Source organism: Myxine glutinosa, chromosome 8 (genome assembly GCF_964187855.1).
Source record: "Myxine glutinosa chromosome 8, kmMyxGlut1.1, whole genome shotgun sequence".
NCBI lineage: Eukaryota > Metazoa > Chordata > Myxini > Myxiniformes > Myxinidae > Myxine > Myxine glutinosa.
Window position 1 is genome coordinate 30,122,080 of NC_136268.1, and position 247,147 is coordinate 30,369,226.

The 247,147-nt window shown below is 46.2% G+C and overlaps 4 protein-coding genes and 1 long non-coding RNA gene across 12 annotated transcripts; 3 read left to right on the forward strand and 2 right to left on the reverse strand.

The window, feature by feature from the left end:
* Positions 1–6,370: 6,370 nt before the first annotated feature.
* LOC137432345 (uncharacterized) lies at positions 6,371–13,727 on the forward strand. Its single transcript, XR_010985481.2, has 3 exons — positions 6,371–6,660; positions 7,179–7,381; positions 12,185–13,727. It is a non-coding gene; the product is annotated as an uncharacterized LOC137432345 (long non-coding RNA).
* A 57,238-nt stretch (positions 13,728–70,965) lies between these two features.
* LOC137432346 (proton-coupled folate transporter) lies at positions 70,966–83,339 on the forward strand. 8 transcript variants are annotated; one of them, XR_013624275.1, is made up of 8 exons: positions 70,966–71,144; positions 73,305–74,121; positions 74,369–74,525; positions 75,053–76,069; positions 76,283–76,366; positions 77,134–77,290; positions 79,593–81,205; positions 82,388–83,339. XR_013624275.1 is itself a non-coding variant. In XM_068124185.2 (8 exons), exons 3-8 carry the CDS (start codon positions 73,519–73,521, stop codon positions 79,708–79,710), a joined length of 2,136 nt encoding a protein of 711 aa, XP_067980286.2. In that variant the 5' UTR covers positions 71,226–71,432; positions 71,812–71,942; positions 73,305–73,518; the 3' UTR covers positions 79,711–81,263. The 8 variants fall into 8 exon arrangements, 7 of the variants coding, with proteins under 7 accessions (XP_067980286.2, XP_067980287.2, XP_067980290.2 ...); XM_068124185.2 differs by lacking the exons at positions 70,966–71,144; positions 82,388–83,339 and adding exons at positions 71,226–71,432; positions 71,812–71,942 and having other exon boundaries at positions 79,593–81,263; XM_068124186.2 differs by lacking the exons at positions 70,966–71,144; positions 82,388–83,339 and adding exons at positions 71,226–71,432; positions 71,825–71,942 and having other exon boundaries at positions 79,593–81,263.
* Positions 83,340–106,247: 22,908 nt separating this feature from the next.
* Positions 106,248–116,585, forward strand: LOC137432044 (T-box transcription factor TBX1-A-like). Its single transcript, XM_068123779.2, has 7 exons — positions 106,248–106,771; positions 108,347–108,448; positions 109,678–109,849; positions 111,764–111,919; positions 112,049–112,116; positions 113,628–113,701; positions 115,428–116,585. Exons 1-7 carry the CDS (start codon positions 106,659–106,661, stop codon positions 115,667–115,669), a joined length of 927 nt encoding a protein of 308 aa, XP_067979880.2. The 5' UTR covers positions 106,248–106,658; the 3' UTR covers positions 115,670–116,585.
* A 4,636-nt stretch (positions 116,586–121,221) lies between these two features.
* LOC137433095 (uncharacterized) lies at positions 121,222–198,040 on the reverse strand. The gene is made up of 9 exons (XM_078783106.1): positions 197,753–198,040; positions 195,630–196,479; positions 192,242–192,385; positions 164,092–164,335; positions 159,578–159,721; positions 154,293–154,525; positions 153,912–154,188; positions 131,178–131,366; positions 121,222–127,029 (listed from the first exon to the last, which is right to left on the reverse strand). Exons 1-9 carry the CDS (start codon positions 197,790–197,792, stop codon positions 124,375–124,377), a joined length of 4,776 nt encoding a protein of 1,591 aa, XP_078639232.1. The 5' UTR covers positions 197,793–198,040; the 3' UTR covers positions 121,222–124,374.
* Positions 198,041–207,014: 8,974 nt separating this feature from the next.
* Positions 207,015–243,566, reverse strand: TCHP (trichoplein keratin filament binding; the record flags this gene model as incomplete). Its single annotated transcript, XM_078783107.1, is given in 12 exon segments — positions 207,015–207,827; positions 211,155–211,292; positions 211,496–211,681; positions 213,091–213,172; positions 221,031–221,203; positions 222,508–222,577; positions 230,075–230,187; positions 230,412–230,585; positions 230,735–230,803; positions 241,285–241,341; positions 241,425–241,644; positions 243,507–243,566. Coding segments are annotated over 12 exon segments (1,375 nt in total), but the record flags the coding sequence as incomplete, so codon positions are not given.
* Positions 243,567–247,147: the final 3,581 nt, after the last annotated feature.

Consider the following 247,147-nt stretch of genomic DNA (forward strand, 5'->3'; position numbering starts at 1 on the left):
CCTACAGCCACGTCAGCTCTGCACCTCTACCGTGCAAGGGTCACCGGGACAAGGTGAGCAGTCAAAACGCCAACATGGCCCATGAGTGTCCATAAGGGTGCGACCCACCATCCATCCTTCGGCCCCCCTGCGAGGAACACAGCTGCAGCAGCCCCAGCTGGCCAATGTGGTGAGCACTTGCTGCCACAACACACACTACCGCACACACAACCTCGGCCCTGGGGGGCACGGTCGCAGTGCGTGGCATCCCTACAGCCACGTCCCCTGCACCTCCCCATCATCCCCCAGTCCGACTACAGAACTGCAGCCCCCCAGTGCTCACCCACACTTGACCACACCAAGGTCCAGTCAACAGCCATGCTCCACCAGGAGACCCACCCAGAAGACATGGTCCACACACCTCGGACACGCACAGCACCACGTTGACCCTCAGGCTACACAACTACATCCCCATCATCCCGCGTCCCAAATATCAGCACAGTTGCCCCCGCAACCAGTTGAAAGCTGTGTCTTGCTACCCTATTAATTTCATCACAGCCTCCAACACTTTGGTCTACACACCTGGATCAATAATGGCGTCACTATACAGTGTCCACCATGGCATTTCAAAATCCACCCTTAAATTTCCATCTAACCCACAGATTACCCATGCCAACCATTTGTCACATTTCACTCACCTCACCAAAGAAGGATGCTTTGCCATACACATGCCAGCCGAGCATGGCCCATATGCTCGGCGCGTTACACATCTCCCGATTCACATCCCCATGGCTCTCTTCCCAACCCGAGAGTCCATAAATCATAACGGAGCATCTGTGGAAGGTCACTCACACCATCACGTTCCACAGATGCCCCAATGGTTGTCCGGCAGGCTATCTCCATCCCTGTCCATTCGGTTTGACCCGCGTCCATAGACCAACCACCATGCCAGGTCACCACATGCTGGTTGTCCCAGAGTCCCTGGAGGAGAGTGCCAGGCCGCATGCCCGGGTGGTCACCACATCAGTCCCAAGTTGGCCGTCCACAGTGCCACCACCAAAGCGCGACCCACAACACCTCCCCCTAGTGGTCCTCAATATTTGCCATCCCAGGCTTGAGAAACCACCTCGGACCTCCCTGGAGGTCTTAACCCCCACCAGGGTCCGGTGACCCTGCCGGCCCGAGCCACCAGCTCGGACGGCGCCCCGACGGACAAGGGACGCCACACTCCACCAGACCCCCCGTGGGACCCAGGTCGTACCTCGACACCCAAGGCTGGACCCCACGTCCAAATCTCGCCATCACAGCCCCCCAGCTGGCCGGCATACCCAAATTTTGAAAGGGGCAACTTTTGCCCGAGGCCATCACCCATGACCTCTCCATGTCCAAGTCCCGCAGCCCGGGGACCAATCCCAACCATGGCTGCTCCAAATCAAGTTCCCATTGTAATTTTATTTTAAATTTTATTTTACAAATTTTCATTCCCATTGCCAAACCGCAGCTGCAGGGAACAACCTCTACCACCGGTTGTTCTGCCCCTCCCTGCAGTTGATCCAAATTCCCTACAGGGACCAAATCTCCAGAAGCTCTATCTCCCGATCCTCCAAGATCCAAATCCAGCCCGGAGCCAACACACTCCCCCAACTGGTTGTCCAATTTTGGAGCCTCTGTTTCCAAATAGCAGTGTACAGTGAGCGTCCCCTCGGTCATTCCAACCACCTCCTTGGACCAACTCACCTCTTCCCCCAGACTCCTTTGGGCCTGAACAAGCTCTACCTCCATGGGACTGTCACAGGTCTCCAGCCGCTGGATCAACTCATCCTCATCATTACAAATCATTCCTGGCCCCGCCAGGCTTTGATCAATATCCCCAATAAATACCTGGTCCGGCTCCATTGCACGGACCCCCAAAAACTCTACCCCCTCTTGCTCCGCACCACCGCCCTGGTGCTGCACAATTCCAAATTCATCCCCCGGTTGGGGTGTTGTGACATCCACACGGTCCCGATAAACAACCAGGCCAGAATGTGGGAAACATTCCCCATTACAACTCTCACATTCCAAATTTCCTTCCCCGCTCACCTGTGGACACTCCACGTTTACCTGCAGGCATTCCCCCTCTACCTGTACACATTCCCCATCCACCTGTGGACATTCCCCATCCACCTGTGGACATTCCCCATCCACCTGTGGACCTGCGGTCTCCCCATTTACTTCAATTGCCATTCCCTGTGCAATTCCCAATTTTGCCATTCCCGGCCCCTGAGCCCCGTGCACATCTGCATGGGCCGTACTCTCTCCCATTCCCAATTTAGCTTCCCCCAGCTGCTGTGCCATTTCCCCAATTTTTCCTTCCATACTGTTTTCTAACCCCTCACCGGTACCCCTCGCTTCGTCCCTCATTACCCCCAATTTTTCACTCCGAGCCCTCGCTTCGTCCCTCCTTGCCCCCAATTTTTCACTCCGAGCCCTCGCTTCGTCCCTCATTACCTCCATTTGGTTCTCCAATCGCTCACTCTGAGCCCTCATGTCTCCCCGAATTACTGCAAAGATTCGCTCATCCTCGGCCCTCTGAGCATTTATTAAATTTACTATGGTCTGGAGATCTATCGGGGCCGTCCCAGCGGCGGGGAAAGTTCCAACACTATCCTCCATATCCCCCATTTCCGGCTCACTCCCGACGCTGACGGAGGCCTCACTGCGCACCTCCATTTCGTCGACCTCCGACATCCGCCTTTCGGAAGGTTGTTTCCCGCGCGCGTATTTATTTTAATACCAAAAACACAATTTAAATTTGACGAAGACGCGATATCGCGCTCCGTATGCCCAATTGATTATTAAATTTCTCCGCCTCGCCTATACAAATTTTGCGTTCGAACGTCGGACGCAATGTACGCCCGACCGTGTCGATGTCTCGCCGCGGACAAAAAAAATTGTCCGACGGGTTCAAATCCTACACTCCTGACACCACTTGTCGCGTAACCGTGATTAACACCACAGTTACGGATGACCGATTTGCGAGACTTTAACTCCCGAGGCGAACACTCAATGGCGGACTCAAGTTCAACACCAACGCGCGGAATGGCGGGGCGCAGCGAAGGCTCCGCAACCTTATCTATTAAAATCAAACACCCAAGAAAACTGCGTTCAGATATTATGTACAAAAAGTAATATAAGGGTTTATTAGGAAAAGTAAAGCCAGTGAAAAAGCCCGCCGGTAAATCTAATAATTCTAATAAACCTAAATCGGGACGTCCCCACACGACTGACAGCAAACACAAACGAGGGAGATTAATCACGAAAATAACACGTCCCGTCGTTCAAAATATACGCGGAGATCGGGCTTATCTGTCTTTGTCGTCTTGTATTGTTGGTGTCCAGCACCGCTCCTTTCGGCCCGATCGCACACCACGAGGCCCCTCGCTCCAAGCACCACGCGTCCGACGCAGGCCAGCGGCTCCACTTGACCAGGGACAGGAAGGACTCCTTTCAACTCCACTCGACTCGACGACGCGGGAGTGCTGGCAGCCAAGTGCCAACGAACTGCTCAGTGCCAACTGGGTGTGCTCTCGTGTGTCTCCTGCGACTCCCTACAACCCGAACTGCACTCGAACTGCGACTGGAATGGCGTGTCCTCTCCAACTCTCCACCACCGCTCAACTCTCTCTGGTGCCTGCCTGCGTCTGCCAGTGCCTGCCACGAACTCAACTCAACTCTCGAAATGGCGTCCGACCGTCGCCTATATTGGTGGCCGATGACGTCACATTGCGCACTCCTCAGCCAATCAAAGCCTCCCGCGACTCCTGACATCTCCCCCGTTACGCGACCCTGCGGTCCTGGCATAACACGTGCCGGCCAGGTTTTTAGGCCTTTGGAGGTGTACACGGTGGCGGCCAATTGTGGTGGTGTTTTTGACCTGGTTTCCTGTCAATTTAATACGAAGTCCTTGTCAGGGAAAGGGGATTATTTAATGTTGCGCTAAGGACCTAACTAATGTTTATGTGGTTTGCAGTGCCATAAAGGACAAAGGTTTGATTACTAGGTGATACTCACAGGGGCGTTACCTTTAATCCCTCACTATTTAACACTCGAATCTCCAGGTAGATCCACACTCATACATCTTACCCCGACAACCGCCTGAACATCAATAACTTATTACATGTAGAGTCCCTGTCACGACAGCCGAATACCTACCTATTCAGATCTACCTAGCTCTAGATGTTGCATTACCAAATTCATAACAATAGTTTAACGCCAACATAGCGCCAACATAGTTTGCCAACGTGAAATAAATGAATACGCTCTCAAATGTGCCGTCCGAGGCAGAGTCTGTTCGCCACGTTCGGCACACGTGATAGCTCGCTGCTCTCTGATTGGTTGAATCGTTTTTTGGACATAGCTCGGTAACTACTTCTCCGATTAATATGAAACCTTGAAAAGGCACATCCTCAGGTCCCCAGCAATATATCTGGCAAGTTTCAATTAGATTGGACCCGTGGTTGTCGAGAAACAGCGGTCACAGACAAACACACACACACACAGACACACACACAGAGATTACTGGAATTATAGATAGACTAGGGCATTGCCCGTACGTGGGTGCCCGTTCCTTGCCAAAAAAAAAAAAAACGCTACCCGTACGCTCTACCCCGCCCGTACGCCCGTAAACAAAAAAAACAACGCTCTTCGCTTCCGCCCTTCGCTCTGACTGAATTGGGAGAAATAATGCGCATATGAAATCGAGAAATTATTATTTTCTCCGGAAGAAATCGAATTACGAACCGTAACGTAATGGCGGTCAGCTCGTAACGCGCTCAGCTCCGCTCGTTCTCACATCGGCCACGCCTACGCAACAAAGCGTTCTGTGATTGGCTGCCGGACCGGAAGTTCGCAAATCGTCGCAGTTACGATGAATCGTTTTAATTTAATCGCAGTTTGAATTCGTTTTAAAACATAGTTTAACGGCAACATAGTTTTCCAACGTGAAATAAATGAATACGCTCTCAAATGTGCCGTCCGAGGTAGAGTCTGATCGCCACGTTCGGCACACGTGATAGCTCGCTGCTCTCTGATTGGTTGAAGCGTTTTTTGGACATAGCTCGGTAAGTACTTGTCCGATTAATTTAAAACCTTGAAAAGGCACATCCTCGGGTCCCCAGCAATATACCTGGCAAGTTTAAAGTATATCGGACCCGTGGTTGTCGAGAAACAGCGGTCACAGACAAACACACAGACACACAGACACACAGACACACAGAGATTACTGGAATTATAGATAGATAACACGCCGCTCCCGAGCTCTGCCTCGGTCGAGCGCGTGTTCAGCTACGGGTCGGACATCCTCAGGCCTAAGAGGTCGGCCCTGGCTGCACCGAACTTCGAGGCCCTCGTCTTCATGAAGGGCAACCTCCAAATCCTCAAGAAGGCCCACGAGGTGGAGGAGGAAGACGAGGACTAGTCAACAGACTGCTAGTCTGTTGACTAGTAGACTCTCTTGTCAAAGAAAGGACGGGCAAATTGATTTTTCTTTAATGTAACTTGCATATATTAAAATTATATTTAAATTAACTGTAGAGTAGAGTAGAGTCGAGTGGAAAACTTTATTTCAATAAATTTTGAATAAAGTTTATTTAAATAAAAATGTATATTTTTGATCTTAAAAGCTTTGTTTGTCTTTGTAGTAGTTAGAAATGGCTATTTAGGCTTAAAAAGCATTAAATTCCCTTTAGAAACGTCAAAAATCGCTTTAAAAACGTCGAAGCGCTTTTAAAAAATCGAATCGAAGCGGATAAGCGGATAAGCGGTAAGCGGACTAAGATTTTCGGCCGCTGAAGCGGATAAGCGAATCGGACTACACGGGCTGGCGGAGCGGATAAGCGGTAAGCGGACTTAAAATTTTCCGAATCGCGCCCACCTTTAGTAATTTGCATATTGGGACACAGGATTGTTTCGCCAATGAAAAGCTAGAAGCTGATTTTTTTTTTTTAGATCTGAAGCCCAAAAGTCAAGGCTGCATAAAATCATCAATTTTCATTTTGTATTTTTTAAAACCTGTTTTCGTTATTTTGAGCATAAGTCTGTTTATTTTCGTTCTTAACCTTAATGCATTCCAGGGTCAGCCGGGTCCATTGGTTCAAATTTCCGTTCAAATCGTTGCCAAGGAAGTATTTTTCACCGCGGTAAAATGGCGGCAGCCGTTGCTAACCGGAAGTTACCCAGTTGTGTCCACCCATAACATTCTGGTTTACGTTCAAATATATGTTCGGTTCCTCCTGCACTCTCAACTCGTCGATATAATCATACAACATACTGATCGTGATGCGAAATGAAAAAGCGCACGAAAATAACATCGCAGGCTTTAACTTTCCCTTCCGTCGATCGTTTTTACCGCACTCAAAATGGCGGACGCGGAAGGGAAGTGATCGCGTTCGTGTGTAAAAGCCGATCACAAGCACTTTGCCTGTAGACCGCTTGTGAATGATTGATACTTAACAAATAATAATAATAATTCTTCGTACCTTGTTAAATTTTCCTTTCGGGCTTGGAGCGATGGATTTTCGTACGCATGCGCGACGCTCGGGTCGACCAATGAGTGCAGTCGCCTCAAATGGGGGTCTCAAGATGGCGGCGCACTGTGTTCATGTGTAACAGCCTGGGAAGTTTCTGACCTTCCCGCAACTGGTGAGTTGGAAAGTCCTTCTGCTTATTCCACCCGACTCGGCTGTGCCGTGTTCATCCCTGATGGTCGTTTGTACGTGTGTGGGTGGCGGTGAGTTTGAGATGGAGCAATGATGACGATTTAGTCGAGATCTGGTAGCACTTTGGCCAAGCATTTATGGTTATGGTCCACGTGGTTGACCAGCGAATGACGATTAATCTTCTCTCTGAGCTCTAATAACCCAAATAGCGTCGCATCCTCTTTCATGCTGTAGTTCTGTTGAAATGAGCAACCATGTTCTCATTGTGTCCGTGAGATCATCTATTTATTACGTACGCGCCGACGGTAGTTGGTGCCTTCGTGGCCAGGGAGTGCATATTGAGTGGCTGGTGTAAGGTTGGGTCAAAATTCCAACATGTCTGCGTATTTAATAAATATACAGCCCTTTAGTAGGTTGCTGCATCTTCGGGAAAAGTGGAATGATTGGAATACTGTACCAATTAACTTGATTTGAACTATTCTGTTTGCATGTGTGTTACAGTGCAGACCCTGTGATGCATCATATGGTCTTTTGGGGTGTTTCCTGTTATGGTGAAAAGCAAAGAGAATGAAATGGCATTCTTCCAGAATTTGTATCGTGCCTCCTCTCACACCCGTAAGCCTGGAGTCCTGACTTCAAGCCCATGTCATGCTGTTGAATTAACACCAAGTGGGTTGGTTGACTCGGCTCATCATCCATCCAAGGTCAGCAAAACGAGTATCAGATGACTGGGGGAATGAGCCATTCGAGTATCCTGCATCGGAGTGGCGACCCGTCCAGGATTGTGTCCAATAGCTGAGGAAACTGTTTCGGCAGCTCTATGCATCTGCAGATGTAAAATGAGTGGTCTTCTTCTTATTCTTCTTCTCCTCTCACATCCATAGTGTTCTCACACCCATCACCCTTGTGTTTTCTGAGCTGAATTACTCTCCCATCTCTCCCCACTCCAAGCCACTGCCATGTTGTACGTATTCCTCAAGGAACCATCATTTGCTCATTCTCCTTTAGTCCAGATTGGGTGCCAGAGTGGTTGACTTGAGTCAGTGACTTGGACTCGAGTCACATTTTTTTTGACTTGAAACATGACTTGACTTGCAGAAGTTTGACTTGGGACTTGACTTGTAAACATTTGACTTGCCGACATCAAATAGCTGTTCAAATCTGAAGACCAAGAATGTTGACGCTCAAATTAGGGGGACTTCTTTGCCGATACTCAGGCTTATCCAAATCATTTTGTGGACACCAGCAAGAAAGCAAGCCCGACAAACGTTGGTAAATCCATCGTGAAATGAGAAAACGTCAACGTAGAATTAAAATGGGATTTTTGTTTTATTACGTGCGCTATCATGGCTTATTTGCGCATGCACCTGGTAAAGGTCCACGTCAAATTCCTGTTGGCTAGGACGATACGTGTTTCGATTTATTTCCCTGAAAGTTAAAAAAAAAAAATCGACATTTTTCACGGCATTTCATTGATACCATTTGATACCATTGATTTGCGTACGTAAATATTGTACGAGCAGTGACTGAAGTAACGTGATGAGATTATCTAGTACGCATACCTATAGTACCTTAGATGTGCGCTCTGCATGCTTGGCGTGTGTGTGTGTGTGTGTGTGTGTGTGTGTGTGTGTGTATATATATATATATACACATATATATATATATATATATTGTTGCGGAGTCCAACGTCGGCCTTCCCCACTTACAAAGGGGGGATTAATCCCCTCGCTTATGACTGACCGACGTGGTCCCTGTGGCTGTACAGTGACCTCCGGAAAGGCCGGTGGCACAGCCCCGTTAATACCGCGGACAGATGTTAATTGCCGAGCGGTTTTAGCAACCGCGTCACGAACCGTTACCAGGACTAACCCGATTCCTAGCGTTGGCCAAAATCGCACCACAGGTTTTCAATGAGGGGAAAAGACAACAACGACGGATGTAGAGGAAAGAAAGGCAAAGGGTAAGAAATACAAATATTATTTATTTACTATATACACAATTGAAAGCAACCAAGGAGTAGGAAAAGATAATAAAATAAAAACAGAAGAAGAAGCAGACACAGTGAAAATTCTAGCTTATCTATTACAGTCTTAATTAACCCAGGGACAGAACAAACACAGACTCACACGGGGAATTGCAGAGTGGATTGGCTGGAAGGAGGAATGGGAAGGCCCTGGCCACTGTACGCGTCGAGGTCCGGCTCCAGGAGTCGACTCGCATTCTTGGCGGGAAAACCTTGGTGTCTCCAACGCCACTCTCGTTCGACCCTTTGTGCTCCTCCTCAACTCAACTCTCAAAAGGCTTGCTGTCTCTCTTCACTTCTCCCACTCTCTTTTGCACGCCAACTCGCTTTGTCGCGGCAACTCGAGCAACTTCCTTCCGTTTCTCTGACGCAACTCAACTTGTCAAAAGGCTTTCCGTATCTCTTCTTTCAGCCACCAACAACCAACTCCTCTTCCTGACGCATGCGCACGCGTTTTTATATCGCCCCCGGCGATCAAGCCGCCGGCCGCTAGGACACGCCCATCGGTGAGCTCGCCTCGGCCCTGATTGGTCGCGAGGGCTCACCGACCCCACCCTTAGAGGAGGCGTTGGCTAAGCCACGCCTTGTCCCCGGCGCTGGGCCGACTCCTCCCACCTTCTGCTCCGAGATGACCTCGTGGCTAATGGAGTCGCGGTGAAAACCGCCAAGCAGCTGCGGCGAAAACCACAAGCCCAAAGAAACAGCGGAATGCAGCAAACCGCGCAGAGGAATTTGGTAATGCAGCTGACAAAAGGGGAATCCAATGGAGGTTCTGGGGAAATTGAAAGGGGATACTACCTTATTCCACTTCGGTGCAATGCAGTATTAGTTAATGGACGACATAGCCTTAACCTAATACACAGAATAAGGAAATAACTACCAACAAGGAGGAAATCTATGATTGGCTACGTGGATGTTTATGAAATAACTACGGGAACGACCTTTGACCTTTATACACAGAATGGAGGCAGGAGGGTGATCTTTACACACAATTACAAATCCACAACAATATATATATATATATACATATACAGTGCATTCAGAAAGTATTCAGACCCCTTCACCTTTTTCACATTTATGTTGCAGCCTTTTGCTGAAATCGTTTAAATTCATTTTTTTCCCTCGTCAATCGACACTCAATACCCTATCATGACATAGAGAAAACAGGATTTTCGAAAGTTTTGCAAATTTATTAAAAAGAAAAAACTGAAATATCACATTTACATAAGTATTGTTATGTCGGGGGGTAAAGGAATATCTAGAGCCAGGTAGATCTGTATAGGTAACATGCTTCGACTGTCGCGATAGGGAATCTACCCTGTAATACGTTCTGTGTTTTAGGCGGTTTGTCGGGGAAGTGCATACCTGTGAACATACAAGGATGTTCGGGTGTTAAATAGTTGTAGGGAATAAGATAACACCCCTGTGTGTCAGACCTGGTAATCATTCCTTTGTCCATTATGGCAACGCACACATATAAACACTCAAATAGGTCTTTAGTGCACACATTAATGAGTTCCCTTCCCTTACAATGACCTTGGAAGAAGACCGGCAGGAAGCCAGATCGGGGTACCGCCGGATGGCCGCCGCCAGCCGCACCACCAGCTGGCCTGGCAACATCGCGTGAGACGAGCTGTAACCACGCCACAGGGAACGTGTGATTGGTTGGCGCGGAAGGCACGAGCCTTGAACTAATCAGCCGGGAGGCGCAAAGACGCAACTGAGAAGGAGGTTGTTCATTGGAGGGAAGGTTCGGTGGACGGCGGGAAACTACGAGGCGCTGATTGGAGGGCGCGCCAGAGCTGACGTCACACGCAAGGTGATAAAAGAACGCGCTGGACGACATTTGCTCTCTTGGCGCTGCACGACTCTCTCGCTCTTGGACTCTGCGCGCTGGACCCCTTCATATTGGAGATCTCTCTGTGCTTGAAGCTCTTGCTCTTCTTGTCCCTGGTCTTAATTGGCTCTTCCTTCTCGCGTGCTGGACCTTCGTGCTGGGTGACGTTGGTTCGTCGTGGTGCTTGGAGCGGGATCCAGTGCAGTTGGTACTGGAGCAAGGGACCTCGTGGTGTGCCGCGGAGCGAGTCGCATCGAGGCCGGTTGGAGCGTGCGAGCGAGGAGGCTGAGGTTTCTTCGCGCCGGAGCTTGGAGCGGCGTTGGACGGCGGACACGACTACAGACAAAGATAAGACGCACCACATTTCACAAGTACACGACGAGACATTTCTTTTATCAATTCAGTCCTTTGTTCGTTTCTGAAGTGAGGTGTGTGGGATCCCGATTTATGATCATTATTGGATTTATCATCGCGTTTCCCTGTCCCGACCTTTAGTTAAAATAAACCCTTGCATTACTTTCCATTCCTTGTTAAACCGGTGTCCGTTTGAGCTAGTTCCCTCTCCAGGTAAGCGCTTCCACGTCTCTTCCTCTTCACTTCTTCCTCCCGCGGTTGATAGCAAATCCGTATTTGGTCGTCGCCTCAGTTAAAGCCGTTCGGTCTTCCGCGGTCCCTGGTGTTAACCTTGAGGGATTCGCACGACAGTATTCAGACTCTTTGCTATGACACTTGAAATTTAGTGCAGGTGCCTTCCATTTCTCTTGATCATCTTTGAGATGTTTCTACACCTTGATTGGAGTCCACCTGTGGTAAATTCAATTGATTGGACATGATTTTGAAAGGCACACACCTGTCTATATAAGGTCTCACAGCTGACAATGCATATCAGAGCAAAAACCAAGCCATGAGGTCGAAGGAACTGCCTGCAGAGCTCAGAGACAGGATTGTGTCGAGGCACAGATCTGGGGAAGCCTACAAAAATATGTCTGCTGCATTCAAGGTTCCCAAGAGCACAGTGGCCTCCATAATTCTTAAATGGAAGAAGTTTGGAACAACCAGGACTCTTCCTAGAGCTGGCCGTCTGGCCAAACTGAGCAATCGGGGGAGAAGGGCCTTGGTAAGAGAGGTGACCAAGAACCCGATGGTCACTCTGGCTGAGCTCCAGAGATCCTGTGTGGAGATGGGAGAAACTTCCAGAAGGACAACCATCACTGCAACACTCCACCGATCTGGGCTTTATGGCAGAGTGGCCAGACAGAAGCCTCTCCTCAGTGAAAGACACATGAAAGCCCACAGAATCTTGTTTGTCTCAGTCTGAGAGTCCTTTAGGTGCTTTTTTGCAAACTCCAAGTGGGCTGTGGGCTACGAATAGGTCGATCAGAAAGACAAATGATTCTTTAGTGTATTTTTACCCCTCCGCCCTCAGAGACACAAAGTGACGATGTTTGATTGTTTATGTACTTCATCGATTTTGGAAAGATTGCCACAGGTTCATTTAATATAATAATTTAATTACACTCGTGCATTGTTCGTTTTTGCTTTCATGAAAAAGGGAAACGCCACCTAATTTCGAATTTCGGAATCTATTTCATTTCATTGCACTAATTGAGTAATTCTTATTTTTCTTTCAAATCTTTAATACAGAGTTGGTGATTTCTGCTCGACATGAAATCACGCCCTCTTCAGTTGATACAAGCACTGAAGAAGAAGAAAAGACACGTTGAAGGGTACAAGCGAAGGCCTCATCGTGGAGATGGCAAGACTTCGGCGACTGCTCAGCTCACCAGATACTTGGAGCTGCGTAACAGTTTTGATTCTGGCGATCCCAATGCATGTCTCAGGTTCTGGAGCCTCAACAGGAACAACTTGTTGAGGTTGTTTCCAGTTGCTATGAGGGTCTTAGCCACGCCTACCTCAAGCTCACCAGGAGAACGTGTGTTCAATCATGGGGGAATCATCATGCGCCTGCGCCGAGCTCGTCTGAATGACGAGCCATTAGCCAATTTGATCTTTCTCAAATGCAATAATTTTTTTTTGTTATCTTGAGTATTAACTTACATGAACAACACGGTTTCTTATTATTTATTCCCTTTCATTTTTGGTGTTGTTGTTGTTGTCGCAAGGATGAGTTTGTCTCATTCAACAGCTATGTATGTCAAATATGCTTGACTAAATGGCCTAGTCTCTGAAATTGTCAAATTTGATATTTCATGAGTTGTGGGTTTAAGCCTTAAGGTGTGTAATAGGTAATCCCAAAGCTACAGGTTTCATAGTTTATGAAAATAATAATTTGCTAAACAAGCTCGTAAGTTGATTTAACAAAATATATCTGGTATATTACTTCCTTACGTATATTTCTGGTATATCTTACATCCCTTAAGGCTTAACCCACCACTATTTCAAAAACTGGCAACACAAGACCGATTTACCATTTTTGTAGGCGTGCAACTGCAAGGTCATTTTTATTGCAGAGGGCCATGTATTGACTCATTTTCAACGATATCAAAATGGTGGAATTCCATTTTAAAAAATAGGACCACAGGTCCTGAAGCTCACCTGGGTCAAGAGCAAGTCACGCAAACCCCCACAGACCCTGATATTTTTAATGCCGTAAACAAAAACTTTGCTACACCATGGGCGATGAAGGTTGTGATCAAGTTGAATTTAAATTGTGTGTGTAGTTTTAGAGGAGAGAGCATATACTTATTTGGAGGGGGGATGGGGGTGTTCAACACCCCCCCCCCCCCCCCCCCCCACTCTTCACCCCATAATCCCCCTCAATGAGCACAGATTTTTATGTGTTCAATGCATATCAGATATGCAGCTTGTGGCCAGGTTTCATCAAAATTGTGTGTTTAGTCTCGGAGAAGAGAGCGAATACCTATTTATTTATTTTGGGTGGGGGGGGTGGGGGTTCAACCCTCTCTCCTTCCCTCCCACCCCCAACCTGAAAACATTGATTAACCTATTGACACCAAAGGAAGAACGAAAGTGAACAATGCTTCAGTTGCTGATGAAAGTTGCTTCAGAGGGTGTGGCTTTAATTGGTAACATTCTATTTACAAATGGTGGACAAACAGAGAGTAGTCGCAGCATGAAATTGTTTTACATCACGAGGGCATTTCCACAATGTTTCCCTTAGCTCCCTATGAGTTTTTGATGTGGATAAAAGTTTAACTTTGATTTTCATGATTTTGTTTAACTGTCTGTGTCCAGCTCTATTGCTGTTGGTTCAACAGGTGGTTGCACTTTCAGGCCTCCTCTGATAGCAATGGTTCCTATGTAGTTTATGGTTTGTATCCCAATGATACGTCAGATCTGGATTCGGACCTGAACCAAAAGTTAATTGCCTTGTTCTTGTCACCAAACCAACTCATCCACCAAGTTTTGTCGTAACTCGTCCATAACTTTTTGAAACATCGTGCTCTATATCATTTTTGTCCCTCTCTCAATAGTGAAAAATCACTTTAAATTTTCAAAAAAAAATGTGTATCCGGATACAGATTCAGATCTTCACCAAAATGTAATCATTTCGTCGTTGTCCGACACCTAACCTGTCCACCAAGTTTCAGCCGAATCCATCTACAACTTTTTGAAATATTATGATATATATCGTTTTTGGCCCTTTCTCTCCATGGTAACGAATCACTTTTTAAAATATCTGATCCGGATTCGGATCTTCACCAAAATTGAATCGATCAATTCTTCCTTGTGACACACCCAACCTCTCCACCAAGTTTCGTCCGAATCCATCCACAACTTTTTGAGATATCCTGTTCACAGAGAGACAGACAGGGGTGAAAACATAACCTCCATCCACCTTCAGTGGCGGAGGTAAAAATATGGAATTTCGGAAAAACTGGTTTTGCTCAAATATCCATGTGAACAATTTTTCCATTAAAAAAGATCGGTTCGCAATTGGCAAGGAGGACAAATATGATTGCAATACCTCCATTTAAATCTCTTGAAACTTTAATGCAACAGATCAAACACATGCAATAATGTTTTTTTATGGATACAAAATGTCAGCCAATTGAAGGATCAGGTGACGGAGGATATAAAAACAACAAACTGACTAGTGGGGTAGTGGTGGACTTGCAGGATGGCCCAGAGGTATGGACACTCATCTGGGCCGTCCAGCATGGGCTTGAATGGCGGCCCAGCTACAAACTGTCAACACAATGTCTTACAGGTAAGGCGAGACACCATTGTGTGTGCCATTTATGTTAAACTGGGCATCCCATCTGCCAGCGTTCGTGAAGTTCCCACGGTGTCCTTCGCGAAAGGTAGGCGAGCTATCGCCGGCACAATGACCAAATTCCTGCCCTAACCGAGAGAGGACGTTGTATCAGGGGTACAGCCACGTCCCCAGCAACTGATGCAACTCGCAGCCTTGTACTGCGTAAGAAAGAAGAAGAAGCGTAGAGGTGTATGTATTACTATTAGGTGCCCGAAACAAGAAAGGGAATGAATGAATTGGAAAGAGGAGATGGAGGAGGAAATGAAACGCAGTGGCCTGCAAGTAAGAAGGTTAGGCGATGTAAGGTTCACGGGGGTGGAAATATCAACGGCAGACATGAGGTGGGTATTACAAGAGTCTGCAGCACTCACTGCCAACTTGAAGCCCCCAGATGAGAGAGTGAGATTCAACCTGTCTCCAGAAGACAGTTCCACAAACATGAAAAAAAATAGTGGAGGTAAAAAAAATAGTGGAGGAATGCATTAAACCTGCATGTTGGAGGATTAACCAGGAGAGGATGTTGGGGCAACACCTGCTTGCTAGAGGAGCTGGGGAGGGTTGGAGAGCAAAGGGAGCAAGACCGGAGGAAAGAAATTGAAAACTAGAACGACACTCGGTAGAGAGCATACCTCCACCAGGTTGAACAGATTTCGTTTTGCATCCACTGATAGGTCGGATCTGGATTCAGACTGAAATAAGATCTAATCGGCTTGGTCTTGTCATTTACCCAACTCATCCTCCAAGTTTCGTCCGAATCTGTCCATAACTTTGTGTGAATACTTTCTCTGTAAGAGCAACCGGGCAAGACTGAAATACCTTGTTCAGGAAGGTGAACAAGAACCCACAATGAGCATTCTGACACAACTACAGAGTTCCTTGGCTGAGATTGGAGAACCGGCCAGAAGGCAAACAGAAAACAGTCTCCGCAGCACTTCACAAATCTGGGCTTTATGGGAGAGAGTGGACAGATAGATGGAATCTACTCATGAAAAAAGGCACATGACAACACACCTGGAGATTGCAAAAAGGCACATGACAACATACCTGGAGATTGCAAAAAGGCACATGACAACACACCTGGGGATTGCAAAAAGGCACATGACAACATACCTGGAGATTGCAAAAAGGCACATGACAACATACCTGGGGATTGCAAAAAGGCACATGACAACACCTGGAGATTGCAAAAAGGCACATGACAACACACCTGGGGATTGCAAAAAGGCACATGACAACACACCTGGAGATTGCAAAAAGGCACATGACAACATACCTGGAGATTGCAAAAAGGCACATGACAACACACCTGGGGATTGCAAAAAGGCACATGACAACACACCTGGATATTGCAAAAAGGCACATGACAACACACCTGGATATTGCAAAAAGGCACATGACAACATACCTGGGGATTGCAAAAAGGCACATGACAACATACCTGGAGATTGCAAAAAGGCACATGACAACATACCTGGAGATTGCAAAAAGGCACATGACAACACACCTGGGGATTGCAAAAAGGCACATGACAACACACCTGGATATTGCAAAAAGGCACATGACAACACACCTGGATATTGCAAAAAGGCACATGACAACACACCTGGATATTGCAAAAAGGCACATGACAACACCTGGAGATTGCAAAAAGACACATGACAACATACCTGGGGATTGCAAAAAGGCACATGACAACATACCTGGAGATTGCAAAAAGGCACATGACAACACACCTGGGGATTGCAAAAAGGCACATGACAACACACCTGGATATTGCAAAAAGGCACATGACAACACACCTGGATATTGCAAAAAGGCACATGACAACACACCTGGAGATTGCAAAAAGACACATGACAACATACCTGGAGATTGCAAAAAGGCACATGACAACACACCTGGGGATTGCAAAAAGGCACATGACAACACACCTGGATATTGCAAAAAGGCATATGACAACACACCTGGAGATTGCAAAAAGGCACATGACAACACACCTGGACATTGCAAAAAGGCACATGACAACACACCTGGATATTGCAAAAACGCACTTGACAACACACCTGGATATTGCAAAAACGCACTTGACAACACACCTGGATATTGCAAAAAGGCACATGACAACACACCTGGATATTGCAAAAAGGCACATGACAACACACCTGGAGATTGCAAAAAGGCACATGACAACACACATGGATATTGCAAAAAGGCATATGACAACACACCTGGAGATTGCAAAAAGGCACATGACAACACACCTGGACATTGCAAAAAGGCACATGACAACACACCTGGATATTGCAAAAACGCACTTGACAACACACCTGGATATTGCAAAAACGCACTTGACAACACACCTGGATATTGCAAAAAGGCACATGACAACATACCTGGAGATTGCAAAAAGGCACATGACAACATACCTGGATATTGCAAAAACGCACTTGACAACACACCTGGATATTGCAAAAACGCACTTGACAACACACCTGGATATTGCAAAAAGGCACATGACAACACACCTGGACATTGCAAAAAGGCACATGACAACACACCTCGATATTGCAAAAACGCACTTAACAACACACCTGGATATTGCAAAAACGCACTTGACAACACACCTGGATATTGCAAAAAGGCACATGACAACACACCTGGATATTGCAAAAAGGCACATGACAACACACCTGGAGATTGCAAAAAGGCACATGACAACACACCTGGATATTGCAAAAACGCACTTGACAACACACCTGGATATTGCAAAAAGGCACATGACAACACACCTGGATATTGCAAAAAGGCACATGACAACACACCTGGATATTGCAAAAAGGCACATCACAACACACCTGGGGATTGCAAAAAGGCATATGACAACACACCCGGATATTGCAAAAAGGCACATGACAACACACATGGACATTGCAAAAAGGCACATGACTACACACCTGGAGATTGCAAAAAGGCACATGACAACACACCTGGAGATTGCAAAAACGCACGTGACAACACACCTGGAGATTGCAAAAAGGCATATGACAACACACCTGGATATTGCAAAAAGGCACATGACAACACACCTGGATATTGCAAAAAGGCACATGACAACACACCTGGATATTGCAAAAAGGCACATGACAACACACCTGAATATTGCAAAAAGGCACATGACAACACACCTGAATATTGCAAAAAGGCACATGACAACACACCTGGATATTGCAAAAAGGCACATGACAACACACCTGGAGATTGCAAAAAGGCATATGACAACACACCTGGACATTGCAAAAAGGCACATGACAACACACCTGGAGATTGCAAAAAGGCACATGACAACACACCTGGAGATTGCAAAAAGGCACATGACAACACACCTGTATATTGCAAAAAGGCACATGACAACACACCTGTATATTTCAAAAAGGCACATGACAACACACCTGTATATTGCAAAAAGGCACATGACAACACACCTGGATATTGCAAAAAGGCACATGACAACACACCTGGATATTGCAAAAAGGCACATGACAACACACCTGGATATTGCAAAAACGCACTTGACAACACACCTGGATATTGCAAAAAGGCACATGACAACACACCTGGATATTGCAAAAAGGCACATGACAACACACCTGGATATTGCAAAAAGGCACATCACAACACACCTGGGGATTGCAAAAAGGCATATGACAACACACCCGGATATTGCAAAAAGGCACATGACAACACACATGGACATTACAAAAAGGCACATGACTACACACCTGGAGATTGCAAAAAGGCACATGACAACACACCTGGAGATTGCAAAAACGCACGTGACAACACACCTGGAGATTGCAAAAAGGCATATGACAACACACCTGGATATTGCAAAAAGGCACATGACAACACACCTGGATATTGCAAAAAGGCACATGACAACACACCTGGATATTGCAAAAAGGCACATGACAACACACCTGAATATTGCAAAAAGGCACATGACAACACACCTGAATATTGCAAAAAGGCACATGACAACACACCTGGATATTGCAAAAAGGCACATGACAACACACCTGGAGATTGCAAAAAGGCATATGACAACACACCTGGACATTGCAAAAAGGCACATGACAACACACCTGGAGATTGCAAAAAGGCACATGACAACACACCTGGAGATTGCAAAAAGGCACATGACAACACACCTGTATATTGCAAAAAGGCACATGACAACACACCTGTATATTTCAAAAAGGCACATGACAACACACCTGTATATTGCAAAAAGGCACATGACAACACACCTGGATATTGCAAAAAGGCACATGACAACACACCTGGATATTGCAAAAAGGCACATGACAACACACCTGGAGATTGCAAAAAGGCACATGACAACACACCTGGATATTGCAAAAAGGCACATGACAACACACCTGGATATTGCAAAAAGCCACATGACAACACACCTGGAGATTGCAAAAAGGCACATGACTACACACCTGGAGATTGCAAAAAGGCACATGACAACACACCTGGAGATTGCAAAAACGCACGTGACAACACACCTGGAGATTGCAAAAAGGCACATGACAACACACCTGGATATTGCAAAAAGGCACATGACAACACACCTGGATATTGCAAAAAGGCACATGACAACACACCTGGATATTGCAAAAAGGCACATGACAACACACCTGGAGATTGCAAAAAGGCACGTGACAACACACCTGGAGATTGCAAAAAGGCATATGACAACACACCTGGAGATTGCAAAAAGGCACATGACAACACACCTGGAGAATGCAAAAAGGCACGTGACAACACACCTGGATATTGCAAAAAGGCACGTGACAACACACCTGGAGATTGCAAAAAGGCATATGACAACACCCCTGGATATTGCAAAAAGGCACATGACAACACACCTGGAGATTGCAAAAAGGCACATGACAACACACCTGGATATTGCAAAATGGCACATGACAACACACCTGGATATTGCAATTCGGCACATGACAGCACACCTGGATTTTGCAAAAAGGCACATGACAACACACCTGGAGATTGCAAAAAGGCACATGACAACACACCTGGATATTGCAAAAAGGCACATGACAACACACCTGGAGATTGCAAAAAGGCACATGACAACACATCTGGAGATTGCAAAAAGACATATGACAACACACCTGGAGATTGCAAAAAAGCACGTGCCAACACACCTGGAGATTGCAAAAAGGCACATGACAACACACCTGGACATTGCAAAAAGGCACATGACAACACACCTGGATATTGCAAAAACGCACTTGACAACACACCTGGATATTGCAAAAACGCACTTGACAACACACCTGGATATTGCAAAAAGGCACATGACAACACACCTGGATATTGCAAAAAGGCACATCACAACACACCTGGAGATTGCAAAAAGGCACATGACAACACACCTGGATATTGCAAAAACGCACTTGACAAAACACCTGGAGATTGCAAAAAGGCACATGACAACACACCTGGGGATTGCAAAAAGGCACATGACAACACACCTGGAGATTGCAAAAAGGCACATGACAACATACCTGGAGATTGCAAAAAGGCACATGACAACACACCTGGGGATTGCAAAAAGGCACATGACAACATACCTGGAGATTGCAAAAAGGCACATGACAACATACCTGGGGATTGCAAAAAGGCACATGACAACACCTGGAGATTGCAAAAAGGCACATGACAACACACCTGGGGATTGCAAAAAGGCACATGACAACACACCTGGAGATTGCAAAAAGGCACATGACAACATACCTGGGGATTGCAAAAAGGCACATGACAACACACCTGGATATTGCAAAAACGCACTTGACAACACACCTGGATATTGCAAAAAGGCACATGACAACACACCTGGATATTGCAAAAAGGCACATGACAACACACCTGGAGATTGCAAAAAGGCACATGACAACACACCTGGATATTGCAAAAACGCACTTGACAACACACCTGGAGATTGCAAAAAGGCACATGACAACACACCTGGGGATTGCAAAAAGGCACATGACAACACACCTGGGGATTGCAAAAAGGCACATGACAACATACCTGGAGATTGCAAAAAGGCACATGACAACATACCTGGGGATTGCAAAAAGGCACATGACAACACACCTGGACATTGCAAAAAGGCACATGACAACACACCTGGATATTGCAAAAACGCACTTGACAACACACCTGGATGTTGCAAAAACGCACTTGACAACACACCTGGATATTGCAAAAAGGCACATGACAACACACCTGGATATTGCAAAAAGGCACATGACAACACACCTGGAGATTGCAAAAAGGCACATGACAACACACCTGGATATTGCAAAAACGCACTTGACAACACACCTGGATATTGCAAAAAGGCACATGACAACACACCTGGATATTGCAAAAAGGCACATGACAACACACCTGGATATTGCAAAAAGGCACATCACAACACACCTGGGGATTACAAAAAGGCATATGACAACACACCTGGATATTGCAAAAAGGCATATGACAACACACCTGGAGATTGCAAAAAGGCACATGACAACACACCTGGAGATTGCAAAAAGGCACATGACAACACACCTGGATATTGCAAAAAGGCACATCACAACACACCTGGGGATTGCAAAAAGGCATATGACAACACACCTGGACATTGCAAAAAGGCACATGACAACACACCTGGAGATTGCAAAAAGGCACATGACAACACACCTGGAGATTGCAAAAAGGCACATGACAACACACCTGTATATTGCAAAAAGGCACATGACAACACACCTGTATATTTCAAAAAGGCACATGACAACACACCTGTATATTGCAAAAAGGCACATGACAACACACCTGGATATTGCAAAAAGGCACATGACAACACACCTGGATATTGCAAAAAGGCACATGACAACACACCTGGAGATTGCAAAAAGGCACATGACAACACACCTGGATATTGCAAAAAGGCACATGACAACACACCTGGATATTGCAAAAAGCCACATGACAACACACCTGGAGATTGCAAAAAGGCACATGACTACACACCTGGAGATTGCAAAAAGGCACATGACAACACACCTGGAGATTGCAAAAACGCACGTGACAACACACCTGGAGATTGCAAAAAGGCATATGACAACACACCTGGATATTGCAAAAAGGCACATGACAACACACCTGGATATAACAAAAAGGCACATGACAACACACCTGGATATTGCAAAAAGGCACATGACAACACACCTGGATATTGCAAAAAGGCACATGACAACACACCTGGAGATTGCAAAAAGGCACGTGACAACACACCTGGAGATTGCAAAAAGGCATATGACAACACACCTGGAGATTGCAAAAAGGCACATGACAACACACCTGGAGAATGCAAAAAGGCACGTGACAACACACCTGGATATTGCAAAAAGGCACGTGACAACACACCTGGAGATTGCAAAAAGGCACGTGACAACACACCTGGAGATTGCAAAAAGGCATATGACAACACACCTGGAGATTGCAAAAAGGCACATGACAACACACCTGGAGAATGCAAAAAGGCACGTGACAACACACCTGGAGAATGCAAAAAGGCACGTGACAACCCACCTGGAGGTTGCAAAAAGGCACGTCACAACACACTTGGAGATTGCAAAAAGGCAAGTGACAACACACCTGGAGATTGCACACCTGGGGATTACAAAAAGGCACATGAAAGGCTCTGAGAGCATGAGGCAAAAAAGATTGAGTTCTGATAAGACGAAAATTGAACTCTTGGGCCTGAATTCAAAACGCGACATTTGGCGGAAACTGGGCACAGCTCATCACTCATCCAACACCATCCCCATAGTGAAGCAAGGTGGTGGCAGCATCATGCTATGGGGATGCTTTTCAGCAGCAGGGACTAGGAGATTTGTAAGGATAGATGGAACAATGAATGGAGCCAAAAACAGGCAAATCCTTGATGAGAACCTGATACAAAGTGCAAAAGACCTTAAACTGTGGGAAATATTTAAGTTCCAACAAGACAATGACCTCAAGCGTACAGCCAAATAAACACTGCAATGGCTTCTGAACAAGAACGTGAAAGTCCTTGAGGGGCCCAGCCAAAGCCCAGACTTGAATCCCATTGAGAATCTGTGGAAAGACTTGAAGATTGCTGTTCACCGACGCTCCCCATCCAAGTTAACAGATCTTGAGCAAATCTGCAAGGAAGAATGGGAGAAACTCCTCAAATCCAGGTGCAAAGCTGATACAGACATACCCAAGAAGACTCGAAGCTGTAATCACTGCCGGACTGCATCGAGAGCATGAGATATGTTCAAAGAGAGGCCTCTGATCTCATATCTGACATTGAGGGCCTCCATCCATTGTTGGGTGCAGCATTCCCAAGGTGGAGTGATCTGATCTGAAACCAAATTGGTGATCTGAGATGAGGCCATTGGAGAAAAGGAAGGATTTCATATGAACTGTGATCATGGATTTCATGGACATTACTGATAAATTGAAAGGAAGTTGATGGGTCTGTAGTTAAGAGGATCAGTTTTTGCACCTTTTTACTTCCGCCACCAAAGGTGGATAGAACAAAATATCTCAAAACGTTGTGGACGGATTCGGACGAAATTTGGCAGAGATGTAGCGTGTGTGACAAGGACAAAATGATTAGATTTTGGTGAAGATCCGGATTCGGATCCGCCTACTCGAATTTATTAAGTGATTCTTCACCAATGGGAGATAGGCCCAAAAACGATACATAGCAGGATATATCAAAAAGTTGTGGACGGATTTGGACTAAACTTGGTGGACCGGTTGGGTGTCTGACAAGGACGATTCGACTCGCCAACCCCAACTCCCCAACTTGGTGATCCCCAAAGGTGATCCCCAACTTGTACCACGTGATATTTGCTGCATCCATAGTAAACTTGATTGGATTTGAACCTGACCGTGTGGCATCTCTTTAACAAGTACTGACGTGGTAGCAGCATTTCATCTCGTGGCACCTTCGTATCACGGTATCCAGATTAAACCTGACAGGTGAGCATCGGCAAAAGGACCGGCGTTGTGATTCTCTCGGTTTAACCGTCGTTGAAGCAACAGCGATCAAAGATGGCGGCCTCCAATAATGCACCGAACCAGTGGCCTCTCTCGAAAACCAAAACTGTGATATCATTCGAAAAGTGGCGCAAGAACGTATTGTACATTTGATCTTTGGATAGAAACTTTGCTCCATTCCTTTTTGATGGTGTAAATTGGGCTAAGAAGGCCGCTGCCTCCACACTCCATGGTTTACAGACTCATCTCCTCGACTTTGATTCTGTAGGCCTTGAGAGAGACAAATGCTCTGAGGATTTGTACCAGTGATTCACTACATTCATCGAAGATAGTCTGTTAGGAATGGATATCCTAATTACCAATCATGGAGATTCGATATCAATCGATGAAAAGTTGTCCCCAATCCTGGAAAACCTGGTTTTGCTCACTTGGCTTCACCTGATTCACCCACATCTGCTCCAGGTGGTCAAAGAACGATACGGGACTGAGATGAGATCTGGAACATTAGCCGCAATTAAACTGGATATATCACTGGCTGTGGACTCACTTCCTGCTGAGATTACGTCTGTGGATGACGCCAAGGTCATGAGGTCAGCTGTGACTAAGACATCCTATCAAACTCTCTCTAGTCCCCAGCAGCAGTTGCAATGACCTTCATCATGACCATCCAGACCGAGTGGCAAATAATCATCTCCCTCCTGCCCTTTGTGCAAGGTCGTCCTGAGGGTCATTTCCTCAGTCGTTGTCCGAAGTTTAGAGGAACCGACAAGACTTTCTTCTCAAGCTTTCATTGGAGTTGCGGCATGGGCCCCTATGATAATGATGCCCTGATGGTGACATTGATGACTCCAATGAGCCTCCATCACCTGGGGCCGCCACTACCAGCCACCCACCTGTTCTCACGAGGCAATTAATGATATTGAAAGTGTTAAGAGCCGTTTTCAAAGCACAAAAGCAAATGGCAATGAATATTTCCATGATGCTGTACAAGGAATATCATGATCATGCAAAATGAATCGTTCAATGGTTTTCAAAGCAAAATACTTGTACCTTGGGTCTCGGTGGAGTAATAGAGTGTCCGCTCTGAGTTTAGGAGGTCGGTGGTTTGAATTCGACTGAGTTCTAAGTAAGAATTTAATAATGGTACGAACTGCTTCCGTGACCGACAGTCAACATTTAAAAACAAGAAATATGTCGTGGATTGCACGATACTTGTGAAATCCATAAAATTAGTTGTTGGCCTTTAGCCTATGTTGACCTTTTGGCCTATATTGACCTCAAAAATAAATGGTGGTTGAATTGGGTGACTTGATTGGCAAATCCTGTTAAAATTTCAAGTCAATCAGATAAAAATTGAGGATTTTAGAAATCGCACTTAAGTTGTTGACCTTTGGTCTATGTTGACCTTTTGGCCTATATTGACCTTAAAAAATAATTGGTGGTGGAATTCAGTGACGTCACATGCAAATCCTCTTCAAATTTCAAGTCAATCGGATGAAAATTGACAATATTCAAAATTTCAACGATGTTGACCTTTTGACCTTTAGACCTTAAAAAGAATTGGTGGTTGAATTGGGTGACTTGATTGGCAGATCCTGTTCAATTGTTTTTTGGGGGTTTTTTTGTATACAGGATCGAGGCTCGTGAAAGAGCTAACATTTATCACACAAAAATCAAACAGTCACACAAAGTATATAATAAGGGGAGCGGAAGACAAGATGGGGAGAGAAGGGCAAGCACACAAACACAACATTTGAGAGCAGGGACATCGGGAGATCTGTGGGAGTGAGAGGGCTTGGGGGGGAGGAGGCGTGGGAAGGGGGGGGGGGGGGGGAAGGTAAAAAACACAAGGACACTGTTATTATTATTTCAAGTCAATCGGATGAAAATTGAGGATTTTAGAAATCGCACTTAAGTTTTTGACCTTTGGCCTATGTTGACCTTTTGGCCTATGTTGACCTCAAAAATAATTGGTGGTTGAATTGCATTATCTGATGTGCAAATCTTTTTTACATTTCAAGTCAATCAGTTGAATATTGATGATTAGAAACTTGACAACGTTGTTGGCCTTGGGCCTATGTCAACCTTTTGACCTTTTGACCTCAACATCAATAGGCATCTTGCTTATGAACAACTCTACCACTTCGTGAAGTTCGCTTTAAAATTGTTACCTGTAGGCGATTAGCATACAGACAAACAAACAAACAAACAAAGTTAGACAGACAGAATAACGCACATGACCAACCAATATATTTGAAAAACTCTTCGATTTTTGCAAGTAATAAGAGAGCACGGACAAACAATCATTAGATAACCAGAGAGTCAATAGAACAGCTTACCACGTGCAGTCTTGAGAAACAAGGACATGCACATGGTCTGCGAGCCGCAAATTTGATTGGTCGTGACGACATAAAATTCCGCAATATTTTGGCCAAGTACTGCTTAGATGAGATCTTAGTTCCTGTTGTTTGTGTCCTTTACGTCTTCCTTTAAAATATTACGTTTCCTGTTTGGAATGATTTTCAATTGATTTCACGGCCAGACGGGCAGACAGAATAAAAAATTTATTATCTCACTCCATGTGCAGGGATGATCGGGACAAATTCAGAGCCAAAGTACTGCTAATAGTAAGGGCATTTTATGAGATATTTCACAAATCTGTTAACTAAATTGTTACCAAAAAATTTCTTCACCAATATGTTTGTAAAGGTGTGTAATAACATGTGTTAAAATGTTGAAGTTCAACTCCCGTGGGAAACCCAGAAAAAAAGCTGTTAAATTCGGGTACCGAAAAATTATTTTCGAGAATTTTTATTTTTTTAAATCGGCCCTTAAGTAACTTATGAGGGGTCAAATAAGGGTTTTTCATGATTCTGAGTTGATTGTTAACATTTATATTTTCACTTTTACATTTACACACAAAGTAGCTTTTATTTCACATACATATTGTTGCGGATATGGGATTTGCATCCATCCATATCCGCTTGTAAATATTCCCCTATTTCCTCAATACTTCCCAACTATCCCAAATCCCCCATTCCCTAGTCCCATTTTCTGTAAACAACACTCTGTAGACCCGACCTCCCCCTATTTCCCCCATTAAATGTCGTGCCCAGGTTCACCGCATCTCATGTAAGACAACTATAGGACATCTTGCTAGTTATTCTTAGTCTATGTCAGTTAAGGACTCGTTTCCATTAATTCTGACCCTTCGTTGCACCAGAATGTGATTGTATGGCACCGTTAGGAAGTTTAGGACCTCCCAATACCTCCCCGCAGCTCTTCCTCACGGTTCAGAAACAACAACAACAACAACAACAGCAACGGCGGCGGCGTGCACAGGGAGTGCGCGTCCTCACTCCGGCTTGGTTGGTAGGGGGTGTTGGGAGGGCATGAGGCCTTCCCAGCGAGCCGCCATCGAACATGTGCTCGACGGGGTTACCAAATAGGGGCTCCCTGTCAGCTCCTCGTCAAGGGCGGAGCCCGGTAACCCCCGCACCCAATGGAAGTGGCGGACCGGTCCCATCTGGGGCGGAGCCAACCAGCCGAGGGCGTGTCACTCCCCGCTGAGCATGTGCAGGAAGAGGGAGGTGACGTCAGATGCGCGCTGAACCTGGAGAAAGAAAGACGCCACCTCCGAGCGCTGTGAGGCCTCCCTGCATCTCTTGGACCGTGCTTGATCCTGTCCCCGAGCCAAGGTGCTCCTTGTGCTATCGAACTACCTGTCCTTCCCTGCCATCAATCCCTGTGTAAGTCAGCCTTGTTCCGTTTGTCTGTGGTCTGTCTGGGATAAGATAAGACTGTAACTAAGTGCCTATCTCTTCTGTGCCTTTACCTCACTACCTTGTAATCTACCCCTTTTCTCCCCCACTGTAATTATATCCTCCTCCGGAGGTCTTGAGAACTGTACCCCTTGCGTCGTTTCATCTATCCCAGTCGTTGTGTCCTTTCCATCATTGATTTAGCATAGCGCGATTTGGTCAACGTTTGGGTGGAATCGGGGTCTAGTCGGGGAATAACTGTTAGGTCGCGGTAATACACCACCGCTCGGTCGAAATAACATCTAACCGCGATCCGTAACAATTGGTGTCGAGGAGTGAGATTCGAGGCCCGAACCAAATTTTTTTTTAAAACATCTAGGAAAAAATTTGGTCAAAATTATAAAGACACCGAAATTTGATTTTGTTTTACAAAAAAAACCCGAATTTTGAAAGTCGCGCTATGGCAGATCAAGACGGCTGGGTTCCGGTAGAGGAGAGTGAGGCAGGGTCGATCCAGGACCAAATTGAGGGACATGAGGAGAGCGAAGCAGTGAGGGCGGCAGGTTCGCAAGATGGCGCTCTCGCGCACGAGGTTGCGGGCGCGCAAAATGGCGCCTCGCACATGGCTACGGCGGCCGCACCCGCTGCACAAGTGGGAGGGATGGCCCAAATGCAGGCCCTCATGGAGCAATTTATGGTACAAATGCAGGCGTCCCTCAACCTGCAAAAGGACGAGATGAGGGCTAATAGTCAGCAATTGGGGAACCAGATGGATGCTCAGAGTGAGCAATTAAGAGACGGGTTAAACAATATGGGAAATAAATTTGAGGGATTAGACAATGGGATAGAAGGGATGAAACATGGGTTAACGGGGGTGGAAAATAGAATGGCTGCCCAGGAGAATCAGATAGAGGGAGTGAAAAATGGGTTAGAGGGGTTAGAAAACAGTATGGAAGGCAAATTGAGGGACATGAGGGACCAAGCGGAAAGGGAAGTTTAAAAAATGGGGCAGCAGATAGAGGGGGTCAGAATGGGGATAGAAACTAAATTGGATGCTCACAGGGAGGAAATGGAGCAGATGAGGGTGGCATCTGGGCAGGAGATGCAAGTGATGGGAGAGGAGATCAGAAGAGGTGTGAGTGAGGCGGTCGGAGGAGTGCGCGAGGAGGTGAGGCACTGTAAGGAGCGCATGGAGAAGGAGGTGAGAAAGGGGACTGTAAAATTGCAAGGTGGTATAGAGGAGTTGACGCTGGGAGTAGAACAACTGACAGTGGGACAAAAGGAGTTGGGGGACCAGGTAAAGAAGAACACAGCGGTAATAGAGGGTTTAAAATCGACACAGAAGGAGATGAAAAAGGACGTAGGGGTAATTAAAAAAAAGTGTCAGACGGTACATGAGGACCTGACGAGGAAAATGAACAAGGTGGTAGAGGTGATGGAGGTTAAAGAGCGGGAGGTGCGGGAGCACATAGAAAAAAATAAGGTGGAGTTAGAGGAAGAACTTAAGGGGGTGCACGAGGAGATGAAGGAGGTGAAGCAGAAATTAGAAGAAGTGGAAGAAGGGGTGAGCGAAATTAAGAAGCGACGGAGAGAGGATAAGAAAGAGATAAAGGAGGAAGTAAAAGAATTGGTCCAAAGTCTGTGTTCGGATCGTGATGTGCTCATTAACCGGATGAGGGATTCGCAGGTGATGGAGGAGAAGCGAAGAGAAAGAGGACCCGGTGTAAGTGGTGACCAATATGGTCGTGCGTATGATGCGCCAGGTGATTTAATAAGCTTGGGGGTCGAGATGGACCCGGATGTTCGTGAGAGGCCAAGAGTGAGGTGTATGGCTGGTCCGGAGGGTATGGAACGAGGGTGCGAGCGAGAGGGTCCGGTGATGGGAGAGGTGCGAGGGGTGAGTGAGCAAGGTTGTGGTGGTATGGAATGGGTAGCGGGTTGCGGAAGTGTGACCCATGAATCGACACCAACAGGGGTAGTTTTTAGAGGGACAGGGGAGGCACGGGAGCCCCTTGGGGGTAATGTACTGTGGGGGCCCGGCCGGTTCGGCCCCGCGCTGACCCCGCAAGGGGCGACGCACGGGGTCCGGCAGGCGGGCAACGACTCACATACGAGGTGGTCCCACAAGGTCCCACTCGCGCCGTATGACGGTGGGTAAGGGTGGCATCCCTGCCACCCTTCCCATGAATGGGGCAAATGCGCTATAGATTATGGGGTGTATGGCAGTGAAAACTAGCCCGGGTGGGTTAGGATATTGTGTGTAGGGATCTAGCGAAGATGACATTAGGTAACGTTAAGGTTAGTTAGTGACAAGGATACCTGTAGAGGGGACGCAGGTAGATTAGAGTGGATGATAATGACGAGGGAGCGCAATAGTTTAAAGGGACGACTGGGAAGCGCAAGTTTCAGAGGGGAGTAGTTAGATGAGATGATGCTGTGTGAGAACTGGACAGGTGTGTGGAGCAGTGTATGAGTAGTGAGTGTTGTGGATCAGCGCGAATGCGCTTGGGGGAGAGAAGGGTGCAGGCGGCACCAAGTATGAGAGCACAGGTGTGCAAGTACAGGTGTGTGGAATATATGGAGCAGAGAATGAGTGGTGTGGAGAGAGTTGGAGTAAGTGGTACGGAGTGGTGTGCATGGTGCGAAGGTGTGGATCGGGGAAGAGTGGACCCCTTTTCACGAGTACCCGGGGAGGGTAGTTTAAAGAATAGTTAGAAGGTATAGGTAAATTGTGGTTGGATATTGGCATTTGTGGTGCGGTTGCAGAATGGTATTGTGGATGGGTGCATTGGTGTGGTGAAATTGGCTGGTCGTGTGGCCTGTTAGTATGAGTGTGAATGGTTGGGCACTCCGCCACTGTTAGATGTCGGCCAGGTGAGGCCGCAGGTGAGCTCTGGGAGCCGTTAGTGTCAGTGGGTGCCTGAGGATCCCGGGTGTGGATCGGGCAGCCCGTGCCAGAGAGGGCACTGAGGGGGTGAGAGTGCGAGAGGGCCTTCCCCAGTTAGTTAGGTTAGGGTGAGGAGCAGGTGAGCTCGGTAGGCAACAACAGTGGTGGAGGTGTGCAGGTGGGCGGACCAGCTGGGAGCGTCACACGACCCAGCCACCGAAATTGTGCGGGGGCACCGAGTGATGAATCGGGGGAGTGAGACCCCAAATTGAGAAGCACCACAGTTTGGTCAATGGGAATTGGTTTTTAGAACCCATAGTGTAAGAGGGCCAATGGTTTGGCAGGAGAAAGACCCCGGGTAATGTAAAGTTGTTAAAGTCATTTAGGAAATAGTTAGGATTGATGAACCTGTTGCACCATACGCAGCCACTTACCTGAGGTGATGATGATGACTCCACACCTGTGTTCCTTTGTTCTGTGTTGCAGGAAAGGAGAATTGCTGTGTGGATTTGTGAGACGCATCACGACGTGGATGAGACATTGGGGTGATTCCATCTCTCCCTCCTTGGGAGGGACTGATGATGAATTGGTGATGGCAAATTTTGATGTTGAGTTGGAGATGGCAAATTTTGATGAGAGTTGGAAATGGCAAATTTGATTGGTTAGGAGGGAGAGAAGACGAATTTGGTTTATGGGAGGAACGGGGAAGACAGTAGGGACGTTTGTTGATGTGTAAAGTAGATGTTTATGGGTAGTGTTGTGTTTTGTGGATACAGTAAGGGGTAAGGGAGGGGCAATGTAGGTTACCTGGTGGGGGGGGGGGCGTACGGTAGGAACGTACCTGTCTCACCTGGTTCCCATGTGCCCCCAGTGTGCATTACCTTGTATTGCGTGCACTTTTGCGCCCTTACCACCTTACTCACTTGTCTTCTTCTTTTGTCTCCCACCTCCGAGGATCTGGCTTTGGGGCAGAGAGAGAGGAGAGAGAGGTGCTGGCTCCGCAGTTGTGGGCCTGTACTTCCGCTGCTTGCTGCCTGGATCGATACACCATATGGACCGCAATTTTTGTGGCCGCCCACAATGGACCGCAGTTCTTTTGCGGTCAAGCACCACCCGTGGATGGACCTCTGGGTCAACGTGGCACCTATGCCATACAGGTGAACCACTTTTAGTTGGCCCCCCTGACGGCCACAATTTAGAAATGGACGCGGTTGGCGCCTTTCTTTATTTCTAAAGAAGCCAGAAGGCCAAGTGCACTCCATGAAGGCAAGACCAGCGGCAGAACATCGGCCGGCTGCGACACCACCGGTGACCATGGACACTTGATTGTGCATTTATTATTGAACACTTTATTGGTGCACCGGATGGTGCTGACTGTGCATAATGGGGTGGTGCTTTTGGTGCTTGGACGGGGTGCTCTGCACATTATTAAAGGCCGTAGGGCCACAGGGCACTCGTGGGTTGGTGTATCGATGCTGGCATACGTGCTCTCTCTCTCTATGCATAACATCTGCATGTGTTCCTCAAAGAACAGGTCCTGGATCGTAGTGTAAATATCAGTGTAGTCTTGTATAAATGATGCTCCCTACCGGCTGTATGTTTAGTTTGAGGATGCTTTCCGCGATTCGGTTATCCTGTGGGTGTGTTTCTGTTAGGAGAAGGGTGCAACGTCGCAGGGGGACATATTTACTCATTTGTGAACATCTGTAAAACTGTCGCACTCAGGGTTGAGTTAATAGTAGAGGGAACTACATCTGAGTGCCACACTAACGTAGGTAAAAATTTATCGGGTCGGGACGCCCCGAGGTAGAGAAGGCTGCAATGTTGCGGATATGGGATTTGCATCCATCCATATCCGCTTGTAAATATTCCCCTATTTCCTCAATACTTCCCAACTATCCCCAATCCCCCATTCCCTAGTCCCATTTTCTGTAAACAACACTCTGTAGACCCGACCTCCCCCTATTTCCCCCATTAAATGTCGTGCCCAGGTTCACCGCATCTCATGTAAGACAACTATAGGACATCTTGCTAGTTATTCTTAGTCTATGTCAGTTAAGGACTCGTTTCCATTAATTCTGACCCTTCGTTGCACCAGAATGTGATTGTATGGCACCGTTAGGAAGTTTAGGACCTCCCAATACCTCCCCGCAGCTCTTCCTCACGGTTCAGAAACAACAACAACAACAACAGCAACGGCGGCGGCGTGCACAGGGAGTGCGCGTCCTCACTCCGGCTTGGTTGGTAGGGGGTGTTGGGAGGGCATGAGGCCTTCCCAGCGAGCCGCCATCGAACATGTGCTCGACGGGGTTACCAAATAGGGGCTCCCTGTCAGCTCCTCGTCAAGGGCGGAGCCCGGTAACCCCCGCACCCAATGGAAGCGGCGGACCGGTCCCATCTGGGGCGGAGCCAACCAGCCGAGGGCGTGTCACTTCCCGCTGAGCATGCGCAGGAAGAGGGAGGTGACGTCAGATGCGCGCTGAACCTGGAGAAAGAAAGACACCACCTCCGAGCGCTGTGAGGCCTCCCTGCATCTCTTGGACCGTGCTTGATCCTGTCCCCGAGCCAAGGTGCACCTTGTGCTATCGAACTACCTGTCCTTCCCTGCCATCAATCCCTGTGTAAGTCAGCCTTGTTCCGTTTGTCTGTGGTCTGTCTGGGATAAGATAAGACTGTAACTAAGTGCCTATCTCTTCTGTGCCTTTACCTCACTACCTTGTAATCTACCCCTTTTCTCCCCCACTGTAATTATATCCTCCTCCGGAGGTCTTGAGAACTGTACCCCTTGCGTCGTTTCATCTATCCCAGTCGTTGTGTCCTTTCCATCATTGATTTAGCATAGCGCGATTTGGTCAACGTTTGGGTGGAATCGGGGTCTAGTCGGGGAATAACTGTTAGGTCGCGGTAATACACCACCGCTCGGTCGAAATAACATCTAACCGCGATCCGTAACAATATATAATACTCAAGAGTTATTTCTCATTCACAATGTCAGAAGTTTCAACAGTCATTGTCTATGTCTTCTTCAGACTCAACAACATCATGACTGCAGTTTCTGCATGTAATGCCATTACAGACTCCACAGGCCGAGATGCACGTGACCCCATTCTTCTTGCAGCTGCATCGCCGGTTGCTGCAATCTCCATGACAATTACAGCTCGTGAACTGCAATAGCTCCTCAGGAGCCGTGGGGTCCAGTGTTGGAACTGGCTCATACCCATGCACACCTATTGTCCATCCATAGTCACTGGGGCCATTCCAGTTGGAGTGTGGGAACTCAGGATCGTTGGCTTTGATCACCCAACCCGCTGCCCAGAGTGTGTCACCTGGAGTGAGGAGTGGCTGATCATGAGCCAGGGAGGAGGAAAGCTCAGCGAGGGGGAGAAACATGATCGCGTTTGTTCCTATCTGTTTCCTGTTCGTAAATGGAATAATCTTTACTTCAGTTCCTCTCAGGATCTTAGCTTTGTCGAGTGCCTTCAACTTCACCCAGGGGAAAGCTGCTGTTGTCTGTGGATCTGGCAAAGGTGGTGCCGGAGAGGTGACTTCGAGCCAACCCATTGAGTGAAAGGGAGTGTTTCCGTGAATAGAGACAATGTTTAAATCTATATTGTCTCCAACAAACTGAGTGACTGCATTGTTTGTTTCCCCAACCTCCATAAAGACCACCTGATCATTACTTGACAATTCACTTTCACTGGCTGGCACTTTGGCTGTCATCACTGATTGATCCTCAAGCGCAGCATCAACCGCAACCTCATCATTGATCTGTTCATCGGTTTCCTCCACAATGGTGTCAAGAGTGCCAGAAGTATCTGGAACATCATCTCCACTCCTACTATTAAGGAAGCAGTATTTGTAGTTTTGTGTCTCCGTGTAAGACTCAGTGTATCCCAGCCGGCGGAACTTGTTGAGCATCCATTTTGACCCAAATCTATGATCAAGTTGTATGGCAAGCCCCATTTGGTGTGGCAATACTCCAGACCGAGGTCGACAGGCCTTAATAAAATTCTGCCCCCAAACGGCAACTCTTTCGTCTGTCTTGACAATCGGTCTCAAGAACATCTGATCTGAAGGCTTGCAGGAACAAGTGTCAGCTGACTATCGATGTCAGTCATACTGTGTGTGGTGGGGTATGACTTTGGACCTAAATCAATCAAGGCAATATCATTGGATATGAACTTGAGTGCCGTCTTTATGATCTGAGTCTTCTCATCTCCATGGTCAAGATTAGCATGATGCCCTCGCAGAATATTGGCGGTGCCATCTTTGAGACAGAGTACATCTGCCCTTCTTTCCTGTGTTGTGAAATACAAGGTGTCTTCGTATTTCTCTAGAAGTTTTATCTTTAGCCAATGCTTTGAATAAGAAAGGCTCTTCTCTGGTGACTGATCAAACTCCTGCAGCTTTTCATGGACTTGGTCCATGTTCATTACCCCATGCTCTAATTCTGAGTCTAACCATTCGCAGAATTCAATAAAAACTGCCTCTCGCTCCTCATCAATACTCCTCTGTCCTCTCTTCCTTTTTCATTCCTCATCAGTCTTGGACAAACTGTCACCTCTCGCAAACATAAGTTTGCATCGCAAATGGTACAGTGTTTCTTCTGCTACCAAGTCGTTGATCCCTTCCAGGCGTCCAGTGACTTCAGTGCCCCAGTCATCCCCGCGACTCCGTGCTGTCTTCAGCAAGCTTGCCTTCAGTGTATCTGCAGTCAAATTATCTGGCACTCTGTATTTCTTTCTAGCTTGTGCTGGATTATTTTTGTAGAGCTGGGCTGGTTGGTTGCAAAGAATGCATACATCCTTATACAGGAGGTCAACTGACTGTGATCTTCTAGAACTGCAGCCAGTTGATGAACTGAACTCACAAGTAGTGCGTCTTCTCTTCAACTTTGATGACTCTTTCTCTGCCTTTGATGCTTGAGCTGACTTCTTGGTGGTTGCAACAAAGTTGTTGTACAGATCATTTTTACACTTCTGGTGGTACCTCAGTTTTCCTTCCTTTTGAGCCTCCTTCATACCTTCCACAACAGTAACATTTTCGACAGTTTCTGCTTGTTTCAATAAAGTTGAGTATCCCTTTGGAGTTGCCTGTATGAGCCTTTCAGCTGGTGTATCCGAGCGTGCACAGATGAAGCAATTGAGCACAGGTGGAGTAACGTCTTCATCCATATTGCTAGACTCCATGTCCTGCAAAGTAGAAAATGAGATATATTTAGAAATTATTTTTCCACAAAGGAGTGTCTGTGGTGAAATATAAATGTTAACAATCAACTCAGAATCATGAAAAACCCTTATTTGACCCCTCATAAGTTACTTAAGGGCCGATTTAAAAAAATAAAAATTCTCGAAAATAATTTTTCGGTACCCGAATTCAACAGCTTTTTTTCTGGGTTTCCCACGGGAGTTGACCTTCAACATTTTAACACATGTTATTACACACCTTTACAAACATAATGGTGAAGAAATTTTTTGGTAACAATTTAGTTAACAGATTTTCATATGTTTCCCTTACTATAAACTACAAGTGCGTTTTCCGGTTCATATTCTGATTTGTGTTCAAAATATCAAATTCAATTTAAATTAAGTTGTTCCTCCATCAAAGACAGATGTTTGTGGACATAGAGACAGACAAAGTGAACCAATTATTGCTTAACCCCACTTTTGGTTTCGCGTGCGCAGAATAATAACTTTACTTCCAACATCAAGTAATTCATTTACAGTCTTGTTCATGCCTTTGGTTTTCCAATTAAAGAGTTTTCCATCATAACAATCCTTATTGGCAGCTGAAACACTCACAAACATTCTGTTGGGATTCGATGAACTTCCTGCAACCAGCAAGATGACAATCATCTTGCAGACTTGATGGGCCTAGTGACTTCCTCATGTGTTAAAGGGAAAACTTAGTCCGAAGGGGCTTATGGATTTGGTCTTGTCCGTCTGTGCGTCTGCAACCATATCTCGGACATGCATGGTCCGATTTTGTTCAAACCTGGCACAAGCACAGCACATGACGGCATATAAGTGCACTTCACTTTATTTTGCAATTGATCAAAGATGGCCGACTGGTAGACTGACAGCCATTTTAGTTGTCCAAAAAACCCTCGATTGACCACGTCCTCAACAATTTCTCGGACATGCATTTGCCGATCCTGTTCAAATTTGGCACACAGATAATGAATTCTAGCTTACATAAGCACGTCATTCTTTTTCGAGATTAGATCCAAGATGGCCGACTGGCGGCCATTTTGTCACTTAAATGTGTCCCCATCCATTTCTCGGACAGGCATGGACCGATTTTCTTCAAACTTGGCATAAAGACAATACATGAGTATACACATGCAGATTTTGTTTTGTCATCTGACCAAAGATGGCCGACTGATGGCCTTCAACTCCGTACAGCAAAATTACTAAAATGGGGGCTGTGACACTTTTTGTATTTTTTTGTTGTTGTTGTTGTTGTTGTTGTAGACAAGATCGAAGCTCGTGTAAGAGCTAACATTGATCACAAAAAGACAAACTGACACATAAAACATATGATAAAGGGAGCGGGAGACAAGATGGAGAGCAGGGACATCGGGCGATCTGTGGGAGGGAGACGGCTTGGGGGGAGGAGGCATGGGAAGGGGGTGGGGGTGGGAGAGGTATAAAACACATGGACACTGCTAGAACTTCCAGGAAAGAAGTCGGTATTTCAAAAAAGTGGATCTGGGGTGAATTAGCGGGGGTAGAAAAGATCAAGGTTTTGGACGGGGGAAGATAAGAGATGGTGGTGAACAGCCGTTTTAAAGACCTGGAGGAGTGGGATTGAAGAGAGTGAGGGAGTTTGTTCCAGAGGCGGGAGAAAAGAGGAATGAAGGAGTGAAGGTCTTGATTTTGGCAGTTTCACCATAAGAGGGTTGCTGGCAGATATTGACTTGTTTAATAACAGTCTAAATACTCTCCTGATCAAGCAAGTGGTCACTCTTATAAAATGCCTTTTGAAGAACATCAGAATGCATTCCATGTGTGTGACATCAGAACGTGTAGAAACTGGGACTTCCATAGCTCCACAATTTATCAACATGCCTCTTGGTGTTGAAATTTCTTCTTTTTCTTTCTTTAAAGATGTTGAACTAATTCTATATTCTACCTGCTCAGGTGCCCAGAGCCATTTTCACAAGCACCCCATGAGCCAGACTTTGGGCCTTTCACAGATTGCATTTCCAAACGAAGCTTGCCCTTTAGCACCACATCTCACTGGTTATAAAGAAACAGCTGCTGCAGGAAGAGGAGGCTGCGCATTGTATTTTATTATTCCCTCAGAAGTAAAAAATTATTCTGATAAGTTAAATATGGGAGTGCAGTGGCCTTCAAATGCACCGAGGCATTTCGACCCAGAACAAGAACCCACGCCAAATACCAGCATTCATTCCCACAGCTGCGAGGACCCTTCTTAGCTCTTCGGCTCGTTATTTTGCACGAATTGATAGGCTCGTCCAATGCACAGATAATGTTCATTCAATACTGCTGTCCAATCAAATTTCTTCGATTATTATACTTCAGCCACCGAAGGTGGATGGAGGTTGTTATCACCCTCGTCTGTCTGTTTGTAAACAGGATATCTCATAAAATTGGTGGACGGAGTCGGACGAAATTTGGTGGAGATGTGGCGTGGATGTAGCGTGGACGATGTAGCGTGGACAAGGATGAAATGATTAGGTTTTGGTGAAGATCCGGATTTGGATTCGTGTAGTAGAATTTTTAAAGCCATTCTTCACCATTGGGAGATTGGGCCAAAAACGATACATAGCAGGATATCTCAAAGAGTTGTGGACGGATTTGGACGAAACCTGGTGGACAGGTTGGGTGTCTGACAAGGACAAATAGGTTAGATTTTGGTGAAGATCTGAAGATGGATTCGCATATGAGAATTATTTACTTTTTAAAGTGATTCTTCACCATTGGGAGATAGGTCCAAAAACTATACATTGCGCGATATCTCAAAAAGTTATGGATGTAGTTGGACGAAACCTGGTGGACAGGTTGTGTGTGTGACAAGGAAGAATCGATTCAATTTTGGTGAAGATGTGAATATGGATTGGGATATGAGAATTATTGAATTTTTTAAGTGATTCTTTACCATTCGGAGATAGGGCAAAAACTATACATAGCAGGATATCTCAAAAATTTGTGGATTGATTTGGACGAAACTTGTTGGACCGGTTGTGTCTGTTACAAGGAAGAATTGATTCAATTTTGGTGAAGATCCAGATCTGGATCCGGATCAGAGACTTTTTAAAGTGATTTTCACCTTTGAGAGATAGGGCTAAAAACCGATAAATAGCAGGATATCTCAAAAAGTTATGGATGGATTTGGACTAAACTTGATGGATAGGTTATGTGTGTGTGACAAAGAAGAATCGATTCAATTTTTGTGAAGATCCAGATCCGGATCCGGATCTGGATCCGGATCAGAGACTTTTTAAAGTGATTTTCACCTTTGAGAGATGGGGCTCAAAACCGATAAATAGCAGGATATCTCAAAAAGTTATGGATGGATTTGGACGAAACGTGTTGGACAGGTTGTGTGTGTGACAAGGAAGAATCGATTCAATTTTGGTGAAGATCCAGATCTGGATCCGGATCAGAGACTTTTTAAAGTGATTTTCACCTTTGAGAGATGGGGCTCAAAACCGATAAATAGCAGGATATCTCAAAAAGTTATGGATGGATTTGGACGAAACTTGTTGGACAGGTTGTTTTTGTCACAAGGAAGAATCAATTCAATTCTGGTGAAGATCCAGATGCGGATCCAGGTAGTAGAATTTTTTAAAGTGATTCTTCACCATTGAGTGATATGGCCAACCAGGTAGAGGTATGCTCCCTACTGAGTGCCGTTCTAGTTTCACCTGTGCAGTGAGCGGCACTGCACCTGTGCTGATCAAAGGAGGCATGCAGGGCGAGCCATGGCCAACATGTCCGCCGTCCACCAGAAGGGCGTGAAGCCAGGGGACCTGTCTGACAGTAATGGTTGCTGGTCGACGTTAACGATCCCATGGTATATTGCAGGAACAGGATGCAAGTTATCGCCAACACTCTGAACAAATCACAAGTTCACGTCACCTTCAGTCCAAGTTGTGCTGACCAGCTGGCCATTGTTGTACAAGAGTCTAAACTTTACAGGAATGGCTTTGTTCAAATTTTCGTAATGATAATGACCATAAAAAAACATTGACTCAAATGCTACAAGCAGGTGATTTGCTTCAGAACAAATGTTTTGGTTTTAATTTACTTCGGTTTGATAAGTCTTGTCATTCGCGGGGGAGAAACGCTGCCTGACTCAGCCAAGTGAAAAGAGGGAAGAGAAAATTTCATCTTTTTTTCTGCAAAATTGGCATAAAGGACTTACCTCGTCGTAAATTTCCATCAGATTGCTCGAGGATGACTTGTATCATGTGAGCTGAGCTTTTTGTAATACACATCCAATACTAGGATGGCTCTCGAAAGAGCGCATACCTCCGCCAGGCTGAACAGTTTACATTTTGTATCTCATGGATAGGCCAGATCTGGATCCAACATGAACCAAAATCGAATCGGCTTGTTCAGGACATCTAACCAACTCGTCCAACAAGTTTCGTCCAAATCCATCCACAACTTTTTGAGATATCCTGCGATATATTGGTTTTTAGCCCAATCTCTCAATGGTGAAGAATGAATGAATGAATGATCGTTTTAAATGCCATTTTTCCCCGCTAGAGCGGGGGTTAGCCTTGCGGGCCCCATGACAATCATGGTTCCCTGGTTGAGGCAATGTTTTTATGGCCGGATGCCCTTCCTGACGCCAACCCTTGGTCGCCTCTTACGATGCGCAGGGATACGGCGTACCTATTCTAAATCGGGGTACACACCGTGATCATTCATCCCAGCAAGCTGGTACTCAATTTGCCGACCTCGGAAGGATGACAGGCTGAGTCAACCCCCCTGGTGTTAATTCAGCGATCGACCGGGATTCGAACCCAGGATCCTAGGATCCCAAGCCGGCACCCTAACCGCTAAGCCAACACCAGGCAACACCATCTCAATGGTGAAGAATCACTGAAAAAGTCTCTGATCCGGATCCACATCTGGATCTGGATCTTCACCAAAATTGAATTGATTCTTCCTTGTCACACACACAACTTGTCCAACAAGTTTCGTCCAAATCCATCCACAACTTTTTGAGATATCCTGCTATATATTGGTTTTTAGCTCGATCTCTCAATGGTGAAGAATCACTTTAAAGAGTCTCTGATCCGGATCCAGATCTGGATCTTCACTAAAATTGAATCAATGCTTCCTTGTCACATAGCCAACCCAAAAACTACCTCAGATCCCGATTTCTTTAGTGCCATGAACACACTTTGGTACATCATGGGTGGTGAACGTTGTGGTCAAGTTTCATCGAAATTGTGTGTGTAGTTTCAGAGAAGAAAGCAAATACCTATTTTGGGGGAACAAACCTGGATCCACGTTTGACCCCCGGTAAACCCCCTTAGATCCCGATTTTTTTTGATTCCGTTAACAAACTTTAGTCACAACATAACAAATATAATTTGTGCCAAAATTGGTCACAATCCCATCAGCACTTTAGAAGAAGAAATTGTAAGTGTTTTCGGACTGACAGATGGACGGACGGACTGACAGATGGACTGACTGATGGACGGACGGACGTAGTGACAAATGGACGGACTGACTGATGGATGGGCGGACTGACTAACGGACGGACGGACGGATGGACTGACTGATGGACGGACAGACTGACTGACAGACGGACGGACGGATGGACTGACTGAAGGACGGACGGACTGACTGACGGACGGACGGACTGACTGATGGACGAACGGATTGACGGACAGACTGACTGACAGATTGACGGGTGGACTGACTGATGGACGGACTGATGGATGGACGGACTGACAGACGGACGAGCGGACGGACTGACGGACGGGCGGACTGACAGACGGACTGACGGACGGCCGGACGACGCGCCATCGCATAAGCTCCCTGGAACTTCGTTCCAGGTGAGCTACAATATCGATATTCATGCAATCACGAGTTATATTCATTTTTAATGTGCATGTGGTGTATTAGTGTATACAGTCACGTGAAAAAGTAAGTACACCCCATGTGAAGTTTTGACTTTTTCAACATATTTCAACATACAGATATTTGATCTTCATTTCAACAATATTGATAGATAAAGGCGATATAATATAACAAATACAGTATCATGAAACATTTACATTTTGTAGTCCATTGCATAATTTAAATAAACATAAATGCAAATTTCGCATGTGGAAAAAGTAAGTACACTCCCTACATTTATCACTACTTCAAATACCTAAAATTAGAATCAGGTGCACCAGCTCAGGTGAAAATGCTTAGAACATCGTTAGAGAGGATCTTGGAGGAACCTGTCTTATTTAAACCTCAGACATTTAGTTTGGTTTTGCTCTTTGTTGTTGAAGTGTGCGGCTTCACCATGCCTAGATCAAAAGAGCTCTCTGAGGCCTTCAGAAAGAAGGTTATAGATGCCTACGAGTCTGGGAAGGGATTTTAAAAGATCTCCAAACAATTTGAAATCAATCATTCGACTGTCCGGGAGATCATCTACATGTGGAGAAGATTCCAAACAACTGCCAACTTGTTCAGGCCAGGCCGCCCCAGCAAGTTCAGCCCGAGAGCAGACCGCAATATGCTGAAAGAAGTCTCTAAGAACCCCAGAATGTCATCACGGGACCTACAGGTAGCTCTTGCCACCGTTGATGTCAAAGTGCACGAGTCTAGCATTAGAAAGAGGCTGCACAAATTTGATCTGCATGGGAGGTGTGCCAGGAGGAAACCTTTGCTGTCCAGAAAGAACATCAGGGCAAGACTAAAGTTTGCCAATGAACACCTAGGCAAAGACCAGCACTTCTGGAACAATGTGCTCTGGACAGATGAGTCAAAGGTAGAGCTATTTGGCCACAGTACCAGAAGACATGTTTGGCGAAAACCAAAGACAGCATTTGACCACAAGAACCTGATACCAACTGTAAAGCATGGTGATGGAAATATTATGGTTTGGGGCAGCTTTGCTGCATCAGGGCCTGGGCAGCTCACCATCATATAATCCACGATGAATTCTTCATTGTACCAGAGGGTGCTTGAGGATAATGTGAGGCCACCTGTCGGAAAGTTGAAGCTCAACCAAAGGTGGACCCTGCAACATGGCAATGACCCTAAACATACCAGTAAATCCACCAAGGAATGGCTGAAAATAAAGAAATGGAGGGGTCTGGAATGGCCAAGTCAAAGCCCGGATCTAAATCCCATCGAGATGATGTGGGGGGATTTGAAACGAGCTGTGCGTGCAAGAAACCCCTCAAACATCGCACAGCTGAAAGAATTCTGCATGGAGGAGTGGGCGACAATTTCTCCCAGTCCATGTCAGAGACTGGTAGACAGATATAAGAAACGCTTACTTGAGGTTGTTTCTGCCAAAGGGGGCAATACCACCTATTGGAGCCAAGGGTGTACTTACTTTTTCCACATGCGAAATTTGCATTTATGTTTATTTAAATTATACAATGGACTACAAAATGTAAATGTTTCATGATATTTGTTATATTATATTGTGGCGGACACGAAAGCACTGACGCGGTGACATCACCCCGCACACCAAGTGGGGATGGGCCACGCCAGGGAGAGAGGTGTGGCCTCACGATATACGCGGAGCACGCAGCCCTGAGCAGCTTAGTGCTGCAGTTTGAGTACTTTGAATAAAGACTCTTTTATGAACCGCGTTGTCCGCTTGCTCTTTGCGTAAGCATTAGCGTGCGCAGCATCGCGCTTTATATGGTGACCTCGACGTTGGATCTGCCGTAGCGATCCTTCCGAACACGACGCCATTGCAATGGCCAACGACAAGGCAATGGCGATTAAACTTCCCGAATTTTGGGAGGCCCAGGCCGAAGTCTGGTTCGTTCAAGCCGAAGCCCAATTTCAGCTTCGGCGCCTCACCAACGACGACATGCGCTACTGCCACACGGCCGCTCGAGTTGTGTCCGTCCTTCGCCACCCACCGGACGGCCACAAGTACGAGGCACTCAAGCGGCTACTCCTAGCCACGTTCGGCCTCACGGACGACGCACGGGCCGACCGCCTCCTGGATCTCCCCGAGCTCGGCGACACGCGCCCGTCGGTCAGAATGGACCATATGCTGTCACTGTTGGGCGACGAAGCCCCCGGTTCTCTATTCCGGGTGCTTTTCCGTCGCCAACTTCCAGCGCAGGTTCGCCTCGCGTTCGCCGGGACCGGGCTAACGGAACCCCGAGCATTGGCGGCCGAGGTGGACAAGTACTTCGCCGCTTCGGACACGCGGGCGAGAGTCGGCGTGGCCGTCACGGCCCTCGTGGCTGATGCTGCTAATGCTGCTGATGCTGCTGTTCCACAGCATCAGCTTATACAGCATACGCAGCATGCTGATACGCACTTCGTGACCGCCGCCACGCCCCGCCCACCACCGCGGCGAAAACCGCCACCGCGGGGAAACCCGCCAACTCCACCGGCCTGGCGGAGCCAGCTGCGCTCCTCCAGCTCCACCACCTGGTGCTGGTTCCACGCCAAGTTTGGCCACGAGGCTCGGCAATGTCATCCGCCATGCTCCTTCAACAGGTCGGGAAACGCCCGGGCCGGCGCTCAATAGTGGCGATGAGCGCCGGCCGTTCGAGCAGCCTGCTGTTCATAACGGACACCTTTTCTGGGCGCCGTTACCTGTGCGACATGGGAGCGCAGGTGAGTGTCGTTCCCGCCGGCACGTCAGACAAGCACGCCGCGGGCGGGGGCCCCGCGCTGCTTGCCGCGAACGGGACGCCCATCCGTACGTACGGAAAACGCTGCCTCTCTCTGCGGTTCGGAGGGCAGGTTTTCTGATGGACGTTCGTCACCGCCGACGTGCCCATGGCACTGCTTGGCGCGGACTTCCTGTGCGCTAATGGGCTCCTGGTCGACGTAAAGCGCAGACGTCTTGTCCAGGCCGAGACGTTCAGCTCGCTCGCTTGTGCGCTGCCCAGCTCTTCGAGCAGCTCAACGAGCGGCTTGCCAAGCGGTTTGCCGAACGGTTCGGTTCCGGCCACGTTGGTCTGTACGCTTCCAGCAGCGGACGCATTCACCCGCCTCCTCGCCGGCTTCCCGGCCCTCACGCGGCCCACCTTCTCGGCGGGGGCCGTCAAGCACGGGGTGGCCCATCACATCCCCACTGTCGGGCGACCGGTCTACGCCCGGGCACGCTGCCTCGAGCCGACGAAGCTGGCGGTGGCAAAAGCGGCGTTCGCTACCCTGGAGTGACTCGGCATCGTTCGGCGCTCAGAGAGCGCTTGGGCTTCGCCGCTGCACATCGTGCCGAAGCCCGGCGGGGGATGGCGACCGTGCGGGGACTATCGCCATCTCAATGACGCCACCACCCCCGACCGCTACCCCGTCCCCCACATTCAGGACTTTTCCGCCCGTTTGGCGGGCATGTCCTTCTTCTCGAAGGTGGACCTCATACGCGGCTACCATCAGGTCCCCGTCAGGCCGGAGGACGTCCCGAGGACGGCGGTCATCACGCCATTCGGACTCTTCGAGTTCCTGCGGATGCCCTTCGGTCTGAAGAATGCGGCTCAGGCGTTCCAGCGACTGATGGACAGCGTCCTGCGCGACTTGGATTTTGTCTACGTCTACCTGGACGATATCCTCGTCACCAGCACGTCCCGCGAAGAGCACCTACGCCACCTCCGCACGCTCTTCGAACGCCTGGGCCAGCATGGCCTGATTGTGAACCCCGCAAAGTGCCGGTTCGGCGCCGCCATAATCGATTTTCTGGGGCACCGTGTCAACAGGCACGGAGCCGTCCCCCTGCCGGCCAAGGTGGAGGCGGTGAAGGGGTTTCCGCGCCCCCGCACGATCAGAGGGCTGCAGGAGTTCCTGGGCATGGTGAACTTTTACCATCGGTTCCTGCCCCGTATCGCCCAGCTCCTGCGCCCCCTGCATAAAGCTCTCAGAGGTAAGCCCGGCAAAGGCGACGTTACCTGGACCGAGCAGATGGACACGGCGTTCACGGGCGCGAAGCTCGCCTTGGCTAACGCCACCATTCTCGCGCACCCGGCGCCCGATGCACCGATCGCCCTCACCACCGACGCCTCGGACTACGCGGTGGGCGCGGTGCACGAGCAATGGGTGCGTGGAGCTTGGCAACCGCTGGCGTTCTTTAGCCGGCAGCTTCGCCCACCCGAACGCCGTTACAGTACCTTCGACCGCGAGTTGCTCGGGCTTCACTTGGCGGTCAGGCACTTCCGCCATCTGCTCGAGGGCCGTGCGTTCACGGCCTTCGTCGACCATAAGCCGCTGATCTTCGCGATGGGCAAGGTCACCGAGCCGTGGTCGGCCCGGCAGCAGCGTCACCTCTCGGCCGTGTCCGAGTACATGACGGACATCCGGCACGTCGCGGGGAAGGACAACACGGTGGCGGATTGCCTTTCCCGGGCCGTCGCCCACGCAGTCCACCTCGGCATCGACTATGCCCGGATGGCAGCGGACCAGGCCGCTGACCCCGACGTCCAGGCCTTGCGGACCGCCATCACGGGCCTCCGTGTCACCGAGGTGCCGTTCGACGGCGCAGGCACGGCCCTCTTGTGCGACGTCTCCCTCGGGCATCCTCGCCCCATCGTGCCCACGGGCTGGCAGCGCCAGGTGTTTGACGCCATCCACGGCCTGTCCCACCCGGGCGCGAGGGCCTCCCAAAGGTTGATCGCCGACAAGTTCGTCTGGCATGGCCTCCGGAAGGCCGTCTGCGGCTGGGCCAGGACGTGCCTCGCGTGCCAGCGCGCCAAGGTGCACCGGCACACCCAGGCCCCGTTGGCCCCGTTCACGGTGCCGGAACGCCGGTTTGACCACGTCCACGTGGACCTGGTGGGACCTCTGCCCCCCTCACGGGGTTTCACCCATGTCCTCACCATGGTGGACCGCACCACCCGGTGGCCGGAGGCCGTGCCCTTGGCGTCGACGACGGCGGCGGACGTCGCGCAGGCTTTCATCGCCACCTGGGTCGCCCGGTTCGGCGCCCCCTCAGACATCTCGTCCGACCGCGGCCCCCAGTTCACCTCGGAGCTCTGGGGGGCGGTCGCGCAGGGGCTCGGGGTCCGGCTGCACCGAACCACGGCATACCACCCCCAGGCTAACGGCCTGTGTGAGCGATTTCACCGCTCATTGAAGGCCGCGCTCCGGGCCACCCTCCGCGACGGCGGCTGGGTCGACAGGCTCCCCTGGGTCCTGCTGGGCCTCCGGACGGCGCCCAAGGAGGACCTGCGCGCATCCGCGGCGGAGTTGGTCTTCGGGCAACCGCTGCGGGTGCCGGGCGAGTTCCTCCCCGACTCCACGGCACCATGGTCCGCGGCACAGCAGCGCTCCGCTCTGCAAGAGACCGCCCAGAGGTTCGCCCCGGTGCCAACGGCATGCCATGGGCACCCACCGACGCACGTCGCCCCGGAGCTTTGCACGGCGGAGTACGTCTTTGTTCGCCACGATGCCCACCGGACACCACTGCGGCCCCTGTACGACGGGCCTTTCCGCGTGCTGGAGACCGGGGCGAAGCACTTCACCCTGGACATCGGCGGTACTCCTGACCGTGTTTCTGTAGACCGCCTCAAGCCGGCCCACCTCGACGTGGACCATCCACCGCCAGTGGCCCGACCCCCGCGTCGGGGCCGCCCCCCTGCGGGCGGACCCCCGGCACCGCCCAGCCCCGCCATCACGCCGCCCCCCGGTCCTGCTGCCGGAGGCATCCCAGATGGCATCCCTGCATCCCAGACGCCGCCAGTCGCCAGGGGGCGCTTCGGCCGGGTCATCCGTTTGCCCCGCAAACTGACCCTTCAGGTGCGCGGGGATTCTGGGGGGGCGCGTGTGGCGGACACGAAAGCACTGACGCGGTGACATCACCCCGCACACCAAGTGGGGATGGGCCACGCCAGGGAGAGAGGCGTGGCCTCACGATATACGCGGAGCGCGCAGCCCTGAGCAGCTTAGTGCTGCAGTTTGAGTACTTTGAATAAAGACTCTTTTATGAACCGCGTTGTCCGCTTGCTCTTTGCGTAAGCATTAGCGTGCGCAGCATCGCGCTTTAATATCACCTTTATCTGTCAATATTGTTGAAATGAAGATCAAATAGCTGTATGTTGAAATATGTTGGAAAAGTCAAAACTTTATGCTCAGAGTCGTTGGTTTGCACAAACCTAGTGAAAGAAAATATATAACCACAAACTATTCAATCAATGCTGTCAATGCATAATTACCTTTCCATGTATTTACTTTACCGAGAAACCTTAGTTGTCTTAACAGTTAGTGACTATAATGCGGACTTAGAGTTGGGAAAGGTGGGGGGGGGGGGCGGGGGGCGGGGTTGAGGACTTGAAGAATAAAAAGGGAGTGCAGTACAGAGAGTTGGAGTGAGGGGCAGACAAGGGACAGTGTTTGGGAAAGAGAGGGTTGAGGCTTTGGGGTGGAGAGTTTGGGACTTGGTGTTGGGAGGAGGGCTGAGGATTTGAAAAGGAACTGGGGAGTCACGGTGTTGGGTGGGCGGTTGAGGATGTTAAGTAGAAGAGGGGAGCTGTGGACCTTGGGTGGGGGTTGAAGGCTTAAAAAAGGAAGGGGGGGAGTGGAAGACAGAGTTGGAATGGTGGGGCAGAGAAGGGACAGTGTTGGGAAAGGGGGGCTGAAACTTTTGTGGGTGGGGGGAAGGTGAGGACTGTGGTTCTGGTGGGGGGAGGGGGGTTTAGGACTCGCAGAAGAAAGGGGGAGGAGGAGACAGAGAGTTGGGGTGGGGAGCGGGCTTGAGGACTTGGGGCTGAGATGGGTGTGGGTGTGTAGAGGACTTGAAGAAGAAAGGGGTTGAGGACTTGAAGTCACGTTTTACATTGATTGTAAAATGTGGAATTTTACATCAAGAGGTATTTTACATTAAGTGAAATTTCCATGGCTCCCTGCCATTATGCTATCAAAGGACATTCCAGGCAAATTATCTAAATATTCCAATCTCCATTTTTTTTTCTGAGGTCTTACCTCTTGATGTAAAATTGTTTTTGATACCCCTCTTGTTTTTTTTTTTAATTGGGAATGAATTCCCTCTTACAACAGCCCAGTGGAACCAGGACGTTATCTACTTGTATATATCGGTCAGTCGGTTCATAACTAGTAATAAACTGGCCATCATAGTATATATATATATATATATATATATATATATATAGTAACGAATTTGAGAAAGTGTAACGAATGTGAGAATTATGGTTTTGTTGTGTGTAAATGTCACCCTCCGTAATGTAAAGAAAGGTCGAAGGTCGTCCTCTTAGTTAATTCCATAAACATACACGCAGGGCACCATATATCCTTTTAAATAGTTATTCTCTTATTCTATGTAGTTTAAGGCTGTGTTTCCCAATAGTCGACTCTCCATTGCACCGAATTAAATAAGATTAGGTCCCATCTTCAAAGTGCCAGGTTTGGATGGTTTTGCCGCAAATGGACTCCATTGAGCACGCGGTCGGTTGGGAGAAGAAAGACGTGTCTCCGCACCTCATCATAGAAAGGAGGAGTGAGTCGGCCCTGCTCAACCAACCCAGCACGAAGGGGTTTGGCTTGAGCGGGCGGAGAGAGAACGATCTGGGCGGTTCGCGAAGGTTCAAGGGTGGGGCTTATATAACCCACGGGAGACGCCCCCACCTGAGATGAGTCCAAGCAGATGAGATACGTGCCGCGCTGCAGAGGAGATACGTGCCGCGCTGCAGAGGAGATATGGCAGGAGGCAACTGAAGGAGCGCGTGACGCAGCGGTGCGGAAAAAGGAACTTCGCCCGTGCAGTTTGGAACCGTGGGAGTTCGCACGACCGCGGCTCGGCTTTTTGACGGCGGTGCCTTCCGGCCCGACCGTGCCCAGTCCCCGCTGGACCTTCCTTGCCTCTCCAAGCCATCCACCTTCAGCCATTCATTCCTGCCTGCATTCCCTGTGTAAGTGTGATCGTTCGTCTGTCTTTCACGTTGTCCTGGGGTATTAATTAAGCTTGTATAGTTAAGCTAACAATTGCACTGTGTCTCCTTGCTCCTTTCTGTCGTTATTTTCTTATCCTTCTTTCTCCTTGGTTATTTTGACGATTTGTAAATAATAGTAATAAATTATATTTGTTCTTCCTACCTTTGTCTTCTTCACATTCGGTCGCTTTAGTGATTTCCTTCATTGAACACCTGTGGCACGATTTGGCCAACGTTCAGGATCGGGTCAGTCTTGGTAACCGGCTCACGGTGCAGTTTGCTTCGCTCGGCGCAACTAGTCCATTACGCTGCGACCGTGGGCGGGGGAGTATTTCCTTGCGTACCGGTAGGTGCTGGTATTTAGGTCATAGGACGGTTGGGCCTAATACCCTACCCAGCGCTGACCGGGCATGATGTCATACCCCCAGGACCATGTCGGTCAGTCATATAAGCGAGGGAACTAATCCCCCCTTGGTAAGTGGGGAAGTCCGACGTTGGATTCCGTAACAATATACGTATATATATATATATATATATATATATATATATATATATATATACACAAAGAATTAAGTTAAGCACCCCCCCGTTTTTTTACAACCTCGCACATTACAAGTTTGTTGTCGTCAAAACAGTGTAATATACCCATGATATTGCTATATTTTCTGGAGAAGTGATATTATGGTCACATAAAAACATAACAATCATGCCGTTTTCAATATTTTATTCTGAATAATTTAAGGTGAAATTTTTTGGGAATTTTAGGCATATTTTCACCTCAATTTAAGTATGGAGCTATAGGTCCATCACGGACAGTGTGGATGACGTTTATGTTTTCTAACGTACAGTCATTGTTCTGAGAAGACCTCTAGCGATCTTTGCGTCAATAACGTGTGTAGGACCCACGTGATCGGATCACTGACTCAACCCTACGTCTCATAGACCCTGTAAGCCGTCGTATGCGTTGCTGTGGCAGGTTGTTCCATTCCCGATGTAATGCACGTTCCAATTCATCCAGATTGGCTATTGGAGGGACCATCTTCGCAATTTGTCGTCCCAACATGTCCCAAACGTGCTCGAGGGGGTTCAGGTCAGGACTGTACGCAGGCCAGGGGATGGTTGTCACAGCACCTTGCTCCATCCGATCACGTGGGTCCTACACACGTTATTGACGCAAAGATCGCTAGAGGTCTTCTCAGAACAATGACTGTACGTTAGAAAACATAAACGTCATCCACACTGTCCGTGATGGACCTATAGCTCCATACTTAAATTGAGGTGAAAATATGCCTAAAATTCCCAAAAAATTTCACCTTAAATTATTCAGAATAAAATATTGAAAACGGCATGATTGTTATGTTTTTATGTGACCATAATATCACTTCTCCAGAAAATATAGCAATATCATGGGTATATTACACTGTTTTGACGACAACAAACTTGTAATGTGCGAGGTTGTAAAAAAACGGGGGGGTGCTTAACTTAATTCTTTGTGTATATATATATATATATATACTAGACGGCACATTGCAGCTAACACCTGCAAACCGACTCCTTTACTCTATCTACTCTCCCCTTCTCCCATTCCCCTCTGCCCCCTCACATGTTCCCCTCGATCCCTTCATCCACTCCCACTTATTCTCCTTTTCCCACTGCCTTCTTTACACCTTCACATACTTACACTCAACCCAATCACTCACTTCCCTCAATCCCTTCATCCACTCCCACTTACATCCCTTGTCTTACTTCCTTTTCTGTACCCTTTCACACCTGAGCTCAAGCTGCAGTTTTAAGGTACTTCAGTTCAGTGGTGCATTGTGCATGGAAGTCAAAGGAACAAACACCTCAAATTATCATGATAATTTCCAATGTCTCTGGTTTTCATGCATAAAATCGCCATATTTTATTACATTATGACTTGTAACAGCAATTTTTTTTTTTGTATACAAGATCGAGGCTCATGAAAGCTAACATTAATCACAAAAAAAAAAAAAACGGACACATAAAACATATAATAAGGGGAGTGGTAGACAAGATGGGGAGAGAGGGGGAAGCACATGAGCACAACATTTGAGAGCAGGGACATCGGGAGATCTGTGGGAGGGAGAGGGCTTGGGGGGAGGAGGTGTGCGAAGGGGGGGGGGGGTGTGGGAGAAGTATAAAACACATGGACACTAGCACCAGGAATAGCGCTACACGATACACTCACACTATATAGCCTTGACACCTCTGTCTAATTCCTTACAAAAACCTTAATTTACCAAACAATTTACTCATCCCTTTATTTGGGTGGTGTATTGGTCAGATCGCTGCCTCAATCGCTCCCGAAAAATAGATTTTGTACACGCAAAAAGATGCCTTCTGCGTATGTGAGCCAATATCGGCTTTATAAGTGTATTAACTGTGCTGTTGCCTCTGACCATAGATAGACCACTTATGTTTAATGTTAATTTCAATGTTCTCCCTGAATGTATAGATGCAGCATCTGAAAGCTGTGACGACATCAAAAACGTTAAATGGTCGTCCTTGAATGATAAGGATATCAACCTTTATATGATAAAATCGAAGTCTGGACTTGATGATATTGTAGTACCAAATCTATATGTATATATACTTGTTGTAGTGCTACCTGCTGCTTACCTGAGCATATTCTAACCATTGATAACCTGTATCCTCATATAGTGTCTGCCTTAATCAAAGTTAGTTATTTTTTGACCTGTAAATCTGTGAGCATGTGCAAGATCTGGTATTATGTATCCAATAGGCTCATATACCCTCTGGGTCTTCAATGGTAAACCCTGGAAAGGACCACTTGGTGATTTGAGGTGCAAATCCAAATCAAAGTTCAAGTATACAACGCGTGTTTGCAAGCGTCATGAGTGCAAGATAAGAGCTGAAAGATTGGCTACTAAACTAGAGGATAATGAAATGGTCAAGATAACATCAGAGAAATGGTCAAGATGAAGCTGTTAGCCATGTTACAAACAACCGAGAAAAGCAATCTGTCTGGAGTATGAAGATGTGGATATACAACAATGCAATTGTGCCCAAAATTACCTGCGAGTTCACCATCTATAACTTCACAATATCTTACATTGAGAGTCAAGAGGCAACCTGCACCAACTACCTGAAAAGCTGGGCAGGGGTACGCAGATGTACTTCCAACAGTGCCCTGTACAGAACCACAAAAAGGTACGGTCTACAACTGAAAAGGCTTACCACCTCCGTGAAATGTATGCAGGCCACCAAGTACCTCCTTAACAAACACTCCAGGGATGGAAAGAACCAAACACTGTGCAGAGAGTGCTTAGGAACAAAGAAAAACAAGGCAAGGTGGAATGGTGTGAAAGAGTTAGGACGGAAGGAGCGACACCTTATCCTGAATGAGATGTGAAGAGGTCAAACCGACCGAGCAGGCTTCGGCTACAGGAAAAACTAGAACAGCACTCAGTAGAGAGCATACCTCCACCTGGTTGGCCATATCACTCAATGGTAAAGAATCACTTGAAAAATTCTACGAGCTGGATGTGGATCTTCACCAAAATCTAATCATTTCGTCCTTGTCACATACGCAACATCTCTGCCAAATTTCATCCGAATCCGTCCACAACTTTTTGAGATATTTTGTTCACAAACAAACAAACAAACGGACAGACAAATGGACAGACAGGGGTGGAAACATAACCTCCATCCACCTTTGGTGGCGGAGGTAATCAAAAGGTGATAAGAGACATGACCAGAAGAGAACACAGGAAATGCCTTACTAATTTGGTAAAGGACATCGACGAGGAAGACATGTTGGTCTACCTGTATGGATGTGCTAAACAAGGACAGTGGTTGAGATGGGATTCTGCCACTTCTCTATGTATGGACACCTGAACTGCTGCCATTCCACATCAACGCTATCCACGACCAACTCCCTTCCACAGCCAACCTAAGATTGTGGAGCAAAAGCAACCTTGGACTGTGTCAACTGTGCATTCATCACCATTGCGCACTGCTCCACATCCTAAATGTGTGCGCTACTCTCTCCAAAATGGAAGATACAACTGATGCCATGACCAAACCCTAAGAGCGATTGCATCAGGCCTGGCTCCTCATATCGAAGATGCAAATAAAATACCAATATTGTATCAAAGCCAAACTCCAATTCCCACCATTGCATTCCGTACAGCTGATGGTACATCCGACAGGAACCCAGCCCTGCCACTTCCACAGGTAGAAACACAGGACATCCTACAGAAGGCTAATGATTGGATGTTTCTGATGGATGAGGACCATAAGCCAATAGTGTTCCCTCCACAAATTACGGAAACTGCCAAACGGCCTGATATCACCATCTACTCGGCAGTAACTAAGAATGTCGTCATTATTGAATTGACAGTCCCGATAGAGGAGAACCTTCCCAATGCATATACCAGAAAGAAAGGCAAATACGAAGACCTGGTAGCTGATTGTGAACATAGAGGATGGTCTGTAAACTACTTTCCAGTACAAATAGGTAGTAGAGGATTTTACAACACATATTTCAGCAAATGCCTTGCCCTTTTAGGCATTCCAAAAGGAAAGAGGAAGATTATTATGGACACTGCATCCAAAACGGCCCTTAGAGCGAGCTATGTCATCTGGTTATGCAGAAGCTCAAAGGCCTTCAGACAAATAGAATTACCGTCCACACCAGAAATATGCTCTGAGGGAAGAGGGACGGTTGAATGCTCATAAAACCGGTTTAACCCACCAAAGTCTGGTCTGAAGTCCAGAAACCTCAGAGTATAGTTTCGAGTATAGTATCGTTTCAGATTATTGTTCCAGACAGAGATATTCTGCAACAAGGTGAAGATTTTTTCCGAAAGTCATCTTCATTATTTCAGGAGTGCTCATCCTAAAAGGGGTGATTGGTAGGCTCCGAAGATGACTGCACTGGTGTTTCACCAATGAATTACCCCCCACAGCTCATTCTGTAGGGTGGTATGTCGAAAAACATCCAAACACACTCCGCTCCGTCAAATGTTGGTGGGGCCTAGGGACCAGCTGATCCCTAGGCCCCACAGGAAATCCCTTGGACCCAGCTAATCCCTAGGACCCAGAAACATCCAAACACACTGCGCTCCATCAAATGTTGGTGGGGCAGGGACCAGCTGATCCCTTGGCCCCACCGGAAATCCCTAGGACCCAGCTGATCCCTAGGACCCAGAAACATCCAAACACACTCCGCTCCGTCAAATGTTGGTGGGGCCTAGGGACCAGCTGATCCCTCGGCCCCACCGGAAATCCCTAGGACCCAGCTGATCCCTATGACCCAGGAACATCCAAACATACTCCGCTCTGTCAAATGTTGGTGGGGCCTAGGGACCAGCTCATCCCTCGGCCCCACCAGAAATCCCTGACCCAGCTGATCCCTAGGACCCAGAAACAACCAAACACACTGCGCTCCGTCAAATGTTGGTGGGGCCTAGGGACCAGCTGATGTCGTTGCCATATGGCAAGGCCATTTTAGTTATTGTTGAATTCTGTGACCAGTGACAAGCACAAGTTGATTGTCATGGAAACACTATTCCTCGCTATCTGCTGATAATGATAATGTTTTGGTCACAACAAATTATATTATTGATATTGTGAGATATGGAATGTGGCTAATCTGGAGCGGCCGACGGACTATCTACGGAGCATCTAAAATTTGCCAATGCTCGACTACTTGAGCTCTTCAGTCTTCTCATAAATGCTAGCTTCTTCATTGCCACGTGCCTCAAGCCCTTACCAATGTTATTATTGTACCCCTAGTGAAAAGTAAGGCTGGTGATATCTCAAGTAAGGACAATTATCGGCCTCTTGCTATTGCTACCATGTTATCAAAAGTACTTGAGTGTATCTTTATAGTGAGGTGTGTATTTATTTGTAAGTATTTGTGATAATAAGTTTGGTTTTCAAAAGGGTCACTCTGGTTTAGCTTTGTTTGTGTTTAAGCAAGTTGTTCTTTTTAGCTCACCTGGAACCAAGTTCAGGGGAGCTTATGCGATGGCGCGTTGTCTGTCCGTCAGTCTGTCAGTCCGTCCGTCAGTCCGTCAGTCCGTCCATCCGTCAGTCCGTCAGTCCGTCCACCCATCCGTCAGTCCATCCGTCCATCCGTCGGTCCGTCAGTCCATCCGTCCATCCATCAGTCCGTCGGTCCGTCAGTCCGTCGGTCCGTCAGTCCGTCGGTCCGTCCGTCAGTCCGTCCATCCGTCCCTCCGTCGGTCCATCAGTCCATCCGTCGGTTCATCAGTCCATCCGTCAGTTCATCAGTCCATCCATTGGTGCATCAGTCCATCCGTCCATCCGTCCATCCGTCCATCTGCCCATCAGTCCGTCAGTCCGCCAGTACGTAAGTCCGTCAGTCCGTCAGTCCATCAGTCTGTAAACACTTGCAACTTCTTCTTTGAAACCACTGAAGGGATTGCGACCAAACTTGGCACAAAATTATATTTGTTATGTTGTGACTAAAGTTTGTTCACGGCATTAAAATAACTGGGTGTAAGGGGTTTTACCGGGGGTCAAAGTGGATCCAGGTTTGACCCCCAAAAATAGGTATTTGCTTTCTACTCAGAAACTACACACACAATTTCGATGAAACTTGATCACAACCTTAATCACCCATGATGTACCGAAGTTTGTTCACGGCATTAGAAAAATTGGGGTCTGAGGAGGTATACGGGATTGGGGGAAGGAGGAGGTTGCCCCCAAAATAGGTATTTGTTTGTTTGTTTGTTTAAAGTCTTATGATTATGTTAGTCTGATTCTACATGCTGCCCTGTCTCCTATAAACCATTGAAATTGGTTTAAAATACCTTTAGTCAGTGCAGTATACTGTTTATTCTACCAGGTGAGCACCAGGGGTGTTGCCCCTATGTTTATGCGACACAGGGAAGTCCTGTATTTGTTTGTTTCTTGGATGAGGGAAGGCTTTGGTTAAGAAGAGTTCATCACTGGACGCTGCTCAAAAAGTTGTTGGAGCGTGGTGTGTCGATGTGCCTTGTACGTCTTCAGCAAAACTGGTTTAGGAAACAAATGTGGGAGTATGTTCTCCGATGCCTTCCGGATGTATAATGAGGTCAGACAGGGTGGTGTCATGTCCCCCTTTCCTCATGTGTGCACAGATAATCTGTGAAAAGGTTTGAATAGTGCAAAGGTTGCTTGTAAAGTGTCAGGAATGTCTGTCAATAACATTTGTTATGCTGATGCTATGAGTTTACTGGCAACTTATATGTTTTCCTTACAGATGTTATTGGAGATTTGTGAACAGAAAGCTGCTGAACTTGATATTGTGTATAACACCACGAAATCGGTATACGCATGGTGTTTCAGACTCGACAAGTTGGGTTTGACCACTTACCTGATTTTTACTTGTGCGGTTACCTGTTGAAGTATGTTGACAGGTATACATACCTAGGCCACATCATCAGCAATGACATTGCGTGATGAGCCAAAATTAAGTGTCATCATCTTATATGCTCACCTTTCAAAATACATCGAAAAATTCCAACCTGAGTTACTCTCACAGGTATGCTGGTGTACAGCCATTGGCTTAATCATAATTACCAGGAAGAAGCAAAAAGCTACAGAGGACAGTAGGGTCTGCACTTGGTCCCTGGAACATGAGATATGGAATCTGTAAATAATGGACACGATTATGGGATTTGATCTGATCTGAGCATCATGATGGCTACCTGCTTAGATGGGAATGCCCAATATAGGCCAATCCGCCAAAACAATCCAGCATTTCCTAATGCAAATCGAAACGTTTTTCTTTGTGCAACTTTCTTGCAAGAAACTTGCTTCCTAACCCCATCTAACCCTCCCCATCCACCTCTCCTCTCCTCCCACGGCCCACAAAGCTATTGGAACCATTAATCATCCAAACATCGGGCCTGTTCACAGCTCGCCATCACCAGCTCCGACATCTCCCTCTCCATATCGATCTGTAGATGAGAGGCCGTGGGGGCAATGCTGGGCAGCTCGCACGGTTCCGTCGCTACCTGTAAACTTCCCTCTGGCTGCTCTTTCCACCACTCCTTAAAACCGACACACGCTACGAATTGGAAAGGTTCTGATGGATTATGCCTTTTACCTCTTGTCTGTCAAGTTTAATCATTGTCTCGGTGAAATGAGCCGGCTCAGGTGTAAAGGCGTCGTGTTCTCTACGACGTCCGTGTATCAAATACCCTCGGCGCTGTTTTTTGTGATATTGGCAACTAAGAAAAATTCCAACATATCCCATATGTTTAGTTTGGGATTCTATTAAGAGAGCAGTGCAGAGAATGAAGATTTGCATTTGGGGCGTATATTTATTACGTACGCACATTGGGGTTGGGGCGGAGGTTGGAGGGGGGTTACAATGGGAAAGGAAGAAGGAGACGACATGGATCGGAAATGAGGCTCTAGGAACAGTGTGGAAAGTGAAGGGAGAAGGGCATACATGGAGGTAGGTGCATTATACCATTGATTCGGAAGTAAAAGCAAATAGCCCCAACTCAGGAAAATAGTGGAATGTTTACATTAAAAGGGGTTTACTTCAGCTAGAATTATCCTATTAACCTTAAGTAGATACATTCTCATGCAACCATAAGATGGCAACCATTTTGAATCGTTCCTCCTCTCAAGTCACAAAACCTCACGAAACAAACTTGTGGGACTCACAAAACCCATGCGAGTTAGTCGAGGCAATTATGGGATAGGTGCAAAATATAAGGTATACACAGTTATAGGATACAGCTATAGGGCACATTAAAAGACGATGACCCAAATATAGTGTTGTGAAATGGTCAAGCTTTTGTGACAATTGTCCATTGGATAGTTGTTTCATATCTCACTGATAATTAAATAACAGGGTCGTTATAAAGGACACAAACAACAGGCACGAATTACTAATTTAACGTGTTAAATAAGTTGGTGTAAAAGACGGTGCATCAACGGCAGGCAACCTCCGAATAGATTTTTTTTTCTACAGCCTTTAAAGTTAACATTTTATTTCAATTGAATTATACATGAAATCACTACAACAACAACATGCATTTTAAAGCCATTTTCTCTGCAAGAGCGGGGGTTTGCCTTGCGGGCCTCATGACAATCTTCTCCATTTTGCCCTATTTTCTGCATATCCCCTTGTTAACCCCCTTGCCCGCATTTCTTCTTCCACCATCTTTAGCCAAGTCTTTCTCGGTCTTCCCCGTCCTCTACTTCCTTCTACATTCATTTCCATCACTCTTCTCAACCGGTCACTTTCATCCTTCCTCAACACATGACCAAACCATCTCAACCTGTTCCTCTTCACAGCATCAATCACAGGCTCTATTCCCATCATCTTTCGCAATTCATCATTTGTCTTCCTCTCTCTCAACGATACTCCACACATCCACCGAACCATTCGCATTTCGACCCTTTCCAGCCTTCGTTGCTGCTCTACGTTCATTACCCATGTCTCGCTCCCATAAATCATAACACTTCTCACACATGCAGCATACACCTTTCCCTTCAGCTTCAACGACACTCCCCTCCTCATCAGCACGCCACTCAGTTCCCGAAACTTCTTCCATGCACATCTCACTCTAGCAACCGCTGCCGAGTCTGATCAACCTTCTCCATTCAGCATGTCTCCTAGGTAACAAAATGTTTTCACACCTTCCAGCTTCACACCATCTCCAAGATCCAACTCAACATTTCCTCCATCTGCAGCTCCCTCTGTGCACACCTTACACTTGAATGTAGCTGCCACAATGGTTAATGACCCTCTCAAACCACTACATTTTTGATGAACACACTCAGCGCAAATTGTACATTGAATGGAATTCACTCCGACACCCTTCCTGCACACAGCACATGGCCACTTCCCAGTTCTTTCCACCTCACCACATGCTTTACCACTTGCCATCACCTTCGTTTTTCCGATATTCACCTTCAGACCTTTTGTCTCCATACATTCCTTCCACTTGTTCATCTTTTCCTTCAGTCCATCCATACTTTCCGCAATCAACACCAGATCATCTGCATACAACAACTCCCATGGTAAACCCTCCTTTACGTTCTGAGCCAGCACCTCCATCACAGCTACAAATAGTAGTGGACCTAGTACCGACCCCTGATGCACTCCCACCTTCACCTCAAACTCACCACTGTTCCCGTCCTTCGTCCTTACAGCTGTGCGTGCTCTTTTGTACATTGCCATCACTACTCTCATCAACCATTCCTCCACTCCTAACTTCCTCAATGCCCATGTCACTACTTCACGTGGAACCATATCGAAGGCTTTCTCGAGATCAACAAACCCAAGAAGCAACTTCTTCCTCTTCTCCATGTACTTCTCCTGCAACTGCCTCACAATATAAAGCACGTCTGTCGTTCCTCTTCCTGGCATAAATCCAAACTGCATTTTGTCAATCTTCACCTTCTTCCGTATCCTCCTCTCCAACACCCTTTCCAATACCTTCATTCCATGCTCCAATAACTTTATCGCTCGATACGAGCCACAGTCCAGAGGGTCACCTTTCCCCTTGTGTAGAGGGACGAGGGTACTCAGTTCCCAATCCACTGGAATGCGGCCTTCTTTCACCACCAGATTGCAGATCTCTGTCATTTTCTTCACACCCCAATTTCCCGCTGCCTTCAACATATCTCCCACAACTCCCGTCGGCCCTCCCGCTTTTCTACTCTTCATTGCTTTTATCGTTTCCTGAACTTCCTTCTCGGTTATCTTCTCTGCCAGTCCTAAAACTGGGTTACTCTCTATGTTGCCATCCCATTCATTCTCTGCATTCAACAGTATTTCCATATATCTCTTCCATCTTCTTTTAATTCCATCTGGATCCACAACGATTTGTCCCACTTCATCCTTCAAGCAACTCACCGCCATCACATCACACCTCTCTTTCGCTATCTGCTTTGCAATCCTGAATACCGCTCTGTGACCCTCTTCCAAATCCAAGCGTTCTCCGAACATTTTCCTACATGCCTCCTGCCCCTTTGCTACCTCTTTCTTTGCAGCCTTCTTGGCTGCCTTATAACTTTCATGCTCTGCCTTTTCTGCCCCCATACCCTTCGCCTTCTGCCACTCCTTGAACTTCCTCCTCTTCTCGTCAATCCTCTTTCCAACTTCATCATCCCACCACCATGTTTGTTTGTCGGTCCCGAGTTGTGATGAAGGTTGTGGTCAAGTTTCATCAGAATTGCATGTGTATAGTCTGAGAAAAAAAGCAAATACCTATTTTGGGGGTTCAATCCTGGATGCATTTTGACCCCCGGTAGATCCCCTTAGACCTCGGTTTTTTTTAATGCCGAAAACAAACTTTAGTCACAACACAACAAATATCATTTGTGCCAAATTTGGTCGCAATCCCATCAGCGGTTTCGGGGAAGAAGTTTCAAGTGTTTACTGACGGACTGACGGACTGACGGACGGACTGACGACGCACCATCGCATAAGCACCACCTGAACTTCGTTCCAGGTGAGCTAAAAATTTGAATTGGATCAAAAAAAAATACAACCACAATAAGCCACAACCTTTGTCGAGACTGTATCTATCTTTCGGTGTATGTACCTATAGCGTATCTTTTGGAAAATTTTCGGTGCTAATTTTTCGTACATGTATCACCTCGTCGGTTAATGCGTATCGAGTATTCTGAGGCCTAGTACTCGTAGGCTTGGCTACCGTACCGTCTCCGACCTTGTGGTTTTGTTTTTCTCTCAGCGATTCGTCGAATGCGCTGCAATTATTTTCGTTCTCTGTTTCGTCCCAGTCGTTCACCCCATACCTCCTTGTTTAATATCTCTACTCAAAAAAAAAAAAAAAACCCCAAAAAATTATTTCCTTCCCAGGTCTTATTCGTTTATTTGTTGTTCTTTTTTGTTCGTTCGTTCTTCGTTCACGATCACGCGGTTAGAAATGTATAATCTCTCCCCTGAACAACTATTTTCTCTCATATATTATAACACCCTTTTCTTCTTTTCCTACAAAAGGATGCTTTCGTCTTGCTCACCAAATCTATTCATTCCAAAAAATATATATAATACCATCTCTTACAGTTCCTCCTTTCTACATTCCCTAAACTATCCAGAACTCCACCCCTCCTTCAGTGTCCTCAAACGTATTTTTGACTCGAAGGTCTCAAACTCATTTTGCAAAAAATGTTCGTTTCCCATGAATCGTACACTTTTCAAAATCCAATCTCACCCCTCCCCTCCAAATCCTCCCCATCACCCATCCCTTTCAAATCTCCCCCCTTGCCCCTTCCCTCCCCTCCCTCCTAAACTCCCCCCACACCCCTCCCCTCCGAGACTCTCCCTCGCTCCTCCCCTCCTAGACTCCCCTCTCACCCCTCCTCCTCAAAGCATCCTCCCTGTTTCTTCCCCCTTCCAACTTTCACCTTCATCTCCCCCAACCTTCTGCCTCGCTCTTCCCCCTCCTCAAATAACACCTCACTGTGCCTCACCCAATCTCCATCAAACCTTTTGTCCGCCCCATTCTTCCCTTTCTCCAAGCTATTCTGAAATCTCTGAAATCTCTGACACACCTTCAACAGCTCTCCCTACCTCTTCCTCCTCTTCCACATCCTACCCTACCCCTCCCCCCCTGTTCTGGACCCGATGCTCCCCCTTCCTCTTCATTAACGGTATGGACCTCAAACATCCGGGGCCTTCGCTCAAACTTGACTGATCTCTCCATACAGGTTGCTTCTGACAAACCAGATGTGATCTGCTTAACAGAAACTTTCCTCCTTCATGATGTCTCTGATGCCTTGGTATCTCTCCCAGGTTACTCCCTCCTCCGGTATGATAGACCTGAGCCTCGTCCTGGAGGTGGGGTTGCTATCTTTATAAAAAACTCTCTTCCTCACTCGCCCTCCACTGCCCTCTCTCCACCTCACCCCCAGGAATACCTTTGGCTACGGCTTCCCCTTCGCTCCCACCTTTTGTTCATATGTCTGTTGTACCGTCCACCAAACAGCGATGACTCCATCGACATCTCGCTGTCTGATAATATGGACCAACTTCTATCTCCCCATCCCAACTCTCTCTTCCTCATATGTGGTGATTTCAATTGTCACCATGCCAGTTGGCTGGGTGTGGGTACCTCTCTCACCAGCCATGGCTCTTCAGCAAAGGACTTCTGCGACTCACTGGGACTGACACAATCTGTCAATTTCCCGACCCGGATCTCAGTCAACGGAGCATCTTCTCTTCTGGATTTGGTTATGACAAACTTCCCTGAAAATGTCTGCTGCTCTTCTTCTGCTCCAATCGGCTCATCTGATCATGTGCTTGTCAAAGTGGACATCTCTCTGACCATTCTCAGAGAGCCTCCTCAGCGTCGACGAGTCTGGCATTTCACTCAGGCCAACTGGCACGGTCTTCAAGCAGCCATCAATCATCTGGACTGGTCTCCCATCTCTACCGCCTCTGACATCAACTCATCCTGGGAATTCTTTCAAAGTAAATTGCTCTCTCTCATGCACAGATTTATCCCATCTCGTCTTCAGTTGTCATACCCTTCCTCCCGTCCATGGTACACGGATTCTTGTGGTGAGGCTGTTGCCCTGAAACAACTTGCTTTCGTCTCCTGGAAAGCAAATCCAACGGAAGGAAATCTCATTTCCTTTCACAAAGCCAGAAACAAGTGTGTGTCCACCCTCAGGAGAGCCAGGAAACAATATCTCACAGTTCTCAAGACCGAACTCTCTTATCTGTCTCCCTCTTCCAAATCCTGGTGGCGTCTGGTCAAATCGGTTTCTGGTGTTTGTTCCCCCTCCATCCCCTCCCTCACCTCAAACGGCTTAACGGCTGACTCCGCACGTGAAAAAGCTGAATGCCTCAACTCTGTGTTTGCCTCTAAATCTTGTGTCCCAAACCCATCCCTCTCTGTACCCACTGTACCCAGTCGTACCCAGCTGCTCCTGGACTCTGTGTCCTTTCCTCCTGACAAGGTGGAAAAGTTTCTGTCAACCCTCGACTCTGATTCTGCAACTGGTCCTGACGGCATCAGCCCACGGGTCCTAAAATCATGTGCTTCCGCTCTTTCACTCCCTCTTTCTGTTCTCTTCACCCTCTCTTTTGCTCAAGGTCATCTGCCATCTGCTTGGAAATCAGCCAACATCACCGCTTTGCACAAAAAAGGTGCAAAAACAGATCCCAGCAACTACAGACCAATCAGCCTTCTCCCAATTATCAGCAAAGTCATGGAATCAATCATTGCTTCAGATATGAAATCTTTCCTCTTCTCCAATGGCTTGATCTCTGATCATCAATTTGGTTTCAGACCTGGTCACTCTACTCTGGACATGCTGCTTCTGCTTTCTCAACAATGGATGGAGGTCCTCAACGCCAAACAGGAAATTAGAGCCGTCTCCCTTGACATTTCACGTGCCTTCGATACGGTCTGGCACCCTGCTCTGCTCACCAAACTCTCCTCCTTTGGTATCCATGGAAATCTCCACGCATGGCTGGCGGACTTCCTCTCTGGTCGTAGTCAACGTGTGGCCCTGAATGGGTTTCTCTCATCTCCTCTTCCTGTTCAGGCTGGAGTTCCCCAAGGTAGTGTTCTGGGCCCTGTGCTTTTTCTGGTCTTCATCAATGATCTCTCTGACTCTCTTGAAAATCCTCTCTATCTCTTTGCTGACGACTCTACTCTCTGTTGCTCCATTCCTCATCCCTCAGATCGGCAGTCTGCAGCCTCCTCACTCTCTGCAGACCTGGACAAAATCACAGACTGGGCAAACAAATGGAACATGTCTTTCAATCCTGATAAATCTCACACTCTTACGATGTCTCTCCGAAAAGACCGACTGGAAAACCCTCCCATCCACTTTCTGAATAATCCTCTCCAAGAAGTTCTGTCACTCAAGCTTTTGGGTCTCACTATTTGCCATGATCTTTCCTGGGAAAACCACATTTCAAATCTGGCCTCCAAAGCCAGTCGCCGACTGGGCATCCTCCGTCGTGCGAAGTCCTTCCTTGGCACACCTGAGCTCCTCACCACATACAAGGCTTTCATCCGCAGCTCTATGGAATACTGCTCTCCCCTCTGGTCTGGTGCTCCTGCCTCACACCTAGCCCGTCTTCACGCTGTTGAAACCAAAGCATTCAGAATCATTGGAATCTCCCGCGATGAAGCTAACTCCAAGGGCCTTTCACTCACTCACCGCAGGCAGGTTGGTGGTCTTTCCGTCTTCTACCGACTCCTCTCTGGCCTTGCCCCCCCAGCCCTCTCTGGGCTCTGTCCCCCAAATATTCCGACAGGTCGCACAAGATCTGCCTGCAACCCTCTTATGGTTAAACTGCCAAAATCAAGACTTTCTGCTCACCTTCACTCCTTCATTCCTCTTTTCTCCCGCCTCTGGAACAAACTCCCTCACTCTCTTCAATCCCACTCCACCCTCCAGGTCTTTAAACAGCTGTTCACCACCATCTCTTATCCTCCCCCATCCAAAACCTTGATCTTTTCTACCCCCGCTAATTTCGGTCCCCTTGTGTTTTATACCTCTTCCCCCCCCCCCCCTTCCCACGCCTCCTGCCCCCAAGCCCTCTCCCTCCCACACTTCTCCCTGCTCTCAAATGTTGTGGTTGTGTGCTTCCCCTTCTCTCCCCATCTTGTCTTCCGCTCCCTCTTTTTGTATATTTTGTTTGTCTGGTTGATTTGTTAGTGAAATAAATGTTAGCTCTTTCACGAGCCTCGATTCAGTATACAAAAAAACCCAAAAAAAACCTGTTGAACACCATTTGCACATGCGCAGAGTGAGAAACTCTGCCGTAAAGCTCACTCTCTCCCTTAAAGTCTCTGTCGTGGATTGCAAAATGCAAAGCCTTGTAAGGTGGACATATACCGTACCGTATGCGTACTATTGTTCAAGCAAATCGTGCATTACTTCCTTAAGAAATAGATGTGATCATGTGACCCCTTGATAAGACATCTATTTATTACAGGGTGGGGGTGGGGGGGGGGAATTGGAAATGCCAACATTGAGAAAAGGAACAGAATGGAAAAGGAGAGGAATGTAGGTCTCTCTTTATTGTGTATGTATGCGCAGGGAGTAAATTGAGGAAATTAAATCAGAAGAAAAGAAGAGAATGTACGACGGTTGGAGAAGGGAAGGAGGTGAGCAGAGTTAAGGAGAGAAGGGATGGAATGTTTTGAATTTTGAGGATATAGGAGTATGAGGATAGAATAGAAGCGAAGGAGCAGAGAAAGGAGACAGGGTAAAGAAAAATGATGTTGTGGCGGACACGATGGCTCGCTGGCGCGGTAACATCATTCCGCGCACCAAGAGGGTGTCGGCCACGCCCGAGGGATAGGCATGGCCTCGGGATATACACGGGGCGCGCAGCCCCGAGCACCTCAGTGCTATAGTTGAGCTTTGTAATAAAGACTCTTTTTTGGTTACCTGCGTTGTTGCTTCTCTTCTTGGCAAACAAGTCGTGCGCATAGCACCGCACTTCACTGGTGACCTCGACGCTGGTTCAGCCGCCGCTGACCAACAGAACGCGCCATGGCCAACAACGCGGTAGCAGTGAAGCTCCCCGAGGTTTGGGAAGCTAAGGCCGAAGTATGGTTCGTGCAGGCCGAGGCACAGTTCCGACTTTGAGGCGTAACGGCGGATGAGACGCGGTATTACCACGTCATCGCCGCCCTCGGGCCCGGCACAGGCGCCCGAGTCGTGTCCATCCTGCGGAACCCACCGGCCGACCACAGGTACGAGGCATTCAAGCATCTCCTCATCGCCACGTTCGGCCTCACGGAGTGCGAGCGGGCCGACCGCCTCCTGGACCTTCCCGAACTCGGCGACACACGACCATCGGTCCGGATGGATGACATGCTTTCGCTACTGGGTGACAAAGCCCCGGATTTTTTATTCCAGGCGCTCTTTCTACGCCAGCTGCCGGCACAGGTACGCCTCGCGTTGGCCGGTTCCAAAATAAAGGAACCCCGCGCGCTGGCCGTCGAGGCCGACAAGTTTTTCGCGGCTTGTGAGACGCAGGCGAGCTTCGGTGCGGCCGTCGCGGATCTCGAGGCTGATGCGCATGCACACCTCGTGCTTCCCGAGGCTGATGCCGATGCACACCGCGTGGCCGCCGCCACGCCCCGCCCACCACCACCGCGAAAACCGCGGCCTCCGCCTTCGCCGCAAACCTGGTGCCGTTTCCACGCCAGGTTTGGCCACAAGGCTAGGAATTGTTGCCCGCCGTGCTCGTTTGGTAAGTCGGGAAACTACCAAGCCGGCGCTCGGTAGCGGCCCTGAGCGTCGGCCATTCCGGCAGCCTCCTTTTTGTCACGGACACCTTGTCCGGGCGTCACTTCCTCCGCGACACAGGCGCACAGGTGAGCGTTATCCCCACCTCCACGTCCGACAAGCGAACCGCGGGCCGGGGCCCCGCGTTGCTTGCAGCCAATGGTACACCCAAACGCACATTCAGGAAGTGCTGCCTCTCCCTGCGGTTCGGAGGGCAACGCTTTCAATGGACGTTCGTAACCGCCAGCGTGCCCATGGCATTGCTCGGTGCGGATTTCCTATGTGCAAATGGGCTGTTGGTGGATGTGAAGAACAGACGCCTCGTCCAGGCGGAAACGTTCAGCTCCCTTGCTTGCACACTGAGCAGTTTGTTGGGCAGCTCCCTGAGCGGCTCACCGAGCGGCTCGCCAAGCGGCTTGCTGAACGGTTCTATCCCGGCGAGGTTGGTCTGTACGCTTCCGGCAGCGGACGAGTTCACCCGCCTCCTCGCCAGCTTCCCGGCCCTCACGCGGCCCACCTTCTCGGCGGTGGCCATCAAGCACAGGGTGGAACATCACATCCCCACCGTCGGGCCACCGGTCTACGCCCGGGCACGCCGCCTCGAGCCGACGAAGCTCGCGGTGGCAAAGGCGGAGTTCGCCACGCTGGAGCGGCTGGGCATCGTACGGCGCTCCAAGAGCGCTTGGGCATCGCCACTGCACATCGTGCCGAAGCCCGGCGGGGGATGGCGGCCGTGCGGGGACTACCGCCGCCTCAACGATGCCACCACCCCGACCGCTACCCGGTCCCTCACATTCAGGACTTTTCCGCCCGGTTGGCGAAAATGTCCTTCTTTTCTAAGGTGGACCTCATCCGCGGGTACCACCAGGTCCCCGTCAGGCCGGAGGACGTACCGAAGACGGCCGTCATTACACCATTCGGCCTCTTCGAGTTTCTTCGGATGCCCTTCGGTTTGAAGAATGCGGCTCAGGCGTTCCAACGATTGATGGACAGCGTCTTGCATGACTTGGATTGCGTTTACGTCTACCTGGACGACATCCTCGTCGCAAGCGCGTCCCGCGAAGAGCACCTCCGCCACCTCAGCACGCTCTTCGAACGCCTGGGCCAGCATGGCCTGATCGTAAGCCCCGCCAAATGCCGGTTCGGCGTCGCCGAAATAGACTTTTTGGGGCACCGCGTCACCAGGCATGGGGCCACCCCCTTGCCGGCAAAGGTGGAGGCGGTCAAGGGGTTTCCGCGACCCCGCACAATCAGGGGGCTCCAGGAGTTCCTGGGCATGGTAAACTTTTACCACCGTTTCCTGCCCCGCGTCGCCCAGCTCCTGCGCCCCCTGCACGAGGCCCTCCGGGGGAAGCCGGGCAAAGGTGTCGGCCTCGACGGCCAGCGTCACCCACGCGGTCCACCTCGGGATCGACTATGCCCGGATGGCGGCGGACCAGACCGCCGACCCCGACGTCCAGGCCTTGCGGACCGCCGTCATGGGCCTCCGTGTCACCGAGGTGCCGTTCAACGGTGCGGGCACGGCCCTCTTGTGCGACGTCTCCCTCGGGCGGCCTCGCCCCATCGTGCCCGCGGGCTGGCAGCGCCGGGTTTTTGACGCCATCCACGGCCTGTCCCACCCGGGCACGAAGGCCTCCCAGAGGTTGGTCGCCGACAAGTTCGTCTGGCATGGCCTCCGGATGGCCATCCGCGATTGGACCAGGACGTGCCTGGCGTGCCAGCGCGCGAAGGTGCACCGCCACACCCAGGCCCCGTTGGCCCCGTTCACGGTGCCCGAACGTCGGTTCGACCACGTTCACATGGACTTGGTGGGACCGCTCCCCCCCCCTCGCGGGGTTTCACCCACGTCCTCACCATGGTGGACCGCACCACCCGGTGGCCGGAGGTCATGCCTTTGGCGGCGACGAAGGTGGCGGACGTCGCGCAGGCGTTCATCGCCACCTGGGTTGCCCGGTTCGGCGCCCCCTCGGACATCTCGTCCGACCGCGGCCCCCAGTTCACCTCGGAGCTCTGGGGGGCGGTCGCGCGGGGGCTCGGCGTCCAGCTGCACCGCACCACGGCCTACCACCCCCAGGCCAACGGCCTGTGCGAGCGCTTCCACCGCTCCTTGAAGGCCGCGCTCCGGGCCACCCTCCGCGACGGCGGCTGGGTCGACAGGCTCCCCTGGGTCCTGCTGGGCCTCCGGACGGCGCCCAAGGACGACCTGCGCGCATCCGCGGCAGAGTTGGTCTTCGGACAACCGCTGCGGGTGCTGGGCGAGTTCCTCCCCAACTCCACGGCACCATGGTCCGCGGCGCAGCAGCGCTCCGCACTGCAGGAGACCGCCCGGAGGTTCGCCCCGGTGCCGACGGCGCACCACGGGTGCCCGCCAACGCACGTCGCCCCGGAGCTTCGCATGGCGGAGTACGTGTTCATCCGCCACGACGCCCACCGGACACCGCTACGGCCCCCGTACGACTGGCCCTTCCGCGTGCTGGAGACCGGGGCGAAACACTTCACCCTCGACATCGGCGGTACTCCTGACCGCGTTTCCGTGGACCGCCTCAAGCCGGCCCACCTTGACGTGGACCACCCCCCGCCAGTGGCTCGGCCCCCGCGTCCGGCACACCCCCCCCCCCCTCCCCGGTCCTGCACCCATCCCAGGTGCCGCCGGAGGCATCCCAGATGACACCCCGGCATCCCAGACGCCGCCAGCTGCCAGAGGGCGCTTCGGCCGGGTCATCCGTTTGCCCCGCAAACTGACCCTTCAGGTGCGCTGGAATTCTGGGGGGGCGCGTGTGGCGGACACGATGGCTCACTGGCGCAGTGACATCATTCCGCGCACCAAGAGGGTGTCGGCCACGCCCGAGGGGTAGGCGTGGCCTCGGGATATACACGGGGCGCGCAGCGCCGAGCACCTCAGTGCTATAGTTGAGCTTTGTAATAAAGACTCTTTTTTGGTTACCTGCGTTGTTGCTTCTCTTCTTGGCAAACAAGTCGTGCGCATAGCACGGCACTTCAATGTCATGTTGGTGGACAAAACAAATAGATGACTCCAAAAGTGAAGGACAACATGGCAGCAGAATGTCTGAGTGGTCAAAGGGACGGGAATATTGGATGAGAAATTAAGGGAACGAGGGAAGGGACTTGTATGCGATATATCGATGATGGGGGTGAGGGTCAGGGGGTTCCCCATGTAATTGATCCTCAAAACAATTTACTGGATGATGACGTCATTGGTATCCAGATCGTGAAAAATAGTGAAACAAGTTAGGAAAAAACGTTTTTTTAATGAAAAACCATTAAGTGATGGAATCCCCCAAAAACAACAAAACAAGGAAAGAATGCGAATAACAAGATGGGAATGACAAGACAATAAAACGCCACAATCCTTTCACGGATTGCTATCACGACATCGTTTGTCTCAATCCCACAACAAATAAAATCCGGTACACAATTACACCAACCCACACTACGAATCTACAACTACCTCTACCATAGACATCTTCATTCGATTCTTACTATTTATGGCAACCATGACAAAAATGGCAAAATATGTCATGGTGGCAATCTGTGAAAGGATTGTGGTGTCATTCCTTCCTACCCTGCTTGATTGTTTTTTGGAGATTTCATCCCTGCAAGTTTATTAATTTATTTTTTAATTTTATTTTGCTGACTTTAAATATAAAATCTAATATACGCATGTGTGGCGTTTCTTTTTCTTTTCTTTCATTTTCTTTCTGAACCTTCTGTTTAACCTTCTTCTGTTGTGAACTTTCTGTTTATTTTTGAACACCCTGTACAATGACGTAATTAAGTAAACCGCACAAATTAACCATGTGTGAATAAGGTGGAAATAAACGGTGCTGTATATATAGTACGTACTCCCCTCCTCTCCCTCTCCCCCCTCCCTCACTGCATAACCCCCACCATTTCTTTCCCCATTCCCTTTACTTTTTCCGTTGTTAAAAAAAAAAAGTATGTATTCCTTACGAGGTTTTAAAACACGCCAGAAAATAACTCAGTAATACATCTGTATTATTTATTCAGGATTCTTAACTCGGAAAAAGTAACGGAGTATAGCGAACAACGCTTCCAAATGTTACACACCGCCTGAAGTCATAGCGCCAACTTATTATGTAAACTGTAAAGTGTAGACCGAATGACTAGCTTAAAGCTAACAAAGGAAAACGTAAACATATGATCGCAAAAGAGCAAGAATAAAGAAAAGTAAATGTAAATCAAACTTCATTACCTCGTAATCTAGAGAATGTAAACGTAACGTGCGCTTCGTAGATTACCTTGCAAACGTAAGTACAGTACGTATACAGTACGTACAGTCGTCATGCGCCTCACCTCAAGCTCTTGTTTATTATATATTTTCCTAATTAACTATTAGTATTATAACGATAAGCACTATTCACTATTGTGGTCATGTGATCATATCCTGGAATTTATGAGGTGAATAAAAGAAATGAGCATTTTTACATACATGATACCTGAGCTAAGATAAGGGGTAACCTTTGGTCCGGTGCTAGTGGGTTCCTTCAGGTCGGGGATCCTCAAGCTCGTGTTGTCGTTCGTTTGGCGCCAAAACGGTCAGTGGCTCGAGTACGTGTGTGGGTGACATTAATAATTAATAATAGAGTGAGTGTGAGTAAGTACCATATATGTATATATATATATATATATGCCAAATTCCTTGTGAGGCCTCAAAAAGGTCTTGAAGAGTAGTGGCAGAGTCTACCTGTTAACTTGGTTGAATGTCCTTTTGATGACACCCAGTAGCATGTAAGCCTTGCTAAATACATACAATGGACACGTGTTGATGGAATTTAGTTCATTATCAATTGTAATACCAGGTCCTTCTTGCTGGTTCTTGCCTGCACTTTAACTTAACTGCGCATTTACCTGGCCAATGCGAAGAAACTTGCATTTTTGTTGTTATTGAAAGGTACAGTAGTTACCATCTTTCAGACTGTTCTGCCAGTCTGTTTCAGGTCATTTTGAAAAGTCTTCTGTGCTACCTGCTGGGCCATACAAATTGGTGTCATCAGCTGATCAGCATCAGTGAGAGCTGTGAATGAGCTTGAATTGTGCCACGTTGGGTGAGTGTGCGAGCTTTGATTGGGCCAGGGTGAGTGAATGAGCTTGAGTTGTGCCATGTTGCATGAGTGTGAGAGCTTTGATTTGGCCAGGGTGAGTGATTGAGCTTGAGTTGTGCCACGTTGGGTGAGTGTGCGAGCTTTGATTGGGCCAGGGTGAGTGAATGAGCTTGAATTGTGCCACGTTGGGTGAGTGTAAGAGCTTTGATTGGGCCAGGGTGAGTGAATGAGTTTGAATTATGCCACGTTGGGTGAGTGTGAGAGCACTGATTGGGCCAGGGTGAGTGTAAGAGCTTTGATTGGGCCAGGGTGAGTGAATGAGTTTGAATTATGCCACGTTGGGTGAGTGTGAGAGCACTGATTGGGCCAGGGTGAGTGAATGAGTTTGAATTATGCCACGTTGGGTGAGTGTGAGAGCACTGATTGGGCCAGGGTGAGTGTGAGAGCTTTGATTGGGGCAGGGTGAGTGAATGAGCTTGAATTGTGCCACGTTGGGTGAGTGTGAGAGCACTGATTGGGCCAGGGTGAGTGAATGAGTTTGAATTATGCCACGTTGGGTGACTGTGAGAGCACTGATTGGGCCAGGGTGAGTGAATGAGCTTGAATTGTGCCACGTTGGGTGAGTGTAAGAGCTTTGATTGGGCCAGGGTGAGTGAATGAGCTTGAATTGTGCCACGTTGGGTGAGTGTAAGAGCTTTGATTGGGCCAGGGTGAGTGAATGAGTTTGAATTATGCCACGTTGGGTGAGTGTGAGAGCACTGATTGGGCCAGGGTGAGTGAATGAGCTTGAATTATGCCACGTTGGGTGAGTGTGAGAGCTTTGATTGGGCCAGGGTGAGTGAATGAGCTTGAATTGTGCCACGTTGGGTGAGTGTAAGAGCTTTGATTGGGCCAGGGTGAGTGAATGAGTTTGAATTATGCCACGTTGGGTGAGTGTGAGAGCACTGATTGGGCCAGGGTGAGTGTGAGAGCTTTGATTGGGGCAGGGTGAGTGAATGAGCTTGAATTGTGCCACGTTGGGTGAGTGTGAGAGCACTGATTGGGCCAGGGTGAGTGTGAGAGCTTTGATTGGGGCAGGGTGAGTGAATGAGCTTGAATTGTGCCACGTTGGGTGAGTGTGAGAGCTTTGATTATGCTCGGGTGAGTAATTGAGCTACGTTGAGGGAGTGTGTGTGCTTTGATGGCACTGAGCGAGTGCTTCGATCGCACCAAGTGAGTGCGAGTGCTTCGATTGTGCCATGCCGGACGAGTGCTTCGATTGCACCGAGCGAGTGTGAGTGCTTCGATTGTGCCATGCTGGACGAGCTTGTTTGTTTGTTTGCTATGGCTCAAATGACACCAAGCTTGTTTGTTTGTGCTTTTCAGGAAAAGGTTAAAAAGTCAAATCGTTCACTGAGACTTTCAGTGAGACCTTCTGCCTGCCAAGCGGAGAAGTGAATGCCTGAAAAACCAAGAATGAAGGAAGATTAACATTAATGAGAATTGAATTAAGAAACACTGCAGAAACAAGATGGAGAAACTCCAGAAGCTGAGGTTGAAATAAAGGAAATAACATTTTCTTCAACAACTAGTTTTCTAAATGGATGAGCACAACGTCCCTCCTGTCCAAGATCCTCAACCGCTCCCATTCTCCCATTCCTCTGCATCTCATAACGAGTCGAATTGCTCTCCCTCTCAGTCCCCTACAAACTCTGCTTGCCACTCCCCATCGCACTCACCGTCTTCTCCTCGGAGATCTCCATCATTGTCTCTGTCTTCTTCAGCATCTCATTCCCATGCATGTCCACTACCGTGTTTGCCCCGACCGTCACGCTCTTCTTCTCCGATCAGACCGTTCTCCGATCCTATGTCCTGCTGCCATCGTTCACGTTCTCCGTATCTTCTCCCACCCTCATCACCCTCTTTACCAAGATCTGCTCGTGATTCTCCTGCAATGGACTCCGAGCAACTATGCTCTCGTTGTTCTCCCAGAACTCCTTGTTGCCATTCTTCTCGCTCATCGTTGCGCTCACCCTGTATATGGTTGGGATCTGCTCCTGTTATTGCCTTGGCGATGTTTGGTCTGGCTGTGCTCGGTCCCCTGACCACCCAATACATGTTCCGCGTCTTGGCCGGTGATAACATGAGCAATGCAACGGAGCACAACGCTTGTGGAAACGAGACAACCGATCCACAGCTGGAGGTAGTACAGATAATTATTTAATTTCCATAAAAGAATCATTAATGATTTATATACCACCATTAACTTGATAGTTACATGAGCTTCTGGTAGCTCTGCACCACAAGGCAGTTATGGATTTCACCCACAATGAAGCCCAGAAACAGACAGACATGACATTTCCATTTTTCTCGGTTTCCCTAATCACCTTTCTTTGTGATTTTCACTGCGGTTCCTTTAATTTCATTGTTGTCCACGTGACCTATCTTAGATCGCAGAGGCCGAGGCAGCCAGATGGAACATGTGGGCCGGACTTGCAGGAGGACTACTGAGCCTGATTTCGACTCCGCTGGTAGGCGCTGCAAGCGATAAATGGGGTCGCCAACCAGTAATGGGGCTCACCCTGCTGGGCCTCGCTGTGCAGGCATGTATTTTTCATTATAATGTTGTTTGTAACCCCATTATTTGTGGAGTTGGCGGCGAAGACTCCTTGTCGCTTATCTGGGGTAGTGGACAATGCGATTATCTATTTTGCTTTGTGCGATGGCGTGAACGTCCATGGGTGCATCCGGAAGGATGACGCCATTGATTAATGTCTGACTTTGCCCGACCTATACCGCAGAGTTGCTCAGAGTTGACTCGAAAAGAACATTCCATCAACGATTGATAAGCATTCGGTCCAACTAAACAAGCTTGACTTTCAATTACAAGAAGCCTAATAATATAATAGATATGATTACCCATGATGCAAGAGGCATCGCAGTTTTGTGTCCCATTATTTGAATACCATTAATGCAAAATTTACCAAGTCTTAGACACAAATTATGGGTCCCCTTGAACATACATTCGTCATGTGTGAGAACTCACCTTTATTCTTTTTATAACCCACCCACCTGCCTCCCTCCCACCTCCCTACCTTCACGCGTTTTACTTCTCCCCTTACCCTACTAGGCAGCTATGACTGTGGCCATTGTCATTTGCAACTTGTCAGTGCCATTCATTGTGGTGGCACGTGCAGCATCGGGGCTTTTGGGTGACTTCTCAGGCCTGCTGGCTGCCTGCTTTGCTTATGAAGCCGACAACTGTAGTCCGGCTAGACGAGCCCCGCATATAGCAATTCTCGAAGCTTCTCTTGGCATGGCAGGCATGGTGGCAGGTTTGAGCACTGGACCTTGGATGACGGCATATGGTTTAGTCGGGCCTGCTTGGGTATGTTTAGCCGCCCAACTCGCAGCACTGGCCTATGTCTGCTTCGGCCTGGTTGAGCCCAAGCCTCATACTCTGCGACGGATAAGTATGGAGGAGACGGATGCGGTGGAAAATGACCACTCTTCCAGCAAAAGCATCAACAATGATGATTTGCAAGGCATGATTGGTTGGCGGACGACAAGGGAGGAAAGACCTATACATGAGATGCCAGAAAACGCAGCTGCTCCTAAAATAGCAGCCGATAAAACTGTGGTGGTGTCCCGCCCGATAGGCCAAGACTTAAAGGCGCAACGGTTCATCTTGTCGTCTCTTGTGGGACTGTTGTCATCCTCGTATGCTCAAATCCCACTTGCATTTCTTCTGGTTGCCTTTGGTGTCGTCGTCATCGTCCACTTTGGTGCAAAAGACATTTTTGTGGTATTCGAAGTCGCACCACCTCTCTGCTGGTCACCACTACTTGTAGGCTTTGGATCAGCAGCTGAACATGCAACCTACCTTACCAGCCTGCTTATTCTTTGGATATGGACATGGGGTAGAACAGCTGGAGTAGAAATAAGAGGAGGTGAGAAAGCACAAGTTTTCAAAAGAAATGAATGTGCTGATGTACCTGTCGGAGCTGTTCAAGCAAAGGAAACCGAGCTACGTATTTTGATGAAGCATTGGTACCCTTCCTGGTCTGTAATGGCTACCTTTGGACTGATGTCGAGTGCTGCTGGCTTGGTTACCATTGGACTAGCACGATCAACGCCTATCCTATTTATAGGTACGTGAAGATGATCATGCAGTGTTTGCTGGTTCAAACCATCCAAAATGTCCACCCACTCCATTATCCCAATCCCACTTAAAGACCCATGATCCGAGATTTGTTGGATACTTGTTATTAAGTGTTGGGTCCTCTAGCCGAGGGTCCTTATGTTCTGATGTGGAGCTTTGGATATCAAATGACATTGGGTACGTGTCCATGTGTGTACTATAGGATATGCTTTGAGATGTCTTGCCATGATGACGACTCCATTACTTCGCACGGAGATGTCTCACCTTGCTGGACCGCACAGGCATGGTGAGGAGAAATTTTGGGCAGAAGACTTGTTGCTGGAGCAAGCAATTACAGCAACGAGAACGGAAATTAAAGTTTGATTATTTAGGATTATTATTTGGGATTTGTATGTGGCCCACGCTGGACATCATTCGTGCTAGCTCCGCTCACTCGGTGCTCCCAAGGTGCTCTTTCACAGGAATTTTCTTGCCAGGTGGTCATCACCATACTGCCCTACTTTGACAAAAGGAAGCAACTGCCTGAAAGGAGTTTTCTTGTAAATGAGGAAAATGTGTTTTTCTTTCTGCTCTCTTTGGCAGAAATGCCAAATATCAGAAATGGAGGGTCGTGTTACTTTATTTTGTGTACGGACGTGTGGAGCATACCTCAAAATACCTCAAATACCCTAGAACAAGTGATAACTCAATTTCGACAAAAATGACAGTTGCTTCCTTTTGGCAAAGTAGGGCAGCATACTGTGCAGCCAATCAAATGTAAATCTCAGCAGACTTTCTCTTTTGCCTTTTTCGACCAGAAATTATTTGCTGTTGCACCCGATGTTAACTCATTTGCCACCATCTTGATGTTCAGCATGTTCACTTCCTGCAGGAAACACCTGATTATTGGTTAACAACATTTAGAAAGACATTCCCTCGAAACAGTTAATCTACGCACGCTGTTCTACGATTCATAAACAAAGGTCCAGGTTAAAGTTGAACTACCCTTGTGGATTCTAAGCTAGACCTACATGCGCAACCTATCTTACCAGCCTGGTTATTGTTCCCTTACAGGAGCCCTGTTTGCTGTTGTTGGTTGTGTTGAGAGTGCGAGCGGTCTCATTGCCTCAGCAACATTTGGCTCTATCTATTCGGCTACTGTGACGACGGCCCGAGGCCTGCCTTTCATTCTCGGTGCTGCCCTGCTCGTCCTGCCAGGAGCACTCATCATGTAGGCCCCGCTTAGAAAACCTTCCACCTGCACTGAAAACACACATGTGCATACATCTACACACACGCACAGTCGCACACACACACACCCAGATACGTCAGTACACACATCTACACACACACACACACACACACCTAGACACGTCAATAAGTAATGTCACTTTTTCTTTTCTCTTTCACAAAGGCGGTTAATAATCAAAAATTCCGATTGCTTAACCTCAATTAATACGTCAGGTTTCCTTAACTGTTGATCCAGTGCGATCATTGATCCAGTGCGAGTGAGGAATAAACAAAGACCAACAGTACGTTCACCTTTTGACAAGACCTTCACAGATGTCACAGACACAATACAGTTATCCAATCACCCATCCATACTTCTAGTTACCCATCTAACTCTAATGTAAACCTATCGACTGTTTCTGCTGCCACAACCTTTCTCCGAAGACCATTCCACGCATTAACTACATACTCTCTGATTGGGGAGGCAATATCACGATCTTGTCACAAATGCGACCTGGCATACTGTTATTCTTGCCAAACACTTTTTTTTTCTTTTTTTTAATACAGGATCGAGGCTCGTGTAAGAGCTAACACATTCAACATGAAAACATGCACAGACACACAAAACCTGCAATGAAGGGAGCTGGAGACAAGAGGGGGAGAGAGGGAAGCACACAAGCATAACAACAGAAGGGCACAGGGACGCTGGTAGATCTGTGGAAGGGGGAGGGCTGGGGGAGGAGGGACGGGTACAAGGTATAAAGCAAATGAACACTTCTAGGAACCCCAGGAAAGAAGCTGGGGATTCAAAGAGGTGGATTATGGGGCGTTTTAATGGGGGTAGAAAAGATAAAGGTTTTGGATGGGGAAAGATAAGAGATGGTGGTGAACAGCTGTTTCAAAAACCTGGAGGGAGGATTGGGATTGAAGAGAGTGAGGGAGTTTGTTCCAGAGGTGGGAGAAAAGAGGAATGAAGGAGTGAAGGTGAGCAGAGAGTCTTGATTTTGGCAGTTTAACCATAAGAGGGTTGCAGGCAGATATTGAGTGTCCTGCAGGAATATTTGGCGGACAGAGCCCAGAGAGAGGAGGGGGAGCAAGACCGGAGAGGAGTCGGTAGAAGACAGAAAGACCACCTACCTCCCTGCGGTGAGTGAGTGAAAGGCCCTCGGAGTTAGCTTCATCGCAGGAGATTCCAATGATTCTGAAAGGTTTGGTTTCAACCGCGTGAAGCCGAGCCAGGTGTGAGGCAGGAGAACCAGCCCAGAGGGGAGAGCAGTATTCCATTGAGCTGCGGATGAAAACTTTGTATGTGGTGAGGAGCTCAGAGGTGCCCAGAAAACCGCGCAGAAACATGCAATGACTGAAGGCCATAAGATTTGTTCAATACAAACTTCGTGTTATTGTTTCATCCAGCATTGCACGATTGTTGGATGATGCAACCACATGTGGATTGCAGCATAAAACAAGACAATTTATTTCCCGAATATTTAAATAAAAAAATTACGGAGTGACACAACTATAAGTTCTCTCGCAATCTCTCTCTCAATATATATATTAAAGAAAATAGGATATAGCCTGGTGTTGGCTTAGCGGTTAGGGTGCTGGCTTGGGATCTCAGGATCCTGGGTTTGAATCCTGGTCGATCGCTGAATTAACACCATTGGGGTTGACATCCTGTCATCCTTCCGAGGTTGGCAAATTGAGTACCAGTTCACTGGTAATTCCCTGTGTGTTGCAAGAGGCGACTAACAGGAAGGACATCCGGCCATAAAACATTGCTTCCAAAAAGTAAAATATTGCTTCCAAAAAGGGGACCATGGTGAAAAAAGGCCAACCCCTGCTCTGCAGGGAAAAATGGCCTCTAAAGGTGGTTCTTCTTCTTCATATATATATATGTGTGTGAATAAGGAGATGAGTTTCTCCATCTGTAATGCTTTATTACATAGTCTCTGCCATCGGGCAACAACACAAATGCTCCCGTTGTGAAGGTAATAATCCATTTACTTGGAACAAAAATTATTTCCTTTAATCACATTTACTTGCTTGTTTTCGAAGCGCTAAGACCACAGAAAGAGCGCACAAACAACAACAACATACGTGTTATAAATCATTTTTTAACGTGTTTGAATTCATTTTTACATCCTCATTGACACTCACAGACAGACATACGATATGTTTGTGAAGTAGAACTTGCTGTATTTTGATTAAACCCATTAGCGAAGCGTCGGGAGGCATGCCGGGCACAAACATAAAGCAGAGCAGATTCTTACCTTCATCCTGGTTTTTATGTTTTCCAACCCCAGGGGGGCTTCTCGACTCATTCCTCAGAAAGTCGAAGAACTCATGCCAGTAACACAGGAAGAACCTGCCCTTTCGCAACACAATGCAGAACTCCATGACGACAATAGTGCTTTAGGGTAGAGAGTATGATCTCTTGCCCACGACTAAGGTAGCCGACATGCCTGGTTATCCACTGGCGTAACCAGCCCACTTTGGTTATGCTGAGGATTATGAGACTTTTGCAAGGCTACAGTCAGTCTGTGTTGGTGGACAATTCGAACCATGGACTTTATCAACTGAAAGTTGACAACGATGTGCCTCTTCTTCCTCTTCTTCTTCTTCAGTATGTAGCACATTGCTGTGCGTGGCCATCAATTTCTGGGGGCGCAGCTGTGCCGCGGATGTAGTGCTCCCAAAATGTTAGAGCAGTAATTTGTTCAGAGTGCCGGCGATAACTCACCTACTCTTCACAAAGGACACCGTGGGATCTTTAAAGTGCACCAACTAATGAGACCAAATGGGACACCCGGAGTAACGTTCATCGCGCAGATGGATGGATGGATGCATCGCCATGCCTGCCAAGCACCAGGAATGAGAGTTTACAGCTGGTAGTCAGGTTCACTATGTCAATAAATTATATTTCGTTCAAAATCATGGTAGATTAGCAAACCTGTACATTTTTGGAAAAGTTATAGCATAAGGAAACTAAAAATCAATGTTTACATTTGGAGAGATACCTGTATGGCGGCCATTTTGGATTTTCACAATGGCCACTGTAAAATACATATTTTGTTCTATTTCTGCCTCTAATTACCCTAAAAACCTTTTTAAATATACTAAACCTATATTTTCAGGGACAAGGAATCCAATGAAAGTATCAAATTAGTGCTATGGGGAATGGTAAGGCACGAATCAAAGGTTTTGAATTGCAAAATACTGTCTTTATATTCGCGATAAGTTGCATAATCAAATACATGTTATCATTTTGTACAGGCAGTTAATAACATCAAAATGTGTCACAATAATTCATATCACCAAACATACACAGGCAGTCAGCAAAATCATATATACACATGCAGTCAGTATAACTTCACATCTACACAGGCAGTCAATGACAAAATATACACAGGCAGTCAATGGCATCAAACGTACACGATTACAGAATATGCCATTTAGAGTTCGTCATCACTGTCCTGTGTGTCGTATCCGACAATATAGTCCGCATCGTTTTCACAGTCCGTTCCACACAAGCAAAGGTCGGTCAAATTGATTGGCAAATCGAATTGGTCGAATGGTCGATCGAATCGAATTCGATGAATCGAATCGAATTGGTCGAATTGTCGAATGGTCGATCGAAGCGATTGGTCGAATTGTTCGAATCGAATGGTCGATCGAAGCGATTGGTCAAATGGTCGAATTGGTCGAATGGAATTGGTCGATTGGTCGAATCGAATTGGTCGGAATTGGCAAATGTAAACATTGATTTTCAGATTTTCCATGTAATAACGTTTCCAAAAATGTATAGGTTTGCTAATCTACCATGATTTTGAACGAAAAAACATAGTGAACCTGACTATGGGCCGAGATTCAAACCCAGGCTATTTGGCTGAGAGGTGTGGGTGTGCGTACTAGTCTAGTAGGAAGACTAGGTCCCCCTGCCCCCCCCGGAGATATACTTCTAATCAGTGTTTCTAGATTGGAAAAAATGTGTAGAAAATGACTAGCTATGGCCCCAAGCTGAAAAAATGTCCCACATACCATTTTTATGCAAATTACTGCTGCCATTATCAAAAAAAGACTAGGTCCCCCTGCACCCCCCGGAGATATACTTCTAATCAGTGTTTCTAGATTGGAAAAAATGTGTAGAAAATGACTAGCTATGGCCCCAAGCTGAAAAAATGTCCCACATACCATTTTTATGCAAATTACTGCTGCCATTATCAAAAAAACGATTTTTGACATATCTCAGCCAATATTGCAGATAATTGAAAAATGAAGGTGTCTAGACCCATGTTTTGAAGGGCATAGATCATGATAGAACTATTCATAACATGATTACATGTGTCTATGGTATACTAGTATGCTAATTAGTGCTTTATTTACAAAATAATCACAGTTTTACGAAATAATAGACTCATATTAAGGTCCGTCTACACAGACGTTAACACAAAGTTTTATTTTTCTAAATACCCTGTGAAATTCACCGAATGCCCTGTGAAACCTGGGATTCTTCTCCAGCTTTTTCAAGGGCCCGACTTTTCCCTTCCCTTTGAAGGCACTGGTGCAGTCTTCTCCGCTGAACACATAGTACCCCAGGAGAGTGGCACAGTAGTCCTCTCCCAGGGATTCTGCCAGCTCAGAGACGTTGACAAGTTGGCGATGCTTCCCTGACCCTGTATCCAGGTACACCGTCAGCTTGATGTTGTGGGCATGGTGGAGCAGGATCAGGAGGATGTCTGTGTCCGGTGTTCTGACTACAGCGTTCTTGTATCCGATGGTAGCAGCATGATGGAGGTACAGAACCACCCTGGTATCAGTCTCTTCCTGGTTGCTGTAGATCGTGGGGAGTTCACGTACCTCGACCTGAAACACAAAAAGGCACCGCATTTCAATCACCAGTCACTGCCAGTTTCAGTATATCTCCGGGGGGTGCAGGGGGACCTAGTCTTTTTTTGATAATGGCAGCAGTAATTTGCATAAAAATGGTATGTGGGACATTTTTTCAGCTTGGGGCCATAGCTAGTCATTTTCTACACATTTTTTCCAATCTAGAAACACTGATTAGAAGTATATCTCCGGGGGGTGCAGGGGGACCTAGTCTTCCTACTAGACTATACCTGTCCAAAGACATGCTACCCACCATAGGAAGCAAAGTGAAGCTGACATTTCAGGCTTTAGCCCTTCGTCGGAGAGAAAGAGGGATTACCATTTCTGAACCACAGTTTTGTTTTGCTTCCCACGGTGGTTCGCACCCATTTGTAAACTTGAATTTGATCGAACCTACCTGTCGGTATTATATCGGATGACGTGTCCAGCCAACGGACCATTCAATGGCTTCATTTTACCGTTTTAATCGTCACAACAAGTTGAGTGAAATACACTGAACCAGGTACAGTATCGATTCCAGTGCAAGATTACCCACAATCCCCATTTAATGGATGCTTGTTGATGTTGAATTGCTTTAAACTTTTTCTGAATATTTTAAATCCGTTATTTGAAATTAAAATGTAACGGCCATGAAATTCCTCAATTGTTTCGTGAGTTTTAAATCTGGCGATCTTACTCTGTTTAAATGAAGAAGAAAATGTTTCGTTGTTCACGGATCACCTTGGAAGGGTTCCTTTTGTTACCTTTATTACCTCCGTCGCCGAAGGTGGGCGAACATTATGTTTTCACCCCCGTTTGTCTGTCTGTGAACAGGCTGTCTGAAAAAGTTATGGACGGATTCGGACGAAACGTGGTGGACAAATTGGGTACGTGACGAGGACGAATCGATTCGATTTTGGTTCAGATCTGGCCCATCAGTGGAATACAAAACGTAAACTGTTCACCTGGCGGAGGTATGCGCTGCACCGAGTGATGTTCTAGTTACCCTGTGCTCGCGAAGCGAAAAGCGGGGTTAAGCAATCGGTTGCGTACGTGTGTCTGTGTTTGATTGCTCCCACCGACCTCCACCCCTCTCCCCCAACTTCGTACATTCCCCAATGAAGAGGAGTTCAAAATGAAATGAAGAGGTGTTGATTTTCTTTCGATAAACTGTTACACGCGCACACCTTGTCTCTTGCGCCCGATGTGAATGTAAAAGTTTCTTTTTCGATTATCCTCGTGTTTGCCAATAACGGGTCTAGTCATGACGAGACACCCTAAGTTAGCAATGATGCGCATATGTGGCCTCGAGGAGAGGGAGGAGAAGAGGAAATCGAACAAAAAGGGCGGGAATTGGGAGGGAGAGAGAGAGAGAGAGGGACAGATAAAAAGTGAAAGCAAAGACAAAGACTACCAGATGGACAGGGACAACAAGGAAAGGTAATTCGATTTGAAGCATCGAGGACGAGCCGAGAGACACCCACGGCGCATGGTGAGACCATTTGCATGACCTTTTACCATCCAATAATTATACATCATAATGGATCCTTTATCATCTTGTTATCATCCTTTATAAATGCTGATTTCATTATTTCGATGCACAGGTGTCCCAGTTTGTAATATTACATAAACTCCTCGTTAAAGTTGCAGATCAATCACCATGATAATCCGTGATTATTACTCCAGTAACCGATTTGTTTGTTCAAAGAGCGGACTTTGATTTTCATGGAACTGGAAATTCATTTTACTCGAATTTACATTTTCACCGAATTGCACATTTTCTGCCCATAAACCAACTTTGCATGTCATCGCTTTTCTTGTCCTGTCACGTGTATATATATATATATATATATATATATATATATATATATATATATATATATATATATATATATATATATACAGTATATATATATATATATATATATATATATATATATATATATATATATATATATATATATATATATATATATATATATATATATATATAATATATATATATGTCTGTGCAGTGTCTGTCTTGTTTTGTCTTGTGTTGTCACTAAACTACTCCCTCAAACTTTTGTGAAATCGTACCAAACTTCTGGTACGCGCCTATCTCTCCCGTCGGTATGTCCTAAGGGTATTTTTTTTGAAAAATTATCCTTTTTTTGGGGGGGGGGGGGGGGGGGAGGAAATTTTTCAGCTTCAATTGTTTATAAAACGTAATATCACATGTTTATTTATGATTATGTTAGTATGTATGTGTGTGTGTATATATATATATATGGCTATTTCCACAATAAATGGTCATTTTGACGGACCCTACTTTGAAGTGTATTCTTGACTGGATATGTTGGTCAAAGAATGTGAGCTAAATTCTGTTTGAGAGCACATGTAATAAAGTTATAATGGAAATAAAATCATCGCCGAGTTGTGTGTGCCTCGTTTCATTTGTGTGGGAGTGTATTGTATGAAAGAGTGTGATACAGAAAGCACTTTTTGTGTACTGTTGTATTGTACATCATGTTCATGTCTCTCAGGTTGGCCCTGTTTGAAATCTGGGTGATAATTATTTTAGTTATTGTTGAACACTACGGTCAGTTCTTTCAATTCAGTCAGAGTTCAATCTATTTCTGTTTCATAGTTTTTTTTGGAGAGACCGCAAAACTCACGTAATTGCTTACCCATGTAACACATTGGACAGATCGTAGTGCCGAGATTCCCATGGAACTAGCGATTGTTTTGTGATGCTGGTAGTGGGTAAGCGAGGTCTGCTAAGAAACCGTGTTTCAATGGATTGTGCAGCGGTGCTCACCATGCTTACCGATTTGGGAATGACATATTACCCACGTAACAATTTGAAATTTGACGGACAACACACTTACGAATTAGTAACATTTTATTCATTAGTATTTACACTCCCACACAAATGAAACGAGGCACTACTCGGCGATGATTTTATTTCCATTATAACTTTATTACATGTGCTCTCAAACAGAATTTAGCTCACATTCTTTGACCAACATATCCAGTCAAGAATACACTTCAAAGTAGGGTCCGTCAAAATGACCATTTATTATGGAAATAGCCATATATATATATATATATATATAAAACTGTGAGAAATAGTAGAAACTCCACAGTACGAGCAGGGCATCTCATTTGTATTAAATAAATAATCGGGAGATTAAATTAGACGCGGACGTAGCTTCAGGACGGTCGATCTTTAATTCTCGACAAGCTTTCGACCAACAAAGGTCTTCTTCTTGGTGTACAGAAACAACAGGCATGTATATCAGACAAGTATGTATGGTGATATGTGTGTAAGATGTGTGATATGTGCAGAAGATGCATACAAAAAGAAGAGCCATGTGAAAGCTCACTCACCGTCCCCAAGTTCAGTGGAAGTGAAGCGCAGCTTACAGTTACCGTTCACATTACAGTTTGTGCACGTGCATATACAAATATACATACATACATACATACATACATAAACACAAGCATATATTCATATACCATTTATATTTATATAAGTATGAATGAATGAGTGAATGAATGGGTTACGGTTAATGATTTGATTGGGTTGATGTAGATTGTAGGAACATTCTTTAATCATCAAAATTTATGCCATGAGGGATTTTTGTCCGAAGTTTATGTATCCAAAAGGACTCACGTTTCAGAATCGTGGTGTGTGATCGATTTGTAATTGATTTAATGGCAGAGTTTTGAATGTCATTTATAGAGTGATCCGGTTGATTAAAGTGTATCGTGTAAGGTAGAGATTTGCCCTGACTGGTGTGGAAGTTATTGATTTCTGACCGGGTGTTATTAAATCGTGTGTAGAGTGTATTCTCAGTTTTTCCAACATATTGTTTGGTGCCCTTTTGGCAAGTGATTAGGTATATGACCCATGTAGATTTGCAGTTCATATAGGAGGTGATGGGGAATTTTTGTCCAGTGCTAGAACTACAAAATTTGTTTCCTTCTAGTAAATGCTTGTGAATAATACATTTGTTTGCTGTGCATTTTAGTGTAGCAGCATAGCAAACCTGTTGTGCATTTTGTGATACAAGCACCAAATTTGGTACACTAGTAGACTATCATATTATGAAAAGATCTGGATATTGGGCCATCTCAGATTCAGAGATTTGATTTTTGCAAGATTTCGATTCGATTGGGATCGAAGAGAACACCTTCTTCGTCTTCTGTACAGTGAAGTTGCCAGCCCTGAATTCTCTGGCTACATCTGGGTGCTTCATTGGGAGTGCAACCGTGTCCCTCAGGTGAACGGGGACCCACCTGGCATAGTGTGTGTGGTCTAAGGCATGGAACCATGGGACCAGTTCCGTCAGGGCATCGAGGTACGTCGTGAATGAAGCCTGCCGCAGAGAACGCACGTAGACCAGTACCAACATCTCTAGTTCCAGCACAGTTGCCCAGTACTGAAAGTTGGGAATGTCTTCTCCTCTCTGGTGACACCAGTCTTCGAACTCAGGCAGGTCTTCTGCATCATCAGCATATGTCATACAGTGGCGTTCATACGCACGGTGTTGCAGGATGTGCAGTGCCGCTGCAGTGATTTGATGAGCTCTTCTTGTGCGGGTGACGTGGGCAGCTCGTAGGAAGGAGTCGGCCGTCCCTGGCGTTGCAATCTCAGCTTGCAAAATCTGCAAATCGTGCAAAAATCAAATCTCTGAATCTGAGATGGCCCAATATCCAGATCTTTTCATAATATGATAGTCTACTAGTGTGCCAAATTTGGTGCTTGTATCACAAAATGCACAATTCTTTTGAATATTTGGGCTAAGCTGACCCACTATTTATAGAAGCCAGGGATCCTAGTTACCAAAAGGTCCCTGAGTGTCCGACCACTGGGGATGTGTGGATGGGTAACGATACTGGGGATGTGTGGATGGGTAACGATACTGGGGATGTGTGGATGGGTAACGATACTGGGGATGTGTGGATGGGTAACAATACTGGGGATGTGTGGATGGGTAACGATACTGGGGATGTGTGGATGATGGGTAACGATACTGGGGATGTGTGGATGGGTAACGATACTGGGGATGTGTGGATGGGTAACGATACTGGGGATGTGTGGATGGGTAACGATACTGGGGATGTGTGGATGGGTAACGATACTCAGGATGTGTGGATGGGTAACGATACTGGGGATGTGTGGATGGGTAACGATACTGGGGATGTGTGGATGGGTAACGATACTGGGGATGTGTGGATGGGTAACGATACTGGGGATGTGTGGATGGGTAACGATACTGGGGATGTGTGGATGGGTAACGATACTCAGGATGTGTGGATGGGTAACGATACTGGGGATGTGTGGATGGGTAACGATACTGGGGATGTGTAGATGGGTAACGATACTGGGGATGTGTGGATGGGTAACGATACCGGGGATGTGTGGATCGGTAACGATACTGGGGATGTGTGGATGGGTAACGATACCGGGGATGTGTGGATGGGTAACGATACTGGGGATGTGTGGATCGGTAACGATACTGGGGATGTGTGGATGGGTAACGATACCGGGGATGTGTGGATCGGTAACGATACTGGGGATGTGTGGATGGGTAACAATACTGGGGTTGTGTGGATGGGTAACGATACTGGGGAAGTATGGATGGGTAACGATACTGGGGATGTGTGGATGGGTAACAACACTGGGGGTGGGACGCTGGTCCTCCCGTTCAACTTCAACCTTATATGTGTATTGTGCGTCTCGATGTGAATGTAATGCTTATCTCCTTCCATATGATGGAAACCTCGATCATGAGCAGGACATCATGACCCACGAGAATGAGTCGTGATCAGCGTTTCCATAGCCATACATCCAATTAACCATGGTTCGAATCCAGATCTGGCCCATCAGTGGGATACAAAACGTAAATTGTTCAGCCTGGCGGAGATACGCTCACTACCGATTGATGTTCTAATTACCCTGTGCTCGCGAAGCGAAAAGCGGGGTTAAGCAATTGTGTACGTAAGTGTGCCATACGTGTGCCGTGTCTGCATTTGAAAAAATCATTTTCTCGTCAACCGTTGGTCCGATTGACATCAAATTTTATCGGAGGAGCGCCTGTACCTGTAGATTCTTTTCGCTGATAATTATGACGTCATAGGTCACGTGGTATGGACGCCATCTTGGAAAAACGTTACACCTCTATATCTCCGAAACCACTCCATGGAAATTTTTTAAATATGGCTCAATGTCGAGCACTCCCCTTGGGGAATAAGATATATTCATGATGATGTCATCAGTACCGTAATAATGATGTCATAATTCGGCAAGTACAATGCTTGATTCGATCAGTATGAATTTTTTTCTCTGCAATTATTGGACCAATTGAAACGAAATTTTCACCAGAGGAGCGCCTCCTCCTGTAGAATATTTTAATGATAATTATGACGTCATAGTTCAGCGGTAAAGGCGCCATCTTACAAAAACCGAAAAACTTTGCCCCTCTATATCTCCGACCCCGCTACATGGAAAAAATTTGAACCGTGGCTCATTGTAAAGAACTCCATTGGGAATAGGTGTTGGTAACGATGACGTCATTGGTGCCGTAATTATGACGTCATAATTCAATATGAACAACGCTTAGTCTGATCAGTTTGAAATTTATTGAGCGTGATCTATGCAACAATTATATTAGAGAATATAAATTTATGATGTCATCGCTCACGTGGTCTGGCGGCCACATTGGATCAAAGAAAAAAAAAACGTGCAAAAACAGAAGAGTTGCCTCGCACCAAGTTCACCGTGCAGGGTAAGTATTCTATGAATACCATCTAGTTACTTTTTGTTATCATCAATATTCTTATTATTCGTTCTTACAGTCTACTACTAACGATCTCAAAACATCTACTACTACTACTTATATTACTATTACTACTGCTACGCTACCTTGTCCACTGCAGTTCTCAAACTATGGACTTGCAGGGATGAGGAAATCAAGCAACATTAAAGAGGAAATGTATGTCTGCCTGAGCTTACCTGTGCTCTGAGCACAAATCTTTAAAGCCTTCCAACCAAAGCACTACCGCTGTCAACTGCCACTCAATTATTTCCAGTTGTGAAGTCAGCTACAGAAAGTTTTTAAGAGCCCTCGCTATGTGCCTTAAACACACCATTCAAAACGTTGATAAGGAACGGCTGGCTTGGCAAGCAAAGACACCGTGAGATCTTCAATGTCCGTCCATCCGCTCATGCGAGCAGACGAGATGCCAGAATTAAGGTCCCTCCAAGGGACGGCGCACTTTGCGATGCAACCAACGCTCCGCGTACGATGCACCAATCGCACATGTGATAGTCGGGACGGGAATGAAACCCACACGACATGGTTCAAAGGTGAGTACGGTACGTGTGCTTCCTCTGTACCATCTTATCGGACTATTCGTTTAAAAAAGAAATGAAAAAAATGTCGAATTATCGTGAATTAGTTACAATAAGATGTTTAATTTATCTTTCTGTAATAAAGGTGTTTTATATATTCTCAGTAGGTTATATAAATGTATGCAATTTTGGTATAAATGTATGTATTGTAATTTGCAAATATAAATGTATGTATTGTAATTTGTAAATATAAATGTATGTTTTGTAATTTACAAATATAAATGTATGTATTGTTAATATAAATGTATGTATTGTGATTTGTAAATATAAATGTATGTATTGTGATTATAAATGTATGTATTGTAATTTGTAAATATAAAAGTACATATTGTAATTTGTAAATATAAATATATGTATTGTCGTTTGTGAATATAAATGTATGTATTATGATTTGTAAATATAAATGTATGTATTACGATTTGTTAATATAAATATACCTTTTGTAATTTGTAAATATAAATGTATGTATTGTAATTTGTACATATAAATGTATGTATTGTAATTTGTAAATATAAATGTATTGTTATGGTTCTCCACCGCCCTTCTTACCCTTACCAAGGGGGGGGGATTAATCCCCTTGTTCTTTCTGGGCTTGGCGGAACCGAGACTTGAAACGCCTCTTCCAGGCAAAACGCAAAGTAGGATTTCGGGACCAAGTCTCGCTCGTACCTAAATCCCTGCGCCGCCACGGAAGCGAGGAAGCAAGCCTCGCACGAGCCATGTGTGGTTTGGGTATGCCAAGCGGATTGAGTACCACATGTTCCATGCAGTTTAGGTAGTGGAACCCGATTCGAGCGGTTCTATTCGTACCACACTTAGCCAATGAGGAAATCACAGGAACGATCGAATGGAAGAAGGAAGAACGCAGGTTTAATTATTCTCACACGTATGTACAATGATCGGGACGCAGAGACACAGAGCAGCACTTAAACAGTCTTATCTTATCTCCCAGACTCGGGCCTGTCACACTCACGCAGGGAATTGCAGATGGGTTGATGTTCAGCCAAACGCGTCGACGTGGTCGTCCAGGAACGGCCCCGTCCGGCTCTCCACGGTCCCAGCACGTCCTGCGAAGATGGCAGCAGGCGGTGGAAGGAACCTCGTAGTGCGTCTCCCGAACAAAGGCAGCCGATGAGGTATAACGTAAAGTGCGCGTCTTTCAGCGCGGCTGGTGATTACACAGCCGTTATCACTCGCGCGACTTAATGCACTGTATGCGGCTCGGCGTCCAGCTCAACCGAGCGTCACTTTATAACAGCGCGTATTCCGGTTCATGCGCGTCTTTCTTCACCCGCGTATCTCTCAAAGTTCTTTGACGCTCTCAACTCCTGCTCGTCAACGATTCCTCTTGGTTGGTCAGTGCGCGTGAGTTCTCCCTCTCATCAGCGAGTCCTTCACTTCAGTCCTCCTGGGGTCTTTGCGCGATCGGTTATATAGATACGCCCCGAACCTTCTTGAACCCTCTCGAACCTTCCAACCACGCCCTGTGACGCAGTGCTACCGCCACACCCTCTGAGCCCTGGTTGGCGGCTCGTGCTTACCGTCAGCTCCTCTGCCACCCCTCATTCGGCTCCGCCCCGACCCTCCTAGGCCTGCCTCGTGTTAATTCGCCCAAAATGAACCAAAGTCAGTGCAAAGGGGCATGAGGCTAGGGAGGCTGGAGAGTCAGTAGAAGTAGGACCTATTCTCCTGACTCTACTCAACGCAGAACTAACATAGGAAAGGACTAAGCTCACAAATACGAAGAAATAACTACACTATCGCGAGGCTACATGTTGCTTGTGTGACTAACTATGAAGGGGAAATTTTAACCTTTATTATACTTGTTGTGAAAATCAACCAAATCCACAACTCGTCCCATAGATAGGTTTAATTTCAATTAGATCGTGACATCATCCTGTAAAATACACCATGCAACATATATGTCAGGATCAAGGCATCATATGAGAAAGATTGGATATATCAGTCAATGCAAGCAAGCCTAGAATATAAGTGGGTACGTACCATTCAATTCTACATGTCATTGTATAAAGTCGCAGGAGTGGCCTCGAGTCGCGGACGTCCCGAGGTCTTATAGACACCGCCCAGTGGTTTAAGTGAGCGTCACACCTGGGTTCAACTTTGATACATTTTCACCACATTCTCCCCGCCGTTAGAACTATGCTGCCACTAGGCAGGAAGCGAGCGCGCGTCGGCATTAATGGGTAGAGGAAGTCATTATATCATTATTAGGGTGTCAAAGAAATATTCCTATTGATTCTTGTCTTTGCGCCATTGTGTTATGTTTCGCACACTGTCAAAGCGTCTTTAGGGCTTCCTGGAAAGCGCTATACGAAACAAATCCATTATCAGTAGTACAGGTCAGTCGGTCCATCCGTAGAGGTCAGTGTGGCGAATTACCCTGCCAGCACAGGTTCGGAAACTACCGGGTACGACGTCCCCAAATCCGGAGTCCCCTGCTTCGGAGTAGCCGCTGGAGGCAGGTGTCGGAGGGGCACCTCAGTGCCCTCACCGCTTCAGGCAGGGGTGTATCAGGCGAAGGGAGGGATGGCGGATGTTCTCAAGGCGCACTCATAGCCTGGTTAGCAAACATGTCCGATACTGGCAGACGATGAGCCTGTGGGTCACAATAGTCTAGTCTCACAGGCCTATGTGCTGGATAAGGTGTACCTTTTCGATATACAACTCATTACATAAGGTGTACCTTGCACGTAAGGTGTACCTTGTCGAAGAGCGAATGTCCATTCGTCGCAATGCAACGCATTTCAGGCAGATGTGTCGATGTGGAAGATGTGTAAATCAGTAAGCCATGTCTATTCGTCGCAAGGCAACACATTACAGGAAGATGTGGAAGATGTGTAAATCAGTAAGCCTCTTTACAGTAAGCTGTAACAGTAAGTAAGATTACATGACAGGAGGCCATGACAGTGTAAGTCAATTACAGTAAGTCTGTACCAGCCTAGGAGTTGTAACAGTAAGTAAGATTACATGACAGGAGGCCATTACAGTAAGTCCATTACAGTAAGTCCGTACCTGCCTTGGCTCCCAAGGGTACATGGTCGATCCACGTTAGATCCATGTCATGGAATTGCCGAGGGAGAGAACCGACGAGAGCCATAACGAGAGTTACGCGATACCCCGGAGTCCCCCCTGTTTTGAAATCACGAGACTCGAGCGCCCTCTGACAGCAGCGCGTACGCCTCACAAGCTCCGGCAAATAGGTTTACAAGCAAAACGTATGCCACGAGGGCCCTCCGAAGGCTGCCCGAACGACCGGCATGGCAGATTACGACGACGCACAAAACGACCGAAATGCGCCTTCCCAGCGAAGCGCGCAGAATCTCCCGACCTGCAGCACAGCGCTCAGAGGATCGGAGAAGATCGGCTATACCGGCTACCGGCTACCGAGAGAACGTCCCGGATGGATTGTCCATCCATGGCCCGTTCGGCTATACCACCGGCTATACCGGCTACCGAGAGAACGTCCCGGATGGATTGTCCATCCATGGCCCGTTCGGCTAAACCGGCTATACCGGCTACCGAGAGAACATCCCGGATGGATTGTCCATCCATGGCCCGTTCGGCTATACCGGCTACTGAGAGAACGGGATTGTCCATCCATGGCCCGTTCGGCCATACCGGCTACCGAGAGAACGGGATTGTCCATCCATGGCCCGTTCGGCTATACTAGCTACTGAGAGAACGGGATTGTCCATCCATGGCCCGTTCGGCCATACCGGCTACCGAGAGACGTCCCGGAGGGATTGTATCCATGGCCCGTCCTATTGACTACGCGGCGATACCGGCTATACCGGCTACCGTCCCGGAGGGATTGTCCCGGAGGGATTGAGAAAACGTCGAGGTCGAGAAATGGAAAACGTCCCGGATGGATCGGCCATCCATGATGGTCCATCCATGGCCCGGATGGATGGATCGACATCCAAGAGGATGGCCCGGATGGATGGATCGACATCCAAGAGGATGGCCCGGATGGATGGGGCCCGGATGGATGGACCATCATCTCACCCCCTCACTCATCCATCCCCCCCCCTGTTGTGAAGTGTGAGATAACAGCCGCGCACCGCGCACCGAAGTCGAGCGACCTTCACAGTCTGGGTCAAAGGGAACGCAATCAGGCAGCGGCCGGGCGAGGTGTCTCGCAGTCTCGAAATGTGTGGAGGCGAGCCAAGAGACGTGTCCTAGAAGCAACAAGCCCAGAGTCAAGGGCGATCCGGCGGGCCGGTGCCCACGTGGCTTGCTCAGGAGACGAGGGAGTCGGGCGCAATGCTCAATGTTACCGTGTCAGGGGGTCACCGTGCACCCCCAAATGCCCCGTGCCTTATCGATTAACGGCATAAGTCCTCGATGTTGGCTAGTCGCCCTCGAAGGCCGCCACGTTATGACACGCACTTTCGGGCAGGGGCGGTCAGATTGAGTATTTCTGCTATCTGTAGAGGTACCCAGGTAGACGAACTCAGGTAGACGTACTCTGATGACGCAAGCGCGGGAAGCAGTTAATGGCGCTGTAGAGCAAACGCGTGATTTAGTCGATGACGTCATCAATTGGTTCGGGCGCGTGCGGGCGGGTTTGACGGCGAGTTCCAGCTGAGCGGTATCCCCAGACGGAGTAAAGTAGCACACCAAAATCTATAGTCTCGCGTCCATTGGGCAGCAGCATTCGAGCGGGCTCGAGATTGGTGTACGGAATACGAACCCGGCCGACGAGTGAAATGTATTATCTAGGGCGCATCGCGTACGAGGGAAACCGAAAGTTGAGCTCGGCCCGTTGAACCAGTGCGGCTTCGCCGAGTCGAGAGGGCGAGCATGCTTGGCAGCGATAAACTGCATGACCTGAAGTAGCGTCTCGTTTGTTTAGCTGTCGGGTCAAAGGATCGAATACATATCACGCCCTGAAGTAGCGTCTCGTTTGTTAGCTTTCGGGTCAAAGGATCGAATACATATCACGCCCTGAAGTAGCGTCTCGTTTGTTAGCTTTCGGGTCAAAGGATCGAATACATATCACGCCCTGAAATAGCGTCTCGTTTGTTTAGCTTTCGGGCCGTATTTTGTCCCGAGTTTTAGTCATAGTTAGTCATAGAATACATATGGTATACGATCATCTATCATAAGCATAAGCCCGAGTGTCGTGAAAGGCTATGAAGGTCCCGCGCGACGTCCTTAGAAACTCATCCGTGCTGCGGCGAGTCCTCGAATGGTGCCAAGCGAGCCTCCATTGAGGCGATTCCGGGCAGCGGAGTTCGCCGGCCTCGTTGAGTAGCCACATGTAGGTGGGATTTTGACGAGCCACGATCAGAATCGCCGGCCTCGCAGAGTGGTGCCCGCGAAGGGCGCAGTGCGCGATTTGCGCGTAGGAGGTGATTCCACCGAGCAGCGATTGGTCGGGTTGTGCCCGCGATGGGGCAGCGCGCGATTCGCGCGTAGGAGGTGATTCCGACGTGCAGCGAATGGAATCGCCGGCCTCGCAGAGTGGTGCCCGCGTTGGGCGCAGCGTGGCTTCGCGTAGGAGGAGGTGATTCCGAGCAGCGATCGGAGTCGTAGGCCTCACGGAGTAGTGCACGCGATGGGTGCAGCGTGCGGCGTCGCGTGGGAGGAGGTGATTCCGAGCAGCGATCGGAGTCGTAGGCCTCACGGAGTAGTGCACGCGACGGGTGCAGCATGCGGTGTCGCGTGGGAGGAGGTGATTCTGAGCAGCGATCGGAATCGTAGGCCTCACAGAGTAGTGCACGCGACGGGTGCAGCACGCGATTCGCGCGGGGAGGTGCTTCCGAGCAGCGATCGGTCGGGCACAGAGTAGTGCACGCGACGGGTGCAGCGTGCGGCGTCGCGTAGGAGGAGGTGATTCCGAGCAGTGATCGGAATCGTAGGCCTCACAGAGTAGTGCGCGCGACGGGTGCCGCGCGCGCGATTCGCGCGTGGAGGTGCTTCCGAGCGCGGCATTACAGTCAAGGGAGTCGTGAACACTCGCGTGGTCATCTCATCTCGGGCCGAGGCACGCAAATCAGTTGGTCGGGCCTACGGCTCCAAGCGGGTCCGTCATTCCGACGGGGTTTCGGCCGCAGGACGTTGCCCAGTAGCATCGTTCTCCAGGCGTCTTGCCGGAGTCCGTCATGCCTGCTCCGGCGTTCGGGCCTCAGGAGAGCAGTTCGCGTTTTGACGACGCGGTCCCGCAAAAGGCTTGCGAGGTCCCCATTGCATCCGGTCCTTTCGAGGCAGACCGGCGGCGAGAGTAGTCGGAGCTCCGTAGCTGGAGCTAGCTCGACGGGTCCTCCGCCGGTCATTCTTCTCCGAGGTGGGCCTTGCAGGAGCGCGGAGAATGTCGGGAACGCTCGTCTGTGATCTGCGTTCATCCGGCCATCGCAAGACTCGTGTCCCGCCATTTCCGAAGATCATAATTGAAATTAAGTGTTGTGAAAATCAACCAAATCCACAACTCGTCCCATAGATAGGTTTAATTTCAATTAGATCGTGACATCATCCTGTAAAATACACCATGCAACATATATGTCAGGATCAAGGCATCATATGAGAAAGATTGGATATATCAGTCAATGCAAGCAAGCCTAGAATATAAGTGGGTACGTACCATTCAATTCTACATGTCATTGTATAAAGTCGCAGGAGTGGCCTCGAGTCGCGGACGTCCCGAGGTCTTATAGACACCGCCCAGTGGTTTAAGTGAGCGTCACACCTGGGTTCAACTTTGATACATTTTCACCACAATACTGACTGTACAAAACTCAAAACCGCAACAGTATGTATCGTAATTTGTAAATATAAATGTCATTGGTGCTGTAATTATGATATGCAGACAGGTCGGTCTATTTGGTGACCCAAATAAATGTATGTATTGTAATTTGTAAATATAAATGTATGTATTGTAATTTGTAAATATAAATATACCTATTGTAGTTTGTAAATATAAATGTATGTATTGTAATTTGTAAATATAAATGTATGTATTGTAATTTGTAAATATAAATGTAGTTTATTCTCACGAGTATAAACTGTTAGTATAAGTGCATGTAATAATCCTCTCAGTACAAATGTATGGATTCTTAGTATAAATGTTTATATTTTCAATATAAAGGTACATTATTGTATATATCAGTGGAAATGTAGCTTATGTATTGCCATTATAAATGGCCATGAAATTTGTTATAAAACATAAATTGGCCATTACAATGAAAATTTAAAAGAATGCGACTTTTTATTATCTTTTTGTGGATATTTGTACACAGTATCAAAATTTGACATCCTGTTCAATTCATACTTCATACTTGTCGCATGAATAACCATTTACATTAAATACCTGTTTGTGAAGTTGTAATGTGTTGGGATTTAGGTTGGGAGAAAGTCACTTGTACGAAGATTCAGTCCACAATCAGCAAACTTACTTCATGCCTGCAGCTTTTAAAGAAAACAATGGAAACAAAATCAAACTAGAACTTCTTTTTTTTTGTTGTTGTTGTTGTATACAAAATCGAGGCTCGTGAAAGAGCTAACATTTATTTCATAAACAAATCAAACAATAAAATGAATTGAATGATCGTTTTAAGGCCATTTTTTCCCCGCTAGAGCGGGGGTTAGCCTTGCGGGCCCCATGAGCTCATGGTTCCGACAAACAAAATATATAAAAAGAGGGAGCGGAAGACAAGATGGGGAGAGAAGGGGAAGCACACAAACACAACATTTGAGAGCAGGGAGATGTGTGGGAGGGAGAGGGCTTGGGGGGAGGAGGCGTGGGAAGGGCGTGGGGTGGGAGAAGTATAAAACACAAGGACACCAAGGACTTCCAGGACAGAAGTTGGTATTTCAAAAAAGTGAGGGATGAGGGATGAGGAATGGAGCGACAGAGAGTAGAGTCATCAGCAAAGAGATAGAGAGGATTTTCAAGAGAATCAGAGAGATCATTGATGAAGACAAGAAAAAGCACAGGGCCCAGAACACTGCCTTGGGGACCTCCATCCTGAACAGGAAGAGGAGATGAGAGAAACCCATTCAGGGCCACACGTTGACTACGACTAGAGAGGAAGTCCGCCAGCCATGCGTGGAGATTTCCATGGATACCAAAGGAGGAGAGTTTGGTGAGCAGAGCGGGGTGCCAGACCGTATCGAAGGCACGTGATATGTCAAGGGAGACAGCTCTAATTTCCTGTTTGGCATTGAGGACCTCCATCCATTGTTGAGAAAGCAGAAGCAGCATGTCCAGAGTAGAGTGACCAGGTCTGAAACCAAATTGATGATCAGAGATCAAGCCATTGGAGAAGAGGAAAGATTTCATATCCGAAGCAATGATGGATTCCATGACTTTGCTGATAATTGGGAGAAGGCTGATTGGTCTGTAGTTGCTAGGATCTGTTTTTGCACCTTTTTTGTGCAAAGCGGTGATGTTGGCTGATTTCCAAGCAGATGACAGATTGCCTTGAGCAAAAGAGAGGGTGAAGAGAACAGAGAGAGGGAGTGAAAGAGCGGAAGAACAGGATTTTAGGACCCGTGGGCTGATGCCGTCAGGTCCAGTTGCAGAATCAGAGTCGAGGGTTGACAGAAACTTTTCCACCTTGTCAGGAGGAAAGGACACAGAGTCCAGGAGCAGCTGGGTATGACTGGGTACGGTGGGTACAGAGAGGGATGGGTTTGGGACACAAGATTTAGAGGCAAACACAGAGTTGAGGCATTCAGCTTTTTCATGTGCGGAGTCAGCGGTGTAGCCGTTTGAGGTGAGGGGGGGGATGGAGGGGGAACAAACACCAGAAACAGATTTGACAAGACGCCACCAGGATTTGGAAGAGGGAGACAGATAAGAGAGTTCGGTCTTGAGAATGGAGAGATATTGTTTCCTGGCTCTCCTGAGGGTGGACACGCACTTGTTTCGGGCTTTGTGAAAGGAAATGAGATTTCCTTCCGTTGGATTTGCTTTCCAGGAGACGAAAGCAAGTTGTTTCTGGGCAACAGCCTCACCACAAGATTCCGTGTACCATGGACGGGAGGAAGGGTATGACAACTGAAGACGAGATGGGATAAATCTGTGCATGAGAGAGATCAATTTACTTTGGAAGAATTCCCAGGATGAGTTGATGTCAGAGATGGTAGAGATGGGAGACCAGTCCAGATGATTGATGGCTGCTTGAAGACCATGCCAGTTGGCCTGAGTGAAATGCCAGACTCCTCGACGCTGAGGAGGCTCTCTGAGAATGGTCAGAAAGATGTCCACTTTAACAAGCACATGATCAGATGAGCCGATTGGAGCAGAAGAAGAGCAGCAGACATTTTCAGGGAAGTTAGTCATAACCAAGTCCAGAAGAGAAGATGCTCCGTTGACCGAGATCCGGGTCGGGAAATTGACAGATTGTGTCAGTCCCAGTGAGTCGCAGAAGTCCTTTGCTGAAGAGCCATGGCTGGTGAGAAAGGTACCCACACCCAGCCAACTGGCATGGTGACAATTGAAATCACCACATATGAGGAAGAGAGAGTTGGGATGGGTGATGAGAAGTTGGTCCATATTATCAGATAGCGAGATGTAGATGGAGTCATCACTGTTTGGTGGACGGTACAACACACATATGAACAAAAGGTGGGAGCGAAGGGGAAGCCGTAGCCAAAGGTATTCCTGGAGGTGAGGTGGAGAGAGGGCAGTGCAGGGCGAGTGAGGAAGAGAGTTTTTTTTTATAAAGATAGCAACCCCACCTCCAGGACGAGGCTCAGGTCTATCATACCAGAGGAGGGAGTAACCTGGGAGAGATAACAGAAACTTTCCTCCTTCATGATGTCTCTGATTCCTTGGTAAGCAGATCACGTCTGGTTTGTCAGAAGCAACCTGTATGGAGAGATCAGTCAAGTTTGAGCGAAGGCCCTGGATGTTTGAGGTCCATACCGTTAATGACGAGGAAGGGGGAGCATCGGATACAGAACAGGGGGGGGGGGGAGGGGTAGGGTAAGATGTGGAAGAGGAGGAAGTGGTAGGGAGAGCTGTTTGAAGGTGTGTCAGAGATTTCAGAATAGCTTGGAGAAAGGGAAGAATGGGGCGGACAAAAGGTTTGATGGTGATTGGGCGAGGCACAGTGAGGTGTTATTTGAAGAGGGGGAAGAGCGAGGCAGAATGTTAGGGGAGGTGAAAGTTGGAAGGGGGAAGAAGCGGGGAGGATGCTTTGAGGAGGAGGGGTGAGAGGGGAGTCTAGGAGGGGAGGAGCGAGGGAGAGTCTCGGAGGGGTGTGGGGGGAGTTTAGGAGGGAAGGGGCAAGGTGGGAGATTTGAATGGGATGGGAGATGGGGAAGATTTGGAGCGGAGGGGCAAGGGGGAATATTTGAAAGAGATGGGTGATGGGGTAGATTTGGAGGGGAGGGGCAAGGGGGTAGATTTGGAGGGGAGGGGTGATGGGGAAGTTTTGGAGGGGAGGGGTGATGGGGAAGTTTTGGAGGGAAGGGGTGATGGGGAAGATTTGGAGAGGAGGGGCAAGGGGGAAGATTTGAAAGGGATGGGTGATGGGGAAGATTTGGAGGGGAGGGGCAAGGGGGAATATTTGAAAGAGATGGGTGATGGGGAAGATTTGGAGGGGAGGGGCAAGGGGGTAGATTTGGAGGGGAGGGGTGATGGGGAAGTTTTGGAGGGGAGGGGTGATGGGGAAGTTTTGGAGGGGAGGGGTGATGGGGAAGATTTGGAGGGGAGGGGTGAGATTGTGTTTTAGAAAGTGTACGATTAATGGGAAACGAACATTTATTGCAAAATGAGTTTCTTGAGACCTTCGAGTCAAAAATACGTTTGAGGACGCTGGAGGAGGGGTGGAGTGCAGGAGAGTTTCGGGAATGTAGAAAAGAGGAACTGTAAGAGATGGAATTATTTTTTTGGGAATGAATAGATTTGGTGAGCAAGTCGAAAGCATCCTTTTATAGAAGAAGAAGAAAAGTGTTATAATATACGACAGAATACAGTTCTTCAGGGGGAAGTTTAAACATTTTTTAATTGAGTAGTGAAAACTATCTGGGGAAATGGAAAAGGGGGTGAAACACGTGATCGAAGAACGAACGAACAAATAAGAACAACGAATAAACGAATAAAAACAACGAATAAGAACAGAGAAGGGAAAAAAAAAAAAAAATTTTTTTGAGTTCGAAAAACTTCGAAAGTGTGAGTGCATGGACAGCTTCAAAAAGACCTGACCTCCCGGTAGAGAGCATACTTCAGAACTTCACTCGGTAGAGAGTATACCTTCACCAGGTGAACAGTTTACGTTTTGTATTCCACTCAGAGGTCAGAACTGGATTCGGACCTGAACCAAAAGCAAATCGGCTTGTTCTTGTCACTTTCCCAAACTATCCACCAAGTTTAGTATGAATCCGTCCATAACTTTTTTTAATATCGTGATTATACATCGGTTTTGGCCCCCATCACTCAATGGTGAAGAATCACTTGACAATTAAAAAAAAACCTCTGATCCAGATCTGAATTCAAATCTTCACCAAAATTGAATCAATCAATTATTCCATGTCACACACCCAATCTGCCCACCAGGGGGCTTCCTCCAAATCAGCAGTGGTCTGAACTACAACCTCAAGAGATGACCGTCAGCCCACTTTTTTAACATCAAAGTAAATAAACTTGTTAAACATTCCATTTGGACAAAAATAAAATTAACATTACCACAAAAGTCTTTTCCGTTTCAACGTACAACGTAATAGTACAGGTTGTGTGTGATGAGAATTGTACAATAAAGGTTGTACACCACACCTGCCCCCTTCTTCCTTCCCTCTTCCTTCCATCTAGACGCCAATGTCCGATCCTCCTTTCTCCCCTCCTCTGGCTGCACCACTTCCCGCTGGGGGTTACTCTCCCTGTACTTTTGGGGGGACTGGGCTTGAGGAAGGACCCATTGCACAAACGTCTTTACCAGAGCGAGATGCTGCAGGTCATGGTATCCTGTCAATTTTGTCACGTGACATAATCTGCTTTTTCAACACATGAGCAGCTCACCGCACACCTTGTAACTTCTGATTCAAACAAACAAAACACAATATTGTTCTCTCTTTCTCACTCGCTGTCTGTCTATCTCACTCGCTATCTCTCTATCTCACTCGCTGTCTCTCTATCTCACTCGCTGTCTCTCTATCTCACTCGCTGTATCTTTATCTCACTCGCTGTCTCTCTATCTCACTCGCTGTATCTCTATCTCACTCGCTGTCTCTCTATCTCACTCGCTGTCTCTCTATCTCACTCGCTGTCTCTCTATCTCACTCGCTGTCTCTCTATCTCACTCGCTGTCTCTCTATCTCACTCGCTGTCTCTCTATCTCACTCGCTGTCTCTCTATCTCACTCGCTGTCTCTCTATCTCACTCGCTGTCTCTCTATCTCACTCGCTGTCTCTCTATCTCACTCGCTGTCTCTCTATCTCACTCGCTGTCTCTCTATCTCACTCGCTGTCTCTCTATCTCACTCGCTGTCTCTCTATCTCACTCGCTGTCTCTCTATCTCACTCGCTGTCTCTCTATCTCACTCGCTGTCTCTCTATCTCACTCGCTGTCTCTCTATCTCACTCGCTGTCTCTCTATCTCACTTGCGGTCTCTCTATCTCACTCGCTGTCTCTCTCTCACTCGCTGTCTCTCTATCTCACTCGCTGTCTCTCTCTCTCTCTCACGCGCTGTCTCTCTCTCACTCGCTGACTCTCTATCTCACTCGCTGTCTCTCTATCTCACTCGCTGTCTCTCTTTCTCACTCGCTGTCTCTCTAACTCACTCGCTGTCTCTCTATCTCACTCGCTATCTCTCTATCTCACTCGCTGTCTCTCTATCTCACTCGCTGTCTCTCTAACTCACTCGCTGTCTCTCTATCTCACTCGCTGTCTCTCTATCTCACTCGCTGTCTCTCTATCTCACTCGCTGTATCTTTATCTCACTCGCTGTCTCTCTATCTCACTCGCTGTATCTCTATCTCACTCGCTGTCTCTCTATCTCACTCGCTGTCTCTCTATCTCACTCGCTGTCTCTCTATCTCACTCGCTGTCTCTCTATCTCACTCGCTGTCTCTCTATCTCACTCGCTGTCTCTCTATCTCACTCGCTGTCTCTCTATCTCACTCGCTGTCTCTCTATCTCACTCGCTGTCTCTCTATCTCACTCGCTGTCTCTCTATCTCACTCGCTGTCTCTCTATCTCACTCGCTGTCTCTCTATCTCACTCGCTGTCTCTCTATCTCACTCGCTGTCTCTCTATCTCACTCGCTGTCTCTCTATCTCACTCGCTGTCTCTCTATCTCACTCGCTGTCTCTCTATCTCACTCGCTGTCTCTCTATCTCACTCGCTGTCTCTCTATCTCACTCGCTGTCTCTCTATCTCACTCGCTGTCTCTCTATCTCACTTGCGGTCTCTCTATCTCACTCGCTGTCTCTCTCTCACTCGCTGTCTCTCTCTCACTCGCTGTCTCTCTATCTCACTCGCTGTCTCTCTCTCTCTCTCTCACGCGCTGTCTCTCTCTCACTCGCTGACTCTCTATCTCACTCGCTGTCTCTCTATCTCACTCGCTGTCTCTCTTTCTCACTCGCTATCTCTCTAACTCACTTGCTGTCTCTCTATCTCACTCGCTATCTCTCTATCTCACTCGCTGTCTCTCTATCTCACTCGCTGTCTCTCTAACTCACTCGCTGTCTCTCTATCTCACTCGCTGTCTCTCTATCTCACTCGCTGTCTCTCTATCTCACTCGCTGTCTCTCTATCTCACTCGCTGTCTCTCTATCTCACTCGCTGTCTCTCTATCTCACTCGCTGTCTCTCTATCTCACTCGCTGTCTCTCTTTCTCACTCGCTGTCTCTCTCTCTCTCTCACTCGCTGTCTCCCTATCTCACTCGCTGTATCTCTATCTCACTCGCTATCTCTCTATCTCACTCGCTATCTCACTCGCTGTATCTCTATCTCGCTCGCTGTCTCTCTATCTCACTCGCTATCTCACTCGCTGTATCTCTATCTCACTCGCTGTCTCTCTATCTCACTCGCTGTCTCTCTATCTCACTCGCTATCTCACTCGCTGTATCTCTATCTCACTCGCTGTCTCTCTATCTCACTCGCTGTATCTCTATCTCACTCGCTGTCTCTCTATCTCACTCGCTGTCTCTCTATCTCACTCGCTGTCTCCCTATCTCACTCGCTGTATCTCTATCTCACTCGCTATCTCACTCGCTGTCTCTCTATCTCACTCGCTGTCTCTCTATCTCACTCGCTGTCTCTCTATCTCACTCGCTGTCTCTATCTCACTCGCTGTCTCTCTATCTCACTCGATGTCTCTCTATCTCACTCGCTGTATCTCTATCTCACTCGCTGTATCTCTATCTCGCTCGCTGTCTCTCTATCTCGCTCGCTATCTCACTCGCTGTATCTCTATCTCACTCGCTGTCTCTCTATCTCACTCGCTGTATCTCTATCTCACTCGCTGTCTCTCTATCTCACTCGCTGTCTCTCTATCTCACTCGCTGTCTCTATCTCACTCGCTGTCTCCCTATCTCACTCGCTGTATCTCTATCTCACTCGCTATCTCACTCGCTGTCTCTCTATCTCACTCGCTGTCTCTCTATCTCACTCGCTGTCTCTATCTCACTCGCTGTCTCTCTATCTCACTCGCTGTCTCTCTATCTCACTCGCTGTATCTCTATCTCACTCGCTGTCTCTCTATCTCACTCGCTGTCTCTCTATCTCACTCGCTGTCTCTCTATCTCACTCGCTGTCTCTCTATCTCACTCGCTGTCTCTCTATCTCACTCGCTGTCTCTCTATCTCACTCGCTGTCTCTCTATCTCACTCGCGGTCTCTCTATCTCACTCGCTGTCTCTCTATCTCACTCGCTGTCTCTCTATCTCACTCGCGGTCTCTCTATCTCACTCGCTGTCTCTCTATCTCACTCGCTGTCTCTCTATCTCACTCGCTGTCTCTCTCTCTCTCACGCGCTGTCTCTCTCTCTCTCTCTCACTTGCTGACTCTCTATCTCACTCGCTGTCTCTATCTCACTCGCTATCTCTCTATCTCACTCGCTATCTCTATCTCACTTGCTGTCTCTCTATCTCACTCGTTATCTCACTCGCTGTCTCTATCTCACTCGCTGTCTCTATCTCTCTCCCTCACTCGCTGTCACTCTCTCTCACTCGCTGACTCTCTATCTCACTCGCTGTCTCTCTATCTCACTCGCTGTCTCTCTATCTCACTCGCTGTCTCTCTATCTCACTCGCTGTCTCTCTATCTCACTCGCTGTCTCTCTATCTCACTCGCTGTCTCTCTCTCTCTCACTCGCTGTCTCTCTTTCTCACTTGCTGTCTCTCTATCTCACTCGATATCTCACTCGCTATCTCTCAATCTCACTCGCTGTCTCTCTATCTCACTCGCTGTCTTTCTATCTCACTCGCTGTCTTTCTATCTCACTTGCTGTCTCTCTATCTCACTCGCTGTCTCTCTATCTCACTCGCTATCTCACTCGCTGTATCTCTATCTCACTCGCTGTATCTCTATCTCACTCGCTGTCTCTCTATCTCACTCGCTGTATCTCTATCTCACTCGCTGTCTCTCTATCTCACTCGCTGTCTCTCTATCTCACTCGCTGTCTCCCTATCTCACTCGCTGTATCTCTATCTCACTCGCTATCTCACTCGCTGTCTCTCTATCTCACTCGCTGTCTCTCTATCTCACTCGCTGTCTCTCTATCTCACTCGCTGTCTCTCTATCTCACTCGCTGTCTCTCTATCTCACTCGCTGTCTCTATCTCACTCGCTGTCTCTCTATCTCACTCGCTGTCTCTCTATCTCACTCGCTGTATCTCTATCTCACTCGCTGTCTCTCTATCTCACTCGCTGTCTCTCTATCTCACTCGCTGTCTCTCTATCTCACTCGCTGTCTCTCTATCTCACTCGCTGTCTCTCTATCTCACTCGCTGTCTCTCTATCTCACTCGCTGTCTCTCTATCTCACTCGCTGTCTCTCTATCTCACTCGCTGTCTCTCTATCTCACTCGCTGTCTCTCTATCTCACTCGCTGTCTCTCTATCTCACTCGCGGTCTCTCTATCTCACTCGCTGTCTCTCTATCTCACTCGCTGTCTCTCTATCTCACTCGCGGTCTCTCTATCTCACTCGCTGTCTCTCTATCTCACTCGCTGTCTCTCTATCTCACTCGCTGTCTCTCTCTCTCTCACGCGCTGTCTCTCTCTCTCTCTCTCTCACTCGCTGACTCTCTATCTCACTCGCTGTCTCTATCTCACTCGCTATCTCTCTATCTCACTCGCTATCTCTATCTCACTTGCTGTCTCTCTATCTCACTCGTTATCTCACTCGCTGTCTCTATCTCACTCGCTGTCTCTATCTCTCTCCCTCACTCGCTGTCACTCTCTCTCACTCGTTGACTCTCTATCTCACTCGCTGTCTCTCTATCTCACTCGCTGTCTCTCTATCTCACTCGCTGTCTCTCTATCTCACTCGCTGTCTCTCTATCTCACTCGCTGTCTCTCTATCTCACTCGCTGTCTCTCTCTCTCACTCGCTGTCTCTCTTTCTCACTTGCTGTCTCTCTATCTCACTCGATATCTCACTCGCTATCTCTCAATCTCACTCGCTGTCTCTATCTCACTCGCTGTCTCTCTATCTCACTCGCTGTCTTTCTATCTCACTCGCTGTCTTTCTATCTCACTCGCTGTCTCTCTATCTCACTCGCTGTCTCTCTATCTCACTCGCTGTCTCTCTATCTCACTCGCTGTCTCTCTATCTCACTCGCTGTCTCTCTATCTCACTCGCTGTCTCTCTATCTCACTCGCTGTCTCTCTGTCTCACTCGCTGTCTCTCTGTCTCACTCGCTGTCTCTCTGTCTCACTCGCTGTCTCTCTGTCTCACTCGCTGTCTCTCTGTCTCACTCGCTGTCTCTCTGTCTCACTCGCTGTCTCTCTGTCTCACTCGCTGTCTCTCTCTCTCACTCACTGTTTGTCTCTCTCTCTTTCTCTCTTTCTCTCTTTTTCTTTTTCTCTTTCTCTCTCTCTTTCTCTCTTTCTCTTTCACCCTGTGATTCAAACTTGGTTGTTCACCATGACGCGATCTTCAGCTTTGCATGTGCACTGTATACAGTCCCTGAGATGGAAACTAAAAGTCCCCAAGTAGTTGCAATCCATGCACACTTGGAGATGAAGCCTCTTTGGGAAGAGTTCCACCAACTGGGCACCGAAATGATTGTGACAAAAGCCGGCAGGTAAGGGTTGAGGAAAAGTGCAAGAAGTTCCTGGCAATTTAGTTTTAAAACTTAATGTTTTTATTTATTTCTTACAATACTTTAATTGGCTGCCGTGCAGATGTAATGAGAAAACCCAAGTTTCATTCCAGTAGTTATATTCTCCAATACAGCTGAATGAGGCATTATTAATGATTTGGACTCAAAGAATCTGGAAACCGAACTGGAGTTGGAAGAAAATATAGCAAATGGCACCGTTGGATTGTCGGTAAAACTCTACTCGCTCACTAACTTTGGAGAGAGGTGATCTGCCTGCCACCATCATACTAAAATACCCAATTTGGTGTCTGTCTGTCTTTGCAATCTGTCCAATTGTCCAATCTCCACCAAACTTGCAAGGAGTACTAAGGGTCATAAAACAAAGGTTATAACTACTTTGGTTGCCCCCTCATTCTCCAGGGGTTCCAAAGGTGGGGCCGATGCGAATTCTCGGCTTAACTGTGTATTGTGTAGCGCCACTCCTGGTAGTGGTGGGAGAGGGTATTACAAGTGCTGTTACACACACTTCTATACTTATATACACACATACATACACACACACAAGACTGATCGAGGCCTGAAGGCCGATGATTTATCTGGTTTTATCCGGGGTAAAATTTTCAATCCAAACAGCCCTTGACCTTTTTTTTTTGTATACAAGATCGAGGCTCGTGTAAGAGATCGAGGCATCAATCACAAAAAAAAAAACGGACACACAAAACGTACAATAAAGGGAGCAGGAGACAACATGGAGAGAGAGAGGGAAGCACACAAGTAGAACAGCAGAGAACAGGGACATCGGGAGATCTGTGGGAGGGAGAGGGCTTGGGGGGAGAGGGCATGGGAAGGGGGGAGGGGAATAATAAAATAAATAAAAAACACCTTTAGAGGCCATTTTTTCCCCGCAAAGCGGGGGTTGGCCTTTTTCGGGGACCGTGGTTGTTGTTGTTTTTTGGTCCCCTTTTTGAAGCAATGTTTTACGGCCGGATGCCCTTCCTGCCGCCAACCCTTTTTGTCGCCTTTTTACGACAAGCAGGGAATTACCAGTGAACTGGTACTCAAGGGGAATGGGAGAGGTAAAAAAAAAACAACACAGGGACACTGCCAGGACTTCCAGGAAAGAAGTTGGTATTTCAAAAAAGTGGATCTGGGGTGAATTAACGGGGGTAGAAAAGATCAAGGTTTTGGATGGGGGAAGATAAGAGATGGTGGTGAACAGGTGTTTATTCTGGATGAAATAGGAGGCCATGCAAAGTTTGCTTGTACTGGTTCCTGCAGGGTCCGGATGCATAAACGAACAAACAAACGTTATTTTTATATTAGATCAAGAGAACAACTTAGTCTGTTTAAACCAGAGCTGCCCACATATAATGAAGAGTTTGTTGGGGGGTATTTGGCAATGTGATTGGGTCCATGTGCCTACCGACATATACCACTTGCTACAATCATGTTGTCGGACATTGTCGGTCGATTTGGAGTGAAACATCTTTTCTCCTCGTTATCTCATATTTTGCCCTTGTCTTATTCAGTTCTAACCTCTCCTCTCCATCTTCCTAGGCGTATGTTCCCCACGTTCCAAGTCCGTCTTGGGGGGATGTTTCCTCAGGCCGAGTACGTCCTGCTCATGGATTTTGTGCCATGTGACGACAAACGTTACAGGTAAATCAACCTTCACTTCACTTCGTACCGTTCCATCCGGCAGCATTCTTGCTGATTCCTACCACTCTCACATTTCACCTACCCCTGCAACATTGAAGTTTTTTCCTTGCTCTTACTTCCCTAATCTTCCTCTTCATTGCTTGCAAAGATCTCCCTTTGGGTTGATGACTCATGATACCCACGCCAGAGGAGAGGGCATTGCATTTGAGTCTTTGTTTGTCTGTCTGTTTGTCCGCACAGAATAAATATGATTTTCTCTGCAATCGTTGGTCCGATTGACAGGAAATTTTCACCGTAGGTGCAGCTCCACATGTAGAATTTTAAATGATAATTATGACGTCATAGGTCACCTGATTCGGCCGCCATCTTGGAAAAACCGAAAAAAAATTGCACCTCTATATCTCCGAAAGCACTGAATAGAAAAAATTGAGCCATGGCTCATTGTAAAGAACTCTCCATGGGGAATAAAATGTGTTAATGATGATGTCATATGTGCCTCCATTATGACGTCATAATTCGACAAGTACAAAACTTCATCCAATCAAGATGAAATTCCTTGAGCGTCATGTAGGCATAAATTGGTGGAGAAAAAAATAATGATGACGTCATCGGTCACGTGGTTCGGCCGCCATATTTGTTTTAACACAAAAGCCTTAAAAACCACTGAAAACACATCCTGGCGAAGGTCTGCAATCTGATTGATCTTCCTTGTTGTTAATTGAATTTCCTCCCATTTGGATCATTTCTCCTTGTGAATGGTTAATTCACTCCCTGCCATGTACTGACGATGTAATCATTTCGCTTGCCTGCCAACTTTACTCCTTTATTTAATATTTATATTGCTTATCTACCTTTATTGCCATTCAAATTTCCTAGTTTTATTATTTTTTTACAATTGTTCCTAGTTAGAGAAGCTTTTGTATTTTGAGTACCAATTGTGTAAGAGTGATTCTGACAAGCCTTTCAGCATAGCTCTCGCTATGGTTACTAAATCTGCGATCAGGTGTTTAATTGACTAAAGAGTGGACAATGATAGACTGAAATTCGATTGTTTCCTGCTCAATGCGATATTTTATGGACTGGTTATCGATATTGGCTTTTAGGTGATGATCCATGATGAGATCTTTTAGATGGTGGTCCATGGTACCTTTATGGTGATGTTGCACAATACTGACGAGTAAATGTTGTTAAATCTTACGTTATACACCTTCTCTCTACCACCACTGCAGGTATGCATTCCATAGTTCAGCATGGCTTGTGGCTGGGCGTGCAGATCCTCCTCTTCCTGGTCGTGTGCACGTACACCCTGACTCCCCCGCGCGTGGATCGGCATGGATGCGCCAAGTGGTCTCATTTGACCGGCTCAAGGTCACCAACAATCTTTTGGATGACAATGGACATGTAGGTGTGCTTATCTCTATATTTATTTTTCCGTCTGTGTGTACTGTCACATCAGGTCCGCTGATGCACACTGTCTGAGCCGGAGGTCAAGTCGAATAGCCAAACGATCTTTACAACTAGCTGCGAACGGACGGTGATTGTATTTATATCCACACCAATAGCAGGAATCTTTGCTACAATCTAATATCTCCCCAAGGTCATTCAATATGGCTGTAATCCGGTGGTCTATGTCGTACAACGGACTCAAAAGGCAGGAAGATGCTTCTTATAAATATCCGTTTATTTGTAAGGAATGACACAGAGAACAGATATGGTGGACAAAGACAACGAATAAGGGATGGGACGATGCTAACTTAATGTACAAATGAACGAATTCTCCTATAGCGCCAATTTACCCGTCTCACATGAACAAAGGGGACAGGTGAGGACTTCGGCAAATGCACGGCATGTTAACAGGCATTGGGTGCCTCTGTAGCACTCCGACACAACAGGGACGATACCGTCGAGTCTCCTGGTGGTGAATGGCGAGTCAGACTGGGCATCCCTCGAAGACGGAGAGCAGAATGCCGGGCAGCGAGTCCAGCTCCGAGAACGTTTGGGGCCAAGACAAGTGAGAAGGGCGAGGTCTGGATCAAGAGAGATTGTGAGAAGACAGACAGAGACACAGAGACAGAGACAGAGACAGAGACAGAGACAGAGACTGAGTGAGACTGAGTGCATGTGTGGATATGATGCCCTTCCAGCATGCGGCTGATCATGTAGTTGGCCATCCTGCTGCGTGGCGCAGCGCGGCGCCTCTGCTAAAGTAAAGTGACCTGCCTCTGCCCACTATGCAGCTCATTACATCAGCTAGTGCATGGTCTTGTGGCAGCTAGTGAGAGCAGGTGGGGTTCCTACAGCACATGTGTACCACTTTACATGCCTGTTGTACTCACCTCAAGTCCTTCACCTGGAGACGTCCTTACCCTATACTACTACGAACGATAGATGCTCATTGCCACCTCAGTGCACATATTACACATGACTTACCTCTGACATGTCCATAGTACAGTATAGTAGTAAATGTACCCTATGTGATGCACACTGTCCATACTATTCTTTTCAAATTATACCTACTAGCAACGGTACCCGCCCTATGGGCAGGGCTTCAAATTCAATTGGGAGGCCCAAATGAAAAGGCAAAATATCAGAAATTGAAGGCTTTTTATTTTATTTTAAACGATTCATATAAACATCCGTTAAATCATATGACACGCAAATCATCAAAATCTAAACAGTACATGGCGCCTATTTTGAAAAAAGATTGAATTCTGCAAAACCGAAGCGGCCGCTACACGTCTTTCTCAGTCGCACGTTTATGTGTGAAGAGTGCGCGCCAAATCTGTAACACGGAAGCGGCCGCTACACATCTTTCTCAGTCGCACGTTTATGTGTGAAGAGTGCGCGCCGAATCTGTAACACGGAAGCGGCCGCTACACCTGTTTCTCAGTCGCTTTGCACACGCTGCCGTGTTACTTCGTAGCCGCACATTTATATAGCAAGAGTTCGTCAGGAGTCGATCTACTCTCTCCTGGTACGTAGAATAACAGTATTTGTAGAATTTCAACAAAAGCCACATCACTGTTCATATCGGTAAATATTATTCCATCTTGTTTGGAAAAACTGGAAAATTGAAAAACTTGGAAAAATTGGCAAAACAATATAGCCTATTTTACTCCCAGGGGGTCCGAGGATTACCCACCCAAAATATCGTTGCGATCAGTTGAGCCGTTTTTGCGGTACCTTCGAACGGACAGACGGACATTTGGTGAATTGTAGAAGATGCCCCCCCCCACCCCCACCCCTTACCCTCCTTCCACGTGACACTACATTTAATTTTTATTGTATTATAGCTCTGATATGCTGCTTCTGCAGATCATTTTGAACTCCATGCAGCGCTATCAGCCTCGTCTGCACGTGGTCTGGGTTGACCGAAGAAGAGACGGAGCACGATATGCAAACCAGAACTTCTGCACCTTCGTATTTCCAGAAACAAGATTCACTGCTGTTACCGCTTATCAGAATCACAGGGTCAGACACTTTTATTACAAATATCTTATTACATTTCGTCACAATGAAGATCAATTGAGTCATCCTCATATACAATCTGGAATTGCACAGGCCAGAGAGCATTTATGATGATTTGACCTTTCATCACAGATAACACAGCTGAAGATTGCAAGCAACCCCTTTGCCAAGGGCTTCAGAGATTGTGATGCAGACGACTGGTGAGACTTTGGAAAGTGTACATGTTGGCATTTTGGGGAGGATGATGACCATCGGATGGTGGTCTGGGGGTTTCAAGTCTGTCTATTTATTACTTCCTCCACCGAAAGTGGACAGAGGTCATATTTTCACCACTGTCTGTCTGTCTGCTTGTTTGTCTGATTGCTTATGAGCAGGATATCTCAAAAAAGGTATGGATGGATTTGGATGGAATTTGGTGGACAGTTTGGGTGTGTGATAAGGACGTATTGAGTAGACTTTGGTGAAGATCCAGACCCGGATACTGGTCTATAATTTTAAAAGTGATTCTTCACCATTGAGAGACAGGGCCAACAACGATATTTCGCAGGATATTTCAAAAAGTTGTGGATGAATTATGACAAACCTTGGTAGATGAGTTGGGTAAGTTGGTGAGATAAACGAGCAAATTAGATTTTGGTGTGTGACAAGGCCGAATGCCACAAATCCGGCCTATCAGTTGGATACAAAATGTAAACTGTTCAGCCTAGCGTAAGTATGCACTCTCCCGAGTGTCGTTCTAGTTCTTTTAGTACCGTTCTTGTCTCCCGAGTGTCGTTCTAGTTCTTTTAGTACCGTTCTTGTCTCCCGAGTGCCGCATTTAGGGGGAAAGAGGAGGGGAGACTAAAATGAGAAAATTCAAATTGAGAAAAGGAAAAGAAGGATTGGAGGAAAGACAAGACAGGGTTGGGCAGTATGGAAGGAGTGGGAAGGGAAGAGAAGATGGGAGTAAGGGAAGAGAAGGGAAGGAACATAGATGGGGGAGGGGGTGAAAACTTTCAGGACTCTGAGAATGGCATCGTCTTTTGAAAGGTCTGGGACATAAAAGTTTAATCTTCCTTAATTTGGTCCAGAATATAGCTCAAATAAAGCTTAATTTTTTTAGTTAGCTCATCAATTTGAGAATAAGAAGGGGATGGGATGGAGAGATGACATGGAAGAAGGCAAGTGGCGGAATGAGAAGGGGATGTAGGAAATATCTTATACATCTGCCTTACGTTTCCCTTCCTTTCGAGCTTTCCAAGGTGTCCACAGAACCGGAAGGATGTACTTAGTAAGCTGAATGTACTTTCACTGTTCGTTTACACCAATCCTAACATCTTATGAAATAAGCCTGGTGTTGGCTTAGCGGTTAGGGTGCCGGCTTGGGATCCTCGGATCCTGGGTTTGAATCCCGGTCGATCGCTGAATTAACACCAGGGGAGTTGACTCAGCCTGTCATCCTTCTGAGGTCGGCAAATTGAGCACCAGTTCACTGGTGATTCCCTGTGTATCGCAAGAGGCGACCAACAGGGTTGGGGGCAGGAAGGGCATCCGGCCGCAAAACATTGCTTCAAAAAGGGGACCACGGTACCCAAAAAAGGCCAACCCCTGCTCTACGGGGGGAAAAAATGGCCTCTGAAGGCGGTTCTTCTAACATCTTATGACATACTAAATAAAACAAAAGGAAAGACTCTGGTGTAGTTTAAACTTACCATGAAGCTCTTTTTCACAGGCCGCGTGTGCCTCACCGTGCTGGGCTCTCTGCCACGCTGAATACACTTCCTTTGAAACTGAGAGACAAACCAGGTAAGTATATCCACATGTCGATTTGATTTGTTGACAGAGATAGACAATGTGGTCAGAGAAAGACTATGATTTTGTTTAGGAAAACATGGCACATCGACTCTGCTAATCTAGTAATAAACAAGCAAGACCAGATCCGGTCTCATGAAGCAGGTGAAATGCCACGTGGGTGTGAACAACTGATACTGTACAATGAAGTGTGTGTGTGTGTGTGTGTGTGTGTGTGTGTGTGTGTGTGTGTGTGTGTGTGTTTGTGTGTGTGTACTTACAGTGCCTTCAGAGAGTATTCACACCTCTTGACTTTTTCACATTTTGTTGTCACAGCCTGAATTTAAAACGGATTAAACTGAGATTTTTTTTGTCACTGATCTACACATAATACCCCATAATGTCAAAGTGGATGTTTTTCTTGGTTTTTTTAGAATGTTTTACAAAATAATTAAAAATGAAAAGCTGAAAATGTCTTGTGTCAACAAGTATTCAGCCCCTTTGCTATGACATTCCAAATAGAGCTCAGGTGCATCCATTGTCCCTTATCACCCTTGAGATGTCTCTACAACTTGATTGGTGTCCACCTGTGGCCAATTCAATTGAATAGACATGATTTATTAAGAAACTCACCTTTCTGTATAAGGTCCCACAGTTGACGGTGCATGTCAGAGCAGAAACTCTACCATGATGTCCAAGGAACTGTCCATAGAACTCCGAGATAGAATTGTGAGGAGGCATAGATCTGGGGAAGGGTATAAAAAATTTCTAGAGTGTTGAAAGTTCCCTAGAGCACAGTGAGCTCCATCATTTAGGAAATGGAAAGAATATGGAACTACCCAGACTCTTCCTAGAGATGTCCGACCAAACTGAACAACCGGATGTCCGACCAAACTGAGCAACTGGATGTCCGACCAAACTGAGCAACTGGGCAAAAAGGACCTTGGTCAGAGAGATGACCAATAACCCAATGACCACTATGACAGAACTACAGTTCCTTGGCTGAAATGGGAGAACCTGCCAGAAGGACAAAAGTTTGCAGCACTTCACAAATCTAGGCTTTATGAGAGAGTGGCCAGATGGAAGCCTCTCCTGAGTAAAAGGCAAATGGCAGCATGCCTGGAATTTGTAAAAAGGCAGTGAAAGACTCTGAACATGAGACAAAATATTCTTTGGTCTGATTAAACTAAAATTGAACTCTCTGGCCTGAATGAAAAGCGCTACGTCGGGTGGAAAGTGAGCACAGCTCATTACTCATCAATTCTGAAACTCCCCAAATCCAGATGTGCAAAGCTGGTACCCAAGAATACCCAAGGAGACTCGAAGCTGTAATCACTGCCAAAGGGGCTTCTACGAACTATTGACTCAGGGGGCTGAATACTTATGGAAATAAATGAGATATTTCTGCATTTTATTTTCAATAAAACTCTTTTTTTTAATTTCTAAAAATATGTTTAGATTTGACATTATGAGGTATTTTGTGGAGATCAGTGTCAAAAAATTCTGATTTTGATTAATTTTTAATTGAGGCTGTAACACAACAAAATGTGAAAACGTCAAGGGGTGTGAATACTTTCTGAAGGCACTGTATATTCCCAATTCACTTTTCTAGTTGTAGTGAAACATCTTTGACACCTTTACCAAACTTGAGCTAAAAAGTTGCAATAACAGCCCAACTTAACCCTCTTGACCTAAATCAATGATCCTATTGATTTCCCTCCCAAACCCATACCCATACCAGAGGAGCGAATGAGAGACTACAACAGCAACTCCCATTCAGTTATCCCCACATCACTGAATGATCCACTAGCTCCATTTGTGGCCTACACCAGACTTGCTGCTTATGCCAGAGCTGACAGCCAGACGACCTTCGGCATTGCTAAGCACCCAAACTCCACATATCTTGGGTCTGGCTTGTCCTACACCTCTTCGTCATCCGGTTACCCCAGCAGCAGTGCAACTTACGAATTCAGGCCTCAATGAACACGAGCACCAAGACCCGATTGCAGAATAACTGTGCATTTTGAAACAATTCTTGCCTGGCTTTCCTTTACCTCTCCATGTTTGTTCCTTTTTGTTCAATTGTCCCATTGTGTATGGTCAATTGCTCTTTCTTTTGCATTTCCTCTTCTGCCACAATCAACCTCCAACCCTTCTCTATATAGTATTTTAGCTTCTCTTTATAGTATTTTAGCTTCTCTATATAGTATTTTAGCTTCTCTTTCTCTGTATAGCATTTTGCAAGTCTGTCACTTATCTTTGATTGCCTTCCTACCCCCACTCTACCCCCCTCTTCACCCTATCCTATTCACCACCAAACCCCTATCCGATTTTTACTCCCACCAGGGAGTAATGCATTCGATCGTGTCCGTCCGTGTGTGTGTTCGTGTGTTTGTGAACAAGATATCTGGGAAAGTTCTGAACGGATTTGGATGAAAGTTGGTGGGATGATTGCCCTTGGGATAAGGAAGAATTGATTCGTTTTTGGTGAAGCTCAGGATATTATTCCGGATCCAGGAATCTTTTTTGAAAAAAATTTTGGCAAAGATTTTTTCTGTTTTACTGCATTAAAGCTTTTATTCTTATTCTTAAATGATGTTTTTCTCCTCTAATTCCGAGATATATCAAAATAAATTATCTGACAGTTAGGGCTTACTTTCTTTTTCATTTATTGTTTTGGGGAGAGGGGATGTTAAACAAAACGTATTATTCCAACTTGACCCACGGCGGGAGTATGCGCTCTACTGAGTGGCGTTCTAGTTTTTTTCTGTGATCACGACCAATATATTGCTCTTCCCTGGCCTGCCCCCCCCCCCCCCTTCCCACCCTCCTTGGTAATCACTTGATTGGAAAGCAAATGATCATGCTATTTAGGAAATAAAGAGCATGTCACAATCATAATTTGTTTTGTTTACCTTCTCTAACTTCTTATTGAACATTGCTTGTCTAAAGGTCACACAGGTGCTTGAACCAGTTGCAACATTTAAGGTTCATATGTTGCCCTCCTCTCCCCTGGGTCAAGCAATGGCCTTGAGGTGAGTACGGTGGACGAGCATCCCAGAGGTTATGGCTTCAGATCTAGCTCAAGGGAACAATATGAAGGAGTCGAGTTCCAAGCTTTTGGTTTACAGAAGTTATCAGATTGTCGGTAATAACCCCCCAGTGGTGCACTTATGCCCTTCAGAGAGGGGAATAGTCTACCTGCCTCACACCTGTTCTGCTCTAAATATGATGCCATTTCACACATTATGGTTGACTCCTTTGAGACAAGATATTTCCCGTTTTTTTTTTTTTGCATTTTGACATGTTTTCTAGTTTACCTTTCGAGCTTTTGTGATGAAATTTCCAACAAACTCATGAGAATACTAGCAGAAGTACCCGGCGTTGCTGGGCAGGGGAGGGGGAGGGCAGGGGTGGAAGGGGAGGGGCGGGGGAAGGAGGGGGGAGGGGGAGGGGGAAGGGAGGGGTGGAGGGGGAGGGGGGAAGAGGGGGAATGGGGTGGAGGAGGGGAAGAGGGCAGAGGGGGAAAGGGGGGGTGGATGGGGAGGAGGAGGGGGGAAGGGGAGGGAGGGTGGAAAGGGAGTGGGGGGGAAGGGGACTGGAGGGGAGGGGGGCAGGGGGGATTCTTCTCAAATGCGCTAAGTTAAATATGAATAAAAAATATGGATCTCGTCATCGGAGGTCATTTTTAGGTGGGCCATGTCCTTCCCAGGCCCAATGGCCATGTCTATGCCAAAAATCAAGTACGTGAGCGAGTCTGGCGGCGAGGATGGAACATCACGTGATCGCTCTGAGCGAATCAGCGAGCTTCTCTGGCACAGGCTGAGATTCAGTGTATAATGTTCCTCGCTGAAATGCGCTAAGTTAAATATTAATAAAAAATATGGATCTCGTCATCGGAGGTCATTTTTAGGTAGGCCATGTCCTTCCCAGGCCCAATGGCAATGTCTATGCCAAAAATCAAGTATGTGAGCCTCTCCGTTTAGGAGTCTATAGGTAACACACACACACACACACACACACACAAACACAAACTGTGTTTTATTTATATAGATTATAAAAGCCTACCCGTCTCTTTGCTGACGGAACCATTAGTCATTACATCTCTTTCTGCTGGAAGGGAGGGAGAGAAAAAGGAGGGGGAGGAGGGGAGTGAAGGGGGAGGAATATCTTTTATATCTTTTGAAGGGGGCTTTGACAGGCCCCTCCATTTTTGGGGGGTGGAAGGGGAGGGGGAGGGGAGAAGGGGAGGAAGACGAATTTACCTGTGCAAAGAGTGCTTTAATCTCAGCATTTCCCAGGTAAAGAAAGACATTGTAATACCCTCTCTCTGCCACCATCAATAGGTTGAACTACACAGTACACATATACATAGATAATTTACACCCCCTCCTGTCCCCCACATACTTGTGTGAGGTTGCGGCCACATAGCTTATATTACACCCCCCCTCGCACCCCCCTTATGTTACACCCCCCCCCCCCCCCCCCCCCTTTGACAGCCCCACACAAAGTTGTATTTGACCTGAGTTTGGAGTTTGTAACTTAAAATATATTGCCATGCAAAAGGAACAAAGGCAGACAGACAGAGAAAGCCACAGAAAGACAATTGCATATACAGTATATATATATATATATACATACACATGGAGAACATAAATTCACAAAATTTACAATTTTTTTTGATTTAGTTGTTTTCATCAAGTTTAGTTCCAGTACAAAGCAGACGTGGATGGGCTTTATATTTTGGGATGCTTTCTCGTTCTGACTGTTGGTTCTGCACATATAAAAATAGGACCACGGGTCCTGAGGCTCAACTGGATCAGGAGCAACATTCAATGATGTCATAAAATATCAAAATGTTCATGCGCAGAATTTGGTCATGTGATTAGTTGGCTGGAAGCTGTTTCAATGCCAATTACAGTGAAACATGTTTACAGGTCATATTTTTACACGTTTACAGGTCATGTTTTTACACGTTTACAGGTCATATTTTTACACGTTTACAGGTCATGTTTTTACACGTTTACAGGTCATGTTTTTACATGTTTACAGGTCGTGCTTTTACATGTTTACAGGTCATGTTTTTACACGTTTACAGGTAATGTTTTTACACGTTTACAGGTCATGTTTTTACACGTTTACAGGTAATGTTTTTACACATTTACAGGTCGTGTTTTTACACGTTTACAGGTCATGTTTTTACACGTTTACAGGTCGTGTTTTTACACGTTTACAGGTCATGTTTTTACACGTTTACAGGTCGTGTTTTTACACGTTTACAGGTCATGTTTTTACACATTTACAGGTCGTGTTTTTACACGTTTACAGGTCGTGTTTTTACACGTTTACAGGTCATATTTTTACACGTTTACAGGTCGTTTTAACAGGTTTACAGGTCGTTTTAACAGGTTACAGGTCATGTTTGTACAGGTTAAGGTCATGTTTTTACATGTTACAGGTCATGTTTTTTACATGCTACAGGTCATGTTTTTACATGTTTACAGGTCATGTTTTTACACGTTTACAGGTCATGTTTTTACACATTTACAGGTCATGTTTTTACACGTTTACAGGTCGTGTTTTTACACGTTTACAGGTCGTGTTTTTACACATTTACAGGTCATGTTTTTACACGTTTACAGGTCGTGTTTTTACACATTTACAGGTCATGTTTTTACACGTTTACAGGTCATGTTTTTACACGTTTACAGGTCGTGTTTTTACACATTTACAGGTCATGTTTTTACACGTTTACAGGTCGTGTTTTTACACATTTACAGGTCATGTTTTTACACGTTTACAGGTCGTGTTTTTACACGTTTACAGGTCGTTTTTACACGTTTACAGGTCATGTTTTTACACGTTTACAGGTCGTCTTTTTACACGTTTACAGGTCATATTTTTACACGTTTACAGGTCGTTTTAACAGGTTTACAGGTCGTTTTAACAGGTTACAGGTCATGTTTGTACAGGTTAAGGTCATGTTTTTACATGTTACAGGTCATGTTTTTTACATGCTACAGGTCATGTTTTTACATGTTTACAGGTCATGTTTTTTTACACCTTTACAGGTCATCTTTTTACACGTTTACGGGTCATGTTTTTACACGTTTACAGGTCGTGTTTTTACAAGTTTACAGGTCATGTTTTTACATGTTTACAGGTCGTGTTTTTACACGTTTACAGGTCATGTTTTTACACGTTTACAGGTCATGTTTTTACACGTTTACAGGTCGTGTTTTTACACATTTACAGGTCATGTTTTTACACGTTTACAGGTCATGTTTTTACACGTTTACAGGTCATGTTTTTACACGTTTACAGGTCATGTTTTTACACGTTTACAGGTCGTGTTTTTACAAGTTTACAGGTCATGTTTTTACATGTTTACAGGTCGTGTTTTTACACGTTTACAGGTCATGTTTTTACATGTTTACAGGTCGTGTTTTTACACGTTTACAGGTCGTGTTTTTACACGTTTACAGGTCATGTTTTTACACGTTTACAGGTCATGTTTTTACACGTTTACAGGTCGTGTTTTTACATGTTTACAGGTCGTGTTTTTACACGTTTACAGGGCATGTTTTTACACGTTTACAGGTCATGTTTTTACACGTTTACAGGTCATGTTTTTACACGTTTACAGGTCGTGTTTTTACACGTTTACAGGTCATGTTTTTACATGTTTACAGGTCGTGTTTTTACACGTTTACAGGTCATGTTTTTACACGTTTACAGGTCATGTTTTTACACGTTTACAGGTCGTGTTTTTACATGTTTACAGGTCATGTTTTTACATGTTTACAGGTCGTGTTTTTACACGTTTACAGGTCATGTTTTTACACGTTTACAGGTCATGTTTTTACACGTTTACAGGTTTTTTTTTTTTTTTACACGTTTACAGGTCTTTTTTTCTTTTTTTACACGTTTACAGGTCGTGTTTTTGGCAATGGGCATGGCTGTGCTGCTGATGCAATGCCCCCTGTGGGTTAGGGCAGGGATTTTTCGCGTTTTAGGGCCGATTCCAACCCGTTAATGAGCGCAGATTTTGATGCAGTCGATACACCTTCCTTAGGCATTATATATGAAGCTTGTTTCCAAGGTTCATCAAAATCATGTGTTTGGTTCAAGCGATAATGACTAAAGTGTTAACAGACTCACTGACTGACTTACCGACGGACACTGCTGGATCGTATAAGCTCACCAGACTAAAGTGCAGGTGAGCTAAAAATGATTGTAATGTAACTAAACAGCCTCATGATTGATACTAACTGAACAAAGGTTACATAAGAAATCATGTACATTTTAATAATACACTCGTAATACTCATTACAATTTTAAAGTAACTTGCCTAATGTGACTTCAGAGATTGCTCCCTTTTGATGAGAGTGTCCATGACGAACTCAAGAGCAGTTTTATAATAAAAAACATCGATTTGGTTTTTCTTTAAAAAAATTAAGTTAAACTTTTCCGTTTGAGCCAGCATACAGGTACACAACCGCAGAAAATGCCGAGGACCAGGTGATTCTAAGCAATACGGTAAAAGTAGATTTTATTGAATATCCTTGCAAATGGTGATCGACTACACCCTAATCAGGGGACATGCTAAGAAAGGTACAAGTTCAGAAAGGTAATGGAGAGATAAGGAAAGATGACAAAGAAAACTTTGCTAGAATCAGATCAACCAAAAACTCAAAGTATCTTTTGCCAGTTCCTGCTCCGATACATCCACCGAACAGGTAGTCTGGCTAAGTAAGCACCTGGGAATCCAGCAACAATCCTTTGGCAAACATGTATGGTGATCAAGCAATATGTAGATCATGGCCATGATTAATCTGGAAGACTGATTGAAGACCATTCCTAACGTTCTACTAAAACCATAGTAAATGCACTGTATACTACACACACACACACACACACAAACACCAATGTGCCACTAATGGCTATAAAAATGCAAATCTACATCATAATGGCTCAGAATTTGCATCAACTACGGCCCTTGTCTAGTCAACAAAAAGGCAAGTCTTTTCCATATAGGAAATAGGAATCGTCAGTCATAAGACAGAGGAATGTTGTTTATCCTATAAAGGTCATTTATGGCTCGGAGAGTGGGTAGGGGTACAGTCTCGCGGACCCGTTCAAAATGTGTGGGTTCGTGTACGGTTTTCAGGCCCTGGATGGATATCAAAGACTCCATTGCATTTCTTACAATCGGGCCTTAAGGCTAGTGATGGATTGGAGCAAAGAAAGGTTAATGATACTGGGAGATGGTTTCTGTGAACACTGACCTGACGTTGAAACTAAGCATTAGGATGGTTCCTAAAAATGTTAGAAAACTCATGCTCCTAACACTTAAATTGTTTTGTATGTATGAAAAAACCCTTGTGGTGAAATGTTTAGCCATTTGGATTAAATGTAGGGGTTGCACACGGAGTTTGTAATTTCACATATTTGGCTCACATAAATGTTTGGAGTTGATTATTTATTCTCCACTGCTCTACTTGTGATTTTGACCATTACAATTGACCTATGACCTTGCTATGTACTGCACATTTTGAAGTTGTTTTATAAGTTAATTGAATACAGTACAGCTGTACTCTGGTGTATGGAGTTGGTCTCATTGAAGAGTACAATCGTCTCCTGCCAAGGGGTGAACAGCAAACCCAGTATCTGCTTCAAGTTGTGACAAAACATCGCAAGAGGTTTTCCGATTGCAGGAAATAAACGCTTATCGGGCACATACATTGAGTGGCGGGCCACCATGAGTCACTGTGCAACCCCTAAAACTTGATGTATTCAAAAAATATTTCACAGGCAGAAGTTTTACCTCAATACCAAAAAAATTAAAGGTTATGAGTAAAACCACTCAATTTTTTCCCCTTATGTAGCCAAGAACCACCATACTAAGCACGGATGCGGATGTCGTGAAACCAATCGCTGGGCGCTTCAATTCCCCGGACATTCCAACCAGTACGTAACCATTGTGTGGAATTTCTCGTCCCCACTTGACACTACAGAATAAATAATTATTTTCAAATTCGGCGAGTCAATGGCTGCACCCAATGGGATGAATGAGTGTTTTTCATTTACGACATTCTCTTAACCCAATAAAATGTTTTTTTTGGTTTTTTTCCCTCATTTCCTCTCGGTACATCTCGAAAATACTTTTTCGTCCCTTCTTCACATTTACCCAACTGCCTCATCCCTCCCCTCTCTTATTCTGTTATTATAATCCATTAATCAATTGCACAATTTGGTCTTTGACCCTTGATCTTTCCTCCCTAATCGTTGATCCAATCCCTTCCACCTTTGCCCTTTGATAAAAACTACGCAAGTCCTCCCTCCATCTTGTATCAAGACCACGTAAACCCTTCCTCCATTTTGGATCAAGACTACGTAAACCCTCCGTCCATCTTGGATCACGACTAGGTAAACCCTTCCTCCATCTTGGATCAAGACTAAGTAAACCCTTCCTCCATCTTGGATCAAGACCACATAAACCCTCCCTCCATCTTGGATCAAGACTAAGTAAACCCTTCCTCCATCTTGGATCAAGACTAAGTGAACCCTTCCTCCATCTTAGATCAAGACCACATAAACCCTCCCTCCATCTTGGATCAAGACCACATAAACTCTCCCTCCATCTTGGATCAAGCCCACATAAACTCACTCCACCCATATTTGACCCTTGATCTTGAATCCAATCCCTTCGATCTTTCACCTCGAACCATTGATACGGTCCCATACTTTAGGATCATCAACAACACGTCAACACCACCACATTTCCCACGGTAGTTATGAGATTGTAGTTGATAAAAGCCACCGTTTACCTCGTTCACCGATGGAGTCTGACACCCACCTTCACAGACAGGTATTTTAAGGCTGGTCTCCTACCCACATTGCTCATTAGGGTTCTACATGGCACATCCATGACAAATCCAGGTGTATTTGAAGACTGGAGTTATTTCTGTAACATTTCTACTAAAGAGACAACGTTACAGGATTTAATTGTAATTCACTACAACGTATTGTATTTGCTACCTTGTGCCATACTTACTATGAAAAACTCCCCATCATGATACATATATCATACATTATACCGATACGTGTCATTTCACCTCCGTCATCCCCATGCCAACACGTATTTTATTATTAAAACGTCATCTTCAATATTTATTTGAAAAATATTAATAAATTACCAAGTTGTCAATCATAAGCACCATAATGGATAGTTGTAATAAATATTAGAACGATAATATACAGAATGAAATAAATAATTAATAGGTATACGATTAAAAACGGAATCTCTTGATTTTGTGATTGTAGGCCTAACATGTTGAAATGGTTACTGGGTTACACATCTTCACCAATCATTTCATTCATGAGTCACAAAGCCGAGCACTTAGGCAAACCTAACGTTTGTTCATGGCGGCCGAGATGCAAAAAGCTGCGATTGATTCGAGAAAGACGCGTCGCAACACATCAAAGCCAATTTTGACCACTGCATCCATTAAGCCAAACAATGTCGGTTCAGCTGCCAAATTTAGTCCTACCATATGCCCTTGAACACACCGATACGTTTAACCGGTACACGAGAAAGAGGCCACAGGCTTCAGAATACAGTATATGATAGGCCTTTAGAATCTGGAGACAGTATCTCAGGCCGGGTGGCATAAGAGGCCTGAGGCCTATGTACCAGGCCTGAGGCCTTCCATGTAGTTCTGGAGGGCGGCTGGGTCCTTTAAGCCCATGTCCTTACATAGCCATTCCAGGTCAGCTACACTTGGTTCGCTTGGTAAACCATCTTGCATATACTCCGCTGACGATCTGTTACCGACACCGCCATTAAAGGTCGTAAAGTTGACTCTTTTCCGCTGGCTCGTTGGGGACTCGTTACCGTGGGGACAATTCGATCCTGGAAGTGACTGACCTCCATCTTCCTCCATCCCCTCGTTGCCCCCACGTCCGTCGTCACCCTCGACCCTTTGCTCTTGGTGGCCAGGGCCCGCGGAGATGTCGCGTCCCACCCACACAAGATCATGCGATCCAGGTGCATGTGGGTCAGAGTTCACGCCCTTGTGACGATATCGAAAAGCAAAGGTGGCACAGTTAATAATGAAAGCAAGAACAGCCAATGAAAAGAGAGCGAGAAGAGCATACATGGCCAGTTCCATTGCTCCTGCAGGCTTGGGCACCGAGCGCCATTCTTCTTCTTCTTCTTTCTCTCCACTGTCTTCATTCTCCTTCCATTCTTCTAACATACCCACCTCTTCACTCTGATTTACTTTTCCTTCTTTATCTACCTTTTCTCCCAAAATTACCATCTCCTCACTATCTTTTCCATCCTCAATTCTTTCTCTAGATCTTGCCAACTCTTCCATCATTCTATATTCCTCAGCAACTACCTCAACCGATACCAATAACCGCTCCTTTGCATCGCTTGACATTCTCCTTTCTTTTCCGTTTTCAGGTTCTCTTAACGACACATTAACCTCAGGCCCACTTAATTGCCCTTCACCAATTCCTCCAATATCCAATTTATCTCCAATTATGCCATCTCCATCGGTGACAATTCCATCGATTTTGATCCGTTCCTCACCAAATTTCCACTTTTCTCCATTGTCACTTCCGTTTACCTGAATCCCCTCTTCCTCCCTCATGATTTCTTCACCGTCTGTATCACTATACCACTCGCCATCTGGCAAACTCCCTCCTTCACCCACCTCCCCTTTTCTTCCATGTTCACTTTCAACTTCCTTTTCTCTCTCTTCCTGATTTTCTATTTTCCCCAAACCCTCCACCTGTCCTTCACCTCCAACTCCCTCAATGGAAGTTTCTTTTTCTCCTCCAATTTCCATTTGATTCACCTTTTCTGTTTCATTTTTCCTGTTCCTTTCCTCTATGTCACTCTCTTGTTTCTCATTGGTGTCTCCTATTTCTTCCATGGTGTCCGTTCCTTCCACCGGCACAGGAATTTTAACAAATTCAGTTGCAGGATAAGTGGTCGGAAAAATCGTCGTGACTCCTGATGGAGATACAGAGGATGATAGAGAGGAAGATCGAGATGAGGAAGGGTTGGAGATGTAATGAAATTCTGGTGTCGATATAAATGGTGTTGAGAATGACGAGGGTGAGGCAGATAATGGGATTGATGCAGACAGGGGCGCTGGGGTAGATTGGAGTGGTGAGGTTGAAAAAATTGATGTTGTAGAAGGAGAGGGTGATGTAGGAGAGGATGATGAAGAAGAGGGCGATGAAGAAGAGGATGATGCAGAAATAGAGGGTGGAGAAGAAGGGTGAAAAGGTTGAGATTTCCGTTCCTTTCCACTCCGATTCTTGCCCAATTTTGGACGGTTCCTTTTACCACCTCTTCCACCCTTGCCATGGCCCACTATATCTCTATCTCTTCCTCTCGTCTCCTCTGATCTTTCAGTTTCTTCAATCTGGCGATCTACCTCCTTACTCTGGCTCTTTACTCCCTTTCCCCTCCTTCTCCCCTTATGCCTATCCCCTTTATCCCGATCCCGGCCTCCTTTCCCCCTTCTTTTGTCTTTCTCAGTCAACTCTTTCATCTCAGTGCTTTCTTTGCTGTATTTCTCATCATCTGCACTCACCTTTACCCCCTCTCCTGCCTTTCCTCCAGCCCGAAAACTCCAGCTCTTACCTTGATCCTGGCCCTTTATCATACCTTTTCTTCTCCTTTTCTTTTCCTTCCTTCTCAATTTCCTCAATATTTTAGTTCCATGTCTTTCCCAATCTCTACTTGGTACTCTTTCACGTGTATCCAAAATTTCTTGCACACGTCCTCTTTCTCTGTTTCGGCCTTCGTTTATCTTTCCGCTTCCTACCTCACTTAGATTTCCTTTTTTCGCAACTACTTGTGTTGCTCGTTCATTTACAAACTCTCCACTGTCTTCGCCAATCACCCTCTCCATATTCTCATGTATGCCAAATCCAAATTCTATCCCAGGTTTCTTTGAATCCTCGGTGATCACGTGGAAAGTCACAAACACAGTGGCAAGGTTTCCATGGTGATGGTCCACCGCACAGGTCTTTGGAGAAGCAATTCCCAACTTCACCCTATTTTTCTTCTTATTCACCCACCTATTGTTCAATGTCACCCCAATTGCCTTCACCCTGTCTCCTTCATCATTACCAATTAGCTCCATAGTAAAGGAAGAGAAATTTAATTCTGTGGAATTGGAAATTGGTGACAAAGTTGAGAATTCGGTTGAAGATGGTTGTTCAGGTGAAGTAATGAGGAGCAGGTGGTTCAGATTGAAAGCAGAAATGGGAGTGGTTGTTCCATCGGTAAACTGCAACCACACATCTACTATTCCGGCCTGCAAATGCAAAACAAATTGCAAATTGAACTTTGTTTTCAACCACAGGATTATTGTCACACACAGGTACATTCACAAAAAACAGTTATTTCCATAAACATATACCAAACAGTACATTTACACTCATCTATAGCAAACGTGCAATGTAGTTAATGTCTGCTGTGACCACATGACTAAATCCATAAATAATAAATAAACAACCCAAACATATGATTATATATTTATTTAATATATAAAAAAGAAAGTTTTGTTTGTGTGTTTGATCGTTTATGCATTCGGACCCTGCAGGAAACAGTGCAACCACACTTTGCAAGGCCTCCTCTTTCATCCAGAGGAAGGTTGAGGACTATTTTTGGATTAAAACTTTTCCCCCCCAGATAACACGGGATAATTGGCCTTCAGGCATAAATCGGGTCTGTGCTGAAACATTGCCTGCATTTTTACTAGTAATGTTGTTACAGGTGATGGGGATGAGGACCAGAGTCCCAAAAGTCACTCCCGACTATGTGTGTTACAGGGTGACTAATGTCAGTGACCCTCGGTCCTATTCCCAGCTCGCCGGGCCGAGGCACACAAGCTGGCAGAGCGTTTTTTGGAAGCTTGAGATATATATAGTTACCTGGAAGAAGGGAGCGGGGGATCCATAGCTAGACTGTAGTAAGTGTAGTATGATCCGTGTGTTTCGCGTAGGTTAGATTGCCATGCACAGTCGTGGCCAAAAATATTGGCACCATTGCACTTTTTTCAAATAATGCACCATTTCTTCCAGGAAATTGTTGAAATTAAAAAATATTTTGGTATCCACATATGTATTTCTTTGGATTGCAGTGGAACAAAACAAAAAAAGCTAAAAAAAAAAAAAAGACTAAATCTTAACTTATTCAACACAGAAATCCCAAAATGGCCCAGACAATGTCATTGGAACCTTTTAGAAGTTGTTAGAAATAATTAGATTTCAAGCAGGTGATTCTCCTTTACTTTGGAATTGAATTCACCTATGGTGAGTTGCAGGTGCCTGCAATATAAAAATCACTCATTCAACCAGTTTGAATAGAGAAAAGGAGTCATTCTGCTGTTTTGTGTCACAGTTTGTACCGCAATGAGCATGGAGAAAAGAAAGAATACCAAAGAATTGTCTGAGGAGGTCAGACACAAGATTGTAGCCAAGCATGGACAGGTGTTGGTGTTGGCTTAGCGGTTAGCATGCCGGCTTGGGATCCTAGGATCCTGGGTTCGAATCCCGGTCGATCGCTGAATTAACGCCAGGGGGGTTGACTCAGCCTGTCATCCTTCCGAGGTCGGCAAATTGAGTACCAGCTTGCTGGGATAAATGATCACAGTGTGTACCCCGGTTTAGAATAGGTACATCATATCCCTGCGCATCGTAAGAGGCGACCAAGGGTTGGCGTCAGGAAGGGCATCCGGCCATAAAAACATTGCCTCAAACAGGGAACCATGATTGTCATGGGGCCCGCAAGGCTAACCCCTGCTCCAGCAGGGAAAATGGCCTATAAACGATCATTCATGGACAATCTCAAGGCTACAAGCCCATCTCCAGAGACACTGATGTTCCTGTGTTCACCATACGCAATGCTATCAGGAAGTTTAAGGCCCATGGTGCTATAGCCAACCTCCCTGGATGTAGCCGCAAGAGAAAACCTGATCGAATATTGCAGCGAAGGATTGTTCGCATGGTGGAGAAAGCACCTCGATCAACTGCCAAACAGATTCAAGCTGCCTTCGGACACAAGGTACGACAGTTTCAACTCGCACCATCTGTCACCAACTCAATAAAAGGGGATTCTATCAGTATGGTAGGAGACCCAGGAGGACCCCACTGCTGAGAGAGAGAGACATAAGAAAGCCTGAATGGAGTCTGCCAAAACACACCTGAGCAAGCCAAAATCCTTCTGGGAGAATTTTCCTGTGGACAGATGAGACCAAATTAGAGCTTTTTGGTAAAGCACATCATCTCTATGTTTACAGAAAACAAAATGAAGCCTTCAAAGAAAATTACACCTTCCCTGCAGTCAAACATGGAGGAGGTTCAGTGATGTTTTGTGGTTGCTGTGCTGCCTCTAACACTGGATGTCTTGAATGTGTGTACGGCATCATGAAATCAAAAGTTTACCAAGGCATTTTGGAGCACAATGTTCAACCCAGTGTCAGAAAGCTGGGTCTCCATCGAAGGTCATGGGTCTTGCAGCAGGACAATGACCCCAATCACACTTCAAAAAGCACCCAGGAATAGTTCAAGACAAAACGCTGGACTGTTCTGAAGTGGCCAGCAATGAGTCCAGATCTAAATCCCATTGAACACCTGTGGGGAGATCTGAAAACAGCAGTTGGGAGAAGGCACCCTTCAAATTTGGGATAAATGGAGCAGTTTGCACAAGAAGAGTGAAGCAAACTGCCAGTAGAGAGGCGTAGGAAGCTCATTCTCGGCTATAGGAAGCGCTTGACTGCATTTATTTTGTCCAAAGTCTGTGCTACCAAATATTAAGTCTCAGGTGTCAATAATTTTGTCAATGCAATTTCTTTTTATTTTCTGATTTAAAAGGTTACATTAAGTTCTGAATCAAAAACAACGGTTCTGTAATATTAACAGTGAAATAAAGAATTGTGGAGACCAAATACTTTTGTAAATTTCAACTTATGTTTAGAGAAAATTGTGAGTTATTTGAAAAAAGTGCAAGGGTGCCAATATTTTTGGCCACGACTGTAACAGGGACCTGTCAGAGTAAGTCGTTTTGTGACACGTGACACTGAGGCAAAGTATGTAATTCAAAGACAAGATATTCAGGGTACTATTTTATGCGTAAACACCTCTTGTTTGTTGGCGGGGCCAGGTGAGGACATCCCATTGCAAAAGGCACACATGTCAAACGTGTGAAAAGGCCGTCATGATCTGTCTGGCCAGTGTGTGCCAGCTACGGCGGTGTAATGTGCTGTAAGGCCTGGAAGTAGGCAATGGATTTATTTTTATTAGGGACGTTCACGGGGCAGCCAGGGCCCAAAAGAGATGATGGGGCCCAAAAACAATATATAGCATGATATTTCAAAAGGTTGTGGATGAGTTATGACAAAACTTGGTGGATGAGTTGGGTAAGTGACAAGAGCAAGCTGATTAGATTTTGGTTCAGGTCCGGATCCAGATCCGCAGATGACTCCGCAGAAAGGACCAGGAGGGCCCGAGAGAACAGACACACGAGAGCTCCCGGCATGTAGGAGGATTGGAGTCAGAGGAAGAAGCGCCTTGACAGATGGTCGCGAGGGCTGGCTCAGGGTACACGTCCAGATTGGGCTGATTGTCACAAGCACTCCTCATGGCTGGCTTACTTCATCTTTGGCTCACTTTGTTGTCTCATTCCTGTGTCAAAAATGGGCTGCAGGGAGTCCTGCATCTACACCACGCATAGTCAAAGGAAAGTCCTCGCTTATACAATTTTAATGTTTGTATAAGTGTGATCTGTGGTGCCGAGTGTGGGTTGAGTTTTAATTAATTTTTATCCTTGTATACAAGTTTGCATATTCCCTTTTCCCTCTTTGTGTCTGTTGATTTGCATGGTTTGTTCCGAACTGCTCGTCTCATCAGCCTTTTCCCAATATTCTTTATAAATAAACCTTAAAAAAGGTAAGAAACGTGTTCGAACCATTTGCTTCCCATGCGTGTGCCGTCAATTTTGGCTCATTTGGGGGCCCTTGAGGAATGGTAAATGGTGAAATGGTAAAGAATAAATGAACGCAGTGGGTTAGAAACAGATTGGCCGTTTACTGAGACAAAGGCCATCGCTGAGACGCATTGCATTTGCGAGTCTCAGACATGACAATATATATATATATATACTGTATATATATATATATATATATATATATATATATATATATATATATATATATATATATATATATATATATATATATATATATATATATCAGTATTACTGTATTTCCTCCAATAAACATACTGATCACTCAATTGTTGATTTACATGATTTATTTAGCTGCTTAGAGAATGCAAGGACAAACCATTTCCTCATCAAGTATATAAAGCTTATCCAGTATTTATTGTGTTTTCATGAAGGATGCACCCCAGCTTCTACTTGCAGTCTGCAAGCATTCCCACTAGTACATGTTTACTGTCTCACCTGACCAGGAGAAAACATGGTATGAGCCACTACCATAGCAACAAGCATCTGGGGCTCCTTTTTTCGTGGCTGTAGCGACAGATGAAGCCCAACCATCGGCTGAGCAAGAATTGTAGTGATTGTGACACGGTCTGTTCCCACTGTGACCGTTTCCTTGGAAACCACCTCTCCTGTAACTGGGGAGATGAGCTGATCGGAAAACAAGAGAATGAGTGAATAAATACAAAATTACGTAATAAAATACATTACATAACGAAACTATAACGACACTCGGTAGAACGCATACCTCCGCCAAGTTGAACAGTTTACGTTTTGTATCGCCCTGATAGGCCGGATCTGGATCCGGACCTGAACCAAAATCTAATCAGCTTGCTCTTGTCACTTACCCAACTCATCCATCAAGTTTTGTCATAACTCATCCACAACCTTTTGAAATATCATGCTATATATTGTTTTTGGGCCCCATCTATCAATTATGAAGAACCACTTAAAATATTTTTAAACACTTCACGGATCCAGATCTTCAAGAAAATCTAAACAATTCTTCCTTGTCACATCCCCAACCTGTCCAGCAAGTTTTGTCCGAATCCGTCCACAACTTTTTGAGATATTGTGTTTTATGTCGTGTTTGGCCCCGCCTCTCAATAGTGAAGAATCACTTTCAAAATTATAGCATCTTCATTCTGGATCTTCATTAAATTCATCGAATCAAAAAGAGATCAAAAAGATCAAAAATTCATTCCGGATCTTTATATCATCCGGATCTTCATTAAAATATAATCATTTCATTCTTGTCACACATCCAACCTGCCCACTAAATTGTGTCTGAATCCATCCACAACTTTTTGAGATAACCTACTCGCAGACAAACAAACAAAGACAGGGGTGATGACGTAACTTCTGTGATCAAATATTATGCTACAGAGATGATTGAAATATGCAGGTGGAATATGGCAAGCAACATTTACCATTTTTGTGGGTAATAAAGTCTTTCAATAACTCCAACTTAACATCTTCAATGAGTGCTATATCTGTATTTGAGGAGAACAAGTTATTGCAGTGGTGTTTCTGTTGCGCTAGGGGCAAAAACGCTGTGCGCTATGAGGAGCGCCGGGGAGTGAATACAGACTTGACATTTTGGAGATTGACAATGCCCATGTTTATAGGCCAGTTTTGTCCTCCGCTTGGCGCAGGACAATTTGTGGAAATCTTCCTATTTATCCACAATCACCAGACAGGTTGTGACCGATTGTAAGATGGCAATGCTTTAAGGATCACACCTTTGCAAGTGACTGATCAGAAAAAGACAAGCTTTGTTTCCCTGACATTTTGTAGCCACTCATCTACAAGCATCTTGAGGAATGAAATAAATGAAAACAAAAAGTAGAAATTTGCAAAACATACCAGAAAGGGTAATTAGAGAAGTACACAGATAAAAACCAAGAAGTGAAGAGGTGTGCAAGGAAGGATAAACGAAACTACGTTGAGGAATTAGGGGAAGAGGCACAAAGAGCATCCGAGAAAGGGGGAAATGGCAATCTCCTACATACTGTATATAAAGAGAGATGTCTGTCCGTGTGTGTGTGTCTTTGTGTCGCCATTTTTCTTAGAGATGGCTGAACGGATCTTCATCAAACTTTCAGAGGTTCATCAGTGAGTGACTGGGAGTGTTTTAGGCAAAAAAAAAGAAATGAAAAAAAAGATCTTTTTTTGAAGTTTTTTTTTTTTTAAAAACAAAATCGCTCCATAGTGCCTAAGCCTTTAAAATTTATGACAGTTATACACAAGTATACATTCGCATAAATAAATACAAAACAATCACCAGACATTTGAATACAAATACATCAAACTATTCTGGAAGTGTACGAAGTTGGTAATACAGCTTCTTCTTCTTCCTGATCGGCATCACACAACTCATAAACGTGATGAACGCCACATTCACCCACCAGAATATATATGAACCCCCTTCCCCCCTTCCTCCCCTCCCCTACCTTCCTCTTCTTCCCCTTTCCCCCCTTCCATCCCCCTTCCCCCTCTCCCCCCTCCCCTACCCCTCCCCAGCAACGCCGGGTACTTCTGCTAGTGGTATATAAAATAACCAGACAGTTGACATCAGATTGAAGGATGGGAGAGAAACCAGTGAAAGACAAACAATGAAATATGCTCACATCAGAGAAAGAACAGATGGCAAGGTGGGATGAACACCCAAAGGAGCTACTTAGCAGAGGGATGCTGGGAGAACCAATTGATATTGCAGGAATGGCAAGAGAACAGATTTACACATAGATAGATGCTGGTCCTATCAAAGAATCTGAAATGATGGAAGCCTTAAAGACGAAATAAAAGAAAGACACCGGGGACGGATGATATGAATGCAGAACTACACAAGTGCACTGATGAGACATCAGCAACAGCTTCACACAAAAATTCATTAGTGATCAAGAAAGAGCAATCAGACATTTCAGACCCTTGCCAGGACGTGTTTTAGTGTTTAAGGCTTTTTTGTTAAAACAAACATGGCGGTCAAACCACGTGACCGATGATATCATTTTTTTTTTCTCCACCAATTTATCCCTAGATTATGCTCAAGAAATTTCATCTTGATCGGATGAAGTTTTGTACTTGTTGAATTATGACGTCATAATGGAGGTACCTATGACATCATCATTAACATATGTTATTCCGCATGGAGAGTTCTTTACAATGAGCCATGTCTCAATTTTTTTCTATGCAGCGCTTTTGGAGATATAGAGGTGCAAAGTTTTTCGGTTTTTCCAAGATAGCGCACATACCATGTGACCTATGACGTCATAATTATCATTAAAAACATTGACAGGAGAAGGCGATAATCATATTTATCATTGCAGAGAAAATTACGGTTGCAGAGAAAAGTCATATTTATTCTGTGCGGACAAACAGACAGACAAATTGACTCAAATGCAATACCCTGTCCTCTGGTGAGAAGCGTGGAAAGTTGGACCGACTGATCATTAAACTGCCAAAGAAAAGAGACTTTGGTGAATGTGGTAACTGGAGATGTGTAAGTCTTCTGTGTATTGCAAGCAAGGTGCTCTCCAAGAAAATGCTAAACGGGATGCAGAAATCAGTGGATGAGAATTGAGAAAAGAGAGGCCTGGATCTAGAGGGCATACAGGATGTAGCGATCAAAAATTTACTCTCAGAACAACAACAGAGCAATGTCATGAATGGAATTCAAGTCTTGTGATGACTTTCGTCGACTTTGGGAAGACATTTGACATTGTGAACGCGGATGCGATGTGGCATATATTACATGGCTATGGAATACCTGGAAAGAATACCTTCCGTCTTCTCCCGACTCCTCTCCGGCCTTGCTCCCCCTGCTCTATCTGTGCTCTCTCCCCCAAATATTCCTGCAGGTCGCACAAGGTCTGTCAGCAACCCTCTTCTGGTGAAACTGCCAAAATCAAGACTTTCTGCTCACCTTCACTCCTCTTTTCTCCCACCTCTGGAACAAACTCCCTCACTCCCTTCAATCCCACTCCTCCCTCCAGGTCTTTAAAACAGCTGTTCACCACCATCTATCTTCCCCCATCCAAAACCTTGATCTCTTCTACCCCCGTTCAAACACCCCAAATCGAAATAAATCAAATAAATAAAAATAAATAAAGAAAAAATCACAAATAAATAATAAAATAATAAATAATAATAAAGAAATAAATAAATATATATTTAAATAAATCTAATTTCCAAATAAACTTCTTTCCTGAAATTCCTAGTAGTGTTCATTTGCTTTATACCGTGTACCCCTCCTCCCTCCTCCCTCCTCCCCCACCCCACTCCTCCGCCCCAGCCCTCTCCCTTCCACAGATCTCTCAATGTCCCTGTTCTCTACTGTTGTGCTTGTGTGCTTCCCTCTCTCTCCCCATCTTGTCTCCCGCTCCCTTTATTATATGTTTTATGTGTCCGTTTATGTTTTTTGTGTTTAATGTGTTAGCTCTTACACGAGCCTCGATGTTGTATACAAAAAAAAAAAAATCAAAAAAAAATCTGAATGATGAAGATCCTTAGATTCTACCTCCTGCATCCTTTGACATAACGATTCTACCAACTGGGATAACTTGTGACTTCACATAAGCTACTCATCTAAATGTGTAAAACCTTCTCCCTCAAGTTGTTCTCCATTCATTGTTCTTCCTCTGCCCTCCTGAAAAGACCACTTCTTCAAATCCTGAAATCTGCACTTATGAGTTGTGTCTGCCCCCAACCAATGGAAGCACATCATCTCCATGGCCAAAGCCACCCTTATCCAGCAGACCTCTGACAAGCTCTCCTCTCTCCACAGCAGCAGTCTGTCATTTATTTTCGTTCTTGGCCAAGTGGATCTTCACCAACTCCTTAGCCATCTGTTCCTCCTTTCAACAACCTGAGATGAATCCATTTCCAGCTCTTCTAAATCCAAAGCAAACACCTTTGCCTCTCAATGTATAACCAACTCTACTCTGGATGACTCCAATAGAACTCCTCAAACTTTTCCTAAATGCAACTCCCTTATGCCTGCCATCAAATTTTCCACTTGAAAAGTTTGCCTCCCTCATCATGAAAAACGTCAATGGTCCGGATGGACTTCTTACTCTTGTTCTCAAACGCTGCACTCCTGAACTTGCAGCTCCTATTTTCTGGAAGCTTTTCAACCTCTCCTGCTGTATCGATATTTATCCAACCTCATGGAACCTGCGTATTCCTGCCCTGAAGGACCACTACATATCTAATTGAATATTGAAAATAAAACGGGAATAAGGAGAATCTTTGAAAATATAAAGTCTTGGGATACTTGTGTGAACAGCATCATTTTCTTCAGTAGGTCTGCACTCGACATCTTATCATTCTAAAATACACAATTTGGTGTCTGCCTGACCGCGATACATTCGGTCGTTACTAATCCGATCTCAACTAAACTTGACATGAGGACTAAGGGTCACATGATGAAGGTTGTAGCAACTTAATTTCCCCCCTTTCCATGGGGGATTTCCACTTCCCAAAGGGATAAATAACTTGTCGTACCATTTTTACAGACAAGGCCACTATCCCCAATTTCTTTCCTTCGACAAACGCCATGTTAAGGCTTATCGTGGCATCTTTCAAAGGCTGCTTCTTATAACAAAAACAAGCATTACGTTGTGGCGGACACAAGCAAGAGGACACGAATTCAACGCACCAGCAGGTGGCGCGAACGTCCAGGCGGGGAACTGGAAGGCATGCCCCGCCTATCGACCGATCGGCCACGCCCGGGTACTAGGCGTGGCCCCGGCACATATATGCGGGCTCCAAGCTCGAGCGCGCCGAGTGCTACAGTTTGAGCTTTCCTAATAAAGACTCTTTTGATTATCCAACGCGTTGTGGCCTACCTTTTTGGCAAGCAAGTTGTGTGCGTAGCACCGCACTTCACTGGTGACCCAGATTGGTTCAGCCATTGCTGTCCACCGAACGCGCCATGGCCAACAACGCCGTCACGGTAAAACTCCCGGAGTTTTGGGAAGCACAGGCCGATGTGTGGTTCGTGCAGGCCGAAGCACAATTTCAGCTTCGAGGCATAACGGCGGATGAGACCCGTTACTACCACGTGGTCGCCTCCCTCGGGCCCAGCACTGCCGCCCGAGTCATGTCCATCCTGCGGCACCCGCCGGTCGACCACAAGTACGGGGCGCTCAAACGTCTCCTCATCGCCACGTTCGGCCTCACGGAGATCGAACGGGCCGACCGCCTCCTGGACCTTCCCGAACTCGGCGACACACGACCATCCGTGCGGATGGATCATATGCTGTCGTTGCTGGGTGACCAAGCCCCGGATTTCTTATTTCGGGAGCTCTTCCTACGCCAGCTACCCGCACAGGTACGCCTCGCGCTGGCCGGTTCAAAAATAAAAGAACCCCGCGCCCTGGCTACAGAGGCCGACAAGTTCTTCGCGGCTTGCGACACGCGGCCGAGTTATGGTGCGGCCGTCGTGGATCCTGAGGCTGATGCTGCTGCGTCCCTCGTGGCCGCCACCGCGCCCCGCCCACCACCACCACCGCCGGCTCAACGATGCCACCACCCCCGACCACTACCCGGTCCCGCACATTCAGGACTTTTCCGCCCGGTTGGCCAACACGACCGTGTTTTCGAAGGTGGCCATTTCCAGCTCTCCTAAATCCAAAGCAAACACCTTTGCCTCTCAATGTGTAACCAACTCTACTCTGGATGACTCCAATAGAACTCCTCAAACTTTTCCTAAATGCAACTCCCTTATGCCTGCCATCAAATTTTCCACTTGAAAAGTTTGCCTCCCTCATCATGAAAAACGTCAATGGTCTGGATGGACCTCTTACTCTTGTTCTCAAACGCTGCACTCCCGAACTTGCAGCTCCTATTTTCTGGAAGCTTTTCAACCTCTCCTGCTGTATCGATATTTATCCAACCTCATGGAACCTGCGTATTCCTGCCCTAAAGGACGACTACATATCTAATTGAATATTGAAAATAAAACGGGAATAAGGAGAATCTTTGAAAATATAGTCTTGGGGCACTTGTGTGAACAGCATCATTTTCTTCAGTAGGTCTGCACTCGACATCTTATCATTCTAAAATACACAATTTGGTGTCTGTCTGACCGCGATACATTCGGTCGTTACTAATCCGATCTCAACTAAACTTGACATGATGACTGAGGGTCACATGATGAAGGTTGTAGCAACTTAATTTTCCCCCTTCCCATGGGGGATTTCCACTTCCCAAGGGGATAAATAACTTGTCGTACCATTTTTACAAGGCCACTATCCCCCATTTCTTTCCTTCGACAAACGCCATGTTAAGGCTTATCGTGGCATCTTTCAAAGGCTGCTTCTAATAACAAAAACAAGCGTTACGCCTAGGTCCCCCATCGGTGAAGTGATGTTAGTTGACAAAGTGGAAGACGCAAAGCGGCCATCTTGGATTTTGACGTGGCGACCCAATTTTCAATAGCGTTCTTCCTTATGCCGAGATACACCCACACACCAGATTAGAAGTTGGTACTTCGCTTATTTTTCAAGATATTCCACTCACAAGGTTCAGACATACATGGCGGTGGCCATCTTGGATTTTGACGTAGCGACCTAATTTTCAATAGGGTTCTTCCATATGCCTAGTTGCACCCACACACCAAATTCGAATGCGGTCCTTCGCTTATGCACGCACATACGCACGCACGCCCGCACGGACGGACGGACGCACACACGGACGGAGGGGGAAACCATAGTCCCCCTTTCGCTCCGCGGTGCGACGGGGGACAATAATGATAAAAGAATAATATGAATGTTAATACAACGCAATAATTATTTGTTAATACAATACAATAATTCGCTACTGTTGTTTAACACTAAACTGAGAAAATTGGAGGAGTCCCCACATCTTTGAGGCATTCTATGCTTATCACACAGACAAACGGACCGGAGCCAAGATCTACTGTAATCTACATACCCCAGAGAGGATAATAACATGACCCTCCCTCACACTTCCATGGGGAATGGGTGTACTAGTTATTAAAAACAGTCCAAGATCCTTCGATTAATGGTCTTTTATCCTGAAAACCAGCAACCCTTTGGTCATCAAGCTGCCGAGCATCAAGAGAAGGAAAGTTTCTTCTTTTTTTTTTATATCGGCCATGTCATCGGCGGATGACGATAACCTCAAAATTCAAAATATCAGCCGATATATCGGTTTGCCTCCTTTTTTCCCCCTTTTGTAATGAAAGTTGAACCCAGGTGCTATGCTGCCTCTGACCATTGAGGGGCTCCCATAAGAACTCGGACGGACAGCGCTCCGATCATTCCTGTGACATTTATTCTGTGTGGTGTAGTGCATACTCAGATGGTGCGTATTACTAGATGTTCCAGGCTTGCTTGCACCAATTGCAAATCCATCATTACTTCTATGATTACTGAATACTGATATTATGCTTGTTGATTTCTTGCAGGTGTTGCTGGAGATCGATTCTGAATTAAACTCACTATTGGGACAATGTTGTAGATCTGATTCTTACAACAATTAATTCAGATCATTGGATCTTCAGAGCAACCTTTCCAGCAGTGTGTGCCCGACTTCTATCAACTTGCACCAATTCAAGTCATGAATCAATCGTCTAGTTCTCATTTAATTATTACAATTTCCCATGTTTCTTTGCCTTTTCACCCAGGGGGCCCCCTCTTGGCTTTTGGGCTTGCCCCTTCCCTTGTGGTTTTGAAGCTCACCGGAAGCAAGCTCTTAAACCTCCTAAAATGAGCTAACAGAGCAACTTCAGCGGACCGGCAAGCTGAACGTCGTGAAATTATCAAAGAAGAAATTGATTCGACAAATGTCCAAATAATCTTTCCAAAGATGCATAGACAATCCAACAAAGTACATCAATAAATAGAACGAGTCTGAAAACACTACCCTTTGACAAAACTGCTTCCAGGAAAAATGTGGGGGAGATGATTAAACAGAGAACAACATGTTTTCGTGAATGCCAAAAGGTTGTGAATCATGAAGGTAGTGAACCATGGATTCTGATTTCTGAGACCTTGGCACAAAAAAGGGCAGTGCGCATTGGGTCAGTCATGGCCTCATGCTTGCAGTCCAGAACATTATCCACTATTGTGCTGGCAGGAGCAGCATTTAAATATTAATTATATTGGAAGAAGTGTTTGAAGTGTTTTATTGATGGACTTCACACTTTGCTAATGGTAGTAGGTCGACCACATTGTAGTTTTAAGGGAGAAATATTGACCCCTTCTTGTGGATTGGCATGTTTACTATCTTGCAAGCGGATAAGAGGGGAATATTTGTTCGGTAGCCACGTGATTTCAGTAGCCACTTGATAACATGGAAGAGATTGAAATTTGATGCAGCACTCATGTAGGTACAAGCATGCAGCTTGATTGGGAATGCAAGCGTTGGCTTCAAATATGAAGTTTGGCCTTGTGTCATGAAGAGTGCAACACAATGTTGTCAATTTTAAACATAACCCTTAAACCTAAACCAGTGCACGTGTCCTGAAAACCTGCTCTGCTATTGTTGCACAACATCTTTCTGCTCTGTTCTTTGCACAATCTTCCATTTCCTTCGAAGTCAGCCAACAACACAAAATTACATTGAAAAGATGCAAAAGCATTAACTACATGCCAATCAGCTTACTTCCAATCATCAACAAGGTCATGGAATCCATCATCAAAGTTGACATCCTTCATTTTATCCAATGGCCTCATCTCAGACCATCAGTTTGGATTGAGATCCAATCGCTCTACCCTGGACATGCTGCTCCTGCTCTCCGAACAATTGATGGAGGCCCTCAGTATCACACATGAGATCAGGGCCATCACTCTAATCATATCTCAAGCATTCGACACTTCGCCTTGCTCTCCAAACTCTCTGCCTATGGCATTCAATCTGTTCAACCCTGACAAATCTCACACTTGCGCTGTCTCTCCAAAAGGACCGTCTGGAAAACCTCCCATCTACTTCCCAAACAAACCATTTAAAGAGGTCAGGTCAATCAAACTTTTGGGCCTCACCGTCAGCCAGGAAATCACATTTCCAAGTTGGCCTCCAAAACCAGTGACCGACTGGGCATCCTTCATCATGCAAAGTCTTTCCTTGGCACACCTGAACTTTCATTTACCTAACAAGGGCTTCATCCACAGCTTGATGGAGTACTGCTCTCACGCCTGGGCTAGCTGGTGCCCCTATCTCAAAACTGGCTCAGTTTGATGTCGTGGAAACAAAGGCCTTCAAAATCATTGCAATTTCCCATGAGTCTCTGCGCCGACCACTTTCACATCGCAGATAGGCCAGTCTTGTTTTCGGCTGCCTCCTTTCTGGTCTTGCACAGGTCTGCCCTTTCCATGTTCTGTCCCTCCCCCTCCACAGGTCTGCCCTTTCCATGTTCTGTCCCCCCCCCCCCCCCCCTCCACAGGTCTGCCCTTTCCATGTTCTGTCCCTCCCCCTCCACAGGTCTGCCCTTTCCATGTTCTGTCCCTCCCCCTCCACAGGTCTGCCCTTTCCATGTTCTGTCCCTCCCCCTCCACAGGTCTGTCCTTTCCATGTTCTGTCCCTCCCCTCCACAGGTGTGCCCTTTCCATGTTCTGTCCCTCCCCCTCCCCAACCCCAGGTTTCTGCAGGGCACATGAAGTATGCCAGTAACAACCCCCTTCAAATGAAACTCCCAAAATCTAGACTGACTGTTCATCTACACTGATTAGTTCCTTTTTCTTTCCCACCTATAGAACCAACTTCCACATTCTCTTCAATCTCATTCTTCCCTCCAGGTCTTCAAGACACGTGATCACCACCATCTCAGATTATCCCCCATGCACAACAATTATATTTTCTACCCTCAGCAACCCACCTGCTTCTGAGTTTCCAGTTATATTCATTCCACCTCTGTGATTGAGAGTTTGTGGCTTTATCCATCTTGTTCACCCCCTTGCCCTCATTATTCCCCACATCCATTATTTCCCCTAGTCTCCCTCTACTTTGTCCCTCAACTCTGCTGTTCGTGTCCCACCTTATACTGGTCTTTTACATCCTGATCCATTGTGTTCTAGCTGCTCCACGAGCCTCAACATTGTAAACAAAAACAAAAATTTAATTGTGCATGCAGCTCAAATGAGTCTTTATTGGGGCCAGAAACACTTTAGCTTCTTCTTCATTGTGGATCTCAATGGCCGATATTTGTAAAAGCTTAGTACCATTCATGTGTTGAAATGGCTTTGTGCTGTTGTGGCGGACACGAAAGCTCACTGGCGTGAGGGCATCATTCCGCGCACCAAGTGGGCGGCGGCCACGCCCGAGGGGTAGGCATGGCCGTGTGATATACACCGGGCGCGCAGCCCGGAGCGCGCCAGTGCTACAGTTGAGCTCTTATAATAAAGACTCTTGAACTTACCGTGTTGTCCGCTTCCTCCTTGTTATACAAGTAGCGCACGTAGCACCGCGCTTCATTGGTGACCCTCCGACGTTCTGGTCAGCCGTCGCTGACCACCCGAACCCGCCACAGCAATGGCAACCAACGCGGTCCAAATCAAACTCCCCGAGTTCTGGGAGGCTCAAGCCGAAGTTTGGTTCCTGCAGGCAGAAGCCCAGTTCCGACTTCGAGGCATCACGGTGGACGAGACCAGGTACTGCCACGTGGTCACCTCCATTGGGCCCGGCACGGCCGCCCACGTCGTGTCGGTCCTGAGGAACCCACCGGCCGACGGCAGGTACGAGGCGATCAAGCGTCTCCTCCTCGCCACGTTCGGCCTCATGGTGGACGCTCGGGCCGACCGCCTCCTGGACCTCCCCGAGCTCGGTGACACGCGACCGTCGGTCCGCATGGACCATATGCTGTCGTTGATGGGCGGCGAAACCCCGAACGCTCTATTCCGGGCGTTATTTCGACGCCAGCTGCCGGCACGAGTCCGCCTCGCGTTGGCCGGTTCTGCGACAACGGAACCCCGAGCTCTCGCTGCCGTGGCTGACAGGTTCTTCGCGGCTTTGGACACCCAGGCGAGCTTTGGCGCGGCCATCGCGGCTCTCGGGGCTGACCCTGATGCTGATGCACCACACCTCGTGGATCTCGAGGCTGATGCGCACTTCGTGTCCGCCGCCACGCCCCGCCCACCACCACCGCCGCGGAGAAAACCGCAGCCTCCGCCGCCTTCGCCGCAAACCTGGTGTTTTTTCCACGCCAAGTTTGGCCACAAGGCTCGGCAATGTCGCCCGCCGTGCTCATTCGGCAGGTCGGGAAACGCCCGGGCCGGCCCTCGGTAGTGGCACTGAGCGCCGGCCGTTCAAACAGCTTACTGTTCATCACGGACACCTTATCCGGGCACCGTTACCTGTGCGACACGGGAGCGCAGGTGTGTCGTTCCCGCCGGTACGTCCGTCAAGCAGTCCGTGGGCCGGGGCCCCGCGCTGCTTGCTGCCAATGGTACGTCCATTCGCACGTACGGAAAACGCTGCCTTTCTCTGCGGTTCGGAGGGCAGGTTTTCCGGTGGTCGTTCATCACTGCCGACGTGCCGATGGCACTGCTTGGCGCGGACTTCCTCTGTGCCAATGGCCTGTTGGTGGACGTAAAGCACAGAAGGCTTGTCCATGCTGAGACGTTCAGCTCGCTCGCGTACACGCTGCCCGCCTCGTTGAACAGCTCCCGGAGCGGCTCATCGAGCGGCTCGCCGAGCGGCTTGCTGAGCGGTTCGGTTCCGGCCAGGTTCATCTGTACGCTTCCGGCAGCGAACGAATTCACCTGCCTCCTCGCTGGTTTCCCGGCCCTCACGCGGCCCACCTTCTCGGCGGGGGCCGTCAAGCACGTGGTGGAACACCACATCCCCACCGCCGGGCCACCGGTCTACGCCCGGGCACGCCGCCTCGAGCCGACTAAGCTCGCGGTAGCTAAAGCGGGGTTCGCTACGCTGGAGCGGCTCGGCATCGTGCGGCGCTCCGAGAGTGCTTGGGCGTCACCGCTTCACATCGTGCCAAAGCCCGGCGGGGGATGGCGACCGTGCGGGGACTACCGGCGCATCAACGACGCCACCACCCCCGACCGCTACGTCGTCCCCCACATTCAGGACTTCTCCGCCCGGTTGGCGGGCATGTCCTTCTTTTCGAAGGTGGACCTCATACGCGGCTACCCTCAGGTCCCCGTCAGGCTGGAGGACATCCCGAAGACGGCGGTCATCACGCCATTCGGACTTTTCGAATTTCTTCGGATGCCCTTCGGTTTGAAGAATGCGGCTCAGGCGTTCCAGCGACTAATGGACAGCGTCTTGCGCGATTTGGATTTCGTCTACGTCTACCTGGACGACATCCTCGTCGCCAGCGCATCCCGCGAAGAGCACCTACACTATCTCTGCACGCTCTTCGAACGTCTGGGCCAGCATGGCCTCATCGTGAACCCCGCCAAGTGCCGGTTCGGCGTCGCCGACATCAACCTTTTGGGGCACCGCGTCACCAGGCACGGGGCCGTCCCCCTACCGGCCAAGGTGGAGGCGGTGAAGGGGTTTCCGCGCCCCCGCACGATCAAGGGGCTCCAGGAGTTCCTGGGCATGGTAAACTTTTACCATCGGTTCCTGCCCCGCATCGCCCAGCTCCTGCGCCTCTTGCACGAGGCCCTCCGGGGCAAGCTGGGCAAAGGTGACGTTACCTGGACTGAGCAGATGGACGCGGCGTTCGCGGGCGCGAAGCTCGCCTTGGCTAACGCCACCATGCTCACGCACCCGGCGCCCGATGCACCGATCGCCCTCACCACCGACGCCTCGGACTACGCGGTGGGCGCGGTGCACGAGCAATGGGTGCGTGGTGCTTGGCAACCGCTGGCGTTCTTCAGCCGGCAGCTTCGCCCACCCGAACACCGCTATAGTACCTTCGACCGCGAGTTCCTCGGGCTTCACCTGGCGGTCAGGCACTTCTGCCATCTGCTCGAGGGCCGTGCGTTCACGGCCTTCGTCGACCACAAGCCACTGGTCTTCACGATGGGCAAGGTCACCGAGCCATGGTCGGCCCGGCAGCAGCGTCACCTCTCGGCCGTGTCCGAATATACAACGGACATCCGGCACTTCGCGGGGAAGGACAACCCGGTGGCGGATTGCCTTTCCCGGTCCGTCGCCCACGCAGTCCACCTTGGCATCGACTATGCCCGGATGGCGGCGGACCAGGCCGCCGACCCCGGCGTCCAGGCCTTGCGGACCGCTGTCACGGGCCTCCGCTTCACCGAGGTGCCATTTGACGGCGCGGGCACGGCCCTCTTGTGCGACGTCTCCCTCGGGCGGCCTCGCCCCATCGTGCCCGCGGGCTGGCAGCGCCAGGTTTTTGGCGCCATCCACGGCCTGTCCCACCCGGGCACGAAGGCCTCCCAGAGGTTGGTCGCCGACAAGTTTGTCTGGCATGGCCTCCGGAAGGCCGTCCGCGGCTGGACCAGGACGTGCCTCGCGTGCCAGCGCGTGAAGGTGCACCGGCACACCCAGGCCCCATTGGCCCCGTTCACGGTACCGGAACGTAGGTTCGGCCATGTGCACATGGACCTGGTGGGACCTCTGCCCCCCTCGCGGGGTTTCACCCATGTCCTGACAATGGTGGACCGCACCACCCGGTGGCCGGAGGCCGTGCCTTTGGCGGCGACGACGGCGGCGGACTTCGCGCAGGCGTTCATCGCCACCTGGGTCGCCCGGTTCGGTGCCCCCTCGGACATCTCGTCCAACCGCGGCCCCCAGTTCACCTCGGAGCTCTGGAGGGCGGTCGCGCGGGGGCTCGGGGTCCAGCTGCACCGAACCACGGCCTACCACCCCCAGGCCAACGGCCTGTGCGAGCGGTTCCACCGCTCGTTGAAGGCCGCGCTCCGGGCCACCCTCCGCGACGGCGGCTGGGTCGACAGGCTCCCCTGGGTCCTGCTGGGCCTCCGGACGGCGCCCAAGGACGACCTGCACGCATCCGCGGCGGAGTTGGTCTTCGGACAACCGCTGCGGGTGCCGGGCGAGTTCCTCCCCGACGCCACGGCACCATGGTCCGCGGCGCAGGAGCGCTCCGCGCTACAGGAGACAGCCCGGAGGTTCGCCTCGGTGCCGACGGCGCACCACGGGCACCCGCCTACGCACGTCGCCCGGGAGCTTCGCACCGCGGAGTACGTCTTCATCCGGCACGACGCCCACCGGACACCACTGCGGCCCCCGTACGACGGGCCTTTCCGCGTGCTGGGGACCGGGGTGAAACATTTCACCTTGGACATCGGCGGTACTCCCGACCGCATCTCGGTGGATCGCCTCAAGCCGGCCCACCTCGACGTGGACCACCCACCGCCGGTGGCTCGGCCCCCGCGTCGGGGCCGCCCCCCTGCAGGCGGACCCCCGGCACCGCCCAGGCCCGCCGGCACGCCGCCCCCCGGTCCTGCACCCATCCCGGGTGCAGCCGGAGGCATCCCAGCTGGCATCCCTGCACCCCGGACGCCGCCGGTCACCAGAGGGCGCTTTGGCCGGGTCATCCGTTTGCCCCGCAAACTGGCCCTCCAGGTGCGCGGGAATTCTGGGGGGGGGCGCGTGTGGCAGACACGAAAGCTCACTGGCGTGAGGGCATCATTCCGCGCACCAAGTGGGCGGCGGCCACGTCCGAGGGGTAGGCGTGGCCGCGGGATATACACCGGGCGCGCAGCCCGGAGCGCGCCAGTGCTACAGTTGAGCTCTTATAATAAAGACTCTTGAACTTACCGCGTTGGCCGCTTCCTCCTTGTTATACAAGTAGCGCGCGTAGCACCGCGCTTCACTGTCATGTTGTAGCATGACATTTACCTCTGTCAGCAAAGGTCAACAGAGGTCAACAGAGGTTATATTCTCACTCATGTGTTATTTGTGAAATTGAAGATTCACAAGTATATTGGTTGGTCTGGTATGTTATTACCTGGTGAAAGAAATTTCGCCAAGTATGTTGATCGTTCGGTTAGTTTGTTTGTCCATCCAATCGCATGGAGCCCAAAACCACTCAGCAGATCGTTCTGAAACTTTTGCAGATTGTCGGCACCCTCCCTTTGATGGCACGAGACGGAGATTTGTAAAAATCGGTCGACACGTTATGACGTGACATTGGAAAAACATAAAACACGTTTTGAGTAATAACTCTGGAACCGGAAGTCGTATCAACTCCCGTTGATGCCAAAATGTTCAATGTTCAATTTCCAACTTTGTATTTTAACTTGCGACATAAAACCAACAGATGTCCGAAGCATATGAACGCCTGAAAGTTTGCCTGTCAACATCATAACATTAAAAGACACATTTTGGCCAATATCTTGGAAACTAGTGGTGCTGGAGCAAACATGTTATTTTCAGTCACTGGTGTTAGTTTAGTACACATCAGACATGGTTGTGAAAGGACTTTATTCTTTTTTTTTTACCATAACCTGGGGAATGGAGACCCATTTTTCATCAGATTTTGTTCAACTGGCAATCCACAGGTAACACGAGTCCCTATTTGTCTCTTATTTCCCAGCGCTGACAGTGGAGGATTCGCCGCAACGGTGTTTGATTTATTCTGTTTCACCAAGTGTCACTCTAAGAGTGATTTCTAGTTCCATCTGTCTGTTTGTCTGTCAATACTCCATACTCTATAGCCTACAGGTCGCATTTCAACTCTGATCTTCATGAAACGCAATCATGTGGTCGAGATAACAACAAGATGGAAGCCTATTATTGTTGAGGTCAATAGGTTCAAATTTTTTTATTTTTTTATTTTTTGTATACAAGATCGAGGCTCGTGAAAGAGCGAACATTAATCACACAGAAAGACAAACAGACACACAAAACAAATAACATCGGGAGCGGTAGACAAGATGGGGAGAGAGGGGGAAGGACACAAACACAACATTTGAGAGCAGGGACCGAGAGACATGGAGACATCGAGAGAACTGTGGGAGGAAGAGGGCTTTGGGGAGGGAGGCATGGGAAGGGGGGGGGGGGGGTGGGAGAGGTATAAAACATATGGACACTGCCAAGACTTCCAGGAAAGAAGTTGGAATTTCAAACAAGGTGGATCTGGGGTGAATTAGTGGGGGTAGAAAAGATCAAGGTTTTGGATGGGGGAAGATAAGAGATGGTGGTGAACAGCTGTTTTGAAGACCTGGAGGGAGGAGTGTGATTGAAGTGAGTGTGGGAGTTTGTTCCAGAGGCGGGAGAAAAGAGGAATGAAAGAGTGAAGGTGAGCAGAGAGCCGAGATTTCGGCAGTTTAACCATCAGAGGGTGGCTGGCAGATCTTGTGCGACCTGTAGGAATATTTGGGGGACAGAGCACAGAGAGAGCTGGGGGAGCAAGGCCGGAGAGGAGTCGGTAGAAGACAGAAAGACCACCTACCTGCCTGCGGTGAGTGAGTGAAAAGCCCTCAGAGATAGCTTCATCGCGGGAGATTCCAATGATTCTGAAAGCTTTGGATTCAACAGCGTGAAGCCGAGCCAGGTGTGAGGCAGGAGCACCAGCCCATAGGGGAGAACAGTATTCCATTGAGCTGCGGATGAAAGCCTTGTATGTGGTGAGGAGCTCAGGTGTGCCTAGGAAGGACTTCGCACGACGGAGGATGCCCAGTCGGCGACTGGCTTTGGAGGCCAGCTTGGAAATGTGGTTTTCCCAAGAAAGATCATGGCAGATGGTGAGACCCAAAAGCTTGAGCGACAGAACTTCTTGGAGAGGATTGTTGAGAAAGTAGATGGGAGGGTTGTCCAGTCGATCTTTTCAGAGAGACATAGTAAGAGAGTGAGATTTGTCAGGATTGAAAGACATGTTCCACATGTTTGACCAGTCTGTGATTTTGTCCAGGTCTTCAGAGAGTGAGGAGGCTGCAGACTGCCGATCTGAGGGAAGAGGAATGGAGCGGCAGAGAGTGGAGTCATCAGCAAAGAGATACAGAGGATTTTCCAGAGAGTCGGAGAGATCATTGATAAAGACCAGAAAAAGCACAGGGCCCAGCACACTGCCTTGGGGAACTCCAGCCTGAACGGGAAGGGGAGATGAGAGAAATCCATTCAGGGCCACACGTTGACTACGACCAGAGAGGAAGTCTGCAAGCCATGCATGGAGATTTCCATGGATACCATAGGAGGAGAGTTTGGTGAGCAGGGCTGGGTGCCAGACCGTATCGAAGGCACGTGATATGTCAAGGGAGACAGCTCTGATTTCCTGTTTGGCATTGAGGACCTCCATCCATTGTTGAGACAGCAGAAGCAGCATGTCCAGAGTAGAGTGACCTGGTCTGAAACCAAATTGATGATCAGAGATCAAGCCATTGGAGAAGAGGAAAGATTTCATATCCGAAGCAATGATGGATTCCATGACTTTGCTGATAATTGGGAGCAGGCTGATTGGTCTGTAGTTGCAAGTATCTGTTTTTGCACCTTTTTTGTGTAAAGCGGTAATGTTTGCTGATTTCCAGGATGCTGGCAGATGACCTTGAGCAAAAGATAGGGTGAAAAGAACAGAGAGAGGGTGAGATAGAGCGGCAGATCAGGATTTTAGGACCCGTGGGCTGATGCCATCTGGTCCAGTTGCAGAATCAGAGTCGAGGTTTGACAAAAACTCCTCCACCTTGTCAGGAGAGAAGGTCACAGAGTCCAGGAGCAGTTTGGTTCGACTGGGAAAGGTGGGAACAGAGAGAGATGGGTTTGGGACTAAGGATTTTGAGGCAAACACAGAGTTGAGGCATTCGGCTTTGTCACGTGCGATGTCAACTGTGTGGCCATTTGAGGTAAGGGAGGGGATGGAGGGGGAACAAACACCAGAAACGGATTTGACCAGACGCCACCAGGATTTGGAGGAAGGAGACAGGTTTGAGAGTTCATTCTTGAGTGAGGAGAGATAGTGCTTCCTGGCACTCCTGAGGGTAGACACACACTTGTTCCGAGCTTGGTGGAAGGAACTGAGATTTCCTTCAGTTGGATTAGCCTTCCAAGAGGCAAAGGCAAGTTGTTTCAAGGCAACTGCCTCACCACAAGATTCAGTGTACCATGGACGGGAGGAAGGGTAAGACAACTGAAGGCGAGATGGGATAAATCTGTGCATGAGAGAGATCAGTTTGCTTTGGAAGAATTCCCAGGAAGAATTGATGTCAGAGGCAGTGGAGATGGGAGACCAATCCAGACGATTGATGGCTGCTTGAAGACCGTCCCAGTCGGCCTGAGTGAAATGCCAGACTCGTCGACGCTGAGGAGGCTCTCTGAGAATGGCCAGAGAGATGTCCACTTTGACAAGCACATGATCAGAAGAACCGATTGGAGCAGAAGAAGAGCAGCAGACATTAGCAGGGAAGTTAGTCATAACCAAGTCTAGAAGAGAAGATACTCCATTGGCTGAGATCCGGGTCGGGAAATTGACAGATTGTGTCAATCCCAGTGAGTCACAGAAGTCCTTTGCTGAGGTGCCATGACTGGTGAGAGAGGAACCCACACCCAACCAGGTGGCATGATGACAATTGAAGTCACCACATATGAGGGAGAGAGAGTTGGGATGAGTGGATAGAAGTTGGTCCATGTTGTCAGACAGTGAAATGTAGATGGAGTCATCACTGTTTGGGGGACGGTACAGAACACATATGAACAAAAGGTGGGAGCGGAGAGGAAGCCGTAGCCAGAGGTACTCCTGGGGGTGAGGAGGAGAGAGGGCAGTGCAAGGAGAGTGAGGAAGAGAGTTTTTGATAAAGATAGCCACCCCACCACCAGGCCGAGGCTCAGGTCTATCATACCGGAGGAGGGAGTAACCAGGCAGAGATATTAAGGAATCAGAGACATCTTGAAGGAGGAAAGTCTCTGTTAAGCAGATCAAGTCTGGATTGTCAGAAGCAACCTGTATGGAGAGATCAGTCAGGTTTGAGCGAAGGCCCCGGATGTTTGAGGTCCATACCGTTAATGAAGAGAGAGGGGGAGCATCGGGTACAGGACAGGGGAGGGGAGGAGTAGGGTAAGATGAAGGATGAGAGGGGGAGGTAGGGAGAGCAGTTGTTAGTGTGTCAGCGATTGCAGAAGAGTTCCAAGAAAGGGAAGGATGAGGAGGATGAAAGGTTTGAAGGTGAAGGGATGAGGCACAGAGAGGGGTTGTTTGAGGGGGGGCAGAGGAAAGAAGAAGGTTGGGGGGGGTGGAGGTATGAGATAGAAGGGAGACGAAGTGGGGAGGAGGCAGCTTTGAGGAGGAGGGGGGAGGAGGGAGAATTGGAGAGGAATGGTATGGGGGGAGATTTGAATGGGAGGGGTTGGGGGGGAGTTTTAAAGGGGAGGAGTGAGGGGGGAGTTTAGGAGGGGAAGGGCAAGGGGGGAGTTCAGGAGTGGAAGGGCAAGGGGGGAGTTCAGGAGTGGAGGGGTAGGGGGGGAGTTTAAGAGTGGCGGGGCAAGGGGGGAGTTTAGGAGTGTAGGTGCAAGGGGAGGGATTTGGATGGGAGGGGCAAGAGGGGAGTTTAGAAAGTGGATGATTAATGAAAGACGAACATTGAAAACAAATTGGGTTTGTTGTGATTTTCAAGTTAGCAATCCGGTTCAGAATGATGGAGGAGGGATGGAATGAATGTGAATTTAGACCATGTAGTGAGGGAGACGTATAAGATATTGAATTTCTTTTTTTTGAGGTGGAATGAGTTGGAGAGGAAATTGAGAAAAGCCTTTTAAATAGGAAGAAAAACAGCGTGTTGTAAAATACCACTGAGTAAAACACTGAAGGGGAAAGGTTGTACATATTTAAATAATATTTAAACAGAACCGTGAACAATCTTATGTGCACAAAAATACCAACGGGGGGAGAGCCGAGAGGGACCACCACGAGTCACGTGAAGGGCAAACGGTGGATGGCAAGGAGTTAATGGGGGCGGGGCGAACAGCACACCTGGACAGAAAATATAGGATGAGTCAACAGTACACGTGGAGAAAGGAAAATAAATGTTGTTTTTTTTGTTTGTTTGTTTGTTTGGTTTTTGGGGGTGGGGGGGGGGGGGGAGGTGGGGATTTAGAACGTTAGACAGAGTATTATGTTCGGGGTAGAAGGGAAAAAAACTAAGAGCCAAGCAAAACACGATTAAGATAACAAACACCGACGGGGGCACAACTACAAGGCCGCACACAAGGAGCAGAACACGATTAAATAATTACAAGTTACAGGAAATTCAAACCAAAAGTAACTATAATCAAAACAATAACGCATGGACGATAAAATAACGAGTTGAAATTTGACAATCTATCTGGGGAAATGGGGGAGAAACACGTGGTCGAAGAACGAACGAACGAACGAATAAGAATGAATAAACGAATGAGAACAGAGAAGGAAATGTTTTTTTTTTGGATTTTTTTGAGTTGTGATTTACACAAGGAAGAGGGCTATGGGGTGAAAAGATTGGGAAAACAGAGAACGAAAGTTATTGGATCACAAAAACACGGACCGCTGAGAGAAAAACAAAGCCTCAAGGTTGTACAGTGTTCACTGTACAACTACAAGGCCTCAAAACACGACCCGAATTAACACGATTATCAATACAGGTATGAAAGATTTGTACCGAAAAGCTTCGTCGGGAGACAATATATACACCATAAAATAAATAGTTATAACGAAAATACAAATGGGAACAATTACTTAACTTCGATTTCGATGGATAGCATGGAGAGCTGAGAATAAACGAACCCTCGCCAGCAAGACCGGAAACGGAAGTGATTCATTCAATTCGTCATCATGACTGTGCTGGATCTGCAGTGCATTCAGAAAGTATTCAGACCCCTTCACTTTTTTCACATTTTGTTATGTTGCAGCCTCGTGCTGAAATCGTTTAAATTCATTTAAATCCGTTCCATTGTCACCAGCCGGAGGTCAAATAAATCGTCAATTTTCATTCAATTCACTTGAAGTACGTATGTATTGTCGTGATCCTGGCCTTTCACTGAGGAGAGGCTTCCGTCTGGCCACTCTGCCATAAAGCCCAGATCGGTGGAGTGTTGCAGTGATGGTTGTCCTTCTGGAAGTTTCTCCCATCTCCACACAGGACCTCTGGAGCTCAGCCAGAGCGACGATCGGGTTCTTGGTCATCTCTCTTACCAAGGCCCTTCTCCCCCGATTGTTCAGTTTGGCCGTGCGGCCAGCTCTAGGAAGAGTCCTGGTTGTTCCAAACTTCTTCCATTTAAGAATTATGGAGGCCACTGTGCTCTTGGGAACCTTCAATGCAGCAGAACTTTTTTTGTAGGCTTCCCCAGATCTGTGCCTCGACACAATCCTGTCTCTGAGCTCTGCAGGCAGTTCCTTCGACCTCATGGCTTGGTTTTTGCTCTGATATGATATGCATTGTCAGCTGTGAGACCTTATATAGACAGGTGTGTGCCTTTCCAAATCATGTCCAATCAATTGAATTTACCACAGGTGGACTCCAATCAAGGTGTAGAAACATCTCAAAGATGATCACGAGAAATGGGAGGCACCCGAGCTAAATTTCAAGTGTCATCGCAAAGGGTACGAATACTTATGTAAATGTGATATTTCAGTTTTTTCTTTTTAATAAATTTGCAAAATTTTCTAAAATCCTGTTTTCTCTTTGTCATTATGGGATATTGAGTGTAGATTGATGACGGAAAAAATGAATTTAAACGATTTCAGCACGAGGCTGCAACATAACAAAATGTGAAAAAAGTGAAGGGGTCTGAATACTTTCTGAATGCACTGCAGATCCAGCACAGTCATGATGTGTAAAATGGCCTTTTCAACCTTCAATGCAAGTTTTCTTGCACTTCCTTGTATTAATTATCTATCATTTATCTACTGTGCATTTACCTCATGTAATTTGAAGTTTTTACTTTTTATGAGCATTTCCAGCCTCACTCATATTCAGGTATAACTATTCCAATAAATTTCAAACTCAGAACGATAGGCTGCAAACACGACATGATATTTTCCGCAACCGTTTTGCTTTGTGGTATTTTCCAACTTATCAGGCACTGACTCGGTTCTTGTACTTCTTATTGATAGATCTAGTCTTAAGGAAGAGTTGGACAACAAAGGGTGAGAGTTACTTCAACTGAAAATGGAGTGGAAGGAGAGCAGGACAGACAGAAATATCAGTGGAAAAAGGCTGATGGCCACTAATTAAGCCATTATCTGGTTTCTGGATTAAATTATTAATATACAAAGTGCGAAATTCACTGAAGACCAAGACGAGTTCAAAATTATTTAGACTAAGGTTTGGACACAAAGATAAGGTTCGTTCGGAATGAAACACAAATCATACTCACCTCAATAGCTGACTTCCCCTTGCCCATACCCTCCAGTACTCCATCGGGACCAAGCCACAGGACCTTCAGATTCCTCACTCTGACTTGATGCAGCACCAGAGAGGTAACATCCAGCAGCCATTCACGACGTCTCATTGCCACCACCTGACCACCCTTTTCCGTTCCATTGTCAACAGCCGCAAAAGGGCAGAGTACTCGAACCATCGCACGCTGATACGTAAGACGGCAGTTATGATTTGTACGTTTTTTTGTCATTCTTCTCGTCGTATTGGTCGCACTGGAATGAGACAGATCAACATCGATGAGTACAAGGAAAAAGGGAAGAGAGCGTAAACTAGTCAAAGTTCCAAGGCAGGTTCCCCAAAATAATGTAATAATTACCCAGTTGGTATCTTCCATCCACGCAGCCTACTTAGGTGTGTGTCAGAGACACGCAGTGTCGGAGCAGCACGTGGAGTCCATACTGTGATGGTTAGCTTGGCTGAGAGGTCCAAAGAGTCAGAGAGGTGACGACTCTTTGAGGCAAGAGAGAAGGAAATGCGTCCCTTGCCTCCTAGTCTCTCTCCTTGTGCCTCCTTCTGATCCACAAATACCTCATCGCAGCTTGATGTAACCTGGGGATAGAAAGCTTGAAAAGAGCAGCACCAGGAAATGAAATGTTGACCATTCAAAAAGAGGCCACACTGTATTCAAACCTACCGTACGCTAAGTTAATGTACGCCAGTGATTCTAGGGAAAGCTAGTTTTGTTCATAGCTGTGGATGGATGAAACGTATCTCCCAGCTTGGATGTAGATAATGTCACTCGCTCGTCTGCTCTATGACTGTCCAGCGGAAGTGCCTCCAGTTGCACACCAAACCGTGTACTAAAACCAAGATGGCGCCCATTGGTGGTAAGTGCCCAATGCAAAGAGATAACTTACAGAATTCATGACTAGAACCACACTTACAATTATCAACATTTTTGTGTTAATAGCACGTGTCGTTTACATGGATCGAGGTTCAATAATGACCCGATTAGTATATGCAAGGTGCGAGTTTCAGTCGGCACCATCAGTTGTAAAACATAGCAAACATGCCAAAGGGATGACACTCAAATAAAAATGCAGAAAAACAAGAAAAGTTTCGCTCCAGAATTGAAAGAAGGTAAAGGCTCCGCCACCGTGTGACCTTCATCAGGGACCGACACAGGCCGTGCACACTCGGATGTTATACGCTCTCCCAGTGGGGCGAGGCGACACAGGCCTGATAATAGACCACAAAAACCAGCGAGCCGATCTCATCGGATCATCTTTGCATTTTGGCATGGATGGGGCCAGGGGATGGGGATTGTGGAGAGGGAGGAGTAAAAAAAGAGGTGACGGATACAAAATAAATTAATCAGCATGGAAGAGATCAATCTGTCCTACGCTCCAGAGAATCATCATTATATCTGGTGAAATCCTCATCAGATCTCGTGAGAAATCAAAGGATTCCATTAGGCATTTCAAGCCATGCATGATTCTCTCCTAAACTGTCTATCCACCGGTTTGTCTGCATGGATCAAGATCAAGCGGGGTGCTCTTGCAATCTTGGGGAGAAGTATTAAGAGCAGGAAAGCTTGGTGAATAATTTATTAGGTTGAGAAAGAGCGAGGTCTCCACAGGGCATTACTATGAACCGCCACTCTAAAAGGGACAGTGCGCAAAAGGGTGGTTTCACGTTGATATCAACACCAGTCTTTGTGCACGCACACACAGTCGCACACATGTGCAGTATTCACAGGAGTTTGCCAAATGATACATGAATAACCTATTTTGAGTGACTTTTCAGATAGACCTGATGTGGAACATTTGACTGATAAAAATTAATGAAAACTGAATCTTAAAGGGAGGAAGCACTCACTATAAGACATTATGGGCAGTCTAACAGGAACATATTCAGAAACACATCATATCCTTTATAGCTCAAACAGTAGATCAAAATATCAAAAAAACCATAAATAACTAGAACGTCACTCAGTCGAGCGCATACCTCCGCCAGGCTGAACAGTTTATGTTTTGCATCCCACTGACAGGCCAGATCTGCATCCGGACCTGGACCAAAATATAACTGACTTGTTATTCTCACCTACCCAAATCAACCACAAAGTTTTGTCAAAATCCGTTCACAAATTTTTGAAATGTCATGCTATATAGCATTCCTGCAATGCAGAAGAATCAATTTAAAAATTTTGGTATCCGGATCTTCACCAAAATCGAATCAATTCATCCTTGGCACACATCCAACCTGTCCACCAAGTTTCGTCCGAATCCGTCCATACGTTTTTGAGTTATTCTGCTCATAGACAGACGGACAAACAGGAGTGAAAACATAACCGACGTCCATCTTTTGTGGTGGAGGTAAAGATCTAAAAATCAAACTTCCAGGTAGAAAAACAAGGATCCTTACTAAAACCAGTGACATGGACCTGTATGTAAGGTTTTTGATAAGTCTGGGTCAATAATAAAGTTCAACATTAATCAAATGTGTCTACACTTGCCTGCTGTTTCTACACTTGACTGCTGTGTCTACACTTGACTTGATTAACATACTGTTGGTCCTGGAACTTTTCAATTACCCCTCATATTTCAACAAGAGGGTTTGTGCCGTAAAAGCAAAACTTCAATATTCCATTCCTAGAAGCATTTACACCATCAATTTCTCTCCAAACATAAAGTCCCATTACCAACGAGATTTATGGCAACATTAACTCATAAATGCTACAAGCTCGTCAATAGTAACAGGATGGTAGATGAGGTCGGTGAAGGTAAACACACTGTTAAGTTATATCGAATCTCATGGGTGGGATTTGATCATAAACTGTCATCTTGGGCCTCCATGGGCACGCAGTTACATCGTAGAGGACACAGTATTTGGACAGCATGACAAGCCTGTCATTTAATTATTTATTTTATCATGTCTAAGACTAATGGAGACGTCACATGCAGGACAAGGAGACATCTGTATATTGTCATGAATTCCTAGGGTATTTACGGAGACGATGGACAAACTAACAGTATATGGGATTTGAACCTCATGACCTCTGCGTGAATGGCAAGGCCAAGTAGACTAAACCAAATGATCTAGCAACACCACCTTGTGGAAACCAAAATTACATTTTGAATGAAATTGGAAGAGGTGCCCTCACGGACATGTTGAATTATTACTGCCGCCACCAAAGGTGGATGGAGGTTACAGTCACGTGAAAAAGTAAGTACACCCCATGTGAAGTTTTGACTTTTTCAACATATTTCAACATACAGCGATTTGATCTTCATTTCAACAATATTGATAGATAAAGGTGATATAATATAACAAATATCATGAAACATTTACATTTTGTAGTCCATTGTATAATTTAAATAAACATAAATGCAAATTTCGCATGTGGAAAAAGTAAGTACACCCCTACATTTATCACCACTTCAAATACCTAAAATTAGAATCAGGTGCATCAGCTCAGGTGCAAATGATTAGAACATTGTTAGAGAGGATCTTGGAGGAATCTGTCTTATTTAAACCTCAGACATTTAGTTTGGTTTGCTCTTTGTTGTTGAAGTGTGTGGCGTCACCATGCCTAGATAGTAACATCAAAAGAGCTCTCTGAGGCCTTCAGAAAGAAGGTTATAGATGCCTTCGAGTCTGGGAAGGCATTTAAAAAGATCTCCAAACAATTTGAAATCAATCATTCGACTGTCTGGAAGATCATCCACAAGTGGAGAAGATTCCAAACAACTGCCAACTTCTTCAGGCCAGGCCGCCCCAGCAAGTTCAGCCTGAGAGCAGACCGCAAGATGCTGAAAGAAGTCTCAAAGAACCCCCAGAATGTTATCATGGGACCTACAGGTAGCTCTTGGCACTGTTGATGTCAAAGTGCACGAGTCTACCATTAGAAAGAGGCTGCACACATTTGATCTACATGGGAGGTGTGCCAGGAGGAAACCTTTGCTGTCCAGAAAGAACATCAGGGCAAGACTAAAGTTTTCCAATGAACAAGGCAAAGACCAGCACTTCTGGAGCAATGTGCTCTGGACAGATGAGTCAAAGGTAGAGCTATTTGGCCACAGTACCAGAAGACATGTTTGGCGAAAACCAAAGACAGCATTTGACCACAAGAACCTGATCCCAACTGTAAAGCATGGTGGTGGAAATATTATCGTTTGGGGCAGCTTTGCTGCATCAGGGCCTGGGCAGCTCACAATCATAGAATCCACTATGAATTCTTCATTGTACCAGAGGGTGCTTGAGGATAATGTGAGGCCATCTGTCGGAAAGTTGAAGCTCAACCGAAGGTGGACCTTGCAACATGACAATGACCCTAAACATACCAGTAAATCCACCAAGGAATGGCTGAAAATAAAGAAATGGAGGGTTCTGGAATGGCCCATTCAAAGCCCGGATCTCCCATCGAGATGTTGTGGGGGGATTTGAAACGAGCTGTGCATGCAAAAAACCCCTCAAACATCGCACAGCTGAAAGAATTCTGCATGGAGGAGTGGGCAAAAATTTCTCCCAGTCGATGTCAGAGACTGGTAGACAGTTATAAGAAACGCCTACTTGAGGTTGTTTCTGCCAAAGGGGGCAATAACACCTATTAGAGCCAAGGGTGTACTTACTTTTTCCACATGCGAAATTTGCATTTATGTTTATTTAAATTATACAATGGACTACTAAATGTAAATGCTTCATGATATTTGTTATCTTATATCACCTTTATCTATCAATATTGTTGAAATGAAGATCAAATAGCTGTATGTTGAAATATGTTGAAAAAGTCGAAACTTTACATGGGGTGTACCTACTTTTTCACGTGACTATGTTTTCACCCCTGTTTGTGTTTGTCTGTCTGAGCAGGATATCTCAAAAAGTCATGGACGGATTCAGAGACGGATCTTGGTGGACAGGTTGGATACGTGATAAGGAAGAACTGATTCAATGCTGGCGAAGATCCAGATATGAGTTTTTTTTTTATTTGAAGTGATTCTTCACCATTGCGTGAAAGGTTCCACAAAGGATATACAGCACGATATTTCAAAAAGATGTGGACGGATTCTGACAAAACTTGGTGGATGAGTTGGTCAGATGTCAAGAACAAGCCAATTCGATTTTTGTTCAGTCCGGATCCAGGTCTGGCCTATCCGTGGGATACAAAACGTAAAATGTTCAGACTGGCGGAGGTTTGCGCTCTACCGAGTGCTGTTCTAGTTTATCACGATACCTGTTGGATATATGAATAGAATCTCAGCAGATCGCACAAAAAAATTAATCTTTCAAACAGCTGTTTGTGGGACAGTACCTTTAATCTACTTATTATGTATTCAAATTTGTGTCACCATCCATCCCGAACATGTTCCATACTCTTTACATCTCCTCTTCGTACTCCTATTTTCTCCAAACATTTCTCACACTACCATACACTGCTTTCCCTCTTCTATCCTACCTCCTTCCTTGTCTCAATTTTAACTTTCCCATTTTACCTCCCGCACATCTCATTTCCAGCAAAACCGCTGGGTTAGCAAACACCCAATTATCTACTGCAGTGTTAATTAATGCTCAAAACGGTTGTGGCACAATGAACAGCTATCGTTGTACAAATGCTGTGCTTGTTTCCGAACACAAGGAAGTGTTCCGATATATTTCTCTCACCTTCAAAATCTCTGGGCTGAGGGACAGACAGGTCACATGACTGGTGACATTCTTGATCATGCCTTTTGTATCCACAGCAACCACAGTTATTGGCATTCGAGTTGGGTGGCCAGTTAGGCCTGACAAGTCCCACAGTTCTTCAGCCTAAAGAGAAACACAACACGTGTAAACCCCATAAACCAGTTGTGCTGAATTACAGGAGACTGTGAGCACCTTACAGTTTAACTGACGTAATGATTGAGGACACAATAAGAGCGATATTTAAATGAATCATTGTTTTTACTTTTGATTCACTAATTGCCATCCCTTGCTCAACCATATTTATAAGTCGTAATTAAGCCAGAGACAGAATATAACAATTGGTAAAGTGATTAATTGCCACCAAGCTGTCTGGTGTGGGTTTGACATCAGACAGGTTCAGTTTACTAAAAACTGTCATCGTGGTGCAAAGCCAGCAGGGGGTGCTGCATCACAGAGTATCGCTCAAATGGAGGCATTAATTAGGCCGTCTCATCCACATTTAATAGAGGGCATTATCTCAAGGTGTCTTTGAAAGAGTAGGCCAATACCTACTGGTATTCTTGCTGCAAATTCCCCACTTACGGCTTCTTCAGCAGGAGGCCAGGGTGCTGGGGTATGCATGTTGCACAGTGGGCCAATGGGCCAATCCTTGTGCTTAAATTCCATAGTATACCCTTCATTGCATAGTTGTTGGCAAAGCTAACTTATGACTCAGACCATACTATGTGGGGTGTTCAAAAGGTTCTTCAAATAACTACCTTTAGAGGCCATTTTCCCCCCGCAGAGTAGGGTTTGGTCTTTTTTCGGGCACCTTGGTCCCCTTTTTGAAGCAATGTTTTATGGCCGGATGCCCTTCCTGCCGCCAACCCTGTTAGTCGCCTCTTGCGACACACAGGGAATTACCAGTGAGAACTGGTACTCAATTTTCCGACCTCAGAAGGATAACAGGTTGAGTCAACCCCCCTGGCGTTAATTCAGCGATCGACCGGGATTCAAACCCAGGATCCTAGGATCCCAAGCCGGCACCCTAACCGCTAAGCCAACACCAGGCTAAAAAGGTTCTTCAAAGGAGATGCAATTATATATAATCCAAGACATGCCAAAGCAAATAAAAACAAGCGTTACGCCGAGGTCCCCCGTCGGTGAAGTGATGCGAGTTGACAAAGTGGAAGACGCAAGGCAGCCATCTTGGATTTTGACGTGGCGACCCAATTTTCAATAGCGTTCTTCCTTATGCCTAGATACACCCACACACCAGATTAGAAGTTAGTAGTTCGTTTATTTTTCAAGATATTTCGCTCACGAGGTTCAGACATATCAATATGGTGGCGGCCATCTTGGATTTTGACGTGGCGACCCAATTTTCAATAGCGTTGTTCCTTATGCCTAGATACACCCACACATCAGATTAGAAGTTGGAACTTCGCTTATTTTTCCAAGATATTCCGCTCACAAGGTTCAGACATACATGGCGGCGGCCATCTTGAATTTTGATGTGGGTTGCACCCACACACCAAATTCGAATGCGGTCCTTCGCTTATGCACGCACGCACGTACGCACGCACGCACGTACGCACGGACGGAGGGGAAAACCATAGTCCCCCTTTCGCTCCGCGGTGCGACGGGGGACAATAAAAATTTGTATTTTTCCTACTCGTCATAAATAGTTGTTTATAAGAAAATGAAAAACTTTGGTAGGTATACTATTATGAGTACCGTAAAATGGGGTGAATAGGGACAGCGAGGTGAATACTGAAAAAAACTGAAAGTTCGGAAAACAAACTGAAAAAAAGTTCAGAAACTTTTTTCGCTGAAAATTGATAACCATACTGATTTGTTGATATTTGGGTTGAAAGTGTTGTCTTGTTTTTTTTAAAAAGCAACTTATAGTCCCTATTAACCCCATATATGGGTTAAATAGGAATAAATAGGATTTTTATGGCTGTCCCTATTCACCCCGTTTTACGGGTGAACAGGGACAGTTACTAATACAAAAAAATAATAATCAAGAAACAATCCTGAGTTTCCAACTTATTGCTAAATTGATAGCTCAGATGGATGCACATAATATGCACCCATAATATAAACCACGGTGCCAATGAAAAGAAATATGGGATAAAAAGTTTCTCCAAACTGTCCCTATTTCTTGATTATTATTCATTCATATTCAGTGACTGTCCCTGTTCACCCGTAAAACGGGGTGAATAGGGAGAACCATAAAAATCCTATTTATTCCTATTTAACCCATATATGGGGTTAATAGGGACTATAAGTTGCTTTTTTTTAAAACAAGAGAACAATTTCAACCCAAATATCAACAAATCAGTATGGTTATCAATTTTCAGCGAAAAAAGTTTCCGAACTTTTTTTCAGTTTGTGTCCCTATTCACCTTGCTGTCCCTATTCACCCCATTTCACGGTACTCCTTTGTTGAAATGAAATGCCCCATGTCTCTATAGCGCAAGACGACATATTGAGGAACTCCTCCAAACAGAGACACAATCATGTGACTAATTAATCTAGTTTCACAGAACACAACCATGATATCGGCAGCTGTGGCATCCGCGTGCAAAAAGAGGAGTCCCTCCCAACTTGTACATCACGAGGATGATCATCCCACAGAGTTTGGTCAATGGCACTAACATTCTAAAGGATGGTTTGAAATGCTGCTATGCAATTGGCTGTCTGGATAAAATCAGCGGAGCATCGCCATCTGCAGGAGTTTTTGATCCATTAAACGGAGTGCCTCCTCGGATTGTTTGGTGGATCTGAAGCTAATACTACAACCACAGGTGGTAATAGGTAGCCAAACAGCCCACTCCAAAATAAGTGATGTAAGTAAAATGTGACCTGCTGTTAATATGCACCTCCTTCCCCCACCCACACCTTCCCACCTCCTTCCACTGTTATTTACCTTGGCCACAAAGGTGGGATGAGGTTGTATTTTCACTCCTGTCTGTTAGTCTGTCTGTCTTTCTGTGAACAGGATATCTCAAAAAGTTGTGGACAGATTCAGATGAAACTTGGTGTACAGGTTGGGTGTGTCACAAGGACAAATTGATTTAATTTTTGTGAAGATCTGCCTCCGATAAGTTTTTTTAAAGTGATTCTTCGACATTGAGCGATAGGGCCAAAAATGATATATAGCATGACATCTCAAAACGTTGTGGACGGATTATGACAAAACTAGGTGGACGAGTTAGTTGTTTAGGCGACAACAACAAGCCATTACATTTTGATTCTGGTCTGGGTCCAAGATCCAATGTTGTCCTTTGTAAAGAATAGGCCAGTATCGCCGGCAGCATGACCAAATTCCAAATTCCTGCCCTGACAAGGTGAATGTCAGGCCTGGCCAGCCAGTTCAGGAAGACTTGGGCAAGCTTCCCCCAAGTCAACCCCACAAGGTGGGATAATACTGGCTTTTAAAGAAGAAGAAGTCTGGGTCCAGATCCGGCCTATTAGTGGGATACAAAACGTAAACTGTTCAGCCTGGCGGAGGTATGTGCTCTACCAACAAGTGCCGTTCTAGTTTTGTTCTGTTATGTCATGGTCTGTTCTGTGTTCCAGCTCCTCCATGACCCTAGACTCTGCATAACAAAAATAAAATCAAGAAAGAGCAACCTTCGCCAGGATGTGTTTTCATGATTTTTAAGGCTTTTGTGTCAAAACAAATATGGCGGCCGAACCGCGTGACCGATGATGTCATCATTATTATTTTTCTCCACCAATTTATCGCCAGATGATGCTCAACAAATTTCATCTTGATCGGATGAAGTTTTGTACTTGTCGAATTATGACGTCATAATGGAGGAACCTATGACATCATCATCAACATACTTTATTCGCCATGGAGAGTTCTTTACAATGAGCCACGTCTCAATTTTGTATATGCAGTGCTTTCAGAGATAAAGAGGTGCAAATTTTTTCGGTGTTTCCAAGATGGTGCCTATACCACGTGACCTATGACGGCATAATATTCATTTTAAAATTCTACAGGTGGAGGTGCACCTCCACCAATTCTATGGTGAAAATTTACTGTCAATCGGACCAACGGTTGCAGAGAAAATTCTGAAAATTTATTCTGTGCGGACAAACAAACAGACAAACAGACTCAAATGCAATACTGTCTCCTCTGGCGAGGGTAATAATTTTCAAGGTGGGTTCAGGAGAAATGTCATTGCTTAAATAAAAGGAGATAAATAAATACATTAAAAATGTATAAAAATACACACATAGGTATGCATATACCTAATACACTTGATCTTATGATATTCTTCAGTTGATTCAGTTTAATCTTAACATTTCGAGTGAATAGAAAAAAGAAAAAAAATCGTTTTCATGGTCATTGGTATCCGACATTTGGCATTATCATATAACATTTTATGACAAAGTAGATAAGAACCATCCAATATTATACCTGACCACACCATGGTAAAACAGATGAGTGGCATGCGATAAACAAACAAACAAATTGAAGTTATCAGGCTCCTTACCATGGTAATCGGGACGATAGCCAGTGTGTTGTTTGTGGCAATGGGAAGTATTATGACGCCACGTCCGGGCCTCGTACTATTATTCCCGACACCCGATGGGGTCTCCGACACAAATCGCTTGCTCGTCTCGGAAGCAGCACTCTCCACCATTGGGATGCGCCACGCTAGCTTCCAGTTGTACTCGGTCCCTTGTCCGGCCCTTGCTTCCAGCTCCAGATGGAGTAATGGTGTTGGCTTCAAACCACTGTTGCACACATCACCATATCGTGATAAGTAGATACAAATTTGGCCATGAAAGATTGTGATTCAATGTATCAAAATCATGTTTTGTAGTACCAGGGTAATATGGATTGAGTCGCAGGATAATGTGGTTTGAGTCGCAGGATAATGTGGTTTGAGTCGCAGGATAATGTGGTTTGAGTCGCAGGATAATGTGGTTTGAGTCGCAGGATGTGGTTTGAGTCGCAGGATAATGTGGTTCGAGTCGCAGGATAATGTGGTTCGAGTCGCAGGATAATGTGGTTCGAGTCTCAGGATAATGTGGTTTGAGTCGCAGGATAATGTGGTTTGAGTCGCAGGATAATGTGGTTTGAGTCGCAGGATAATGTGGTTTGAATCGCAGGATAATGTGGTTTGAGTCGCAGGATAATGTGGTTCGAGTCGCAGGATAATGTGGTTTGAGTCGCAGGATAATGTGGTTTGAGTCGCAGGATAATGTGGTTTGAGTCGCAGGATAATGTGGTTTGAGTCGCAGGATAATGTGGTTTGAGTCGCAGGATAATGTGGTTTGAGTCGCAGGATAATGTGGTTTGAGTCGCAGGTTAATGTGGTTTGAGTCGCAGGTTAGTGTGGTTTGAGTTGCAGGATAACGTGGTTTGAGTCGCAGGATAATGTGGGTTGAGTCGCAGGATAATGTGGTTTGAGATGCAGGTTAATGTGGTTTGAGTCGCAGGTTAATGTGGTTTGTGTCGCAGGTTAATGTGGTTTGAGTTGCAGGTTAATGTGGTTTGAGTCGCAGGTTAATATGGTTTGAGTCGCAGGTTAACGAGACCCAACGACCTGCTGTGCCAGTGCTGCATGCGCCATAATGAAGAGCAGGTATCCTCCAGTGGGATGTTGTCCCATTTGTCCCATTTGTCCTATCTGCAATAATGAAATAATAAACAATTTTACGGTAGTGATCAAGCAAGTAAATAGCTGGTGACTACTTCAGATCAGTGGGGATGGTGGTGGACTTGTAGTGAGGACACTGGAATGTCATATCAGGGATTGTGAGGACACAGATAGAATTGTGCGAGTTTCGAGCAGTTCAGGTGATCGTTTCCATGTAGAAGTTCGAAAATTGCATATAAATCAGGCCTTGCGGTTAATGTACGATGGTGAAGGAGCTGCGCTCCAACGCGAGTCGAAAGAATTGACGCGATCAAAGACGGAATTCGTCCGAGTTGCTTTATCGAAACAAAACAACTCAGGTATTCTGACAAGCCCGTTTATCGGGCAGCAATATATATATACACATTTATGCCGGGGCGTTTGCCCGGGAAAACCGAGACCGGGCATGCCCGGGTGTCAAGGGCGAGTCCTGGAAAGGCGAGTCTGGACATGCCCGGGCGTCCTGGACGCGGCCTGGCAAGTCGAGGCTGGGCGTGCCCGAGCGCTCTGGGCGAGCCCTGGAAAGGCGAGAGCGGGCATGCCCGGACGCTCTGGGCGAGCCCTGGAAAGGCGAGTCTGGACATGCCCGGGCGTCCTGGACGCGGCCTGGCAAGTCGAGGCTGGGCGTGCCCGGGCACTCTGGGCGAGCCCTGGAAAGGCGAGAGCGGGCATGCCCGGGAAAGACGAGACCGGGCGTGCCCGGGAAGTTCGGGCATGCCCGGGAACAGCGAGTCCGGGCATGCCCAGGAGAGGCGCGTCTGGGCCCGTCCGGACGAGCCCGGCATGGCGATCGCGCCCTGGCCGCGTCCTGGCAGGTGCAAGGCGATTGTGTACATTCAGCGGGAACCGCTACACACGCCCCTCCAGAATCGACCTGCACCGGCAGGGTCAATTAAAGGGGGGTCCGGATGACCCGGCCAAAGCGACCCCTGGAGGGTCGTGGGGGGGGGGGGGGGTCCGATCCGGTGGTGGGTGGTCGAGCGGGGGGAACTGTGGATGGGGGGCGGCCGCACCGCGGAGGAAGGGCCAACCGTGGTGGTCGGTCGACGTCCACGTGCGCCGGTTTGAGGCGGTCCACAGAGATCCGGTCCGACCGGCCGCCGACGTCGACGATGAAGGACTTGTCGCCCCGTCGCAGGACCCGGAAGGGCCCGTCGTACGGCGGCCGGAGTGGCCCCCGGTGCGCGTCATGATGCACAAAGACGTACTCCGCTGTGCGAAGCACCGGGGGGACGTAGGACTGGGGGCCACCGTGGCGGGACGTTGGCACGGGGGCAAATCGTCGGGCGGCCTCCTGGAGGTCCGAGCGCTGGTGTGCGGTGGACCAGGGACTGGTAGCGTCGGGCACGAACTCGCCCGGGACGCGGAGCGGCTGGCCGTAGACGAGCTCGGCGGTGGACGCCCGGAGGTCCTCCTTGGGGGCCGTGCGGAGGCCCAAAAGGACCCACGGCAGCCGGTCGGTCCAACCGTCGTCCTGAAGGCCGGCCATGAGTGCGGCCTTCATGGAGCGGTGAAACCGCTCGCACAACCCGTTGGCTTGGGGGTGGTAGGCCGTGATGCGGTGCAGCATGACCCCCAACGAGCGGGCGACCGCACCCCAAAGTTCGGACGTGAACTGTGGGCCGCGGTCGGACGAGATGTCCACCGGTGCGCGACCCAGGTGGCGATGAACGCCTGCGCCACGTCAGCGGTGGTGGTGGAGGTGAGGGGCACGGCCTCCGGCCACCTGGTGGTCCTGTCCACCATGGTGAGCAGGTGGGTGAACCCCCGCGATGGGGGCAGGGGACCCACCAGGTCCACGTGGACGTGGTCGAAACGCCGTGCAGGCACGGTGAAAGGTGCTAGTGGGGCCTGGGTGTGGCGGTGGACCTTGGCCCGCTGGCAGGCCGTGCAGGCATTGGCCCAGTCGCGGACGTTCCGTCGAAGGCCGTGCCAGACGAAACGCGCCGACACCAGCTTCTGAGAAGCTTTCCGGCCCGGGTGAGAAAGGCCGTGGATGGAGGCGAAGATGCGGCGCTGCCAGGAAACGGGCACGATGGGGCGAGGCTGGCCCTGGGAGACGTCGCAGAGCAGGACGGTGCCCGCGAAGGGGATGTCGGCCAGGCGGAGGCCCGTGTCCGCCGCCCGGAGGGCCTGCACCGAGGTGTCGGTGGTCTGGTCGGCCGCCATGAGCGCGAAGTCCACGTCGAGGTGGACCGCGTTCGCGCTGGCCCGAGAAAGACAGTCGGCCACGGCGTTGTCTTTGCCGGCGACGTGCCGGATGTCCGTGGTGAATTCCGACACGGTGGAGAGGTGGCGCTGCTGGCGGGCCGACCACGGCTCCGTGACTTTGGCCATTGCGTAGACCAACGGCTTGTGGTCGACGAAAGCCGTGAACGGGCGGCCCTCCAGGAGGTGTCGGAAATGGCGAACGGCCAGGAATAGACCGAGCAGCTCGCGGTCGAACGTGCTGTATTTTAACTCGTTCGGCCGGAGTTGCCGGCTGAAAAAAGCGAGTGGCTGCCAAACCCCGTCCACCCATTGTTCATGGACGGCGCCCACCGCGTAGTTGGAGGCGTCCGTAGTGAGGGCGATGAGCGCGTTGAGCACCGGGTGAGCCAGCAGCGTTGCGTCGGTGAGGGCCCGTTTTGCGCTCGCGAAGGCTGCGTCCATGGCCGCGGACCAAACGATGTCATGCTTGGCCGGCTTGCCCCGGAGGGCCTCGTAAAGGGGCCGCATGAGCTGAGCAGCGCGGGGCACGAATCGGTGATAAAAATTCACCATGCCGAGGAACTCTTGTAGGGCCTTGATGGAACGGGGACGCGGGAACGTGGTGATGGCCTCGACCTTGGTCGGCAGCGGCACGGCCCCGGTCTTGGTGATGCGGTGGCCCAAAAAGTCAACGGTCGTCATGCCGAAGTGGCATTTGGCCGGGTTGACAATTAAGCCGTGCTCGCTGAGGCGATCGAACAATGTTCGGAGGTGGAGGAGGTGCTCGGCGCGGGACGTGCTGGCGACGAGGATGTCGTCCAGATAGATGAAAAGAAATGGCAGGTCGCGCAGCACGCCGTCCATTAAGCGCTGGGACGCCTGGGCCGCGTTCTTGAGGCCAAACGGCATCCTCAAAAATTAGAACAGGCCGAACGGCGTGATGACGGCCGTCTTCGGGACGTCGGCCGCCCGGACAGGTACCTGGTGGTATCCCCGTATCAGGTCAATTTTTGGAAAATATGACCCGTCCCACCAAACGGGCGGAAAAGTCCTGGATGTGCGGGATCGGGTACCTGTCGGGGGTGGTAGTGTCGTTGAGGCGGCGGTAGTCGCCACACGGGCGCCATCCGCCCCCCGGCTTTGGCACGATGTGCAGTGGTGAGGCCCACGCGCTATTGGAGCGCCGCACGATGCCGAGGTGCTCCAACGCGTCGAACTTGGCCTTTGCCACGGCGAGCTTGGCCGGGTCGAGGCGGCAGGCCCTGGCGTAGACCGGCGGGCCCGCAGTGGGTATGTGGTGCTCGATCCCATGCCGCACTGCGACGGCCGAAAACGTCGGCCACGTGAGGGCCGGGAATTCCGCGAGCAGGCGAGTGAACTAGTTCGCCGTCGGGAGGGCGCACGCCAGTTCGGTCGGCGCGGAGCTGCTCATCGTGCACGCCAGGGAGCTGAAGGTCTCGGCATTGACAAGGCGACGTCGTTTGACGTCGACCAGCAGCCCGTGCGCGCAGAGGAAGTCGGCGCCCAGCAAAGCCATGGGGACGCAGGCGGTCACAAAGGTCTACTGAAAGCGCTGGCTGCCGAAGCAGAGGGTGACGTTGCGCGGGCCGAAAGTGCATATGGCCGAGCCATTAGCAGCGACCAAAGAGGGGCCGCAAACGGCGTCCCGCCTGTCCTGCTCGGAGGCGGGTATGACGCTCAGTTGGGTGCCGGTGTCACAAAGGAAACGCCGCCCGGACGCTTTGTCCCCAATAAAAAGCAAGTTGCCCGAGTGGCCGGCGCTCATGGGTGGGAATGAACGCCGGCCCGGCCGTTTCCAGACTTGCCGAAAGCGCACGGGGGTCGGCACGTCCGAGCCTTGTGTCCGAACCTGGCGTGGTAATAACACCATGCCTGGTCAGGTGGAGGCCCCGGCCGTCGTGTCGGAAGCGGTCGGCGTGGCGTGGTGGCCACCAGTTGCACCGGCAGTTCGGCCTCCAACCGCGCAGGGCGCTCGGGCGTCGTGGGCGTCGCCTCGGACGGCGGCAGGCTCCAGGTAGCCGCGCCGATGTGTTGGCCCGCCGAGGAGATCTTATCGGCTTCTCTGGCGAGGGCGCGGGGATCGGTGATCGACGTGCCAGCCAGGGCGAGGCGTACCGGGTGAGGCAGCTGACGAAGGAACAGCTTGCGGAACAGAAAATCCGGAGAGTGCTCACCGAGCAACGAGAGCATATAGTCCATGCGCTCGGACGGGCGCGTGTCGCCGAGCTCGGGCAGGTCGAGCAGGCGCCGTGTGCGTGCCGCCGGTGAGAGGGCGAAAGCGTCGAGGAGGAGCGTCTTCAGCGCGTCATACTTGTCGGCAGCCGGCGGGTGCTCGAGGAGGCTCAGGGCGCGGGCCGCGGTGGCGGAACCGAGCGCTGCCACGACGTGGTGGAAGCGGGTGTCGTCCGCGGTGATGCCTCGCAGGGCGAACTGGGAGTCCGCCTGGGCGAACCAAACAGTCGCGTGAGCCTCCCAGAAGGTAGGCAGTTTAAGAGTCACTGCCGTGTTCATGTTGGTAGGTCACCAGTGAAGGAGCTGCGCTCCAACGCGAGTCGAAAGAATTGACGCAACCAAAGACGGAATTCGTCCGAGTTGCTTTATCGAAACAAAACAACTCAGGTATTCTGACAAGCCCGTTTATCGGGCAGCAATATATATACACATTTATGCCGGGGCGTTTGCCCGGGAAAACCGAGACCGGGCATGCCCGGGTGTCAAGGGCGAGTCCTGGAAAGGCGAGTCTGGACATGCCCGGGCGTCCTGGACGCGGCCTGGCAAGTCAAGGCTGGGCGTGCCCGAGCGCTCTGGGCGAGCCCTGGAAAGGCGAGAGCGGGCATGCCCGGACGCTCTGGGCGAGCCCTGGAAAGGCGAGTCTGGACATGCCCGGGCGTCCTGGACGCGGCCTGGCAAGTCGAGGCTGGGCATGCCCGGGCGCTCTGGGCGAGCCCTGGAAAGGCGAGAGTGGGCATGCCCGGGAAAGACGAGACCGGGCGTGCCCGGGAGGTTCGGGCGTGCCCGGGAACAGCGAGTCCGGGCATGCCCAGGAGAGGCGCGTCTGGGCCCGTCCGGACGAGCCCGGCATGGCGATCGCGCCCTGGCCGCGTCCTGGCAGGTGCAAGGCGATTGTGTACATTCAGCGGGAACCGCTACAATTGCATATCTGGTGTACAGCTGGTTTGTCGATGGCGATGTTTACCGTGACGTCACGTACCCGATCACGTGACCGCGCTCGTTGTTTTGGTTGGCAAAACACCAACCATGCTGGCCGTCGATGGCCAGGGAGTAATGCTTTCGATCGTGTCCGTCCGTGTGTGTGTGTGTGTGTGTGTGTGTGTGTGTGTGTGTGTGTGTGTGTGTTTGTGAACAATATCTGGAAATGTTCTGAACTGATTTGGATGAAAGTTGGTGGGATGATTGCCCTTGGGATAAGGAAGAATTGATTAGTTTTTGGTGAAGCTCAGGATATTATTCCGGATCCAGGAATTTTTTGAAGGATTTTTTTTACCATTGGAAGATAGGGCTCATTTTTTTTTTTACATTATTAGTCTAGTAGGAAGACTAGGTCCCCCTGCACCCCCCGGAGATATACTTCTAATCAGTGTTTCTAGATTGGAAAAAATGTGTAGAAAATGACTAGCTATGGCCCCAAGCTGAAAAAATGTCCCACATACCATTTTTATGCAAATTACTGCTGCAAATTTTATGCAAAATTATGCAAATTTTATGCAAATTTTTGATGAGGAGTAGAGTTGAGGGGTCTTTGAGGGCTTCATCGAGGTGCTCTCGGTTGCAAGACTGGGTCATTCTGAGAAGCACAGCAGGGTCAGAGATCATGATGTTCTCCTCCTCAGTGAATCTCTCCATCAACAGCCTCTCCATTGCCTCACACACTGTTTTGAGGCAAAAGAGGGACTTTGCGTAGGCCTTTCCACTGAGAACACCTTTGAGAGATCCACTTGTTACTAGTTGTGCCTCAAAGAGAATCTCTGCATATCCAGAACCACGCATCTTGTGTCCAGTGAGCATCCCGATGTAGTTCATGGATGTGTGGAAGGGTCCAATCGTTACTACATGACTAGCAAATTCATTTGGCCAGCGCCAGATGATGGGAAGGGCTTTCATGCAGACACCCAGATCAAATGTATTCAGGACCCATCTCTGACCCACCTCAGCAGTTGCTGCCTCGGAACGCTTCAGTAGCTCACGAACAACTGCGTTGTCTGTGATCGGTCTGTGCCTGGTGCCTGCATGGCATGGCAATGGCCTGCAGCCTGTGCCTGGGCTAGGGGGTTTCACCTCTGCAACTGGTTCTCCCCCACCCAGCAAATCAACAGTCGACTACTGCACGCCTATCCACCAACCGATCACAGACAACGCAGTTGTTCGTGAGCTACTGAAGCGTTCCGAGGCAGCAACTGCTGAGGTGGGTCAGAGATGGGTCCTGAATACATTTGATCTGGGTGTCTGCATGAAAGCCCTTCCCATCATCTGGCGCTGGCCAAATGAATTTGCTAGTCATGTAGTAACGATTGGACCCTTCCACACATCCATGAACTACATCGGGATGCTCACTGGACACAAGATGCGTGGTTCTGGATATGCAGAGATTCTCTTTGAGGCACAACTAGTAACAAGTGGATCTCTCAAAGGTGTTCTCAGTGGAAAGGCCTACGCAAAGTCCCTCTTTTGCCTCAAAACAGTGTGTGAGGCAATGGAGAGGCTGTTGATGGAGAGATTCACTGAGGAGGAGAACATCATGATCTCTGACCCTGCTGTGCTTCTCAGAATGACCCAGTCTTGCAACCGAGAGCACCTCGATGAAGCCCTCAAAGACCCCTCAACTCTACTCCTCATCAAAAATTTGCATAAAATTTGCATAATTTTGCATAAAATTTGCAGCAGTAATTTGCATAAAAATGGTATGTGGGACATTTTTTCAGCTTGGGGCCATAGCTAGTCATTTTCTACACATTTTTTCCAATCTAGAAACACTGATTAGAAGTATATCTCCGGGGGGTGCAGGGGGACCTAGTCTTCCTACTAGACTATATCTTCTATATATTCTATATTTAACATTGTGATATGAAAATAGTTTTCATATTTGTTGTAAATGTAGTTTAAACTCGTGGTTATGCGTTAGAGCGGTGTATTTTGTTAGCAGCGTCGTCTTCAAGGTTTTTTTTTTTTTTTTTTTTTTTTTTTTTGTATACAAGATCGAGGCTCGTGAAAGAGCGAACATTAATCACACAGAAAGACAAACCGACACATAAAACATATAACATCGGGAGCGGTAGACAAGATGGGAAGAGAGGGGGAAGGACACAAACACAACATTTAAGAGCAGGGACCGAGAGACATGGAGACATCGAGAGATCTGAGAGAGGGCGAGGGCTTTGGGGGGGGGGGGGGGGGCGTGGGAAGGGGGCGGTGGGAGAGGTATAAAACATATGGACACTGCCAGGACTTCCAGGAAAGAAGTTGGAATTTCAAACAAGGTGGATCTGGGGTGAATTAGCGGGGGTAGAAAAGATCAAGGTTTTGGATGGGGGAAGATAAGAGATGGTGGTGAACAGCTGTTTTAAAGACCTGGAGGGAGGAGTGGGATTGAAGGGAGTGAGGGAGTTTGTTCCAGAGGCGGGAGAAAAGAGGAATGAAAGAGTGAAGGTGAGCAGAGAGCCGAGATTTCGGCAGTTTAACCATCAGAGGGTTGCTGGCAGATCTTGTGCGACCTGTAGGAATATTTGGGGGACAGAGCACAGAGAGAGCTGGGGGTGCAAGGCCGGAGAGGAGTCGGTAGAAGACAGAAAGACCACCTACCTGCCTGCGGTGAGTGAGTGAAAGGCCCTCAGAGATAGCTTCATCGCGGGAGATTCCAATAATTCTGAAAGCTTTGGTTTCAACAGCGTGAAGCCGAGCTAGGTGTGAGGCAGGAGCACCGGCCCATAGGGGAGAACAGTATTCCATTGAGCTGCGGATGAAAGCCTTGTATGTGGTGAGGAGCTCAGGTGTGCCGAGGAAGGACTTCGCACGACGGAGGATGCCCAGTCGGCGACTGGCTTTGGAGGCCAGCTTGGAAATGTGGTTTTCCCAAGAAAGATCATGGCAGATAGTGAGACCCAAAATCTTGAGCGACAGAACTTCTTGGAGAGGATTGTTGAGAAAGTAGATGGGAGGGTTGTCCAGTCGATCTTTTCGGAGAGACATAGTTAGAGTGTGAGATTTGTCAGGATTGAAAGACATGTTCCACTTGTTTGACCAGTCTGTGATTTTGTCCAGGTCTTCAGAGAGTGAGGAGGCAGCAGACTGCCGATCTGAGGGAAGAGGAATGGAGCGGCAGAGAGTGGTCATCAGCAAAGAGATAGAGGATTTTCGAGAGAGTCAGAGAGATCATTGATGAAGACCAGAAAAAGCACGGGGCCCAGAACACTGCCTTGGGGAACTCCAGCCTGAACAGGAAGAGGAGATGAGAGAAACCCATTCAGGGCCACACGTTGACGACGACTAGAGAGGAAGTCCGCCAGCCATGCGTGGAGATTTCCATGGATACCAAAGGAGGAGAGTTTGGTGAGCAGAGCAGGGTGCCAGACCGTGTCGAAGGCACGTGATATGTCGAGGGAGACAGCTCTAATTTCCTGTTTGGCATTGAGGACCTCCATCCATTGTTGAGACAGCAGAAGCAGCATGTCCAGAGTAGAGTGACCTGGTCTGAAACCAAATTGATGATCAGAGATCAAGCCATTGGAGAAGAGGAAAGATTTCATATCCGAAGCAATGATGGATTCCATGACTTTGCTGATAATTGGGAGAAGGCTGATTGGTCTGTAGTTGCTAGGATCTGTTTTTGCACCTTTTTTGTGCAAAGCGGTGATGTTGGCTGATTTCCAAGCAGATGGCAGTTGACCTTGAGCAAAAGAGAGGGTGAAGAGAACAGAGAGAGGGTGAGATAGAGCAGCAGAGCAGGATTTTAGGACCCGTGGGCTGATGCCGTCGGGTCCAGTTGCAGAATCAGAGTCGAGGGTTGACAGAAACTTTTCCACCTTGTCAGGAGGAAAGGACACGGAGTCCAGGAGCAGCAGGGTACGACTGGGTATGGTGGGTACAGAGAGGGATCGGTTTGGGACACAAGATTTAGAGGCAAACACAGAGTTGAGGCATTCAGCTTTTTCACGTGCGGAGTCAGCTGTGTAGCCATTTGAGGTAAGGGAGGGGATGGAGGGGGAACAAACACCAGAAACGGATTTGACCAGACGCCACCAGGATTTGGAAGAGGGAGACAGATAAGAGAGTTCGGTCTTGAGAACGGAGAGATATTGTTTCCTGGCTCTCCTGAGGGTGGACACACACTTGTTTCGGGCTTTGTGAAAGGAAATGAGATTTCCTTCCGTTGGATTTGCTTTCCAGGAGACGAAGGCAAGTTGTTTCTGGGCAACAGCCTCACCACAAGATTCCGTGTACCATGGATGGGAGGAAGGGTATGACAACTGAAGACGAGATGGGATAAATCTGTGCATGAGAGAGAGCAATTTACTTTGGAAGAATTCCCAGGATGAGTTGATGTCAGAGGTGGTAGAGATGGGAGACCAGTCCAGATGATTGATGGCTGCTTGAAGACCGTGCCAGTTGGCCTGAGTGAAATGCCAGACTCGTCGACGCTGAGCAGGCTCCCTGAGGATGGTCAGAGAGATGTCCACTTTAACAAGGACATGATCAGATGATCCGATCGGAGCAGAAGAAGAGCAGCAGACATTTTCAGGGAAGTTAGTCATAACCAAGTCCAGAAGAGAAGATGTTCCGTTGACTGAGATCCGGGTCGGGAAATTGACAGATTCTGTCAGTCCCAGTGAGTCGCAGAAGTCCTTTGCTGAAGAGCCATGGCTGGTGAGAGAGGTACCCACACCCAGCCAACTGGCATGGTGACAATTGAAATCACCACATATGAGGAAGAGAGAGTTGGGATGAGTAGATAGAAGTTGGTCCATATCATCAGACAGCGAGATGTAGATGGAGTCATCACTGTTTGGTGGACGGTACAACACACATATGAACAAGAGGTGGGAGCGAAGGGGAAGCCGTAGCCAGAGGTATTCCTGGGGGTGAGGTGGAGAGAGTGCAGTGCAGGGCGAGTGAGGAAGAGAGTTTTTGATAAAGATAGCAACCCCGCCTCCAGGACGAGGCTCAGGTCTATCATACCGGAGGAGGGAGTAGCCCGGGAGAGATACTATGGAATCAGAGACATCATAAAGGAGGAAAGTTTCTGTTAAGCAGATCACGTCTGGTTTGACAGAAGCAACCTGTATGGAGAGATCAGTTAAGTTTGAACGAAGGCCCCGGATGTTTGAGGTCCATACCGTTAATGAAGAGGAAGGGGGAGCATCAGATACAGAACAGGGGGGAGGAGGGGTAGGGTAAGATGTGGAAGAGGTGGAAGAGATAGGGAGAGCTGTTGAAGGTGTGTCAGAGATTTCAGAATAGCTCGGAGAAAGGGAAGGATGGGGCGGACAAAAGGTTTGATGGTGATTGGGTGAGCCACAATGAGGTGTTATTTGAGGAGGGGGAAGAGCGAGGCAGAAGGTTGGGGGAGATGGAGGTGAGAGTTTGAAGGGGGAAGAAGCGGGGAGGACGCTTTGAGGAGGGGGAGTGAGAGGGGGGAAATTGAGAAGCAATGAGGGTGGGGAGATTTGAAGGGGAGGGGTGAGGGGGGAGTTTGGGAGGGAAGGGACAAGGGGAGGGATTTGAAAGGGATGGGATATGGGGGAGATTTGGAGGGGAGGGGTGAGGCAGGAGTCTAGGAGGGGAGGGGCGAGGGGGCGTCTTGGCGGGGAGGGGTGAGGGGGTAGTTTAGGAGGGAGGGGGCAAGGGGGGAGATTTGAAAGGGATGGGTGATGGGGAAGATTTGGAGGGGAGGGGTGATGGGGAAGATTTGGAGGGGAGGGGTTATGGGGAAGATTTGGAGGGGAGGGGTGAGATTGGATTTTTGAAAGTGTACGATTTATGGGAAACGAACATTTATTGCAAAATGAGTTTGTGACATTCGAGTTAAAAATACGTTTAAGGACGCTGGATGGAGGATGGAGTGCAGGAGAGTTTAGGGAATGTAGAAAAAAGGCACTATAGGAGATGGATATTTTTTTTGGGATGAATTGATTTGGTGAGCAAGTCGAAAGCAGCCTTTTAAAGAAGAAGAAGAAAAAGGTGTTATAAAATATGACGGAATACATAACTTGAGGGGAAAGTGTAAACATTGAAGGTTAATGAGTGAAAACTATCTGGGGAAATGGGGGAGAAACACGTGGTCGAAGAACGAACGAACGAATAAGAATGAATAAACGAATGAGAACAGAGAAGGAAATGTTGTTGTTTGTTTGTTTGTTTGTTTTTTTTTTGTTTTTTTTTTTGAGTTGAGATTTACACAAGGAAGTAGGCTATGGGTGAAAAGCCTGGGAATACAGAGAACGAAAGTTATTGGATCACAAACGACGGACCGCTGAGAGAAAAACAAAGCCTCAAGGTTGTACAGTGCACACTGTACAAGGCCTCAAGACACGACACGGCAAACAGACGATCAATTTATGAAAGATAAACACCGAGAAACAACCAAAGTTGCACACAATAACTTCACACACCGAAAGATAATACAGTTTCGACAAAATACAATTGTGAACAGACTTAACTTCGAAAAACGTGGAGACCGTGTGGAGCTTCGAAAATCCCTCCCACCGTCTCCGAGATCTCGCGAGATCTCCAATGATAATAAAGACATTCTAAATATAATAAAGACATTCTGTCATTTTAAAACCACACAAGTGTGTATTCGGTTTCCCCGTTTCATAAAATGTATCGTTTGATACGTATAATGCTTTAAAACTGTTTTTTTTTTGGTTTTGTTTTTACCTCAGAAGAGATATCAACATTTACCTCAGCGAATGTCAATCGCGGTGTCAGTATCTGATGAACTTATAAAGACAGGTGAGTTATAAGTGTGACCAGCATGTGCACGGGATTCTTCCCAGAAGAATGAGTGTCCGCATTAGCTTGTACGACTTAAAATGAGCGAGTTTTGTTTTGACGTTTGGGCCAGTTTTACATGTTGTATCCCTAAGGAATGAAACGAACGTTTTTCTGGCTTACAATTTTATTTGAAGTCACACATGCCTCAAAATACACTCACTTATATAGAATTGAACGCTGAATCCGAAAATGTATGTGAAATTGCGGGGTTTTTTTAGCCGCGTCGCAGACGCTGGTCATAGAGTGCCCTCTGCTGTTGTTGTTGTTGTTCTTCTTCTTCTTCTTGTTCTTCTTCTTCTTGTTGTTGTTCTTGCAGAGGAGACAAAACCTCAAAGCTCCACCCATTCTGGGAACCATAGCTCCACCCATTTTGGGAGAGGCTTCATATAAACAAATATCCACCATTTTATTAACTCGCATAGCTTTGAGGCCTGTTTTGTAGGCCCGTGGTGTCTTCCTCTCTCACACAGTTTTATTTCAAATCAAATTCGATATATCATTTCATTTTTCACAGTCGCTAACATAGTTTTAGACTCGGTTGAAAAAAAACGGGAAGAAAATCCGATGAAAGTTGCCCTTTATAGAACGAAATGAATTCTCAAAGGCCTGTAACTTCAAGTCCATTGAGATATTTTTTTTTTTTAATCGCGGCATGGTCAGTCATACACCGCCCGAAATAACAGACGGGAAAATGCCGAGATATATATATATTTTGTTTAAATCGCGGCATGCTCAGTCATACACCGCCCGAAATAACAGACGGGAAAATGCTGAGATATATTAAAAATTCGTCCATTTGATGACAATCGTCACGATGAAATATTTAATTTATACGTCGTCACAATAATGTGGAGAGAGAAGCATAGCTTCGTTCACGTGTCGCCACATACTGGAAATTGCCGAGATATATATTTTTTAAATCGCGGCATGGTCAGTCATACACCGCCTGAAATAACAGACGGGAAAATGCCGAGATATATTAAAAATTCGTCCATTTGATGATAATCGTCACGATGAAATATTTAATTTATACGTCGTCACAATAATGTGGAGAGAGGAGCATAGCTTCGTTCACGTGTCGCCACACACGGGAAATTGCCGAGATATATTTTTTTTAAATCGCGGCATGGTCAGTCATACACCGCCTGAAATAACAGACGGGAAAATGCCGAGATATATTAAAAATTCGTCGCCACACACGGGAAATTGCCAAGATATATTTTCACTTTGCACAAAAATAACATCAAGTAATCGAATCAATAGGAATGTCCTGTGCCTATAACATCGACGTTGTAGGCACAGCTGCATCTAGGCATTGTGTAACATCGACGTGGCTTTTGTTTTAATTAAAACTTTTTGTACTTGTTTTAACATTATCTTCTATATGTTCTAAATATATGATATATCTGTGCAATGTCTGTCTTGTGTTGTCTTGTCTTGTGTTGTCACTGAACTACTTCCTCAAACTTTTGTGAAATCGTACTATTCCAACTTGACCCACGGCGGGAGTATGCGCTCTACTGAGTGGCGTGCTAGTTTAATGACAGCAACAGAGTGAAGCACAGGATAAATTTCCATTTTCAGTTGATCTCCAAAGGGAATTACCATGAACCACGACCCAAAAGGTGGGCTTTCTGCTTCACCAATTTAGAGTGCTCGATCTCCGCTCATTGTCATTTCTGTTGGTGAGGAGACAGCATTAATTTACTATTTTTGACAGCTAACAATGCCGACGTCTATTTCTATTAATAACGAGGAATTGAAAATGATTCTAACAACTATCTTATTAAAAATAACTTAAAATAAGCTATTTATCAATTATACACTGTTTAAATAGCACAGGAAATGAAATGCCTGTGATTGTGAAACAATGTTTAATTAACCTTTAACATGTTCAGGAATATCAATAGAAAAGCTATTATTGAACAAACAACAACAACAACAGGCATTTTAAGGCCATTTTCCCTGCAAGAGCGGGGGTTAGCCTTGCGGTTCCCATGACAATCTTCTCCATTTTGCCCTATTTTCTGCATCTCCCCTTGTTAACCCCCTTGCCCGCATTTCTTCTTCGACCATCTTTAGCCAAGTCTTTCTCGGTCTTCCCCATGCTCTACTTCCTTCTACATTCATTTCCATCACTCTTCTCAACCAGTCACTTTCATCCTTCCTCAACACATGACCAAACCATCTCAACCTGTTCCTCTTCACAGCATCAATCACAGGCTCTATTCCCATCATTTTTCGCAATTCATCATTTGTCTTCCTCTCTCTCAACGATACTCCGCACATCCGTCGAGCCATTCGCATTTCCACCCTTTCCAGCCTTTGTTGTTGCTCTATGTTCATTACCCATGTCTCACTCCCATAAATCATAACACTTCTCACACATGCAGCATACACCTTTCCCTTCAGCTTCAACGACACTCCCCTCCTTGTCAGCACGCCACTCAGTTCCCGAAACTTCTTCCATGCACATCTCACTCGAGCAACCGTTGCCGAGTCTGATCCACCTTCTCCATTCAGCATGTCTCCTAGGTAACAAAATGTTTTCACGCCTTCCAGCTTCACGCCGTCTCCAAGATCCAACTCAACATTTCCTCCATCTGCAGCATCCTCTGTGCACACCTTACACTTGAATGTAGCTGCCACACTGGTTAATGACCCTCTCAGACCACTACATTTTTGTTGAACCCACTCAGCGCACATTGGACATTGAATGGAATTCACTCCGACACCCTTCCTGTACACAGCACAGGGCCACTTCCCAGTTCTTTCCACCTCACCACATGCTTTACCACTTGCCATCATCTTCCTTTTTCCGATATTCACCTTCAGACCTTTTGTCTCCATACATTCCTTCCACTTATTCATCTTCTCCTTCAGTCCATCCATACTTTCTGCAATCAACACCAGATCATCTGCATACAACAACTCCCACGGTAAACCCTCCTTTACGTTCTGAGCCAGCACCTCCATCACAGCTACAAATAGGAGTGGACTTAGTACCGACCCCTGATGCACTCCCACCTTCACCTCGAACTCACCACTGTTCCCATCCTTCGTCCTTACAGTTGTGCGCACTCTTTTTTGTACATTGCCATCACTACTCTGATCAGCCATTCCTCCACTCCTAACTTCCTCAATGCCCATGTCACTACTTCACGTGGAACCCTATCGAATGCTTTCTCCAGATCAACAAACCCAAGAAACAACTTCTTCCTCTTCTCCATGTACTTCTCCTGCAACTGCCTCACAATAAAAAGCATGTCTGTCGTTCCTCTTCCTGGCATAAATCCAAACTGCATTTCGTCAATCTTCACTTTCTTCCTTATCCTCCTCTCCAACACCTTTTCCAATACCTTCATTCCATGCTCCAATAACTTTATCGCTCGATACGAGCCACAGTCCAGAGGGTCACCTTTCCCCTTGTATAGAGGGACGAGGGTACTCAGTTCCCAATCCACTGGAATGCGGCCTTCTTTCACCACCAAATTGCAGATCTCTGTCATTTTCTTCACACCCCAATTTCCCGCTGCCTTCAACATATCTCCCACAACTCCCATTGGCCCTCCCGCTTTTCTACTCTTCATTGCTTTTATCGCTTCCTCAACTTCCTTCTCTGTTATCTTCGCTGCCAGTCCTAAAACTGGGTTTCTCTCTATGTTGCCATCCCATTCATTCTCTGCATTCAACAGTATTTCCATATATCTTTTCCATCTTCCTTTAATTCCATCTGGGTCCACAACGATTTGTCCCACTTCATCCTTCAAGCAACTCACCCCCATCACATCACACCTCTCTTTCGCTATCTGCTTTGCAATCCTGAATACCGCTCTCTGACCCTCTTCCAAATCCAAGCGTTCTCCGAACATTTTCCTACATGCCTCCTGTGCCTTTGCTACCTCTTTCTTTGCAGCCTTCTTGGCTGCCTTATAACTTTCATGCTCTTCCTTTTCTGCCCCCATACCCTTCGCCTTCTGCCACTCCTTGAACATCTTCCTCTTCTCATCAATCTTCTTTCCAACTTCATCATCCCACCACCATGTTTCCGAGTGCCTCGGTGGTCCTTTTGTCCATCCACATACCTCACCAACGGCTCCCAACAGACTATCTTTCATTGACGTCCAACCACTTTCAAGCTCAACCACATCATCCTCTACCATATTCAGCCTCTGTTTTAATGCCTCCCTCACTGTCACCTCTTTCAACCTCCACACCTTCATTCTCGGTTGGTGCTTCACCCGCCGAGCTCTCCTCGCACCTTTCACCCTTATGTCGCAGACAACCAAGTGGTGCTGTGAAACAGCCTCCTCCCCTGGGATCACCTTTGTGTCCCGGAGGTGCCCCCTATCTCGCCTACGCACCAGCAGGTAGTCAACGGTTGTCGTCGACCCACCTGATGTATATGTAACAAGCTTATTATCCTCTTTCTGGAACTGAGTATTACAAATCAACAAATCAGCTCCATCAGCAAACTCCAAAATCCTTTCACCTTCTCCATTTCTCACACCATATCCGTAACCCCCATGAACTCCCTCAAAACCGTCCATACTCCTTCCCACATGTCCATTTAGGTCTCCTCCTACCACAACAACCTCCTCATCTTTCACGTTTTCCATCAGCTTCTCTATAGCACACCAGAACTTGTTCAGTCCATCCATACTTTCTGCAATCAACACCAGATCATCTGCATACAACAACTCCCACGGTAAACCCTCCTTTACGTTCTGAGCCAGCACCTCCATGACAGACATGACACACCTCATGACATTATTGAACAAACAATAATGGTTTATTCAAACTTATTGGGTGTGAAAATAAAAGTTGCGTTCTAGTCAGTTTGTGGTCCTTTCCTATAGATTCAGCACACAATCTACAACACATCCTGCCGCCAATCACTCCAAAAAGGCGCTGGCTCTCTGCTGTAAGCTCCCCGATAACCAAACATAAGATACCAACCTGCAACACCACCGAGCCCCAATATACGAGCCCACATCACCACCGAGCCCCACGATACGAGCCCACATCACCACCGAGCCCCAAGATACGAGCCCACATCACCACCGAGCCCCAAGATACGAGCCCACATCACCACCGAGCCCCAAGATACGAGCCCACAACACCACCGAGCCCCACGATACGAGCCCACATCACCACCAAGCCCCAATATATGAGCCCACATCATCACCGAGCCCCAAGATACGAGCCATCACCACCGAGCTACACGATACGAGCCCACATCACCACCAAGCCCCAATATATGAGCCCACATCACCAACGAGCCCCACGATACGAGCCCACATCACCACCGAGCCCCACGATACGAGCCCACATCACCACCGAGCCCCAAGATACGAGCCCACATCACCACCGAGCCCCAAGATACGAGTCCACATCACCACCAAGCCCCAATATACGAGCCCACATCACCACCGAGCCCCACGATACGAGCCTACATCACCACCGACCCCCAAGATACGAGCCCACATCACCACCGAGCCCCAAGATACGAGCCCACATCACCACCGAGCCCCAAGATACGAGCCCACATCACCACCGAGCCCCAAGATACGAGCCCACATCACCACCGAGCCCCAAGATACGAGCCCACATCACCACCGAGCCCCACGATACGAGCCCACATCACCACCGAGCCCCACGATACGAGCCCATATCACCAACGAGCCCCACATCACCACCGAGCCCCACGATACGAGCCCACATCACCACCGAGCCCCACATCACCACCGAGCCCCACGATACGAGCCCAAATCACCACTAAGGCCCAATATATGAGGCCACATCACCACTGAGCCCCACGATACGAGCCCACATCACCACCGAGCCCCAATATACGAGCCCACATGTACGAGCCCACATCACCACCCATCTACCTCCACAGCGAAATTTGCTCTTTCATCATCATATTCAAACGTCAATGTCCATTAATTTTTCCCAAACTCAATATTGCTAGACTTTCCTGTAAACATATTTTGACTTCAATAAAGGTTGAACATTAAGAGTAGCTTTGGCTTTTACATAAAACCACATCCAACCACTTCCACCAGCAAAGTCCAGGTTTTCTCAAATGGAGTGGAAGTGCAACACTTTCACAGCGGCGATGGGACATTGTAAGAGCCAGAAAAAGAAAGGAAAACTGAAAACATTTTACCCGAGCTAGCAAATGCCCAAATGAGCTTGTTAAAAGTGCTACGTGAGTGTGTTAAAGGATGTGAAAATCCTTAGTTTAAAAATATACGAGAACCTGTAATCCCTCATGCATGGGTTCTCTTCACAAACCCAATAGGTGATGATGCTTACCCTCAAATAGTAATAAATGTGCTAAAGGTAGTGAAGTGCTGTTAGCCTCTCCACAAAAATAACAGCTCGTGGCGCACTGCCATATTTGACAATTGGGCATGTTATAAAGATAGCATCATGGAAACTAGAAAGTTCATAGGACACCTTACCTGTGCAGTTTAGAAAAATATATATATATTTTTTTTTTTACAAAGTACATGGCAGGGTCTGCGAATGGCAAATTTGATTGGTCGAGATAATGTAAAATGCCCGTAATATTTTGTCCAAGTACTGCTAAACAAAATGGTTTAGAAAGTGCCAAAATGGCAATTTGTGCTGCACAATGTGCTGCACGAAATATCCCTGGTGTTGGGCTAGTGGTTAGGGTGCCGGCGTAGGATCCTAGGATCCTGGGTTCGAATCCCGGTCGATTGCTGAATTAACGCCAGGGGGGTTGACTCAGCCTGTCATCCTTCCGAGGTCGGCTAATTGAGTACCAGTTCACTGGTAATTCCCTGTTTGTCGTTAAAGGCGGCAAAAAGGGTTGGCGTCAGGAAGGGCATCCGGCCGTAAAACATTGCTTCAAAAAGGGGACCGAAAAACAACAACAACCACGGTTCCCGAAAAAGGCCAACCCCCGCTTTGCGGGGAAAAATGGCCTCTAAAGGTGGTTATTTTTATATTTTTTAATGTGCAAATATATAATTAAATTGAAATATAATGGAGATTTTAGAAGTCTTAGAAAAAAACATTTTGGAAGTTTACGCCGTTGATGCAGCGTCTTTTACACCACCTTGTTTAACACATTAAATTAGTTCTGCGTGCCCGTTGTTTGTGTTCTTTATGATGTCCTTAAAACAGTAAGTTTCCTGTTTGGAATGATTTTCAATGTTGTTTGACTTCCAGACAGGTAGACAGAGTAAATACCCACCCTTCCTCCCCCCTTCTTTCACCTATCATCCTCCCTTTCCGTCCTTTTCTTATTCTCCCCACACACCCTTATCCTAATGTGTACAAAATAAATAAATGGCCCCTCACGAGCTGGCAATGTTATAGGTTATAATGTAAAAGCCATATTAATAAATTACTTATCACATTGGCTAACGAGGTGAGACGTCTGCGCTCTGAACTAACCCTGTGTCTTGGGTTACAGGGGTGGGTGCAAATTGCTTGCCAAGAAAACCATTAGTGAGTCAGAGAGAAAAGGATCAATAGCAAAAGGATGGCTATAGCAAAAGCATCTCAAAGGATAAGAGGAGGGAGGTGGAGGGCAGTGTTGAAGAGACAATCAGAAAAAGGAAAAGAAAAAAAAAAGACAATAAAATAGATACAGACATAAAGACAGAAGGACATAAAGACAAACATGTCCTCCACCCACCTTTTTCCCAACCTCCACATACTCTCACAGAGCTTTATCACCGTGGCAACGGACAGCACCATATATTACATCCTCTTGTGACCACACCACGTCTCTGCCCTCATGTCTATCCCCGTTTCAAAGCGACACTTCAGTTTATCCTCTTGAAACAATCACAGGGATTCAAAAGTGTAGAAGCAAGATTTGAACTAATAAAAGCAATAATATAGAATCTGTAGCCCGAAAGAGAGATGAGCGAGTGCGAATTGAAATTGATTAAATTGGTTATGGAGCATGAGGACCTGAATTATGCAGAGTGGACCAGGAAATAAGAGAGCGAAGGGCACAGTAGAAATAAGGGGGGTAGGAGTGAAAACACACCAACAGCAGGACAGAGGGACAAAATAGAGGGAGACCTGGAGGAAGAAAGTACATGGAGAAGAATGAGAGCAAGGGGAGGAGGGGGATTATTGAACAAGCTGGATTCAGGCATAAACACCCAATCACAGAAGTGTAAGGGAGAACTGGAGAAGAAGCAGAAATCAGCAAAAAAAAAAAAAAAATGATATTTTAAAAAGTTTAAATTAACCTCAAAAAGGTGCTATTAGACTACATTTCAAAAAACAATAAAATATCACCATGTCTTATCTTAAAAATCTAGAGTTGGTACATCATCTTCAAAAAATTTCAAAATACCACCATCTCTTATCTTTAAAATCTAGAGTTGGTACATCATCTTCAAAAAATTTCAAAATACCACCATCTCTTATCTTAAAAATCTAGAGTTGGTACATCATCTTCAAAAAATTTCAAAATACCACCATCTCTTATCTTAAAAATCTAGAGTTGGTACATCATCTTCAAAAAATTTCAAAATACCACCATCTCTTATCTTCCCCCATCCAAAACCTTGATCTTTTCTACCCCCGCTAATTCACCCCAGATCCACTTTTTTGAAATTCCGACTTCTTTCCTGGAAGTCCTAGCTGTGTCCATGTGTTTTTTGTCCTCTCCCACCTCCCCATCCCCATTCCCACGCCTCCTCCCCCCAAGCCCTCTCCCTCCCACAGATCTCCCGATCTCCCTGCTCCCCATCTTGTCTCCCGCTCCCTTTATCATATGTTTTATGTGTCAGTTTGTCTTTTTGTGATCAATGTTAGCGCTTACACGAGCCTCGATCTTGCATCCAAAAAAATATATATATTTCACGTTCCAAGATCGAAAACAGCTCACATTATTCTATTGTCCGGAAGATGCCGCCAATCGCTCCAACCACTTATATCAGTGCACCGTTGCAGCTGAAATTCAAACCACAAAATGTGGTGGCTACCTGAAGAGGCCCAGCATGAGAAAACACAATCGTGTTCTGTTCTTAGCATGTGGTGGAGGTCGAGGGACAGAAGGCTTTCAGACAAGAAATGTCCCGACTTTGGTCATTAGCCAATTTGTTCCGGAACTTTTCCATTGTTGGGCCTGAGCTGGAATGATGGCTTTTCATCTTACAATGCTGCAAATATCCCACCCTCGCTGACTGTGATGCCAACCCACATGGATTTATTTATGTATGTGTACAGGCCCGACTGCTCTGATGAAGCTGTGCAGAAAGAAGACAGAAATACTAACATCGTCAGAAATCGTTAACCTTCCATTAATAGGAAATGATGGCCAATGACTGAAGCATCATTTCAGTTCCTCAATTTTCAATGCAAGTGAAATTCATAAGGAAACGAAAACAGCACTTGGCAGAGCGCACACCTCCGCCAGGCTGAACAGTTTACGTTTCATATCCCATTGATAGGGTGGATATGGATCCAGACCTGAGCCAAAATGTTATTGCCTTATTCTTGTCACCTGACCAACTCATTCACCTAGTTTTGTCATAATCCTTCCACAACTTTGAAATATCATCTCGTTTTTTGGCCCCATCTCTCAATGCTGAAGAATCATTTAGAAATAAAAATAAAAACTTATTGCATCCGGATTTTAACCAAAACGAATCCATTCGTCCTCGTCACACGTCCAGCCTGTCCAACAAGTTTCGTCCAAATCCACCCACAACGTTTTGAGATATCCTGTTCACAGGCAGACAAACAGACATGGGTGAAAATATAACTTCCATCCACCTTTGGTGGCAGAGGTAGAAAACAACTGAAAAGCAAGTAAATAAACACATCAGCTCAAATAATTTGGATTAAAATGTAAGTTAATGGATTGTAAAATGTAGGAATGTCGTTTATTGAATTGTACGATCATCACAACTGCTTAGCATCCGATTGGCTTTCAGCCAAGTCGAGCTTCACCCTGCATGCAATGTTGTTAATAAGCCATGTAATGTTAATAAGCCATGCAATGTTGTTAATAAGCCATGCAATGTTGCTCATAAGCCATGCAATGGTGCTAATAAGCCATGCAATGTTGCTCATAAGCCATGCAATGGTGCTAATAAGCCATGCAATGGTGCTAATAAGCCATGCAATGTTGCTAATAAGCCACGCAATGGTGCTAATAAGCCATGCAATGTTGCTAATAAGCCACACAATGTTGTTAAGCCATGCAATGTTGCTAATAAGCCACGCAATGTTGCTAATAAGCCATGCAATGTTGCTAATAAGCCACGCAATGTTGTTAATAAGCCATGCAATGTTGTTAATAAGCCATGCAATGTTGCTAATAAGCCACGCAATGGTGCTAATAAGCCATGCAATGTTGCTAATAAGCCACGCAATGTTGCTAATAAGCCACGCAATGGTGCTAATAAGCCACGCAATGTTGCTAATAAGCCATGCAATGTTGCTAATAAGCCATGCAATGTTGCTAATAAGCCATGCAATGTTGTTAATAAGCCATGCAATGTTGCTAATAAGCCATGCAATGTTGCTAATAAGCCATGCAATGTTGCTAATAAGCCATGCAATGTTGCTAATAAGCCATGCAATGTTGTTAATAAGCCATGCAATGTTAATAAGCCATGCAATGTTGCTAATAAGCCATACAATGTTGTTAATAAGCCATGCAATGTTGTTAATAAGCCATGCAATGTTGCTAATAAGCCATGCAATGTTGCTAATAAGCCATGCAATGTTGTTAATAAGCCATGCAATGTTGTTAATAAGCCATGCAATGTTGCTAATAAGCCATGCAATGTTGCTAATAAGCCATGCAATGTTGTTAATAAGCCATGCAATGTTAATAAGCCATGCAATGTTGTTAATAAGCCATGCAATGTTGCTAATAAGCCATACAATGTTGCTAATAAGCCATGCAATGTTGCTAATAAGCCATGCAATGTTGTTAATAAGCCATGCAATGTTGTTAATAAGCCATGCAATGTTGCTAATAAGCCATGCAATGTTGTTCATAAGCCATGCAATGTTCATACGCCATGCAATGTTGCTAATAAGCCATACAATGTTGCTAATAAGCCATACAATGTTGGTAATAAGCCATACAATGTTGGTAATAAGCCATACAATGTTGCTAATAAGCCATGCAATGTTGGTAATAAGCCATGCAATGTTGGTAATAAGCCATACAATGTTGGTAATAAGCCATACAATGTTGCTAATAAGCCATGCAATGTTGCTAATAAGCCATGCAATGTTGTTAATAAGCCATGCAATGTTGTTAATAAGCCATGCAATGTTGCTAATAAGCCATGCAATGTTGTTAATAAGCCATGCAATGTTAATAAGCCATGCAATGTTGCTAATAAGCCATGCAATGTTGTTCATAAGCCATGCAATGTTGCTAATAAGCCATGCAATGTTGTTCATAAGCCATGCAATGTTGTTAATAAGCCATGCAATGTTGCTAATAAGCCATGCAATGTTGTTCATAAGCCATGCAATGTTGTTCATAAGCCATGCAATGTTGCTAATAAGCCATACAATGTTGGTAATAAGCCATACAATGTTGGTAATAAGCCATACAATGTTGCTAATAAGCCATGCAATGTTGGTAATAATCCATACAATGTTGCTAATAAGCCATGCAATGTTGTTAATAAGCCATGCAATGTTGCTAATAAGCCATGCAATGTTGCTAATAAGCCATGCAATGTTGCTAATAAGCCATGCAATGTTGCTAATAAGCCATGCAATGTTGGTAATAAGCCATACAATGTTGGTAATAAGCCATACAATGTTAATAAGCCATGCAATGTTGCTAATAAGCCATACAATGTGGTTAATAAGCCATACAATGTTGCTAATAAGCCATACAATGTTGTTAATAAGCCATACAATGTTGGTAATAAGCCATACAATGTTGGTAATAAGCCATACAATGTTGGTAATAAGCCATACAATGTTGCTAATAAGCCATGCAATGTTGTTAATAAGCCATACAATGTTGTTAATAAGCCATACAATGTTAATAAGCCATACAATGTTGTTAATAAGCCATGCAATGTTGCTAATAAGCCATACAATGTTGGTAATAAGCCATACAATGTTGGTAATAAGCCATACAATGTTGCTAATAAGCCATACAATGTTGTTAATAAGCCATACAATGTTGTTAATAAGCCATGCAATGTTGCTAATAAGCCATACAATGTTGTTAAATAAGCCATACAATGTTGGTAATAAAATGTTGTTAATAAGCGATACAATGTTGTTAATAAGCCATACAATGTTGTTAATAAGCCATACAATGTGCAATTTCAAAGGATTCGGTAATAAGTCTTGAAAATGAAATCCTCATGTTTTTTTTTTGCTATTTCAGTTGAATGTATTGTGTTGGAACAGAGTCGGACTCCCTCTCATGGTTAAAAATTCATTGTGAGTGGTTCTGTGTTTCACAGCCAATCGGAGACTCATAAAGGGAAGACGAGGCATCCTCAGCAAGTGTACTGGGGAATTCATCAAATTGAAAAACTCAATCATGAATCACATTTAGTAATGCTCAGTTGTTTAAGTTTGAGTGTACATGGTGGTTTGACTTTAACGTTGGCGATCACTATAAGCCACGAGAAATCATAACGTAACCTCGAACATACTACCATACACACACACATGCAGCGGTTTCGCAATTTTCAACAAAAAACATTGGCTTGTACAAGATGGTCTAGTGCGTGCCGGCGGTTAGAGGAGTGCTCTCAATAAGGAATCAAATATATTTCAGATAGCGATTTAACTATTTGTAAAGAATATGTTGATAAACTACAGTACTTGAAGGTTAGGTCACATTGCCCAAGCAATTTTCATAGCACAAACAATAAAAAAAAGAAGTGCATTTTAAATTGAGTAACATATGTCCACGAGTGTGTGCAAGTGGAGCAATCTGTTTGGAAGATTGCCTCAAGCGCAGCCCAGAGAGTTGAGACACAAAAACCCACAGAATCCAAGAATGGAGCAAACAAATCTGGAGTCAGTTGGACACATGGGTTTTCAAAATGGTTGCTTGAACATACCTCATCGATTAATGGCGATGTTACCTTGTCAACCGTTTGAACTCGAGACAGGAAATTAAAATTTCATTGTTTCAACTCACTGGGAGGGTTATGTTAGTCTACTCTCCCACCCCCATCCTTCACCGATGGGTGGGGCGGGCGTATGCTGCATTGCCTCAGGGTGGACAATGTAATGGTTGCAAAAACACAACTTCCATCCTCATGAACAAATGTTGGGACTAATGAACCTCATCTGCAGTGAAATGAAATGACAAAAACTGGACTTGATTTGCATCAAGAATGCAAGACTGCCTGAGTATCAAAACAGATTTAAACTGGATGGTATTCATAGAATACTTACCCTGCGCAGTCAACCTGGTGTGAACCAACTCTTCTGTTTTTCAATGTTTCTTTTTTTTTTTGATCCAATATGGCTGCCAGACCACGTGAGCAATGACATCATAAATTTATATTGTCTAATATAATTGTCGCATAGATCACGCTCAATAAATTTCAAACTCAGACTAAGCGTTGTCCCTTTTGAATTATGATGTCATAATTATGGAACCAATGACGTTATAGTTAACAACACCTATTCCCCATATGGAGTTATGTACAATGAGCCACGTTTAAATTTTTTCCATAGAGTGGTTTTGGAGATAGAGGTGCAACGTTTTTTGTTTTTTTCCAATATTTTGCCTGTAACACATGACCTATGACGTCATGATTATCATTAAAATATTCTAAAGGAGGAGGCACTCCTATGGTGAAAATTTCGTGTCCATCAGACCAACAGTTGCTGAATTTTTTTAAATAATGATTGGATAGATAAGTGTTGTATTTGTCGAATTATGATGTCATAACGAAGGCACCGATGACATCATTAGCATATCTTATTCCCCGTGCGGAGTCGTTGACAATGAGCCAGGTCTCAATTTCTTTTCCATGGAGTGGTTTCAGAGATATAGAGGTGCGAAGTTTTTCCAAGATGGCGCCTGTACCACGTGACCTATGACTTCATAATAATCATTAAAATATTGTACAGGAGGAGGCCCTCCTATGGTGAAAATTTAGTGTCAATCGGGGCAACGGTTGCCGAGAAAATGAATTTTTAAAATGCAGACACGGACGGCACATGTACGCAACCGAAAGCTTAACCTCGGATTTCGCTCCGCGAGCGCAGGGTAACTAGAACGGCACTCAATAGAGAGCAAACCTCCGCCTGGTTGGCCACATCACTCAATGGTGAAGAATCACTTTAAAAATTCTACTAGCTGGATCGGGATCTTCACCAAAATTTAATCGATTCTTCCTTGTCACATACACCACCTGTCCAACAAGTTTCGTCCAAATCCATCCATAACATTTTGAGATATCCCGCTATGTATCGTTTTTGGCCCGATCTCCCAATGGTAAATAATCACTTTAAAAATTCGGGTAGCCGGATCCGAATCCGGATCTTCACCAAAATCTAATAATTTTGTCCTCGTCACATACGATACATCTCTGCCAAATTTCGTCCGAATCTGTCCACAACCTTTTGAGATATTTTGTTCACAGACAAACGGACAGACAGACAGACAGACAGACAGACAGGGGTGAAAAACATAACCTCCATCCTTGGGTGGTGGAGACAACAATTAATAGAACAAACGAGCCTTCGCAAAATTAGTGATAAAAAGAAAAAAATGTCAAACTAGACGTTGCTTTGCTAACGGCACAATCATTACCTCTTGGAAAAGTTGCTGCAAGAACTTTGTGCTATTCGAATCTTGGCAACAGCACCTTTTCTTTCCATAATGGCCTCTGTCATCCAACATTCCCTGGGTAAAGGCCTCAGTGCATGGATAGTCAAGCCTCGGCGTGCTTTGAGCCTGAAAAAAAAGAATCATCAACGAGAATGAAAATAAAGATTTTTTTAAAATTGCAATTGATGAAATTATTGAATACAACTACTACATGGGTATTGAGCACATCATCACATGCCTGGTGTTGGCTTCACGGTTAAGGTGGCTTGCTCAAGATCCTCGGGTCTCGAGTTCAAGACTGGTGGGTCAACTCAGCCTGTCGTCCTTCCGAGGTTGGCAAAATGAGTACCAGCTTGCTGGTAAGGGGGCATTGCATCAGCGGCACAGCCATGCCCCCAGAAAATGATGTATCCAAGCAGCTACAGGCTGCATATGAATAAATAAATAAATAAAAAGACCATCACATAATCTCGAGTTGGCCTCAGCTGTTGGAAGTCATTGCAGATCTCTCAATGTGTTGTGCTGCGGTTACAAGCGTATAATAAATAAGATTTTTTTGTGAAAATTTAGAGCAAAAAAAAGCATTCCCCAACAGAAAGTAACAGGTCGTGGTAAATGGGGTAACAAAGAACACTTTTCTCCCTAAATTTCAGAGGCAGCAAGTGCTTTGGTCTGTTCCTTCCTTATATAAACCAGGTTGGTGACAATTGGTCCACTCATGGTGATGAATTGTTGTTGGTGATGTTGGTTGTTGTTGATGTTGGAATTGTTGTTGTTGGAGATGTTGGTGATGAACGTTTCATGAATATAGCTTGGACATATAGTGGGGATTCTCAATGTCTGGGAGATCGTCATGATGCTTCGTCATTCATACATTGGACGTTTCATGAATTTGTGGCATGTCTGCATTTGAGGATGTCTGCGATTGCTTAATATGGGAAGAGGCAATTTCAAGATGGTTAACCATAATTGTTCTGTTCCGGAATGAAAATCACTCATGGAAATATAGGAATACAAGAAATCAAGATAATTATGACGTCATAGGTCACGTGGTACGGACGCCATCTTGGAAAAAACCGAAAAACTTTGCACCTCTATATCTCCGAAAGCGCTGCATAGAAAAAAATTGAGACGTGGCTCATTGTAAAGAACTCTCCATGCAGAATAACATGTTAATGACGTCAAAGGTGCCTCCATTATGACGTCATAATTTGACAAGTACAAAACTTCATCCCATCAAGATGAAATTTATTGAGCATCATCTAGGGACAAATTGGGGGAGAAAAAAAAAATTACGACATCATCGGTCACATGGTTCGGCCGCCATATTTGTTTTAAAACAAGCCGTAAAAACACGTCCTGGCGAGGGTCTGCAATCTGATTGCTCTTTCTTGTTATAATTGTAGTTGTTGTTTCGTATGCAGCCTGTGGCTGCTGGTTGCATTACTTTTCTGAAGCGTGGCTGGGCACCATTAAGTTGGTACGTATTTTGCCGACCTCGGTGGGATGCAGGCTGAATCAACAATCCTGGTGTTATTTCACTGCCACGACGGGCTCAAACTCAAGACCCCGAGATCTTAAACCAGGCACCTATATTGTTAAGCCAACACCAGGCTGTAGTTGTAGTGAAAGGTAATTAGAATTTGGTTTGCTCCACTGAGTTGTCTTCCACCCTTCCCTTTATTACCACCTCTGGAACTGGAAACGCATCTTTGTGTGGAACGCATCACACTATTCCCTCCAGTGAACTAGGATCGAACGTAAACATCTCATGTTGTCCCAGGTACCCAAGATCTACTTTAATCTTGGTAACCCTACCTATTGGCTGTCTATAATATCAACCTGTCCACAACTACACCTATCCCCTGTACATGTTCACCCTGTCCCCTGACCCTTCATCATCAATATGTTAACCTTAATGCTCATATTGTTCAACTCTATACAACACAACAACAACATGCATTTTAAGGCCATTTTCCCTGCTAGAGCGGGGGTTAGCCTTGCGGTCCCCATGACAATCTTCTCCATCTTGCCCTATTTTCTGCATCTCTCCTTGTTAACCCCCTTGCCCGCATTTCTTCTTCCACCATCTTTAGCCAAGTCTTTCTCGGTCTTCCCCGTCCTCTACTTCCTTCTACATTCATTTCCATCACTCTCCTCAACCGGTCACTTTCATCCTTCCTCAACACATGACCAAACCATCTCAACCTGTTCCTCTTCACAGCATCAATCACAGGCTCTATTCCCATCATCTTTCGCAATTCATCATTTGTCTTCCTCTCTCTCAACGATACTCCGCACATCCATCGAACCATTCGCATTTCCACCCTTTCCAACCTTCGTTGCTGCTCTACGTTCATTACCCATGTCTCGCTCCCATAAATCATAACACTACTCACACATGCAGCATACACCTTTCCCTTCAGCTTCAACGACACTCCCCTCCTCGTCAGCACGCCACTCAGTTCCCGAAACTTCTTCCGTGCACATCTCACTCAAGCAACCATTGCCGAGTCTGATCCACCTTCTCCATTCAGCATGTCTCCGAGGTAGCAAAATGTTTTCACACCTTCCAGCTTCACGCCGTCTCCAAGATCCAACTCAACATTTCCTCCATCTGCAGCTCCCTCTGTGCACACCTTACATTTGAATGTAGCTGCCACACTGGTTAATGACCCTCTCAGACCACTACATTTTTGATGAACCCACTCAGTGCACATTGTACATTGAATGGAGTTCACTCCGACACCCTTCCTGCACACAGCACAGGGCCACTTCCCAGTTCTTTCCACCTCACGTAAAGGAAGTCTTTCCACGACAACCATCTTAGCTTAGCACGACCTCTGATTTTGTCTCGTTTCAACTCTATGATGTCATTAATAATAATCTTTTCAGAATTGATTAACCATCAAACCCGGTATGGATGCCACCCTCAACTAGTAAATCAGCTCCAGCCAGCCGAGAAATATAGCAGCTCCAGAAGAGAGGGCCCACCTGTATTATGTAGACAAACATGATGGAATTTTTGACCCCTGCCTTGATCCAACTCCAAACACCAGCCTGAATCCCCCCTTCCTTCATGTGTACATAGTAAAAAAAAGAAAGAAAAAAAAAAAAGGCTCTCAACATGAAAAGTTGAAAAGTTAAGTTAGGAACTTAAGGTGTTGTGAAATAAAAAAAAAGGCTGTAATTAAACTTAACACTTAAAACTTTTAGCTCTTACATGAGCCTCGATTCTGTATCCCAAAAAAATAAAATAATAATAATAAAAAATAACACTTCCTGCTCACCATTTGGTTACCACCATCAAAAACAGCAAAACAACCAAGATGGGAATGTAAAGGAAGTCTTTCCACGACAACCATCTTACCTTAGCACGACCTCCGATTTTGTCTCGTTTCCTAAAACCACGGCCCCAACACCGACCAAAACCCCAAACTTGACACCAACAGAAACTGGGTCATGAGGAAGCCAGGCCACCAGCCCCATACCCAAGGTAACAAGGGTAGTTGGTTTATGAACATCCAGTGGTATACTCCCGGTCCAGGCCATTCGACCCCGACTTGACCTTGAATCAACGTCATATTTTGACGTCGTCAGCCAGGCTCGCAAGATAAGTTTTGGGGTCGTGAACTGGTCATTTTCAAACCAGGAACTTGGTATGGTAATTGTACTGACACAGAATGGGGACTGAGCCTCATGAAGCTGGCACTGCCCCAACAATGACCTTTCTCCATGTTCCTTATCTCGTTTTCCTGGCCTCAAGATCTTTAATTTGATAAATGGAAGTGGAATTTGAATTCCAGAAATCCTCCAAGTGTCCAAAGCTCTCACGTAAAACAGTACGTGAAGGGTTGGGGTCAGAGGTGATGGTTTTGGGGTAAGTGGAAAGCCAATGAGGTTTAAACCCCACGACTGAAGGAGTGAATGTGAATGCATTGAAGAGTTTGGTAGATTGTAGTCGAACAATGCCGTCTGTGTGGAAAGAAGGCCCAGAGAAGCCTGCAACATCGGTGGACCTTCTGGTCTCCCGTCTTGACTGAAAATTGTCTCTTCTCCAACAGCATTTGGAATTACGAGGAGGTTTTGTTTCCACCGTCGACCAAAGCCCTGTTCCCAAGCCACAGCCTCAGTCAACTCCTGAGGATAGACTGGAAGGGAGATCCAGCGCTTTTGAGCTCCCTCAATTGAAAATTTCACCCCCACTATGACCTGCAGAACTGAAGACAGAAGGTGGGGGTGGGGGGAGGGAGGGACAGGAGGTGGTGGGGAGGAGTGTTGGAGAGGGGGATGGGTGGTATAGAGGGGAGTGTGGAGGAGTGGTAGAGGGGGAAGGGTAGAAGGAGTGAGAGAGGGGTGGAGGGTGTGTGTGTGTGCGTTTGGGAGGAGGGGGGGTTGGAGGATGGAGGATGTGGGAGAGAGGAGCATGGAGGGGTGGTAGAGGAGGGAGGGAGAGGAGTGGAGGATGTGGGATAAGGGGAGGATGTGGGAGAGGGGGATGGTGGAGATGTGGAAGAGGAGGGAGGGGTGGAGGGGTTGGAAGAAGTTGAGAGGTGGCATAGGGGGGATGGTGGAGGTGTGTAAGAGGGGGGCGGAGGTGTGTAAGATGAGGGGGGGGAGGGGGTGGGGTGGGAGAGAAGTCGAGGAGTGGCAGAGGGGAGGGAGTGGAAGGGTAGCAGAGGGGGAGGGGAAGAGTGGGGGGTTGGGAGAGGGTGATGGAAGAGGAGATGTGGGTGAAGGGGGTGGGAGAAGGGTGGAGGGTGAGAGAAGGGTGGAGGGTGAGAGAAGGGTGGAGGGTGAGAGAAGGGTGGAGGGTGAGAGAAGGGTGGAGGGTGAGAGAAGGGTGGAGGGTGAGAGAAGGGTGGAGGGTGAGAGAAGGGTGGAGGGTGAGAGAAGGGTGGAGGGTGAGAGAAGGGTGGAGGGTGAGAGAAGGGTGGAGGGTGAGAGAAGGGTGGAGGGTGAGAGAAGGGTGGAGGGTGAGAGAAGGATGGAGGGTGAGAGAAGGGTGGAGGGTGAGAGAAGGGTGGAGGGTGAGAAGGGTGGAGGGTGAGAGAAGGGTGGAGGGTGAGAGAAGGGTGGAGGGTGGAGTGATGGTAGAGGAGGGAGAAAGAGGTGGGAGAGAGGGGTGGTAGAGGAGGTACGGGTTGTAGAGGGGGGGGGGGGGGTTGGAAAGGTTTTGGGGGAGGAAAGGCAAGAGTAAATATCACTTAGTGAAGATAAATTGATAAAATCTTTTGTTTGTCCCCATATAAATTCCATCACATCATTATATGCAGTTCCTCATCTATAAATCGCCCAGCCACAAATATTTACACACACCACCTGTAAATGTATATATAAAATGTGCGGTGGAGACAATCAAATAATTATTCTGTGCAAATGCCACGAATAAATAGCTCAATCATATTTATTCATTCATAAAAAATCTCGCGATGGCTGACAATCTGGATAATTGAATCCGACCGAGATATTTCACACAAACGTTGAACCAACCTGTAAATAGCGCAAGCACCAGCAGCGTTGAATGGTCCATGGCGGGAAGACCTTCAGAACAGGAGGGAGTTATGGAGCCGTGATAGAAGACCCCGGGATAAATGTCTGGGGGATGGAAATCTGGAGCAGAAACACGGTGCGAGCAGACCAGGCACAAAGCCGGGTGGTGCGGGAACCGCACGGGTCCAGTCGTGGTGCCCTGACCGCACCCGTAGGGCCCTTTAAATGGGCACCGAGCGATCGCCTCGGACACGCCCACCTGCCCTAAACCACGCCTTCCGAGCCAAACTCGTCAAATCTAAAACCATCGTTCTTGGACATTCCTCCGCTTCCACCTTTTAAAAATGTGTTAGCCGGCTTAGCCGTAGGACTCTTCTTCTTCAATTTATATTCTTCCACCTCTCCTTTGTTCAAATGGTCAACCTTTTTATTTGCGCTTAATTTCTTAATTCTCTCTTGTCTTACCTTGCTCTCAATAAATTAGTCTTCTTCCTTTTTATGTACGGTACGGAAATTTAGGCTCATGGAGGCCCTAATGTAGACTCATGGAGGAGGTAATATAGACGCATGGAGGAGTAATATCGACTCATGGAGGACCTAATGACAATGTAGACTCATGAAGGAAGTAATATAGACTCATGGAGGAGTTAATATCGACTAATGGAGGACCTAATGTAGACTCAAGGATCTATTTAAAATGCATGTAGGATCTAATGTAGACTAATGGAGGTGTTATTGTAGACTCATGGAGGATCTAATGTCGACTCATGGAGGAGTTAATGTAGACTAATGGAGGAGTTGATGTGGACTCAAGGAGGAATTAATTATATAGACTCATGGAAGATATAATGTCGACCCATGGAGGAGTTAATGTAGACTCATGGAGGAGTTAATATGGATTCATGGAGTAATTAATATCGATGCATGGAGGAGTTAATATATACTCATGGAGGAGTTAAAATAGATTCATGGAGGAGTTATTACAGAAATGGAGGACCTAATGTAGACTCATGGAGGAGTTCATGTAGACTCATGCAGGACTTGATGTGCACTCGAGGAGGAGCTACTGTTGGCTCATGGAGGCGTTAATGTCGACTCATCTCATGGAGGTGTTAATGTTGACTCATGCAAGAGTTAATGTAGGATCATGGAGGATCTAATGTAGACTCATGGAAGATGTCATGTGCATTGATGGAGGAGTTAATGCAGGGTCATGGAGGATCTAATGTAGACTCATGGAGGACATAATTTGCACTCGTGGGGGAGCTACTGTTGGCTCATTGGAAATCTCATGGAGGCACTAAAAGTGGCTCATTGAGGACGAATGTAAGCTTGCAGAGGAGTTATTTTGTGGTTGTGGAGTAATGAAACAAGGCTCATGGAACAACTGCAAGCTCGTGGTGAAGATAATGTTGTCTCATGGAGGAGCTCATTTAGGCTCATGGAGCCAATGTCGGCTTGTGGACAAGCAAATGTAGGTTTATAGATTAGATAATCTTGTCTCATGGAGGAGCTTATTCAGGCTTATGGAGAAGCTAATTTGGTTGCGTGGAGGAGCTGATGTTGGCTCGTGGAGGGACTGATGTTGGCTCGTGGAGGGACTGATGTTGGCTCGTGGAGGAGCTGATGTTGGCTCCTGGAGGAGCTATAGTTGACTCGTAGAGTAGCTATAGTTGGCTCGTGGAGTTGCTATAGTTGGCTTGTGGAGGAGCTGATGTCGGCTCATGGAGGAACTGATGTTGACTCGTGGAGGAGCTGATGTCGGCTCGTGGAGGAACTGATGTCAGCTCGTGGAGAAGCTGATGTTGGCTCGTGGAGGAGCTTATGTCAGCTCGTGGAGGAGCTTATGTCGGCTCGTGGAGGAGCTGATGTGGGTTTGTGGAGTAGCTGATGTCGGCCCATGGATGAACTCATGTGGACTCGTGGAGGAACTCATGTTGGCTCATGGAGGAAGTAATGTCGGCTCGTGGAGGAAGTAATGGCGGCTCTTGAAGGAACTAATATGTTGGCTCGTGGAGGAGCTATGGTTGGGTACATTAAGCAGTTTTTGTCTCAATTGACGAAATGGTGACACAAGCACCAAACATTGCATATTGAACCCCTTTGTCAGTAGTTTGGAAAAAAAAACTTTAGCCACACAAAATTCAAGATGGCCGCCATTTTCCAATATGGCCACCAATCATAGCCTTGCATGACATTTTAAGCCATATAACTTTACACAGGCAGCCAATTTGAACGATCTTTGTGTTAACCTCAATGTTTTTTCGATGCCAAAGTCGATTCTTCATATTTGAGACCTCTCAGATGCTTTATTTTATAATTTCTAGAGATATGGAATTAAACCCTGTTAATTATTGTTCCCATCAGTCCAGGAATGTACAACTGCACAGTGCTGTACAGCTGAGACCAGAGCGTTAACATTTGCACCTTGCATGACATTCCACTTTTCATTCACATTTGTCAGTTCTTGGCAATTTTTCGCATTCGATGCAAGACTACTCCGACATATCTGACAAACTTGAGCTGGTTGTATGCATCCCCAATCCGCAGGACTCTGAGTTTCTGGCTGGCACACTGTTGACTGACTCCATATCAGTCCTGCCTGGTAAGCAGGGTGCTTAGAATGTTGCAGGAGGGCAGCTCGAGTAGATGTGATGGATTCATATGACCTCTACTTACGAGCAAAGAGTTCCAGCCATGCATCATTCACATTTGTAGCAGTGCTGGACCTATCACACATCGTGACGACAAATTTCTCAAAGATCTCAAGGTCATCATCTCCATCTGTTGGTAGATACCTACTAAGTTGTTTGGAGACACTTGATACCTCATTGCACACATTCCATGTTTGCCATGTCAACTTCTTTCCTTTACCACGGAATGCAGATACGATGTCACAACCACTGAAGACATGGAAGAAAAAAATTCCAAAAATTCCACTCTTCTCAGGGCCAATTGTCTAAACTACGTCATGTACCGTATTCGAATCCATCTCAGATGAGTTCCTTGACCAAAGGCAATTCACAATTTCTGCAAGTCAAGTTCTTGAAGGATGGCACAGTAGATATCGCTATGACTGCGACATCTGTGGCATTTGCCTTGATCATGAGGACTTTGTTGCCTTCCATTACTGCATACCTGGCATGTACAAAAATACGTGTATCCGCCACTTCATGGGTACATGAAGCCACATCGTCTAAGCTGATCATTTGGTTGTTGAGCGCAAGTTCTTCCCAAGATGATCATATTTGGTGTGTGCATTTCAGCAATTCTGTCTGCAAGGAAATGGAAGAGTTCTATCTTGTTGTTGGCATCACGCAGGAAGCTCTGTCAGTTTATTAGTGTCTTGTTAGTTCGTGTCACCCTCCTTCTGACACAGTTTCCTCGCTTCGTTCCTCTTTCAGACTTAAAGCTGGATGGACGGTACACCAAGACAATCAATGTCTGTTCTCTTGTACTTGGCACAAATTGCTTCTGGAGTTGGGAGGGCACTTTTTTTTCTATACAAGATCGAGGCTCGTGTAAGAGCTAGCACATAAAACCCAAAAAACAAAAACTGACACATAAAACAATAAAGGGAGGGGGTGACAAGATGGGGGGAGAGAGGGAAGCACACAAGCACAACAGTAGAGAACAGAGGCATCGGGAGATCTGTGGAAGGGAGAGGGCTAGGGGGGTGGGGGGGTTGGAGGGGCAGGAAAGGGGTACGCGGTATAAGACAAATTGACACTACTAGGAATTTCAGGAACTAAGGCATGCCCGTACTATATATATATCTAAAATTATATCCCCCCCCTCTATTTACATGAAATGGTTTGGTCCATTCACAAAGCCAAAGCGAACGGCTTGCGAGTACGGTGACAATCCCCCCCCTCTATTTACATGAAATGGTTTGGTCCATTCGCAAAGCCAAAGCGAACGGCTTGCGAGTACGGTGACAATCCCCCCCCTCTATTTACATGAAATGGTTTGGTCCAAAGCGAACGGCTTGCGGAGTTTGGTAAATAAATCGCCATAGCTCGGTAACTACTTCTCCGATTAATATGAAACCTTGAATTGGGACAATGTTTTTATGTTTTTAATTGAATTACTATCCGTAATGGCGCACGCTCTCACAGGAGCTCCGGAGGGTCGCATATCGCAGTTACGATGAATCGCAAATTAGTTTTAATTAGTTTTAAAACATAGTTTAACGCCAACATAGTTTGCCAACGTGAAATAAATGAATACGCTCTCAAATGTGCCGTCCGAGGCAGAGTCTGTTCGGCACGTTCGGCACACGTGATAGCTCGCTGCTCTCTGATTGGTTGAATCGTTTTTTGGACATAGCTCGGTAACTACTTCTCCGATTAATATGAAACCTTGAAAAGGCACATCCTCAGGTCCCCAGCAATATACCTGGCAAGTTTCAAGTATATCGGACCCGTGGTTGTCGAGAAACAGCGGTCACAGACAAACACACAGACATACACACAGACAAACACACACACAGAGATTACTGGAATTATAGATAGATGAAGTCGGAGATTGAAAGATGTGGATTTGGGGTGTATTAGCAGGGATAGAAAAGATCAAGGTTTTGGATGGGGGCAAAAAAAGAGATGGTGGTGAACAGCTGTTTTCAAGACCTGGAGGGAGGAGTGGGATTGAAGAGAGTGTGGGAGTTTGTTCCAGAGGCGGGAAAGAAGAGGAATACAAGAGTGAAGGTGAGCAGAGAGTCTTGATTGTGGTAGTTTCACAAGAAGAGGACTGCTGGCGGATCTTGTGCATCCTGCAGTTATATTTGGGGGATACAGCACAGACAGAGCTGGGGGAGCTAGGCCAGAGAGGAGTCAGTAGAAGACAGAAAGACCACAAACCTGCATGCGGTGAGAAAGACTTGCCTGACCGCGCCTGCGGTGAGTGAGTGAAAGGCCCTCAAAATCGGATACATAGCGGGAGATACCAATGATTCTGAAAGCTTTGGTTTCTACAGCCTGAAGCCGAGCTAGGTGTGAGGCAGGAGCACCCTGGGGGGAGAGGGAGCCCAGAGGGGAGAGCAGTATTCCATTGAGCTGCGGATGAAAGCTTTGTATGTGGTGAGGGGCTCAGGTGTGCCAAGGAAGGACTCCGCACGACGGAGGATGCCCAGTCGGCGACTGGCTTTGGAGGCCAGCTTGGAAATGTGGTTTTCCCAGGAAAGATCATGGCAGATAGTGAGACCCAAGAGCTTGAGTGACAGAACTTCTTGAAGAGGTTTGTTGAGAAAGTAGATGGGAGAGTTTTCCAGTCGGTCTTTTCAGAGAGACATAGTAAGAGTGTGAGATTTGTCAGGATTGAAAGACATGGTCCACTTGTTTGACCAGTCTGTGATTTTGTCCAGGTCTGCAGAGTGAAGAGGCTGCTGCCTGCCGATCTGAGGGTTGAGAGATGGAGCAGCAGAGAGTGGAGTCATCAGCAAAGAGATAGAGAGGATTTTCAAAAAAGTCGGAGAGATCATTAATGAAGACCAGAAAAAGCACAGAGCCCAGAATACTACCTTGAGGAACTCAAACCAATTTGGAGACTTTGTGCAATGTTTTTGTCAATTTTGATTTCAAAAAAGCAGGCCACATAAACCATAGATGAGCACTATGAGCTCAACACAAGAAACATGATAGTCAGAGTCTATGCAGAGTGGAAGTCGAGGCAGACCCTCAAAGCGGCACAGATGCACAACAATTGTGAAAAACAAAAATCAGAGCAACTTCCAACAGTGGTCTTCTCAAGCCTCGCGGGACACGTCTTTCTATCCACGATAGAAATAAAAACTCATTCCCAACTGTTTCATGAACAGTAAGAATGCAACTTTTTTTTTTTGTGTGGCCAGATTTTTCTCCTGACGTTCTATCGAAGTAATTGGTCCCAGTCCCACCCTTTGCAGTGACATTTCATCAGGTGTTTATATTTCAACAACAGCTTTTTATTATTTTTTGGCTACTGGCATTAATAGGAGTGTGACGACACCTTTGAGCGGTCTAGCCTCAGATTGAATCTCAACCCAGCTACAAACTGTCATTGGGGTGTTCCACATGTATGGTGAGCCATCATGTATGGTGCACCGTCCATCAGAAGGACCGCTCAGTTAGTATGGCTGCTGTGTGCAGATGTCAGTGTGGTTGATGTCTGGACAACAACTCCTTCACTCTAAACAAATTCACCTTTTCATGTTATTCACATATCACATGTAAACGGCCGCCTTCAGCTATGAAGTGCGACCATGAATGAGTGCCGTGACTTCCATTAGGAATGTAACTTTTGTTTGGCTGTTTGAATTTTCTGTCACTTTGTTCGGATGTCTAAGCATAACTTTCCATGGAGAAAAGCAAAAAGGAAGTGAGGATTTTGTACAATGCATGCTGGGTATGGTTGATGGAAGAAGAGGAAGAGGCAGACCTTGTATGTGCTGGATGGATGGGGGTAAATGATGCAACACAGCTGTCTCTACCAGGGCTTTGGGAAACGGTGCAGGACAGGGATGCTTGGAGAAATCTGATCATGAATGTCACCGGAAGTCGGACACAAATTGACCAATCTAGATAACTATATCACACTGCCATAAGACAATCCGCATAGTAGGTTGGAAAAATGGTGGCATTTTCCAGCCTCATCTCATCAACATGTCTAAGACATTTGCCTCCAGCCCCCATTCATCCCTCTCTTACTCCCACTGACATCCACCTCCTCTCAACGACCTTCCTAACCGCTTCACCAACAATCGTTCTCTCCGACCCCTTCCATTACCCCATTATAGTCTCTCCTGCCTACATTTGGCAGAGGTATTATGCATGTTGCATATGCAACCTTGTTGGCTTGATGGCCTGGTTTCACCAACTTGTTAATTGTAGAAACTTCCATCCCCACGACATGACAATAAGGCAGAAGTTATGAAAAGCAAACCAGGCATCTAATGCATGGATAATTCAAAATGGATGCTTGATAATAATACAATTGCGGTACATTTGATATACCGCCTCCCCCAGAATATGTCCAGGGGGCTCTATGATACTCACAGATGTCCTCTACGTGGAAATTCTGCCTTTTAAAGTCTTCATCATTTCTCTTCACCTGAACATCTGGCCAAGGCTCATGGAAGCATTACACAGATGGCATACATAGTCAGCAGATGATGAATGTGGTAACAAATGAGGAGGGAGAAGGGGGATGGTAAAGGGAGTATCGAGAACTGGGCCATGCCATTTTTCTCTGATCAGTGCTGAAGGAGTTGAGAAGTTGATGGAGCTGGTGAGGAGAATCCCTCGTCTCTGTGGCCCAACACTCACTGAGCACGTAGATGCTCGAAACATGCACTTTCCTTTCGATTTCTTATGATTATCCCATGGACGCAAATCGAAAAGCGGGGTTAAGCAATTGGTTCACTTTGTCTGTCTGTCTGTAAACGTCCGTTTATGATTGAAGAACAACTTGATTTCAATTGAATGATCTATTTTGAACACGATTCGGAACAAGAATCGCAAAACGCACCTGTAGTTTAGCAGTACTTTGACTCATAATTTGTCTTGATCATGCATGCGCTAAGGTGTCCTATGAACTCTCCAGTTCTGTGTTTATTTATAAACACTCAATATTACAATCAGAAACTTATCGTCCAACATAGCGTGTTGCATCCTTGACAAAGCTGGTGGCATATTGCTCGTTAGTGCAGGAAAAACCTATTTCCGCACTTGTGAAGCACTTTACATTCGTATCCGTTTCCGTGTACACTGTACAGTATATGTGGACACATTGTCCGACTTCCCACATGCCTTTACCATATCCACATGGCGTATACGTATCCGTATATACGTGAACGTACCTTTACGTCTTATGTCTGCTCATCCCAAAGTCAATACCAATAAGACTTTCACTCACTGTAAATCAAACTTTACCAACCAAGAATCTCGATACACCATATTAACAAAAGTCATGGGGCAGAAAGAACACTGGTATATTCTGTACAGTGTGCAGGGTTATTAATTCACCATTATTCATTTGATTTCTTACAGGTTGTTTTGAGAAGTGAGAGGAAGATGCCTATGCCTCTGCAGCAATGCTTGGTGAGGTGTGCAAAGCATGCTGATCCACGCTCGTCTGAAAAATAATGGCACCTGAAGAACAATTGACACCATTATTATTCAGACGAACGTGGATCAGCGCGCTTTGCACGCCCCACCAAACCTTGCTGCAGAGGCATAACACAGTGCCTTTAACAATCGGTGTTAGTTTGCCTTTGACAAGAAGCACACCTTAGGGCCTATCACTAACACTTCATACTCGACAATCACCAACTCTATGTACTAGATCTTCGTAGATATTGGGTGTATTATTGCACCATTCCATGTTTAAGGTCATCTTTGCAACATCTGTAAATACTCATGGCCGGCCTATCCTGTTGTCAACATTGGAAAGACCAATTTTCTTTCATTTCCGAGGGCACCAGCCCGTTGACTTGGAAAGGGCCAAGGTAACAGAAATGTCACAAAGTTTCTACACCCGATAACCATTCAATGTTGAAGAGCAGTCATCTCTTTACCTTGTAGCAACTTCATGACAATTAAATTTTCATATATTTTGCATTGCATTGTGGGGAATGTATAGACACATGCACATTTGTAACATTTTTTTTTCAAGTTCAAGGCCATTTTTGTCCTGCTAATGTAGTGTATTGGGGTTGTGAATTGTTTTTCACTTCGTAGCCAAAGACATCCATTCACATGTGACAAGATAACACCTAGGTGTGCAAATATATTTTTAGTGTGGGCATTTCCATCCACAAAGCCAGCACATTCTGAGATTGCAAGCAGTGTAACCCAGTGCCAAGGAATACCTGAGAAGACGAGGGCACTAGCGACACCTCGTTTCGACAGAAATTCGGAATTTGCTCCGGGTTCGGCGATAACAACTGTTCGTGAAAAACAACATGGCGTCTTGAACACCCACCGACTAAATGTGAAAGACAACATTGGATTTAACGGATGAAACACTCACTTTAACATCCATCTAAGGGACGGCGCACTTTGTGATGCAAGATCCTGCCTGTGAAGCAGTTTGTTGTCGAGTTGGGAATCAAACACTCTCACAAGAGCCAACACAAACTAAACAGCTCAAAGATAAGCGTGTTCTGCACCATCATGTCGGTGCAGGAGGAAGATTATAGTCATCAACTCGAAAGCATCTTCAAATGCAAAACCCATCCGTGTCCACTTGGCACTCGAACTAAGCTTTATGGAATCGACAGTTCAAAAAAAATTGTGTATTTTATTAATTTTTCTTCTCCATATACGCATCATAAACGTTTGTTGAAGATTTGATGACAAAAACTCCAATGTTAGAAAATGTTATGGCCTGGACACACACACACACACACACACACACACACACACACACACACACACACACACACACACACACACACACACACACACACACACACACACACACAATGTTAGAGACTTGCCGGGGAAAGGACACACACAGACACACACACAGACACACACACACACACACACACACACACACACACACACACACGTAACACCCCATCCAAGTTAACTAAATAAGGAAGTCATATTTGGAATTGTGTTAGCTAATCTCCCCCATATGTGTCATTTGAAAACATACTACATACCATTTCTACTATTTATATCATTATGTAAAACTTCGAAAGATGATACAAGTAAGATGAAGTTTCACATTATCGAAACCCTCAAATATTTATTCCCCTTAGCTCAACAAAAAGTACTCACTAAAACACTCACACCAGTTTACCCTCCCATTTTCCAGCCGATAAAACCACCCATTTTCATCCCAGCACATCTCACATGTTTGTAATGTCTCACACAGGCAGGCAACGTTTCTCAAACCCTGCACCAACCAGCACTTGCTCATTCCGAGTCTTCAAATAATACCCGGACAAAAAGCACATTCTTCAACCTAGGTGACCTCCACGCACAGGGCGTTTTGTCTGTGGTCGAAACAGTCCGCAACATCCCTCTTTCAATTGGACGTGATCCAAATTGGATATTCAGGTCCAAGCCGTTTGAGGCCGGGGAAAGGACTACGGAGGGGTTTAATGGGGGAGGTAAAGAGGATGAGATAAAAAGGTAGAGAAAGACAGTTGAGCAAGAAGATTTAAAGTGAATTTGATGAACTTACACCATTATTATTTAGATTAGCGTGGATCGGGGGATGGTGGAGAGACATACACGTGTCACTGCAAGGGCATAGGCAACTTTGGCCATGCCTGCTTTCTCTGGGAGTGAGGTAAGGGAGAATGGTGGATGTGGGTTAGTGGGGGTGATGGTGGATTCGGGGAATTGTGGGGCGATATGGTGGATGGTGATGGGGGGGGGGGGGGCGGGGGGATGGTGGGGGAAATTGGCCAAATATATTTTGTGCTCTTACCGAATATAGACTGTAAATCAGAAGTCAGAACCCAACACATATAAATAACTAGAGCTTCCATGGAAGCAGAACTCAACTGAACTGACTGGACAACTTCACACACCAAGTTTGATCAAAATCCATAAATATTTGTGAACGTTAAAGTCTTACCGTCGTTTCGGAGCTGAAACCAATATGGCGGCCATTTTGTGACGGATCGGGTTGGAATGCAATAGCAACCGACCTTGTGTGGTAGGGGTTAAACATTCTAAGTTTGATCGAAATCTGTTAATATTTGTGGACGCTAGAGTGTTAACGTCGTTTTCATGACCAAAAACAAAATGGTCGCCTAAGTCTGCCATTTTTCAACGGTTCGGGCTGAAATGTAATAGCAACCTGGTCCTTGGGTTAAGGATGCTGCATGTCAAGTTTGATCAGAATCGGTTGATATTTGTGGACGCTGGAGTGTTAACGTCGAAAAGTTAACGGACGACAGACGACGACGACGACGAATGCCGGAGGGTTCAGTATGTGATGAACTCAACTGGTCGGTAGTCCAGTTGAGTTAAAAAGGAATTGATCACAAATTTATACCTTACTATAATTCACCAAATGTCCGTCTGTCTGTCTGTCTGTCTGTGTGTCTGTCCGTTCGAAGTTACCGTAAAAACTACTAAACCGATCGCAACGATATTTTGGGTGGGTAATCCTGGGATCTCCAGGAGTAAAATAGGCTATTTAGTTTTCCCAATTTCAGCTTTGGTCTCCAGCATTCTCAGGTTTGGACTCCCGCATAACATTCGCGTTCGCATAACGTTCATTGTGACGATGTTTTCATTGTGACGATGTTGTTTTCCCGGGTGCCGCACAAACGGCTGCACCGATCTCTGCACAGCTGTACCGATCGGACTCGGTGACCTCGGACAAAGACCTTTTATAAGGACACAGGTTGAATCCCTGCTTGAGAGAATTCCAACCCCCTCCCCACCATCAGGAGTAAAATAGGCTATTTAATTTTTCCAATTTCAGCTTTGGTCTCCAGCATTCTCAGGTTTGGACTTCCGCATAACATTCGCGTTCGCATAACGTTCATTGTGACGATGTTTTCATTGTGACGATGACGATGTTTTCATTGTGACGATGTTGTTTTCCCGGGTGCCGCACAAACGGCTGCACCGATCGCTGCACAGCTGCACCGATCGGACTCGGTGACCTCGGACAAAGACCTTTTATAAGGACACGGGTTGAATCCCTGCTTGAGAGAATTCCATCCCCCTCCCCTCCATCACGGCCGTCTCTCCAACTCACAATCCCACGAGATATGCGGAAAGGACGACCCAAAACCAATATAAACATCATTCGTACATAAACATCATTAAAAGTAAATAATGACCTCGGCCAAAGTTCAAACGACGTTTAATCTCTTCGTGAGAGTATTCCACATAGCTATTTGGGCGGTGTATACGCTAATAGATCGCGATCACGATTTGAAACACGATGGAATAATATTTACCGATATAAACAGTGATGTGGCTTTTATTGAAATTCTAAAGATACTGTTTAGATTTTGATGATTTGCGTGTGATATAATTTAACGGTGTTTATATGAATCGTTCAAAATAAAAAAGCCTTCAATTTCTGATATTTTACCTTTTCATTTGGGCCTCCCAATTGAAGCCCCGCCTGTAGGGTGGGTACCGTTGCTAGTTTATTTTAAATTACCAGTTAGAGCTGGACGGAAAAGACAACACAATATCAAAACCTGGATGGGAAAGGCGAACTGCCACCCTTACAGAGCAGACGTGCCCCCAATACACTGCTTCGCCTGGACTTCTGACCGGCTTTTTACGTCGTATATTTTCGTTTGCCCATATCTCAATCTCGATTAATCACGCCAAAGTAAAAAAAAAAAAAAAAAAGAAGCTCTGATCAATACAGGTAAGTCACGAATGTGTTTCTTAGGTTAGCTTTATTTATATATATATATATATATATATATAATATATATATATATATATATATATATATATATATATATATATATATATATATAATATATATATATATAAATATGATGGAATTTGTTAAAGGAAATTTGAAGAAGAAGACGTTTTGGTCACAAATGTACATACATAACCATAAACGTTTGCTCCATTATAATAAAGATATATTTTATTTGAGCAACTACCATTTTGGCAATGCACTCGGAAAAGTCTAAAATTCCGTTTTATTTTCCGTTCTTGTGGACCATGTGTGCCGCTCTTGCTGGCCCCTGTGTGGGCTCATTTCCCACCGCCCCCCCCCCCTGCCCCACCCTCTTCACCATGTGGTGCACTTGCGGTGGTCCCTGTGTGCTGTGCTTGCACGCTCCGTGTGGCACATTTGTGGAGCCCATGTTGTGTGCTTGCACCCATCCCTCCTCCCCCCTGCGTGACATGCTTTCTGTCCCCGTGTGGTGAGCTCGCATTCCACGTGTTGCGCGCTTGTGTTCCCCCTGTGGTGCACTTGCGTCCCCCGTGTTGCACGCTTGCGTACCCCATATGATGCACTTGCGTCCCCCGTGTTGCACGCTTGCGTACCCCATATGATGCACTTGCGTCCCCCATGTTGCGCGCTTGCGTATCCCATATGATGCACTTGCGTCCCCCATGTTGCACGCTTGCATACCCCATATGATGCACTTGCGTCCCCCGTGTTGCACGCTTGCGTACCCCATATGATGCACTTGCGTCCTCAGTGTTGCGCCCTTGCGTACCCCATATGATGCACTTGCGTCCCCTGTGTTGCGTGCTTGCGTACCCCATATGATGCATTGTGTCCCCTGTGTTGCGCGCTTGCGTACCCCATATGATGCACTTGCGTCCCCCGTTTACCTCGCTTGCGCCCTCCCCCCCCCCCCCCCCACCCCCTTCCTGCCCCACATAGCATGCTTGCGGCACACAGATAGCCTTGATTTGGCACAGTTGTGGTCTAGTGTGGCAATTATGTGGTTGCACATCACCTGGTTAAAATCTTCGAGGTGAATATCTTCCATTTTGGCTGTAATTGCTTTGGCTCTCTCCTCTTCAAGCCTAAGTGTCTCATTCCCTTCCCGTTGTTTATCATCCTCCTTTACCAAATGCTCACTTTTTTCTTCCACCTGATAAATGAGAAGGGAAGATAAGCAGAGAAGAAATGATATGCACAACTACATGTTTACAACTCATGTTGTGCTTCAAAAATAATTGTTACAAATGGCAATATACAAATACATAGAGGAAAATAATAAAATAAAGGAGGAAACAAGAAACACCAGTGGGCGCTGCAGAGTGAAAGATACAGAGGACCAAATAATGGGCTGACCTGTGCTGCCAATTGATCTTTCCATCTCCCCATTTCCATGGTCTTTTTGAGCCCTGCTTGTTTATCTTTCTGTCTGTCTGCTTCCAGTTGACCAATCAAGTCCTCTCGATTTTTTATGGATTCCTTCCGCTTCGCTCGATTAGCGATCAGTCTTGCCTGAACCTGCTGGGCTCGATCTTGCAACAGCTGATGTTGTTGGGATTGCGACAGCATTGAGAAAAAACAAGTGTGTCACTATAATTGTGTTAGCAAGCCATTAATTTCACATCACACACTTACCAAAGGGATTGTTTTCTATCTACTATAAATGGATGAGTTGTGTGTGTGAGGCATGTTTTTTGCGGAGTTCTCCTGGAGCTTTCTGATGTGGAAGGTGATGCACCAAAATAATCGTTATGATCTCCTGAGTTATTTACGCTAATTAACTACAAAAAATCCGGAGGATTCCCATGTTTCTAAAGACGTGCCATGTTAAGGTGTATAGAGCAGTTTAATAGGTCCATCCATGGCATGGTGTTCTAATTACAAAATAAATAACAAAAACAATGATAACATTGTAGCAAAGCATACTGTATATCAACTAGAACGGCATTTGGCAGAGCGCATACCTCCGCCAGGCTTGACAGTTTACATTTTGTATCCCACCGATAGGCCGGATCTGGATTTGGACCTGAACCAAAATAGAATCGGCTTGTGAAAACCTCCATCCACCTTCGGTGGCGGAGGTAATTAATACTAGCAATATTAACAACAATAATAATATTAGAATAATTTGACAATAATAGTAACAAACGTATAATTGCCCCCACCCCTCACCCCCACATGCCCAAGCACATCTGGGCCCGGTGAAAGGCAAGCCAATGCTCAAGCAATACAGCAGGCAGGTATGCTACAAGGCCGTGAAGACCAATGATAACTTGGTCCAATGGTGTGTAGTACTCGAAAAGCAGTCATGCGTGCGTCCACGCATGTGTATAGGTTCCACCCATTGGTTGGACAGTTCGCCTGACTCCACCCACAATTTTATACTACGGCTGCCAATTTAGGAACTTTTTTGAATTACCCTTTGGAACCCTATCTCTCAAGCAGCGCTTTTTCTGCGGATGCAGGTTTGTTGTTATTTCCGACTATTTTCTCTTAAGATTGTGACAGGGTTCTGTGAAGTCGGTGATAGCATTATAAGGGAGCAGATAGGGGAGCAGAAAGCATTACATATTCCATTGTGTTGTTGTGGGAATGCCTGTTTGCTTTGATAGTTGAAGATGGACAACTTTGGCGGGGATTGGGGGTGGGGAGGGGTTGAGGACTTTCAGTGGGAAGGGGAAGGTTGAGAAGTTAGGGGGATGGAACAAATATGGGACAGATGAGTCTTGTCAGAATTGCATGTTTGGGTGTACTCACGGTAAAATGTAAGTGTGTGTGCGTGTGTGTGTGTGTGTGTGTGTGTGTGTGTGTGTGTGTGTGTGTGTGTGTGTGTGTGTGTGCGTGCGTGTGCACGCGCGCACTGGCGGGGGAGGGGAGGTGGGAGTTTGACACAATCACCCTGTGGTTATTATACTAGTTCCTCTAAAAGGAGTAAACCAACACTAAGTTACCTGTTGCATTAGCCTAACTCGAGCCATCCTCTCCCTCTCCCATTTTTCTTCTCTTCGCTTCAATTCTCTCTCTGCCTCCTCCCTGTGTGTAACACAACGTTGACATGAGTATTGGGGTAATCAACATGCATTTCGCATCACAGTCGCACATGGGTTATGTGACGTATGGATAACATTATGCTGACAATCATCACAGTAAATACAACCCATCAAATGCAATGTGAAAAGCATCGACTTTTTATTGACGGACTTACGTGGTTTAACAATATTCAGGTTTAACACCATTTTTAGGGTAATTCTAAAAGGTTCCATTTGCACCATTGGTTTCTTCCAGAAAATTGTTGAAATGAAAAAAGATTTTGGTAACCACATATGTATTTCTTTGGATTGCAGTGGAACAAAACAAACAAAGCTGAGAAAATACTAAATCTTAGCTTTTTCCACACAAAAATCCTAAAATGGCCCGGACAATATTATTGGCACCTTTTAGAAGCTGATAGAAATAATTAGATTTCAAGCAGGTGATTCTCCTATACTTTGGAATTGAACTCACCTGTGGTGAGTTGCAGGTGCCTGCAATATAAAAATCACTCATTCAACCAGTTTGAATAGAGAAAGGAGTCATTCTGCTGTTTTGTGTCACTGTATGTACCGCAATGAGCATGGAGAAAAGAAAGAAAACCAGACAATTGTCTGAGGAGGTCAGACACAAGATTGTAGCCAATCATGGACAATCTCAAGGCCACAACTCCATCTCCAGAGACCTTGATGTTCCTGTGTCCACCGTACGCAATGTTATCAGGAAGTTTAAGGCCCATGGCACTGTTGCCAACCTCCCTGGACGTGGCCGTAAGAGAGAACTTGATGGAATATTGCAGCAAAAGATTGTTCAAATGGTAGAGAAAGCACTTCGATCAACTGCGAAACAGATTCAAGCTGACCTTCAGACATAAGGTACGACAGTTTCAACTTGCACCATCCATCGCCAACTCAATGAAAGGGGGTTCTATGGTAGGACCCCGCTGCTGAGAGAGAGCCACAAGAAAGCCCGACTGGTTTTTTGCCAAAACACACCTGAACAAGCCAAAATCCTTCTGGGAAAATGTCCTGTGAACAGATGAGACCAAATTAGAGCCTTTTTTGTAAAGCACATCATCTCTATGTTTACAGAAAACAAAATGAAGGCTTCAAAGAAAAGAACACCTTCCCTACAGTAAAACATGGAGGAGGTTCAGTGATGTTTTGGGGATGCTGTGCTGCCTCTGGCACTGGATGTTTTGAATGTGTGCATGGCATCATGAAATCAGGAGATTACCAAGAAATTTTGGAGCACAATGTTCAACCCAGTGTCAGAAAGCTGGGTCTCCGTCGGAGGTCATGGGTCGTGCAGCAGCACAATGACCCCAAACACACTTCAAAAAACACCCAGGAATGATTCAAGACAAAACGCTGGACTGTTCTGAAGAGGCCAGCAATGAGTCCAGACCTAAATCCCATTGAACACCTGTGGGGAGATCTGAAAACAGCAGTTGGGAGAAGGCACCCTGCAAATCTGGGAGAAATGGGGCAGTTTTCACAAGAAGAGTGGGCCAACTGCCAGTAGAGAGATGTAGGAAGCTCATTCATGGCTATAGGAAGCGCTTGACTACAGTTATTTTGTCCAAAGGCTGCGCTACCAAATATCAAGTCGAGAGTGTAAATAATTTTGTCAGTGCCATTTCTTTTTATTTTCTGAACTTGTTTTTCGAGAAAATTGTGAGTTATTTGAAAAAAGTGCAAGGGTGCCAATATTTGTGGCCACGACTGTAGGTTCGAGTATCTGGAGGGGGGGAGGGGCAGGTGGGAAACAGTGACTAGTGATGGTAAGTCAGAGGTAGAGGTGCGGAGGAGGATTCAGATGGGTGTGAATGTTTGGAGCAGGGTGGAGGGTGTAATGGTAGACAGAAATGTTTTAAGGAGATTGAAAGGAAAGGTTCTGATGTATTGTGTATCGCTGGTCAACCTTTACGGTCTGGAGACGGTGGCATTGACAGAAAGACAACAACAGAGGCTGCAGGTTTGCGAGAACAACTGGGTCAGGAGGATTGTGGGAGTGAAGATGGTGGATAAAAGGAGAATGGATGTACTGAGGGAGGAGATTGGTGTGCAGATGAGTATAACAGGAAGTTTGGTGAAATGCCAGCTGAGATGGGCTGGACATTTGCTGAGGAAGGGGGAAGAGAGAGTGGCAAAGAGAGCAGATAGGTTGAAGGAACAAGGCAGGAGGAAAAGAGGTAGACCACGGTTGAGATTGGAGGATTGTGTGAAGGGGAGATCAGTAAGTTGGGGTGGTTGGAGGGTGGAGTGAGTTGGCAGAGGACAGAGGGGAGTGGAGGAGTATCGCGGTCATGGCAGAGCAGGAGCTTGGTACCATTGGACCTCACCCCTTATAAAGAGAAGAGGAGGTGAAGAAGACGATGGATGATGGATGAAGAGGGTTGTCGAGTATGGTGACGATTGAACAAACATCAGCTGCACATTAAATTTTTGACACGTTTTTTCACAAAGCAATAATGACATGGCCAAACCAACATTTTTTTTTCAGTTTCACCTCATTTAGTTCAACTGATGTGCACATCATGACAAAGTTGGTTCATTAAAATGTTTCACAATAACATTGGGAGATACTTCAGAAACACAATGTTTGAAGTTGTTGGTGACTTTTGAGGACTTATCTCACTCTGTCATGTCATTCAACAAACATTAGCAGAGGAGAATGAAGAAGAGCACCAGCGGGCGGATAAAAAAGATATTTGTAAGTACTGGTATAAAGCCCGTCAAAAATGACTGGTTGGAAAAGTTTAATCGAGGATACTGAATTCCAAAGTCTGAAGCATCGGCCTAGTGCCAGGTGTGCTTATATTGTAGCGGTTACCGCTGGATGCACACAATCGCCTTGCACCGGCCAGAACACGGCCAGACGCGCCTCTCCCGGGCATGCCCGGACTCACTGTTCCCGGGCACGCCCGAACCTCCCGGGCACGCCCGGTCTCGTCTTTCCCGGGCATGCCCGCTATCGCCTTTCCAGGGCTCGCCCAGAGCGTCCGGGCATGCCCGCTATCGCCTTTTCAGGGCTCGCCCAGAGCGTCCGGGCATGCCCGCTATCGTCTTTCCAGGGCTCGCCCAGAGCGCCCGGGCACGCCCAGCCTCGACTTGCCAGGCCGCAGCCAAACACGCCCGGGCAGGTCCAGACTCGCCTTTCCAAGGCTCGCCCTTGACACCCGGGCATGCCCGGTATAGCTTTTGCCGGGCAAACTTCCCGACATAAATGTGTATATATATTGCTGCCCGATAAACGGGCTTGTCAGAATACCTGAGCTGTTTTGTTTCAATAAAGCAACTCGGACGAATTCCGTCTTTGGTCGCGTCAATTCTTTCGACTCGCGTTGGAGCGCAGTTCCTTCAATATCTTCTTTATTTATTAGATATCCTACGGATGTAAATGAACACTCGTTTTACTCTCTGTGCGTTACACATCAAGTGCAGCGAATTTCATCTCCCCGCGCCATGTTACCTCCGCCACCAAAGGTGGATGGAGGTTGTGTTTTCACCCATGTCTGTCTGTTTGTCCGTTTGTCTGTCTGTGAACAAAATATCTCAAAAAGTTGTGGACGGATTCGGACGAAATTTGGCAGAGATGTAGCGTATGTGACAAGGATGAAATGATTAGATTTTGGTGGAGATCGGATTCGGATCCGGCTACAAGAATTTTTAAGTGATTCTTCACCATTGGGAGATAGGGACAAAAACGATACATAGCAGGATATCAAAAATTTATGGATAGATTTGGACGAAACTGGTTGGACAGGTTGTGTGTGTGACAGGGAAGAATCGATTCAATGTTGGTGAAGATCCGGATCCGGATCCAGCTAGTAGATTTTTTAAAGTGATTCTCCATCATTGAATGATATAGCCAACCAGGTGGAGGTTTGCTCTCCATTGAATGCCGTTCTAGTATTTATTGTTATTATAAAACAACGCTTCTGTACACTGCCCTTGAGGCTCGATTTGCAAGCCACCATCTGCAGTTCCAATTTGAAGAGATGTAATTATTCTTTTACGGAAAATGTTATTCGAATTCTTCTATCCTCAAAAATGGAGCGAAGTGAACACACAGTCGTGCTAAAAGATTAGCCAATAAAACCATAATCAAATTGTACTTTTGAATGGGGACAGACACATGTGCTTATATCTTCTTCATTTATTAGACATCCTACTGACATAGATGAACACTTGATTACTCCCGCCAGGGAGTAATGCATTCGCTCGTGTCCGTCCGTCCGTGTGTGTGTGTGTGTTCGTGTGTTTGTGAACAAGATATCTGGAAAAGTTCTGAACGGATTTGGATGAAAGTTGGTGGGATGATTGCCCTTGGGATAAGGAAGAATTGATTAGTTTTTGGTGAAGCTCAGGATATTATTCCGGATCCAGGAATTTTTTTTTCTGTTTTCCTTTAAAAACCATTTTCTCTGCAATAATTGGACCAATTGAGAGCAAATTCTCACCATTGGAGGGACTCGGTCTGTGGAATATTTTAATGGTAATGATGACGTCGCAGGTCACGTGGTTCGGCCGCCATATTGTTTTGAGTGAAAAACACTAAAATCCAATTTTCTCCAAAACACCTGAACAGATCGAGGCCAAACTTTGCAGGCAGAATCGCATACCCATGACGAACAAAAAAGTCAGCGAGCATGACGTCATGCATCACATAGTTTCAGAGTTATGACGTTTTTAAGCACAAACCTTTAAAACCTAGGTCCTCCCTCATTTGTGATCCAATTGAGAGGAAACCTCACAGATCTGTTCAGCATATCAGTCTACTAAAATGTCCTTTTGGAATTTGCGATAGGTCACGTGGTTTGGCAGACATCGTTAATTAAACGCAAATAATAAAAACATTTATATCTCTTGAACCACTTAATTCATTGGCGTGAAACTTCATACTGTAGTGGAAGTCATGAAGAGTAACAAGTGTGCAAAATTTGAAGATGATTGGATGTACGGTCTGGAAGCTAGAAGTTGTTATTGCGTGAAGAAGAAGAGTCTTCGACTGTGGACGATTAATTATAATTTATCACATGTACAGACTTGCAGGCATCGTTTGACACAATCTCCCGGGTTAATTTGAATCTCAAATAAAATTATAATTCCAGATTTGTCAATGGCTGAGGTATATTAACAAACGAATAAAACAGATTTGGCAAAATTCCAACTTTTTAAAAAAGATCGCATCTTCACCCAGGGTTGTGAGAGGCTGAAGAAGAAGAAACCTCGCATGGGCTTCCCAGACCAAATAAATAATTCTGGTTCTGGCTCTGCGATTCTCAGGTTTATTACTCCCGCCAGGGAGTAATGCATTCGATCGTGTCCGTCCGTGTGTGTGTGTGTGTGTGTGTGTGTTCGTATGTTCGTGTGCTTGTGAACAAGATATCTGGAAAAGTTCTGAACGGATTTGGATGAAAGTTGGTGGGATGTTTGCCCTTGGGATAAGGAAGAATTGATTAGTTTTTGGTGAAGCTCAGGATATTACTCCAGATCCAGGAATTTTTTTGGGAAAGATTTTTTCTGTTTTACTGCATTAAAGCTTTTATTCTTATTCTTAAATTGTGTTTTTCTCCTCCAATTCCGAGATATATCAAAATAAATTATCTGACAGTTAGGGCTTTCTTTCTTTTTCATTTATTGTTTTGGGGAGAGGGGATGTTAAACAAAACGTATTATTCCAACTAAACCCACGGCGGGAGTATGCGCTCTACGGAGTGGCGTTCTAGTTTACTCTGCGCTGGCTGCACATCACGTGCAGTGAATTTCACCTCCCTGTGTCTTTTATTTATTGTTAATAAAAACAAAAACGCTTCTGTACACCACCCTTGAGGCTCAGTTTGCAAATTACTATCTACATTTCCAATGGGAGACATATGAGGTAATTACTCTTCTTTTGGGTCTTTGGGGTTTTCAGAGTCCTTGTTGTCTTTTGGGTGCTCTGGGTCATTTGGGTCCTTAGGGCCTTTTGCGTCCTCGGGTCTTTTGTGTCTTCAGTTTCCTCAGGGTCTTTTAGGTTGTTTGAGTATTTTGGGTCCTCTGGGTGTTCAGGGTATTTAAGGGTCTTTTGGATGTTTTCGGTGTTAGGAGTAATTTGGGTCTTTGGAGTCCATTGGGTCCTCGGGGTCTTTTGGGGTCTTCAACAGTCTTTTCAGTCTTTGAGGTATTTTGAGTCTTTGGGGTCAATTGAGTCTTCATCATGTTACGGATCCGTCACTTCCGCCTTTGTTGTTTTTATATACCTGTCGAATATTTTTAGTTTCAGTTAATATTGTTAAGATTTTTGTGTGAAATGGAGATGACTTCAGTAAAAGGTAAAAATAAATGTTTGTGAAGGAAAAAGGAAAACGCGGCAAAGAAACCGGAAGGTGGAGGAGGAGGAAGAGAACGGCCATGATAGAGATACAGCCGTGAATCGAGTCGAGGCTGTGAGCTGACTTTTTTGACATTGGTCACGAATGAGTTGATGCTTCCCGGGAAAGGGATTGCCCACATCATATATTGCGAGTGCAATTAAACCTGTGTCTCAGGTTTTATCACCAAGTGTGAGTCATCGTTGGAGGGAGCTAGAGCCTCCATTACAGGCATGTACGCCATTTTGTCCTCGAAGAGGCTGTCCGCCTGGTGCTCGTGTTTTGTCATTGCTATTCCCATATCGACATCATTGTGTTGATCGCCATTGGTGTTCCATATCGGCTTAATCGTTGGTGGACGTGAGGCGTGGATGCCACTCACGTTGTGGGGGATGGTTGTCCCGCAGGCCGCCAGCTGCCCGACCTCTCAGCTCGTAACTCGCCGCGCCAATACCTGCCTGTTGTTTTGCCGTTCTGCACGATTTCGACCTTCACCCCGCGTGGAGATTCATGCACGGACTTTGGGAAGGTTACATTCCACTCACGTTGGGCGTGTCGTGAGTTCATTGCTTTGAGAGCATTGGGGAATGATGGTACCATCATATGTATTGTTCATTTGATGCAAGTGACATTTTCATTGTACTTTCTTTAATAGTGTGACTATTGTGTATGTGAGAGTTCTTAATACAATTACTTGTTTTGTTCTACAATTGCATTGGTGTGGCTTTACCCTGGTTTATTAGAACACACAAAATAACAAATCTTTCTGCCACGTTCCCTCGCGAGACTCTGAGATGCACCGTAACCGGCGGTTCGGGGAGGAACACGTAACAATAGTCTTTTCGGTCCTTTGGATCTTCATGGTCTTTAAGGGTCTTTGGGGTCTTTTGGGCCTTCAGGGTATTTTGGGTTTTTAAGGTCCATTTGGTCTTAGGGGTCTTTTCAGTCCTTTGGGTCTTCGGAGTCTTTTGGTTCCTTGGGGTCTTCTAGGTTATTGAGGTATTTTTGGTCATTGGGGTATGTTGGGTCTTTGGTGTCCATTGGGTCCTCAGGGTTGTTTGGGTCCTCTGGGTCTTTTGGGTCTTCGGGGTATTTTGGGTCCTCGGGGTCTTTAGGGTCGTCAGGGTCTTCTGGGTCCTTTGGGTCAATTGGGTCTTTTGGATCATTGGGGTCTTCTAGGTTGTTGGGGTAGTTTGGGTCTTTAAAAGTCTTGGTGTCCATTGGGTCCTCAGGGTTGTTTGGGTCCTCGGGGTCTTTTGGATCCTCAGGGTTTTGTGGTCTTCTGGGTCCTCAGGGGATTTTGGGTCCTCAGAGTCATTTAGGTATTTTAACCGGTAGACACATAGTTGTGTTGAAAGATTGCTCATCAAAACCCCACTCAAATCCCTCCTAAAGCGCTACTCAAAGCCATCAAAACCTACCCTTATGAAGGGGGACAGACATCACACAAAGAAATACACAAACACACAAATACACATTGTGTTTTATATGGTAGATTCTTACAGTAGTATGTACACCATGCGTGCCTCCCTCTCTTTCTCCAACTCGATCTGCTGTTCGAGGACTTGGCACAACCATGTGCTCTTTGCTAAACCTTTCTCTCGTCTTTCCTTTGACACTGTGTCTCGCTCCTCTTCTGCTTCCTCCATTGCTTCCAGAAGCTTTTTGTCTTGTTCCTGCAAGAACAAAACTTAATTTGAATAAATCATTAGCATTTTGGGCCGATAGGATGGCCTAGAGGTATGCACACTCCAGCCAGACATAAAGCTAGACATAAACTGTCGAGGGTGGGTTCAACTCCACCCACCCAGGTATAAACTGTCCTCCCAGAATTACACAGGCACGGTGATTCATCAATGTGTGTGCCATCCCTCAGATGGATGTTAAACGGGCACGTTCGTCTGCCAGGATTCATTGGTGGATGTTAAAGTTCTCACGGTGTCCTTCGTGAAGAGTAGGCGAGCTATCTCCGGTATCATGGCTAAATTAAAAATTACTGCCCTAACCAGATGGCATTGCATCAGTCATGTATATATCATGTCAGTCATGTAGTCATGTATAGTATATCATGTCATTGCATCCGCACACTCAGCCAATGAAGCTACCCCACAACCTTGTGCTGTATACGAATGAAGAAGAATTAACATTTTAAAATATTGATATGGAGCATTATGAACTGTGATGCCTTGTCATAGTGAGCATTTCAATTATTATCCTAAGTTGTCTAAAGATTATTATCCTGAAGACGTTGTTTTATCCTATTGAGGCTGTACCGCAATGTGTGGAATTGTGAGGTGGGACACGGTGATTACCCCCTTCCCTAAACGTCATTAATGAACCAGCTGGGGTTTTAAGCAACAATCTGAAAGTGACATGGTAATTCTCCTGAGGTCAGCTCAGTTTCCAAAGGGTTAGAAAATAAATAAAATGAAATTTAAAAAATTTAAGTTCATCTTTACATCACAATATGTTAAGCAAGTTTGGTCAAAATTCCATCGCTGCTTTACAAGTTAGAGAAGTAACAGATTTTTTTACCTAACGGGACCTCTAACCTTCCTTCGACCTCTTGACCCCATATTTTAATAAGTTCATCTTTACATCACAATATGCACTTGTATCAAGTTTGGTCAAAATGCCATCACTGGTTTTCAAGTTAGAGCAGTAACAGATTTTTTTACCGAACAATGGGACATCTGACCTTTGACCTCTGACCCCATCATCTAACCAGTCCATCTTTGTATTAAACATACTTGTACCAAATTTGACTTAGATCCCTTCAGCCGTTCTTAAGTTATCATAGTAACGAAAACATATCATGGACGGACGGACGGACATTCCGAAAGCATAATGCCGGTGACATAGTTGGCGGAGGAATAAAAACGGGCAAAGACATAAATAAGTAAAAAGAAAAAAACAGAAATCAGAGATGGAGAAGATCATAAACATCAAACCCAACAAACATGTGCAACAGCTTGCTCACCAGATCTTGTTGTACCTCCCTCGCCCTTTGCCTCAACCTCACCTCCACCTGCTGCTTGCGGAGCCTATGTCTTTGGGGAAGATGAGGATGCATGGTGCAAAGGGACAGAGAGATGAAGTGCAAGAGGAATGAGTAATGAGTGACTGTTACAGCAAAACACACAATCCAATAAACTATACAAGAAACACAAAATACAAGAAACACAAGAGGCTGTTTGGCCCATCGTGCCTTGTTCTTGCACAAATCACAATGACTCACCTACAGACTGACACAATAGTTGCGGTATCACACTAACCTTTGATTTGTCTGGTGCTGGGTTGGATCTCTGACTACTAACTGTCATCGTCGTGCCTTTGCTGGCAGGACGTTCGCAAAAAAGGACATTGTATAATGTATCATGGAGTATGATGTCCATTTAGAAACCAGGTTAAGCTGGCTGTCCTAATGTTCCCCTGCAGACATTATGAATGCTTTGCTTCACAAATCATTACAACCCCCTTTAATCATTGATCTGAGGCTCATAGTGGAGCTTGCACATAAATCACATGCAGGACAAATGCATTAGGAGACATCAGTGTACTTTAATGCAAAATACAAGGATATTTGTAGATGATGGAAAATCACACCATAATCTAAGAAGTATTTGTTTGTTGGTGTGTTTGTTTTACTTCTAAGCACTCTTGAACTCTTGAAGTTGGAAACTGGTGGTTGTACTTGGGGGTGTGCACAGGAAGGTTTTGAGTAGTAATTTTTTTTTAATTGTCCCGGGAGTTCAGGTTCAGTAAAAGGGGATGAGAGGGAGGGGGCACCCCAATTCTCTCTAGGTAAGTAAATGCAGTGCCGATAGAAAGTCGACACCCCTTTCAAAATTTTCACCTGTTACCTTATAACCTGGAATTAAAATGCATTAAATCAGACTTTTTCAGCTTTATTTACACATCGTAACCCACAACTTACAAGTAAAAAACAAATTCCTCAAATTTCAGAAAATTGATAAAAATATAAAACTAGAATGAATATCTTGGTTGGATAAGTGTCCACCCTCCTTATCTATCTATAATTCCAGTAATCTCTGTACGTTTGTACGTTTGTACGTCTGTACGTCTGTTTGTCTGTGACCGCTGTTTCTCGACAACCACGGGTCCGATATACTTTTAACTTGCCAGGTATATTGCTGGGGACCCGAGGATGTGCCTTTTCAAGGTTTCATATTAATCGGACAATTACTTACCGAGCTATGTCCAAAAAACGATTCAACCAATCAGAGAGCAGCGAACGATCGCGTGTGCCGAACGTGGAGGACACACTCTGCCTCGGATGGCACATTTGAGAGCGTATTCATTTATTTCACGTTTGCAAACTATGTTGGCGTTAAACTATGTTTTAAAACTAATAAAACCGAATTTGCGATTCATTCGCTTTCCTGCGCGTTTGTGCACGCGATGGCGATTTCTTTACCAAACTCCGGAAGCCGTTCGCTTTGGACCAAACCATTGCATGTAAATAGAGGGGGGGGATTGTCACCGTACTCGCAAGCCGTTCGCTTTGGACCAAACCATTTCATGTAAATAGAGGGGGGGGATATAATTTTAGATATAGATATAGTACGGGCAATGCCCTAGTAATAGCAATTGTAAATCAGCGCAGGTGTAACCAATCACCTTCAAAATCACACACCAAGTTAATTGGCCTCCACCTTTGGTAAATTGTAGTGATTCTGATTATTTAAGAATACAATCAGCTGTTCATGTAGGTTTCCTCTGCTGGGTAGTGCATTTCACAGCAAAGACTCAACCATGAGCCAGTACGGTAAAGTGGATTTCAAAAGACCTCCGGGATAAAGTTGTGGAAAGGCACATATCAGGGGCTGAGTATAAAAAATATTTTAAAAGCCTTTAATATCCCATGGAGCACAGTCAAGACAATCATTAAGAAGTGGAAGGCATATGGTACCACCAAGACCCTGCCTAGATCAGGCCGTCCCTCCAAACTGGATGACCAAGCAAGGAGGAGACTGATCAGAGAGGCCACTCAGAGGCCAATGGCAACTTTGAAAGAGCTACAGGCCTTTATGGAAAAGACTGGTCACAGTGTGCATGTGACAACAGTATCCCAAGCACTCCACAAGTCTGGACTGTATGGTAAAGTGGCAAGAATGAAGCCATTATGCAAAAATCCCACCTTGAGTCCCATTCAGGTATGCAAAAATCCACTCCGGAGATTCTGAAGCGACGTGGCAAAACGTTTTGTGGTCTGACAAAACCAAGATGGAACTTTTTGGCCTTTTTTTTTTTTTTGGGGATACAAGATCGAGACTCGTATAAGAGCTAAGACATTTGGCATAAATGCAAAACGTTACGTTTGGCGCAAACGCAACACAGCATATCACCCAAAGAACACCATCCGTACTGTGAAGCATGGTTGTGGCAGCATCATGTTATGGGGCTGCTTTTTTCATCAGCAGGGACTGGAAAGCTTGTCATAATAGAAGGTACAATGGACGATGCAAAATACAGGAGAATCCTTGATGAAAACCTGCTTGAGTCAGCCATGAATCTGAAACTCGTAAGAGATTCACATTTCAGCAGGACAATGATCCGAAGCACAATTAAATGCTAAAGCCATATTGGAGTAGACATATAATAAATAAATGTTCTTGAGTGACCCAGTCAAAGTCTTGACCTGAACCTAATTGAACATTTATAGAGAGACTTGAAGATTGCAGTCTATTGGCCATCCCCATCAAACTTGGCAGAACTATAGTAATATTCACATGAATAATGGGCAAATATTTCACCATCTCACTGTGCAAAGCTGGAAGAGACCTACTACTCAAAAAGACTCGTAGCAGTCATTGCTACAAAAGGTTCTTCCACCAAGTACTGACTTTAGGAGCTGAATACTTTCGCAACCAGTGAATTTTGATGTGTATATGTTTTTGCAGGCGTTCCTGATAGGTAACCTCCTTCAACTATAACAGTGTTTAGTTTGATCTCTTCAGTGATGACGAAAAACGTTCATTTGGAAAAATTGTCCCGACATAATTCATAATTCATCTAAATGTGGCATTATTGGAAGGCAGTGAATACTTTTGCAGGCCACTGTATAGTGTATATACTGTACTCTAAAAACGAGGCATGGATATTGGTGTATAAGTTTATAAGAGCATTGTTTCACGAATGAATGAATATGAATGAATGATCGTTTTAAGGCCATTTTCCCCGCTAGAGCGGGGGTTAGCCTTGCGGGCCCCATGACAATCATGGTTCCCTGTTTGAGGCAATGTTTTTATGGTCGGATGCCCTTCCTGACGCCAACCCTTAATCGCCTCTTACGATGCGCAGGGACATTGTTTCAAGGATAAATTAGGAATTATTAATTAATTAGGAAATGAAAATTAATTAGGAAACAATATATTCATATGATCAAAGTAGGGTGGACAGCAATTGGCAAATTGGATGGAGTATTGAGAGGTGTCGTATTGCCTTGGAAATTCAGACAGACCTTTTGGATGTTAATCCTTCATCCAAGTGTCGGAGCAAAACGTTCTACCAACCAGGCTAGTATGTCCAAATCTAAAAAGTTTATATATATAAATATACATATATATGAGTGGTGATGCATGCTTATATATGCATGAGTGGTGCATGAGTGGTGCATGTTGGTAAGGGTAGGTGGTTAGTTGTGTGTGGTTTTTTTTTTTTTTTTTTGTTACTATTAATATTTCTTATTTTGTGTATGTGAGTGAGTGAGTGAGTGAGTGGGTGTGTGTGTTTTTGCATGAATGAATTTTTGCATGAGTGTGTGTTTTTGCATGTTGAGTGGTGTATGTTGTAAGGGTAGGTGGTTGGTTGGTGTTGTGTGTGTATATGTGTGGATGTGTGTGTATGAATGATCTGGTGTGTTTTGTTGGTGAGTGGTGAAGGGTATAAAGGTGGCTGTTTGAGTGTTCCACCATGTTTGTTTGGTGCTGTCGATTCTGGATGTGGAGGTGTTGCTGTTGTAGTCTGCGTTCGCACTGGCTGGGGGTGGGGGTATGTACGCATCCAGGTGTAGTTGCTGCATGTGGATGTGTATGTGCCCCTGCTGGCCCACCTTAGCGGACCATATCAAGGTTGAAGGGCCGAAACGGGATGATGCTGAGGACCGCGACTGAGGACAGTGCGGCACACTTGTGACCAGGTGTGTTTTGAACTTATATATATATATATATATATATATATATATATATATATATATATATATATATATCTTAGAATCGTGTAGGTTTAGAATGCTCCATATGCCACAAAGAAGCCATCTCGATGTACGTAAGTAGGCCATCTGTCCGGGTAAGAGGGCTTGCACGTCGCCATAAGGGGCGTGGCTATGTGCTAATTAATTCTAGGACTTAAAGATTAATTCCCCAGTGTGTAATTTGCCTCCTGTGGTATTCCCTTCGGTTTTATTACATTCGGACAGCCAGGAAATTGAGGCTCAGTAAAACAACGATAGCACTGTAATGGGACTCAATTCGCTCACAACGCCGTCAGAAACTGCATTTGCCGATTGGCAAGGAAACCCCGACGTCATCCTAACATATCCGAACATTCCCGAACGACAACTAGACTCCACCCCCCCTCCCCCCTGACGACTCTTAACAATGAGGCCATGGCCTGGCCTTCGTGATTGGTGGAGGCGCAATGGGATGATTGAGTAGGGCTGGGTGATTGGACAGAGTGTGACGTCAGGTGTTGAACATTCGAGAGCTGGAGGGAACAAGATGCTGTCTCGCCATCTTGCTCTCTCTTGCATGCTGGCTTTCAACGAAGACAGCTGCGTGCCTTTTGCTCTCTCATCTCTTTGTGCTGGCGGTTGTGGGAGGCGGTCGCATTCCTTCTTCTGGTCCTGGCGTTTGTTGAAGGCGGTCACATTTGTTCTGGCTTGGTCGCGGGCGGTGGCACATCTTTGGCTCGTGTGCGCTTGTGGAAAGAGACTGAACAAGAGAGGTTTGGGGCAGTTGGCATCGCCAGAAGTACCTCATGCTGGGACGTCGAGGAGCGCAACTCCGTGCCATTTTGTGCGCTTCCCGCACGGTGGTTTGGGGGCGACGAATGTCTTCAAGCCCTCGGTTGAACTGCAAGGCTGAGTGCTGGCCGATTGCCAAATCATTTTATTTTATTTTATTTCTCCCTATGTCTGTAATTGAGTCCACATGGAAGTTCCCTCACCTTAGTCTATTACTATTAGTTTTTACCTCAACATTTTTATTGTGCTTGCATTATTTTGATTAAATCATTAGTTGTTTATTTTCAATTTCTTGTCTTGGTTCGTTTCTTTGTTTGTGGGTTCGGATTAACCCAGTGTCGGCCGTACGATCAGGTAAGACTTCGAACCTTCCCACATGCACGAAAAGATAATCCCGCCATGTTAAAAATACGCCTCTGAGTTAAAGCTTGTTTCGGTCATTCATCCTCTTGAGGTGTTAACCCCCGGGATATGACAGTATGTAATTTATAGATAGGTTATACATGAATTTTGTGTGTGCAAACACCTCATGTTTGTAAGCGGTGCTAGTAGGTTAGAACTTCCTATGAGAGAGGCACATGTCGCATGTGTGAAAGGCCATCATGATCTGTCTGGCCAGTGTGTGTCAGCCATGGTGGCAGAATGTGCTGGAGAGCCGGACGTGCCATCGTGCATTTTTTTATTATTGACAACCCCCCATCGGCAGGACGGCCAGAGAAGAACTCTGCCCAGGAGGAGGAGAAGGAGAACGTGAGAGACCTTGCTTGGAGGAGGAAAGAAAACTAGAGAGAGACCTGAGATGAGGAGGAGGAAGAGGCCTTGTGTCTTTGGAGAGAGATCAGGAAGTTTTGTGTGAAAGGAGCACATGAGAGCAATTGTTCGCAGAGGGGTTTTGGAGGAGACTGGTTGAGGCTTTGTCTGCTGGAAGCTCTCATGGTCCGAATTTGAAAAATATGAAATTGAAAAACCGAAAAAAGAAAGATGAAATGATCCTGCGGACCATCGAGTAGAAGGGCTGCACCGGGTTTCATAGCAATCGGTTGATAAATAAGGGTCAAGTTTCATAGCAATCAGTTGATAAATAAGGGACAATCAGAGGTTTCAGGGGTTAATCTCCCCCACCCCTCTGGGAGCCCCCATTATCTGAAATTGAAAAATCGAAGCCTGAGCGATTGTGGGGCTACTGTCTTGTATTCATGTGTCTAGTTTCAGAACAATCAGCCGAGTGATAAGGAAGGAGCAGCAAAAACAGCGAAATGTTAACGGACGGACGTACATCCGGACATCATGACCCTTTTTATAAGTTAATCTCTGCGAGCATTTTTTTTTTTTTTTTTTTTTTTTTTGGATACTGAATCGAGGCTCGTGAAAGAGCTGACATTTACTTCACAAACAAATCAACCAGACAAACAAAATATATAAAAAGAGGGAGCGGAAGACAAGAGAAGGGGAAGCACACAAACACTTGAGGGCACACAACATTTAAGAGCAGGGAGATGTGTGGGAGGGAGAGGGCTTGGGGGGAGGGGGGTGGCAGAAGTATCAAACACAAGGACACCAAGGACTTCCAGGACAGAAGTTGGTATTTCAAAAAAGTGGAATTGGGGTGAAATTAGCGGGGATAGAAAAGATCAATGTTTTGGATGGGGGAAGATAAGAGATGGTGGTGAACAGCTGTTTTAAAGACCTGGAGGGTGGAGTGGGATTGAAGAGAGTGAGGGAGTTTGTTCCAGAGGCGGGAGAAAAGAGGAATGAAAAGAGGAATGCATCAAGATGAGATGACCTAAAAACACTGTTCCAATAATGTAATTGCAGGTTTCTCAAGCAGAAGAGTATACCATAAACATGGCAAACAGCCAGACATGCATTTGTTTTAACCCACAATGCACAACAACAACACGTCATTGCATCTGTCCTATGTTTTGGTTTTTACCATAAGCTGAAATTTCATCCACACAGTTCTCAATTTTTTGGACCAAATTTTACACTCTATATAATTTACATTGCATCTAACCTGGTGGTGGTTCGTATGCAGCCAGTGGCTGCTTGGCTGCATCATTTCCTGTGGCTGATGTAATGCCCCCCCATTACCAGTCAGCTGGTACTCATTCTGCCGACATCGAAAGGATGACAGGCTGAGTTAACCCACCTGGTGTTAATTCATTTTTCAACCTGGTATTAATTCAACCGCCTCCCACCGGGACTGATGCTATGGCATCCATATTTACACATAGATCATTGTGGTGTGAACCATCAGGGTTATGATTTTTTTTTTTTAACACCTAAAACCATCCCCTGGGTATGAGCAGTAGTTTTCAACATCTGGTTCAGGGGTGCAGAGAACACCCAAATGGTATCTCTGCTCAGAACAATTAGAAACACCTCATTTTAAATGACCATATGACATTGAGTACAGCGAGTCTGTGCGAGAGCGAGACCTCAAAACAAGTCTACAGGATATGCATTTAGGCCAAGCCAGCAACCTGCGGAACATGGATTCCTGCAAAAAAACACTAATAATGGAAGTGGACCAATTATACCGTTCTCTCACTCCCCTCACCCGGGTTCTGCCTGCTCCCTTTGCTTTCCATCCATTTTCCTTTGCCGTATTGCCACTTCCAAACGCTCCTGCTCCCTCATCAACATGACGTGCTCTCTCTCCAAATGTTTGGCCTAAATATAAAAATAAACAATGAAAATCACAACCATGTCGAACATCGTCAATGACGACTGACTGCCCCATTGGTCCCATAAGCACCTCATAAGTCAATTGTCATCATAGCTTCTCTCTCACATGCAAACTCTTGCACCGTTTCACAATACCATGACATCAGCCACACATTCCCATCCACTTCCATTGTGTCCATCACCACCCACCTGTCTCACATTTATCTTACCTCTTCCTCTCTTTCCTTTAGTTCAGCCATTTGCTTCTGCAGCATCTCTGCGTGTATTTTCTGTCTCTCTCTCTCCCTGCATCTTTCCTCCTCTATGCAGCGAGCTTTCTCAGCCCTTTCCAATGCCAGCGTCTCTGCCTCCGGAGTACGCTCTTGACCGCGCACCGTTTCCAGCTTGCATGGTGGAAGGTGGGAGAAGTTGTCATAAATGTCATCCACAATTGGATTGGCGCATGCGAGTAGTGATGGGTTGTAGTTTACGATCTGAGGTAATGATGCCAGATGCTTTCAATAAAGCAGAAACTTCCAAAAAAACAAAGTACCTTTTCGAGTTCAGTACAACGCCCATCCCAACTTTTGGCAACGGAAGCAAGATGGCAGTCCCTCCAGGCCTGATAGAAGAGAGAATACTGTGACATTTTACATCACTCATTAAGCTCCCCTATTATGTATTATAAACTGCCCAATGTGGCCTTTTCCGTTCCAATATGGCATTTGACCCACAGATCACAATTGTCTGTGATATATGTATGCGGCACAGCCTTGCAAACACATAAAATTGTAAATATCATCCAATTGTACCCCAGAAAAAAAAAGAGCCAAAAACATGACTTCTATTGGAATTCCATCAGAAAATCCACCCACAAGTGGAAAGGACATGTATGACGCCAGTTCAAAACTACATATAAAAGGACAAACATCTCTTCCTCTATATATATCTATATATAGGTCATTTCACCAGGTTGGGACACGTTGTGTGACATGAAAGTGATTTTTCTAATGGCAATGAATTACATCCTCTTGCACCTGAAATGACAGAGTCCATACATTGATTGCTTTCATATTCCAAGAGATTTAGTGGAAAGCTTGTTGCAAAAAAATGGAAGCATGTTGTTAATGACTGTGTGTGCACATATTATGCAGACGTAACATGGACACCATATTTTTAACTTTTGCTGCTGTAAATTTTTATTGCATACATATTTCTCTCTTTTCAGTCACTGTCACATAACCTTATGGGAGGGGGTTAATGTCATTAAAACCATTCAAAGAATCAAACCAGTGTTTTGAGGAAAAATGGATTTAAAAATCCATTTATTGTGGCTTTTCCAATAGCATTGAAACATTAACATAAAAGTTGCAACATCAATGGAAAAATTGCTTCAAAGGAAAACAAAATGTATTAATTTGTCTGTTCACAAATTATTGAACCTTTTGTGCATCATTTATTTACTAAGAAAGGTCTAAAAATGATATTCTAATGTGTCAGTTAATCACTTTCATCACGGTCTCTGACAATGAACTGATTATTAAATCTGATTAATCTGATTAAATCTGATTAAAGTTAGCGATGCCGCTACCACGGAAACGACCCAATATCATGCCAGGAAAGTCGTCTGATATTGAGTAGAGATGTTTGCGCTACGATCAGTGGTTGATACCGTTTCTGGAGAAGGTGTGAATATTATTCTTCATATGATGAAATACGTGGCAAATATTGGAACTAGTTTCTGAAACTAGACGTGGCAAAATACGTAACAAAAATCAACAAGACACCCACGTGGCAAATATTATTTTTATGAGTTGGTGAAAAAAAAAGAACGTTTCAGAAAAACTTCATACCATCATTCTCTGTATTAACCCCCTCAATTAAAGTAGTTAAACTTGCCGAGACCTACGAATATCATAAGGGCCCTTGATAACGGGCCGGTTCATCAATGTAACAAGGATTTTTATTAATGGACACAATGCGTTACGTCGATGTTTCCTCACAACGGGGTTACATGATTTGTGCACTGACAGGACATGTAATGTTCAGATGTGTGCACACTCACGTCTATGCTACTGACCTACTATTCATGAGAATTGCTGATTTTTGTCGAAACGAATTTACACTTCATGAAATGTAAATTTGAATCTATCACAGAAATAATGTCACTTTGGTACCATTTTTTGCCCTGGACACCTGTATGATTTTCAAATCTAAAATATAGAATTTCTCTCTAAAATTTTGTATTGTTCATGACATATACAAGCATACACACACCTTTTACCACAAACCAGTTTACATCAGAAAACATATAATTTCTCTGATATTTTGCCCCTTTCATACATGAACTATGCCCAAGTCAGTGTGACCAAACCTCGTGAAATGACCCAAATACAGTGCATTCAGAAACTATTCAGACCGCTTCACTTTTTTCACATTTTGTTATGTTGCAGCCTTATGCTGAAATCGCTCAGATTCATTTTTTCCCTCATCAATCTACACTCAATATCTCATCTATCTATAATTCCAGTAATCTCTGTGTGTTTGTTTGTACGTTTGTACGTTTGTACGTTTGTACGTTTGTCTGTGACCGCTGTTTCTCGACAACCACGGGTCCGATATACTTTTAACTTGCCAGGTATATTGCTGGGGACCCGAGGATGTGCCTTTTCAAGGTTTCATATTAATCGGACAATTACTTACCGAGCTATGTCCAAAAAACGATTCAACCAATCAGAGAGCAGCGAACTATCGCGTGTGCCGAACGTGGCGGACACACTCTGCCTCGGATGGCACATTTGAGAGCGTATTCATTTATTTCACGTTTGCAAACTATGTTGGCGCTATGTTGGCGTTAAACTATGTTTTAAAACTAATAAAAACCATTTCATGTAAATAGAGGGGGGGGGGGATTGTCACTGTACTCGCACGAGCAGATGGCGGAAGTGCCTGACCGGCGACCGCCAAGTGAAGTCCGAGCAACTCGCGGTCGAAGGTACTGTAACGGCGTTCGGGCGGGCGAAGCTGCCGGCTAAAGAACGCCAGCGGTTGCCAAGCTCCGTTTTAAAACTAATTAAAACCCCGGGGGGATTGTCACTGTACTCGCAAGCCGTTCGCCGTTCGCTTTGGCGTTGCGAATGGACCAAAACATTTCATGCACCAAACCATTTCATGTAAAGCGTTCGCCGTTCGCTTTGGCGTTGCGAATGGACCAAAACATTTCATGGACCAAACCATTTCATGTAAATAGAGGGGGGGATATAATTTTAGATATAGATATAGTACGGGCATGCCCTAGTAATGACAAAGAGAAAATAGGATTTTAGAAAGTTTTGCAAATTTATTAAAAAGAAAAAATTGAAATATCACATTGACATAAGTATTCAGACCCTTTGCTATGACACTTGAAATTTAGCTCAGGTGCCTCCCCATTTCTCTTGATCATCTTTGAGATGTTTCTACACCTTGATTGGAGTCCACCTGTGGTAAATTCAATGGATTGGACGTGATTTGGAAAGGTACACACCTGTCTATATAAGGTCTCACAGCTGATAATGCATATCAGAGCAAAAACCAAGCCATGAGGTCGAAGGAACTGCCTGCAGAGCTCAGAGACAGGATTGTGTCGAGGCACAGATCTGGGGAAGCCTACAAAAAAATTCTGCTGCATTGAAGGTTCCCAAGAGCACAGTGGCCTCCATAATTCTTAAATGGAAGAAGTTTGGAACAACCAGGACACTTCCTAGAGCTGGCCGCCCGGCCAAACTGAGCAATTGGGGAAGAGGGGCCTTGGTAATAGAGGTGACCAAGAACCCGATGGTCACTCTGGCTGAGCTCCAGAAATCCTGTGTGGAGATGGGAGAAACTTCCAGAAGGACAACCATCACTGCAACACTGCACCGATCTGGGCTTTATGGCAGAGTGGCAAGGCGGAAGCCTCTCCTCAGTGAAAGACACATGAAAGCCCGCTTGGAGTTTGCAAAAAAAAGCACCTAAAGGACTCTCAGACTGTGAGAAACAAGATTCTGTGGTCTGATGAAACCAAGATTGAACTGTTTGGCCTCAATTCTAAGCGTCATGTCTGGAGGAAACCAGGCATCGCTCATCACCTACCCAATATAATCCCAATGGTGAAGCATGGTGGTGGCAGCATCATGCTGTGGGAGTGTTTTTCAGCAGCAGGGACAAGGGGACTGGTCAGGGTTGAGGGAACAATGAACGGAGCAAAGTACAGAGATATCCTCAATGAAAACCTGAAACAGAGCGCTCAGGACCTCAGACTGGGCCGAAGGTTCACCTTCCAAAAGGACAATGACACGAAGCACACCGCCACGACAACACAGGAGTGGCTAAGGGACAACTCTGTGAAGGTCCTTGAGTGGCCCAGCCAGAGCCTTGACTTGAACTCAATCACACATCACTGGAGAGACCTGAAAATGGCTGTCCAACGGTTCCCATCCAACCTGACAAAGCTTGAGAGGATCTGCAGAGAAGAATGGCAGAAAATCCCCAAATCCAGGTGTGCAAAGCTTGTCGCGTCATACCCAAGAAGACTCGAGGCTGTAATTGCTGCCAAAGATGCTTCAACTAAGTATTGAGTTGAGGGTCTGAATACTTATGTCAATGTGATATTTCAGTTTTTAATTTTTAATAAATTTGCAAAACTTTCTAAAATCCTGTTTTCCCTTTGTCATTATGGGGTATTGAGTGGAGATTGACGAGGGAAAAAAATGAATTTAAACGATTTCAGCATAAGGCTGCAACATAACAAAATGTGAAAAAAGTGAAGGGGTCTGAATACTTTCTGAATACAACACAACAACAACATGCATTTTAAAGGCCATTTTCCCTGCTAGAGCGGGGGTTAGCCTTTCGGTCCCCATGACAATCTTCTCCATTTTGCCCTATTTTCTGCATCTCTCCTTGTTAACCCCCTTGCCCGCATTTCTTCTTCCACCATCTTTAGCCAAGTCTTTCTCGGTCTTCCCCGTCCTCTACTTCCTACGACAATCATTTCCATCACTCTTCTCAACCAGTCACTTTCATCCTTCCTCAACACATGACCAAACCATCTCAACCTGTTCCTCTTCACAGCATCAATCACAGGCTCTATTCCCATCATCTTTCGCAATTCATCATTTGTCTTCCTCTCTCTCAACGATACTTCGCACATCCAACGAACCATTCGCTTCGCATTTCCACCCTTTCCAACCTTCGTTGCTGCTCTACGTTCATTACCCATGTCTCGCTCCCATAAATCATAACACTTCTCACACATGGAGCATACACCTTTCCCTTCAGCTTGAACGACACTCCCCTCCTCATCAGCACGCCACTCAGTTCCCGAAACTTCTTCCATGCACATCTCACTCGAGCAACCGTTGCCGAGTCTGATCTACCTTCTCCATTCAGCATGTCTCCGAGGTAGCAAAATGTTTTCACACCTTGCAGCTTCACGCCGTCTCCAAGATCCAACTCAACATTTCCTCCATCTGCAGTAGGGTGGTCCAAAAACCATCGATCTCTCCGATTTTGATGCTCTACTGGATTATTGTTAGAAATGGTCTAAAACATTCACCCACCAAATATTTTCGCTCAATTCCATCTAGAAACTCATACACACTTCAATTGAAATATGGCGTTTTTCACCAAATTTGGCTAAATGAGAACAATCCAATAGCAACCTCGGTGGAAAAAGTACATGCACTATTGTACTAAGCCATTTTGTGGTTCATGACTTTTTGCATGCGCTTGCACCTGTGAGTGTGAAATCATCATGGTCGAAACATGTTTGACAATGCTTGAAACATGTTTGAAACATGTTCATTCATGTCTGACTCATGTTTCGACCATGAGGACTTCACAGGGGTATGTACCATCAATGACATTATTTAGGAAAAAAATATTTCTAAAGTCTTTGTAAGTCATTAAAATTGACCAAAATGACAAATTTATATGTTGAGTGTGTATGAGTTTATAGATGACTCGGATGCAAAATATTTTTTGGGTGAATGATTTAGACCATTTCTAGCAATAATCCTAGAGAGCATCAAAATCGAGATAAAAAAGTGATTTTTTTGCATTTTTGGACCACCCTAATCTGCAGCACCCTCTGTGCACACCTTACACTTGAATGTAGCTGCCACACTGGTTAATGACCCTCTCAGACCACTACATTTTTGATGAACCCACTCGGCGCACATTGTACATTGAATGGAGTTCACTCCGACACCCTTCCTGCACACAGCACATGGCCACTTCCCAGTTCTTTCCACCTCACCACATGCTTTACCACTTGCCATCACCTTCGTCTTTCCGATATTCACCTTCAGACCTTTTGTCTCCATACATTCCTTCCACTTTTTAATCTTTTCCTTCAGTCCATCCATACTTTCCGCAATCAACACCAGATCATCTGCATACAACAACTCCCACGGTAAACCCTCCTTTACGTTCTGAGCCAGCACCTCTATCATAGCTACAAATAGTAGTGGACTTAGTACCGACCCCTGATGCACTCCCACCTTCACCTCAAACTCACCACTGTTCCCGTCCTTCGTCCTTGCAGCTGTGCGTGCTCTTTTGTACATTGCCATCACGACTCTGATCAACCATTCCTCCACTCCTAACTTCCTCAATGCCCATGTCAATACTTTGCGTGGAACCCTATCGAATGCTTTCTCCAGATCAACAAACCCAAGAAACAACTTCTTCCTCTTGTCCATGTACTTCTCCTGCAACTGCCTCACAATAAAGAGTGCGTCTGTCGATCTTCTTCATGGCATAAATCCAAACTGCATTTCGTCAATCTTCACTTTCTTCCTTATCCTCCTCTCCAACACCCTTTCCAATACCTTCATTCCATGCTCCAATAACTTTATCGCTCGGTACGAGCCACACTCCAGAGGGTCACCTTTCCCCTTGTATAGATGGACGAGGGTACTCAGTTCCCAATCCATTGGAATGCAGCCTTCTTTCACCACCAGATTTCAGATCTCTGTCATTCTCTTCACACTCCAACTTCCTGCTGCCTTCAACATATCTCCCATAACTCCCGTCGACCCTCCCGCTTTTCTACTCTTCATCGCTTTTATCGCTTCCTCAACTTCCTTCTCAGTTATCTTCTCTGCCGGTCCTAAAACTGGGTTACTCTCTATGTTGCCATCCCATTCATTCTCTGTATTCAACAGCATTTCCATATATCTTTTCCATCTTCCTTTAATTCCATCTGGGTCCACAACGATTTGTCCCACTTCATCCTTCAAGCAACTCACCCCCATCACATCACACCTCTCTTTGGCTATCTGCTTTGCAATCCTGAATACCGCTCTCTAACCCTCTTCTGATTCCAAGCGTTCTCCGAAAATTTTCCTATATGCCTCCTGCGCCTTTGCTATCTCTTTCTTTGCAGCCTTCTTGGCTGCCTTATAACCTTCATGCTCTGCTTTTTCTGCTCCCGGACCCTTCGCCTTCTGCCACTGCTTGAACTTCTTCCTCTTCTCCTCAATCCTCTTTCCAACTTCATTATCCCACCACCATGTTTCCAAGTGCCTCGGTGGTCCTTTTGTCCATCCACATACCTCACCAACGGCTTCCAACAGAATCTTTCATTGACATCCAACCACTTTCAAGCTCAACCACATCATCCTCTACCCTACTCAGCCTCTCTTTTAATGCCTCCCTTACTGTCACCTCTTTCAATCTCCACACCTTCATTCTCGGTTGGTACTTCACCCGCCGAGCTCTCTTCGCACCTTTCACCCTTATGTCGCAGACAACCAAGTGGAGCTGTGAAACAGCCTCCTCCCCCGGGATCACCTTTGTGTCCCGGAGGTGCCCCCTATCTCGCCTACGCACCATCAGGTAGTCAATGGTTGTCGTCGACCCACCTGACGTGTATGTAACAAGCTTATTATCCTCTTTCTGGAACTGAGTATTACAAATCAACAAATCAGCTCCATCAGCAAGCTCCAAAATCCTTTCACCTTCTCCATTTCTCACACCATATCCGTAACCCCCATGAACTCCCTCAAACCCGTCCATACTCCTTCCCACATGTCCATTTAGATCTCCTCCTACCACAACAACTTCCTCATCTTTCACGTTTTCAATCAGCTTCTCTATCGCACACCAGAACTTGTCCTTCTCTTCATCGCTCCGGCCAACCCGCGGAGCATATCCCGAGATGACGTTCACCAAGAGCTTTCCAATCATCATTTTCACCATCATCAACCTATCATTCACTCTAGTCACACTCACCACACTGTCTATAAACTCCTCAGAAAACGGCTGACCAGGTGAGACATACAGGGGCGCTACTCTTTAATCCGAACGCTACTTATCACTCAAACATCCTGATATGCTCACAGGTATACTCTTAACCGACAAAATGCCTACTAATGAAACTTATTACAAGGTAGATTCCTTACCACGACAGACGAAGCACGTTACCTACACAGATCTATCTGGCTCTACATATTGCTACCCCACCCGACATAATATATTATATACAGTCACGTGAAAAAGTAAGTACACCCCATGTAAAGTTTTGACTTTTTCAACATATTTCAACATACAGCTATTTGATCTTCATTTCAATAATATTGACAGATAAAGGTGATATAATATAACAAATATCATGAAACATTTACATTTTGTAGTCCATTGTATAATTTAAATAAACATAAATGCAAATTTCGCATGTGGAAAAAGTAAGTACACCCCGACATTTATCACTTCTTCAAATACCTAAAATTAGAATCAGTTGCACCAGCTCAGGTGCAAATGATTAGAAGATCGTCAGAGAGGATCTTGGAGGAACCTGTCTTATTTAAACCTCAGACATTTAGTTTGGTTTGCTCTTTGTTGTTGAAGTGTGCGGCGTCACCATGCCTAGATCAAAAGAGCTCTCTGAGGCCTTCAGAAAGAAGGTTATAGATGCCTTCGAGTCTGGGAAGGGAATTAAAAAGATCTCCAAACAATTTGAAATCAATCATTCGACTGTCCGGAAGATCATCTACAAGTGGAGAAGATTCCAAACAACTGCCAACTTGTTCAGGCCAGGCCGCCCCAGCAAGTTCAGCCCGAGTGCAGACCGCAAGATGCTGAAAGAAGTCTCGAAGAACCCCAGAATGTCATCACGGGACCTACAGGTAGCTCTTGCCACTGTTGATGTCAAAGTGCACGAGTCTACCATTAGAAAGAGGCTGCACAAATTTGATCTGCATGGGAGGTGTGCCAGGAGGAAACCTTTGCTGTCCAGAAAGAACATCAGGGCAAGACAAAAGTTTGCCAATGAACACCGAGGCAAAGACCAGCACTTCTGGAATAATGTGCTCTGGACAGATGAGTCAAAGGTAGAGTTATTTGGCCACAGTACCAGAAGACATGTTTGGCGAAAACCAAAGACAGCATTTGACCACAAGAACCTGATACCAACTGTAAAGCACAGTGGTGGAAATATTATGGTTTGGGGCAGCTTTGCTGCATCAGGGCCTGGGCAGCTCACCATCATAGAATCCACGATGAATTCTTCATTGTACCAGAGGGTGCTTGAGGATAATGTGAGGCCATCTGTCGGAAAGTTGAAGCTCAACCGAAGGTGGACCTTGCAACATGACAATGACCCTAAACATACCAGTAAATCCACCAAGGAATGGCTGAAAATAAAGAAATGGAGGGTTCTGGAATGGCCAAGTCAAAGCCCGGACCTAAATCCCATCGAGATGTTGTGGGGGGATTTGAAACGAGCTGTGCATGCAAGAAACCCCTCAAACATCGCACAGCTGAACGAATTCTGCATGGAGGAGTGGACAAAAATTTCTCCCAGTCGATGTCAGAGACTGGTAGACAGTTATAAGAAACACCTACTTGAGGTTGTTTCTGCCAAAGGGGGCAATAACACCTATTAGAGCCAAGGGTGTACTAACTTTTTCCACATGCAAAATTTGCATTTATGTTTATTGGCGCTGAGGAAGCGCCTCTAGCGAATGACTTCCAGCCAGTGTAACGCTAATTCCTGTCACAGGAATTCTGAGATCATATAAGTGGGCGTGGCAGTTCCTGATTGGTTCGTGTTGGGGAACGCCTTCTCGCTGCCGACGTGACGTAAATTCGCGCACGCGCACTGGTGAAGCTTACTCGATCTTACTCGATCCCATATTACATGTACTTTCATTGCATACAAATTATACTTCCTCCTAGAAATTCCATGCCCGAACCTCAGCGCAATCCAAGAGGATTTACTTGTTTAAATTATACAATGGATGACAAAATGTAAATGTTTCATGATATTTGTTATATAATATCACCTTTATCTATCAATATTGTTGAAATGAAGATCAAATAGCTGTATGTTGAAATATGTTGAAAAAGTCAAAACTTTACATGGGGTGTACTTACTTTTTCACGTGACTGTGTGTGTGTGTGTGTGTGTGTGTGTATGTGTATATATATATATATATATATATATATATATATATATATATATATATATATACATACATACATACATACATACATACATACACTTCCAAAAAAAAAAAAAAAAAAATGCAACCAAACTTTGCATCTTGCTTCAGGGTACTCCAAGTATGGTTTCTGTTTGGGCAGAATATTTGGGAGAGGGGGTTCAGAGTGGAGTAAAACCCCGATGTAAATATGTATCGTATAGACAATACAGCCACCTGGCAGTAGCCAGTATTACAAATCATCTTATTATTATTATAAGAAAAGTTTAAACAACTTAACAATATGCGTTAGTGATGTTAAATCTGAGTGGAAATAATTCGAAATTTCCAAAATGTTTCATTTCACTCATTTCAAGCGAAGGTTCAAACTAAAGCATCCAACACTGAGCTTCACAGCGAAGCAGAAGTGATTTTTACTCGTGCCGTATATAAGCAGCAAGTAAGGTTGATGAAGGGATTGTTATCCGACTCCCAAGCAGATGGAAGATGACCTCAGACAAATGATAAGGTGAATAAGAGCAGAATGTTTGTGAAGTACAACGTGTTGTCTTTTGATTAAATCCATCAGCAAAGCGACAGGTACTTTTGCTAGTATTAAATATAATCAAATTTGTGTTTAATAAGGACACCTCACCTGTCTCAGCTGTGGAATGTCTCTTCTCCATCTCTCCTTCACCATCTGTTTTGCTACCTGTATCGGACCCATGTGGTTAAAACACTGTCCAAAGTATGAATAACTCAAACAGAGTTATTGATCTTTGTGTACGAGCTCACTTTGTTCCTTCGTTCCTCCCTCACTCGTATTAGTGCCTCGACTCTTGCCTTCACATCCTTTGCCTCACCAATGGTCAAAGTATTTCTTTGGCCACGTCCTTGGCCCATCAAGGCCATCTCCGTTTCCCAACGTGCCTGGTCTGTTTGCAGCAGTAGGGAAAGCCGTGCACGGCGCTCCATCAACCGCGATTGTCGTGCATCAGAAGGCTTGGTTACTTGGCTGAGTGGAATTGGAAAAATAAAATCTTTAAAGAAGAAACAAAAAGAAGGAATTTCACTTCAATATAATAAAGCACGTCTTTTAAATGTCATGTACCATTAGTAAGACTTTTGTCTTTTAATGAACAGGAAGCATAAACCAAACTCAAGTTTGATCAAGACAAGCAAGGTGGAAAGTTGTGGATAGGCCATAAATTGGCCAAGATTTAGCAAACAATGTATTACTTTACTAGGTAACAGGTTTTCTAGGTAACTTAAAAACAACAATAATCTTCGCGGGTTCTTTTTTAACTTTAAAAGGCGTCATTGGCAGGATGCACTTTCTGATTCCAGCTGTGTTCTGGTTAATTAATCATACAAGATATAGAACTGTTTCAAAGAAAACTAGAGCCATAGATCTCTGTGTCTGTCCAATCATATTCCTCCTTGCACTACTTTCAATGATGCAGCTCATCCGGCATTTCATGTCATCAACCATTTCCATTCATCCATTTCATTTAGAAACTAGAACGGCACTCAGTAGAGAGCATACCTCCGCCTGGTTGGCCATATCACTCATTGGTGAAGAATAACTTTTAAAATTCTACTAGCTGGATCCGGATCTTCGCCAAAATTGAATCGGTTCTTCCTTGTCACACACACAATCTGTCCAACAAGTTTCATCCAAATCCATCCATAACCTTTTGAGATATCCTGCTATGTATCGTTTTTGGCCCTGTCTCCCAATGGTGAAAAATCACTTAATTAATTAAATAATTCCCATATCCGAATCCATATTCAGAACTTCACCAAAATTGATCGAATTGTCCTTGTCAGACGCCCAACAGGTCCACCAAGTTTCGTCCAAATCCGTCCACAACTTTTTGAGATATCCCGCTATGTATCGTTTTTGGCCCTATCTCCCAATGGTGAAGAATCACTTTAAAAATTCTAGTAGCCGGATCCGAATCCGGATCTTCACCAAAATCTAATCATTTCGTCCTTGTCACATATGCTACATCTCTGCCAAATTTCGTCCGAATCCATCCACAGCTTTGAGATATTTTGTTCACAAACGGACAGACAGACAAACGGACAGACAGACAGGGCTGAAAACATAACCTCCATCCACCTTTGGTGGCGGAGGTAACTAGACAGGCACTCGGTAGAGTGCAAACCTGAACTCTTTACAGTTTGTATCCCACTTATAGGCCAGATCCGCATCTGGACTTTAACCAAAATCGAATCGGCTTGTTCTTGTCACCTACCCAATCATCCATCCAAGTTTTGTCATAACCCGTCCAGAACGTTTTGAAATTGACATGTCAAGAACGTTTTGAAATTGACATGTCAAGAACGTTTTGAAATTGACATGTCCAGAACATTTTGAAATTGACATGTCCAGAACATTTTGAAATTGACACGTCCAGAACATTTTGAAATTGACACGTCCAGAACGTTTTGAAATTGACATGTCAAGAACGTTTTGAAATTGACATGTCAAGAACGTTTTGAAATTGACACGTCCAGAACCTTTTGAAATTGACACGTCCAGAACCTTTTGAAATTGACACATCCAGAACCTTTTGAAATTGACACGTCCAGAACGTTTCGTTTTTGTCGCTGTCTCTTAATGGTGAAGATCACATTTTAAAAAATATATTAAAAACCCTCTAGTATCCAGATCCGGATCTTCACCAAAATCGAATCAATTAGTCATTGTCACACACCTAACCTGTCACCAAGTTTCGTCCGAATCCGTCCAAAACGTTTTGAGATATCTGGTCACTGACAGACAGACAAACAAACAGGTGAATACATAACCTCCATCCACCTTTGTTGGCAGAGGAAACAATAGTAAAATGATGCAACTATTACCCATACTTCATATCCTGGCTCCATCGTGTTTGCAAAGTTGCTCTCGCTTCATCAAGACTCTTCTGCCTACAGACGCATGCAGACAAAAGTTGTTAAAATTTTGTTGAATCATTTGCAAAACTACATTGGTCATGGGATTATCATACAAACTTTCAGAAATGGTTAGATTACAATTAAAATTAAGACCAATTACTGCACTGTAGTCCCAAGAAGGAAACCGGACTTTAACTAACACACACACACACACACACACACACACACACACACACACACACACACACACACACACACACACACACACACACACACACACACACACACACACACACACACACACAATATATATCAATATATTGTGACAATATATATTGGACAATATATATCAATAACAGGATTATATCACAGGTGGCGTGGCAAAATGTACGGACAGGTGCATTTGACGATTGGCTTCACAGTCGGGTATACAAGGGTTGTTGCGTTCTGTATTCGTGGAAAACAACTGCTGCATGTCACCAAAAGTTATTGCCGCTTCCCTGGTGTTGGGCTAGCGGCTAGGGTGCCGGCTTAGGATCCTGGGTTCGAATCCCGGTCGATCGCTGAATTAACGCCAGGGGGTTGACTCAGCCTGTCATCCTTCCGAGGTCGGCTAATTGAGTACCAGTTCACTGGTAATTCCCTGTTTGTCGTTAAAGGCGGCAAAAAGGGTTGGCGTCAGGAAGGGCATCCGGCCGTAAAACATTGCTTCAAAAAGGGGACCAAAAAACAACAACAACCACGGTTCCCGAAAAAGGCCAACCCCCGCTTGCGGGGAAAAATGGCCTCTAAAGGTGGTTTAATGGACCCACAACCTCAAAGTTGTGTCCAGACAGTCGGTCAACAGAGCAATGCAATATCCTTATTCAAACGTATTTAATTACTACTTGTATTTAAAGTATTACCACAAACAAATAACTTAAATCATAAATCACTTTATATGACAATATATTAAGCGATAAACACTTTACCTGATAGACATGTCCATCACACAGCACAATCGACTCAAACTGTTATTCAAATATTCAAACTGTCATTTATAACCGATTTTAACATATTGTACTGCGCATCCTCGTAACCACCAACAAATTACTTTAATGCTTATTACCTCCGCCACCAAAGGTGGATGAAGGTTATGTTTTCACGTCTGTCCGTCCGTCCGTCCGTCCGTCCGTCCGTTTATGAACAAGATATCTCAAAAAGTTGCGGATGGATTCGGACGAAATTTGGCAGAGAGGTAGTGTATGTGACGAGGACGAAATTATTAGATTTTTGGTGAAGATCCGGATTCGGATCCGGCTACTAGAATTTTTAAAGTGATTCTTCACCATTGGGAGATAGGGCCAAAAACGATATATAGCAGGATATCTCAAAAAGTTGTGGACGGATGATTTTGATTAAATGTGATTCTGTATTGTGATTTTCTGGTCTACTCTGAGATACAAAACGTAAACTATTCACCTTGCGGACGTATGCTCTCTACTGAGTGCCGTTCTAGTTTATAATGTACTTTATAAATATTTTTTTTACCTCTGCCATCGAAGGTGGATGGAGGTTATGTTTTCACCCCTGTCTGTCTGTCTTTGAACAAAATATCTCAAAAGGTTGTGTACGGCTTCGCACGAAATTTGGCAAAGAGGTTGTGTGTGACAAGGACGAAATGATTAGATTTTGGTGAAGATCTGAATTCTGATCTGGCTAGTAGAATTTTTAAAGTGATTCTTCACCATTGGGAGATCGGGCTAAAACCGACATATAGCAGGATATCTCAAAGTTATGGACAGATCTGTGCATTATGGACGTGAAGAGGTTGGGTGTGTGACAAGGACGAGTAGATTCCATTTTGGTGAAGATCTGAATATGGATTCGGATACGAGAATTATTTAGTTTTTAAGTGATTCTTCACCATTGAGAGGTCGGGTGAAAAGCGATATATAACATGTTATTTTAAAAGGTTATGGCCGAGTTACGACTAAACTTGGTGGACAATTTGGTTAGGTGACAAGAACAAACCGATTTGATTTTGGTTCAGGTCTGAATCCAGATCCGGTCTATCAGTGGGATACAAAACATAAACTGTCCAGCCTAGCGGAGGTATGCGCTCTACCAAGTGCCGTTCTAGTTTTATCGTCTTATTCGTGCGCTGTGTTATTTGTGCGAAGTTATTTGTGCACTGTAGCTTCAGGCCTGGTAAGTTTGAGGGGCAACGAGGCTATCCTCCTCTTAGTAGACCTGAAACTCCAGGCTGCAACAGTAGCATGGTACATGGTACATCACCTCTCTGCCAATAACCTGTATGAAACATTCCAATCCGGATTCCGCTCCAACCACAGTACTGAAACTGCTCTCCTCAAAATCACCAACGACCTTCTCCTCTCCTCTGACGCTGGCAACCTCAACATTCTCGTCCTCCTCGACCTCAGCGCTGCCTTTGACACCATCGATCACACCATCCTCCTCACCCGACTTGAATCCACCTTTAACGTTACCGGCACTGCCCTCTCTTGGATTAAATCATACCTCTCTGACAGACGCCAGTTCATCTCCATCAATAACTGCAAATCCCCCACTGCTCCCCTCCCCCAAGGTGTCCCCCAAGGTTCAGTTCTTGGCCCCCTCCTCTTCATCCTTTACCTGTCCCCCCTCGGTCACTTAATCCGCCGTCATGGTCTCCAATTCCACTGCTTCGCCGATGACATCCAGCTTTTCATCTCCACCAAGTCCGTCTCCACCGACACCCACTCTATCCTGACAAACTGCATCTCTGAAATAAAATCCTGGCTTCAAATCAACTTCCTCAAACTAAACTGTGATAAATCTGAAATAATCATCATTGGCCCAAAAACGCTCACAAAATCCACCCATAACTTTGCCCTCAACATCGACGGTATCCCAGTATCCACCTCCCCTCTCATCCGGAATCTTGGCGTCATCTTTGACCAAACCCTCTCCTTCGACAAATACACTAAACAGATCACAAAGACAGCCTTCTTTCACCTGAAAAACATCGCCCGTCTCCGCTCATCCCTCTCCTCCACGGCTGCAGAAACCCTCATCCACGCCTTCATCACCTCCCGTCTGGACTACTGCAATAGCCTCCTCTATGGTTCACCCTCAACAATCACCAATAAACTCCAATACATTCAGAACTCCGCTGCCCATCTACTCACCCATTCCCGGACCCGTGACCACATCACCCCCGTCCTTTACAAGCTTCACTGGCTCCCCATCTCCCAGAGAATCCAGTACAAAATCCTCCTCTTGACCTACAAAGCCCTCCATAACCTGGCCCCATCCTACCTGGCTGACCTCCTCTCCAGACACACTCCCACCCGCAACCTCCGCTCTGCTGGTACCAACCTCCTGCCCCCCCCCCCCCCATCCGGACCAAATTCAGATCCTGGGGGGACAGGGCCTTCTCCATCGCTGCTCCCACCCTCTGGAACTCACTACCTCACACCATCAGAGACTCCTCCTCACTCACCACATTCAAAACATCACTCAAGACCCACCTGTTCAGCACTGCATTCAACATTCAACCCACAGCATTTAACCCCTGACTATCACTTCTCCTTCTCCCTCCTTTTGCTTTAAATATTTCCCTATTGATTCTT

Bases quoted from the DNA above. Each gene is read 5' to 3' on its own strand.
- LOC137433095 (XM_078783106.1), bottom strand. From the start codon at position 197,792: ATGGACCATTCAACGCTGCTGGTGCTTGCGCTATTTACAG. The intron at 131,367-153,911 runs GTGAGTATGATT...TTTTCCGATCAG, and splicing joins AGGGGAAGTCAGCTATTGAG to CTCATCTCCCCAGTTACAGG. The intron at 127,030-131,177 runs GTGAGACAGTAA...TTGCATTTGCAG, and splicing joins CCATGTTTTCTCCTGGTCAG to GCCGGAATAGTAGATGTGTG.
- LOC137432044 (XM_068123779.2), top strand. From the start codon at position 106,659: ATGGAAACTAAAAGTCCCCAAGTAGTTGCAATCCATGCACACTTGGAG. The intron at 108,449-109,677 runs GTAAATCAACCT...CCACCACTGCAG, and splicing joins TGTGACGACAAACGTTACAG to GTATGCATTCCATAGTTCAG. The intron at 109,850-111,763 runs GTAGGTGTGCTT...CTGCTTCTGCAG, and splicing joins TTTTGGATGACAATGGACAT to ATCATTTTGAACTCCATGCA.
- LOC137432346 (XM_068124185.2), top strand. From the start codon at position 73,519: ATGGATGAGCACAACGTCCCTCCTGTCCAAGATCCTCAACCGCTCCCA. The intron at 74,122-74,368 runs GTAGTACAGATA...GACCTATCTTAG, and splicing joins CAACCGATCCACAGCTGGAG to ATCGCAGAGGCCGAGGCAGC. The intron at 77,291-79,592 runs GTAGGCCCCGCT...TTCCAACCCCAG, and splicing joins CTGCCAGGAGCACTCATCAT to GGGGGCTTCTCGACTCATTC.